This window comes from Styela clava, chromosome 4, assembly GCF_964204865.1.
Source record: "Styela clava chromosome 4, kaStyClav1.hap1.2, whole genome shotgun sequence".
Taxonomy (NCBI): Eukaryota; Metazoa; Chordata; class Ascidiacea; order Stolidobranchia; family Styelidae; genus Styela; species Styela clava.
In genome coordinates, this window is record NC_135253.1 from 7,695,225 (window position 1) to 7,947,582 (window position 252,358).

The 252,358-nt window shown below is 34.0% G+C and overlaps 10 protein-coding genes and 5 long non-coding RNA genes across 21 annotated transcripts; 7 read left to right on the plus strand and 8 right to left on the minus strand.

Annotated features, from left to right (window-relative positions):
* Positions 1-5,294: 5,294 nt before the first annotated feature.
* LOC120325869 (dynein axonemal heavy chain 6-like) lies at positions 5,295-80,482 on the minus strand. The gene is made up of 93 exons (XM_078111765.1): positions 80,231-80,482; positions 79,392-79,493; positions 78,996-79,100; positions 78,625-78,794; positions 78,268-78,356; positions 77,636-77,788; positions 77,436-77,569; positions 77,100-77,273; positions 76,247-76,428; positions 75,472-75,621; positions 74,907-75,024; positions 74,464-74,554; positions 73,276-73,504; positions 72,107-72,299; positions 71,457-71,549; positions 71,073-71,161; positions 68,075-68,269; positions 67,307-67,430; positions 66,477-66,715; positions 65,602-65,809; positions 64,768-64,970; positions 63,690-63,897; positions 62,590-62,762; positions 62,039-62,186; positions 61,346-61,458; positions 60,391-60,553; positions 59,682-59,794; positions 58,767-58,899; positions 58,536-58,691; positions 57,649-57,786; positions 56,859-57,106; positions 55,923-56,091; positions 55,307-55,418; positions 54,596-54,737; positions 53,967-54,198; positions 53,059-53,112; positions 52,672-52,817; positions 51,774-52,029; positions 50,748-50,876; positions 49,773-49,958; positions 49,063-49,275; positions 48,192-48,328; positions 47,981-48,056; positions 47,173-47,249; positions 46,038-46,236; positions 45,469-45,586; positions 45,054-45,247; positions 44,681-44,880; positions 43,859-44,042; positions 43,256-43,420; positions 42,748-42,843; positions 42,290-42,479; positions 41,264-41,349; positions 41,032-41,174; positions 40,746-40,938; positions 40,237-40,425; positions 39,636-39,785; positions 38,550-38,701; positions 37,866-38,045; positions 37,211-37,374; positions 36,285-36,516; positions 35,514-35,646; positions 34,478-34,648; positions 33,655-33,867; positions 32,963-33,076; positions 32,306-32,581; positions 31,721-31,870; positions 31,461-31,616; positions 30,829-31,044; positions 29,952-30,062; positions 28,969-29,150; positions 27,267-27,426; positions 26,823-26,957; positions 26,060-26,318; positions 25,184-25,383; positions 24,322-24,507; positions 23,570-23,746; positions 22,984-23,213; positions 22,277-22,378; positions 20,643-20,809; positions 19,204-19,400; positions 18,625-18,741; positions 17,658-17,936; positions 17,002-17,077; positions 16,526-16,686; positions 15,621-15,778; positions 14,889-15,100; positions 10,807-10,994; positions 9,991-10,122; positions 9,284-9,446; positions 8,613-8,743; positions 7,509-7,682; positions 5,295-6,683 (listed from the first exon to the last, which is right to left on the minus strand). Exons 1-93 carry the CDS (start codon positions 80,339-80,341, stop codon positions 6,399-6,401), a joined length of 15,120 nt encoding a protein of 5,039 aa, XP_077967891.1. The 5' UTR covers positions 80,342-80,482; the 3' UTR covers positions 5,295-6,398.
* Positions 80,483-87,536: 7,054 nt separating this feature from the next.
* Positions 87,537-96,588, plus strand: LOC120326785 (dihydrolipoyllysine-residue succinyltransferase component of 2-oxoglutarate dehydrogenase complex, mitochondrial-like). 2 transcript variants are annotated; one of them, XM_039393131.2, is made up of 12 exons: positions 87,537-87,725; positions 87,895-87,947; positions 88,272-88,348; positions 88,460-88,531; positions 91,801-91,856; positions 92,170-92,275; positions 92,877-93,121; positions 93,657-93,754; positions 94,087-94,217; positions 94,623-94,780; positions 95,617-95,784; positions 96,139-96,588. In XM_039393131.2, the coding sequence occupies exons 1-12, from the start codon at positions 87,621-87,623 to the stop codon at positions 96,271-96,273; spliced, it is 1,404 nt and encodes a 467-aa protein (XP_039249065.2). In that variant the 5' UTR covers positions 87,537-87,620; the 3' UTR covers positions 96,274-96,588. The 2 variants fall into 2 exon arrangements, with proteins under 2 accessions (XP_039249065.2, XP_039249066.2); XM_039393132.2 differs by having other exon boundaries at positions 87,537-87,713.
* Positions 96,589-105,608: 9,020 nt separating this feature from the next.
* LOC120326780 (ezrin-like) lies at positions 105,609-110,167 on the plus strand. Its single transcript, XM_039393127.2, has one exon. It carries the CDS (start codon positions 105,688-105,690, stop codon positions 107,401-107,403), a length of 1,716 nt encoding a protein of 571 aa, XP_039249061.1. The 5' UTR covers positions 105,609-105,687; the 3' UTR covers positions 107,404-110,167.
* Positions 110,168-138,760: 28,593 nt separating this feature from the next.
* Positions 138,761-143,815, plus strand: LOC120326811 (uncharacterized). The gene is made up of 3 exons (XR_005567462.2): positions 138,761-139,461; positions 139,955-140,214; positions 142,486-143,815. It is a non-coding gene; the product is annotated as an uncharacterized LOC120326811 (long non-coding RNA).
* A 515-nt stretch (positions 143,816-144,330) lies between these two features.
* LOC144422265 (uncharacterized) lies at positions 144,331-145,248 on the plus strand. The gene is made up of 2 exons (XM_078112266.1): positions 144,331-144,579; positions 144,926-145,248. The coding sequence occupies exons 1-2, from the start codon at positions 144,383-144,385 to the stop codon at positions 145,062-145,064; spliced, it is 336 nt and encodes a 111-aa protein (XP_077968392.1). The 5' UTR covers positions 144,331-144,382; the 3' UTR covers positions 145,065-145,248.
* Positions 145,249-145,264: 16 nt separating this feature from the next.
* Positions 145,265-151,760, minus strand: LOC120326805 (TLC domain-containing protein 4-A-like). Its single transcript, XM_039393158.2, has 7 exons — positions 150,650-151,760; positions 148,160-148,246; positions 147,384-147,442; positions 146,920-147,017; positions 146,758-146,831; positions 146,326-146,478; positions 145,265-145,894 (listed from the first exon to the last, which is right to left on the minus strand). Exons 1-7 carry the CDS (start codon positions 150,799-150,801, stop codon positions 145,705-145,707), a joined length of 813 nt encoding a protein of 270 aa, XP_039249092.2. The 5' UTR covers positions 150,802-151,760; the 3' UTR covers positions 145,265-145,704.
* Positions 151,761-155,253: 3,493 nt separating this feature from the next.
* Positions 155,254-156,015, minus strand: LOC120326812 (uncharacterized). The gene is made up of 2 exons (XR_005567463.2): positions 155,676-156,015; positions 155,254-155,425 (listed from the first exon to the last, which is right to left on the minus strand). It is a non-coding gene; the product is annotated as an uncharacterized LOC120326812 (long non-coding RNA).
* A 1,100-nt stretch (positions 156,016-157,115) lies between these two features.
* LOC120326808 (uncharacterized) lies at positions 157,116-158,680 on the minus strand. Of its 2 annotated transcripts, XR_005567458.2 has the most exons (3): positions 158,316-158,629; positions 157,850-157,998; positions 157,116-157,594 (listed from the first exon to the last, which is right to left on the minus strand). It is a non-coding gene; the product is annotated as an uncharacterized LOC120326808 (long non-coding RNA). The 2 variants fall into 2 exon arrangements; XR_005567457.2 differs by having other exon boundaries at positions 157,850-158,680.
* Positions 158,681-165,439: 6,759 nt separating this feature from the next.
* LOC120326791 (TLC domain-containing protein 4-B-like) lies at positions 165,440-169,085 on the plus strand. 4 transcript variants are annotated; one of them, XM_039393141.2, is made up of 7 exons: positions 165,440-165,667; positions 165,781-165,867; positions 167,293-167,351; positions 167,449-167,546; positions 167,824-167,897; positions 168,175-168,327; positions 168,571-169,085. In XM_039393141.2, the coding sequence occupies exons 1-7, from the start codon at positions 165,489-165,491 to the stop codon at positions 168,701-168,703; spliced, it is 783 nt and encodes a 260-aa protein (XP_039249075.2). In that variant the 5' UTR covers positions 165,440-165,488; the 3' UTR covers positions 168,704-169,085. The 4 variants fall into 4 exon arrangements, with proteins under 4 accessions (XP_039249075.2, XP_039249076.2, XP_077968275.1 ...); XM_039393142.2 differs by having other exon boundaries at positions 168,175-168,213; XM_078112149.1 differs by having other exon boundaries at positions 165,440-165,655; positions 168,571-169,081.
* A 16,482-nt stretch (positions 169,086-185,567) lies between these two features.
* On the plus strand, positions 185,568-190,618 carry LOC120326777 (sodium-coupled monocarboxylate transporter 2-like). The gene is made up of 13 exons (XM_039393123.2): positions 185,568-185,665; positions 186,023-186,126; positions 186,274-186,462; positions 186,626-186,691; positions 186,951-187,070; positions 187,286-187,440; positions 187,659-187,799; positions 188,083-188,301; positions 188,669-188,781; positions 188,859-189,013; positions 189,112-189,332; positions 189,769-189,872; positions 190,286-190,618. Exons 1-13 carry the CDS (start codon positions 185,614-185,616, stop codon positions 190,501-190,503), a joined length of 1,857 nt encoding a protein of 618 aa, XP_039249057.2. The 5' UTR covers positions 185,568-185,613; the 3' UTR covers positions 190,504-190,618.
* Positions 190,619-208,403: 17,785 nt separating this feature from the next.
* Positions 208,404-209,247, minus strand: LOC120326813 (uncharacterized). Its single transcript, XR_005567464.2, has 3 exons — positions 209,122-209,247; positions 208,702-208,734; positions 208,404-208,540 (listed from the first exon to the last, which is right to left on the minus strand). It is a non-coding gene; the product is annotated as an uncharacterized LOC120326813 (long non-coding RNA).
* Positions 209,248-218,923: 9,676 nt separating this feature from the next.
* Positions 218,924-224,666, minus strand: LOC120326795 (TLC domain-containing protein 4-A-like). 2 transcript variants are annotated; one of them, XM_039393147.2, is made up of 7 exons: positions 224,411-224,666; positions 224,191-224,277; positions 223,710-223,768; positions 223,523-223,620; positions 222,847-222,920; positions 220,136-220,288; positions 218,924-219,932 (listed from the first exon to the last, which is right to left on the minus strand). In XM_039393147.2, exons 1-7 carry the CDS (start codon positions 224,572-224,574, stop codon positions 219,794-219,796), a joined length of 774 nt encoding a protein of 257 aa, XP_039249081.2. In that variant the 5' UTR covers positions 224,575-224,666; the 3' UTR covers positions 218,924-219,793. The 2 variants fall into 2 exon arrangements, with proteins under 2 accessions (XP_039249081.2, XP_039249082.2); XM_039393148.2 differs by lacking the exon at positions 220,136-220,288.
* A 2,538-nt stretch (positions 224,667-227,204) lies between these two features.
* Positions 227,205-237,642, minus strand: LOC120326771 (BLOC-3 complex member HPS1-like). Its single transcript, XM_039393114.2, has 15 exons — positions 237,082-237,642; positions 236,442-236,607; positions 236,124-236,256; positions 235,574-235,804; positions 234,910-235,006; positions 233,694-234,062; positions 233,187-233,288; positions 232,606-232,719; positions 231,100-231,284; positions 230,483-230,587; positions 230,197-230,339; positions 229,690-229,820; positions 229,462-229,575; positions 228,965-229,185; positions 227,205-228,058 (listed from the first exon to the last, which is right to left on the minus strand). The coding sequence occupies exons 1-15, from the start codon at positions 237,199-237,201 to the stop codon at positions 227,926-227,928; spliced, it is 2,364 nt and encodes a 787-aa protein (XP_039249048.2). The 5' UTR covers positions 237,202-237,642; the 3' UTR covers positions 227,205-227,925.
* A 415-nt stretch (positions 237,643-238,057) lies between these two features.
* On the minus strand, positions 238,058-242,966 carry LOC120326796 (protein boule-like). The gene is made up of 8 exons (XM_039393150.2): positions 242,814-242,966; positions 242,572-242,722; positions 241,392-241,474; positions 241,019-241,085; positions 240,393-240,501; positions 239,950-240,044; positions 239,497-239,650; positions 238,058-238,977 (listed from the first exon to the last, which is right to left on the minus strand). Exons 1-8 carry the CDS (start codon positions 242,876-242,878, stop codon positions 238,949-238,951), a joined length of 753 nt encoding a protein of 250 aa, XP_039249084.2. The 5' UTR covers positions 242,879-242,966; the 3' UTR covers positions 238,058-238,948.
* Positions 242,967-247,537: 4,571 nt separating this feature from the next.
* Positions 247,538-249,129, plus strand: LOC120326801 (uncharacterized). The gene is made up of 2 exons (XR_013475160.1): positions 247,538-248,539; positions 248,931-249,129. It is a non-coding gene; the product is annotated as an uncharacterized LOC120326801 (long non-coding RNA).
* The last annotated feature ends 3,229 nt before the right edge of the window (positions 249,130-252,358 follow it).

Below are 252,358 nucleotides of genomic sequence, written 5' to 3' on the forward strand. Positions count from 1 at the left end.
CAAATGATTCAGAGCATTTTTAAACCCTGAAATGCATCCCACTCAAAATATGGCTCTGTATTCTAATGATAATGACAAGCAAGAGAAACCAGAATCATGATTCACAACGTTATTGGGTTCTATATCAAAATTTGTAGTCAGAAATTGATTCGGTTCATCATTGGGAAAGGTGATTTTTCTTTTCATATTTGGACGGAGTTAACATAATAAAAAGATGCAACTTATACTGCGATGACGCCTTTGTCATTTGGGTAACTCGGATGCCCCGACACATGCAGCGCATGCACTGAATCTCTTTGTCATATGAAAATTAAAGCTTTCCTCTCGATGAGTGTTGCAGACTTATCGACTGTTCTGTTCCCTGAAAAACTCCCTGTTTTTACACGTCTTTTTTTTGTAACATTCACATGGTATATAGAACTTCTGGTATGAATGATAAATCTTTTTAGTGTACGTTGAGTATAACTTCATCACATTTACATAGTCCAAGTCCAAAACAACTTTATCATCTTGGGTACCAGAACAACGTGTTTTTAAAAAATATTTCGTACGATTATCTTGTCACTACAAGGTCAAGTTTTCGTGCCAGGCCAATTTATTCAACTGCTATGTCTGCTACAATAGAAAATACGTTTCTCCACTAAAATCTGTTACATTCAGGAGCAAAGCATTATCCCTAAATGAATGGATGCTCAACGGTATATCTACATAGCTATAGGTGACAAAAACGACATCACAAGGGCTATTTATCCGATAATAATATCCATAGTGATCAGGAGCTACCTCCTAAAGATATATATCATATGAGTAGTCAGGTGGGTTGATAAACGAATTAACAGAACAAATATTGAACCAAATAATAGCTAATTATTTCCTATATATTATAACGTAACCATCGACAACTAGTGGATACGCATATGTTTCATTGTAATTTGTATTCCTGATCGTATTTGTATCGCATTAGGTCTACTTTTCCTACCCTTTCGATAAACACATTGTGTCAGTTCCCCTGACACAACCGTACTCTTAATTAAACTAACGGGAAGCTTATTTCTCATCTTAGTATCTTCGAGCGAAGATGTTGGTAGATGCAATGGTATTCCCGTAGTGTGTGTACCAGGTTAGAATTAGGCCATAATTTTATTCCGATTCTCCGTATTTTAGTTCTATTACGAATTTAGGGACTGTCTGTGTTAGCCAATTGAATATTGGTTTCAGTCCCCATACACAACTTGATATTTAATTTTTTATTCAAATTTCATATCCGAATTTTTTGGTAAGTTAATCCTAATAATGTGTAAATATGAATAAAAAACACTCAAAGAGACCTTATCAAATCGCTTCATAACAATTTTCATATAGATATAGAAAACAGTTGTGCAAGCACCTCATACATTTTGTATTTTTCAAGTATTTTGGCTTTGCACAGCATGTCCTAAATCTAACATATACCGTGATCGCCAAACTTTCTTTTTTTTTAGACGTAATCAGATTTTTTTTTGGTTTTCATTGTAAATTTGACGGTGATTTATCTAGTTTTTAGCTTTTATTTTTTTAGGAATTTTATGAGAAAGTGAGACTTTCAATAGCAGATTCTCGGCACCGTCGAGGACAAAAGGGGATTAGTGCTGAGAACCATCGAAATCTGTATTTCGTTTGGGAAAAACGTATCTTTGATAATGTGTTTTACTCGTACCAATAGTGTGTCATTTAGGACTGTAATCCTTTCTGATGAAAACGACTTTTATGCATTCGTCTTCTCAAACGTTTGATATTGCGGCAGGAATCTCGTGAGGATGATATAACCAAATCAATTACTCAAATGAAGAAAAACATTGAATACATTAAATTTTGTTTTCGAAATACCTAAAAATGGTTTTTATGGCGAAGATATACTGTTACATGAAATAAAATTTCGAATAATAATTGTCCGTATAATTATGAAGATTTTCTATATATAATTACAGAGCAAAAAACAAACGCTAGATTAAAAAAGGCATCACGGGTGTGGAATCTAACGAAAAGTCGGCATTAAGTATGAATATTTATGAGAATCAATCGAACGGAACTAATATAAATACCTCTTGATTGTTTAACAGTTTGATATATTCTTAGGTAAAATATACATGACTATACAATAGAAACCTTGGAAAATATAAACCGTACGCAAAAAAATGGAACTATCAAATGAAGTACCTTCAAAGTAGATAAAGACTATACGTTATTCAGATAAAGCATGTGTTTTGACAAAATTATGCTCCTGTGTTACGCTAAATTCCTGGCTCAATAATAATATATTCAAATTAGCGTTTCACGTAATTTACTTTTTACAAGTAAATGGATATCGGTTTTCATATTTTGTATATTTAAAAACCTTATATATATCACTTTGTAATTTTGTTTTTGATAAATGAAAATATAAGACATCCGCAGAAAATAAGCCCTAGTGTTATTTTTTGGAAGAAAATTGACATAAGACCAAGTCTTGTTTTTGGGGAAACATGGTATACCGGTATATAGACGGTTTCAAATATAATTTTGTTTTACATTCGCCGTGGAAGTCGTTCAAAAATAGCATTATATAAATACATGTGAGTTTACAGGACATTTAGGCATATTCAGGGAGTTACAGGGTTAGGGTTATACCGGAGCCGCGGGTTACCGATGGTGGATAAAAATATCAGTAATTAAATCGGTAAATATTCGTATATTATTATTTTTAATCAACTTTAAGAAAGATTGAAAGTGAAGGTCACACCTCAAACCGTCATATGTCACGTAGTGATCAGAAAAGTGCGAGGGGCGAAACTTCTGTAAACCGTTGTAAACTCGGCCAATGGCCCCAGGGGTTCAATCAAGTCAGGAGATACACTGAGATATCTATTCTGATGCCTGATATAAATGACGACGAGATGAAAACTCGATATGGAATATTATTAACTGTCTTGACTCCTTTTTACCTCCATTAAAATTAAATATGCATTCTGACAAAAAATAATCACCAAATTGTAAAACTATTTTATTTTCAAAAACAATTTCATTCCATCTTAGGTAATGGTTATTAATTGGCACAGCAAACACATTCTCAAACAAGTAATCAATCAAAATAAAGTTTAATGTATACTGTTTATTCACAATGGTTTTCATAAAAGAGCCAAATGAATTACGCGAATACAGAAAACATTTTTTACAGTGAACTTCGTTTTTTACCCTGAAGATATACTGTTACATGGAATAAAATTTTGAATAATAATTGTCCGTATAATTATGAAGGATTCTTATATATAACTATAGACCATAAGGCAAAAGATAAATTTCAGGAAAAAGGGCATCACAGGTATATAATCTAACATACAGTTTGCATTAAATATGAATATTTATGAGAATCAATCGAACAGAACTAAAATAAATACATATTGGTTGTATAAGAGTTAATTGAATTCTTAGGCCTGTAGGTAAAATTTTCATGACTATACAGAATAGCCCTTTGGTAAACATGAACAATACCGGAAAAAATGAAAATATCAAATGAAGTGCCTTCAAAGTAGGTAAATGCACTACGCTAGTCAAATAAAACATGTGCTTGGACAAAATTATGCTTCTGTGTTGCTATAAATTCAATAATATATTCAAATTAGGCTTGCACATAATTTACTTACTGATTTACGGAATTTATTTTCAGTTACGTCGTCAAATTTTAAATTATGAAACCGTAATTATGGACCAAACAAACGTTCACTCCCGCCAATTCTGCGCTGCGCAAGTATTCCCTTCGCCTCATGAACAAACGTGAAAGACGAAAAACGATGATGGAATCATATTCCTTCGGTCAAAATCGTGTGATTTTATGCCTCGGTCAAATGTTCTAACAATTTTGAACTCGTTTCTACGAGTATTAAAGAAATATGTGACCCTGCTTGCTATTTTATATTTGCAAAATTTACCCAGCTGCTGATTGGGTATAAACCAGTGGCGCAGCGAAGGGAAAAAAGTCGCTCGCTAACAAACGAATGCAGTTTTCACAGTGCTAATATTGTTAAATTTGCCGATTGTTTCGTCAATGTAGCGTGGTTATTCGCGCCGTGAACATCGGTATTATGTCGGTAAAGTATATTTCCGCAAATTCTCCCTATTTTGCACATGTACGACTTGTGCCACAATGACGTCAATAATTTTTTTTTTACCCGGAACTGTGCGTCCAGGGTGAAAAACTGGTTATTATGCGATCATGCTGGCGAGATTCTAAAGATAATTGAAGAAGTGAATCCGCAACTCGAATTTCCGAATGAAAATAAGGAAGTGAATACTAAGACTGAAAAACGGCGATATAAAGTAATGAAAGCACCTTGAATTTCGCTTTAGAAGCCCCGAGTCGGAGAAAAACGCTATTTGGTTACTGCAAATCGCCAAAATCACAATGTGCTGAGTTGAAAACTGAAGAAACTATACCGTAGTCGCTGAAGTTAAAACTTCCTTATTGATTCATAAATTAATGTCAGGCCGCGCTCGACAACTTTCTTCCCGGGTTATTATGATATGTAAGCTAATTAATGTAAAGTATGTTTGAACAATTTTTTATTGTAAAAAAAGGAACTGTACTCTCAGCGACTTTATCACAGATCTTGGGATGATAAGGATGGTAAGAAAACGAATCAAAACTAAATATAATTAGGCAGATACAACGGATTTTCATGTCCGCGAATTGTCGTGGTATTTTAGAGTAGCAAGCAATGCTTCTATTTTGTCGTAATTCGATGCAAATGCGAGTTATGTTGCACACTATTGAATTAATACAGCGAATATGGATTGGATATTTTGCGCAAGAGAAAAATCATTATCTGATAAAAAAAAAGTTAGCTCTTATAACGAGTTGCGTAATCACCGATACTGTTTTAAAAGCCTTTGCATGAAATTTCAGATTCTGAATTTGAACGACCGTATTTTGAAAATCTTGGCAACGCCCTGGTTCAAAACAGTGCCTCGAAGTAATTACTTGTCAAACGCCGGTTATTACATGCTAAACATTGTTCGTTCTAATGTTACGCTGTTAATAAGTTAGGCCGTTTGCCCGCTTCGTTGCCGAGTTTTTGGCGAATCGTTTGTTTCATTTTGTTCGCTCAGTATATATGCTCATCCGGCCATATTTTAAATCTGCCGCGATGATTGCAACACGCTTGGTCTGTTCTTATGTTTTACGGCGGAGAAATCGTTGTGATGTATGTAAAACTATCGCGATTGCGGGTCATTGCGAAAGCTAGCTTGCCGTAATTACGAAATTGGTTTTAGTCGATTACATGCAAGCCAAATTCATTATTAAATGCTCTCATGTAAAAGAGTCCCTAATTGTGTAATAAAATGTTCCACTCAATTTTTCTATCTTATGAAGTTAATATGCTAAGTTATTAGCTCTTTTTCATCAACCTTTGACCTACCAACGATATCTCAATACTTTCCTATTGAGATCCCTGGCTAATCTATGATAAATTAATCCATTTACTACCAATTAGTGTAAAAATCTGGATAAATGGCCTTGATTTATGAATTGTTCTATTTCTATGTACAAACACTAATATTTGATGTTTATTTTTAAAGTGTTCTGAATCATTTCACATAGTGTTATGATATATTGAATCTTATTTATTCCTACATTAAGTCAACTGTTTTGTTTTTGCATTAACTTTCTTGATATTTTAATATCGATTGTTTGTTTATACAAAGTTTACAATGTATTGCATTTTTAAAATGCATTTTTTTGTTGTTTAAACCAAATTCTAATTTGTTTTGATGACTCAACCCATGCATCTGATTACATTGCACTAGTGTGTGTAGAATAGAACTCTACCCATATTCGCTTGTTCAAAATCCCACTTGTTATGTTTAACTTAAATTCATTCAATAAAACAAGTTACCCAAATAAGGGGTAGCTTGTCTGACCTGCTTTCCCACTTTTTTTCGTTTTGATCATTTTATATTTTGCAATATAATTTCAATTTGTGCAAAATCCTATTATTTAAAAGAATGCTTCCATAATTAAGAATAGTAAATTCATGTAAATATTGTACATAGTATAAATCGTGAGAGACATTGAAATATTGACACGAACCTGTTATTTTTATGCTTATTTAATATAATTGGGTGGCAACTGACTCTGATGACCCCCAAAGGTCGTATCGTTGCCCCCCAGTCATATACCGAAAACTATTTTTTTGATATTTGTTTATGTGTGCATAAATTGTTTTCTTGGTTTGACAAAATGAAATAAACTCTCTCTCTCTCTCATATTTATAACAAAAGCGAAATCCAATATATGCTGTGGAGAGTAAACTGCTGCACGAAACAATGAAGAAAAAAACGAAGAATATATACAACACAAAAACCGTGAACAACAAACGAAGTTACTATTCGTCGAGTTGACAAAGCAATGCTGCTCCTCTAAGAATCCAGTGATCTGGTTCCAAATGAGATGGCAGCGAAACAGCACTGACAAAGTTGGTTGAATGACCGGTTGATGACAGAGTACCAGCACGAGTAGATGTTCGATACAAAGGACATTCATACATATGGCCAAAAGATTGGTCCAACAAGTCTTCTTTTTTCTCTGATGTTGAACTCTTGCTTCCACCGGTTGTTGGTCTGTCCTCATGAGATGTTGGTTTCCCAGATACTTCGTCATTTTGAACAGACTGCAAATACATATGATAGTTGATTATAGTTGATTATTAAATACATGTATGCGGTCACATATGTTTGCAAGGAAGACATCCAGTTTAGTGTTCCAATTAAATTATGCCACATCAAAAGGTAACAAATTATGATTCCGGACTTATTTATATGGTGGATAGCAGCCTCCTGCGCTCACGAAGGGTAATAGGTCATGCATTGGGAGGTGTGTTTCCAATACTTGGAAATTGGAATGGCAGATGCTTTAAAGTGATTTCGAACTCAATGGTTGCTTTTTCAAAGCCTTGCTAAGAGCAATAAGGTAAATGTAAGCATAGTTAGTAGGTAAATTATAAACCAAAATTGGTTGTGATTCTGAGCAGACACACAGCTACATTCCAATTAAAGTAAAATGAAACCCAACTCTATCTGAGAGAGTGTACCAGAGAGTGTACCACAGGGTTGCTCATTCATTTCTAGTTTGATTATTCTTTACAATCCTTCCAAAATAATCCTTCCAATATTCTAAAATGTCTGACAATAAGGATATTGGTCCTAATCACCATAGAAACAGTGGATTTGAATAATAGAGTCAAACAATGATATATGTTGACTTTAACTACATAATATTCGATGTAAAGTAATATTTTAATGTGAAGTATTACTGATTTGTAAATTTGTCCGAATGCTACTCAATCTTTATCTTGGTTTCAACAAGTTTTTAGTGTACGCAAAAGATGATTGATGACAAACACATATTTTAAAATCCTTAGTAAAAGAAAATAAATAAATATGAGGTTTTATATGATGTAATATAGGATATATATACGTAATAAAGTTATTCTCACTGGTACAGGAAGAAAATGTATTTCTGGCATCCTGAAGTGGCGAATTCCAGGTAGGGAATCGACAAGTAATTTAATCTCAGGATCCCATCTTGCACCATCCAAATATAAACCAAAAACTTTCACACCATCTTCAACTGCGTTTGTTTGACTGATACCAAAAGCAAGATCTAAAACCTTCAAATTAATTAATAATAATATGGTCACCAAATATATTATGATCTAGGTGGGAGAGTCACTACTCGTCATGATAAAGGCAGAGCATGTGGCCTACTGACTTGTAAGAAACCATTGTTGTTGAGATGTACCATAATTTTTGGGTTTGATGTAGCCTACTCACTCTATTTTACCCCGAGTGAACTTGTTGGCATGGTATTGACTCAGTAACCTTTATTGGAACAAAGTTATTCATTTTAGGCTGAATAATTCATTTGATTCTGAGTGGGTTAGGTTAGTTTATCAAGATGCTAACAGTTGGCATAATTTTCCTAATAAAAAAAACATAATAATGTAACAATTTATTTACATGCCCACAATGTATGAGAATACCTATCACAAGAAACTATTGCAAATAGTCAACATGGAAAATTAGAACACAGATTTATGATCAATAGAAGTCAAAGGGTTCAGCCAAAACTCATTGAAGAGATTGAACACCAGAGTTCCCCATCCAATAAAAGATTACCATACATTGAAGACACTGACTCGAATTCTTTACTTGTCCAAATGTCATGATGAATAATTGGTACTCCCAAAGTATGTGAACCAAGATGGCTGCATCGGAACGTAGTATATGCACCAGGTTAGGGTTAGGCCATAATTTTATTCCAATTTTTCTTATTTTAGTTCTATTACAAGTCCGGGGACTAGCCAAGTGACTCCCGTAGTATTTGTACCTGAAATTATGACCTAACCCTAACCTGGTATACATACTACGTTCAGGTGTCCATCATCTTGGTTCACATACTTCAGGAGTACCGAATAATTAGGTGTTCACATATCTGGAACCATTTTTTCTTTTGGTCATTCTGAACTAGTGAATCTGGGCAGGATAAATATAAGTCAGTATACCTTATTCAATTATTTGAATTATTTAAACTAATTTACTTGTAGCTTTTTCTTTGCATCAATTATGTCATCATCTTGTCCAACATCAAACACACGAAATTGAAATGCCAAAGAATCAACTGATATTAGATACTTTCTTGCATAATTTTGCAGAACTCCAGTCAGAAAACCTGGTTAAAATAAAAATAATTGACATTCAATTTGTTCATTAAAGGTTTTCACACAATGGATATCTCACTCTTTCAATTCAAAGTGTAACAAGTAAGGGAGATGGCAAGTTCAAGTAGACAGTCTTTTTAAGTCGTCGTAAGTTAGTCACTGACGAGTAAAACTTTTGATCTGTACCAGCCTCGTCTATGGAATGATAATAATATATGTGGATATCAAATAGGATTTTTTGTTTATATCTGAATTCAAAGATAACATCAGCTTCAAAGAGAAATTGCTTAAAATTATTTAGAGGATTGTAGTGAAAGATAGATCTGCGAGTTCAAAAAACAGATGCATTGACATCTTAGATTTAAAAAAGCGGTTATGGGTAACCTTGTAAAGATAAAAATATAGTTATACTTTGCTTAAGACTATCAAAAAAAGTAAGATAAAGTATATTTTGATTCAATTGCTGACATACAGACAACTTAAGAAGTGTCTTAATGTCTTTTTGTCTGGGTTATGACTCTTTTATATGGCAATCTGCTATAACAAGTTACCTTGCGGGAAAAAGAAAGCAGATAACCAGAAACTCTTTGGTTGATACAGAATTTCATCTTCCGTAGATGAGTTAGAAATGGATGGTCGATGTTCAGCAGGAGTTTGTGATTTTGATCGCTGAGATGAAGGAGTCGGACCTCCACTTGCCAATGCAATTCCAACCTAATGAATTAGTCAATAATATTTTGTCTTTACTTAGGTTCTGTTATCAGTGAAGATTACTGCATTACACCTGTATTATGTAAATTCAGTTCAATCTATAGGATGCTAATAAAGCCTGGTCAAAGAGAGTGCTTAACTTCAACCTATGCTTTGGTAAAAACAAGAGAGCAATGCTCAAATATCTGGACAAAAATGTCAAAGGTCATATAAAAGTGTTACCATCTGTTAAAAAGAAAATATAAGGAATTTTGAGAGAACATGAAACAACAGAATTTTGATAAAAACAAAAGTAACAGCCTTTTAGCGGCTTCAGTCATGTTTGAGAAACTAAAAGTTTGAAATTGATTAGTCCATTAGTTGCAGATGATAACAATTTTTCACAACAAGTCCCCATCAAAAATAACAATTCAGCAAAATGATCAAATAAAGAGTAAAGTTAAAGTAGGAAAAAAATCATGGTAAAACTTTAATTTGAAAACACGCTCTACCTTGACTACGTCAAAAAAGTATCGTTATTTTTTGAAGAGTAAATGAAACTAGATACCTTGGTCTCTATTGCATGTATAACAAGTTCTGACCATGTTGCAAAAAAATCGATTCGATGTGTTAAATCAGCAACCCATGATCCCAACATTTTACAAGATTCATAGGCAGCTTCTTGCCATTGAGCTGGAACCTGCAAACAATGATTGAACTGTAATCTGTGATATCATATGTATATATATATTTAATGCCATGCTATAAAATTCAAAATAGGAAAATGAAGTTTTAAATTTTGAATAATTCAAGCCTTTTCATTGTCCAATGAAATTGGACATGTCAAATTTTCTTTTAATAAACTTGTCATAACTAAGAAAACTATCATATTTGCTGAGATAATTTTAAAACAAGCAATACAGTATGTATATCCAATTAAGTTATGCTAAGAAATAACATATGTAAATATCAGGCAGTTGAAATTCAAAACACAACTTAATAGGGTTTGTGTCATTTGAGAAAGCAATTTGAGCATATCCAATTAAATTTTATCAAGAACACAATTCCAAATTATATGCTTATATAATATATAATAACCATTTTTTTGAGTTCCATACCTATGGTGATCCAGAACAAATTTGATAAATGAATCTCATTTACAGATAGACACCAAATTTCAAGTCAGTGATGAAAGGTGCACAAGCTTTTCTTGCAAAGATGGGCCACACAAGGCCATGTTTTTAAGGTTTGATCAGACTAGGATTAGTGGTTCATATTTTACAATGAGTTGTCAGTTTTAACCAAAAAATTATTCATTTTTTTGAATACATATTTTTGTGCTTCGATTGTGATACACTTTCATTTTATTATGGTCGAAACATACCTTGTGCATCAATAAAGAAGCATGAGTTTTCTCTAATGCTTCTGACATTACAATTTCTCCTTTTATTGCTCTCATCAATGATCGTATATTGAAATGAATAACTCTCAATAAACGATCAAATCTATCAATTTCTTGGCGAAGAACAGTCAATAATGCAGAATGAACAAGAGGATGATAGGATTCTCCGTCTGTATACATAAAAAAAATGAAGATACAAAGAAGAAAGAATGTAGAAATTTCAGTACAAATTAGGTATTGGAGCAATGTCGCAAAATGCTTTTGATTATGAATTAAAGCAATGTTGACATTCCCGGGTATTTGTATATGATAAATACGTGTAAACAAATGGTCAAGTATATTGGAATTCTGATGTGTATCATCTGACGAATGAATACAGAAATCATATTTGTGTTAGTGTGCAGCAGCCAACAAGACCATAATTGATCAGCGGTTACATGAACCACCCTACTACGGTGGTGGGGGCCCACAATCCTTCCACAAATAACTATCCGCAACAAAATTCGAACCTGCAAACCCACACAGGGTAGAGGTGTGATGGCAAAATTATTCCCAATGCTTAGCAGTAGGGCTGGGCATTTTTGAAACACTGGTGTTTTGAAATCGAAACGAAATTTTGCCTTCGAAACGAAACACACGTTTGTCACAAACGATAAAACCATTATTACCCATCGAATTTAATGTATAATTGCACATATTTTCAAGAATTAAAACCACAAAAACGAAGCACTGGAGGCTAATTCGAGAGCATAAAACGATAATGATAATTCAATGAAGGTTTCTGCTAATGACAAAGCAGTGACCAAATGGCATCAGAATAATCATTACAAATTACGTCATTGTTAGAGATAGGGCTCACAAGCAGCATAGATAGCATGGGGCCTCTCAGCGTATCAATGCAACCCTGCCCTCATCTTATGTAATAATTGGGATCATTTTCTATATTATCCGATGTCACAGAGCCTTATGATCCAGTGGGGTAATAATACTAAGGAGAGCCACAACCGAATACTTGACTAATACATTCTAAAAATATCTTTGAATCTGAGTTCCAAATACATTCTTAACTCCATGAACACAGGTAATGGGCTTTCATGATATTATCGTTGATTGAAATTAGCTACAACTAGACGCCCAGAGAAATGTTTTAAATTATACAGTAAAATTAACATAATTCCGGATTTTTGTCGCGGCTAACTTTTGTTGTGACTGTTTATCGTCAGCGTGACATCGACATCGTTAAGATAAATTCCGCCACAATTATCCCTCCCCCCACAAATTTTGACTGTTTATTTTGCTTATGACGCGATTATCGTCGTAATCAAATGAGTCGACCCAATTCACAAATTTCCATCCGCCAATGACGGAGAGTTAAGACTGAAAATCGTGTTTTATTTTTCTTCAAGTCAGTTCTGATTTGAATATTTCACGTCGACTGTTATGATTTTATTTAGAGCTCGACCGATATATCGGCCAACCGATATATCGGGCCGATATTGCGTGTTTGCCGATATATCTGGCCGATATATATCAACGTTAGTCGCTTTTCCACGTTCTAAAAAATGAGTGTTTTTCCCCGGGAAATATCTGCGGCCGAGCGCTTCCTTCTTTTCGCTTCTCTCATTTTTCCTTTTAATAAACAGAGAGTTCTCTTCTTATTTCTCTCTCTCTCCTATCTCTTCGTGCGGCGCAAAATCCTCGTCTTCGAATATCTTGCTGCCCCACTAGGCTTGCTCGTAATCGACAAAAATCAATTCCGTAATTACGGCAAAATTGATTACGTAATGACCCCGTAATTGCGATATTTTTTCACACATTTAAACCTATCATAAAAACCATTTGAATCCACTTCTTTTCCGAATGGGACATCGAAGTTTGGTTTTCATATTACCGACAGTACTATACCCCGGCGACAGATGTTAAAGACAAATACCAAGGAGTGAATTCAAATTAAATTTATTCTGATTTTTATCTTTTGTGTTGGCTTTGATTGTCCTTTATCACCTTCGCGAATTACCGGCCCAATTTTATCATTACCGACACTGGTATACGGATATTTATGAAACGATAGTTGCCTTTTTTAAAATCGACTTTCGTATTGAATGAAAATTTCGGGATTCTAAGTTATTAATCAACGACAAGCGTATTCTCTCGTTTGATTACACCTGCGCTTGCCACGCGACGAAGACTTGTTATTGCTCCGTTTTTACATTATCCGACTTTGCTACCTAGTTAGCATTTTATAATAATATTGATGCTGAATTATTGACGATATTCCGATTATCAAGCTTCATTTTACATCAAATCATTTCGCGGCCTAAATGTTATAACATTATTTGCGATAAATTTATATCAAATATTAATTATTTAGCCGGCGGTAAATGCTTACCCGTAACTCGTTGTAAATTAATGCTAATAAATTCTATTTTGTTTTTTAATGCGCTATCGGGAAAAGAAAGTAGCCTTCTCTCCTTTTGAGCGTCCATAGCGGCGGTAAAATTCGTTTCATGTCTGTTTCACCGAGAGAAAGAAAAACACGCCTTCCGGAATTACAATCAACTATCACGCATTCTTATTTGTCATGATCAGCGCCGGATAAAAAAGATACCGGATCGTGCAGACAAAAAAGTCTGTCGGTGTTAATTGCGTAACGGTGATAACGCTCATAATAATATCGTTTTGACCGTGAAACCAAACGCTCAAACGGGGTGGCAACGCGTCATACCTTCCCCACCTGCGTAACAAGAGAGAGAAAAACGGCTGCAAATACCGGAACTAACTTCTTCTACTTGTTAAACTTTCATTTTTTACAATCGACGGAATTGACTGCTTTGAAGGAGCACGTTTCAAACGTGAAAGTGCTCGACCAATAATTACGACTTTACGTAATTTATAACTTCCCTTCCGTAACTCGAAATAATTCCGTAAATTAAGTGCAAGCCTACTCCCACCTACTACTGTATGGATAAAAATGGACTTCTATAAGCTTTTTACTGAATGCCTTTTTTCTTTTGTGCTGGGATTTTTCAAACATTGCCTTCTGTTTTGTGCATTGATGTGTGTTCTTATTATTTGCTGTGAAACTTTTATCAATGAAGCGAGCACTGTGTAGGACTGCTTTATTTTTCAACATAAACTTTTGATTGACTGAAACTGAATTTTTCTTTCTATTTGTATTTACTGCGAGTTCAGGTTGTAGATATCGGTATGTCGATATCGGTTATCGGTCACTAGTTGGCCGATATATCGTTATCGGTATCGGTGCCAAAAAGTGATATCGGTCGAGCTCTAATTTTATTATTGCTGATAAATTAATACCGCAAGATTGCACTGAACTATATTATTATTAACGACGCCAGTCTAACAATTAAATCTGCGATGGATACTAAATGTTATTTAAGAGCTAGTTCATACGGGGCAAATGCAGGAAATGCTCGGTCACTATAGAAACTAAGGGTGAAAAAGATTATTTACGACAAAATTTGATTTTAGATTTATTGCCGCAGTAACCCAGACTATGTTGAAATATATGATAATAATTGTAAAATATTTTCATTCAAAAACTTCCTCGACATGTTATAACTACTGTATGTCGGTGCTGACTTAAATCCTTTCATGTAGGCAGTAATTCATTGTGGGTCGCAAAAAGTGTCTTGGATTACAATAAAACATAAAATGAAATAATTGTAAAATGAACGTGGACGATGGCGCCAGGACGTGTGCGCGATATTCAATATACTTATAAACACTAAAAACGATATTTGAGAGTCGCAATATTCGAATAAATTCGGATATTAAATTCGACTTGGACATCGCTGAATGATATTTTGACTGATTTCAGATTGCATTTGCTATGACGTCATAATGTCCGTTTCGGGAGTCGAAAGAGCGCTGTTTCGACATATCAGTGTTTTGAAACGTATCGAAACAGTGTTTCGAAACGCCCAGCCCTACTTAGCAGGATAAACAATTATTTTTTCGATATAAGAAAGAGTTCGCCAATTAAAATTCCTCGGCATACTTGCCAATTATAATTTGTGTTGTTGGTAATCGATCCAGCCTACCTTTCATTTCTTGGTTTGTTTTTGTAATCAAAGATTTCCATATATGTCCGCTCATAATTTTTTCCAATGTCATTTTCATTTCGTCATCTTGTTTTCCTCCTAAAATATCTAAATCATCCAAAACTGCATCGTCGATCTCAACCGTAATCGGTAGCTGTTTTTGAATGTCATTTGCTAAATCCATGACTATTTCATCATTTGTACGACCAGATCTTTAAAATCGAAAATGGTAAGAATATAATGTTAGTGAAATAAAATAAAGTATTAATGTAGTATTTGATACTATAAGATACTATACAAGGTGACAAAAAAGAGAATCCAGGTCATTTGGAACACATGTGACAGAAAACATATCTTCCATGCAAGGATTACTGAAACTTTTGGGTACAATCATACGCAAATAGGAGTGCTAAATGAATTTACTTCATTTTCTTAGAAGTAATCAAGAAGTTTATGTGTTCTGTTTTTTCTGGACACACTAACATTGGATCCCATAAAAAATTTTGAAGATAATATGTTCTTTACTAAATCGTGAAAAAATAGGTAAAAACATTAGGCAGGAGGGAGAAATATTTATCAAGGTCAGTTACATAATATTGAAATACTACCGGTATGTCACATCATTACTTAGTTTCAAAAATTTATTGACATTGCATATCAACAGAATGCTCGCATAATATATCCGGCATTTCAAAGAGAACTGAATTAGAAAAAAAAAATCATAATATTTACCCAATTAACTTTGCAGTTGCAAGTCTAGGTTGAACATCTATGATAACTTCAATAATTCTTTTAGCTTCAGATTCAAGATGGGCACGTTCAGCATTATCATGCATACCAAATACATCTGGTGAGTCTACTAATGGTAGTTGTTCTAAATACTCTTGAACCTGAATAAAAATAGAAATTATTTATTTTATAATAAGAATTTGCTAGTTCGGCAACATATTTTACACATTAGAGAGTCGTATTGACATTGTGAAATAGTAACATACAGAAAGAAAAAGTTAATTCTCTGAAGTGAATTATTATTATTGGGACTTTGGTATTGATGTATTAAATGTATGGAACATAAAAATACATTATAAAGCTAAAATTCAAAATCATGATTGGAGTGAGGTGAAGTGAAGCTTGAGCACAGCAATGTACAATGAAATGGAGCTCTACCACCATGTTGAAATGTGTGAAACATCTCATGAGAATTTATTAATAGGATGAGAGTGCAATCATGTTGCATTCAAAAACTTTTTGTTATCATTGTGATTTATATATTCTAGTTCTAGCTGTTGCCATTGCATAAGGCATCGCACCATATCAACAAGCCCTGTAATAATGAAATTCCATGGACTTTTTAAACCTGTGAGACTACAATCCTTCCTATTCCTATAGTCTCATACATGTATGTTACTGCTTGTTTAGAGTGAATATATAAGAAGCTGGATGGGGAAACAATAACTACTGACTCATCATCCAGTCACACAAGTAACAAAGATTTACAAAATTTGTGAAACGAGAATCAATGAAAGATATGCCCTGGCAGAAAGAAATCATACAGCTTTATATATGAAGCAAATAAGCTAAATTGTATGTATATGAGTCTTGAATTACAACGAGAACAAATTTTGTATGACTAATACCTCAGCAAAAGTGATGTCACCATCAACAGGTTTATAAACACCATCTTCTGAATATGTATAATCACTGTCTTTCAAATTTTCACAATAAAATTTTCTTAAAGTTGAATCAAGACATCTTCTGTCCCAATGATCAGTAACTCGTCCACCATAAACAACTTCACCTGGAAATTGAAATAGATGGATGGTACCTATTCATTTTTGCTAGCATTTTCATATCCCCATGCATGTTTTGAAAACGTTGAAAAAATCTCGTAATAGGAATACATGAAATAGTATGAAAATATAATAAATATATCAGTCAGTAAATAAAAATGAGTACATTGAAGAAATCGAGTCATAAAGGGTGTGGGCAGGGCTGAAGTGGAAATATTCCTGTTTTTCCATAATAACGTAGCTCCTTACAGATTAGTAACTTCTTGTGCAAAGCCTAGTTCAAAGCAACGGGAAAATAAATATATCATATAAAAAATACATACCCGTTAAATATCTCAGCGCAGGCCATGGTATGTCATCAGAGTCAATCATCAGTTGTTGAAGCATTAATAAAGATACCTAAGTAGAATGAATTAATCTAAGTTAAATCTACCAGTATAATTAAGCAAGGATTGTTCAAATATATTAGTAGTGAAACTGAAATGTGAAATTTCTATGAACGAATTTACCATACAAAGATACTGGTAATTAATTCATTGGTAAAGTATAATTTGCTCAAAACAATGAAAAACCTACATGCCCCTAAATGTTTAAAACCATGATAAATGTGTTTCCCAGAGGAAAAGGGTGCAAAAATACTTGATCGTTTTGAAAAATATATTTTAAGAATTTCGATATGTAAAGACAACATGATCAATTGATTTTGAACATTTATTCACAGCACAAATATATAGAAATACAAATGTTCTACACTTAGTTAAAAGAGCGGTACTTTTCTATATTCCGATATACTTCTGTATCCTGTTATGTACCACTTTTTAGTAAAAATCAAATGTACACTGAATTTACTCACAATTCCTTTTATTCATAAAATTTTAATATCAGTATAATCTCAACCATAACTATTCAGAACATGATGTAAATTTCCAAATTTTCATCTTATATATACCTACATTTTCTAATGCCTCATATTTCATACCTCTAAGTCCGAAGATGTGAATTCATAGGGAAGATTGAATCCCAGTGCATCATATTTTTTTCTCTCATGAGCGACAGCATTAAAGAAACAAAGAGCAAAAACGAGTTTTTTCCATGACCTATTTTTCCACTCAAGTTTCTCTTCAGTAACACTGACGCCAGGCCGAACAAGACGTGTACCACCAGTATCAAAAAGATCTTTAGTGACTTCCCCAGTACCTGCCGCACTAAACGACGCCATTAAATTAGCTCTCAAGCCTTGAGGTGGTTCAACAGTAATCTAAAATAAGAAAAAAATGTGCATTTTAGGAGTAAATGTTAGTCAGTGGTACTGGTAGTAGACTGGATGAAAAGAGAATTTGCTGTTCTCAACAATCTCAACAAAAATCTAACCATGATAGTCCCAAAATTATAGATTTAGATCATTAGTTCTCAAACGGCGGGTGCACTCTACAAGAGGGTGTAAACAATTTTTGAGGGGGTGCATGGAGCAAATTAAAAATCAAAATATTTGTTAATTTGATCTTGCCCGCCTTTTTTTTGTATATTTACATTTCCTTATTTAGGATATTTACGTTCCATTCACTTATTTTCAACATTGTTTTTGAATAAAACATACTTTATTTGTAGCTTATTGTTAGCTAGTTACTTTTGAGGTGGGGCGCGAGGCTTGACAAAGTCTAAAAAGGGGGCACGGCTTAAAAAGTTTGAGAACCCCTAATCTAGATAGATGTAGAAAAAAAACTTAGCATCAACACTAATCTTTAGGATGTTCATAAAATTTAAACTGCAGATGATCAGTAAGCAAGAATCTTTTTTAAGCACATAAAAAAGTCTAGAAAGCCAATAAAACTGAATAAAACTACTAAAACCGACTGAAAATTGACTTCTCTTGGGTACAATGTGAAATTGAATGATGTGCTATACAAATAAGAAATATAAGAATAAATTAACAAACTTTATATTACCTTCAATCCTTTCTGCAATATAGGTACAGGAAATGAAGCGTCAGGTTTTGAACTCAGCCATAAACGAAATTGCGAATCCACTTCTGAATTAGGTCGACTTAAATCATCAACAATCGCCTAAAATGAGAGAAAGTAAATATTACACACCAAGTACCAACAATTTGGTAACAAATATGCCAAAATAGAGCAAGAGCAGGAAAAACATATGCAAGATCTTTTCATCGAAGGGCCAGCTGTACATAGGTATAGCCATACAGTACATACAGCCATAGGTAGCCAAAGGCTTACCATAACCATACCACTTGGATGTTGCATATGCGGTTTCCATAATTTTATGATAAGATGCAAATAAAAAATGCACAAAATGTCTATTATCTTAGAGTGTGCTTGCATGTCTCATCAATAGATAGGCTTCTTGTTCCATCAAAGGGAAACATTTGTGCCTCATTTTTTGTGCCTAACAATAACATCTAAACTTTTCTAGTCCACTCTGGTAAGATAATCGTAATTTGTCTGATACACTACAACAAATAAGTACCTGTTGTTAGTACCTGTTGTTAAATGAATACTATATTATACCTGTAAACGAGGCATGAAAGAAGCAGCCAAATGACAATTTTGTAGGAACACCCATCTTCCCTTCAATATCTGAGCTTTATGGATTAATTCCTCTGCTTTAGGGCCTTGTCCTCGGCCTAATGAAACCATATCAACATGAAGAGTTGATCCTCGCATTTCCTTAGCAAATCGTAACAATTGACCAGATGGATCAGTTCCTGTTACAAAAAGTTAAAAATGGATTTTGATTGTGAATAAAAATCAATCTATATTATTTATATGTTGATGACTGCTTGGATAAAGCCTTGGTTAGAGTGAGGATGTGAAAACAGCGATTTCGCATACAGAAGAGTAATATATACAACATGAACATAAGATTGCTAATTGCGCCGAATTTGAAGATTGGTTCATACAGGAACATTTGAGATAGTATAGTTGATCACCCTGCAGAGTATGCAGGTGCAGGATGATATTGCGCAAGATGGTAGCTAGACTGTAATCACAGTTGGATGACTTCATCCGCCAACCGATGTCATGCGAAGGTAAACAATTAACCAGTTTTAAACCATATCTGATAATAAGAAGAGTATATATTGCAATATGAGTATGACTTTTTGACTAAATAAATATGGATAATATATCCAATCCTAATTTTAACAATATGACAAGCTTTAGCATACCTCACTTCATATACAAGGATTACTTCGATAAATGCAGATTTTTTTTGAGAAAAAAAATACCACAGGTTTTTTCCCTGATACCAGTTCAGATAGAGTAGGGAAAAAATAACCAGTTGATTGATCCAGATACATAAACTTGGATTGTGAAGGAAGTTGTAACTTACTTGACTGGCCTAGCACAATTCACATGTATACAACCTGTATGATGTTGTGTCACATTCAATAACACTATTCACCTGAGACCCTGTCTTTTGCAAACATTCATACAAGAACAGTCTAAGGCCGTTACAATAATTGAAATTATGAAAAATACGTCACCAAGTCCAACACTATACCATAAGTTGAACTTTAAAGATATGATTCTTTCAACTCGGCTTTGACCGCTGTGGCGCGTCGTGCTAAGTGTAAGAAATACGCTCGCCACCGCACCTCTTATTACCCTGAGTGGGTTCGCAAGTTCGAATCCCATGCGAGATGGTTATGTGCGAGAGAATTGCTGGACTCCTCGCTGTTGCAGGGAGGTTCATGTAACCGCTGGTTTGTTACAGCTTTCTCCACCATCAAGTCCATGCTTCCAAAAACAAATAATTGGCTATTTAATTCCTTACCCGACACCAACTGGTAACTGGATGAGAGGCCGTGGTTCGCAATATAATTAGGCCGTCTTATCGGCTTTCTTCTTCCCCCGGGATAAATATGTAAATCCTATCCAACAGCTTTGTGTGAGCCTTTTTGTCATCAAAAATACACTCAAATGAAAAAATACTATATTGTAATTACCGGGAGAAAGTATGAAAATAATTGGAGATCTTGAATTGGTTTCTTTATATATTTCAGATAGATCAATCTTTCCTCCCATCACAAATTTACTACCGACACTCTCAATGACAAATTGTCTCATACTGGACATCAACATATCTGGTCGCAAGACTTTTACAAGCATCAATCTATAATAAGAAGTTGTTAGGTATTCGCCGACAATCAAATAGCAAATTATATATATATTGATTTGGCAAGTACAATAGTAAAATAAATTTTTATTTATTCCATTGCATTTGGTTGACAACAAAGATTAGGTACAACATGTTGGAATACAGCTTTTGTTTTAAATCAAGGTGTATTAGATTGAATAGGCAAATAGGCCATGGCAAACCAGGAATATTATGGTATATCCTATATCCTCATGACAGACTTTTAAAAAAGAAATTTAAAGCAGCAAATTTTTATCCTCAATTTGTATATGTCACTTTATCGAGTGCTTTCTCTGTTTCTATTTCCTTCCAACAAATTTTCCTAACATACTTGGCTTAAATTGTTTCCAGTTTATTGTAATTACTACCTACTGGTGCGATTCAGAGATTTTCGTTTTTTTTTCAATGTCGATCCCGGGGTTATTTCGAATATAAATATCAGGATTAAATATGTGACGTATTGTTATTCTAAAACGATTTTACTGTGCATTTCTTAAATTGTGTCGTCAAAAAATTGCTGACTTAGCGATAAAAATCCTTCAAAGATTTTTCTGTACTGAAGAATCTGATCAAGACACCATTGATAAAGCTGAATGATTGATCAAAAAAGATAGCAGTTACAACAAAGACACTTACCGTATATGCTCGCGAATAGGCCAAGTTTAAAACTCAAAAAAAAAGTTGCCAAACTAAGGGACCGTCTTATTGGCGCATAACTCAGATTGCACCAAAAAATCGGCTCATTCGCGCATCAGAATTTGATCACGCAACGAGATGATATTATGCTGACTTGACGGTAATTCCAATAATTCCGGTAATTCCGGCGTGCGACTTTTAATCACCTTTACGATATGTTATCTGTTAAGGGGCGGTGATAAGGACTCTTATCGAAATTAACCGCGTTGTGGACGATCAAAGGAAATTGTTTTATGCTGACTCAGGGACTCTCTTAAACTCCCGACAACAATCCCTTCCATTAATACAAATCACGACGCATGAAAAGCAATATAGACTTTATCAACATGAATTTACAAGTAAGAGTTACGAGTAAGAATCTACGGCTGTCGCTAACAAACAGAAATGATAAACGTGAGAAATGTTTGCGTTACAGTAATTTTGTTCTCTTTCTACGTTTTTCTTGAGGCGTCAGGCGTGTAACGATTCGTAGAACCGGCTTATGTGCGATTTTTTATAAAATCACCGTTTTAAGGCCGTTTTTAGGGAGTCGGCCTATTCGCGAGATAGGCGTAATTTCAAGAAAATACGGTAAGTGATGTTGGCGCAGTTTCATGCTTCCGTTGCACCTGATGAAAACAAAAAGTAACAAAGATGTGCTTATGTAACTGTTCTAACAACGCTATTTCTACTTTTAGTTAAAGGCTTAGGACCATGCTTTAAAACATATATACCGGAATTCATATATAAAATAGAAATGTACGCCACCTTTGAAATGTCGTAATTCTCTCCCATGGAAAAATGTATTGTTCAATTTTTGCAGATTGTGGTCGAGATGTTGAAGTTGAACCAGAGACTGATGATCTTCCACTAAATAAAAATATGTAAAATATTAAACAGAAGTTATGAAGAATCAGATATAGTTTCTTAGATCCAACATCATTCCAGGCCATCTAATCCAAGGGTGAGTAGGTTGGCCACTCATGATATAATACATTTGCATTAACTTCATCCAATTTATATGAATGTACTGCTTATCCTTGCATATAGCCGAGTTTGAAGCTCAAAAAACAAAGTTGGCAAACTAAGGGGTCGTCTTATATGCGAGGTTATACGGAATGAATGCATAAAAACGACAATGTTTGTAATTATATTCTGATTTTGTAAGACAACAATGTGTTCCGCAAATCTTCTAAATGATAAATTGTAGAACAAAATTATCACACACAACAGACATCCATAACCAATTGTACTACACAGTTTTTCATATTTTACTATCTGAATAAGTACTACGTAAATAAGTAAATAATTGGATTTAAATTCATCTTGCCCGCTAGATAACTCTGCATTTTATAGCTTGTTTTTATTTTTATTTTCAAATATGCCAGACGGGCAAAAAAATAGTTGATTACTTCTGCTTGAGAATTTGAAATGGTCAGAGATTTTGAAGACTAAATCCAGAAAAATCGAAATACCTTGCAGCAGGAACAAATGGAACTGACATTAGAATTAGAACATCAGAAGATTTCTGGAAAGCATTCCATTGATCAGGACGGTTTACTACACTAAGACATAAGGTTTGAAATTCTTCAATTTTCCAAGCAAGATATTTGCATTGTTGCCAGATTGCAGATGATATCCAATCAACAGGAGGAACGCCACGAGCGACATTTGTTAGAGCTGCTTTCAACATGTTTGCATGTTCCTGTGGTAGAATTACAATTTGTCAGCATGAAGATAATTTACTTTTATCTAGTCCTATGATGTTCAATTAAACTTATCTAATCTCCAAATCCATAATAATATTCACATCAATTTATATTACCTTAATCAAATTTATACACAAAATCGTTTTTACATTATATTCGACCAGATGTATAATGGGAATTTTCCAGTATCACAAAAATGCAAAGAGAACAATCAATAAATACTAAACTATATTTATTGTGATAATTAATAGACTTTAAATTAATTGCTTACACTCAACACCCAATCTTATTTCAGTTAATACAATTAAGAATGAAGAATGACAATACAAATGCAAATTTTTTAAAAATTTACCTCTTCCTCCTGGTTTGCTTCATCATCAACAACATCTTGATTGACAGCTTCATCTTTACTTGATCTTCTACTTCCGGAATGATTGGATAAAGGTGGATGACTTGTAGCAACAGAAGGAGACGATATACCTGCCTTCATCTCAAGTCTTTGCATCGAAGTCAAGCCATCATATTTTTCCTAAGAAAAGGGAATATAGTGTATTTCAGTGGTTTTCAACATTTTCAATGGCAATTGCCCTTATGATTGACCTGAAGGTTGTGAGATAGTGCAAAGCATATGGATCCCCGGTTAGAAAACACAGGTATATAAATTGTAGTATAATACTAAAATAAGATATGTGTCTAACATATTTTGCATATACAACAACATCTTGGAATGAATTCGGAATAGATATATTTCATATGATATTTTCTATTTATAACTTTTTTGTTATGATCAAAAATTTGAAACAAGTAGGGTTGTTGTTGAGTATCATGTAATTTAGTCTCGCATTTGCAAATAAATTACAAGATTTTTACTTGAAAATTTTAATTACAAGCAGTTATAATCTGTCCAAGAATAACCTTTATCTGTTGAAAACAGGAAAAAAAAAAATGTACTTTAAAGGTTCTGCTATAACAACCCAAACCAATTTGATAATAAGTTAAATGCCAGGCCAATCAGATTATATCATAACATCACTGTTTTACAGTAAACATTGATTGATATCTGATAGATAACGAGAAGATACAACAAAACATTAAGGTACAAACCATCACATCATCGCTGATCATACTGGCAAGTGTGGGAGTATGGAGAAAAGCTTGCCATGTTACATCATCTAGTTGTCCTAAGTTTCTCCAAACATCTTTATGTATCGCATTATTCCTCATGATGGCAGCACATATGAGGAAGGAAAATGATAATTGATGAATGTTGAATAAACTGTATGATACCACCTGAAATAAATTAATAAGTTCAGGAAAACATATTTACATTTCATGACAATACTGTGCATTATGTATGGTTGTTACAAAAGTGATATTTTTTAATGTATAGAAGAAAAATTTGTATGACATACTTTGTCATATAAGAATAACATAAACACTTCCTATGAAATGGCAAGTATATTTGTAAACTTTCGTTTATCAGTCCAAATCTGGGGTGGGCAACATACGGCCCATGGGCCGGGTCAGGCCCGCGTCGAGATTTTGACCGGCCCACTGACTGTACCCAACCACACTCTGTAATGCCGACACCCGTCGACTAGAGAAGTTGGCCACCTCTGGTCTAAATTTAATTCTTCAGACAAACGGTATATAACTTTACAAAACAAAAAAATACATTTATACATTACTTTTTCTCAAGTGAATTATACATAAAACTTGTTTTTTGTTTTATTTATATGACGCTTATTCGCTCCTGTCACTCTGAACACAACCCTGTATAAGAAGCCATTGATATCTATCAATATGTAGGAAGCTACTGATTTTGGAAGGTTTGGAATCTTTCCGGTTCGACATTGCCCAACCCCTTTAGGTTTGAACCCGGGACGTGTGACAAGCAATGCCAACACAGTTGGGTCTAGCGATTTAAGTCAGAAAATATGGCGGCCTTTTTCTTAACAACACTTACCCTGTAGACACCTTCAGTGAGAATATCAATCATCACTTGTAAGGTTTCTGGTAATTGATCATCATTCTCTTCAACAATGTTTTGATTCTTCAGTAAATCAGGACTATCTCGTACTTGTTGAGGTCTCAATGTTCCACTCAAAGGTCTGGAACTTCGACGAGACGAAGGTTGAGATGAAGTAGTCGTGTCATGAGCATGAGCTAAAAGTAAGAGAGTTTGAATGTGAATTGCACAGATTTTAACCAGAAAGAAATCAGATACACTATCATGTCCTCACACAGTAACAATCAGAAGGCAGATTAACAAGTCATAACATACATCAATTCATTCAATTTTCAGCAATATAAATTCATTCTTTAGAGTTAAGTGAACAACCCTTGTCTTTCTTGTAAGAAAAAGCATGAGATTTTTTTCATGAAAAGAATAATTCATTTTTACTTTTCATGTTTTTCTCTTTTTTCACAGCAGAATAGTGGGAAAGAAGAGTCAAGTAAACAACCCTTGTCTTTCTTGTAAGAAAAAGCATGAGATTTTTTCATGAAATAAATATTTCATTCTGATTCAGCAGAGTCTAATAGGGTAGAAAGTTAATTGTTCTTTTCGGATATGACTAAACTGTATATAATATTAGAGTTGCAAGATTCACGAAGCAAAGTCTTGTCTGACAAAAGTTCTTTATGAAAAACCTTGTGTATCAATTTTACCAATGAATTCATTCATTTTAGGATTTTTATATTTATTTCGGAGAGAAGAAAGACAGACCTTATCAGGGCTTGAAAATAAAAGGCCAACATTTTCAGGCCAACGTGCTAATCATAAATAGCAAACAATCGGAACAAAATTTTCCAGGAAATATTTCATCTCATATTTACTTACCAATGCATTGTTCAAACATCTTAATAAACCAACTGAGAGAGAATTGATACATTGGATTTAAAATTTCTAGATCAGCCAATACAAATTGGAGCACAGCACCACGGGTAGCAACAGGAAGATAACGACTTCTTGCATGACTTATTCTTCGTTCATTTTCTTCAGCTTGTTTGAGACGTTGAGAAACTTCTCCAGATGTTATTTTACTTTGTTTCAGTGTTGACATCAAGTCTTCATCATCCAGAATGTGACCTTGTTGTTTCTAAATTCGAAATCAATTTAATTTAATATTTTCTCGAAGAAATTCTAATAAACAGATTATATATATTTTGAAATTGTGAAAATTAAAATTGTAGATCTTTGCTTGTATGATGCAATCAATTCTCTATGCATCAGGAACAATGCAGACTACCCAGTTAGAGAGAGTGTCAAGTATACAAGAATACAAGTTCAAAAAAGATATTTGTATACAAGAAGATTGCTCACCATGCCAGGGTAGAATAATGTAAAAAACATGAAAGCTTCCATCATCCAGGCATCGATAAAAAATGTATTCTACAATCTAACTATTCCACAAATTCTAAACTAGTAACCAGTCGAGTTGCAACGATATGCCATATTATGTAGTCGTATTATCAACTTTTCTCCACCCAGAAATAAATATGAAATCTTATATATATTAACTGCTAGTCAATTATCGAGATGATCCTCAAATGCTTTAATTATTCAACACACAGCTGGTAAATTTTTTTTACAAAAGTTCTACCTGCAACAGGTTCAAAGCTTTGTCTTCAAGTTCTCTCAACATCCCAAGATCTTTTGCAATACTTTCTAATAAATTATCTCTCAGTGTTTCAAGATGAGGACGTTCTTGCATAACTACACTTGATAAAAGTTGATCCTGTATAAATTCAAAAGCAAGTTCATAAGCTAGTAAGTTTTGTGATACAAGTTAATCTTCCATAAAAAATTCGAGAATAAAAATCTTGGGAGATCCTGATAGATTTTGAAAATTATCAACTTCAATGAAGAAACAAAAAAAAGTATTACTAAAAGACAGGCGCACTGAAAGAGGAAAATAGTCCAAATCGTTGGGGATAAGAAAAATTGTTTGAACGCATTTCCCTTTCCAGAAAGTCATACATTAGACAAAAAGAGAGCACAAATCACAAAAATAAACTGGAAAAATAGCAAAAAACTCCTATCTCACCTGCAATCCTTCAAATGTAACAGTGAAATTGATTATTGTGACCATGATACAAACAGCAGGTAGGAAATGTGGGTTTGGTTTTCCTGTTGTCATGTATAATCGAAAGTTATGGTTGTAACTAATTTCTGAATCACCAAGCATGATGTAATCTTGTCCAGCTCTAAAATAAAGAGACAGTCAAAATTTATCTAATATGTCTATAATTAAATTAACAAAACAATCATAAGCATTAGGCATGAAATTGATTTCAAATGAAGTATTAAAAAGGAAGATAGGGTTTGTTTTCACTTCGGAGCATTATATTCATGAATACTTACGGTAGCTTTGTTATTATCCATTTTTCAATATTTTACAGAGTAAACAGATGCAGAATTTGGAATTCACTAACACAGATATTTTAATTACCGCATTTACTCGAAATTACTCCTATATCGCGAATAGGCCGACTCCCTAAAAACGGCCTTAAAACGGCGCACATAAGCCGGTCCTACGAATCGTGACACGCCTGGCGCCTCAAGAAAAACGTAGAAAGAGAACAAAATTACTGTAACGCAAACATTTCTCACGTTTATCGTTTCTGCATGTTAGCGAGGGCAGTAGGTGGATTATTACCCGTAACTCTTACTTGTAAATTCATGTTAATAAAGTCCATATTGCTTTTCATGCGTCATGATTTGTATTAATGGAAGAGATTGTTGTCGGGAGTTTAAGAGAGTCCCTGAGTCAGCATAAAACAATTTCCTTCGATCGTCCACAACGCGGTTAATTTCGATAAGAGTCCTTATCATCGCCCCTTAACGGATAACATATCGTAAAGGTCGTAACGTTTCCACCACGAAACAACTGGCCGTAAATTGACACTGTTGCACAATCGAGCGAAATCAAACCAATCACTGACTGTACAAGCGTCACGTGTTAAACAACCAATCACAGACTGTACAAGCCATCAGCTGTATGATAAGACAATCCACCTTCACAAGCGATTGTGTGTGTGCGTGCACGCTTTTTATCGGGAGAACTTGGTATGGTTTGAAGCTTTTGGAATTACCGGCAAGTCAGCATAACATCATCTCGTTGCGTGATGAAATTCTGATGCGCGGATGAGCCGATTTATTCGGTGCAATCTGAGTTATGCGCGAATAAGACGGTCCCTTAGTTTGGCAACTTTTTTTTGAGTTTCAAACTTGACCTATTCGCGAGCGCATACGGTAGCACATTATTTTTTGACAAATTTTGATTTAAAAAACTCAAATAATTGTTAAAGTATTTTCATATTTGTATTTTTTTACATTCCAAATAGTTTTATCAATCTGTCTATTCGCAATTCAGTTTTTAAATTAAAGAAAGAAGAGTTTCGGAAGAATAATATAAATTCTAAAATTGTAAGTAAACTACAACAAAGATGACTGAGTTCGGAATACAATGGAATAATACATAATTTTGAACACACAGGATGGCCCATAAAAACCTAACCCACGTTGATTGGAACATATTTTGGAGACAACTTAACTTTTGCACAAAGCATCTGGATTAATGAAATTTTCGGGTACAATCATGCACAAACTAAAATTCAAACGTTGAACATATTTTCTCCATTTTCGTAGAAGCAATTGAGAAATTATAAGTTCTGTTTTTGGGTCAAACTGTACCATACATACAACTTTAGGAAAACATATTCAGTAAGCTTCTGTCCACAACAAACCTATGAATAAGTTCACATTGCAGTACTGGTTTTAAACCGGGATCAATATTTTCATCAACATCATGCAGTAGTACTGGTTCTCCAACTCGAATCGCATTTTCAATTATCTTTGTGTAATTAGTATCACCAGCATATACGACACGTAATCTTTCCCCTTCCATTTTCTTGATCCATTGTATTGCCTGAAAATAAGTGCATTATAACAAAATTTTAACATGCATGAAATTTTTCTACAAGTTAAAGCAGACTAAAAATAGTAAATTATATGAATAAATTCAAATGACAATCGCCTCTCAATAAAACAATTTTGGCTTGGTGGTTAGCACATCATGCTAAGTGTTAGTAATATGTTTGTAATCCCATCCCTGATTACACCATGTGGGTTTGCGGCTTTGAATCGCATAGGGAATAATTATGTGTGAAAGCATTGTTGAACTCCTCGCTATTGTAGGGTGAATAACATAACTGCTCGTCAATTATGGCTTCCTGCACCATAAATTGTATGCATTTAAAATAAAAATATAGCAATTCCCATACCTGACATGGACTTGTAACAGGACCCACCCATATGATTGGGCTGCCTTTTGGAATAAATATAAAAATCTTATCCTATAAGTAAGCAACATGTTTTTCTGTTCAGATATTAGAACCTTTGTTGTCGCTGCTCGATAACCAGTTTGGTTCCCCATGACTTCCCTTCCCTTATATTTTCGTCGTAATTTATGATTGTGATATTTTTTACTGGTTAGAAAAAATAAACTTGATTTGACTGACTTTTGTGATAGCGTTAATTAGAATTTCGAAGATTTTCTGTGTTGTATTCAATCTGAAGTAAGGCAAAAGCAGATTATACATAAGAATAGCTCTCTTTCCAAGTCTGCTTTAAAGCACTTGTTGTTATTAGAATCTGTTATCCTACCTATAAAAATGTGAATTTTATAAAATGTTCTAGATCGTTATATTACAGCAAAGTCATATATTACCTGTCCTTGTGGATCAATTATCAATGGCCAACGATGTGCTTTCTTTATAATAATAGCATTTTCAATCGAATGAAAATCTCTTGGAAGACCTTCACTATGCCATTGACGTATCTATAAAACAGGTAGTTCATATTAATTAATGAGAAAACAAATTTTCACTCATTGCACAACTAGCTCAATAGAAAGAGTACTTCAAAATATGAAATAAAACATATGATATCACACCTATCCTTAGTATTAAACTCGCCAAAGTTTCACATTGATCATCACCAATTCTACATTGATTTCTAACCAGATCGACTATTCTGAGTTTCTGTTAACATAGCACTGCCTGAGGTATGTTGCCAAATACTGATAATTTTCATTTAACTTCAGTGATTTTGTATTCGCTTACTTAGGTTAATAGCAGCATGGTGGCAAGTTATACTCTAATTGGTTTAATCATGTGTATTATGTGTATTCAAGTATAAAGTCAAACTTTACAATTTCAATCTAACAATTGAAAAAATGATTTCTCATAGATCCTTATCTTAGCATATTATCATGACTCCAGTCTGATGTTTTCATCGTCAACACTGGCTAGTTCACAGTTTTCTGTTGTCATGGACATTGAAAATGTTTCCTGTCGGCAATTTGTTGAAACCAGAATCAGAAACTCGAGTTGCTAAGTGCGTGAGATAGCATAGTGGTAAAAACCTTTACTATGCATCACACATCAAAAATCTAGGGTTTAAATTTTTTTTTAATTTTCTACCCATTACAGATGCTTGTACAGAGCCTTGTTCAGAGTGAAAGGAAAAAATTAAAAAATGTTAAAATCTCTGTAAATACAAATGTAATGTAGTAATCCTATAGAATCGTCCCTTTCTTAGTTTACCTTGTTCTTATGTGCCATGGCATCTATGAGATTAAAATCTTTAGAAATAACGATTTTTGATTTGGTGCAAGCATCAAGCCATTTTGATATAAGATGTCGTCTGTACGATGATGTGAAGGCACCAAGATATCCAATAGCTGCAGCAGAAACTATGGTATCACCAACCAATCCTTTCAATCTCTCTTCTAGGTCTTCAACAGAATTATGCCAACGAACCTGAATCCATAACAAAATAAATTAAAATAGCTGTTTTACAAAATTGACTCATATGTTATGACTCTGTTTAAAATAATAAACTGTTTATTATGGGCAAAACGAACTTGCAGTGAACTGATGAAAGTAAGTAGGAATAGTTATATGGTTCTAATTACCATTTTAATGGACTCGTCCATGCACTGTGAATCAAATGCGGTGAGTTATGTAAAAACTTTATTTTTTTCAAGGTTATTCGAATACAAATGGTGCCAAAACCTTCGCACATCAAAATAGAGATAGAAAAATGGGAATTCATGAACTTTTATATATTTCTTTCATTCAGCCTTAAAATTGATATGGTTTATAGTTCATAACTCATATCTGAACTTTTATTAATATTTGATAGAGAAATATAACACAAAAACGAACAAATGTACCTCCTCATCAGCAAGCGCGTTGATTAAAACAGAAGCTCGTCTCAATCTTTGTGCAGTAACAATTTTACGCTCTTTCAATCTTTCCTGTTCTTGTACATTTTCTTCAAAACGTTTTCTCAGTTTATCAAGATGAGATTTGATTTTTGTCAAACTAGCCTGAAGAAAGCAAATGCAAACATTAGATAACATGAAAACCTCAAATTTCTACCTATACTGTTGAGACAACAAAATTATTGTTCATAATAACAGTTCATCATCACCTGCTTATCCTTTAAATTTGCTTCAGCAATTTGCAAAGCTTCTCTTGCCTCTTTTACTCTACGTTGTTTGGGTTCGACCATTCTTTGTACATCGTTATAATGTTGTAATGCCATAACCCAAGTACATATTGACATGCAGGCTGATGAAACCTGACAAGCAATGAAAGGATAGATTCATTGGAAGCACAAGGCCCAAAAGAGTGTATATTCAAGGGCATAGTGGTTACCGGTATGTTTGTCTGGTGAAAACATAAGTTTTGATACAACATGAATCTGAGTGACAAAATTTTCACGACTCAATAGGGCAAGATAGTAATTCAGAAATGAAGAAAACAATCAATTGTTGCGTGTCCTCTGTTGCATAATGACTAAAATTGTGCTATAACTACCACGAGACTATGTGCTTGTTGGTTAATAAAAATTATCAACATTGAGTTCCTATCAGATTTCTTTCTTACTAAGCCCATTTTATAATTTAGATCAATATAGGTACTAAAAAAAATAAACGAAACGAAATTGTAACATCATACGCCAGCTTTGATACAATATATGACATGTTGATGTGAAAACAAAGCAATATTTTACCATTCCAACTTTTTCAGGAGTAAAATCCGGATTCTTTGTCACTTTTCTAAGCCTTGCAAATGTACGATCAGGCAAACCATCTCTGTCCAGCATAATTAATCGACGTAAAAATCCTTGATCAGCCAGTAGTTTTTTTGCTGTTTGCCAATCTGGTTTTTCTTGCAACAGTATACAGACAGCATTCATTACAGTGGCAACAAGTTCAGGTGGTTTTTGATAAACTCGGATTTCAGCAATGTCCGATTTATCAAGTGCATCCAGAGCAGTAACTGCTTCCTGCGCATCAAAATTGTAGGATAATTATAGATAAATATCAATATAAGCTTGTGATGACCATGTTGGAATAAAGCATCTTGAGTTCAGACCCTGCTAAAGACAAGGCCCACATACTCCACTTGATTCAGAGTGCAATGAGTTCATATGTCTGATTGATTGCTCATAGTGTAAAAAATTTGTGAAGAGGAAAGATACAAAGTGACTGAGGGGTTTGAAAACAATGTAGGATTCAAGATTTTCATAGAGTGTATATGCCAATATATGCCAACAAGGCCCAACACTAGAATTTCATGCTCATGAAATGTTTTGAGCTCATAATATATTAGTTGTAACTAATATTTTAATAGCACTGACAAAAAGAAGAAGAATATAAACACATACCTGAAGAGCAGGCAAAACAGACTGAAGATCTCTAGTGGCTTGTTCTGCATACTCTTGAACAATTTGAGTTTCTCGAGCCATAATTTGTTCTTCATTTTTGACAATTTCTCGAACCTGAATCGATATGATGTTATTAAAAGAACAAGTAAATCATGAGGAAGTGAACGGTGGTCGGAGGGGGTGGGAGGAGACGGCAAACGGTTGACAGTTGAGAGAGAACATATTGTACGAAAATGGACACACACCCTAAATTCAAAACACATATCCACACAACGCCCAGCAGTGTTTTTTTCAAATTTTCGGTTTTCGGCCTTTCGTATTTAGAAGCATCTTTCGTATTTGAAGCAATAGACTTCGTTTCATAACTTGGAAATTTCGTATTCGGGGCCTTTCATTAGTGGAGGTTCTACTGAATTTAATTGAAAAGACAAGAATCTTTCCGGTTCGAGATCGGAGTCACTTAAATCTAAGATGTGTAATCTGCAATATCAACACAGCTAAGTCTAATGCTTTAATCACTAGGCCATCGCACCATTCAAAATATGTACTATGTAACATTGAATTTGAGATATTAGTCACAAAACAGTTCTTATGTGAAATAAGGTACTTAGTATATGATGTTTACTGAATAAATTTTCCTGCTTAGATTTAAGGTATGTAAAAGTTACAGAATTCATTTAAAATACATTTACCTGATTTACAGCTTCTGTATCCTTTTTGAGTTGGGCCATTAGTTTTTCAGTATCCATTGCTTTTTGTTCAATTTTTGGACCAAGTTCCACAAGTTCTTGTTGCATACTTCCAACCATTGATTTTGCTTCTGATAATCTTGTTAAACCGACATTGAGTCGATGCAAACTGTTGTCAAATTCCTTTCTGTTTTCCGAAAGCATTTTGGTGAAAACCTGTCAAATGAATCAAATCAACAAAATAAATATTTAATAATAGAAAATATACTAAAGAAATTGAAGCAACTCAGTGGTTGGCTTAACAGTTCCATTTTGAGCAAGTATCCTGGGTGACTAAATTTTGAGCTAATAACTTTTTTCTCAAGTTTACATCATGTCACAAATACAATGACAATATGCCACAATGAGATTTCATGACTTCCCTATTGAAGAGGTATTAGAAAGGTGGTTGAACCATATGGAAAAATACATCCTTGTTCATTAGGATTACGAATAAAATTGGGAAATAGGAATAAGTTGAAGATTTTATTACTCTGGATTGTATGTAATCCATATGTAGTCAAGCAAGTTCTAAAAAGTAATCCAACCATTGGGGTAAAAATTTCATATTTATTAATAGCAGATGAGACAGCTTGATTATATGTCCAATCATGACTTATTGTACAATTACCGGTGTAGAACAGCTATGGATATAGTTCATTGTTCCATATGCAAGAATTTTGGCATTCACACTGACCAGTGGTACGTGGACGCCCTGTGATAGCGAAAAGAAAACAATTTTCTTGCACACGTTCAAACACAGTTTTATTTCATAGAAAAAAGTCACCTGTATGAACTCCAGGTAGCTGCTAGGAGTAGTGTAATAATATCTTCTCATTTCATCCCAAAATCTTTTGCCAGCTTTTGTAGCACTTGCATGTACTTTCACACATACTGATGCAATTCTATCTAGTAATGTTGGAGTCAAAACTGCTGCGGATGACACTCTCGATGATGACTGAAGAAAATGATAACTTTTTATATAGTGTCACACGACCTTGATCTGAGTATGACTATGCAGCATATAAAGTTAGGAAGAAGTTCAAGTGGAAAAGAATATTCATTCAATCATACGAACAATGGAAATTTAATTAATATTCCTTATAATCCCACTATCTTACACTGATTAAATATATAAATGATATCCCAACGTTCATACAACAGAGCAGGTAAACAGCAGGATAGAGAAAAATGGTTCGACTAGTGGTAATGCCCTTCTGAGAATTAACAGTTAGGCAATGAGTGCACCAGATGTTGCTCCAATGATAGATATGTGAATCAAGAAAAAGACATCTGGGTGCAATTGCCTAAGCCCTTACAAGTTCCAAACTGGTGGAAAGCAAATATACTGTATAATACGAATCACAGTGGGCTTATATATGGTGCTATAATATTGTGTATTTAATTGTAAGTCAAGTTTTTTCCCCTTGTTTTCCTTTTACTTTAGCACCATATGAAGCAGTTACAACAAGGATGCTTGAACGACATATATATCACAGATAGACATTAGTAATAGCTATCCCATGAAAAGATTATGATATTTTTGTTTAACACTAAATAAGCTTGATTTTCTGCGATGTTTATATCAGTTACAATGGCTTATTTTCCTATCAAAGACAGAAACTGTATTTTTATTTTTTTGTAGTTACTATAAGTTCAGTGACCCCTGTAACTTTTATTATCATTTCTTCATTTAAAGTGAGTAATAATGTGAACCTATTTTAAGTAAATTATCACTCTGGTTTAAATTTCATATTGTACAATTCCAATAACTAAATGTTAAATCAATATAACAAAGTATCAGTGCTAAGTTTTTATCTTACTTTTGATATTTTCTGTTCAATTGGAGAATCATGATCAGGTGTTTCAGATTCCCATCTTTCCAATTCCATACTTTCGCGAGTAAAATAAGCTTGAGCAACACTTATCAATGCTTCACTTGGCCATCTATCAAACCTAAATGCAAGTTTTCACAATCCAGTCATCAATGAACTTCAATAAAATGTTTGGGATTGTATATTAAAAAAAAAAATTCGACTGAAAATGTCCTTCCGTCACTAAATGATAAAAACAAGTTGGAAGTTTATTAGGATATTTTTATGCTAAGAATAAAAAATTCTTATATAGATCATGTAAAGAAATTATATTTCCGATTTAATATCAGGAACTATGTTTTGTGTAGTCATATTTGAAAGTGAAAACAACAAAGGGAATATCACAAAAGGTAGGAATTGCCATACAGTCTTTCAATTATCAATTAAATCAAACATCACAGAGAATTAAATAGATACAAATTACATGTTACACATTATTAACGCCGTCTAATGTGTAACTAATGATGTAGATAGTAGATGACAAGCCCATGAGATATATGGATTGATAAAGCTTTTTTTATTTACTCTCGGAGTTATGCATGATCGATGCTTTTGCGGCAGTTTTGCAGGCAAATAAGGCCTGAACTTGTTAATTACCAACCTTGTATGCTTACATTGCGCCACCCAACCGTAAAATACTCGTAGGATAATTGCAATCAACCATCCCAGTAACTATTTATCAAACTCAAGTTATATTTTGTAATATTATCTCATTCTCACCAGTCGATTGTGCAACAATTTACGAGAGCAGGATGAGTACGACATCTTTGTCTGAAAGAAGATCCGACAGGACTCAAAGTTAACGCAACATGTAGATTGTTACGAACTCTATCAAGAAAGAATCTATAGACAGCAGTTTGTGTATCTGGTATATCAGCTTCAACTGCTGCCTGTTTTATATCCATTAATATTGTATCTAGTTCTTCGCCGTCAAAAAGATCTGGATCTTCTCCTGTATAGAATAAGGAAACATGGCGTAACAAGTCTAATTTTAATTAAAATGATATATAGTTGAGTAGACTAGGTAAAGAAGATTGAATAAATACTGTTCGGCAATATTTTGAATATGCGATGCAAATATATATGTATATATAAGGTAAGTGATTAATTTCTGAAAAGTGATACATGCAATAAAATGAAAATTGCCAAATGTTTTCTTATATATATTTTTCATACTTCTTTCACTCTGAATAAGGATACCTAAAGCAGCCACTGCTTGGTGAGGAGCTGCTATAGTTTAGAAGAACTGGTATATTTCTGGTGCAGTATTGCCTACCCAATTTATTACTTACCGGTATAACCCGAGAACGTGGCGGGCATGAATTTTGAACATGATAAATATTATATTGATTGAAGGTAACAATAACTCGATTTTCGGAATAAAAAAAAAAACAGATATGTAAAAGTGTTGAAGAAGAGATAGATGTATGAATGAGAAATATCCGCATAAAAACAACAAAAATAAAACCAAGTGCTATCGGCTGGGTTTCTGTGTGACTAACTACCCGTACTTACTATTCTTCTATGCTTTTGCGCCGTCCGTATGCATATAATGCAACGATGCTGTAGCAAGAGTGATATAAATATTCTAAGTGATGCAAGAGTCTTGAATCACATTGAATAAAACCAAGTGTTCAAAAACTGACCTGTATTCAGGATACAATTAATGTCTTCCAATATAGTTTCGTTGACAATGTCTGAGTCAGTTAATAAAAATACAGTAGGACTATTATGAACACCAGTCATTCTGAAAACTTTCTTTAATTCTTCACGGAAGTCATTATATGAATATCCTCGAACAACTGATAATCTATAAAAAGCATGAAATTATTTTGAAGTAGTTTTAGACCAGCATATAGACAAACATTATATATGTTCTCCATTAGGTTTGATACAAAAATATTTCAAGCAGTGCGAATATAAGGAAACCATTCGAATTTTTAAATCCTTTCTTGTATGCCTAAATAATGTATAAACATAGAAAGGAAAAGCAGTATGTCTGTTATTACATCTAAACTAAAATTCCAAACTAATTTATTTTTTTTAAAGTTAAGTTTTTATAAGTTTCACAATCCTAAAAAAAACTATGAATTTTTATTATTTTGGTCCGTTAAAATTTAAATATATTTCATATGAAAGTTTTACCAATGCTTTGAGAATTAGTGCTCTTCTTAATCAATGTTTGATTGATAACTTCCTCTTAATCAAAGCATATGAATTATTTCCACCTGGTCTCTAAGTTGACTGTTTTCCTACATTGTAAATACAAATAAATTCTTTCTAAAATACATAGAAACATACCTGTACAGCTCACATCCGGCAATTTGACTTGATAATTTACAAGTTGTAACTTTACCAGTACCATCAATACCAACCAACAATGCATGACCACCAGGCTGTCGGAAAATTCTAGAAGCTCTGATAATATGACCAACTGCTTCATTGAAAAATACTAATGGTGCGGCTTTTATGTTCCCAGCACTGTCAAAAAATATGGATGAAGTTGAAAAACAAACTTGTAAATATATTTCGGTCCAACTACAAGCTTTTTCGAGTAAGGGAAATATATGTATGATTATACATCGAAAAGAAATACTCTACTTCTACATACAAATACATTAATACGTGCAAATTTTAAATATGAATGATTTTTTGTTTATAATTGTGTATTATTGAACAGACTTGGTGATGGAGAAAAACGTAAGAGACCAGCGGTTACGTAAACCACTCTACGACAGCAAGGAGTCCAGCAATCATCTTGCACATACTTGGCCTCCATGAGATTCGAACCTGCGAACCTACCAGGGTAACTAAAGATGTGATGGCAAAATACTCCAAACACAATGCGGCAACAGCCAACTGATATTTGATCGTTCTTTATGCAGAATATAATCTATCTATAGTCAAATAATTTAAAAAAAAGGTATGAATTTTATATTACAAAACCTTTTTCTACTTTGACATTGTCATAAATATGCGACTTACCTGATTCTCATATAATATTCCATTAGTAATGTATTTAACATTCTACGATCTGGCAGATGTCGATATATACGAGATGCAACAGGTACATTCATATCAAGAAAATCACCAAATATCAATGGTTCTGACTCTAATTTCTCAGCAGTTATTGTTATCTAAAACAAAAAATTAGGAATATAAAAACTCTGCATTACAATTAAAGCAGTGGTTCTCAAACTTTCTAAGCTAACAATAACTAGGTAACAATAAGATACAAATAACAGATAGTAACGCGAAAGTATGTTTCATCAAAAACTACACTGAAATACGTGGATAGAATGTAAATATCCAAAATAAAAAAATTTGAATATTCAAAATAAGGCAGGCAAGATCGAATTTACCAAATATTTGTATTTTTAATTAGCTTCACACACCGTTGAAAAATTGTCTATGCCTCTCTCATGGACCACGCCCACCGTTTGAGAAACGCTGAATTAAAGGTTTGCACAAAATAAATTAACAAAGAGAGTTAGCTAAATGATTCCAATATTGAAAAATCCAAGTGAGAGTACAGAATTTTCATACAGAATTTTTTTTATTCATGCTTTTCATTCTGAACAAGTCCCTACGCAAGCATCTACGGATATCTGACAATATCTAAAGAATATTTCTTGAAGACCAAAATCTTTACATTTCAGCATTACCTACCTAATTTATTACACCCTGGGTGAGGTGGTGGACATGAGTTTTCAACCCTTGATGGGTTATTTGTGATGCCAACATAGTTGAGAATATATTTAATATTATTATTCTAATATCTTTGCATTACTACGAACCACTATTTTGATAGTTTTAGTAATAAAATGCCTGTCCACATGAAAATTTTAAAACTATTCAATTATGGATAAATTTCTTCCACATCTGGCGCGAAAAATACATTTACCAGTAATACAATTCTGAGTGGAAAATGGAAATATTTCGGCCTTAGTTGAAAAGTACACATAACATAAAACTATAATACTCATTTTAAGAGAATTCATCTAATATCAATAACATTGATTACATCTAAAAGAATACCTCTTTATGAAAGTCACTCTAGACTCTATATACCTTGAAATAGTTGTGTAAGTCATCAGATAAGAAATTGAAAAATGTTTTTCTATCCTGTTGATCAATCAATCTATCATGAAACACCCGAGTTGCTTCGTGAGCAAATAAATGAGCAATTGTTTCTCGTGATACAATCACAGTTTCATTAGCCTGAAATAAGAAAAAAAATTATTCAAGTTTATTCAGTTTATCAAGTTAAGCTGGGTAACTTATCATGTATGCAACTGATAATTGAGTCGTTTGCAACTTTATTCACCCATCTTATTAACTATTCTCTCTCCAATAGAAAATTGAAATTCTGCACTAAAATGTACTGATAAGGCCAGGCAATAGTTCTAATAATACAGCAGTGATTTTAATTATCAATTAGTATCCTCCATATTTGAAAATTTAAAACTAAAAATTTATGATAATCAAATATCTATGTTACAGGCAAATCCAAATTGTTATCTAAAGTATTCAGATGGAATTTTGTACTTGAAGGTTATGCAAAAATGCCTTAGGAGTATATGAATTAAAACGAAATAACAAAATTTAAGTAATATAAATCGCTGCACAAATGTAACATTAAACTAAATATGGATTTTTAAAATTAAACTACCTGCAAAACTCCTTTTATAATTGCTGAGAGATCTCTCAGATTAAATGTATAATGCGATTTATCAGGTGTCGGCAACATTCCATTACACATTTTATAATAAACAGCAATTGCAGCACTGACTAGTTGTGATCTGCATTCTTTTACTTCTGGCATGAAATCACGACTTTCCATGAAACGTCCTAGTTGTACCTGAAATAGATGATTTGTATTGGATTTTCCTATTTATCCAGGGGAAGAAAGTCGATATGATGGGTCAATCATATGGTGAAGCATGACCTCTCGCCTTGTCACCATTCCATGTTGTGTGGGACTAGTTACAAATTGTCAAGTCTGTATTTCATCAATGTTAAAGATTCTCCAAGCCTGAAGCTAATTTTGGAATAATCATATTAATAACCCTGTTTCAAATTTAGAGTCCTCATTTTAACGAACTAGTACACACTAATATAACGAAACATAGCACAACACCCAATCAGGGAAAATGACAAACAACCTATAACATTACATACTTGATATATATGCTGCATTGATCTAGTAGAAGGTTGAGGAATTGCAAGTACTGTGAAATGTTTCAATAATCGAGCACTGATGACATTTCTTCCTCCACCAGGTGGTGCTGCAGATGCAGCAATTGTAACATCAATCACATTTTTCCAGGACAAACGTTTCAGATCATAAAATCCACCAAGCTCCAAAAATTGTCTAAAAATGAAAAAAGAGTAGGGAGAATGTCAGATTATACTGTTGCAAAGATAAATGATCAGATTACAGTATTTTATACAGGATATAAATTACCTTAGTAATTCAAGAGGAGGTTGAGCTCCATATTTTTCAGGTGTCGGCATATTCAAATCATTGATAAATGCAATCGCTCGCTTTCCTCGAGGTGGACCAACTGTTTCTCGACCTCTTTTCACCAGTTTGTGCAGGATTTGAGCCTAAAAACAGAATATTGAAGAATTACCGTAATCAAAACAAGTAACAGCCACACAATTTCGATTCAATAAATTTTAATTTATTTATCTACCTGAGGTCTTGAAGGAACAGTCTGAGCACTAAATTGTATTGTGCTCACAACCAAGTTGCCAGATTTTGCTTTAGATTGCTGTGAACCTGAAAAGGGTATGGTTAAATGTATAATTTGTGCATTCAATGCATTAACTTTAATTTTTATCCTTTGAAAAGGTCTTAATTAAACACAAGAAATCTAATGGAATGAGTAGTAGCGTCACATGGGAGAATCTAAATAACTCAACTTTTTCAAATTTTTTATCTGTTAAGATATGTTTTTTGCTTGTATAAAATATGAAAAAGATGTGAGAGTGAAGGAAATATGCAAAATTGGTTGGTACACAAGAGAGTTGAAACAAAGTGGATAAAAAGTAGTGAAAATTAGCAAACCAATCAAATCAGTGCCTATCTTAACATTCCTTCATTTCCAAATTTGAAACCATTAAATATATAGGCTATAGACTTTTATGTGTTTTTTATCAAACATGACCCAATTTATAATATATTTTATATTCAAAAATATTATTCTAGAATTTATTCGGAATGGTAGATTATTTGTTTTTTGCCAACCCTGCTTATAATACTAAAATTTTTCTTCAAACTCCGTCATCAGTTTTACAATGGATTGCATCAAATATGATATAACTGAGTATGCAGAGAGTAAATTAACATTTACTTTATTTGACGGATAAAAGGCTTCATAGAAGTGGTTTCATATTTGAAAAAGTCTAGCAAAAGCAAGTTTATTTTTTAAAGCGGGTAAAATCAGTTGTTCATAAATTATGAAAGCAAAACGTAGGCACATAGTTCAACTGGGGAATGGAAACCAAAGGGAACCCAATCTGGGTATGGAGCAGCGACACCCAAGGTTCTGATATCTAATTGAAAGTTCAGAATAAAATTTCCGCTTTTGGTCAAAATTCAATCTATGATGTGACATTCAACAAATAGAACTTTTCAATATGGGAAAAGAGAGCTAATGTTTCAAAATTGTAACAAAACAAATTCTTTGTACATTGCTAAATTAAAAAACACAAATTACCAGTAAGACCAGGAATCTCTAGTTGAGCATCACTACCAGATGACACAGATGGTTTCACTTCTATTAATCCAAGATTTGCAATATTTTGTAAAATAGTTGATGCTTTATCTGCATTGTGGAATATTTCACCAAGAACAGTTCCAGGCTGAGTACCCATTCCATTTGGTTTGTTCAATCTATTCAACAGATTCTATGAATAAAGAAATGGAAAATCAATTTTAATGTCGAAATCATCTTGTATGTACCGGTATTACTTCTAATTATAGTATAAAATATTTCACATCTTCTTCCAAATCATTATAATATATGTATATGTATCATCATAACAGATGTGAATTTGGATTGATTTTATTAGTATAATGGATTCTATAGCATTAGGAGGAAACTTAATGCATAATTCAGTTTATAAATAGGCTTTTGGTTACAGATAATAAAGTTTTAAACCTAATATATAATACCTGTAGAAGAGCAGTTTTTCCAACTCCACTATCACCAGTCAGCAACACAGGTTGTTTGTTTAAAAGCAAAAGAGCCGACAAGAATGAATATCGAATCTAGAAAATAAAGAAAATTCATATTTTCATATGGTTTCACTTTGAAAGCACGGTAGGTAAATTGTTCTATCATTAATCTGAATATATTACGTAAAACATTTTAATCTCCCAAAGTATAGGCTGTAAATATATTTTGACAGTCCAGCATTATTGCTTCTTGTAAGCCTGTTTCATCAGTGAAAACCTCCCTATCAACCTTTAATTTGATATCAGAACCCTGGGTGTCGCTGCTTGATAACCAGCTTTGGTTTCCTGCGGCTTCCCTTCCCCAGTCAAGTATTCAAGTGTGTCAGTCAAGTGTGTTCAATTTATTTTTAAATTGAGCTGTTTGAGCATGCTACTTTTTTACAGGATGGAAAATATTTGACTATGACTTTACAGGGTTCAGGATACTGAAACAAAGATAACTTACTGTATCAGTAGTGGGAACAAGAGTAGACAATGTATCAGTAGCCGGTGATTTCTTATGATCAGAATATAAACCCATCGTTTCATTAACCATTGAATATGTCAATCCTCTTGCAATCAAGGATTTAGTCTCGGGAACAAGATCTTCCCAAGGAGTGAAATGTCCAGTCTAGAAAAATTAAAATGATATATTGAAGACAACTCAATTTCAATAACATTTCTTTAGAAAAAATGAGATATAATGATGAGATTCATGAATGTAATATAGAGGGTGACCAAAAAAAAACAGGTCATTTAGAACATAATCTAGAGACAACATACCTTTTGTGTAAAGTATCCTAGATTATTGAAACTTTTGGGTACAATCATACACAAATAGAAGTTAAAATGTTCAAGTGTAAAATGACTTTTCCTCATTTTCATAAAAGCAATTAAGAAGTTTCTGAGTTCTGTGTTATTAGGATGACCCATCTTCAATTGATGGGAAATGTAACACTTATTAGCAAAGCAGGCTTCTGGTACTGAAGCACGATACAATAATCAAACTGATAATCCAAAGCTAACTATCCAGCCTTCGTCAATCACTTTTGCCTTCAATGAATCCTACCTGCATGTCTACAAAGTATGAGAAAATGGAACGACTTCCAGATGGAAAGTTTACACCAAGTGGAGGTTCCCCTTCGAAAGTTTCATGAACAAAATGATCAAAATCATAACTCATATTAATCAACATTTCATCTCGACCAATCACAGTACTGCTTATCAAAGTGTCATCTTCTTGATCATCTTCCCTGGGATGAGAAAATGTCAGTTTATTCTTGACAATACATTTTTATTTTAGAGAATTTTGGTGTTGTAACATTCATTCATATATCTTATCAAACAATGAGATATTAATAACCAATCATTTTCTAAATGTGTATGGTCCGTTCTCAAATTATAGCTTGGTAGCAAAAATATTATAATTAGATAGAGAGAAGGAAATTTCTCCTGTATCAACGACAAATTAATTTTCAAAATTTCGCTGATCATCTTACAGGAAAATAACTAATAAATGTGCTGCAATGTAGTGTAATAAATTTCATATCAGCCTGTCAAATTGTTGCATTAGATTTTATTATTGTACTGGAACTAAATGTAAACTAATTGCTGACAAGATAAATCCAATAATTAAATGACAAAAAAGAGCAGAACCTCTTTTCAAAATAGAAGTAAAAACAAATTGATTTTCTCATTTGTGGCAATAAACAGAATAAATACCTTCAAACAAAGTACAGAAACAGGACTAGCAAAAAATTCAAGTATCAATTTCACATAAAATGCATTCAATTACAAATTTGGTGAAATATAGAAAAAGATGTGAAGTTATGAATAATCTGAAAGTAAAATACATACATGATCAAATTTGTTAATTTATTACTGTTTCTACCTGTTAAGAGTTCCCCCAATACTCCATGTAAATGCAAATACATAAAGTTTTCCAATCAGAACATTCAATTTATCAGGATGTTTTTCCATAAACCATTTATCACCCTTCTTCTTTTCAATAATGTCTTGAGAAATTTTGACTTTATGAATATTTTTTGATGATGAACGTGATCTTGAAACATTGGCAGAATCATCGTCTTTCTGTGAACAAAATGAAAAATTATGTTGAACACAAGTTAAGAACAGTTCAAGTGTTCAATAAATTTTCCTCATTTTCATTAACAAATGCATAGGTGCTGTATTTTTTGGTTCAACAAGTCAAGGCTATATAGAAAAAATTTACATAAGTTTGTTAATATGCAAAAAAACGCAACCTGTTCCTCCTCATCAGGTTCACCAAATCCCCCATTAGTTTCCATGAAAAAAATAAAATCCTGAAGTAATTTGCATAAACTAGATATCAAGCTTGTGCTAGGAACAGGTAGATGTTGAAGTTTTCGTCGTCTTTTGACAAGCTGAAGTCCAGCATCAACACTCAATTCAAACATAGACAACAAGTGCTTTTTGCCTGAATTATAAAATATTTTGTTAGTGTAGCAGAATTTCTATATTCATTACAGGGGGTCAATCACATAGTGATCATGAAGAACTCTGCGGACTATGGCAGATTTGAAGTAAATTACAATTCTTTTGAACTACGTCTTTGATGTTTAAAAGCACGAAATGGGCCATCAGTCAAGCACAAAACAAGAAGTTTGAGTTAATCGATTGCAAATACTAACAACTTACCATACTGTGGAAATCCTTTTGGTAAGTGTGAAAGCCAAGATGTAACGTATGGACGCCATCCCAAATCAACTGGATCAAGATAAACCATGGCACATCTGCTAATGGTTGCTGGACTTGCCTGATAAATATTTCAGAAGTTAGACAAACAAAGACATGAACAAACTCAACTAGGTACTAAAATTTCATGCAACTACCTCTGAATTGCTAAACAACAGTTTGAATATGGAATTCCAGTTAAGGTTAAGATACATTTCAATGCAAAAAGATTATTAACACAAGGATTTGGAATACAAACAATTTTATATAATCCAACATAAAAATTAAAGTATGTTGTGACAGATAGTAAAAGCAAACAGTTGTTGATGTACCAGAATTTTATATATATTCAAGGAGTGTCTCCATATCTCAATACTTTGAGATTGAATTGTCAAATATATTTTCAATCAGAGATCTTTTTCACAATTAAAAGCTAATAAAACAAGTCTCACAAGATTGAAACAAAAAATACGGTAATAGTCAAGTACCACTATTAAAAATTGAAATATCAAGTTGCTAGTGACTAAATATACCTGGGATAGGTCATCAACTTCAAACAAAAGACGAATTCCGTCAGACATAGGAATTCGTTCTCCATTTGCCAGACATAAGGTCTTTGTGTCATCTAACACTGTGTTGAGATTTTCTACCCACATTGTATCAACAGGACCATCCAATATAATCCATCTCCATTCTGGATATTGAGTTGGATCATTGAGATCTTCTAAACGGCTGAAGTGAAGTGTTTTCTTGATTATTATATTGCATTTGTAAAACATGCGGCGGCCTAGTGGTTGTAGCGTTGGGCTTGACTGCGTTGACATCGCAGGTTAAAAATAGTGGGTTAAAATGACATGCCATGCCCCTCACCAGAGAAAAGAAAAAATTATGTAGGCAATGCTGAACCGGGAAGGTCATACATTTCTTCCCAACAGTAGTAGCTCCCTGCTCACAGGGACTGCTTATACGAAGCCTTGTTCAGAATGAAAGCATAAGCAGTGAACCCATTTAGACCAACATACAATTTCACTTGGTGGGCATCATAGGATCACCACACATATACTTATATATACTTTCTTGAATTTTGAAAGTAGGACCAATATGAATAGATGTAGGTATTTACAATTGAGTTTCAAAAGCTATCATTTTGATATACCACATTCAAAAAATGTTTTGAAACTTTTACAATTCCATGGTACTCACACACTGGATAACAAAGGTAAAGTTCTGTGAAGTTTATTGTACATGAAAGATTCATGCTAAGAATGAAATACATCTCTGATTCCCCATTAGTATTTCAAAAAGTAAGAATTCAACAGTACATGCATTGAATGTGAACTGGTATTATTTTAACTGGTAACTATATTTATAACCATTTATTAAAACACAATATCAAGACTATACTTTGCGTCACATATCAGTGACATAAGGTTCTGGCTATAACTTGTCAAAGCTAAGATCTTTTTGACAAACAGGTATCTTTGCTTATTCGTCTCATACTTGTTGAGAGCAGATGTATAAAACTTTTAAAAGAGAAAAAATGTTATAAAAAAGTTATAAAAAACTAAAAATTATTGAATAAACATAACTTTAGCATATTTTGATATTTCAAAAATTGATGTTTACATGCAAAGTGAGGCTTTCCAGGTTTATATAAAGTTTTCTAACCTTGGTGGTTTTGGTGGTTCAGTTATAACAGAACTGTGAGTAGCAGAACTTGCACGACTTGCATCACTTGGACTTGCCTATAACGATGAAAATGAAGAAACATGCAAATACATCATGCAAGTGATAGATACTCATGCAAAGAAAATTAGGGCTTGAATGTGTGTAGTACAGCCCCCCCAAATAAAAAATAGGATAGGAGAGAATTTTTATTTTGATCTCAGCGAGAAGGAAAACAGACGACAAAATCATATGTCTCAAAATAAACTAAAATATTTTTTTCATATTTGTGAATTTAAGAGTAAAAAATGCTCTCATTTCAAAAGTACAGTGTTTTACGGACCATAAGGCGCACTGAGTTAAAAACGCATCGTCAATAAATTGCTTAGATTGGGTTTTTATTCGGACATAAGGCGCACCGGACCATAAGATGCAACCAGTACTGGTTTCAACTGCAGACAATAAAGCCTAAAGCACTACCTGATCCATACCTTAGGCGCGTCGACTTACAAAGCGCGTTATCGATTTTTGAGAATAAAAAGTATTTAAAGCGCGCCCAATGGTCTGTAATATACGATAATAAGAATTACTCAATGCTTAAGTGAAGTCTCCTGGATAAAAAGAAGCTCGCTGAAGTGACATGTGGCAAAATGTGTATTTAAGAAACATATGAAGAATTTCGAGCTACGCTTTGGAGTGATATGTGTATCTACAAAAGTGATGTTATATCAATAAACCAGAGTCACAAGAAATTGAAGAAAACAGTGTGAAATGTAATCCACTTTGTGAAATTTTATCTGAGTTAACTCACTGCATGTTCGTGGAATGATACAGATGTTGGAGGTCTTTCTTCTGATTCCTTATTTCCTGACATTTCCTTAGCAATCCTGCATAAGCAATAATGCAAAAAATCATAATAATATGCATAAATTTGTTGTGTATTATGAATAATCTATATTTCTATTTTCTTCTAAACAAGATCATCCAAAGAGAATTTCAATTTGTGAATTTTTCAAACTCACTTTCTGACAAAATGTGCAAGAAGTCCATCTGACCATTCCAATGTATTAGGATCAGTTTGTCCATATAATTCTCCTAGTTGCATGCATTTTGGATTGAGACAATAACTTTCAATGTTGCGTTTTCGTCGAGTGTTTTTCTAAAGTTAAAAAAGTGTAACTTGAAAAAATAAGAGGAAACAACACTTTCCAAAACACTTCAATTGGAAGTAATTAACAAGTAAAACTAAAACTAATATCACTATGCATTGTCTCTGAATTTTCAAGAAAAGATCATGAATATAGTACATGGAAGATTTGAGTAACACTACAAGCAAATTGCCCTAAACTAAACTTTTTTCCAAGCTTTAATCGACCATAATGTCAATGACATGAATAGTGAGGTACTCAATTGTCCAAGTATATAATCGCACTTTACAAATCCATGACTGCTTGCTTTAATGCTTCCTTTGAAGCGAAGATGTGTACAACTACAAACCATAAAAATATATAGAATATCACTACAGTTTTACAGCGAAACAAATCCCTAATATGGGATAGACTAATCGCAAAATATTAATATTAAATTGACCATAAAGGTAGGGCAGTTAAATCATTAAAATAAACTATGATGATGTTGTAGCTCAAAATGTCGAGTTAACCACCCATTTTTAGAACCGTACCCAGAGTGTATAAAATTCAATAGGCAATATCAAACTGGATTAGCTCCTAACCTAGCCAGTGGATCCTGGTGCAGTGCATATAAATACGTTGTATAAAAAATGTAGCAGTGGTAATCATCAATACTTACTTAATGAATAATTTGGAATACTCAAGTTTTTAGAAGCATAATCAACATTTGAATATGAATGAAAACCAAAAACATAAAACCCACCTCATCACTGACATGGTATCCTGGAGCTAGTGTCGGTAATATACCCAGAGCTTTTTGTAATATATTTCGAACTGTAGTTTTTCCACCTCCTGACGGTCCAACAAGCATCACACCATGTCGAACAAGTAATTGACTATGCAATTGTATAACTTTCTGGATTTGATTTGGCCATTTCTCGGTTCCTAATTCACCGACCACATTGTCAATAGCTTGCTACAATATGATAAATGAATAATTGTAATAATACAAAAGCAAATTTTGAATTGACACATTTTGTAGCATAAAACAATTGAACAATTTTTTTGCTATTTACATGAACATGTATCATCAGTATAAAATAATAGTAAATCTGCATATAAAATAATATAGCTTTTACATGTAATGGTCATGTTACAAACAATATGTTACCAAAAAATTGCAGGGTATACATACCGATAGGCCATTTTACGGTAGTAATACGGTAAAATATTGAAAACAAATATTAAAATATCAAAACAAAAAATGTAACTACATATATGGTCAATCTTCTGATTTAGTAGTAATTTCGAATAAGCTTAAAAAAGAATGTTTTAAACTACTTAAATTTTGAGATACATATAATATTATTTTGTATTAATATTACAATAGGCACCATATCCAATTATGATAATTAAGAGAAAGTAGGAATAGAAATGCACATTCATATTTTACATCTTAATTAGGAAGAATACCTCCAGCAGTTTATTATCCATGCTTGGAGGTTCCACACCTGGGAATAAATCGAACATAATGCTTTCAAATAACGGAACGTCTTCTGCTAAAAACTTAGGTAGATTTGCATCACGTAAAGCATGAATCAATATATAGGATTCCTGCTCCGATATTTTCTTTTTTCTTGCTTCCTCTTCATCAGCTCTCTGTATGAACATAAATAGGAATGAAGATGGATATATATGGTTACCACAAATGCCATTTTAATGGCTTCCCGAGTAGGGGACTGGCTATTGGGCTACCATACAGATATCAGATTTAATTTGTAGGGTAACTGCACAAGGTGTATACTGCCAATCAGCAAGCATAGCCTACTCTACTATCTACTAACATATATAAATATAGTTCGGGGTGCATCAGTGTTGCATTCAACTCCTCTATTAGTACTCTTTCCATTTTTATTTGGGGCTGAAGACCCTGTTTTAATCAAATTACTAAAAAAAAGAAAAATTCCTGGGAATACAGGTAAGACAAATCTTGGTTTAAACAAGACTTGAAGGTTAAGTTATTTTAAAATAGATTATTTTGAAAAAATCATGTTGTCAACTTTTGCAGAGAATTCGGGTATGTTTGCATTAAAATTTTGATTTATGACAAATTACATTCTGCTACATTGCAGAGAACTGATTAATTTACATCGTATGATTATAGAATTGGCCTTCATTTAATTATAATTCAGAATTCTTAAATATGAAGATAATGGCATGTTAGATACTAATTGAAGTTCGTTAAATACAACTCAATAGTGCAACCTATGAACAGGCATAGATGGTGATGCAAATGTTGTTACAAATTATGCTTTTTAACAGGTAATAAGGTAAAAACAGTATAAACAGTACTGTTTAAAATCCAATATTCAAATGATAGTCATAAACGAAAAGAATTATTAAATGAAAAAACATCTAAAACATAAGTCTTATTTATCTCAAACTTACAATTTCAGACGATATACTTTCATCATCTTCTATTCTGCTTAAATTTCTGTTGAAAGCTACAATTCTTTTCTTCTGTCCAGCCATGATCAACACTGATTTTATTGCTCTCATACCAAAGTCATAATGATCCTGTAGAGATTAGAAGGGTAGCAAACATGAAAAAACAGTAATATGTTGCGCAGGCATTCGAGGAACTGCCTATCCTTCGTTCCATGTTTCTTGTTTTGCAGGATCTATTTATGATCTGTCTCATAACAATGCTTGAATCAGTTGAAGTCAAGAGTTCATAGCAATAAAAAAGCAAAATCTTATTCTGGGCAACAGAAGTTTTACCAAGATATCAGTTGGTAATAGTCTAGTTTCATCAGGTATATATATATATTATGCTTTAACGAAAACCTGATAGAACTTTTGCTCTTTTGTAGTTGCAATGATGATTAGTTGCAAATGTTTTGTTTTTAGAGATTCCTTATGTTAAAACCCTAATGCATTGATTAATTCATCTCCTATTTTGTTTGGAAAACTAAATTGCTTATGTTAGACTAGAACAAAATATGATTGTTCCAATTCATTTGTAAGCAGCGGAATTCAATCAACTTGGTTCAATATAATCCAGTAAGCTGTATATGGAATACACGCAAGGACGCAACAACACTTTATTACATTGCCTAGAATATTATCCAATGTAAGTTAATTATTGATGTTTGACATGCAAAGTTGAGAAAATTATTATATTCATCTAATGGATGACAATTTCTTGTAGTCTGTTGAAGAAATAGCAATTTACTAAAAGATTGATATCTATTTTAAGAATGATTTTTCAAAGCAACTGAAAAGAACTTCAAAACAATATTAGCTCACCAAATATCACCAGATTGACAGCCATAACTATTAAACATTGACTGATGATTTTTTAAAAGTTTTAATTCATACAAAGAGCTCAAAAGCAAAGAAATTTATCAATGTTGGATATAGATAAATCATTCACTTATGTTATTATTTTAAAGAGACATTCGTACCACCTACCTGTTGAGATAATTGCTTGCTTGCCAGATGATACAGGTTAACAATTTTACGTGACAATACTTTGGCTTCATGAAATCCTTCAGAATAAAGAATAATTTCTGCAATCAAAGCATAATCTGGCACCATCATAGCTACTGGTCTGAAGAGTGATTTCAAGTTGTCAGGTAATTCAACTCTTCCTCTATAACCAGGATTCATAGTGATGAAGAATCCACAGGAGTGATTAAGTCGTATTTCACGACCTTCAAACATGAATCTGTAAAATAAACAACTTTTAAATTTAATTATGTTCATAAGATCGCTTTCTTTGTTTTGTTTTTGTAACAAAATTAGTCGATAAAACTCTCAAGCATGTGCTAAATGAATCATCAATAATCCCAAACCCGGTTGGACTTATAGTTGTAGGAAATCTTGAGAAAGATTGGGCCTTGATGCACACAAATAGCAAATATACCTTGTCTGCCGAAGGTGGGGTGAACTGAGCTTGAAGAGCAGCCAAGATTTGTTATATATATTGATGAACATTTCAAATAGTTTATCATGATCTAATTGTAAAATTTTGTAATAAAATTTCCTAGAACTTTTGAAAAATCCAAATTGTTTTCTTCGTAATATCCAGATGCATATAATAAATTTGGGTTAAATCATGATTCAATACAATGGATGGATAAACTTTACAGAAAAAAAATGTAATTTCGATTATACTAGTTCTCAAAATAGATATTTTTACTGGATGTTATCAACTATCAAGTTCTATATATATTCTCAATTATATATTTGAATGATGAGATTTTCATTACATTACAACTCTTTTTAAGGGTAAAACAGTTTACTGTTATCTCTCCCTGCCCTATTCCTGCTAATAAAGGAGTAACTATTACATGGATTCTTTACAAACCTCAGTGCTTCGGCATCCTTTGCAGATTTTATAGTGTGAACTTGTGAAGCAATAACACTCAACACTTCAACATCGATTCTGTTGAATTCATCAAAGCAACACCATGAACCAGATTGTGCCAAACCACTGAAAAACTGTCCCATCATCTGAAAATTGTTTCATGGTTAAATGAGAATAATGTCTAAATTTTTATTTGTTATGTCAACGTACAAATCAATGTGACAATATCATGAAAAATAACAGTTTTTAAAAACAGTAAAGTTCATAACAATGTTAAATATTGAAAAATGATGTGAGACTTTTAACAGTATTTCAATAACTCAAAATATACAACAACTTCAATACTTCTTGTTTAATATTGAATATTTAATTATTAAAGTATCGAACCTTGTAATCCAATCCTTCTGAACAATTGAAGACAACACATTGTTTACCCAGCACCTGTAAATAAATGTAATATCTATTTGAAAACAGGACTAAATTAAAAAATTACAGTCAGTGCTTCCTGACCACAATCTTTCCAAGCAATCTTGAATCAGCAAACTTTAAATTACAAATGGTGTATAGCACAGCTCTGGGAAGTTGTAGTGCAATAAATTGAAAATAATAGAAAAAGTAATTGCAGTATTCGCTTTACAACCAGAGGGAAAGTTGAATAAAACAACGAGCAGTTGCATCGCTGGATATGATTATGTTGGCATCAGAGGTTAAATATCTCAAGTTCAAACGCATGCCCACCTTTTAACCAGGGTTGAGCATAGGGTAAGCGATTAAGTAAATAATGCTAAAGAGAGAAGTAAAATGTCAGTGGAGTTTGTACACAGACTTGTAACATAACGTGATTGTAAAATAACGTGTATGGACAAATGGTGTTATTAAGGTTCATTTCATATAAACTATTGTAATATTGGAGTTGTCAACAAATGATCTTCTGAACTGATTAGCAAAACTGAAAAATTTGAAATATACTGTGAAATTTTGAAATTCATTGTGCAGTAATAACACAGAGTTATATTACTTTTTTGTTTTATAAAACTGTAACTATGACTGATAATGGCTAATCGATTTTTAGATAATTAATGAATACTAAAAATTCAACAGCATTTCGGAAACGGCTATTGAATGGTATTAAACAAGTGTGCATTTGGGCTGTAGAAATATACCCATCGATATTTTAGAAAAAAGGCTGTCCTGTGTTTTCAATCTCAGAGCATACCTGAAATCTCCTTCTCTGATACTAACAAAAATTTATCCAATTATCTTGATTATCAACAAACAGTATAAAACAAAATTACCTTTGCGAGGTCTTTTACTGATTCTGATTTTCCAGTTCCTGCTGGGCCAGCGGGTGATCCCCCAAGATGGAGACTGAGGGCCCCAGTCAATGTTAGAAAACATCGATCAGTTAAAGGCGTAATAACAAGTCTTGGTGCACAACCAAGATATTCATAACCATAATGAAATTTTGCATCTGCTTGTAATAAATGGCATGAACTTGTAGCTTCTTGCCATTCATAACGAAGTTGTCTGAAATTTGAAACAAATAGACTTTTAAGCATTTTGTTGGAACAAAAGAACAATATATTTTTCTTGAAATAAAAAATATTTTATGAGGGTTTGTTTACCTTTGCCCCCAATAAAGCAGTATAATCAGTTATCCTGATTGCATTAACGCCCACAATTATCAGTGATGCAGTAGATTGAAAATCATTTTTGCATAGGAAAACAAATAATATACTAAAATAAATATTACAATCTAATAAATAAACTACCGGTTATCAAGGGTAAATACGAGGTAAAGGTTATATTGGCAATCTGATTGGAACTCTTAATGAATGAAATATGCAAAAAAAGGATTTAAATAATTATCGTTTGTTATCGCAAAAAGTAAAAGTTGAGCAAAATTTCCATATTATACTTTTACCTTTTCCATTCAAAATCATCAACTCTAGAAACTTCATCATGAATCATTTGTTTGATGATATCACGAGAATGAACATAAATAATGATGAGTGCCTCCATCATCTGATACTGATGTGGAGGAATCTGTTGCTCAGAGACTAATCCTAAAGAAAGAAGATAATACATAATAAAAGAGCTATTAAAAAATAAGTGAAATTACATAGATTTGATAGTATTATAGATGCTCATATTCAAATCATGAATCTGTTTTACAATTCATTATGACCTTTGATTTTCTAATAATGAGATCAATTGACCTGGTCATGATATAGGAAATTTTTAACTCGGTAACTTGACAAGTTCAGGTTAAAATAATGAATTTCACAAAGAATAGAATTTTTATTAGTCAAACTCTTGGTAAACATCTTTTCTTATAGCAGCAATTTGCAATTCTGTTGGATCTATGAGTCATTAAATAGTTTGTATCACATGCTAGAACTATTTAATGCAATTACAACTAGAGAATTCCCAATAAACAGCATGTGAATTTTTACAAATTAATCTTTTTTTAAATTCATTTTCATTTTCAATTTAAAATTGAACAATAAAAATTTAAAATATTCAAAATTGTGATCTTGATATTATACAGTGTGATTGAAAAATATGATATGATTTGATTGAATACTGTGTTGATATCTCATTGCCTATTGTAGGCAAAATCAAATAATGATACCTGATAAAACTTCCAAAGAATCAAGGAATCCATAGTAAATATCAGTCATATTCTTCTGACAATCATCTGAGTTTAAAGCAGATACAACACTCTTGTTGAACATTATTTGAGCCTGTTAGAAAACATTGATTGATAAAATTAGAATTCAATTCGTAAGAATTGCAGTCCAGTACATACCTAATCAGTTGTTGTAAATTTGAAGTGCGAGAAAATAGAAACGCTACTCGTTAAACATCTGGTAAGGTGTTGGACATTGATTGCTCAACAGGATAAGCATAAATTATTCAATAATCAATAATAGTGAAGGCATGTTCATATGAGAGCACATTTAAAAGCGAATATGTTAGAAATTCATGTAGCCAAAAGTAAGATAATTTTTTATATCGAAAACACTTGATAAGACATTCAATATGTGTAATAAACTGTCAGATCAAGTAACTCCTTAAAAAATGGCAACCCGATTTATTCCTATTGCTATAAGCTATTTTTCACATTGCACTAAAACATGCGTCAAGATATGCTTGTTCCAAAACGTGGATTTCAACTACCGTATGTGAACTCAAATTATGGACAATTGACAAAATCATTTCTATTTTTTATGTGCGATTGATCTTACCACAGTCAATACAACTTGTCCAGGATGCTGAAGAACCCATTCATTGAGAGCAGATAACTCAGCAGACCAAGTTAATAAGCCACTTTTTAAATGTTTTTTCACAGTATCATACATTGCCGTCTCAACATTTTGAAGCCATTGCTCAACTGGACCTCTTGCACGTACATTCCTGTAATTGAAGGAGTAAACTTCTAGTGACTTTAGCCTTAACAATTCTTATGATTTCAATGAAAATCTGGTAAGAGATAGAATTTTCTGAAATTTCGAAACAACAAATTTCTCACATGACTAAATTTGCATTCAACTACATTATCTTCATCAGCTCATGAGATAAGACCCAGACATACTCATATTATCAGGTTATTAATGGTTCAAGCTAATAAAATAGTGCGTTATATAGTGTTCCAGGTACTATGGCCATGTAGATGTCATAACAACTGCGTAAAATAGCATACGATTACGAAAACAAGAAACAGAAAATGTTTCACATAAGATTTTCTCCGTCAGTCTCAGTATATTCAACGAAGCAGTCTGGCTTCTAACTTTACTTACACTTCCAAGTAAAATTTAATGAATATAAAATGTCATTTCTATAATCTAAATCACTTTTTAGACCACACAGTACATAGAATAGAAGCTACTCATCATTTCTTTTTTTTTAAAACGAGGCATTTTCCACTTTGCTACAAATAAAGCTCTATGTATACTATAATCCACAAAACTTGAAACTGGGATTTCTGACCCAATATTGCTTTCTTACACACAAACCATTAGGCCATCATTTTTTCAAAAGAATCTGCTCGAATTCAAGTTTTGCGCACTTACTTAGATGAAAAGGTGTCTAATATCTTATCAAATCCAAAAGTGACCACTGAAATACCAAGAGCTGCTGAATTATATATTCAGATAAACTAATACAATTCAATAAACACTCACTTCGGCATTGGCATAACTTCTCCTTCTGCAGAAATCATTGAACGAACAACAGGAGGTTGTTGTTGTAACAGACCTTCACCAGATTTTGCACTTTGTCGAATATCAAGTCTTCTTATGTTGGCAAAACATTTTCCGAGATGAGGTTGAATGGCTGATGGAGTTCGACCTTGCGCAAGAACATCAAGAAGTTCATCGTTACTGAGAAAGTAGAAACGAGGAAAGGAAAGACGCTTCATTTCCAAGTAATCCTGTAACAAGAACAAAAAAATTAAACTTACAAGATTATAATCAAAATGTTGTATTCACATTTAACATGAAATAGGGAGCAATTAAATACCCCAAGTACCCCAAATAGCATTGAAAGGGTTAAATTGATATCCAAAAATATATTTATTGGACAAAAATAGAAATATAACATAATTATAGATTAGATAAAACTAGGATCAACATTTGATGTAATAAATGAAAACACAATCCAGTTTCAAAACCTTAGCGGCAAACAATAGAGGAAAAATTGAATATTTCAATACGATATTCTCTGAAAATATTTTTATGATTTTTAAATACTGTATATAATGTTATAATTCGGACTACATTTAGAAGGTTGATTAATATAAATTTAACAGAGTTAATTTAAAAAAAATAGAGTTCATTTCCTGACATAACTTTATTTACATCAGCTACATTAACATTGAATTCAGCATAATCGAATAAAATCTCATAAAAATTAAATTTATTCCATTGAAGTTTTACAACTACATAAAGTTTTAACTCAATAGCTTCTCTTCACCTCAAGACTTTTATGTATTTTTTCCAAATGTGAGTTGCTAGATTGCAATGTTTCAAAAACACCAGGAGCAGTTGCAGCCCGTAATGCATTAGGATGATCTTCAACTCTTCGCATCAATTCCTTCCACGAACGATCAACCTAATATCAGAAATAAAGAAAATTAAAATGAAATATTGAATAAAAACTTACATTCGTTTTTTTTGCAGACCATGATACACTTCCAAGATTAATTTTTTGTTCAATCGATAATGATGATTGTCCTAAAAATTAAATGTCCTTAAAACACCCAGCTGTAACTTTCATTATTTCCTAGTAAATTTACTGGTAGAATGCTTAGGAAAATAGAGAATGTGATAAGTATTTGCATCAACTGAGGAAACGTCATGATTAATTTTCTTCCTCCAATCTCTACTGGTAGAGAATGTTAGAGAACATTGGCTACTACTACCATGCTTATTATTACATAGTATAAGACGGGATTTTCTATTACATTAGAAAGCTGTTAAAATGGGACTAGTCCAAGTTAGTTATATGTTCAGGAATGGTTAGATAAGAGACCAATTTCTAACTGTGGCATCAACATTGTGATGATGAAGAGAAGCCTTCTACAATTTCTGGTACATGACAACGCCCAACAGGAGTTGAATATGAATACTTACATAATGTAATCAGCAGTTTAGTGAAAAAGAGTCTTTCTGAAAGGTTTTTAAGAAGATTTGCTCAAAGCAAGGTCATGTGCACTCACTTTGAAATTAAGGAGACTCATTTTTGGGAAAATTTGGGCAACCTCATTATTGCAAAAAACTTTAAACAGCAGCTGAAGAGAGATTCAAAGTTAATATCTAACTAAATTGTAAAACGAATTGGAATGTTTAGAAATCACTCACCTGATTAAATAGTTGAGATTCACTTTGTAATTGTCTTTGAATATCAGCAGTTGTAAAGATTGCTTCAAGATACAACCAATTACGTTGACATTGCATCCATTCATCAAGAGTATGGGAAAACAATCCAAGACGTCTGTCCCAATCTTCAACTTGAGTCTAAAACCAACCAAGAAAATAAGAAAACAGGCACCACCATAGTCAATGATGATCAAGTTATTTCCATGAGTTTACCTTTATAGGAGTGACATATCTTGAACCTTTAATTGTGCTTATGGTAACTTGACTTTCCTCAAGTAATGTTATGACATCATCAGCAGCAGTTATTATCATGACGGTGTGTGCGCCAGATTGATGTGAGACAAGCCTGAAGAGTAATGATATTTATAACTGAGTAATAGTTGTGAAACTGAAATTTCTCAAAAAAAGTTTAAAGTGTACCAAGTTAAAATTTAAGTGAGCAAAATTTTACAGTTTACTGCTTCTAGTTGGATTCATATGTGGCAGCTATACTATATTTACATATTTCAATTAGCTACTGTGTTTCCTAGAAAATAAGACCTAGCTTGAATTTCAAAATGATTTCAATACATGCCCTCCCTTTAAAATAAGATATAGTCGATAGTGCCAATTTTTTTTTTCTGTTACACGATTTAAATGATTAATATCTATGTTTAGCAGTTAATTTAAATAAAAACGTGTAATTTATGAGTAAATGGATATCGGTTGTCATATTTTGTATATTTGAAAATCCAATAATTTTCTACTTTGTAATTTTGTTTTTTTATAAATGAAAATAAAAGACATCCACCAAAAATAAGCCCTAGTGGTATTTTTTGAAAGAAAATTGAAATTAGACACAGTCTTATTTTCGGGGAAACAAGGTATACTAAAAAGTAGTTGTGATTACTCAATAGTTGTCGTATAGTATGAATTATTAGAAAAACACTTTTCATCAGATATTATTAGATTTTATGCCAACCCTGAACTGGAAGCTGTATGGCATAATTATGAGTACATCAGATGACAAGCTCTTCAAGAATAAAAATGAGAAATCGATACAAAGAAAATATCACATAGATTATAGTTATCTAATTAGTTGTTAGTAGGAAAGATTATCATTAAACTAAAATAAAACTCAAATCTCACTTGAAATCAGTGTGATGCCATAAGTCAATCAATTTTGAAAGCATATTTTCTAATGTTGATTCATTAGATGCTTGGGTTGAGATTTCAGAAATTAAATCACGATGTTGGAAAATCTGGAAGAAGAATGGAATGCAATGTGTCAATCTAAAATGGTAAGTTCAACAAAAACAAAATAAAACCACCACAGACATAGTTACTTTTCTCATAGTTTAGTTTGTTTACTCTATTTTTGGATACGAATCCCTATAAAAACACCAAAAGCACAATAGAAAACTTTTAATCTAAAGCAGTGAATCTCTAACTTTCTGAGCCACACCCTTTTATAGAATTTGTCAAAGTCTTGTGCTCCAGCTCAAAAATAACTACTGGTAGTTAACAATAAGTTACAAATAACAGATAGTAAGACGAAAGTATGTTTTATTCAGAAAACATGTTGAAAATACGTGGATGGAACATAAATAATGAAATAAATGATAAGTTTCAAAAACAACCAATGTTTGTTGTTATTTTTACTAGTTCAGTTTTTTTAACTGACAAGATGCCTAATTCAAGGTTTCGTTTGCACATGCAAAAAAAATTCACATGGTATATTAGCAATACATTTTGTATCATAGACACTACAAAATCAAATTTTCAAAGAATTTGGTTGGAAGTTACAGAATTGATCTCTAAGCACTATGGACCTTTTTAGAAATAAAATATTACTTACTCTGAGTTCCAAGAAGTTTCCCAGAGTAAAATCTGCATTTCTGATAATGGATCTTCCAACTGCATATTGAATCTGATCCCAATGTCTTTGTTTGAGACAAGGATTATGTAATGCAGTGATCACAGGAACACCAAGTTTGAAGTCTAATACAGATTGTTTGACTCTGAATTATAGTAGAATAGATATTTAGTTGAAGATGCAGAAAGAATTCAGGTGTATGCTATCAGAAATTGAATTCAGTAATGCTCTTTCAAATTAAATGTGTTTTACTGAAAATACAATATTGGGAGTTGCTTTTTAAAAGAATGTTGTCCTTTTTAGAACACTTGACCCACTTATTCAACTGTTCCAAATTTGAGTAGGATATATAAATAATATGGACAAATGGTTAATGTAATCACAACAAGGAAGGAATTCATGCTATGTTCTGGGTTAAGAAAGATATAATTCTTTGACTAATGCTAGAATATTCATATGAAGTGAGACTCATACAATTGGGAAAAGTATGGGACAGAGGGACAAAAGTAGGACATGACATTTTTAAGACACCCCATATTTGTATTAAAATCCTGATATGCTCCATATTATTTGGCACATTGATGATTTTGATACAAAAGAAGAATCGTTTTAGAATATTCTAAATCAATAAAAATCGCAATACAAAATTACATAATAAATGGAGGAAATTTATGTTCTGTTTTCGTATTGATATTGAAACATAAAAAAATGGTTCCTCTTTTATGCAAGCTTAACTTTAAGATGAACAAAATTTAACATTTAAAGGATCTTGATATTTTTATCAACATGCTCTTAATAATTTTGAACATAGATTTAGAAATATTGTGTCAATTGAAAAATAAGACGATAAGAAAGAGAAGACGATAAAACTGATCACAAATATAAAATCATAAGCCATTCCGATAATAAATGCAAGTGCAAATATAGAATGATTTACTTGGGAAGTATCTCATTATGTGGAAGACCTTTTTCCAACATGAATACACTTTGAGTGAAACGATTCACATTCTTCTGCAAGGAATCCACATTCAACTTGCGAAATGGTGTCGACTGAAAAACAAAAAAACAAATTATCCAGGCGTAGGCTATTAACTATGAATAAAGTCTGCTAGACATTTAGAAAAATTGATAGGCTCATTGTAAATTTAACTGTCAATTAAAAACCTATAACTGAAAGCAGAAAACGCATGATAGTAGTTGGTTCACAACGGGTAGGTTGGAATTACAAATATTGCATAAAGCTAAAAGTGATGCAGACTAATTGAAGTTAGAGTTTAATAGTGCTCCTATATTTTAAACCAAATACAGTGAAGGACCAGTTAGTTCAACCATGAGCAAATGAGCAAAACAAAGTAGCAAGTAAAAAAACTTATTTCCTCCAAGTTGCAATTTCATAATTTCGATAAATGTAGGGCTACTTTTCTTATTGGATTTAGTTGATGTAATATTTTCAATGCTAATATATCACATCTTCATGGTGTTGAGGCATGATTTTTAGGACCATAGGCTAATCGCAAAATATTTATCCTATACCCCTCTTAACCAGCTTATCTCTCCCTCCTGACCATTAGGTAATCCCATGTGAAACATTGCGCCAAACACAATTCCATGCCTAAAAAATCAAACATACTTTCCACTCATCTAGAAGTCTAGCCCACTCATCTTGAGATTCCCAGAGTAATTTTCTCAGAGTTAAATCTCTTTCAACTTCAGATAATTCAGCTTGTACTTGCTGAGCACTCACACTACTCATTGATGTATCAGCCAATAATGCTTCGCTAAAGCAGAAAAATAAATGGTTAAAAAAGATGGACATTTATTTAAGGAAAATGACAAAATAATAATTAAAGTGGGAAAATGTTTAATCTGCATACATTTTATGCAGGTATTTTATTTACTGGTATGTATTCTTTGAGATGCATTCTCAGCTTCATTCAAAACAAGCATTGGTATAAATTGTGGGAAACTCAAAGATTTAAAATAGCTGAAATTTTTCCAGTTGGGCATAGGATACCCAATTGGCTTTAATGTAGCATAGAATGTTAGATACCGACAGCAAGTCTACTTGAGATCCAATCATCGCTAGCACATGCTGCAGATTTGTGACACAATATATTCCTTACGGTAATTTCCATTCATGGCATGACCACTCCAAAATATCAATACTAAAAGTATACATACACAGAGTACATATTTTTTCCTTTATGCGAATATGATGAACCAAATCTATCCTGATAATTTGCATAACTCTTTGCTTTCAAAGTCAAATTTGCAACTTCTTCCATCAATAATTTTAAAGTTTCCAAGGCAACAACAGACAGAAGGTCAGCATTCAGAAGCTGTGGTGAAGCAACCTGAAATAGTAATCTCATTGTAAGCATATTGATCTAACAGTCCAAGGTGTAGGCTCCCCATGGTGTACCAAACCACAGAATTATTGATGAACACAAAAGTAGTTCTGTGTGAGGCAAATGTGTTAGTTAGTCTGCAAAAGAAAATAGGATAGGATTTACATATTTATCCCGAGAGAGAGAAAAGTCGATAAGACGGCTTAATCATACGGCGAACCACAGTCTCTCGTCCGGTTACCAGTCCAGGTCGGGTATGGGATTAGTTAGCCAGTTATTTGTTTTCGAAAGCATAGACTTGATGGTGGAGGAAGCTGTAACCGACCAGCTGTTACGTGAACCACCCTACAGCGGCAAGGTGTCCAGTAATCCTCTCGCACATGATCATCCCCGCATGGGATTCGAACCTGTGATCCCACGAAGGGTAATCAGGCAATGGCGTTGAACATGAACAGGTTTTTGACAAGTTTTTAAAATCGACTGACAGGATCAACATAAAGTCCATGCATCTGAAACAAATAACTTGCCAAGCATTCTCATACCTGACATGAACCGGGAACCAGAGGAATTGCCATGGTATGCCATATTTTATTTGAGATGTTTCATTGGTTTTCTTCTCACCCAGGATATATATGAAAAATCCTTCCTACATTAGCGCTGTTTTGTTTATTGGCCTATGCTGTTGTTGAAGATTGGACACCTCAGCTTCAAAATCCATGCACACCACCCCCACGGTGCAACCAAATAGGATATGCCTTGCAGAACATACAAGATACTAATCTGTGTATTATTGATTACTTATGGGGAGGAAGCCTTGTATAAATCACGAGTGTTAAAACACTATAAAGATCATGCTTTCTGTTGAAATTGACACATTGGTTCCTATTCAATTTTCATGCAATGTTATCTTTATGCAATAAAGAATTTGATTACCTTATTCTTAATTTCAAACAACTGATATCTGAGATCATGTATGTGCTGATCAAGATCAGTACTGAATCTCAGAATATTTTCATCTTTTCTTGCTTGACAGAACAAAACAGTAGACTTAAGATGTTGAAAAGTTGGTACCAATGTTTGATAAAGTGCTGTGTCTTCAGGATCAAGTTCTACAGAATATTGTCGCATGATAGCAAACAATCTAAATGAAGAAGAGTAATAAAATATTGTAAATTTATATGAATTTATCTGGAAAAGACAGAGTTATGTCCGATATTGTGTGAAACTAAATTTCTATTCTCTATTTTTTGGACACAAAATGGACCAGTGAATCATATTTCAAAAATGTCAGCTAGTTGTTCTGGTAAGGGCGATAATTATGGTGAAAAATTACTTTTCTCCAAACTAATGAATCAATCAATTTTGTCAATCAGATTTACGTTACTTAATGACGGAAAACATTGTTAGCGAGCTATAGCTTTTAATTTTCTCAACTTTTCTGTGACTTGACTCTGGGATTTTACCCCAAATTTGACTTTTTAAATTTATATGCCATTGGGTGCAATTTTAAACATTTGGTTAAATCAAAAAAAAAATTAATCGAAACTAATCTTTCACAATAATGCTCTATGATGGTCACTTTTAGTCACTCGTAATGAGTAAAATATTTGTATAGTGTAATAAATAGGATTGATACATTATTTCCGAATCCCAAACTTCAATCCAGTACATGGTTTTGGTTTTGTGGAAGAAAACTTTCGGGGATTCATAAACTTTGCATATACAGAATTAAACCAAAGAACTCTGCTAGTTTATAGTTATACTAAACAATTGGTACTCATCAAGTATGTGAACCAAGATGGCGGAAACCAGAACGTAGTATGTGTATCAGGTTAGGGTTAGGCCATAATTTTCTTTATTTCAGTTCTATTATGAGTTCGGGGACTAGCCGAATGACTCCCATAGTATTTGCACCTGAAATTATGGCCTAACCCTAACCTGGTACACATGCTACATTATGGTGTCCGCCATCTTGGTGCACATATTACAAGAGTACCAAAAAAATTACTACCGATTAACAACAGCAAACTCTTTTTCCAGAGTAGTCATTTCAGTTTCAAGACGAGCGAGAAACGTCAGGTGTTCAACAAATTGTTCAACAGATGCAGGTTCAGAATCTAACTTCCGACATGCAGCTCTGATGACTCGAAGCAATTCTTCATTTCTATGAACCGCAATACCAGGAAGGCGTTCATGTACGGTGTCAACAACACCCTGTTAAATTAACACGAAGAAAGATGTAATTCAATTCAGCGATGAATACGTGAAGTCAATAATATTTTTATGGAGAAAATTGTGTGAAAGAAGAAAAAATATATAGAGTATTCAAGTAAAACTGAAATAGCTAGCAATCAGTCAATTGGAAGAAAATAAATCATATTCGAGATTTTAAGTTTTGAACTATGGTTTAGCATGGTTTTATGGAATAGGTATTTATAAAACATTTGAGAATCATAATCTCGAATAATGAACAAATAATTTACTTTCTTGAAATGCCTATGAACTTCAGTGCAATACCAAACCTAACCATACCAAAGTTATTTTTCTGAAAAAAATTTTTGTATGCAAAGCAATCAATAACAATAGCAAGCAAGCAATATGGTCGTTACAACTTTCAACAACAACTGTTTTCAGTGGGAAAATATTTGTCATTCAATTCATGAAAACAAACTGATTAACTTTGCGCTTGTCTTGTTATAGAAGAAGTTCATTTATAATTTTGAACATTTCATAATTCATAGTTAGCAAAAATGAACTGATGAAGGACTTTAGGCAGTTAAACACACTAGAGAAAATATTCAAGCGCTAGCCATATGTAAAAGAATACTGAGAAATCAAACCATACCTGTGGAAATGGCAAACATGCATGAAAAAATGGTTTAATATCGACATGCAACATTCCAATACGCCTTCGTGGTTCCATCAATTTCATATCATAAAGCATATCAGTATGACGAGATAGAATCGCAGAGAACTCATCTGGACCCCATTCATATTCTTCTAATGATGCATTAACATCTACAGCACGAGAATGTTCAACCATTTCACAATACCTTTGACAATTAAATTGTGAGCGATTATTAATAAATTTCTACATTGGTAAAATATTATAAATGTGGAATCTGTTTTTCATGGGGCAAAACTAATTAAGCCTTCCCAATTTTATCACCTAATGAGGAAATTAGAAAATGAAAAATGGGGGCCCGTAAAGAAAAGAAACAGCCATAATCCCATTTTCAATAAAGGATAATAGAACAAAAATGAATAAAATCAGTCTATAGAGTTCTCCAGTCTTAGTGGTATTCAGAAACCAAGTGGTTACTTTCTGAATAGAACAAGATAAAAAGAGATAACCACAGTTGCTTATCCGGTCATTGGCTCAAATCAGATATAAGAATACCTAATTAGTTTAGTATTGCAGATTTGGATTTAGTTGAAAAAATTTTAAAAACAGTTTGAACACAATAGCAAATAACGTTGCCAAAGATTTGAGCCTCACACATAAACTTGGCTCACATAATCATGGAGTATTCAAACCAGTGAAAGCTATACACAATAATCAGTGCAAGATGTACCTGAAGCATAGTACAATTAGCAAGCCATAAAACTTGGAATTCAAAATTTCAAAATTAATAAAGTACGGTAGGTTATAGCCCATTGAACATTAAAACTAAAAAAAAAAAAGATTCAAGATCAAAATTTTAAATGTAAAAAACTTACTTTCCATATTTTTTTGAATATTCATCAACTAAATCCACAGTGTTGTCAAGGTGGTTCATCATAATTTCAACATTGTTGACATATTCTTCATCTCCACCAAGTAATAAATCAAGATCGGGCCATGGTCGCCTAGTTTCTTCTTCCATCGCATCCTCTTCATCGTCAATATTAAGTCGAAGATCAAAAGCAGGTGCTCTTGTGAATTCATATAACGATGGTTCACGAGACATTGCTTGAAACTAAAAAGGAAAATTAGATTTACTCATAAAACTTCCATATAAAGGTTAGTTCAGATGATGGGTTACAAATAGCATACCCGATTCAAAGTCCACTAACATAGCATAAACTGGCAAAAGCCTTCAGCAGTACCAGTATTTTGATTGTACAGGTACAAATTGGGATTGAAAATGCTTCTATATGCTTCATGGTTATGGTCATAGCAATGGATCGAACTATATTAGCAATACAGGTTAAAGATCGATGATTCAAAACCCAAGTCTCACCATCACCTCACCCAGGGTGGAATAGAAAGATTGCAATACGTACAAAAATAGTAGTTTATTGCATAGCAGTAGCTACTTATACAGTGCCTTGTTCGAAGAGAAACTTAAACTCCTTATAAAATGTGTTACTGTGATTGGAGAATGAAATCTAATAGATATTTAGCCATTCCGCAGCAATGATCTGCACAACAAATATTTAGGAAAAAATCACACACAATTCTTTAATCAATCTTATCTTATTGCTAACATCAATCACTGCAATAAAAATAATATTATCAAAAATTGAAACAAATAAGAACAAAAATGTTTATGATAATGATATCTCACCCCTGCTACTACGCTTTCAAAAGTATCGAGTAAATCTTGAATTGATCTTTCGAATTCATCTTTTGTCGGTGACAAAACAACACGAGGTTTCCCATCAAGTTGTTTCGACATTCTACGAGATGAACTGTTTTAAAAAAAAATGGAACATTAAAATAAATATACTGAAATTAGTTACTGTTTTTATCAATGCTTAAATGAAATATTACCAGATAAAGAATTGATTGCTTGACCACTTGCTATTGGAAAATTATTCATTTAAATTCCCATGTCCAAGATCGATAGAATTAGACAAGGGTCTGTAGTTTTCCATTCTATTAAGGCATCTTATAAGCTTTCTTCTCCCCATAGATTTCCAAACCATCCTATCTTTTGTTTTCTTGTTTTTGAAGTCAGACACAACTTGACAATTTTACAAGTTGTGTTTCAGATGGCTATATCTCAGACCTAAGAGAAACGGGCCCTCACAAAACACAATAGCTCACTAAATATCATTGAATTCTTGTTTGTAGTCTTGTATGAGACACCTCACAAAAATTATAATGACATGAATAAGCAAAGATCTTCATAGTGTTTTGAGGGAATGAAAGTATTATCCAATAATAATCATAGCTATTCAAATCAATTCAACAAAATAATTCATAGTGGCAAATGGCAATGTAAAAATGTATTAGTAGGGTCTAAGGTGGAAGACAAATATAATTCACACCTTGCCAATTAGAGTATTTTTGAAATAAATAGCACTCATTTCTCAATTTCCAGCAAATCTACCTGCTTGCTTGACTCTGTGAGTCATATTCAGAAACATCATCTCTTGTACCAGATCTTACATCAGCATCATCAAAATCATCATCTGAGTTAGCTTCAAGGTTTGGAAAAGAAACTCTTTTACCACGTCGATCACGGATTGCTTCAGCTTCATCTTTCTTAGCCAACTCCTGATTGGCAATAAATGATGCTCGTCTCCTGATAAATAAATAAATATGAGATGTAAAAACCAATGACAGAGAAATATGCTATGAGTAGCTTGCATGACTCTTCATATTGGTATGTTTGTATAAATCAGTGATTCTCAAACTAGGGTTTGAGAGCTGCATAGCCGCAAAATTTTTCATCGAAAACTAATCATTAACTCGAAATTAAAATGCTGAAGTCTATTAATTAGTCGAATGGATTCCCCCGTGTTTATTTGCGTAGCGTTGACTAACCTATAAGATGCAATAGTAACGCAACAGTGAGCGTTTTCGCGGCCAATCGGACACTTTTCACTTGGAAAGATTTCAGACATGGCTGTAATTATTGGCTTGCTTTCGTGGATTTTCAGTTTTTGTCGTATTTCCAGATCTTATGTATAAATCAAATAACTCGATGATTAATATAATTTCTATAGCATTTTAATTTTGTTCCAGTAATCGAAAATAGTTCCGAAAAATCTGGCGATCATCTCAAGCAGCTACTGCACCTTGCATCTTCAACGATTACGACCCGCTTTGACAAACTTATTAGAAATCAAAGCCGAATTAAATGGCTGTTAGTCTAGGGTGGGCAAAATTGAATCTTTTTTCGAATCGAATAATTTGAATATTTTTTTATACATAACAGGGATCCAGATCGTCGGAGGTCGCTACTCCATTTGGAAATTAATAGAAACATTAAAAAGTCGGCAATAAAGCGTTTTTAATGGTTAATTTTATCATAATTGCTGATTGTCTTTGTCGATATCCTAAAGTTGGTATTCTATATTTCCGCCCTTTCTCGTTTTTGCAAGAATAAGCGGTCGCCGAATATCGAAATTTCATATTTCTAGTATACCCTTGCGTTCAAATCAGCGACAGCTGTTGAATACATTTAAGGACTGATTTCAAAACCAAATTTATTCTATGCTGAGTTTTATCCTCTGCCTTGGATTCGATCTTCCTTATCACCGCTTGTAAATTAACCGTGCATGTTTAAAGTGAACGGTAACCGAGATGCAGATATTTATTATAATGATATTTGAGTTTCTCATGCTTTTCTATGGTGTCCGTGTTATTTTAGTATTAGATAGATAAACCTAGCAAATTTATGATTGCGTGAGTCCTGAATGTTGATATAAAATAGCGATTAAATAAATTGACAATAAAGGCATTTCTAGGCCTTTGTGCCTAATAGAGGGTCAGACGCTAATTATACCTAATTCCCTCAAGTTTCAACATTTTTTTTTCAACAAAACAACACCCCGATGGTTATTATAGCTAAAATACGTACTGAGTAATGCTCAATTTTCCTTACGGAATTTGCAAATTCAGCACTTCACTTAATGATTTTGATTATGTCATGCCCTGAGGCTTAATTATTACTGCCCAAATGCTTCAAAATTTAACAATTGTAATCATTTTCGATGATAATAGACTCAACAAGTCAGTGTGCATTGTTACAACGAAATTCACGATTGATTTTGCGTTCTACTCTTGGCTCAACGGCCATGCAGGGTCGAGTACAATGTTACATATTCGAAACATTACTTGGCCAAGGATGGAAGGGATCACTAAAGAGCTAATACAAAGTGCTTTAAAGGGAGTAGGACATGACATTTCTTATCTGGTTACAACTTAATGAGTGTTTTCCATACAAGTAACTCATACCAGCTTTTGGAAAAACTTTTGGCCATTTTGAAATCCATGCTATTTACATAACTAGAGTGTTTTAACGACCTAAAATCGCCTTTTTCACAATGAAACGCCAAAAAGTCATTTTAACATTTAATTTTAATCAACTTTATGTTCGGTAATGCAAGAAATGGCTAATGACATGTCACCAAGCTTGCCGAGTTTAAATCTGGGAAATTTATTTTAAATACCTGATCTGGTTTGACGTTTCTAAATTTACGGAACGGTCGGTACTTTTTTTTTTTGCAAAATGATGAATTGATACGTCAAGTGCAAAAATAAGCATATAACACCATAACGCAAAGACGAATTTTCAAAATTTTTCTTTTTTTTCTGATAGCGAGCGCCGTTGGGAAATCTCGCACAATTGTACGATTGAGTTGGAGACGCTCGAGTTCGGTGTCCAAGCAGAGCGGCGCAGGTCACGTGGTACCGGATCTTCGAATCGTAAAATGCCATTCGAATATTTTATTATTCGAAAATTTTGCCCAGCCCTAGTTGTTACGTGTGTTGTAGTTACGATGGCTTGGTATTTTAAATACGCGCTTAAGGTTTGTTGCTATTTTACCTTGCGTTGTTTGTGTGTGGCTCTTCATAACTTTGAGGTTTGAAATGTGGCTCTGGGACTAAGAAAGTTTGAGAACCACTGGTATAAATTATAATTTGCGCATTGTGCTCAACGAAATCAAGGATCATACTTGCTTGCCATCACACCTCTAACTATCCTGCACGGTCATGATACAATTATGTGAAAAAAGATTGCTTGACTCCTCGCCCTCACAGGACAGTCCTGTGCTGGACAGTGCTGATTACAGTTCCAATGCTCAACATGGATTAGTAACAGGACAAGACGCCACGGCTTACTGCGTTATTCAGCCAAATCATTAAGCATGTGGGATAAATATGAAAATGTTATCCTATTCTGTGTGTTTATCAATGATAGGCTGAACGTGGATCATGCCTGACGATTTGTTCCATTAGCAATCCATAAACTGTGGAAACTGAAATAAGAGTTTTTAGGTAATGCGATAACACATTTGCAATACAAACTAATTTGCTCATTTTAAGTATAATGTTAGGAATTTCAAACAGATAAAAATACACTAGAAATGAAATCTTACGTAATGGCCCTTCTTTTGCTAGATCTCGAACTTGCACTACTAGGTCGGCTAAATGATGTTGAACCGCCAATACTTAATTCCAGTTTAATCTGAATGCAAAATTCTCATTTGAAAAACAAGAAAATCCAGGGTATTTAGGGTACAAGATGGTGGACATCATTCTCATGATGAAAATTTTGTATTTAAAAATACATATGAAATAGAAAAACTATGGAAACTTTTGAATAACAACACACAAAATGTGGATAAGTAAATGAAAAATATAAGATGAAACCATTCGACACACAAAATTTTCAAATAATATTATAACTTGATCATTGTATACCTCATTGTTAATTTACACAACGAAAAACTGAGAATATAATGAAAACGAAATATACTTACCAAAAACACTGAATGCGGTAAAGTATCAAGTTCTTTTTCTCTTTCTATCTGCTCTATTGTTTTTGTATCTGTTTCCTCAGATTCCGATGTCACCTGAAATTCAAAATTGTCACGATTGGAATCATCCTAAAAATATTTGGTTACAATAAGAAATTGTTGTAAATAATCATCCAAGTGTAGATTTGAGTTTGCTTCAGAATGACTTTTGAGTTGTGGCCCCAACGAAAGACAGACAATATAAAATATGTATGCATATGCAACATACTGCTTGTTAGAGATAATTTGGAAGATAGCAGCAATGATATCTAAAATTGTGCTTAGAAATAAAACCCCAAAATTAATTTGATTTTATCAAATCAATGCGTGTAATTAATCTTTATCCGCGTCATATGTCCTCTGTGAAACAAAAATTATGCTCTGCAGAAGCACCCACTGATATGCTGATATGTAAAAAACTACTTTATTTTTAAAGGACCATAATTTTTCCAATTCAGCATTACCTACCAAAATTATTACACCCAGGGTGAGGTGGTGGGAATGGGATTTCAACCATAGAATTTACCCTACGATGTCGTCACAGTTACAGTTAAGCTTGATCTTTTCAATTATGTAGCCGGCTGGCCACAGTTGAGTATCAAATTTTTACTTACGATACTTTCAGTTTGTCGAGGACTATATTTATTCATTGATGAATCTTCACTCTGCTCTTCATCATGTGTTTCATGAACTATTTTAGCTGTCGGTTCCTCAACTTTACGAGCTTCAACTCCAGTGACAATCCGACGCAAGTGAAGCATTGATTGATGACCTTTTATTTGACCATAGTTTGTTACTTTACTATATCTGAGAAAAATGATAAATTATATTTTTAGCATTTCATTAAAATGATATTTATCCAAAGATAATTACAATTCCATGAGTTAATTACCATTTTGAAAAATATTAGATTAAAAACCGTTAATAATTCTAAAAGAAAGGCTTCAAAAAGATTGGATGAAAAGGAACAGGAATGGTATCCTATAGGTTCCAGTTTTATTACCAAAAATAAAATATATTTTTCAGTCATTCAATACAAGTACCGTAATATTAATGTATTTAAAAACCAATTTCATCTAGCCAACACCTTGGTGAGAATGTTACCCTGAGGAAGTTATTCTATGAATCACAGTGGATTTTGTTGAAAATTTCACAGAGCCTCCCCAAAATAATAAATTCTGATTATGTTACTAATAAATATAACAGAAAATAACACTGTGCAGTGTTTCCCAAGCTTTGAAGTGGCCTTCTATAAACCATCATACTCTTCTCGTAATGCAAAAATAATCCTCTTACAATGAACAAAACATGGGTGCATCCTACTTATAACGTCAGATCTGAATATGTTGATGTCACAGATTAAAGATTTAAAGTTCAAAACCCAATCTCTTCAACCCCCCCCCCCCCCAAGGTGTTTTTAGATTGGGCAAAATCGAAATGGAAAGTTGCTGGAAATGCCCAAAATGGTATTTTCCCACACATATAAGTAAAAGGCTTCATAAAAACAAAACATGACGGTGTTTCATATCATGCTCAAAAACTAATATAAGATAGTTCCCTCAGTAGAAAATATTCAAGAAAATGATTTATAAAAATTCCTATTTCATTGTTTCATATTTTACTTGTTGGGAGATTTAATGAGATCAAGTAAGATGGGAAATATTTCCATAGAGTTCGATAGAGCATTTAATGGTTAACAATGCCATACTTAATGGAGACTTTTCACTTCAGAGGTCGCATTGTTTGAATTCAGCAATAGACAAAATCAAACTAATTTACTTACAGTGCTGCGACTTCTTGCAGCATATTTATATCAGAAGAAATATCTTCTTTCCCATCATCTTGTTTGTAGTTGACCGATGAAGAAACGAAAGCAAGAAAACTCCTCACAGCTGTTTGTATAAGTCGATGTAATGTTTCCAACAAAATATTATCAACATGACGAATAAATTGCTTTAAACGAGATAGAATTTGCCTCCAGGATGCAAGTTGTGCGAATGTTGGTCCAGTATCTGAATACCAAACATATTTTTAATACAAAAGAAATTCAATTTATCAAATAAATAATGAAAACACATAACAAAAATATTATAGACATAGTATATGGTTTAAAATATTCATATAGTTGAAAAAAGAAAAAGAAATCACCTTTTAATGAGGAATGAAAATAGTAAATGAATCAATTCAATAATTCCCTTAAGGGGCGTTTACACTGGATGCGACTCGGGCATGCGCCCGAGATCGCTTCCCATTGTTTCAAATGATGCCGTTTACACTGAAAAAGTCTAGCTTGACGGCGGCGAGCGATTTTCGACGCACGTCGCTTTTGGTCGAGCAACACATTATTTCACATTCATTTACTATTTTTGTAAACTATGGCTGACAAAGTTTTAGTATCATTGATTAAATTCCACGCCCGAGGATATTATTTATTTTTAATGCATATTTAAACTTAAAGTTTCCAGTTTTGCTTTCCTGTGGCGGTTGAATCTAGAGTGGATTTTGTCATGTTGAACAAAATTGCAATAGTCAGTCAGCAATATACACCACATTGAATGGAATTTCTATTTGGCATACCCAGGGTGATGAATTGTAATGAATTATCCACAATTTTCAAAAATGAACAGCTGCTTATGTCCAAGTACAAATGTATTGAATAATAAACTATAGTTGAAGATAGTTCAGTGCGATGTAGTGAATACTTTAATTTTCTTTAATAATCAGAATATGGCAATAGGCAACCTTTATGCAGCTAAATCATATTTATTTCAAAGCTTACTTTGCACATCTCAATAAAAATGAATATAAAATATTCAAAATATAAAAAGATATTGAAAAGCCACTTGTATAAAAGACCAGTGGTCCTCAACCGCCGGTCTGCGTCAATCTTCGTGCCAAATATATTCCGAAATTATATCTTTAAGTATCCAAAATAATACACACTGCGGCTAATTTCAAATTTTCATCCTACCTTCTTCCACTGTAAGTCTAGTTGTGTATTTTCTTCTTTCAACTTTTCCTAGTCTTACATCCTTTGTAATGCCGTCTCTTTCAGCAACAATCTAAACAGAAGAAAATATGAAGAAACAGATTCTGTCAATTTAGATTCTAAGGTATAATATGAAGTATCATTTTATTCAAAGAATTCTTTAAACTTGAATTTGCACTGCCATGTTCGAAGTGTATATAAGAGTCGTTTGAACATTGGTGGGTCAGAAAAATATAACCTCATGACTCCTCAAAAGACAATACCAAATCTATCAATTCCCCAAAAAATTATCATTTAAAAGTATGAAAAGCAACAAATGTCTTGGATAAAAATATGCAAATGAAAAAAGTAAGCTAGAATGAATTAAAGATTGTCACATCTCCACAATTTCAAAACTATTTTATCATGTGATTGAAAGTACTCACAGAACAAGCACGGTAACACATGTCGGCAATCGATTTTCTCAATTCTTCCAATTGAGTTGATGCTTCTGAACATTTTTCATTTTGTAAATCGCAAAACTCATCCAGTGAATATGTGTGTCTGAAGTTTTACAGAAATGATATTGAATTTTCTTATACATATTGAATTTTCATGTACAAAATAGAGCAACTTTAAACTTTTTTCACAGCCAAATGTTCTAATCTTTTGTGATAATTTATTTGTTTCACAATGATTCTTAATTTTGCCAAATTTGCAATTTGCGCAAAAGTTTTTATATAAGATTGATGAAAACTGAATTTTCAATAAAAAAGCTCAAATAATTTTATACAATTTTCTCTGAAATTTTGTTTTTGAAGCAATTTGTATAAATATAATTGTAGACAAGGTATTTGCGTACATTGACATTGTTTCATAAAAAAACTTTTCTGGTTCACTAAAGGTTACACAGATTTTAAGTGGTTGACATGAGATATAAACTGAGGCTCTTTAGCCTTGGACAAAACCATAGCAAAGTATAATGCACTGACTACTGTCACCCATCAGTACCTGTTATTATATTGAATAAGGAGAATCGCATTCTCTCCAATACCAAAACCATCTCTGCTACCACAAGCATCTTCACATATACTTCTAACAGAGACCAAACATTTTTGTAATGTTTCTTCAGCAAGAAATAGTTGACACTGTAGCATAGATCTGTAAAAAGAATATTAATAATGTATATAAAATATAAAAAACTTATACTTGTACTTTTAACTAAAAATCTGATGAGTGAAACATGAAATGCGAGGAGCTTACAGTAAATGGTATTTCGTACAATTATTTTTTGTTAAAAATGTAGATGGGAGAGCTTCAATATCCAATTCTAATATCATCTGGACTGTTATCCCCATAATGCAAATATAATGTAATAAATGTTGGAAATGTTTTAAAAACTACTGTAACCAGTTGGTACTAAGCTACAGAAAATGTAAGAGAAGCATGGAATTTTTTGTTTTTATGATATTTCCAAAGTTTTACTCAAAACAAGGCCTTGTACATGCAGTCACTGAAACATAGAGTGTTACTGTTATGAATTGGAAGAACAAGAATCAAGTTTCCTGTTTGGCATATGGACCATTTACCCTGGATTTGAATATGAGCTTGGTATCTGAACTCAAGATCTTTAGCAAGCAGAGTCAACAAAACTAGATTTAGCATTCTAATCATATTAACACAACAAGATGGCAAGCATGCTAATAATTTTTAGTCATGAAACGAGGCTGTGAACAGCCCTTACACAAAAACAAGATTCAAATATAAATTTGCAGAATATTATTACCCTGAACCAGATGTTTTCTGATTTCTGATGATATTTCTCCATAGAACAAATTGTTTCCACAAACGAAACTTCACAAAAACGGGCAGATCACAAATCATGTTAAATAGACGTTGCTCATAAATCCACCAGATTACAGGAGTAATCTCTGTTTCCAAAACACCTTCAACTGAACTTTTTTTGTTCTGAAAAAGATGAATACTGATAAGTGATGGGAATTCCTTATCTTGGATTAGAATTATATATTACTGTTATGAAAAGTTTGGAAGAAGGATGAAACCTCCTATAGTGTATTATAGCCTGTTAAACAGTAATGTTAATTTTAAGTAGAGAAGAATCAGCGTGGATGGCTTGGTGGTTGTAATATGAATATGTTATCCATCGAACATCTACCCTGCATGGGTTCGCAGTTTTGAACCTAGTGGGGGATTGTTCTGCACAAAAGCACTCTCTGACTAGTGACTGGATGATGGTGGCCAAATGTCATTCTATATGATCAAGACTTTTCATCGACTTCCCTCTCCTCTAGAATGAATATGAAAACTTCATCATTCGCCATGAATCAAGATAATCATAAATTATTCTCATACTAAAATGGACAATTTCATGAATTTTTAACTACTATTAGACAAAAAGGTGAAAGAATTGAAAATTTCCACTGTATTTTTTGATAATCAGTTCTACTATAGGTATAAAATTGTTTTCAGAATCATATAATATCCAAGCCATTCAACTTTTGAGAAGTACTTAATGCCAACTGCGTGACACATAATCTTTAATACTATTGCTGATAGAATGCTCTTTTTGATAATTCAATTTGTATACAATAATACAATACAGAGTACAAAATGCAAACCTTCGTAACAGAAGTAGCCGTTATCAAATAATAGCAATCCCGTTTTCGCGCAGTTTCTGCAGAAACAACTTGTAAATCGAATGGATTGGTTCTTCTTCCTGCACCAGCAAGAAATTTTGATCTTTCTATTGCATAAACATATTCACCGGCATCTTGTAGAAGAAATAGTGGTTCCTGAAAATTAAGGAAATTAGAAGAGTAAAGTATCAGGAATCGTCAAAAATATGAAAAAAGTTATTCCACTGTGGCAACCATCAAACAAAAATAAAATGGACAAAAATAGATCCAAATCAAGATTGGAGAAAATCATGCTCAATTAGATAGAGCTCATCAAACCTTCAATGGATTTTTGTGATTTGTCAACTTCATTGCTCTCCTAACACCTGGTCCATGTCTAGGAAGCATTGTCTTCCAATTAAGGGCTGATCGTAGTCGGATTATATGATTTATGACATCATCGTCTGCTGGTTCTGTATCAAAAGAATGGTAATTAATGCAATGATGGATTTACCGAAATGAAATAAATGATTTCTTACCGATATTGTCATACATGTTGTCTCGTAATTTTGATAAAATATGACTAAGATCATGAGGTCCTTTATGAGTGTTTTGTCCATCCAATGTACCAGATTTGCGACCCATTTGTGATGCTGTGGTAACTGGTTCCCAGACAACATCAATTTCCGATCCTAATTATAAATGAACATTAGGATCATTTTGTGAAGTGTAGGTAGTTTATATAAAAAGGTTGGTGCTCCCGAAGTATGCGAACCAAGATGGCGGACATCGGAACGTAACATGGGTAACTGGTTAGGGTTAGGCGATAATTTTTTTCCAATTTTCCTTATTTTAGTCCTATTATCAGTTCGAAGACTATCCAAGAGCCTCCCGTAGTATTTATACCTAAAATTATGGCCTAACCCTAACCTAGTACACATATTACATTCCGATGTCCGCCATCTTTGTTCGCATACTTCGGGAGCCCCAAAAGGTTTTTTCAACATTGATAACATTTGAAAATATTTCATTTTCAGAAGATAACTGCTTACCCATTGAGTGATGGGAAAATATTAAAAAAAAATTAATATATCTAGAAAGATTTTTTGAAGTTCAAGTCAAATAACTGGCATTTATTATACAGCAGCTGTGAAAATATAGATTGTCTTACCTTCAGATTGTGACTTGGTATCACCATCATTATCAATCGATAAGGATATCACATCACTTTCAGCTTTTCCTGATTCAGAAAGGCTGTGTCTAATCATAAAATAAATAAGTTGAGTTTATGTATTTTTGCGCCTTTTTGTCTGATATAATGTATAAGCATATTCATTCACATTGAATGCTATTGCTTCTTTGTGGAAAGAATCCTTGGAAACTTGATACCAAAAAATTCACACAAATTTGCAACAATTTTTTTGGGCATCTGGAAGACTTTCAATTCCTAATATTTTGAGGCTGCGTGAAGCAAATGCAAATTTACCACTTATTGCAAATTAATTTCCAGACCATTTTTCATACATACTTTCCATGATCATCTCCAGCACCGATGTCTACAACATTCTGCTTCTCAAAATACTTATGTATCGACTTATTTTTATTTCTCAGAATTTTTCTTTCATGGTCTTTTTTGAAGAATGTGGTTCTGAACGTTGTTCGTTGTCTGGGAACACCCTTTTCAGGAGGCTTCGGTTTCTGTAAGAAGAACAGATGTTTATGATAATCATAGTAGTTATATACTAATAACTTATAGTTTGAAAGATTCAAAAATGACACAGAGTTGGTTATTTACAATTATTCAATTCAAGTTCTTAATAATTGAATATTGTACTAATCAATACCAATTGATTAACTTATTCAGCCCATCCATAAACATTAACTTGTAAAATCTCTTACAATAGTAAGTTCATTTGATGCGTCATCCATTGTAATTTTGCTTTTGCTGACAGATTTAATCACCAGTGAATCTTCTGCTCTATCATAAAGGCGAGACATCATATCCTAAATCAAGAAAAAAGATATCAGGCTTATTATTTTTGCCAGCGAAAATATTACAGCAGTTTCGCTTGCAATTAATTTATATTACAAAGCATTTAATAACCAAACTTCAATAGTGCTTTTTAAAAACTGAAAAACATATTCTATTACATAGCTCAGTTTGTATTGGTAAAATGCGAAATAAACCCACTTCCTTTTCTTACACAACTTCTGCCCAGTAATCTAGTACATGCATGCAACATTATATATTACTCATTCATTTATTGAAGGCAAAAAAAATAACAATATACTGACAGTTCCCTTCTTTTTTCCTTCTGCATCAGGTGCCAAAAATGATCCTTGTTTATTTCTTCTAGAAGCAAGTTGGGATATTGATCCTGTTTCTACGCTTTTCATCTGAAAAGAAATAACTAGTTAATATAGTAATATTGAACCATTTAAAATGTTTTTGAAACAAACCAATGATATCAAAATAAAAATTTGAATATACTTTTGTTTTGAGAATTACTAACATGATAAAATTAGTTCAAACCTGTTAAGAAATGTTAACATTACTTTTATTGGGATACCTGTCAGTATTGGATAAAAGTCCCTGAACGGTGAACCCAAATCAAAAGTATAGTTTTGGGTTATCTAAGATTTGAGTCAATGATGGGTCGGAGCAATTCTATCAAGATAACTCGAGTCACTTTGAGTCTTCGATGAATGGTAAATTCATTCCAATTCAAGTTGAGTAAATGACTTGAACCTTCTCGGCACTGAAACCTGTACCTGATTACATACACCTAACCTAATTGATTTTTTTCAAAGACGTTTTACATCTTTGTTCCAGACAAGGCTCTAAACAAGCAGCTCCTGATACATACAGTAAGTATATACTATTTAGAAAGCGTTGAAACTATTTCAGTTCAGCATTACCTGCCTAATCTATTATGTTCTGAGCAAGACATGGGGTTTGAACCCAAAATCTTTAAGTTTCAACTGATTGACCTACCATTGTTGCTCTGCCTGTCTGCTGTTATTATTAATTTATGTTTTTTGTATATTTCCAATAATAACAGAAATAAAGATGCGATATACCCTATACCGGTAATAGTCAAAATGAAACAATATAATTATAATTAATTCCAAACCTGTGTTTGTGATGCCCTACTGATTGCGGCATTTGTAGCTGTAGCTGGTGTTGGTAGAGTCCCAGTTGGCTCTGATTCACCGCTTTCCGCAATGAATTCCCTACTTGACATTTTTTTTATTCTTAGGAAGGTCTCATACTTGAATTAATATTTTCATTCATATAAAGGCACCTGAGATATTCAAACATAAATACTGCATTGGCTACTGCTTCATTGCAAAGACTTGGAATCCAACAGAAATTGCTAACCGTCTCCCCGCGACGGTAGACGCTTTCATTACAACGACTTCGTCATGCTTCAATTTCGAGCTAAGAAAAGACATCATCAGTGTGGTCGGTCTGTTTCAACCATTGAGGTGTGGTTTCAACGACTAACATACCCGGTCTGGTTCAATAACAAACTTGAAAAAAGTTAGAAAATTAAATTTCACTATATTAATTCATATACCATTGGATCTTTTAATCAATGGTTCACGGTTGGAATCTTCTCAGAACTTCAGTGATCGCAAATCTGTGTTCGTCTTGTAACGTGTAATTGATTTTTATTATATATTGTGTCGTATTCTGCGTTGGAACGTAATAGTATATATTTACGGTTGGATTCATATCAGCAGGCAGTCATTCAAAGCAGGCTATTTAGCCTACTCTCGTCGCCATCACCCACTCTTAAAAATCCATCTGCTACCTGCTCATATGACTCCAATTCTTCTTGTTCAATAATATATATATTCTGTACTCAACCGCAAAAGATAAAACCTAGCTTGATATGCACCTTTCTTTTTTATTAGCAGCTATAATGTATTTTTTTTAATATTTATCAAGTATGTCATGTTATGAACTGGATATGTCTCTGGCATTAGCATTAAAAAACAAGTTTTTTACGGACAAAGCCGAAGAGTATCTGGCTGAGAAATTTTTGGAAAATTTCTTTAACCTAGCTAGAGTAAAGCATTCCTTCCAACCATTATTCGAGTTAAACTTAGAGAACGTAGTGTAACTCGGGCCATATTTAGACGGTGCCAGGCCACCGGTGCCTAGGCCAAATTTGCATCACAAGTATGCAGGCTACTGTAATGATAATAAAGTTGCACTTGTAGATAGGAGGATTAATTTACAAAAGGTAAAAACGATGATTAGGGCCAATACTAAAGATAGGAATTCGGATATTCAATTGGGATTGCAAATTTTCCCCTTTAATAACTTTTAACGTCTGTCGTCAATGATCACTTATAAACTTTCACGTTTATCTTACTGAACGTACGGTTTCGCAAGAAAATAGATAGTTTATCGATGTTTTGCCAATATGACGCTGACAGAAATACTCAGCGTTCATAAGAAAATCATCTGACTTTTGCGGTCTTCGGATATTCAATTGGGATTGCAAATTTTCCCCTTTAATAACTTTTAACGTCTGTCGTCAATGATCACTTATAAACTTTCACGTTTATCTTACTGAACGTACGGTTTCGCAAGAAAATAGATAGTTTATCGAGGTTTTGCCAATATGACGCTGACAGAAATACTCAGCGTTCATAAGAAAATCATCCGACTTTTGCGGTCTTCTGGTGATTCCCGATTGGAGAATCGACCCCAGGCGTCTTGGCCCGATCATGCAAGTATTATTCGGTATAAATATTCGAATTTTTCGATAAAAATATTCGATTTTGCCCAAATCCTAATTATTTGGTTTGTATGGTGATGTATAATTACCATTCACATCCTCGTCCTATCAGAGCGGTTCTTGAAACCGCGAATTGGTTGCAGATTCATCCACAATCAAAGTCTATGTTTAGATCCATAAGGTACAATAAAAGGGTTAACCATATCCAACCTGGACTTACAACCGTACTGACGGCCGAGACTGGTTTTTATGGTAATGTATAATTACCATTCACATCCTCGTCCTATCAAGGCGATTCTTGAAACCGCGAATTGGTTGCAGATTCATCTACAATCGAAGTCCATGTTTAGATCTATAAGGTACAATAAAAGGGTTAACCATATCTAAGCTGAACTTACAACTGTACTGCCGGCCGAGACTGGTTTATATGATAATGTATAATTACCATTCACATCCTCGTCCTATCAAGGCGATTCTTGGAACCGCGAATTGGTTGCAGATTCATCCACAATCAAAGTCTATGTTTAGATCTATAAGATACAATAAAAGGGTTAACCATATCCAACATGGACTTACAACCGTACTGCCGGCCGAGACTGCCATATAATCTATACTACAGGCTTGGGTTTCCTCTCTTTCGGGGTGAAATAAAAAGTCTCGATGTTTTACAGCAACCATTAGGCTATGCATCTGAAAAAAAATAATTGGCTAACTCAGGGGTCGGCAACCTACGGCCCTGCTGCTTAAAATATAACTTCTGATCTGTGCGAAAAAGTGTGATTCATCGGTCTTTAACTTCCTAAAAAACATGTGCGGCCGCCAATGACTTGCAACCTTTAATTTTGGCCCGCGAGCGACAAAAGGTTGCCGACCCCCGGGCCGCTAACTGATCCCACACCCAACATGGACTGGCAACCCATATGATTGAGCCGTCTTATAGGATTTGCTTTCCCCGGGAAAAATATGTAAATCCTATCCTATTACTTCCGCTATGGCACGAACATCCAATGGCTGGCTGACCTTGAACTCCCGGTAGAGCGTGATCGTCGTCGTATATATACCTCGTCATAGTTTTACCGCAACGAAGCGACAGCTCGGTCTGTCGGTATTTTCCAAGTGAATCTACGGGATAATTCCGGGAATTTTGCATGTATATTGCCAGCAACACTTATACATATACACTCATACTTATACTTTTCTTATACTTATAAAAACATGTGCGGCCGCCAATGACTTGCAACCTTTAATTTTGGCCCGCGAGCGACAAAAGGTTGCCGACCCCTGGGCCGCTAACTGATCCCACACCCAACATGAACTGGCAACCCATATGATTGAGCCGTATTATAGGATTTGCTTTCGCCGGGAAAAATATGTAAATCCTATCCTATTACTTCCGCTATGGCACGAACATCCAATGGCTGGCTGACGCGGAACTCCCGGTAGAGCGTGATCGTCATCGTATATATAACTCGTCATAGTTTTACCGCAACGAAAGGACAGCTCGGTCTGTCGGTATTTTCCAAGTGAATCTACGGGATAATTCCGGGAATTTTGCACTGCACAAAAGTAACACACACGACTTACTTAGTGGTTACAAAATATAGCGTAACACTACGGGACAGCAAGTATATCATGCATTTATTTTTAGTGTGTTGTGAGTTGTCGCGATGGTACAGCAGGAGCCCATATTATTTTCTGGTGCAGTAACTGATGGGACGCTCTATGTGCCACTAAAGTTACTCAATGCAATACTGTAGATCAGGGGTCGGCAACCTAATAGGCCGCGAGCCGAGGCCCTGAAAAACGCCTAGAAAGTGAGTTTCGTAGCGCACATCAGGTAACTACCTGAAAATGATTTTAAAATGTTCCTAAAAAATTTAGTAACAAATATTGCCTTGTTCCCACTTCCAAAAGTTGCACGTTTTACGGAAAAGACGCTTTTACTACAAGAAATATGTGCTACGATCTGTCCTATATTCTCTACATTTTCGGCAAGGAACAATGACTTCAGCATGACGTAACAATTGAATTAAACCAGCTGTTAGCGAGCGGATGAATATTAGTTATTACTGCTTGACCTTGCGCTGAGTCGGGCAGGCTTTCCATAGCCCTGTTTAGTTATTATTAGTTAAGTTATGCTAAGACGTTGTTGAAAAATGTATAAGTAAGTTATTAAACACTTGTAGATCCTTACCACGGATATGGGCCGTGAGACGAAGCCATGAAAACGCCCAGAAAATGAGTTTCGTAGCGCACATCTGGTAACTAAATAAATTCTTCAGTTTTGTGTGAAAACGAACATAATGAACGCATTACAGCTTGTTCCACAATCCTAGTGCTGAATATAAGAGGTTCCCGGAAATTCAATAACCATAAGTTTACAACACATACATGAGAACTATGCAATTCGAGAGCCCTACAGCACACTAACACAAATGTATTCCTGTGATGTTTTGCCTGACCAAAATCGGACTTCCTCGGTCAATCATAATTTATTACGTAGATTACGAAAAATATGGCATACATGTAACCAACAACAAAAAATACTTTAATTGTGTGACAGGAATCGGGAGTGACCTCGAAAGCAGCGACACCAACAACGCTGATTCACATAAATAAATTTTATGTAATAACCACAAGCAGTCTACAACATGAACAGCATAAAAAGCTACATCCATTTTATAGAAGCTATCAAACGTATTTATTTTTAAGCAATGAAGTCACAAATTAACATCGTGAGCACGAAAACACAAATAAATCAGGTATTTCTCACTTAGAAATTTACCGCAAAAGTCAAGAAAATTAACATAGTGAACAGAAATATTACAATTTACAATTAATCTTTTTTTAGTTTATGTGGTTATGTATTTGAACAAAGGCAATAATACTTCTAGAAACAGGACTACGACACTAACAAATGTCCGAAAAACAAAACAAATAAATGATACATATTAAATCAACAGTAATATCTAATTCACTTTCTTCTGAATTGTTTTCGAAATCCACTATCTCAAAAATCGACTTTTCCTCTAAAGTGTACTGTGATTTTTGCAGTCAATACAAAAACAAAAATCTGTGCAATTTAAGATGATTTTGGCACACTTTCATAAATTATTTTGACTATTTTTCTTACACTTGCAGTTTGCCAACTCAAGAACTGATTTGAGGGCCACATGCTTCTTCAGTGAATCATTGTTGGGTGGAGAGTATAATCCTTATGTTTGACAGTGTTAAATAGACGTGCCCTGGTATCATTTACATTCTTCATATCCTCTTTAAATTCCTCAGCTTTATTTATTAATGCCTCGTTAACTTCAAAAGATCTTCATAGTCGAGGGAAAAAAATGAATTGAAAATCTCAATGAAGTCTCCAACATGAATTTGATGGGCAGTTCCAATTGCAGAAAAGTGCTAAAGTATTTCAATATGAATAGCCCATCTAAGCTGTTTGCAACTATTATGATTCCCATATACCTTTAAGCTTCAAGACTTCTTGTTTAATCCATTTTATAGCACTGATAGCAGCAGGGATCAGAGCCTGCGTTAGGTCGGATTGGTGGAACATTGCCGTTTTCTTTTGTAGTACAGTATCTAAAATGAGGAAGAAAATAATATTTGGAGCAGCATGAGTTTAAAAATACCCCTAAATACTAACTAATACCTTGAATACATAATCATAATGCATTTTATCTGATGTACTAAATGAGCGTATATATGCTCATTGCATGTACTACAGTCCAGCAGTGTTTGCATACCATTACCGGTACCGTACTACACTATATCTACACTAAATTTTGATATATCACAGTCTGAAATGTCCTATGACAGTATGAGTATGAACTATAGACTATATTTTAAAACATCAACTGTTTGTCTACAACTTGATTTCTCACCTCTCAATCGTTTCCAATGCTACCTTTCTTTCCACTCCGGCATAACTTATCATTGCTTCCCAGGTTCTTGTCGACTCTATGAATTTAGATTTAGACCAACCGACATTAGTAAAATTGATTTTCTTCTTTTTCACACAACCGTGCATTACAGAAATAGATAGCCATTCATTTCTATTTCCAAATATGCTGTGGCCTGTATATAGTAGTATAAGTCTGCTGAATAGTCAAGAAGAGTCATTAAATTAATCATAAACATTTCATGCAAGCCAGAAAATATCGTTGTTTGAGACATATTATTCTAGGTCTAGCCTTCCTTGGAGTTACCGCACCGCACCTATTTAACAACGTCTTATGAGCTAGTGCTCAACTAAAATTGCTATTTATGGTAAGGATATGCAAGTGTTTGATATCTTACCTATACTTTTCAACACCTCCTTAGAATAACTGAACTAATATTACCGGTGACTGAAAAAAACTATGGAAAGGCTACTCAACGTAAAAGCGAGCAGTTGTAGTACATCTGATATTCATCCGACCACTGGGGATCCACCTACAGCTGACTAACTTGACTGTTACGTCTTGCAGAAGTCTGCGTTCATTGGCCCATGATACCGGAAAAGCAGGGAAAATAGGACAGATGGTAACACATATTTATTGTAGTAAAAGCGTCTTTTCTGTAAAACGTGCAACTTTTGGAAGTGGGAACAAGGCAATATTTGTTACTAAATTTCTAAAGAACATTTTAAAATCATTTTCAGGTAGTTACCTGATGTGCGCTACGAAACTGAAAGATAAATGGCCTCGGCTCGCGGCCTATAAGGCCCGCGGCCAGATCTTCTTGAAGGAAAACTCTATCCTAATTCGACAAACCATGCGAATAAATTCCCATCGATGTTTGGAAATACATGTTCATGCGAACAATTATTGGACACGTCAGTGGACATAACGATCGTTTTGTGTTGTTGTTGTTGTTCTTCATCATGTCATTCTTCTTCCTATCGATATTGAAAACCCGTTTTTATCTTTGATTACACGACCAATTTCTTCGAAATTTCCAGTGCTTAAAGAATAAATGGTTCAGTTTGAGGCAGCTAAAAAGTCAGTCGCCATGAGTTTGGCCATAGCGGCCATGGTTTGGAAATACCTCCATGGTTTTGCGGCAGCTTCAGGCGCCACGAAATACTTAACTGTCCTTGGGATCTTGGGTTCTTTACCTGACTGTGTCGACTGTTTGAGAAATTCTGTAGACTAGGATGAGTTATGGTTGGGGTCTTGCAATACCACCTGGATGCAGATGGCCTCGATTTCCAGATTGTCACGACAGAGTGTGAGATTTGTCTGTTTCAAGAGTTGTTAAATTGTGTTGAGTTCCCGAGTTTAGATAGGATAGGATTTACATATTTACCCCGGGGGAGAGGAAAGCCGATAAGACGGCTTATCCATATGGCGAACCACGGCCTCTCGTCCGGTTATCATTCCAAGTCGGGTATGGGATTAGTTTTACTGTATTATTTGTTTTCTGAAGCATGGACTTGGTGGTGGAGGAAGCCGTAACCGACCAGCGGTTACGTGAACCACCCAAGGACGGCGAGGAGTCCAGCAATCCTCTCGCACATAACCATCCATGCATGGGATTCGAACCTGCGAACCCACGCAGAGTAATTAGAGGTGCGGTGGCGAGCGTATTCCAAACGCTTAGCCCGTTGAGCCACACCGCCGCGCATTTGACAGTTTCAAAAAACGTTGCCTTTTGTCACCGTACCTCAGTTGTTCTCATTTTAAATCTGTATTTCAGGATTCTTGGCCATATGCTAGTCTAATAACTAACCTTAGATTTTGTGTTTAATGAGTTGTAGAAAACTTATTCTTTTGTTGTGATGGCGGCGAATTTAGTGCGATTGTCAAGATGTTCCAATCACTTAAAGTGTGTCGGAAGTGGTCGACTTCTGAGGATTGAAGGTGCCTCAAGAGTGAGTACTGAAGTATGAAATATGTTTTCTATACTTTTGTATACCTTCAGACCTTGTTATTTAACCTTGTTTTTTATGCTATATGTCTGTATGTGCTATTCACAGGCTCTGAGACTGCTGGACTGACAAATCTATCACCACTGCACCACTATTATATGAATTTATTTATTGATTTTTACAGACAACAAATCTTCACATGTCAACGAAGCATTTGGCAAGAGACAATCAACAACAGTCAGTATTTACTATAATTCATAATTATTGTGTGTTTATGATTTATCTTGCCTCATTTATTGTGCTACCTGAAATATGTCTTGGACATTGTACCTGATTTTATTTTCAATAGTCCATAATCAGGAATATAAAATGTATTCCTTTAAAAAAATTCTACCTAACATACGAAAAAAGAAAAATTATTTCTAGGTTCCTAATGCCAAGTAATTTGTACTGACAAAAACTAGTTTTTTTTGTGAAGTTTCGTATTGCTCTTGTAACTATCAAAACTAGGAAATTGATTTTCTATTGAAAATTTTACCTACTTTTAAATTTTGATTTCAGATCACAATTGTTGCAAAAATGGAGTAGGACTGATAAAACATATTTCTGGAGATTCATACAAACAAGTTCAACTTCATGTATGTTCACTTACAAAGTTGTCAATCATTACTTTGTTAAATGTCACTACTAATATATAATATGTACTTTTATAACTTTCAGTAGAAGGCTTAAAAATTTATATTTTTCAGTGGAAGCTGTCACAGTAAACTGTCCTGCATTTGCTGAATCTATTTCAGAAGGTGACATTCGTTGGGAAAAAGGTATATTTTCTACATTTCTATAGAGTATTATTTAGGGCATAGGTTCTCAAAGTGCTCCGTACGGAGCCCCAGGGCTCCGCGAGCGAAACCCAGGGGCTCCGCGAGCTATTCGATTACTTTTCAAAATAATGACTAGTTTTGTAACTGTTCAAAGAAGCAATAACAGCTTTGATAAAATTTGACAACAATATAGCCTCGAAATATGGAAAAGAGGCGGAATTAAAAAATAACATTATTTAAAAGCTGGAACGCAGCCAGGATTCTCAAGCGGTGGGGATTTGAATCGGAAATTTCCGCGCAACATTCTTAGCGATTATAAAAAAACGGATAACGAGATTTCTTTTGCGTAAAATATTCAATGTATGGCCGATGCGAGCATTTAAAGTGTCTTGTCGTAATAATTCAATTGTACTCATAGTTACTCAAGTTTCATTCGAGATTACTATTAGGATTACTAAAATGAAAGAATACTATTCTAAAATCCATAAAATACGTGATAAACTGCCAAGTATAAATAAATTAAGGGAACTTGGATATTGTGTATTGAACTGCAGGTCCTTTCTCCTTGTTTACTTTCTACTTCGGATCCGTATGTGGTACTCACCACAAAGATGCTTGAACGAGATAGTATTAAAGTGATAAGTAAAAATAACATGATCTATTTCAACGAAATAGTAAGTATATTTGTGAGCTTTCGTTAGATCATGGTCTAACTTCTTCAAACAATACAAGATATAACTGTAAATATAAAGATCACATGAATTTAATTTATTTTAAAATTAAGTTTTCTATAACTGATTTAGATGCTATGGTAATTTAATAATAAGGATATGGATTAAATTACCATAGCATCTAAATCAGTTATAGAAAACTTAATTTCAAAATAAATTGAATTCTTGTGATCTTTATATTTACAGTTATATCTTGTATTGTTTGAAGAAGTTAGACCATAATCTAACGAAAGCTCACAAATATACTTACTATTTCGTTGAAAGAGATCATGTTATTTTTACTTATAAATAAATTGGAGTCGTATTTTTGCGATCTTGGAATTTGTCAAACTTGATTTGTTCTGCTGCACTCGAGATTATTATTAAGCAAGATATCGCCGTTTGAAAAATCACAAGATCTGAGCAAAATACGATTGAAATTTATTTTAATGCATGCGGCTCCGTCGGTGGGTTCAGAATAAAAAAAAAGTTAAGTCGCGCACACAATTGACTGACTGTGTTTCGATTTCGCAGTTACTATACAATGAATAACCAAAGAAAACCTAACATTACACCAAATTTTGAGATTTACAATGCCTATAAAAGCGTTTTTAATCTGACGTGAGTCTGCTAAAACCAAACTTATAGCGTGATCTTTTATTTTAAGTTTTAATATTTTAGAATGCCGTTTTTCAATCACGAAATTTGAGTTGCGATTTACCCCTTATTATTAATTATTATTTTTAGCATTTCGTCCCCGATGACTATATGGTAACATGTTTTTCACATTGAACTCATAATTCCCCACGAGAACAAAAAAGCAATTATCGTCGTCATTGTGAAACAATACATGTATATGCCGAAGAAAATTTTTGATTTAGGGAGAATGAACACTGGCGTAAAGATGTTTAAAAACATGCCATGCTGACGAAAACTATCAGTGATTGTAACAAAATGCAATCGCACACGTTATTAGCGGCCTTTTAAGTCTTCCGAAAATGTCAAAAGGGAAAGGATTCGACCCCTAGTTTATTAATATGTTTGTCAAGTGTCAAATTTACAGCTTTTGTAAGAGTATATATAATTTATCTTTGAAATTTTGATTTATTTATGACTTGCATTAACCCCATTAAAAAAAGGTTTAGCATTTAAATTAAGTTAAGTACTTTTAACTTATTCAGGTATATTTATCGGAAAGCTACAATTTTAACATTTCTTTTGGGGCTCCGAGAATAATAGTCAATCTTTTCAGGGGCTCCGCAACACCAAAAGTTTGAGAACCCCTGATTTAGGGGATGTTAGACCATTTAAATTATAAATTTTATGTATTTGTGTGTGTGTGTAATCATGCATAGTAGCATTCATGCAAATATTTAAGACAATAAGCATTTTAAATTGTTATTGAATCTACAAGGTAGTGTATATATTTTAATTACAATCGAATTTTGTGCAGTTTTGACTCTTGGGAACTTGCATTCTTCTTACTTTAGCCGCGAGTCACTTTTGGCTTTTTATGTCATTATAGGATTTTATTGTCTTCTTACTTCTGTCGTCCTAAAATAACAAATATGGATTTATTAGTATATTCTTCTCCACCACTCCAACATGCGTTCGTACTTTTGTAACATAATGATAGTAGTACAGGGGTGGCCAACCCAAGGCTCGCGGGCCACATGTGGCTCTTGCTCTGGTTTCATGCAGCTCTTTTCGCCTTGGTTATTTAAAGAAAAATATAACTTGCAAACTACGATTCATCATGTTTCAATTAAACATATTAGGATTCATAGTGCATTCTTCTTTTACGTCGAAGATACGTGAACGCGTTCATTCACTTCACATCGTATCCAAAATGGATTTTGGCGGCAAACACGCATTTGAATGAAGTTATTGAAGTGCAGATAAAACATTACAGACTACAGCGTCAATGACTCATTTAATTGGATTGTTTGAAATTTCCTCTAGTAAATTGAGTTGAAGATGATCTATCTTTATGAGGAAGACCAACTGAAATGCGCTTTAATTAAGGGATGTGACCATTCAGTTATGGAAAAGCATGCCAATGGAAAAATACCCCACGCTGATAATGTGGCTCTTCGCTGTTATAAAGTACGAAATGCGGCTCTTGGTCTCTGACTGGTTGGCCACCCCTGGTCTAGTATGTTGAAATTATCACTTTGATTCAAATTGCTCAAATCTGCAAACATTGAAAAGCATGGTATTTTTTTGTATCCTTTTAGGATGGGCTGTGAACATTTGATCGTTCTGGGGCGTGGACAATAGTATAATAATGAAAACAAATATCGTGTTTTTTTGTAAAATAAATTACAGTATACCCGCCCTATACTTACTAAATTTTCACTGATTGCCACAAAATTTGATATCACATGAAATTGCTCTGTTCATTATCTATTTATTAAAATATATTTCCTCTTTGGAATTGGTAAAACTTTGCAAACACATTGCCTCAGGTATAAAACATTTTGTGCAAGTAACACCTCTTCCTCCAGTTAAAATTTAGGTATTTTCATTGTATTCTAACTTCTTCTCATATGTTTAAAGCTGAGGGTGAAGCAGTTGAAGAAGATGAAACTGTGGCTGAAATAGAAACTGATAAGGTATGTCATTTCTGTTTAGTTTGACCAGATTACTGCATCAAAGTGAAAAAGTAACCAAAATATAATTTCAATGTCAATTGGAAATGTTGATCAAATAAAAAACAAACTACCAGAATCTTCATGGTAATTATATCTTCAAATGTCTTGGTTTACTCTTAATAATAAATTTGTTAAGATATAAAAATTAATTGTTTGGATGAATTTTACAGGCGCTTATTGCACTTCTCAACTTGAATATGGGTACTTGTATCCAATATTGTAAATTGATCAGGTGATTCACAGTTTAAAAAATGTTTTTTTTTAATAAATACAGACTTCAATTCCAATAGCCGCACCATCAAAAGGTGTTGTTGAAAAACTGCTTGTTGAAGATGGTTCAACTGTTACCCCAGGAACACCTCTGTTTACAATAAACTCGGGTATATATATGCAATCGTATTCCTGATATGTAGCATTCTTCATTTGTTGAGTTTTGTTATACTCCTTTTAGTAATTTCTTCATACTTTATTAATTTGGAAAAAATGATTTTATTTTTTTCTACCCAGTAAAGTTTTTCGAAAAAGCAGTGAGTCAATATTGTATTGAACCATCTGAAATGGCTCAGGAATTTTGAATCTATTGAAATTGACTTGTTCATGTTTCCCAGAAATACTTAATAGGCTGTATCAATTAAATCAGGGGTGTGCAAACTGCGGCCTAGCAAGCTAGCAAAATCTGTGGCAAAATACACGATTTATATTACAAAAACGTGTTTCTCACTGCATTCGTTTGAAGTCGGCGTGACAAAAGATTGAAATAGCAGATTCTACAGAAGTTTATATGCGTTTTAAATCCACTATTTCTGCAAGAACCCCTAATAATGCCGTAAGATCAATAGCAAATATAGGCAATTTTTGTGCCTAAATTAAATAAAGGTGCGGCCCGCGGCATCACCCAGTTACTTGTATTTGGCCCTCCAATAAAAAAGGTTGCACACCCCTGACTTAAATTAAATCGAACTGTAACATTCTATATTGTAGACGGTGCGGCAGCAGCAACTCCCAAATCTGAGCCAGCGGATGTTCCTGCTCCTCCAACACCCACCCCTGATACTCCCGCTTCATCTCCCCCTAAAGAGATTCCTTCAACTTTACCTCCTGCTCCTCCTGTACCTACCCAACCATTGTCAACCATTCCTGTTGCTAGTGTTCCAGTCACACCTGTCAAAACTTCAACGCCATCTGTTTCAACAGAGCAAGTTACTGGAGCTAGAACAGAAAATAGGGTTTGTTGAGAAATCTTTCTAAATTACTTTAACTGATTTAATAATGTTTGCTGACCAGTGAAGTAAAATAAAACGGGTCATTTCAATACTGAATACTGATTGTTCCTCCAGGCCAGTAGTTTTCAACCGGGGTTCTGCGAATACCATCCAGGGGTTCTGCAACTTCCCAATTAAATCCAGAGTCCAATAATTATGTGTCCATATTAATAGGTTTGCCACTGTTATTGAATTTGCGATACTTGACAGCATTAGGTTTGCTTTTATATATATTTATAGTTGAAAAGACAATTTCAGACAATAGAAGACATTTAAACTATTGCACAAGGGTTTCTCGAACCTCTGGAATGTTTCATTGGGGTTTCCGCTCTGCCAAAAAGTTTGAAAACAACTCTTTCAGACTTAATCAACAAAAGAATCTTAGCAGCTTAGTGTTATGCTATTTCGCTAGATCTTGTAATTTGTATTTATATGGTTAAAATAAATGTTAGTGGTCTTCGTAAAATTCTGTAATACATCTGTTGCTGTACTATTTTAGGTTAAAATGAACCGAATGCGGCAGAGGATTGCTCAACGACTGAAGGATTCGCAAAATACTGCTGCAATGTTAACCACATTCAATGAAATTGATATGACGTAAGGTCTTTTTTTTGTAGTTGCATAGTAAAAAATTTAGACTATAGAGTTATAAAGTTCAAATATTCAAATACCATACTGATAGTGCATTCATCTGATACGGAGAACGTGGAGTCAAAACACATGTATTTGAAACAATATTGAAAACAAGGCTTGAATACTTCAATCTGTATATGCAGTATGTGAAATACCACCCTGCTAACCTATGGTAACACAGACCATTAGCCATAATTTGCTTTACCCATGTATGACATATTTGTTACACTCAGGTCAATCAAGTATTCTTCTATTGTAACATCCTCTTGATCTTGATGTCCTTTTTCACTCTACAGAAATATTAAAGCATTGCGCAATAAGTATAAAGATGATTTTTTGAAGAAACATGGAATAAAATTGAGTTTCATGTCAGCATTCATTAAAGCATCTGCCTATGCTTTACAAGACCAACCTGTTGTCAATGCAGGTAATTTTACAATTTTTCATTTAATTCTGTAAATATCCACAGTGAGTTTTGAGCTTTCAATATTATATTACGCCAAGTCAATGTCTCACAGTGTTTTGTAATTGATGCTGTTTTCTCAATAAATTTCGATTTTTAGAATAAGAAGGATTGACCTTGACTTTGGTCAGTTGCTGTAAACAATATTCTGAAGGAATCTTATGATTTTGCATACTGAAAAATTTAGACTTCAGTTATGAAGATTAAATTATCAAGATACCAATAGTACATGCTCGTGTCACAAATAATGTGGAGACAAAACTATTACATTAATAACTATTACTATCTATTACATTATTTTTGTTCACTTTTTACACCAGTGTTGTTAGTGGATATTTAATGTAATGTAATTACCAATTTTTTCTACAGTGATTGATGATGCTACCCAAGAAATGATATATAGAGACTATGTTGACATCAGTATCGCCGTAGCAACACCCAGAGGCCTGGTTGTTCCTGTATTAAGGAACTGTGAAGCCATGAACTATAAACAAATTGAAAAAGAAATGAACGAACTTGCAGCTAAGGTTTGATTCAAACCATGATTGTCTGAAGATTGGTACCTGTTATGTAATTGGTGGTGCATGGTTAATAACGTTAGCTCCTTAAGTAGAAGCTTGACTATGTGTTTGTTCAATGGTCAACTCCTGTCTGTTACCAGGTATATTAAATTGGGTAATGCAATAGGGGAATTGGGAAGGTGAGTTTTTTTAAACTCATACTTTAATTCCGTCATCTGTACAAGTAGATACTTGCCAAAACATGAGCAGTATTTTGAGTTTATGCTACAGTTCTGGAAATTAGACACTGAAAAAAGGCCAAGCCCTTATCAGTATCATGCAGTGTTATGGAGCACACTATCGTGATGGAATGTGCCTTATTACTATTTTGTATATATAGTTAGGCTAAAAGACATTCAGGTAACATGTTTGTATCCTTCATTTTAATTTTACTACTTTTGGTTCTGCTATACAAGTAGTACTGTTTAAACAGATTTCAATATTATTAGTGATATGATTTGCCTAGTCGTTACCTGTATACCAACTCTTTTATAGAAATTTACTTATTATGTTATAAATTCGGTATCTCTTATGTGTTGCAAATTTTCATCAGTACTATAAATTAGAATGCACGTAAATACAATTTATGACAATTTATAAACTGGTAAATTTGGTTTGAAAAATGAAAAAGTTTTGGTTTTTAACTAACTTATAAAATATCCTAAATCAAGGTCATATTCAACATTAAATTTAATTTTGTTGTCCAGTAGGCAATGACTACCAAAGTATAAACTCTTCTTGAAACTGTTATTCAACTTACAGCAACTGATTTTCTCAGCGTTTACTTTTTGCTGGTTTTTCAGGCAAGAAATAATGAACTTGCAGTTGAAGACATGGATGGGGGAACTTTCACAATTAGCAATGGTGGTGTTTTTGGATCAATGTTTGGTACACCTATTATTAATCCACCTCAATCTGCAATTTTGGGAATGCATGCTATTTTTGATAGGCCAGTTGCAATTGATGGAAAAGTAAGAATCTGATAATTTATATGTTGTTTTGAAATGGCTGTTGCATAGCTAAACATAAAATAGGATTGGTAGACTTGGATGTGTGAATTTGAGAAAAGTTTTACTAAATATTTTGACTATTTAGAGTAGGTATTATTTGATGAATAATTTTATAGCAAGTGTATGGTATGGAAGGTATTTATTTGTCTAAGTTATGGTATAATAAACACTTCATAAGTATATTTTTAACATATTTATTTTTTTCATATATATATATTTTAGAGTTATTTTGCTCTATTCTACTAGAGTCATTCTACTGATTGTAATTTTCCACCGTGCCAACTGTTTTATTAAACCTATTTTAAATAATTTCAGGTTGAGATACGTCCCATGATGTATGTTGCTTTAACGTATGATCACAGGCTGGTGGATGGCAGGGAAGCTGTCACGTTTCTACGCAAAATCAAGCAAGCCGTGGAAGATCCACAGATTTTACTTTTAGATTTATGATCGCACATATAGTAGACAAGAAGATTCATTATTATATTGTAATCTATTTTGGCCTCCGTGGCCTGTTTTGTTCGACTTCAAATATGCGCTTCAATATTTTCGTTGGGATGCCGCCTTCTTGAATGCCTGTTTGAAACTATACTAGTTCAGCCTTCTTGAATGCCTGTTTGAAACTATACTAGTTCAATTTTGATTTTTTTCAAGCAATATCTCATTGTGCGAAAGTTAAGTTCAAAAATCTTGAGTCTGGTGTGCCCTTGTAAAATTTATTGGTCTGTGTAATAACTGAAGAAAATACACTCATGGCATTCAGAATTCGTTCTCAAATCTCTGAACGGCTGTGCACTTTTTCTGTTTGCTCATTATTCTCTTTAGAGTAGACCAACAATGTGGTGCTGTATATTGAAATTTGCAAAGATCAAAACTTAGCAATAGGATTAAGCAGACAGGGTTGGTAAAAGCTGGCTGACCGGTTGATGTCGCAGAACAAATGGGACAGATTGGGCTCTAGTTCTTGTATTCAACGGGTTGGGGCCGGCGTGTCTTGAAATTGCTAGGTCTTGAATAAGAATAGTTAACCGGATGCCCTTAATTGTTCCTAAAACTGTGGGAATGTGTAAAGCTGAGAACATCTTGCCATGGCGAGGGGCAGGATTATGTTTCAAACTTTAATCCAGGTGAGGCGATGCTATTTTGATATTAAATTGCGTGAGGATTGCCAAAGGAAGCTGGTTTTATATTAGTTTAATCTGCGTCCCCTAAAAGAGAGCCACGCCAAAATTTCGTATTTACACAACCTTGTTACAGGAAGAACCAAACAGCCTCAAAAAATCCACGTTCATAATCTTCAATTCACCTCCAGGTATGATATTTCTGATTTGCGGCAAGAGCTTATTTTTAAATATCCATTAAGCTTTGCACGCAATCATTTCACGTACACTTAACTTAGACAAAAATAAACGGGACAGAATTTTAAGATTCTTTAAAAAAAAAAATTTTCCCGAGGATTGACATAAACTGCCGAGTTCAGGTATTATATCACAAGATTGGAAAGGTGAAATATACGGTGCCATCAAATTTATGACTCCCCACCGTATTTATTTATCCCTTATCATATCTATACTGCTTTCGGATATTATTTACATATTCATCCCACGTCTTAATTAAGAATAGGATGTACATAGTTATCCTGATTGTTATATGCGAAAAATGAACAATAAAATTTGTAGTTTGTAAAAACACTTCATAGGGCTTTAGTTTAATATTTACGGTTTAACCAGAAGTTTCCATTCAACGTTTTTAGTTCTGTAGTTTATTTTTACTCATTCACCCCCCTCTTTCGCATTGGAAACTGCACTAAATCGCGGAAATGTATGTGCAGTTAGCTTCGCGATTATATCAATGAATAATCATAAATGGGTGATGACACAAAGATGTTTTAAAAGTTTAATTTTTTACAAGCTGATAATAAAACGAAATGGCCCGAAGGAGATACTTTATTATAACATTTTTTTAAAAACGGGCGCAGCCGATATTAAAGTGCGTCTCGATTAACGGCCGGGAGGATTTTTGGTATTTCTATTTTATCTGCTGGGCGTTGTCGAGCGTGAAGTGGAGGTGAGCGTTTTGTCTTGTCCTGCTGCTTTCGCGGTCCGTACGTTTTGCTTTGATTAGTGCATGGGCCTGCGCTTCAATGAGTGTCACCATGTGTTGGCTATATATTTAGATAGATGAATAGTTAGTGTATTAGATAGCGTTGTAAGTTATATATTTGTTATAAGGAATAATTTTTGGCTGCAGAGGTTTCACAGTATCATCATTCAAGTCGGTTTTAAAGTAACATTTTCAATCCCATATTTTATATATTTTCGAAAAGTTGGGAAGCTTGCGATCGGACAAGATTTTTTTTCTAATTTTCCATATTTAATTAAATAGACTACTTATGATGTTAAATACATTTAAACCAGAAAACACAATTTGAGCTAGGGCAGTAGGGTGGCTTAGCTACTTTGAGGCCACAACCTATTTGCAGCCCTCAACTTAATAGTCTTAATTAATGTCGAAAAATTTAACGAACCGCGACGATATTTATCTCAAGTTATCGTCCACTTATCCCTCGTAGCTCCAGAGCTCTGCGAAATTACACTAAAATGTGATCACAAACAACGAAGTTACGACCGAAGCAAAAAAGCGGACCATTTTTCCATTTCGCCAACTACCCATTGTCCTCGTAGGAAAGCTTGAAAATTCATAGAAACACAAGAAATAAAAAGATGAAACGTGTCAGGTGTGTAGAGTTGTGTTTCTTTCAACCATCTTCAAAGTTTCGCGTTTCCACATTTAAAGTGGGGGGGGGGGGTGGCATTTCCAATAGGTCGATAATATCTTTGTCGACCAATTTGTTTTTGTGTATTTGATTGCTGCGATGCGGTGCTTTGTTTGTAATTTGACGAGTTGTTTGAAAAAAACGTGTTCTTAAAATCTAAGCGGTCAGAAAGGCAATTAAAAGCCTGTTCTTTTCAGGCATGGCTGCGTATGTTGTAGTATGAAGCAGAAATGATGTTCAAGGCTCGAAATCCGTGGTCGCACACTGGTTGTTCGGTCGCAAATATGTCTTACTTTGGTGGATTGTATAGCTTTAACCCTAGTCGTAGAAAGTTAATTTGAGTTGTTGCGTGTGGAATAAATGCCAATGCACCTACAGTGAAAAAATTAACTGATTAGAAATATTGGTTTTTATTTTATATCGGTTCGGATGAAATTGTCCACAGACTGGCTGTACCACCCTAGTTATGTTCTGCCTGTCGGTGTGGCTCATCATGCTGAGCGTTTTGAATACCCTTGCCACCACACCTATGAGAGGGGTGTTTTGCCATATGACTAAGCTGTCTTATCACCTTTCCTTTCCTCCGGAAGAAATATGTAAATCCTAGCCAGTGTGCAGCATTTTCAAGTGCACCAATCTTAAATTTTTGGTGTACTTTTTTCGTTCTTAAGCAAATAAAAATTACAGAATTGCATTACAGAGTCTGAACTTGCAATGTTGACCCTACAATTTTTCATGCTATGGTCTGAAATCTTCCCTACATCTGTACACCATGCACTTTAGAATAAATTTGTTACTTCCGAAGGTTAACTTTATAACTTAAAGTCCACCCCTGAAACAACATATTTTTGTAATTTTATAAGGTTTTTTGACAACTATACTATAAGAAAAGTCATGATGTTGGCAATTTGCAATTTCAATCATTTAGTGATGACATGCTTTTTTTCTGCTGAATAACTACAATAATATTTGTGCCCAAACTAAAACTATCCTTTCATGTCATCAGATAAGATCTTTCTAGTTTATTTATGCATGAAAATTGTATAATTTTTAGAATTGTGTATTGACTTGATGTGAAAATTGCAGTAGCTATTGCTACTGGTCTGAGGATATATACCATGTTTATTCATGATTTTCTCGTTAGGAATATCAAATTCATTTGTATCTGCAAGTGATATTAGTAAAATCTGAATCCTCAAACTTCAACATCTCGGATTCAACATTTCAATTGAAATTAAGTATTCATGCCTTTATGAGTAAGCCATCTTTGCCAACAGCAGTATTGAACTTGATAAGACACCAAATATTATGGTCATGTTACCACAAGTTAAGTGTTCAATCAGGATTTGAATAGCTGAATGCATGCTTAGATTAATCAGTTCCAAAGCGTTTCCAATGAAAATATTACTGGAGGTGCCAGTGATATAACATGCGAAATATTTCACAAACTTAAATAACGAAGTTGATTAACAGCATGATAAATGCTGTTATGGTTATTTTTTATTGTGTCAATTTTAAAATTAAAATTATTTAATAAAACTATATTCAGATGATTAAAATTTGTTTTATCCTTGTAAAATCTGACACACATTTTTAGTGCAGTTTCAATATATGCCAGATTTTACATATTAGCACATTACCATGACTTTATTGTTAAATAGTTGCATTAGAATATTTGAAATTAAGCCTAATAATTTCAGAACACAGCTCTAGATGATATATCAATAGGTTCCATTACATTTGAACCCACGTACATTTGAACCCATGGCAATTGCACCTGTATGCTATTGCACCTATGAAAATTTTTTTGTTTTTCGGATAGTTGAACCCACACTAACCCTAACCCATGGGTTTTAGCACCCGCATATAGATTGAACCCGTGGATATACACATGGGTTGAAATGTACGTGGGTTCAAAGGTACGGTCACCATATCAATATATTCATATATATATACATATATATATATATATAATCACTTCTAGTTAAAACCCTCCTTAAATATTACATGTAACTTAGGGAGTTACTGTGAATGAAATCTCCATAACTCTTGACCCAATTCTGTAAAACATCATATGCTGCGAGGTGTCATGTTGCAATATTTATCAAAGATCATGACATTGCTGAAATTGTTATGGAGAAGGATTCAGTAGTTCCGTAATACCTTGAGTGCTTCCAAGAGATGTTAAAAGACTTTCATTTGATTTATTGAAGTATATTTGGAATCTTCGTGAATTATTAAAAATAAGATAAATGACTTATACTCATATTATCACAAGAATCATCAGTAATTATCTCTTTGTTTTGGGTTTGAAGTGCGAGTATGCTAATTCCTGTTTTAGATGACTATTTGAACACTGGAGTAGATTGGACCCCTCTAATAATTGAAGTTAATTTGTGGCTCTGACTACAAACAATTAAATAGGCCCATTCAAATTTTATTGTCTCTCGTTTTGCCTTCAATATCTGAAGTAAATGTGCCTGATTATAAACAATTAAATCATTTTATTCAGTGTTATTACATTACCGGTTACAATTTTTATGCAGGTTGACTGGGTTCAATTTTTCGTTTTTACCAATGTGAAAATTTGGTTTAGAACTATAATAACAACAAGGTTAAGGTGGTGATAGTTTGGATTTGACTTCACGAAGCTTTGATGGTTACATTGATACAAAGCACCCACTGCTCAATTGTAAGGTACCTTGTTTTCTTTGGTGTTTGAGTGCCAATGAAAACAAAGTATATCACAGTTGCGAATTGTTAATATGTATTCTCGTTGGACTTTATCCGTTACCATGTTATATAATTTTGTGGCTTATTTTGAAATGTTGGCAATTAATTTACTTGGTCTAATTGAGTGATAATCAAGTGCCTGGTTTTTGTTTCATAAAAACGAAAGCATATAGCTTGAAGGCTTTGGTTTCATAGTTGGAAATTTATAATAACTAAGCAGACAATGAACCAGACACATTTACAGTTTCATTCATATTGATTAGTGATTAATGTAATATTTTGACTGTTGAAAATGAAGGAATATAAGGTATCGGTACACTAGATAATCTCCATAGTATGTATGCTCATTAGCCTCATTTTTTTTTAAATGACTATTGACATTTATATGTAATTAAAGAGGTATATGCTTGTGTAAATTGCTTCATTAATGTTTAACTTGTGTTTTAGGCTAGAATTTTTTTTACAAGTATGACTGTAATTTGTCTAACCATGGTATCAGTGTAATCACTTCAGGGAAATTTGCCATTGTATTGATTTTTGAGTTATTGTGAACTGGAAACTGATGTTACAACAACGAACAATTATAATTCATTAAAATATTAATATTGACAAGTAACAAAAGAGACTGTCGCTAAACTCCATTTTAGCCAGACATACGGTAACTTAATTATTGGCCCTAGTTACTTATGTGAAGGTTTTAAGAGAAGAGTTGCAGTCACTCATTGTTAGTTGACTATTCAATGTATTTATACTTGTTGTTTTTGCAATATTTCATTCTGAATAGAAGCCTGAAACAGCTGTAGGATTGATTACTGTTATTGGAAACAACGTTTTTTTATTTTTTTCAATTTACTAAATTTCATGTAAAAGGGATTACATAAGATAAAGTTGGCATGCGAAATGTCAAATATAAGACAGACTAAAACAAGTTTCATTTTCTTCAGCATCAACATCACCCTAAGTACGGTAAATTTTCATGAAACTAACTTGCGAACTCTCATAACAGCTTTGAAAAAGTGTTTGCAACATAGTTCTCTCATAACAAACAACTCTTCGAGATGGAAAAAAAAAATTAAATATAATGGATTTTGATCCACCGTAGTTATTTCTTTTTACTATATTGGCAAAGTTCTATACAATCAGATATCCTGGCTGGTATCATGGTTATAATAGAGTATCATTGTGAATCACATTAACTATGGGCCACAGTCTTTATGCTGTGCGAGGAAGAAAAAAAAAGTTGCTATTATAATCATGATTGTGTAGTTAGTCACATCAATGAATTCAAAATCTTGAGTTTTTGTTCTCATAAGTATATTTCTACCCAGACTTGGCCCGACTCAATATGTGTGTTAGTGTGTAATGCCCTGTAATAGTTGGGTCGGACTGTCTTAACCAAATGCAGAAACTTTTTTTGATTTATCGTCAACTAAAAAAACACAGAGACTCGACCAAACTTGTGTCGATCTTGAACGATAAGACGACTTGGATTCCAGAAATATGTAAGATTTTGGGAGTGCAAAATAAATGTGACAAAGTACTTTGTTTTGCGATATAACTTTTTATTTTCGGTAAAGGCGCGGTTTAAAGGTATTCAGAATATGCGCAAATAATATTTTATCGAAATTCATCCCACTTAATGGTATAACATTTAATGCCTGGTATGTGGTTTACATCATTTATTTCGGCAGAAATCGCTTTAATGTAAAATGAAGCATGATAATCGGAATATCGCCAGTAAGTCGGCACCAATAATTATTATATGTCAACAAGAGAGTAAAGATGGAAGTGTAAAAATTGCGCAATAACGAGTCTTCGCTGTAAGGTGTTCATCGTCGTCTTCTCATTCTAAATATGTCGGATGAGATTATCATGTTCGATGTCGGTTGTTTTCAAGGGTTCTTTGTATAATCAACTAGAGAAAACACACGTTGTTGATTAATAAATTAGAAACGATATACAAAAATGATCACTTGCCAACAAACAAGGAGAAACCAAATCCTGTTATCGGATCCTTTTGGATTCGAATACTTTGATTCGAATCCTCCGGATTTGGTAATTGCCCATCCCTAGGTTGTGATGATTATCAAGCAATTCACATGGCATTGCTCAAGATGTGATACACGAAAGTGTACTATTCAGCTAATAATTCTGAAACCAATTTGAATAGTTTTTTATACATAAGAGGTTGATTACATTTGAAAATATTTCATATTGTTGAATTATTGTGGTATAATAACATCTCATCATAAAAATTTCACATCATGTTTCTTAAATCATCTCTCTTCATTGTAGATTCAAAATACAGGAAGTTGTGTCACTATACCTATGTTTCTGTATAAGTATAATATACAGTATTATGTAGGAGGATTGAGTTGCGTCACAAAGCTGATATTTTTTCTTTAATAGCTCAAGGAAGTGTATCTTCCTACTTGTCATACACCACGCCTCTCAATCAGTCTTTGTTCAATACAGGCCCTGTTTACTGAGCAATTATTCTATCATTTCTCTTAAGCAGAGTTAAATACCGAACAGTTTGATTACCAATTACAATGGGAAAAATTACATTACCATTACATTTAATTGAACCGCAACTTTATCACTATTCAGACCTGACTGTCCGAATGACAATGGTCACAATATCATTCGAAAAATTAAATTTGAAAATTACTTGTATTTGAACGATCAACCTTTAATATTTTGAGGCATTGTTAGCAACTAGATCGGCCAAAAATTGATTTCTTTGACGTCTGATAAATGTTTAGTCAAGTAAAGTTGTTTTTACAATTATACAATCATTAAATATACCTAATCACAAAACTAATTGTAAAAAGATTTATATTTGTGTGAAAAGAACAGTAGTGGAGAATGAAGCATATTTCTGGTAAGGTAATGATAACAATTTTCACATTTCAATATTTTCTTATTACAGTGAATTTAACTCGATCTTATAATACTTAATTTTTTAACAGTCCTCTCTTTATTATTTTAAACTGAGTTATGTTTGAACAAAAAGACTCTTTTTGTTAGTTGTTACACCTTTTTGGTTTAGGTTTGATTAATGACGTTTGGCAAACATAGAGTGATTCATAGCTTGAAGTTCACACCCCTTGATGTTTCAAAACTACTTATATAGCCTGGTTCACAGTTCTCCTAATTCATTTCTCACTGTACCTTTAGGTTTTAGTATCCCAGAAACATACATATGTATCTGAATCTAATTGATCTTAGGAATATATTTGGAAAAAACTTTCTTAAAAGTAGGTCTGTGCAAAATTTTGTTGGTTCGATGACTTAATAAAGCTTAGAGTAAGATACGTTGAATTATGTTGGGATCGAAGGTGAAACATCTTTGGTTCAGATCCTATACCCATCGTATCACCCAGAGTGTAATAAATTAGGTACGGTAGGCAATGCCAAACTGTCAAACACTTTTGCCCTATCGAAGAAGTGGCCGATAGACTACTCAAGATGGTAGTATATAAATTGGTAAGTAAACAATGCCTACAAAATACAGGTATTGTTCATTTTTGGGCTACTCTGGAAAAATTTATGTCCATCATGATCTATAATTTTAAAATATTCTATTCTAAAATGTTCTATTCAGACTCTGGTAATTAGTTGAATAATATTCAATAATTTTTTCAAGAGGCTGTGTACTTTTGTGTTCAAGTTTAGGCCAATATTAATATTTCTTTTTGTGAGGATAATGTGTGTATTGAATTCTATGTCAAGAGCCATTGAACACTCTTGTATTCCCAATGAACTTATCCAGTTAGCATACAAGATAGGAATGATTAATTTATGGTTTGATTTTGAAAATGAACAAGTAGCGTAGAATTACTGATTTTGTAATTGAACGGCCTTCTAGTTATGTCATTGAACTTTTTTATTCGGAGTTTATTTATAATATTTTTGGCATTAATTGTGCATGCTGTTATTCAAGTAAAGTATGAATTTTGAGTTATAGGCAGGGATTACCAAAATGAATTGAATATTCAAATAATATCAAAATTCATACATACCGGTATGTTGGATTTAAGATATTGATATAAGATAGGCAGGTTAAAGTCAGGCTTAGGTAATTACTAATAATTGTAGGAAAAAGAAAAACTTACTAATCTTTCTACATAATAAAATGGGTAATCTGTACATATTCACTGCTGAACATGAATCCCATTTTAAAAAAGGGCCGATATATCATATTGAAAATAGATTTTAGAATGTAGATTTTCCGTTTTGGCTAGTTTATATATAATATTAATATACGTGTGACACTTTTCAATTCTCAGATTGTCTATTTACAAGTCTCAATAATTATTTATCTTGAAAAGTGATCTCCATTAACGAGCATCATGCCAAAGACTATCAATGTCCGGGTTACTACGATGGATGCCGAGCTGGAGTTTGCCATCCAGCAAAGCACAACTGGCAAACAGCTTTTCGATCAGGTTGTCAAAACCATTGGCCTCAGAGAGATCTGGTTTTTTGGCTTGCAGTATGTTGATTCTAAGGGTTATACTACATGGCTGAAATTGAATAAAAAAGTTACAGCCCAAGATGTTCGCAAGGAAAATCCACTGCAGTTTAAATTCAGGTGCAAGTTTTTCCCTGAAGATGTTGCTGATGAGCTTATCCAAGAAATTACTCAAAAGCTGTTTTTCTTGCAAGTGAAGGAAAGCATTTTGAATGATGAATATTACTGTCCTCCCGAGACATCAGTACTGTTAGCTTCTTTTGCAGTTCTTGCAAAATATGGTCCATATATGAAGGATAGACATGGACCAAAATATTTGTCTAAAGATCGACTTTTGCCGCAGAGAGTATATGAACAGCATAAACTTACCAAGGATGAATGGGAAGAACGTATTCAAACCTGGCATGCGGAACATCGGGACATGGCTCGAGATGACGCTATGATTGAGTATCTGAAGATTGCTCAGGATTTGGAAATGTATGGAGTAAATTATTTTGAAATTCAGAACAAAAAGAAAACCCATTTATTTCTGGGGGTAGATGCTCTTGGCCTGAATATATATGAGAAGCATGACAAACTCACTCCCAAAATTGGATTCCCCTGGAGTGAAATTAGAAACATATCATTCAATGACAAAAAGTTCGTCATTAAGCCAATCGATAAAAAAGCCCCGGATTTTGTGTTTTATGTTGAACGTTTACGCATCAACAAACGTATCCTTGCCCTCTGCATGGGAAATCATGAGTTGTACATGAGACGCAGAAAACCAGACTCAATCGAAGTGCAGCAGATGAGAGCACAAGCTCGTGAAGCAAAACATCAAAAGAAACAGGAGAGAGAGCGCATGGAACGAGAACACGCTAATTACATGGCAGCTCTTCAAGCACAGCAGGAAGCGCTTAATGAAACCGAAAGAATAAAAATGTTGCTGGAAAAAGAGAAGCTCAACAATAGAGAGTTACTGGAACGTCAGGAAAAGCAAATGGATGAACTGAATGCTGTGAGAAGGGGAATAGAACAGGCAGAAAGAGAAAGAAAGGAGACTGAACTTGAACGTCAAAGGGTGATGGAAGAGTATGAGCGAGCTAAACAACGCAATGCTGAGGAAAGCACTCGCAATATTGAAATGGAGGCAGATATTCAGAAATACCTTTCTGATTTGGAAGCTCTGAAACAAAAGGAGTTAGAAAAAGAGCAGGATGCTGAGAAATGGAGAAGAGAGGCTGAATTAATGCAGGAGCAAGTTGAAAAAACCAAAGAGGAACTTGACAGAGCAAAAGAAGAAGCTCAAAAACAGATGTTACCTCCACCACCTGTGGAAATAGAAGTGGAGTCAATGGAGCTGGGTGGTCCCGGCGAAAATGACCGGAGTGAAGAGGATAGATTGACTGCTCAAAGTAAGGATAAGGCTCTTCAAGAACAGCTGCTAGCTCTGAAATCTGAATTGGCAAATCTTAAAGACCAGAATAAAAACACAGACATGGATATCCTCCATCAAGAAAATGTTAAAGCTGGACGAGATAAATACAAAACCCTCAAGCAGATCAGATGCGGAAATACAAAGCAAAGAATTGACGAATTTGAGGCGCTATGAGAAGAGATTCATGATGTAATGCGACATCCATGTCACAAATTTATTAAAAAGATTTCTCAATTTGTATATTATTGCCTAATCGAGTATGGCAGTATCACATCGTGTTATGTCTCTGCCTACTATTATCGATTTTGAACTTGATTTTTAGTTTGATGACTGCACGCCTGCAGCACTTTGCAAACAACTGAGCATTTGTATCATAATATTAGGGAATTGTCCATTAATTTTAGGGTCAAACAGATTTTAGACAATCTTGTCACAGTAATTTGAGATGATTCATGAATATTTTTTTTTACATGGTCTGCTGATGGTGTAGCTTATGAACGCACTATCATATGCAGTCCATATTCTCTAGGGAAAGCAGCTAAATTTTAAGATATCAACTATCAGACTGATGCACTCCTTATTCATCCATCTTTTGTTCCATGATTTTGTCAAGCGTTTTTTCTTAAATTGTCCCAATCACATTTTGGCTATATCTTGGTTATATCGTCTATGTTATTACAAATATTAGCTTGGCAGGGCACCTGGCATAGTTTTTTTTTTTTTTTGTTATTTCAATAAGTCTGTTTATGTGATTGTAGCAGATGATTAAACATTTTGTTTAATTGAGTTAGATTCCCTGATTTTTCATCATACCAGCCTCAGATACTTTTTAGTTTGATCCAGTCTGTTGAATTTGATATCCTAGCAAACCTCCTATTTGTCTAAAAAATAAAAGATTTCACACAAAAAAACTGTTAGTAGCAGATTTGTCTGCTGGTGCATATATATTATCATACCTTTATGTAATATGTTTTTTTTTTAGTTTCATTTTCTAATTAATGTTCTTTACCAAATTGATTTTGCTGGTGAATGCTTGATAATGTAAATGATTTCTACTTTAGGCAGATCAAATGTATTATTGTATTTTATTTTTATTTTGTTAGTTCATACCTATCATTCAACAACACTACTTGAAACATTAGAATATATGATTTGAACGGTACTTGTCAAAAAATATACCTTGAAATATATGTAACAAGGGTGAGCAAAACTATTTCTGACTGAATAATTCAGGATCTTGTCTACCAAAACCATTTCACTCCAGCCTTGAAATAAATGTTCATTTTTGTCCACCCAAGCATGCATGGGCCATTGATGAATAAACGACCATAACAGTCATGAGCCTAAACTTCGTCTGGTATCTGTTTTAGGTATGAAGTCTGAAGACATGATCGCATATTATATTTGATCCACGAAACACAAAATATTAATTAATCATATTTAGCCAGAACTGGAATTTAACGATCACATTGGTGCCAAATTTGCTGTTGTTTCACTCATAGGAATAGAAGCTTAAAATTTTTGTGGCATTTTGTTTACGGCCTTCTGTATTAATATATGGTGAATTCAATTTAATTTTACCTTATAATCATGTAAAAGTAGTTTTATGTAATATATACTTTTCGTTTTTTTCTCCATTTTTTGTTAAATTTCCACCACTAGAATCTGATGGCCACAGCATTTCTCAATTGTTCCTTATGATATTAATTGTTAAGATTTTCAATGACCGAAATGAGTTATCAAATGAAATAGCTGCTGATAATTTCTTTATTCTTTCATACAATTTTTGTAGGCTTGTTATTTTCATATTCTGTCATTCAATCTATTAATTTTAATGCTCACAGTTTATCTGATCTTGGAACTAATTTCAAGATACTATTTCAAAAAATATTTGTTACATATGACTACATGTTATCTAAATTTTTCGTTCCTAAAAATATTGTCTAAACTTTCAGGCAAAAGAGGTTGTGCCATTCAAATGTTAAATATTCAAGTGTTTGAGAACTCTTTCATATCATAGATTGTACATCTCATATATGTGATGAAATGATTAAAACCAACCAAGATGCTTTTTCTGAAAAATTTATTTCGAGTCAACAATTTTAATTTAGACAAGTGTAAATTAGCTATACTGAATTCTTGAAGGTAAAATGAATCCAATGTTCATATGGAGAATTTGTTTTGTGAACTCACTCTTAAAGTACTGTGGTCGCATCAGCAACCTTTCAGAATCAGCATCTCACTGGTTGATTGTTTCCCAGTATTATTATGGTCACACTAGGTATTTTCCCGACATTATTGTGTCATATTTTAGCCAAACAGGTCTATTTAATTACAGCATACATATATTCGAGAATTGAGATTGCAATTGCATATTTTTTTTTATATATCAAGACCCTATTACATATATATATATTTAAGCTCTGCCTGAAACTTTTTTAGGACTAATAATGACTATGATGGTAGGATAAAGATTTGTTTGTGTCCACTTTCATTTTTTTTTTCTAATTAATATGTGTAGCAATTACGGTGATGCCCAAGCTAGAACACTTAAACATTTCAGAGGGTTGGTGACCAAAAAAATTGATATTTTGCATAAATATGTGGCTATTTCATGATGTGTGCTCATATAACAAGGGAAGAAGTAATTCAAAATTTTGCAATCCTATTTTGGGCATCACTTAGGCAAGAATCTATCACAGCCGATTTTTCATTGTAGAATTACATTAGATGCCGGTACAAGGTAGTATAGTAGTGAAGTAATATCATTTTTTGTAGCTTATATACCAGTCATGCAACGTCACTCATTTTTCTCAGCCGTTTTCATTCATGGCCAAACACTGTTTGTTTTTCTGTCCCATGGATAAAGTACACATTACCATACAAAGGTCTCATTTAAGGAATGTTTGTTTACCCACTTACGGTATCCCCTAGTGGGATTTTGTCTCGTGATGGGCACTATACAGTTTTCTTCTTCTGATATGGTTCCATCTGTCCTTGAGGTGAACAAATAAGTTTATAACGGTACAAAAGTGAAGCATTATGTTTTGGTAATTGGATCACAGCCCCCCCCCCCCCCTCCATGATAAATACTAGGGATGGGCCGGGATTCGGATCCGGACTCGGATTCGAGTCGAATCCACGCATTTTTTGGACTCGAATTCGATTCCGAGTCCACGTCATTTTTACCGAGTCTATAATCAATTCTGTTTTTACCAATTTACGCCTATATTTGTACTTTTGCCTCTATAAATCTAACTACATACCTTAACGAGTTAAAATTCAAGGGTAAATCTGTAACAATATCCCTCGTGTGTACTATTAACACTCCTAATAAAAGCGACAACAGATATCCAGATAAGATAACGCATGTTAAAAACTATTAATCGCTTATAACAATGATGTTGCGCCAGTCGCCTTCAAACTATCTATCCTTTTTGGTACACAATAAAATATGCGTTAGCGCAATATACCTCTTTTAAATCGAGTTTATTACGTGCAATCTTTTCTCTGAAAAGGGAGCAATGAAAAGCACGGAGAGTTTTTGAACGTTTACATGAACTACTAAATTGCAAGCAGATGTAGGCTACTACATTGTATTCACGACGAGTGGCATTTCTTTACCATTTGCGCACGTGACATAGTAAATTTAGGGCTAGAAATATCTGGAATTATGGGAAAGCATTGCAGTCAAAAGCTTTATATTTTCCATATTGACATGTATAAATTTCTGGATAGCTGCCCAGAATTGACGCAAGGTGATGGGCTGGAAATCCAGTTCACAGCCAAGGCGCACATCCACGTTTGTATTATGGCCGCCAAAGAAGGGGGAAAATATATTTTTAAGATGATTCAACAGCCATCTTCAGAACCATTAGGCAAAAATATGACCTACGACGTATGTGTGTATTGTGAGCGCACGATGTTGTAGCGTCGCCAAAAACGTGTTTTTCTGTTTTTACATTGTGACGTCACGGACTCGGTGGATTCGATTCGAGTCCTTGACCTATTACTCGGATTCGTCGAATCTCTGTAATGCCGGACTCGTCCCATCCCTAATAAATACTATTCTCCTGCTATTTATAAAACATACTAGTCACACGTTTTTTTTTTCTAAGTTTAGCCGCATTCCATGTCGTTTGGTGTGAATCGGTATATATTTCATCTGTAGAACTCAATCAAACAATGATAATGCCTACTCTCCACAAATAATGAATAAAATTTGATGAACAACGATGAAAATTATATGTTTCTCTTATTGTCTTGACGTCAACGTGTGATGGTGGTAATTATTGGGCGTAAGCGACATGACGTTGCGTAGAGTTCACGCCAAGACGTGCGTAAGGCAAAAGATTCCATCAGGGTTAACAACGGAGTGGTTCATAGATTTTTTTGAAACCGACCCAATTCAATACCCTTGTCGTGGTGAAACTTCAGTTGTATATTTATTTTATTTCGCTTCGTTCAAAGGCCTCTTAGATGAACCAATGCTCTTGAGTCATAGGACGGGGTTTTTACTCAGTCCCCATTTGGTGACTATTAAAAAAATGTGCCTGATATTTGGGAATTTTCAAAAATGCAACCAGTTGCAAAGGATCTTTTGTAATGTGAGATTTGAGAAAAACACCCCCGCCCGTTTTAAAATACCAAATTAGTAAATATCCAGTTCGGGTTAGGAATGATATGCATTCCTAGCCGTAATAATAACTGGATAATTACTAATGTTTTTTCTTTCATATTTTGATCGGTGGCGGGGGTGTCTTTGGCGCGGGCTTTTTACAAAAAATCCAAATAAGGCCATCTCGTTCAGACAATAGCTGGGGAATTTTGACCAATGTTCAAATCCAGGGTTGACGTTTACCAACTGAGAGTTTGTTCTATTCTCGAGTAAAACCAGGCTTATTCGACATCGGTATGCCTTGCCCAACCAAGGTCGAATATGGCCTCGTGAGATACGTACTTCTTATCCCCCGTCCGATCTTTAGGTCTGTTCCTTGTAGTCATCTAAGTAAGATCGAGTCTGGCCCGGTGAGACACGCATGTCACAATGCAGAAACATTCGCGGCGAATCAAGCTTGAATCTCCCGAAAGCAAAAACGTTGAGTAAAAAATTTTTCATGGCATGTTGGAGCGTTTTTCTACCATAGGATCAACAAAACAATTTATTTGTGTGTTCACAACTAACCTATCTTTGCCGTGAGATTTTTAAAGCAGCACTGCCTTCTCGTTATGTTAAACTGTGGATGAGGTTTTGATTTGACAACCCTGGCCTCTGTAACAAGGTTGTTGCAATACCGGGTCTATGTTCTGCTTTAGATCTAAGCGGACAATACTAGCACCGAACATGATATTTTTCCATCCAATTCGGTTTTCGACTTACGAGAGATTCTGTTCTTAGCAAAGGAGGCCAAATGGAACCGATATGCACTTTGCGGTTGTTTGCTTAGTGGTAACGCGAAGGTAAATTCAGCTGCATACCGTTGCAATATGCAGACATAGTGAGGAGCTGCAACTAAGCAACAAAATAATTGTCACTGCGATCTGGCGGTATTTTTCAATATAGCGACCAACGAATAACAATAGGATTGTGTTTAGATATTTTGCTTCCCCGTATTGGTATACACTCCAATACGATAGCTCCATAAAAGAGGTTCAGATTGAATATAATCAAGTATCTGTATTATTCAAAGGCTGCCCTGAAACGAAGTACCCAACAAATGTAGGTTTCGAATTCAGAGATAATTAGATATCCTGATTGAAAATGTATTGTGCAGTTGTAGCAGAGGTCTTTCAGTTGAAAAGTCTTCGTTCCGCGAACAAAAGACATATTTGAGTTGAGTAGTATGCGGGACATCAATAGCAGTGACCTGTCTGGTGAAATTGCTCTTAGTGATACTTTCTCCAAATAACGGTTAAAAAGAATTTGTACTTTCGTATTCGTATCGAATTTAATGAACTTTTTAAAACAATGTTATCAATAAAAAAGGCCCGCGTTTTGATATATATGTCAAAGAGTGTTTGCAGTAATTTTATAGCAATGAAAAACAACGCTGCCGGCATTTTGTGCGCAGAAACAACCGGACTTTATAAGTACCACGCAATCACTTAAAAACCAATTTTATGACCTGTTCAAGGTACCGGTACGGTCAACATTGAATAGGCCTCGACGTAGTAAATACCTTCGGGACAAGATCAGGCGAAATCCGCCGCTTTTATCAGCAACACGTCTGTGACGGTATACTAACGGCATGAGACACATACGGGTATTTATATGTTCCAGAATATAGCTCAGCTCGTCATCACCAGTTGCCAAGGGTGCGGTCGACTGTGACCTATCTCTGCGTTGGGAGAAACTGTTACCTCGGTTATCTCACGTCGCAATTGAAATTCGTCATCTGGCGAGGTCAGCGGGTGATTGTGTGAAGAACTCAAAAGCTTGATAACCCATTCTGCGGCAAACCTCAGGGCTAAAATTTATATATTAATATATTCTATATTATCGTTGGTTCGCCACGCAACAATGCGGCGCTGCTATGCAAACAGTGCCCGAAGGTAAATTGAATTAGACATATTTTTTATGGAATATAAACTTGGCAAATTTTTTAAACGTGAATCGACGAGCGAACATATACAACAATGGTATCTATGGGCAGATCGTGTACATACGTATGCCAAGGCCATCGGAATAGCACGTGGGAAGAGGCGCCCAGCAACGTTTAATTGCGTAAATTTCCACTAAACTCTCATAGTCCCAAAATCTGAATAAATTTATGCTATTAACTTTCAAATTTATGAGATATATGTGCGTTAACCCTAGGATAAAAATAATGCTCTGAGAATCAAACAGATAAGGATTCAATCCCTAACGATCTAATTGTTCCATGTGAAATAGTGGTAGAACTAGCGTTTGTGTGAATCATCCTACCATATATGAAAATGAGTACAGAAATTCTGCATCCATTATCAACTCGCACTGAAGTCTGACCATAATAAGTACACGCCCAAAGACAAAATGGGGGCTTTTAGACATTTTCTTTCAACTGTTGTATCAGAGTTATTCATAGTTTGCTTTTAAAGCAGGTAAGCAGAAGATATATTATTTTAATTAACCCTCATATGCGGTGATAAAAGTTAAACGCAGAGCATACAAGGTTGAATTTTTCTGGCGACAGGGTTTTCAAAAAGTCTGAGTTTTTTTCATTCAACTTATTAAATGTATGTCGTCAATGTAACAAATATTTGCAAAAGCAAATACATTTCCGCTTACCACACCCATACACATAGTAGTATACCTTTACAAATTTCAAACGACGATCGTAAAATTCTACTATTTTAATGCGTTCCGTATTTGGTTATAGAATAGCGTAATGGGTCACTAACGACGATACAGTGCGTTTACAATAGCGAAAAAACAAAACCAAAACTCAAAAATTCAGATACATATGTTTTAAATCCGCTAACATTAGAATAAATTAGCTTGAATAATGATTTTATGATTCTTGGCTAATAATAGGACTGAAATTGTTACGAAATGACATATAATATATATATATATATATGAAATTCAATGCACTAAAATTTAATATTGAAGTTACTATGTCACTTTCAATGCTTTTCTCGAGCTAGAAAGGAAATCTTTGTGAATTGTTTCCCATGGTAATCGATAAGAGAATCACTGTTATCGAGTAAGGTATTTGCACATACTTAGTCATCCCTTGTCTTTCGTAGATTAAACTGCCCGAAGGAAAAATGCACATCGAACTTTGTAGATTAAAAATCGACTTCCGAATCAAACGAAGTATGTCGTGATTTAGTCCAATTTTCTGTGGCCCGAAGATGACTGTTACTGGATTCTCACGTATAGGTCTGCTTTCATAATAATCTGTAATCTCGCATACCGATAGACCTTACCACACCGACAGAGTAAACATGAAACGCAGCTTGCAAATATTTGCGTTTTGACATGTTTCCGATGAGATTGCTCAACATATTATATCACGAAAATACGTAATGAAGAGTAAAATGAGAACAGCTTATAATTATTTATTCACACAATCAATCACTTGCATTCACAGTGGCACCGCGGCAAAGACGGCCACACACAAATTCTTTTGTCACTAAATTATCACATTGATGGGCGCACCAGAAGTGTGTGTACCAATATGGAGGGAATTAATTTTCTTTGCCTATTTTACATCAAGTTGTGTAAACTCGTAATCAAACAATATTAAGGAAAATTGGAATAAAATTGTGGCCTAACCCTAACCTGGTACGTCGGGAGTACCCATTGGTATGTAGGCCTACTGTATTTGGTTTTCATTAGAAAAAGCTATTTAAACCAGTTATATTGTTCAATAATATCTATCCTGAACGTTTTTTTGTTTTGATTAAGCTTGAATGGATGCTTGACTTTTCTAAAAGTACAGTGAGACATTTGCAGACCTTTTTCCATTTGATAGAATCATTTTCCGACTCTATATCACCATATAGCGGATCTATTCAAACTGCTGAACCAGAAACGTTAGAGTATTTCCATATTGTGATTTGGTTGTGTTTGCTATATATCATTTCAACATTAGGATTTTCTCGACTTTAAAAACACTATGTGGCAAGTTTCTGGCTAAATTTCTACAAATAAATAACATTTTATGTTTATTGGTTGCTAGCAATTTATTGACATTTACACTATATATACCAGTACTATGTAAAAAATGAAGACATGTCAGGGTGCACATGAAAACATGCTATTGTATATTGTCATCAATACACATGCAAACTTTTTGATTTATATTTGAAATTCTGTTTGTCCGCTCTGTTACACACCTAGTGTTTAGTTGTTTAGCCAAGCCTCACCACGATACCCAATTCCATCTTCTATGAATTGCTTGTCCTAATTGATGATCCGTTGAGACAAGTTAATCACTATATATATCTAATTAATTAACAACATAATGATTTTGTACAAGACTTTTGCCAAGAAATTTTAATGTGTTTTTATTAAACAAATTGTCTACCATTTTCACTCAAATATTCTTAAAATATATAATTGGCATCATCGACAGTATTTTGAATGTCTAAACGTGTGGAAGAACTGTTTTATTTTTATGTAACTCAACTAGTCATACAGCGCACCACAACTATGAACAACAAACGCAGTGATATTTTGGAAATGTAGGTTTTGTCATTGGACATGAACGTATATATATACATAACTGTAGCGCCAGTAGAGTGATGTTGTTTTCAAAATCGGAACTACCATGTTCAATTGTAATCTAAATTTTGTTATAGATCGGCTGCACAATTTCTGCAGAAAATTACAAATTAAATATGGCTTGATTTTCTAACTTACTCAAAAATTATTCATTGAAAAATGCTACATTCATTTTGTAGTATGATTCCGTTGTTAACGAACGTTTACGCCGTTCAAGTATAGTCGAATACCTATTAGCTCTGCCACCATGAGTAAACTTGCTACGTTGAAGACCATTCTGTTTTTCCCGTGTTCGGTTTTCTTTGTGCAACAGTTTCCAGATTGTGCAACACGCAAATGAAATCATATTATAAAGGGTTATTCCAAAATCTTGAAAGTAATTAAACGTCGTCGTCGCGGGCGTATGAATATTTTCAAATTTTATACAGATATTCCCCGTACTCACATGGAAGGGTGTATCCAAATGTGCGAGTCTCATTGACTGCATTTATTATTTTTTGGCGTTTCGCTTTTTTGTTATGAATGCGTAGTCATAAACATTTCAAAAAGTTACGCAAATACAGGCATCATTTTGTTTCATTCTTTTCAATATTTTGTTGCTGATCCGTGAGCACATTTTATCTTATATTACCGCTGCGCCGATGTAGAAAGCTGTAGGCAACCTGCTGATACGCGAGAAGTTATAACGTTAAATGGAAGGTAAGTTATAGCTTTGAAGTGCGCATATCCTCACTCACGCCTATGAAAATCATTTTCTGCATTCTCCTCGCATTAAATTGAAAGTAACGATTATGTAATAAAATAGTTCAACATTGTACGTCAATTTTGGTTTGCATTGTTTTTGTGTTACACAAACGATTACACGCGAATTGCTTTACTCAAATTTCTTGCAGGACTTAATACGACTAAATTCGAGCTGCATAAATTAACTTGATTCAACAAACATTAGTTATCACAAAATGTTTTCAAATTTTCAGTGTGCAAACAAGTTTACTTATTTTGTGATGAACTTTCTCCAGAACTGGGAGCATCCTCGTCACGGAATATTTTTGTAATTTAAAACAGTCCAATATTTTAAATTGGATCCTCATAAATGCCAATACCAAACGGTTCTTATTAAAAACGAAAATGGCGCCTTATTCCTAATCCAGTTGCCCACGATTATTATAGTTATTAGTTCGGCAGATAAGGGGCCTTTTTGGGCCCAGCCTTGTTTTCAGACATAAAGTTCTTTTTTAATCGTGAATATTCATCTTAGGGTCATTGCCCATCATTTCTACATGGGTGTGGAGTTTGCAGCCTTGAGCAATTTTTCTACGGCTTGATATTTGTATTAGTGTTTTTTGTCAAATCTGTGCACCATATTGGCGCACAACCTCAATCTAACTTGTTACAATACTATGTTCAGATTGTGCGCCATCTTGTTGCACAAACTACGGAAGCACCAAATTTACTAGGAAGTAAAATCAATAACTTTTAGGTATTTGTTGAACCCACCTTTGGGTCGCGACCCATATTTATGGAAATACTGTTGAAAAATACGCGTAAAATAAAGAGTACTATTTCAAAATACCCGCTTTTGTTGCAATTAACAATACAAGCCTGGTAATGCAGTCGGCAGAGGTTCAAGTGGATATACACCCGGTTGAGAACAGTCAATTATTTGTTAGCAAGGATTATGCAGCGGGATGATCACAACGATGCAGTGAAAGATAATGCTATCACGAGAACAAGAATGAGAAAATTGCTACATTTTATAGTATATCCCTGGGAAAGAATGTAGTTCATTCTCATGTTCTATGTCAATGCTTTTCAAACTACCAAAGACTTAACACTTTTGCTTCTTCTCTTCTATAAAAATACATTGTTATTATATATTCGCATTTCCATCTGTTTGTTTGTGCTCCCAGATAACCGATCAGTGGCCTTCAAAGAGGCCGGGGTTCCCTTTTATGAAACCCTATCTCAAACTAAAAGAGGCGACCGTGCTTCTTTTGCCTGTTGTCATGCTGTCCCTCGAATTCAGCTACAAAAAAAATTCACGAAAACGGGTTTTAGATTTTATGATTTCCTTAATATTCTCGACAATGAATGATATACGGGTGGTAAAATGTCAAGGTATTCCAACAACATGATCATGTTTTGCAACTTACAACCAATATTTAGTATGTAACTTTGTTTGACAAAGCCCCAAGAGATCTAACTACAAATATCAAGAATGTGAGGCCAAAAAGTTACACTACAACATCGTCAAATGTGATAGATAACAAGTTTACCAAAATGCATTAGATGAAAAATGGTAAAACTGAAGATCAATTTAGCAATATCTACTTAGGACTTGGTGATATGCATCTGTTGATGATTTTATGTGTTTGTTTCGGAAGTTTAATGACAGAATTAATTGTGGTTGTTGGGGATGTTTCAAAAAAAGGTTGGAAGGAAAAAAGTTTTCACAAAATGTCAAGGTTTGAGAGTAGTAGAGAAGTAGAAATATACTCCCACGTTATCTTCATTTGATAGCCACGCCATAGAACTTCTCCGATAAATATACGCAGCAATTGCGAGAGGCAGAAATGCCAAGATGGGATTTTATTGCATTGCAAACCAATATTAGCGATTCTTAGATATAGTTGCGCATGAACAGCGTGGAAAAGATTATACCTATCTACACACTTGAAAAACTATGTTAGATGAGCGTCATATTATCGAATATCAGTAAAGGAATAGTGTAATGGGAAAAGACATATAAGGCGTAACTTACAGTAATATGCATCCAAATAATCCTATTGTAGCATATATATATTTGAAAACATTTCCTCGCGCCAACCGCAGTCCGAAACTTTTTGTCTCTGACTGAGCTTGGATACCAATTGGCACTCATGTAAACTGGTAAGAGGAATTTAATACATGTGCGCAAAAATGTGCCCGTTACTACGTACAACCGAAGCACGCAGGAAAATGTGTGGGATGTACTAGCGATCAAAATGTTTGACTCAACTATGTTGGCATAACAGGTGCGCATGTCGGTTTCGCATACGCATACCTTCTATCTCCACGAGGATATATTAATTTGGGTGCTCCCGAAGTATGTGAACCAAGATGGCGGACATCGGAACGTAACATGGGTAACAGGTTAGGGTTAGGCGATAATTTTTTTCCAATTTTCCTTGTTTTAGCCTTATTATCAGTTCGAAGACTAGCCAAGAGCCTCCCGTAGTATTTATTCCTTAAATTTACAAGAACGTTACAAGAACGAACTATTGAAGCCTGGGATTGGAAGTGCTAATGGGAGTAAACTCAATATTCGCGAGTGTAAATTTTGTGGTAGAAAGCACATTTATGTTAGAAATTATTGCCCAGCGTTATAGGACATATATAAGTTTAAGCCATTTAATATAGATTTTCCACGTTATCGGTCAGAGCGTGATACCGATGACTGATGATAGTCAAATGTAATCGGTATTTATTTAATTGTAACAAAACACAACCGGAGGGATTTCAGTAAATATTCATTCGCTGCAATAATTGTTTTGTTTACTGAACCATTCATTAGTCGAATTCATAGGCTAAAATATAGAAAATGATAATATTATATCTAAATTTATATTTTTAGCATTTCTTATAAAATACCGCAAATTATATAATATATTTCTTGCGGGCATCTTTAGTCTTGAGAAAATGAATGTTCAAGATTACCTTGTAGTATTTATCATATTGGCGCTTACACAACGAAGTTTGTGTTCTCTCTTTCGTAAACGGGATTGAAAAGATGACAATGGAGTTGAACATCCGAATGGAGAAATATTTTTTTATCAAAGCCCCAAGTGTTATTGCTCCGAAATATTGTCACGCTCACGCGGGCATTTGGCAGACTGCCATACGTAAGTATGAATAATTTTCTATCACCGAATGTGAATACCAAGAGAGTAAAAATCAATAGCTTAAGAGTTATTCTAACGTTTGACACCCACATGTTCGAGATGGTATTGAAAACTTAATTGATGAATTGTTTCCTTTGCAAATAACACTCCTAAGAAACGGGGCATTGATAGAATTGCCTATAATTAATAAAATTTAAAACTGTAAAAATGGGATTTTATTGTATGTATATTTTACATACTACATCTGTTGTATTTTAGTGCGTCATATCCAACTGATTACCACAAGGATTGTAGACGCGTATGGAATTCTTTTCTCTGTGAATATCAGCTTCTATTGATTGAAGACGATAATCAGCCTTGTCCATATCCCGCTTACGGCAAAGTTGGAAAATAAAGTTAAAATGAATCGGTGTAATTTCTTCGACTATACAAAGATTAAGTATTGTTGAAAGTGGTAGTGGTTTGCATTGAACTGGCAAATCGAAATCACCTGATTATTTTACAGATTTATGATTTACTTGTTGGAGTTGGAACATTTTCCGTTTTGTTGTAACGATCATATATTTGATAATATTACTTTGGTAAAGATTGTGAATCAAATATAACTCAGTATAGAAAAATTGAGATATATAACTATAACTGTTTATAAATGATACTGATTTTTTCGAATATTTACATTATTCTTTATTTCAAAAAGTATCGTGTAACCTACCGCTTTATATGGCGAACCCAACATTGAATTTTTTTATCGTGATTTTGAGCTTTAGTGTGCTGATATCGATATGTTTTAACTGATTCAGACTCGTTTTCCACTCTTCGTTAACATATTACAGTATATCACGAAAATACGTAATGAAGAGGAAAACGAGAACAGATTATAATAATGATTATTTATTCGAACAATCAATCACCTGTATTCACAGTGGCCACATTAAATGTTTCTGTCACTAAGTTATCACATTGGTATGTACTTTGTTTGGTTTTCATTTGACAATGCTATTTAAGATTGATTAATTGAGATTGTTTAATAATATCTTTCCTGAAAACTTTTGTGTTTTGATTAAGTTTGAATCGGCGTTTGACTTTTCTAAAAGTGCAGTGTGAGCCCTTTGCAATCATGTTTTCTTGATTTGTGACGGAAATAGCCTGGTATGCGTTCTATTCAACTAGGAAATAGTAGTACGGTACGTAGCCTCGTTTTGAAGTGCGGCCTACCCAAATTATTTTATGGCTAGACAAGGTAGAAATTATAACCGCTATTTTACGGGAGCAATACTCGCTCACCTTTCATTAAATTGAAAGTAATGATGATGTAATAAATTCAAGTAATATTATATAAAATATAATTTGATAATATTTAATAATTTAGTGATGTTTATAATATAATAAACGTGTGGAAGATATATTTGTCGCTCTCGGCCAGCTCATAAAAAATATTGCGCTATCGACTAGGACTTGTTTTATCTCATCGGCTGAGTGCTGTCTGCACGAAACAATTTATTCCCCTGGTACCGATCACAGGACCTCGTTCCCAAATCGGCATCGTGGTTTGGTATATGTCAAAAGTAAAACAGTTCTGCGGATCGCACGAAATATGTCCGCGGGCGCATGCGGCCCGTGTGCGAGTGTTTGGACCACCCTGCCATATGACATGGGAGAAATTTGAATAATAACAAAAGGTATACCAATATTAGCAGTCTGGCAACCGACCATTTCCATCTATAAGTAAATACAGAAAATAAAAATCCAAATTGGCCCATCAAATATGCCTTATAAGTAACATACCACATAACAAAGACGATTTAGCAAAACGATCTATATATATATATACTAAAAGTAAATAGTACCAAGGTAAATCGATTCAAGTTCAAACAGAGAATAAATTCCTGAAATATATCCTAGTTACTTATAGTGAAGATAAACACTTCACTTATAACGTTTAAGGTTGGGGGGTCGCAACCTGAAACTCGACTATTAAAAAGATCTATAGGTCACGTCGTGTTCAATTAGGATCCACACGTCAAGGGTCGTGGCAGAAATTGTCAGTTGCAGTTACAGAGATCTAGATCAATATAGAATAAACAAAATACTTTAAATGTCATGAAACATTTACATCCACTCATTCGCTTTGCTACGTTTTTCTCATTCGCATTCATTGGGTGACTTGATTTTTGAACAAAGAGGAAAGCAATGTTTGACTCGAAATATGTATTCGCCTTTGTGTTATTCTTCCCAGCGAGCATGAATTCTGCCCCAACGAGTCACTGCGATTGTAACCTGGTAAAATCTGACGATGAGATAGACTGGAATCGCTTGAATGGTCGTTGGTTTGAAACAGTTAAATCCGTAAGCATCATTCTTCCTGGATGTTATGGAATCAGTGAATTAAGATCAACGAAAGACGGGGGTATCATGTTGGACATTGATTATCATTTAGAAAATAAAACGTATGGAGTTATACCAACCTACTTGCAGAGGAATAGTGAAGGTTATTATCGAGTTTTCAATAACTGGGATTCCGAATTGGCAAAGGACGTGAAAGATTCCACAACGAATGCTGAAAATATGCCCAAATATTACAGTAAAATGGCAACCCACGAAGATCATGCTGTCTTCACCGACTACGAAAATTATCTCATTTTTTTAAGATGTGGAGAACACAACGAGAAAGCCGTCTGGATATCAACTCCTGATCAACACCCAAATGTAGAAAGCATAGTGCTTGCTACAAACAGATTGGCATCGATGGGAAACGGATGGAACTCGGTACCTCTTGTTCTCTCCGAATGTAGAGATGCCGGCGACCTCAACAAATTTGTAAAGGAATGATTTGTGCATAAATCATAAAACATTACCTTAGTATTGATAAATTACTAAAAAATGTACAAGTGTAAGTAAGTTTTAACAGTTAAAAACATAAAATTTAGATGAAATCTTAATGCCCCTAGTACTCAGTATTTCCGAAATATTTTGATTCCCATACTGTAAGTCCATAAATACTTAATTATTTTTTTTATAAATTCTGCATACACGAAATAAATTTTATACCTATTTATGCATATTTTCTCAACTGTTAACACTAGCAAGTTACGATGTACAATTTTGGTATGGCAACTGGCAACAGAATGTAGTTCTTTTAAAACCTACGAGCAGTTGACATTTTTATTTTAACAAGATATAGAACGTATTTTTCTTTTTTGAAAACCTACGGGCTTTTATCTATATCTCGATGTTGATGAATAAAATAAAACATCTGTTCTTTGTAAATTTACATGCGGCAGTGAAGTTAGCTCATATTCTTGTTAATTTCCTTTGCGGTTATCTCGTGTTATTTTGATAACTGTCATCGTATGTATTATGTGTGACATGATGTACCGTATTAATTTATAAGAAACGGCGTTTAGTGGTAAAGCGCTGAATTGTTAATCTGCGGACTTCGGAACGAAATCAGTTCGGTTAAAAAGGAAATTTATCTCAAAATTGAAAGATACTAGTTATTAGTTATTTTGCGGTTTTGTATAGGCTTCAGGCTTTTCAAATACCTTCTCCAACTTTATATTATAACCCTCCTCTGACCAAACAGATGTTTTGTAAATTTCAAAACTTTTGTTATGATTAAGAGTAATAACATTCTCACCTTGTAGGCTTCAGGTTTCTCAACAAGTTACCCGTTGAAGATGAGTTCGCACTTTTGTCTGAATAACTCAAACATATAAACATATCACATGCACTCGTCCAGTGTTTTAAATTCATCTGCCGTCCGCAAGCATCATTTTTCCTGGATGTTATGGAATAAATGAGGTAACATCAACAAAATACTGGGGTATCGCGGTTGGCCAACGATTATCATTTAAAAAATAAACCGTATGAAGTGATACCAAATTACTTTTTATGGAATAGGGAAGGTCATTATTAAATTTTCTGTAACTGGGTTTCCGAATTGAGCAAAGACGTGAAAGATTCCACAACGAATGCTGATATTGAATATGTCTAAATATTGAAGTAAAATGGCAACGTATAAAGTACTGTCTTCACCGACAACGAAAATTGCATTCCTAGGGTGTGGGCCACATAACTAAAAAGCTGTAGGCTATGGTTATCAGCCACTGTTCTAAATCTATTAATGCTTACTACGAAAATATCGACGAAATTTAGGTGAAACTCGGTTCCCTTCGTACTGTCAGAATGTAAAGATGCAAGTAAATGGTAATAGGATACTTGGATATATGAGCTGATTGCTGGGGTGGATGTTTGACATATTAACATTTACTTGCATCTACACATTCTGACTGAACAAGGGGTCCCGAGTTCCACCCAAATTTCATCGATGCGAATCTTTTTTGTAGTAAGCAGTATGCTTGCTACACTTAGATTTTGACCAGGAGCTGATAACCAGACAGATTTCCCGTTGTGTGCACTATGGCCCACTTCTTAAAAAGGAAGTAATTTTCGCAATCGGTGATCTTCATAGGTTCCAATTTTACTGATAAAAATATAATGTTCAGACATATTTTCAGCATTCGTGTTGGAATCTTTCATGTTCTTTCTCAATTCGGAATCCCAGTTATTAAAAATATAAATTTTTAATATGACACGTTGACAAATTTTGCAACCAAAACACTTATAATATGGTATAAATTCTGCCGCTGCCGTCACTTTCTCGTTAGAATAGAATAAATACAGAACAAGACGAAAGGAGCAAAATTGTTGCGTTTTGCTAAATCAAATGCACGTTGTTTCTGTGAGATATACAAGTTACGAAAATAGCACAGAGTATCGTTGATACAACCAAAATACCGATTACAAAATGCTGACAATTCAGATTATATGTGACATCACGATTATCTGAATGCGACGCAATCTGTGCTGCACAACAATGACTTCATACAATGACATTAAACATGTCAATGCTTCATGTGACACATCTCTGAAAAAATCAATTTTGTTGATGCGTAATATCTGAAAACTCTAGGATTTGTAGCGAGGATACACAGTATTCAAAAATGCCTGACATTTAAGCAGTTTTTAACATTCCTCACTGACGCAAATCTGACCACTAAAATCATGTTCGGGAAAAACCTGGCGTATGGCAACCCTAATCCAAGAAAAATGATGCTTGGCGAATAACATTAGGGCGGATACTTATTTCGTGTCAAACATTGCTTTCTTCTTTGTTCAAAAATTAAGTTACCTATTGAGTACTGATGAGAATAACACGAAGCATATGAGGGATAGAAATGCTACACGATATTTAACGTTGTTTTTTAAATCTATCGATCTGGAGCTAACTTGCGCCTTTTATGTTGTTGTGTTATGTTTTACAGTTGGCAGTTTCTACCTCAGCGCTTGATTACTGGTGGTGATTGAACATATAATTTGTTTTGATCATATAGGCCTACGCCCAATAGATGAATGAATATTTCTATTGCCTTTGTGTAATAGTGTGCCTTTCTTGAAAAGAAGTTTCTTTTTTAATTTCTCATTTTATCTCGGTAACATAGGGTCTGTTATTCCCTTTCACTTCATCACAACTTGAAAGGTTTACGCCGCTATCAAGATGGCCATAATTTCAGGTACAAATACTACGGGAGTCACTTGGCTAGTCCCCGAACTTGCAATAGAACTGAAACAGGAAAAATTATGCCCTAACCGTAACCGGGTACACATACTACGTTCCGGTGTCCGCCATCTTGATGCACATAGTACGGGCCCAAAATCCAATTATGAACGGGGATGCGATTGCAACCATTTGAGGTAAAAAAAGGTATGTGGCGGTATTCAAATAATATTGATTAAAAATCCAGAGGAAAATTTATTGCTTCTAGTACTCAGAATTTCCGAAATACTTTGATACTCATACTGTAAGTCCATATATTCTTGAATTTTTGAATTTTTTTTTTATAAATTCTGCATACAATGAATAAATTTTATGAGTATTTATGCAAATTTTCTCAACTGTTAACACTTGCAAGTGAAACGTCTTGTGTTCTAACTACTAATAAAACTAGTTAGATATGAATCTGACTCCAAATAGAATAGATAATGGGTTACGTGTTCGGCAGAGATGTCTGTTAATTTGATATAACAGCAAAAGGATCCAAAGAGTTGCTTGTAAAGATTTTATTTCCGTGATAATATATTACAATAACTTAAATCAAATAAACCAACTCACTAGTAGAGATTATCCGAATAATTGTACTTAACGAATGATCTCTTTGTTTGTTGAGATCGCATTTTAAAGTATATCACAACTCATTTTTTTCTCGATGATTCTTGAAAAATCACTGTAAAACAGGGATGATTCGTCATATCATTTAAAAATTATTCAATTTTGCATACGACTATGTGTGGAAATATTATGTTAGAATGTTCTAGAATAATTTCCAATATTTCATGGCGTTGAAACTATTTTTAGATTTGATGTCATTCTTTCCAAAATTATTGGTTAATTTGTTACACATTCCGGAGACCATATGCATACTAAATTAACCAATAATTGTATAAGTCCTAAAATCCATTGCAATATAGTGATGAAATTGAAATTAATAACTCAATAATGCACAATAATTCAAATTTAAAATTTTGAAAGCTTGATAACGATAAAATTGAAATGTAAATATAAGTTGTTTAAAACTATCTGATGTAAAATAATCAATGATATGAGTCTCAAATCATAAAATAACGGCACAAATTCTATAATTTATGTCATTTAAACAGAAATTGATAGGTTTATATACAAGAAAATAAAACAATAAAACGTTACTTGCGCACTATTTGTAATAAATTGAATACAAAATCAAGCTTGGGATTGAAAATTGATAAAATCACGACAAGAGGTTGCAATTTAGCTACACATAATTTTGTTTATATAATTTACTTCAAGTAATTTATTTCTGGGATGTAAAAATGTGTTGAACAGTAAGAGTAATGTATTTCTTCCTCTCACTCACACAACTGCAAATTTGCCTGTGAGTTGTACGATTATATCAATTTAGGCATTACTGAAATTAATAAAAAATGATAAAATTACTTCTGAACGAATTTTTCAATATATTTATATGACAACTGTTTATAGCTCTTTGCGTTATCATTGATAATGCCTGGTAAAACCTCGGGTTTTTATATTTTAGTGATTGTAATAAGGAGGATTGTGAGAAAAATTTGTTCATAACAACCGGACTGTATTTTAAAAAACAAATAGGATGGACAATAAGATGTTGGGGAATGGGCACTACAATAAAATTGGCAAGAAATAAGACACTATAAATTGGGCGAAAGAGAGGCGAGAATATATAAGACACTGAAAATTGTGCGAACAAAAAAAAAGGCGAGAAAAAGGCGAGAATGAGACAATAAAATGATGGGAAATCGATACTGCAATATTTTCTTGATTACGTATGACACAATGAACCGACGAGAAAATAAATCGATACACTGGCGAAAAATAGACGGTTAATTGACGAAAAATTGACACTACATTTGGCGGAAATTGGACACTTCAATATTTTATGACGTTGAAAGTATTTTCAGATTTGATGTCATTATTTCCAAAATTATTGGTTAATTTGTTACACAAGTTACAATGCACATTTTTTGATAATTTAACAAACAATACTAAAGTAATGTTTTGTGATTTACGCACAAATTATTCCATTACAAATTTGGTGAGGTCGCCGGCATCTTTACATTCAGAGAGAACAAGGGGAACCGAGTTCCATCCATACTCCATCGATGCCATTCTGTTTCTAGCAAGCAATATGCTTTCTACGCTTGGGTGTTGACCAGGAGTTGATAACCAGACGGCTTTCTCGTTGTGTTCCCCACATTTTAAAAAAATGAGATAATTTTCATAGTCGGTGAAGACAGCATGATCTTCATGGGTTGCCATTTTACTGTAATATTTGGACATATTTTCAGCATTCGTTGTGAAATCTTGCACGTCCTTTGCCAATTCGGAATCCCAGTTATTGAAAACTCGATAATGACCTTCACTGTTCCATTGTAAGTAGGTTGGTATTATTTCGTACGTTTTATATTATAAATGATAATCAATGGCCAACATGATACCCCCCTCTTTCATTGATCTTAACTCATTGATTCCATAACATCCAGGAAGAATGTTATTTGCTGATTTAACTGTTCCAAACCAACGACTATTTAAGCGATTCCAGTCTATCTCGTGCTCAGATTTTACCAGGTTACAATCGCTCTGACCCACTGGCACAGAATTTATGCTCTCTGCGACGAATACTACAAAGGCGAATACAAATTTCGAGTCAAGCATTGCTTTCTTCTTTGTTCAAAAATCAAGTTACCTAGTGAATGCGAGTGAGAAGAACGCCGCGAAGCAAATGAGGGATCGGGAATGTTTCACGACATTTGAAGTTATTTGTTTATTCTATATTGATCTGGAGCTCTGTAACTGCAGTTGACAATTTCTGCCGCAAACGTTGCTGTTTGGAGGATTGCAATTATATTTCGTTTCGATGGTATACACCTAACAGGCGAAAGCATAGATTTATGGCTTATAACAATAAAAACTTTTGGAAATATAAGTATGTCATCTAGCTGACGTGTAGATCGTAATTAGGCACGAAATGGGCCTATAGATCGTTTTAATATTAGATTGCTTGTTGTAACAGTTTATTTATTATAATCAAAATTATGGCTTCAGAAACTTGAAACGCATCTTAACCTAAACATAATAACATGCAACATAATTACATTGAGACACTAAGTATAGCCTAACTTTATCGGACTCCGTCTAATACTTGTAACAGCTCGTAACTAATGCAGTAAGGCGGATACAGTCCGTTATCGCTTGACAGGACAGTAAAGATTCCACAACGGACGCTGAGAATATGTCCAAATATTACAGTAAAATGGCAACCTATGAAGATCATGCCCTCCTCACCGACTACGAAAATTATCTTCCTTTTTTAATATGTGAGGAGCGCAACGAGAAAGCCGTCTGGTTATCAACACCCTAATGTAGAAAACACCGTGCTTGCTAGAAACAGATTGGCATCGATGGAATGTGGATGAAACTCCGTACCTCTGCGTCACTGATCCACAGCGACTCTAACCCAGTAAAATCTGACGATGAGATGGTCTGGAATCGCTTGAATGGTCGTTGGTTTGAAACAGTTAAATCCGTAAGCATCATTCCTCCTGGATGTTATGGAATCAGTGAATTAAGATCAATGAAAGACGGGGGTATCATGTTGGACATCGATTATCATCTAGAAAATAAAACTTATGGAGTTGAACCAACCTACTTGCAAAGGAATAGTGGAGGTCATTGACAAGTTTTCAATAACTAGGATTCCGAATTGGCAAAGGACGTGAAAGATTCCACAACGAATGCTGAAAATATGCCCAAATATTACAGTAAAATGGCAACCCACGAAGATCATGCTGACTGCGAAAATTATCTCATTTTTTTAAGATGTGAATAACACAACGAGAAAGCCTTCTGGTTATCAATTCCTGATCAACACCCAAATGTAGAAAGCATAAGGCTTGCTTCAAACAGATTGTCATCGATGGGAAACGGATGGAACTGGGTACCTCTTGTTCTCTCCGAATGCAAAGATGCCGGCGACCTCAACAAATTTGTAAAGGATTGATTTGTGCATAAATCATAAAACAATACCTTAGTATTGTTAAATTACTAAAAAATGTACAAGTGTAAGTAAGTTTTAACAGTTAAGAACATAAAATTTAGATGAAAATTTAATGTCCCTAGTACTCAGTATTCCCGAAATATTTTGATTCCCGTACTGTAAGTCCATACATACTTTATTCTTTTTTTTATAAATTCTGCATACAAGAAATAAATTTTATACCTATTTATGCATATTTTCTGAACTGTAAACACTAGCAAGTTACAATGTATATTTTTGGTATGGCAACTGGCAACAGGACATTACTCTGAATCAACGATAAAGGTCTTGAAGTTTACAATAGCCTACATGCTACATCTGGATGGTCAGAGGAGTGTGTTGGTTTGAATTGCTGCTCATTAAATACAGATATGAACACCGACTAAAGTTCGTAACAGTAGATCACAACAAGGTGCAATCAATGTAATAAATAAATTATAGCGATATTTGTACTATCTATAAATAGGTATATATATATATATATGTAACTCTATTACGGTAGTTAAACGGACCTGCCATGATTGCAGTACTTAAGCGGACGTCGTTCCTGTGTCCGTATCATTGTTTTTAAATACGTACTTGAAGAGCGCGAGAGCCGTTGACAACTACGGAGAAAAAGAGTCAACACGTCTATGATTAAATTAAATATAGAAGTGCTAATATTATTGAGAAACAATGAAAGAAAATTATATATACGCAGAAGGAAACCGCAGAATGAAATTCGGAAATGCCAATAATATTGAAAAAATATCACAAACTTTATCTCAAATGTCCACCTATCCGGCCTTTTAAGTTATACAAATAATTGTAAATGGGAATTCTGGTATGTCATTTATGAAGACAAAAATCACACAAATTCGATTTCAAATGTTCATCTATTCGGTCACTCAAATGTGGCACGTAATTGAAAAATGAACACCAGCCCTATTGAGAAACATTACACAAAATATATCTCAAATGTCCACTTATCCGGCATTTAAGTGTGGCATATAACAATTAAAATAAAAATTCTGAAATCATATTGAGAAATATTACACAAAGTATATCTCCAATGTCCACCTATCCGGCCACCTAAGTGTGGCATAAAGCATTAAAATGAAAATTCTGAAATCATATTGAGAAATATTACACAAAATATATTTCAAATGTCCACCTATCCGGCCACCTAAGTGTGGCATACAAGAATTAAAATGAAAATTCTGAAATCATATTGAAAAATATCACACAAAGTATATCTCAAATGTCCACCTATCCGGCCACCTAAGTGTGGCATAAAGCATTAAAATGAAAACTCTGAAATCATATTAAGAAATATTACACAAAGTATATCTTAAATGTCCACCTATCCGGCCACCTAAGTGTGGAATAAAGCAATAAAATGAAAATTCTGAAATCATATTGAGAAATATTACACAAAATATATTTTGAATGTCCACCTATCCGGCCACCTAAGTGTGGCATACAAGAATTGAAATGAAAATTCTGAAGTCATATTGAGAAACATTACACGAAGTATATCTTAAATGTCCATCTATCCGGCCACCTAAGTGTGGCATAAAACAATAAAATGAAAATTCTGGAATCATATTGAGAAACATTACACAAAGTATATCTCAAATGTCCAGCTATCCGGCCACCTAAGTGTGGCATACAAGAATTGAAATGAAAATTCTTAAATCATATTGAGAAACATTACACAAAGTATATCTCAAATGTCCACCTATCCGGCCACCTAAGTGTGGCATACAAGAATTGAAATGAAAATTCTGAAATTATATTGAGAAACATTACACAAAGTATATCTCAAATGTCCACCTATCCGGCCACCTAAGTGTGGCATACAAGAATTGAAATGAAAATTCTGAAATCATATTGAGAAACATTACACAAAGTATATCTCAAATGTCCACCTATCCGGCCACCTAAGTGTGACATACAAGAATTGAAATAAAAATCTGAAATCATATTGAGAAACATTACACAAAGTATATCTCAAATGTCCACCTATCCGGCCACCTAAGTGTGGCATAAAACAATCACAATGAAAATTCTGAAATCATATTGAGAAACATTACACAAAGTATATCTCAAATGTCCACATATCCGGCCACCTAAGTGTGGCATAAAACGATCACAATGAAAATTCTGAAATGATATTGAGGAACATTACACAAAATATATATCTCAAATGTCCGAATACCCGACTACCTAAGTGTGGCATACAACTATTGAAACCAATTCCTGAAATCATATTGAGAAATCTTACACAAAATATATCTCAAATGTCAACCTTTTCGACCGCTTTAGTGTGTGAAATATAACTAAAATACGAAATTTCGAATACTAATCATATTTTAATGTTGTGGAAAATTGTGGAAATTTATCTCAAATGTTCATCTATCCGATGACTTGAGAGTGACAAATATTATAAAACAAAATTTTGAAACCATATTGAGGAACAATACAGAAAATATATCGCAAATCGTCATCTACTCAGCTACGTAAGTGTGTCATGTAAATGCAAAATGATATTTTGGAATGACAATAATATTAGGAAGCATTCAAAAAAAATTTCAACCATCCGAACATTTCAGAAGGTATGTAATTAAAACACGAAATTCTCTAAAAAAATATCGAGAACCATTACACACAACATATCTCAAATGCTCAATTAAGTGGCGTTTTCAGTGGGGCCTATAAATGCGAAATGAAATTTTGCCATGTCAACTAAAATGAGAAACATTACACCAATTATGACTCAAATGTCTACCTGTCAAGGCGCGCCTAAGTCTAGCAGTGATTATACAGTCAACTATATAAGCGATCAACATGAAATTATTCAACCCCGATATCAATTTAGAATCTTTGCACAATTTATTCAAAATTTTTGCACCAACTCGGAGTACAAAAACATGACTGTTATTTTGAATTTATAATTAAATAGTAAAAATGTATGCCAAGTATGTATACGAATGTGGATATGCCCACTAGATTGAGTTTTTGAGGAGATACAAAATTATGTGCTCACTGCCGGTTCATCTTTATGAATTATACAGAGATGTCTTAAAGCTTTACAATAAACTTCTCGCAAGATATACAAAGCCGTGCAATTATTTTTCTTTTCGTCGTTTCTTTTCTGGTTCACGTTTATTTAGAAGCTTATTTTGGAATTGATTTACAGCCCTTTTCCTTTCCGTATATATGATTTTCTTTTAAGTCACTTACATTGCTTATTGAAAGTGATTCTGAAGATGGTGCGGTATTCTGTTGACCAATCTGAAACTTTGGTCAAAAATACATGCATAAGCCACAAAACATCATCACAGTGTTCTAGTCCAATTCAGAATTACGGTACTCTTGATTGAACGAACAAACGAAGTGTTTGAAATGGGGAATTGCATTATTACTCAAATAAAACAGTGGGGCTCCCGAAGTATGCGAACCAAGATGGCGGACATCGGAATGTAATATGTGTACTAGGTTAGGGTTAGGCCATAATTTTAGGTCTAAATACTACGGGAGGCTCTTGGCTAGTCTTCGAACTGATAATAGGACTAAAATAAGGAAAACTGGAAAAAAATTATCGCCTAACCCTAACCTGTTACCCATGTTACGTTCCGATGTCCGCCATCTTGGTTCGAATACTTCGGGAGCACCAAACAGTGTTTTTAAACGGTGCACTACAAGTATTCGTAGATAGCTGTGCTATTTGTGATGGGCTACAATTGATATTATGATTTGGTTTATTACCATTCATTGGTATCAATTTGAGATACCGTATTTAATTGAAAACAAGCATAGCAAACTAATTTAATCACCTCCTGGCACAGCGTTCTCCGAATCACTACCCGCATTTCCGTCTGCCAAGTTCTGAAACGTAGGCCATCTCGTTGGAGAATCACTTACATGTGAACAAAAAATACAGCCCAGTAAATAACTAGATGAGGATGGTAAAATAACACAGGGATATGTGCCAAATCACAAAACAAAATTGCTAGCAATGCAATTCTTTAAAACTGTTTTCCGAAGATAATATATTCTAATCTAATATGAAGCAGTGTATTAGATATTTTTATTTATACAAAGCTATACAAACCTATATAAAGTGGCGTCAACCACTCGCTTCTCGTATCTCCTTCTGTTTCGAGAAAAATTTGAATTCATTGAATTTTCACAATCTTCGTTTGTATTGACATCTGGATTTAGAAATCCTTCTGAATCACACACTCTTACAAACGCAAACCCAGTCGTAGCAATATTTTGATGGTCAGATCAGAACTATGACCAGTAAAAGCGTAACAGTATCAGTAGTCTATATTTTGATAATCAGGAATAAGTGAAAAATCTCAACAACAAAAATATATGCTAATGATTTGGTTTCTGCAAGACTAACTACTTATCCTTCTTCTATGCTTTTGTGTCGGCGGATCCGTATGCATATAGTGCAAGGATGCTGTAGCAAGAGTAAAGATAACTATCCTAAGTGATTCAAGAGTCTTGCTGCAATTATATTTCTGTAACGTTTCGTCTGACCAAGGTCAGACTTCTTCAGACATACATAGTAAATATAATTGTGTTAGTGTGCAGCAAGACTCTTGAATCACTTAGAACAAAAATATAGTAGCCCTAATATTAAAAATCGTTATGACTAATCACCTTATCCGATGAGTGATGATTTCCAGCAGCATTCCTCGGTGACGTTGAAAACCTTGTTTCAAGTTATTATGACTCGACTTCAACTCACTGGGTAATTGATAACACTTGACACAAAAGACTTGGATCGCTTCTCCAAACACAACTGTTCTATTTTATCTAAATTTCTGCAATCACGCACTCATGAAGATCCCGATCCCCTCACGGCGTCCAGGTTACTTGCGAACAAAACGGCAAACGAGGTAGGTAAAGTTCTCGGCAAACCCGACAGTTTTACTATTGCGACACAAAACCTCTTCAGTACGGAGTTGTGAATTGAGGTCCTTTTCAGTTTATTGAGCTTATATTGCAAGAAAACGGAACGAACGATCTTCATGTTCTGCCTAGTTATTGTATCAAAATTATCAATCCTACTCTCCAAAAATCGTAAAGACATATACCGAAAAATTAAAAGATTTTCGCATAAACAAAATGTCCGCTTAGTGTACGAAAATTATACCCGTTGATTATAAACCAGCAGAACTACTGTCCCCTTAAAGTTGGCGAAAATATGCAGATATTTTAAAAATATTGAAAGAACATATTATTTTTGATACTGTTTTATCAGAGAAAAAGAGATTTCAGCAAAAAATCGCAAAACGTTTTAATTATGGAACGTGGAATAATTAAGCGGACAGGAAAATGTCTACCCAATTTTTCCGTCTACATAACTGTCGCTTTTTTAGCACGGTATGTCTACTTAACTACCGTATTAGATATATATATATATATATATATACATATACTAAAAGTAAATAGTACCAAGGTAGATCGATTCAAGTTCAAACAGAGAATAAAGTTCTGAAATAGATCCCAGTTACTTATAGTAAAGAGGATCGACGTCGAAACATTTTTCTTCCATTTCGAATAATATTATTAGCGGTAAGGCAATGTTTTAAATACTAGTGCGATTTGAAGAATATTCTGTATTCAAAATCAAATGTTCGATAGTATAAATAACTATACAAGGACTTCGTTATCGACGATATTAGATCAAAAAGTATTAATTAAAAGGCAGTCGCAGTATGTTGGTTTTTATATTTATTCTATGGCTAAGTTCCTAACCCAACAATATTCTAACATGCTGGCCATTTGCTTGGATTAAATCAAACATACTTTTCGGCAGCAAAAGTGTAATTTTATATCTGCCACTAGAGGGCGAGATCGGAAAATGTAAATTCCCGGGCGTGCTACGGGAGAGTCGGAAGTTTTTCAAAACCGGTGACGTACTGTAGACTGGGTACGGTAAGTTACTGTCGAAGGGAAATTTCTGTAAATGATTCGATAATACAAATTTGTGAGTCGAATCATTTAGCATTTTAACTCACGTTGGCACAAGACGCATAAATCATCATTGTCACAGGACCTGATAAAGCTACGGCAGTCCGGGTACCGATACCAGTAAGTTACGATAATCTAAAGGTTTAGCGTCGTCGGGCCTTTGTACAAAGTATATATAAAATCAATTTTGAAACCCCAGAGAAGTAGATACGGTGCTACCAGTAAATCTCATTCTTCTGAAGACTAGATGGAGAAATTCTTTCAAGGTTCACGTTTTAAAATGAATTTGACGCGGTATAGCCAAATTGAAGGAGCTCATGGTATAGATAAACACTTTACTTATAACGTTTAAAGTTGGGGGGTCGCAAACGGAAAACTTGACTATCAAAAAGATCTATAGGTCACTTCCAGAAGCTTTTATTGTTGTAGGCTATGTAAATGAACATCCGCATGTTAGGTTTATACCATCGAAACGGAATATCATTGCAAGCCTCCAGCTATCAAGGGTCGTGGCAGAAACTGTCAGTTGCAGAGCTCTAGATCAATAAAGGATAAACAAAGAACTTTAAATGTCATGAAACATTCCCAATCCCTCATTTGCTTCGTGGCGTTCTTCTCATTTGCATTCATCGGGTAACTTGATTTTTGAACAAAGAAGAAAGCAATGTTTGACTCGAAATATGTATTCGCCCTTCTGTTATTCTTTCCAGGGAGCATAAATTCTGCCCCAGCGAGTCACAGCGATTGTAACCTGGTAAAATCTGACCATGAGATAGACTGGAATCGCTTGAATGGTCGTTGGTTTGAAACAGTCAAATCCACAAGCATCATTCTTCCTGGATGTTATGGAATTAACGGATTAAGATCAATAAAAGACGGGGGTATCATGTTGCTCATCGATTATCATCTAAAAAATAAAACTTATGGAGTTATACCAGCCTACTTGCAAAGAAATAGTGAAGGTCAATATCGAGTTTTTGATAACTGGGATTCCGAATTAGCAAAGGACGTGAAAGATACCACAACGGACGCTGAAAATATGTCCAAATATTACAGTAAAATGACAACCTATGAACATCATGCTGTCTTCACCGACTACGAAAATTATCTCCTTCTTTTAAGATGTGGAGAACACAACGAGAAAGCCGTCTGGTTATCAACTCCTGATCAACACCCAAGCGTAGAAAGCATATTGCTTGCTAGAAACAGATTGGCATCGATGGAATATGGATGGAACTCGGTACCTCTTGTTCTCTCCGAATGTAAAGATGCCGGCGACCTCACCAAATTTGTAATGGAATGATTTGTGCATAAATCAAGAAATATAACTTTGGTATTGTTAAATTACCAAAGAATATACATTGTAACTTGCAAGTGTTACCAGTTTGAAAAATAGGCATATATATTTATCAAACTTATTTATTGCATGCAGAATTTATAGAAATATAATCGAGAATATATGCACTTACAGTATGAGCATCAAAATATTACGAAAATACTGCGTACTAGGGACATTACATTTTTCGTACTCCTGAAGTATGCGCACCGAGATGTCGAACAACCTGAACCCTAACCTGGTACACAACCTGAGTTCAGGTTGTGCGCCATCTTGGTGCGCATACTTCAGGAGGTCCAAATTTTCATCTGGATTTTGAATCTAGATTATTTAAATACTGCTACATACCTTTTTACCTCAGATGCTTACAGCGTTCTCCATTGCATTTCTTCCAGAATTGGATCATGTAGTATCAAGGCATAGTCGTAGGTATGAATACAAGCGTTTTAAGGTCGGTAGGGGTTAGCGAATTTAACGCAGAATAATAATTATTTTTGTCTCAATATCTTCCGTTAGGTTTCTGCAAAACAATACGTACTTCACATTCCTCTGCAAATTGTTTTGTCATATCCGCAACGTGTTTCAAAGCATAGCAACCTATTGATTTAATTACACACATTGGCATGATGGCCATGTGTGTGCTTCCGAATGTTTTTCTGTTATGAGAGCGTCTCGCACAGAAATCGGAAAATAGAAAAAGCGGCGTAAACTTTTCCAGTTGCGATGAAGTGGAGAAAATATACTCATATATAAATATAGGAATAACAGAACCCACGTTTCCAGAATGAAATAAGAAATTCAAATTACGTACACAAAGGCAATCAAAAATATTCATCCACATATTAGGTGTATACCATCAAAACAAAATATATATCTGTTTAATCGTCACTAGCAATCAAGCGTCGAGGCAGAAACTGCCAACTGCATTGACACTTGACAGCGCGATAAAAATGGGTAATGTAGCTCTAGTAGATCAGACATGGGAAAAGTACGGCCCGCCAGGTAATTCAATCTGACCCACCTGATGATGCCACGACCAAACTGAAACCAAATTTTGAAGTTTTAGTTAAAAATAACTCAAGGAATTTGTTGGGATTGCGGGTAAATTCCGTTTTGTAACATTGTTCAAAAAATGTAACTCTTTACGACATACTTACATGACCAGCCAGTTTAGGTGGGCAAAATTTTCGGCCCCTGATCCAAAAACCATGCCCACCCCTGATCTATTTCAATATAGAATAGACAAACAACTTTGAATATCGTAAATAATAAAAATAATAAACTAATGATAGCGATATTAGTGTACTATCTATGAATAGGCATATATATATATATATATATATATATATGGCTATTTGGCAGCATATTTTTATGCAGTTGGAAGTTACCTTCAAATATCGCGGTGAAAGATTGCCATTCGCGACAAATAAAAAAAATTGAAGTTGGAGGCTTGAAATTTGATTTGCATTCACAGTTATAAACAGGAATAACACTATTCGCTTATGACTATTTTTACAGGTGGGGCCATTGGCGATGACTTAGAAATAAACATATTTCAACAGCAAATCACGACCACGTCATCATTTCGTGTTGTTTGTACCAAGGGAAGGCGTACTCTACTTGTGTACGATAATTTTGTTTCGGGACGTTTCACGTAGGAAACAATAAGGCTTTGATTTTCCACATTATTAGTAATAATTTATTGCATCGGACCTTGTGATTTATTGCTGGTTTCCAAATTGCGGAGTCGTGAATTTGCTGCGCCTTTCCGGTCAAATAAAATGTTTCATGCAATACTTCGTTGTTAATAGAATTCATGATGCTAATGAACAACTAACTGTACTTTTGTTTGGAATGAATCTCAATAGTGTCGTGCTACAAAAGCTGGACGCCGTACTTCGCTGTCTCAACTTAATTGGAGTTACGAGTCAGTACTGACGTACCTGAAGCTTCAAGGATTTATCTTGGCTGAGATCAGGCATCAGATAAAAAAAAATCGTGGTCTTTTTGATTATTTAATGCTTATTTCTAATCTACAGGGCGCTATTCAGACTAACTAACTGTCCCGTTGAGTTAGAGCTTAACAATTCTTGCTGATATTGGAGTTAATATTGACTTTCAGCCTTTCATAATCCGGAGCAAATATTTTTTATTTGAAAAAGACCGGTGAGTGCCAATGTTTCCAGAGTTAGAAATTTTTTTGCCTGAATATTTACCTGGCTCATAAGGTGGGGTCAGAGTTGATTTGTTAAATATATCGGTTTCCACATCAATTTTCTTGCGGCTCTCCAACCCGATGAAATAAGAAAGAATAAAAGACATAAATATATATATTTCATGTTTAAGCTATTAAATACAGACCATTCACGTCATCGGTCAGGGCGTGATACGGATGACTGATGATAGCCAATTGATATCGGTATCTATTAGTGGAACAAACCACAACAGTAGAGACTTTAGCATATAAATATCCATTCCGACCTACTAGATAACTAGAACGATGATTTTTGTTCCCAGTGTAGTAAGCTCATACGTAACCAGAAACAATATTTTTCACCGATGGCTGCAATAATTAATTGTTTTGTTTGATAAATCTAAGTCCAATTAGCAGCCTCAAAAATAGAAAAAAGTAACATCATATCAAAACTTATATTTTCAGCATTCATCTCAAATAACCGCAAGGTATTAAATATATTTCTTGCTGACATTTTCGTCTAAGAAAATGAATATTCAATATTACGTTGTAGTATTCTTTGTATTGGCGCTTACGCAACGAAGTATGTGTGCTGTCTCCGTTAAACCGGATTGCAAAGACGACTATGGGGTTGAACATCCGAGTGGAGAAATGTTTTTTTATAATTGTCACAAGTGTTATTGCTCCGAAATATACGAAGACATGCATTTCGCGGAGTGCAGATCGTAAGTATGCTTCATTTTGTTATTGCACCGAATGTGCACAAAGATGGTAGAAAGAAACAAATATTTTTAGCACCCTTATCATCACCTATGATTGTGTTTCATTTTTTAACCCTTCATTGGGCGGAACATGAAGGACTGAACGTGCAAAATGGTTATTAGCTATTCTGTAATGGGCCTCGTGAAAACTAGTACAACAATTTTTTTTTTAATATAATGATTTCGGATGTAAATTGGGTGGAATTACATTTCCCTCTAAAACGAAAATATTCTTACCACGGCCCGGCTGGAAAAATTGCAAAACACGGATAAGTGGAGTTTAGCGCGAATTTTTTCTTAAAACAACTGTTAAAATTGTATTCGTTAACGTCAACAATAATAGATGAGCGATATAGAGCATACAGAGATATAATCGATTATAGAGCAACAATTGATAGATTTAGATAAAAAAATTTTATCGGTAATTGAAGTACAAACACAACCTGCATTCTCTATGCTGTTTGGCAACCATGCCAACATTTTCTACTATACGTTACCTTTGATGAAACTTGGCGAACACTAGATTGCCTAGAACACGGTGGGATTTAGGAAGCGCTTAATCGCATCTCTGGCAAAACTCTCATAGGCGGCCTGTCGCTGCAGATGTACCTTTTATTCATAATAACATGTTAATGAGCTCGTATGGGGTGGAAAAGTTGTCAAATACAACAAAAAGTGGTTCAAATTCATCTACTTTGATGCCTACGCAGAGCGGTATTACAACTCTTGTTCCCAAAGGATCATTTAAAGTTATACCGAAGGTCACGGCTTTGCCAGTATAAATTTCAAATTGCGACATATAACCGGTAACTGGATCAGCTCCAACCCACACTTTGTTTCCTCTTTTGATAGTTTTTTTTCTTTCAGCATAATTGTATTGATTCATGAAAGATCTCGCTCTATACGATATCATCTACTAATCAACAGACTGACATTCGGAGTGTTTATATTCTTTTCGAAATTGGCTATTGGGAAAATCTACTAACGGCCTAACTTTGTGTAATTTGTCGTGCCAATGCTCCCCGTGACGTATAGCCAAGACCGTATCATACCTTTCAGGGGCCATGATAATGCACTTTGATGCCCTATATGAAAATAGCAATAATAATGTAACTAGTGTTTCATGTTATCTGAAATTTGATGAGAAAGTTTCAGTATGGATGTTTTCACGAAATTCGATTTCTTTGCTTATTTCAATAACAATGACCAAATCAGCAATTGTAGTTTGTGCAACCCATCAGACATATATCCAAGCATCGTAAACATTGCCTTTGTTGTTTTGCTTGTAATTGTCAGTTTTCAATTGTGTTTTCAAAGACTAGTTGTAAATCAAATAACTCAGATGTCATTATGTCTTCCGAGTAGCTTTAGTTTAGTTGCGATATTCAAAGATGCATCCCGCAAACTCCGCGACAGCCCAATCTGTAATCAGCACGTGGTCAAATAGTTTTAATGAAAATGATGATTTTGAATATGTAAACCAGATTGTAAGTGCCAACTCTCAAAAACACCCTCTAAATAACATGAAAATATTTGCAAGAGGGACAATGTTAGTACAGAGATAATGTTTCTATCGTCAAGGGTCGATTTTTAGATAGGGTTTTGAGTGATACTTCTGAACAAAAGATAAGCACAAATTTATTTCAACTGAGGCACCATTCAAGATTTGTCTATAGAAACTTTTGTGATGCCCTCTTTTCATTAGTGGTTATATTGCTTGATGATTAATCCAGCTCTGTCGATAGTCCATCCATTATCGTTGCAGTACAGTGCTTCCAAAATCTTCTTGAACTTTTTGCACGTCATAACATTTCCAACAATGCTTGTTTGAACGTAAAATGGGTCTGTAGACCAATAAAGTAGCATTTTATGAAAGCTCTTATTTCCATATTTGAAATAGGTGAAGATGGCAGAATACAACAAATATTTTTAGCACGCTTACCATCACCTATAATTATGTTTTATTTTTTTCAGTTCTATTGACGTTTTCCATAAAAAAGCATATATATCGACTTACCTGTACACAGGTGCCGATTATGCCCCCTAAAAATGATTTATAGAAATTTTTGTTGGAAATGGTATCAAAACTTTATCGATAAACCCATTTTTTCAAATAACACTCTTAGGAGAGAAGCCATTCGATAGATTAACGTTTTATTAATACATTTTTAAAACTGTAGAAGTTGAATACGTATCAATTTATTTATTGTACATGATACATCTGTTGTATTTTAGTGCGACACGTCCAACTGTTTACCACAAGGATTGTAGACGCGTATGGGATCCTGTTCTCTGTGAATATCAGCTTCTATTGATTGAGGACGATAATCAGCCTTGTCCATATCCAGCTTACGGCGCAGTTGGAAAATAAAGTGGAAATGAATCGATATAGTTTCATTGACTATACAAAGATGTAGGAAGTGGTTTGAATTAAACTGGCAAATCAAAATCATCTGATTATTTTACAGATTTATGATTTACTTGTTGGAGTTAGAAGATTTTCCGTTTTGTTATAACAATCATATATTCGATATTACTTTGTTAAGGATTCTGAATGAAATATAATCAAGTGAAAAAAAATTGAGATAGCTACCTGTAACTGTTTATGGATGATATATACTGTTAGCATAGTATATGTAAGGATATTTTTGAATATATATATACACATTTTTCTGTTTTCAATGGGTATCTTGTATTTTATCGCTTTATATGGTGAACCCATTATAGGAAATTTTCTTAATCGTAATTTTGAACTTGAGTGTCCTGCTATATTTTAATTGATTTTGACTCGAATTTCACTCCTCGTTATAAGTTTTTATATTTAAAATTCACTAAGTTCGTGATTTTATACCTAGTATTAATTCATAGTTACCCTCCCGTTATATTTAAGAAGAACACCTAGAAACGATTCAACGACGTGATAGCAACACCCCAACATGTAGGTAGAGCATCACGTTCATGGTGTAAGCTCACATCCACGTTGACAAATGTTTGATTTGTTTTGTGTATTCGCCTATTATAATAGTGCTTCAAAAAGCCAATAAACGACACAACTTCAAATATACGAATACTGTATAATCAGATCGGCATTATTAGCGCCTTTTATCTGAATAAAAACTTTAGACTTAATATTAGCAAGCAGAAAGCATTTACAACAATGAAAATTTAACACGTCGCATCATGAACTTTTAATCAAATATGGTAGTTAATGTAGGAGCTCAATCACAGAACTTCACGACGCCTACTTGGTAAATACTCGAGAATTCCATTAACGCCTTCCATTGTGATTTTTATCAAGGTAGACGCGGATATGGTTAATGCAAGCCAAACCGGTAGACGCCGTCATTAATTTTGCGTAGAAATATAAACATAGAAATAGAAGCGTAGAAGAAATATAATTAGTGAGTTCATATAAATCTGTCGGCAAAGCAAAATATCTTTCACATAAACCGACGTTCCTCGACTCGTGAAAAATTGCGAAAGAATGAAACTCACGAAGCTTTGTTCGCTTCACGATGAAAGTTAAGGAAATCAGTAATAGCAAACACAATTAATATCGTGAATTTGCAGTAAAAAATGTAGCGATAGTGGTTACTTTTTTGAGAATGAGTACCAAGTTCATCTTATAATCATCGATTTCCCGCCTGCTTATCAAAGTGGTCAAATATGTGAAAGTGTGCAATGATAGTCAACGTGGTGAAAAGTTGAAGAATGTTTCCGCCAATATTAAACAGCTGATTGGATTATTTGTTAAGCAATTCGTCTATAATCATGAAACGGAAATATATTATCTTATTTAAAAATTATTCGTGGTTGTAAATGGTAGAAACAATGCCATCCACAGGAGATAATCTGACGCGAATTAAACATAATCTCACGCCAGTTTTTACACTTAGTTTTGCACATTCGATTTATACCGGGCCGCTAAATATAGTAACCAAAACATGATTCGATTAAAATATTTCTTACTTCAAGTTAAGTAGGTATTGAAGATGGGAAAGTTTTTCACAATTTCCCCGTAAGTTACTTGAGGCGTATAAAAATACCAAATTAGCAGAAAACTTGACGTGGGTATTCTCCTCTTTTTCTCTCTCTTCTCAGAATTTATTTACTGCTATATACCGGTGACAAAATGTTCAAGGCAGCGGCATTGATTTTGCTTGGCTTGTTTATGATTTGCCACGAAACTCAATCTTCCTTATACATTAAACCTGGTTGCGAAGACAGTCTCGGAAAGACTCATGATGTAGATGAAAAATATGAAGATGGAGATTGTAAAACGTGCACATGCTCCCAAATTGACGGTGAGCTTTGGTCAACGTGCACTCAGTGAGTATTGCCTTTATGATGCAGAAATGATCGAAATAGTAATTTTAATTTTTACCACCCAATTTTAATTCCATTTTTTAAGAAGGAAAATTTGAAATTCTATGACATTGATATACGGTTATAATTTTATCAAGATATTTTCGAACTCACCTTTACAATATTTTGTTTCCGAGGAAATGAAATTTACTAATAGAAATGCGATTCCAGCCACCTGAAACCCGAAAGCACATCTTTTCAAACTAAATTTTTTCCACTTACATACAATAGGCTTTAATAAACTATTATTTAACCAATACATTTTGAATAAATTTTCTTGTAGCATGTACCTATATATTTTTATTTTCAGTTCGTTAACTCGCGTAACAACCAAAGACCCAAATTGTGTTGTTATAACTGATGAACAAGATAAGTGCACACAAAAAGCTGTTCTGAAATCAGATCCTTCTCAACCATGTCCGTTCTTTAGCATGGTCGGGAGAAAATGAGTTGAGACAATGGCAAGAAGATGAGAAATGATATATTGTAATTTTTTATTATCGTAATTTTCACAATTTCCTATATAAGTAAGACATGAAAGATATATACTACTGATTTTTCAATGTCCGTTTTTGAAACAAATTTTTGAAATGTCTGATGAAATTAAAATACAAATTAAATAAAAAAGAACAAGCTGTTCTAGAGTTGAGAGATCAGTTACGAACTACCGAAGTTAGTAATTTACGTTGCCGGATTTATTTTATTAAACAGTCGTCTTTTTCAAGAAAATTCAAAAATATTCCATAAAATTAAGTCTACATTGTATACCTTAGTCATAGTTAGTGAAACAAATATAAACTGCCATTCTTGAGAGAGGCCTTAAAAGTTTAAAACTAAAATGGAACAATGAAAATTCTGATGTTGAATACATTTGACACCTAACTAATTAAAATTTTGACCAAAAAACTGATACGATACAATAATAACAAACAAAGGGTAGAAACATGAAAAAACAGACGCATATTTTCAACAGTCACTCACATAGCGACTATTAATATTTTCTTCTAAAAAAACGGTAAATACATCGTCCACGATAAAAAAGAGTAAAAGATGATTGGATATGTTGTACGAGTAAAACAGTATAAATCATTAAATTTTGTTCAGTTTTTTGTCTTTCGTAAGAATGATTTTATCATTTTTTTTATGAATTGTTCCGTTTTGCAACATTTTTCTTGCAATTGAAAAGAAACCTCGCATAACTAAGGTGAACCAGTACAAATTGACAATGTCCAAAAATGCACCAACAGACAGCCAAATTACATGAGTGAGTGTCGAAATTCTGAAAAAGTACATGTTTAGTTACAGTGATTTTTCATGATAAATACTAGTGGTATATGAGATGTGAACTCAATCTCAATATGTCAGAAATTGTCCAGTTAAGTATGAAAATGGATGGAGTATAGTGCAAAGCCCCACCTATTGTTCGTATAAACCAAAAGCTCATTATTTGTACACATTGATGTAACATATTTGGCAAGTATAGATATGTCCAACAGTAATATTTGAAAATAAGTCCAAATATGCGATTGATTTGTTACTTGGAATGAGTGAATAATATTTTTTGAGCTATATTTTCTTACTTCATAAATTTAAAGAATGTTTTATTGTTTTATATCACTTGGTTTATCAAATACTGCATCTGGTTACAAGTATTAAATAAATTTAAATAAAATGAAAACGTTTATGATAAATTTAAAGTATATTCGTCACCTTTTCCATTCCTCAGTTCCAAAAATTTTCCAAACTTCCAAATAAAACACGGGTTGAACTAAAACGCGCGATAAGAAAAAACTAAGAGTGAAGGTGATTGTATTCAATATGTAAGTTTTGTTGATTTTTTCACAGCTTTCCTTGTATAACGACCTGATAAACAAAAGTTTATTTTGCTGGAATTTAGAAAGTGAAACATAAATTATAAATATTGCAATGACAAACTTATATATATATATATAAGGCCTCATTTCTATACCTATTCTATAGCCCCACTTTTAGTTGAGGGCTTTTAAACTTTGAGCGAACATGTATGAAAAAATCTTGAAAGACATAACAATAAATAAAACATGAGATGGACATAGAGGTAGAAACCACTACATTTGCATAATATGAAACGACAAAAAAAATTTTCATAGCACAAATGCTTACCCCGTATGTTTGAAAATTTGTGACAATTCCGATGTCAGTCGAATTGTAACAAATAGACCCAAAATCTCGTAATTCTGTAATTATAACACCATTTCAAGCAAAATTAGGTAAAATAATATATAGATAACATTCAAAATGAAATATTATTACCAAACTACATACCAAAACAATGCTGAATCCTATCAGAGAAAGACAGTGATGCAGTTTAAAGACGATTGAAGCTTCCGATTCTACTGGATAGTAGAACATCCACCACAAATCTTAATGAAAAATTATTCCGTAGCGATTATTCCTTCGAATGTAGAAGTATCAACACTTTTTTTCAGTGTACCAAATAATAGTTAATAAAATAGCTTGAACGATTTTTAGCGTGTTAAAATTTACATTGCTAAACCGATTAGGTAAATCCTATATTTTAAATTGATAAATTCGGCCAATACTGTGACAAGTTAACTGTTTCTATGCCGAAGTAAATATCGCACTCTTTTTTTAAAATTTTGCCTAAGAGTCATTGAAGTCAGAACTTTAGATTTATCCAAATTTTGAAATCTGTTCTTGTTATTGGCATTTTGAAGCATTTGAATTTTGTAATACTCAACTAAACACATACAAGCAATTTACAATACCAGCAACTAAATATCCAGCGATAACATATAAGTTCGTCTTCACTGATGAGTCGCAAAATCTAAAACGAAATGAAAATATCTAGTATTATCAGCCCGATATTGGCAATTGGATTATAGACTGTCATCGACAAAATGTGACGTCAACCTGTTTATTCTCCGGAAATTGTTTTTATATGGAAATTCTTTTATACATAAAAGTTTTCAGCCATGATATTCAATTATAAACGATCTATCATGTATTAAAGGTCAGCTTGCTATACAGAAATTCATAATGCATTTGGGCAGAGTGCTTCCGTGATAGTGTTGATTTAAAATTTTCAAATTCCCTTACTACTAGATATTTATCTAATAGTGGTGGAATAATTATTTTTAGTTTTTAGCATTTGAATGTATAACATTAAGTGGAATCGTGTTCTTGAAATTGCTTGAAACAAATTTCCCTGGTAGAAGATATTAATAATATATATTCAACTAAACATGAACATGAAGTAATAACGAACACACAATCATTAATTGAGGATTCCATTAAAGGAGTCCTCTTGCATAGAGAAGGTTATAGTGTTAGAAATGTTAGTTTTGAACATATAATTTTGAGAGTTTTCTATTTTCCCCAATTTCTGTCTATAACCGAAAGATCCCGCGGTTTTTGGATAGGCGTGCAATAGAATTTCTTTGGCAAAGATTTTGCATTTTGAATATATTCTATGTATTTGTACGATTCAAAATACAAAAACACTACACATGCGTTTGTTAAATAAATAAATAGTAGTACTCACTGAATCGGCTCGGCCCATGCCTCTGGCTGGTTGAGTGTATAAACACTGAGACATACAACAATGATACCGTTTGCTATACTTGCAAAACTGTAAAAGTGAAGTTATTGAATATTAGCGTTGGTATATTAATTAAGTAGAGGGCTAACCATTTTACTATCTTTTAGTATGCCAAAAATTAGTTGAATATGGCTTAGTATTAGGCTTGCACGTAATTGACAAAAATCAATTCCGTAATTACGGCCAAATCGATTACGTAATGACCCCGTAATTGCGATATTTTTTCACACATTTAAACCTATCATAACAACCAATTGAATCCACTTCATTTTCGATTTGGACATCGAGTTAGGGTTTTCATATTCCTGGCAGTACTACACGCCGGTGACAGATGTTAAGACAAGAGTGAATTCAAATTAATTTTATTCTGATTGTTATCTTTTGTGCTAGCTTTGATTTCCTTTATCACCTTCGCAAATTAACCGTCCCAATTTTATGCGATCAATTTTATCATTACCGACACTGGTATACGGATATTTATGAAACGATAGTTGACTTTTTTAAAATCGTATTCAAAAAAATGTCGGGTTTCCAATTTATCAATGCCATGACGAGCGTATTCTCTCGTTTGATTATACTTGCTCTTGCCTCGCGACGAAGACTTGTTATTGCACCGTTTTTAACATTATTCGACTTTACTACCTAGTCAGCATTTTATAATAATTATTGATGCCGACTTATTGACGTTATTCCGATTACCATACTTCATTTTAGATTAAATCCTGTCGCGGCCTAAATGTTGTAACATTATTTGCAACAAATTTAGATCAAATATTAATTATTTGCGCATAATTTAAATACCGTACTTATATGATATAGCTTTTCCGAAAATACAAATTTCTATCGCAAAAAAATGCATATTGTGACATTTATTTTGCACGCACGAAAAAATTAACTTATTTTTCTAACTCAAGTCGACGATCCTATCGGCCAAGATTGACACAAATTTGGTCGAGTGTCGGTGGTTTTCAAGAATCAAAATAAGTTGCCGCATTTGGTAAAGACAGTTGATCATATTTGGCCGAAATATTGCGAGGCATTGTGGAAAAATATATTGAGCAAGGACAAGTCCGGACTGATATAAAACGATAAAACCGGTAACAGAACATCAAGGTTTTGTAATTGAAAATGGTTCTCGCACAGAATAAACACACTGGCTCATACTTGATATTTGATAGTAGTTAAATTGAGAATATTGAACTGTTAAAAACAAAACAAAAAAACGATCGTCGAAATTCTTAAATCCCGTTGCCTTGGTTAAATATAATCCAATGATCAGGACATTTTCAATTAAATACTGCATAAAGATAGTTATACATTAAACATTTAGGCTACAATTTAGCTTTTTTTTTAATTTCAATCATTGTGGTGGAGAAATCCCACTATTTAAATACGGTAACTATAAAAATAGAATAGGATTCTGGATTCGATTTAAGTATTCTAAAACAGTGCTTCCCAACCGCCGGTCCGCGGACCGTCAACGGTCCGCAAAGGATTTTTACCGGATCGCGGAAAATCCCGTCATATTGTTGTTTCTCTGCCGTCTCAATCGCTTTACCGATGCCGAAGAGACGAAGTTGCGTTGGTTCATTACGCAATTTCTCTTCCGTCGTCATATTGCTGTTTGATAAGCGCGACATTAATTATCACGGTGACGTATTGGCAAGAGAGAGAAAAGTGAGAAAAACGACTGCAAATACCGAAGCTTTAACTTCTTTTTGGACTTTCACTTTTTACAATCGACGGAATTGACTGCTTCGAAGAGAGCTCGTTTCAATCGCGAAAGCGCTCGACCAATAATTACGACTTTACGTAATTCGTAACTTCCCTTCCGTAACTCGAAATAATTCCGTAATTCCGTAAATCTGTAAATTACGTGCAAGCCTACTTAGTATTTGTGGGATTTGAATAATATTGAAACGCCAGAAACGGTAGTTTTCCTAAGTGATTTTTCAAGCCATGCGACCAATTCATCTAGTAATAGTTTGTGGAGTACTGATGAAACTGCCACCTTAGCAAAGTTATTGTCAGTATTAATTGATAACTTAATTTCTATTTGAATCGCCACTTTCTGTTCGAATGAGCGTCGGTGTTGAGGTTATTCACGAAAAAATGATTCAGTTGGGCATACTCGGGAGTCTTCTGGTTCGTGATTTATACACACTAGATATCATTGATTTGACATCCCCCCGTCGTCTATTTTTTGTTTGTTATATTGGAATCCCAGACATTACAAATGGCGAAAACCGCTTGCGTGCTCCTAACGTGTCACGTTCCAAGGTATATTTTTAATACAGCACCATAGTTTAAGTATATAAGTGATTTATAGGCGAAATATAATGAGTAGAGCTAAGCTTGGCGGGAACGAAGCCAGATGGAAAAATAGCCTGGTCGGAGTGGTTGTGACATCATAAAGGAGAAAGATTACCTTACCTTATTCCCCATGTTATCTTTTTCCCACGACCAAGTTTGTTATACGTTAATGAAACACGAGAGAAAAACAACGGAGAGATGAAATTTCGTAGAATTTCGAAAAATATTGCAGATAATATAATCCAGGCTATGTAGTAATCCATGACCGCCATTTAACTTAATATTAGTGAATATTTTTCGAAAAAATAAAATCGTTAAATGATGAATTTGTTGAACATATACCTCTTATTAATATCAGTCAAATTATCAACAACAGTTATTCCTTAAAATGATTTGCGACCTACCTCATGAGTTCAGTGTCATAATTTTTATTTGATTATTACGTGAATTTAACATTAGCTGTACCTTTATTAAGTGACCGGTATTTGAAATTCTAAAAGAAAATTGCAAATTTTCCAACGATTTGAATATTACCAATATACATATAAACCTCGGAAAGGTTTGTCCAATCAGCACTGTCTCGGTTTTTTTATATATAAGGTAAGTCTACCTATAACACTACAGACATGTAATCAATCACAAGTTTGCAAAGAAACAGAAAATGTACAGTATTTTACAACAACAAAAATACCTGATTATACTTTGAGTTATGCAATCGAAACATACTGCTTGAGACTACTCGTTTTATCAAATATTAGAAGAACGTAAAACTATCCTATGCCGCAAGAAAATGATAACGACCATTTACCTAGATAAAATCTATGAAGACCAATTTTATCATTTTCAAAATGTTGGTATTTTTTACTTTAATCGGTATTAGGAGTAGAACGATACTGAAGCTGTCAGTTATTTAGTGACGACCACTGATCAACTAGGCAACTGAACTAATATTAAAACCGGATAAAGTAGTTCATACAGAATTCAATACCATAAAAAAGAAGAAAGAAATGCTCAAATATATGAACACAAACGTGAAATAACTACGCCAAAGATCCTAACCTGAAATTACCTTAATTTCAAAACTAAGTCGACCATTTATTGTCCATGCAATACCATATTTATTTACTCCTTGAGGCATTTCTAAAGTCTACGCCAAATTTACTTGGTGAGAAATTTTCATTTCGCTCAACATTTCATGCTTGCTGTAGGGTAGAATTTGATACGCCGAATTTTAGTCGAGAAAAGAGTGAAATGGCTATGACGTTACGGGGCTTAACTTCGGTGAAATTACCCTATATTTTCAACAAAAACTTGGTCAAGGTGTTATTATAACGCCCAATTTACTCATTGAGTCATTAATGTGGTACTTGCCATTCTTTGCTTCCTATAGAAACTGAAATAAGTGAAATGTATATGCCGCATTTTAGTCAAGATATAACGGCTTGAAATTTTTATGCGAAGAACAGGAGGGATTATTATGTAAGTATTTTCGAAAGATTTTGTATGCACCTCTACGACAAAATTTCATTTAAACTGCCTTTCGTTGTCCCTCAATACCGCAGTCTGCTAATACATTCCGCCATTAATTCCCTTTTTCTTAATTGGATATATACCCGATGGTTTGTTTTTTTTATTTCGCAATAATTGTGAAAAATTTTCATCAAATTTATTATGGACTTGCGCTTGTGTTATGAAAGTTTTATTTTGCAGTATCTGTTTTTAATAGTTTTGCTAATTCGGCGATTCACCCTAGTTATTACACCCGCTCACCTATTACATAATAAGCCTACTGGATTACATCAGGCGAGGTGCAGTCGTGGGGTTCAGGGAGTTCGCACGGGTTCCCGGAATCCGTTCTTGGAATGTCGTATTAATCAGCGAACCCGTTCTTGCTTTTTTAGTTTAATTCCACATGGTTTTCTGTAATGAGGGAACCTGTTGTTAGTGATTTCGGTAAAAAATAACACTCGTTCCTAAAATTTTGAATCTCATCACTATACTTAGGTGGACTGATTAGCGGATCAATTATTCATGCTTGTGGTGATGTGTATGTATAATTTTTATTTTTTTATTATGTACATTCGTTCCAAACATTTACTCCCACATTTTGCTAATATCATGTAAGGCGATAGGTAGTCAACTAACAGTTATTAGCTAGAAAATTTGAGGGAAGGGTAAATATTGGTACATGATCTTTGTCGCGTATAATAGGTATGTGAAATTATAGCACAACAATACCAGAGCATGCGTCCTTCGATGCTAGCAGTAATCTACTGTTTTCCAAACTTTTTTTTAGCCGAGCTCACTTAGACAACTTAGTAACTACCCCCAAACACACACATATATATGCCAAAAATCCAACACCTTGTTATAATTCAGCGTCGTCTCTGTCAGAAAAATTCACGAATCTCTTTGTCTGGCCATGTTCATGCTTTTTTTTTTGCAGGCATGGTGCAGGCACGGCATTTTCGCACTTTATCGGGGTCTTGTAACTTTTTTTTTAGGCCGACAGAAAATTGTTTTTTCATAATGGGATATTAATTAATGAATTGCTCTACCAATCAGAAGCTAAGAAATGTTATGAAATTTTTTAATCCGACCCCACGCATAATAATAATCCCGTCCGATTTCATTGTATATATATCAAAAACGTTATACAATATCGCTTTGTAATGCGAATCAAAGTTCCTCTTCAAGCATATCAAAATATTAGGAAATATTATCCATTATCCATATGCGCTCAAATGCTTTATGCATCTCATTTTGCAATTGTTTATAAGCTTATAGCGCATGGACTTTTGTACTATTCAATGCCTTGATGACTATAATCAAGGATAATCTAAAAGGACAGATTATATATCTAGCCACCAGATGGTGCCGATGAATCGACCGCATATTTAAGTTTGCTACTTTCAGTGTTGCAATGAAGCCATGAAAACGACCAATCGTAGCAGTGATAGCGCCAGCAATGGCGCGCTACAACAATTGTCAGTGGAATTTCGTTATTTTTTTATCAAAATACATTTTCACCTACTTAAATATTTTTTGCCCGACTCACTGTGCGTTGATAGCGATGGATCCATTGTCATATAACTTTAATTCAAAATAATAGCGACTTTTCATGCAGAGCGGCGTAGAAGGGCTTCGATGAATGAAGCGTCAATAAAGTAAAACATGCGCTATACTAAGCTCATTATGTAAAATTACACTATAGCTAACAAAGTCAAAATATATCACGCTAAATAGTAAATTCCTCACACCAAAAGCACAGAAAAATTAGGTTAAATTTAAATACACAACTAGAGTAAATTGACATCGCAAATGAAATTACATTTCTTGTGACTGCCCGATTTGTTTTCAGCGACCGACTTGACATCCAGCGCCCCTATAGTTTACGTAAATCTCCAACAGCAGCCTTTTTTGATACCCCCCTCCCCACCCCCCAATTACGTTTTAAACATCTTTCGACCATCTGACCGAATTTCCCATTACATAAAAATGATAAACATCTTCTTACATTATTTCTATTTCTTAAACTGCTATTTCTTTAGGAGCTGGCTTAGATAGATGAATTGTATCATTTTTTTCCATATTGACGTGTAACTCCTTATTCAAGGTAATTTTCATTTGTTTTTATTTTTGATAAATACTGTTTTGCCCTCTCGCGCGAAGTTACCTTTAAAATAAAAGTACTTAATTTAGGGCGTGTTGATCTGCCCGGAGGTTATTAAAAACAAGTTTCAGTGGTTTAATTTTTGAAAAAGCCTCAATGAATTCGTTTGAATTTGTTCTATATGATTCTTCTGAGAAAATTTATCATTGTGCGAAATTTCAGTAAAAGTATTTACATTTAAACCGCTTAATTTCTCTGCACAACTCTAATATTACTTCACAAGTAATTGGAATACTCTCTTGCAAGTTTCTGTCACACCTTTCTAATTTTGGTGAAGAATGTCGACTGTTGCACCTCCAGCGGCTTGTAGAAATATAATCATCTTAACGGCAACTTACAATACTGTGTTAATACACAAAATATATATGTGTTTTTGACAGCTTAAAACCATACTTTCGCGACATTCTGTGAATGCCCCGCGATCTTCTTTTGAGTCCCGTAAGCCAGGTTGGGAACCACTGTTCATACCAATACACTGCAACCTTTTATAATATTATCCATACTTCCAATGCGTCTAAAGCATTTTTGTGAATGGTCGAAAACAACTGCAAATCATGGCGATGGAAGTAGTTTAATGCAGCTGTGTGCAGAAAAGTACTTGAATAATATAAAAATGTTCGTCAAATTTTTTTGGAATGCTCGTTTAATAGCGGTTGACATATGGTCATGAATTTGATCAATTGACTCGAGATAAATTTTCTACTATCTATTTTGGGGCTTCTAATCTCTCATCATTGATGTAAATAAAGCGAAAGACCAGGAACAAGTCAGCAACAGTATTTTATTAGGCAAAATCATCTTATATTGTCACGTTAGCTCAGGTTTAATATTAAAATGTTACAAAAGTTTATTCTACCTGTTATCTTTGAAGCATGTGGGCATGTTAAAGTTTAATGTCAAGTTGATCAAGATAATATTAAATGTTGTTTTGAAGCCCGCAGTGTGTAATAAATGTGTTTGTATTATCTACAAATACATCTAAGCATAGATATTTAACCTATTAGACATTGTTATTCCTGTTTAATTCTCAAATGATTATTATTAACCATGGTCTGGGAGCGAAGAAGGTGTTTATTTTGCAAATAAATTTTCTGTTTGTTTACACGGAATGACATGTTAAAGAATGTTTTTAATATTAATTAGTTAATAGTCGGACATTGCCTCGGGTGAAGAACAAAATATTTTCGAATTCGACATCTTCAATTTTGTTTTCTAATGCAGATCTGAAAAAAGAAGACAGAATTTCTTTACAAATGTTAACAAATAAAGTGGAAATTATATTTTGCAATATAATATTTCCATTAATTATCAATGTCTGAAAATGTCTTGTTTTGTGTCATAAATTAAAATTGTAGCATGTGAAACTTTGAATTCCGTAATAATTTTATTTAAGCTAAAATATAAGTAAAACCTATCTTTCTTTTATTTATGAAGCAGGGATAGTACCGCCCAAAACATATATTATTTTCGTACCTTCCCGAAATCGTTTGCCTGTTCTTCTATCATTCGGATTTTTAATCCTTTCGTCTGCTGCAGAAAAAGACGCTGTCATCAGCCAAAGCAGTAGAAAGACTTTGAGTAATCTTGTGAATAGCATGTTCGAAAAAACTAATTGTAGAACAAAATATATATTTGTAATGTAGATACAAAACGCAGGTAAAATGCTTTAGCACCAGCTAATTTTATCTGCTTTATTATCACTTGCTAAGCATTGTAATTGCGTGATTGAATATGTGCGAGTAGACTTTATATTATGGTATGCTTCATTAGTTTATTTCATTAATATACCTACAACTGATTGAAATTGATAATTGTGGTGCGACCCTACGATTCATTATCTCCCACTGCATTTTCACAAAAACAATACACACATTCACTGCCATCGCGAAAGAATTATAAACTTAAAATTCAGTGACAAAGTAAAGTAATTGCGGCACTGTAGCATGCAAAACAAAGAATGCTATGCATCGCGTCGAAGCAAGCATTGTCGAAAGACGTATGCCGCTGGCTGGATCTATTTTTTCTTCGACGTTCTCATTCTCTTTTCAACTCAATATCCTTATGAAAAAGTCTAACTAAGCTTCACATTTTCGGCCATTAACCTCATCATTTTTTATTCTTTTTCACGAAGCCTCTCTATCAATTACGATGGCACATACTGTGGTAATTGGGTTCAACACTTCAACTTGAATGTTTCCATCCAGCACTACTTTGGTAAAACTCGGCATTGATCTCGTTTGAATTTGTTTATATCATTATTTTGAAAAAATTCATCATTGTGCGAAGTTTTAGTAAAAGTATTTACTTTTAAACCGCTCAATTTCTCTGCACAACTCTAATATATATTACTTCACAAATAATGAGAATACTCTCTGTTTATGTTACACTTTCCTAATGTTGGTGAAAAACGTCGACATGTCCAGCGGCTTGTAGAAATATAATCACTTTAAAGGCAATTTACTATACTGTCTTGATACAAAACGGGGACAAACTATATGTTTTTACCAGCTTAAAACAATACTTTCGCTACCCTCTGAGAATGCCTGCGATCCCTTTTTGGGTCCCGTAAACCATGTTCGAAACGACTGTTTTTACCAATTTGCCGAAACTTTATATAATATTAACTATACTTCCGATGAGTTTGAAGTAGAGACCATTTTTGTCCAAGGTCGATTGAAACTATGAATTATGGTAATTCGACTTAGAAGTAATTTAATGCAACTTTCTTTACTATGTGGGGAAAAGAACTTGAACTATATAAAAAGGATCGTCAAACATTTTTGAATTCTCGTTCTATAGCTGTTGACATGAACATAATTTGCTGAATTGACTTCTATTTAATTTTCTACTATCTATTTTGGGGCTTCAAATCTCTCCTCATTGATGTAAATAAAGTGAAAGACCAAAAACAAGTCAGCAACAGTATTTTATTAGGCAAAATCCACTTACATTGACACGATAGTTCAGGTTTAATATGAACATGTTATAAAAGTTCATTCAGCCTATTATCTTAAAAGCATGTCGGCATATTAAAGTTTAATGTCAAGTTGATCAAGATAATATGAAATACTGTTTTGAAGCCCGCAGTGTGTAATAAATGTGTTTGTATTATCTACAAATATATCTAAGCATAGATATTTAACCTATTAGGCATTGTTATTTCTGCTTACTTCTCAAATGATAATCAGCAAGCATGGTCTGGTAGCGAAGAAGGTGTTTATTTTGCAAATAAATTTTCTGTTTGATTACACGCAATGGCATGTGAAAGAATGCTTTCAATAATAAATATTTATTAGTTGTCCATTGCCTTGGGTGAAGTCTGGTCGAGGCGAATAGCAAAAAACAAAAAAAAATCGAATGTGACATCTTCAATTTTGTTTTCTAATGCAAATCTGAAAAAAAGACAGAATTTCATTACAAATGTTAACAAATAAGGTTGAAATTATATTTTGCAATTTTTTAGTATTTTCATCAACTATCGATGACTGAAAATGTCTCAGTTTTGTTTTATAAATTAAAATTTTAGCATGTGAAATTTTGAATTCCGTAATAATTTTATTTAAACTAAAGCTATAAGTAAAAACTATCTTTTTATTTTATTTATGAAGCTGGAATAGTACCGCCCAAAACATATATTATTCCAATACCTTCTCGAAATCGTTTGCCTCTTCTGTCAGTTTTCTTAATCCTTTCGTCTGCTGCGGAAAAAGACGCTGTCATCAGCCAAAGCAGTAGAAAGACTTTGAGTATTCTCGTGAACAGCATGTTCGAAAGAAGTAATTATTGAACAAAATATCTGTAATGTATATACAAAATGCAGGCAAAATGCTTCGGCATCAGCTGACATTATCTACTTATTATTAAGAATTTTCTTATTATAATTTCGTGATTGAATATGTGCGAGTCAGGCTCTACACCCGACGCTTCATTTATTTAATTCAATATTATACGGTATACCTATAAGTAACTGATTAAAATTGATGATTGTGGTGCGACCCTATGATTCATTATACCCCACTACATTTACATCGAATAATACACGCATTTACTGCAATTTCAACTATCTTGTAAAATTAAACTTTAGTGACACTTTAAGTAAAACAACAGACTCACTGTAGCACGCAAAACAAATAATGCAATGCATCGCATCGAAGCATTGTCGAACGACGTATGCGGCTGGTCTCATATATTTTTTCTTCTACGTTCTTATTCTTTTTTTCAACTCAATATTCTCATGAAAAATCCTAACTGGGCATCAGCTGTTACGCCACCAAAACCAGCTCTATCCTGGATGTTGATATTTCGCTTATTTACATATGGTTCCAATTTGAATGGTTAATAAGAACTAATATCTTATACATATATGTCTTATCGGGAACTTCTGTAGTAAACACAACCAATAAAACGCTTTTGTGTCGTCGGAAATTGTCTGAGTTATAAATAGCATCGATTTGAAAATAAATGTCGAGTCAGAGGTCTGAAAAGCTGGTAAGAATCACTTATATAACCCAGCTAAGAATGACAGAAAGAAGCTCCTCTTGTAATGACTTTGTACTGGGTTAGCATGCAGTTTTAGTGATCCATTTCATCCTTGGCACCGTGATGTTTTCAAACATGTGAAATTTTCCTCTACCTTCCTTCATTGTCAATGTCGCTATAACGGCACACATTGCGTTGTTTACGACTTGCTGCGCCAATTACGGTCAACAATTATTACACTTGCTGTTTTTCAAATCTTTTATGCAGTGATAATTAGGGTGTGACGTCATCAAATCATCAAGTGAGTTGTTGAATTCGCACATTTCGTAAATACAATTGTGAATTTATCGGTAACTATTTTAGCTATGATAATGGTTTTGCTATTGTTTTGATGGAAAATAATACAAGAAAACGATCAAATTAAAATTAAGTACCTATAGTTAGTGATTAATCTTCTACCAGATGCAATAAGAATCGAGTTCTAGGTTGTTGTTTTTTACAAATTTCTGGACATGGGGTCGCATATGTAGTATTATATTGGATACTCGCACATGCGCGTCATCTCGCGGAAGAGCACTCTAGCATACGCTTTTAGGAAGCCATGGCGTTTTAGGGCTTAATAAGTGAATAGTTTAATTGCTTGGTCAATTATAAAATGAAACAGTTTGAACAGAACTTTTGTTTACTCTATAATACTCACAACAATAAATTTACAATAAAGAACCAAATAATTATTTGGTAAAAGCTGTTTTTGTGAATTTTATGGAGGTCCATATGGTACTCTTTTTTTTTATTTGTGTATTGAAAACACGCACGTACATAGCGTGTGTTTGACTATTAGGTACCAGATTGAGAAAGTTGACAAATAGTCCGAAATACCAAATCATGTTTTGTATTATTTATTATGAATGTCTCAAACAAAGTCGTTCCTTCATTTCATGCACAAAAAATATTAATATTCCATTTTGTAAAAAAGGTATTTATCTCTGTAATTGCTACCGATACTTTAAAATTGTTGGTGTCCTGTTTAGTTTCAAAACGATAAAATTTTGGAAATTTCATGATAATAGAGAAGTATTCAATCGTTTGATATTCATAAAATTGGATACTCTGCCTTTAAAATTTATGTATGTAAATAAAAAACATTGTAGCTGACGCAGATTTCTAGTTGAGATACGATACTTCAAATCTATCCCGAAAGAGGGGGTAGGGCAATAAGACGATTTTGGTTGCGACCCACGGCCTCTCGGACATGGAAATAGTGAAGAAGCCAATCAATCCAATGGATCTAGTTGATAAACAGAAATTCCTTTGTTCCCCTACCCTTTATGCTGCTATAATTAGGTTTCAGAGATTCAGAAGATTAGAGCAAAGTTATGTTATCGATCTAACTTTAAATCAATAACACTGGTAAACAGAAATAAAACTTATTTCATGCGGTATCAAAACTTCTCGTTACTTATGTACTTATTATCGTGTTATATGCAACTGACCAAAATTTGTTTGATTGTATATCATTATTACATTATCAAAATAGTAATGAAAAAATGATAGAGAACTAAATAGTTTTGCCGCTATTATACATTTATGTGAATGAAGAAATATCCAACTGAGAAAACGGGATAAACATTTAAAATAAAACAATGATATTTAAGCATTTGTGAAAATGTCGTAAACAGCAGAAATTATCAAGTGCCGATTAGAAAAGACTTCACAGAATTTTGTTGTTACCCCGGGTAAAGCCTACAAATCGTTCAGTGTCTCAAAAATATCATTTTTTTACTTGTCTCATGTGTCTCACACATGCCTTTTACTTGTCCAACACTTGTGCCAATTTTCCTACACTTGTACTGCTTGTTTTACTTGTTCGATATGTTCCACAAACAACCAACTGAATTATTTTGAATTATCCCTAAACAAGATCGACAAAATGATTAGAAAAACAATAAAACCACACTAATTGATTGTAAATTTCTCCCCATAACTTTATTAATGTTGCTTCACTGTTTCATCTGGAGAAATTGAAAAATGTAGAAGTTTTTCTCCTTGACATTTTCTCCTGAGGGCAATTTCAAATTCCCATTACAATGTACTTGCAAAAGGGACATTTAACTCTACAAATGCAGGCTTTTTAAAATTACGCTGAGCATCATTCACATTAGAATAAGAATTGGATGATACATGTCATGGAGTAAATAAATATATCGACCATGTCCATCAATGAAATGCATTGTAATGTAAATAAATTAATATTTTGAAATTTGTTGCGTCAAGTTATCGATAAACATGCATTAAACAAGTAATTTGATTTTTTTGAGAAAAATAACTTGATAAAACAACTTGGCCAAATAAGAAAAGCCATGGCAATTCTTGTAAACACACAGTATAATCAGACATCTTCAACTCTCAAACAATCATTATTCAAGGCTCATGGGCATACATGGGGGTGGAAATAGATCAATATCAAAAAGTGGCTTCAATGTAAATAAACTAACAAGGAGAAGAATCCCCAAGGGTGTTACAAGAGACCATCTCCCAGATTTCAAAATTTTCTTTTACAAAGTCATTTATACCATCCATAATGCACATTTATTATTATTTGAAACCGGAGAGGTCATACGGATCGTTTGCTAATTTGTTGATGTTGTTTTGGGGGCAAATTTTTGGTGCTGAAAAAGTAGCATCTTCTCTCTAACCAATAGCCCAATCTGTCACAAGTGGTACATAGGTAATACCAAGACTATTTTTTCAAATTTACATTGATCTATGAAAGAGACCGTTTCTATTCCGGCAAGAATGACCGTCACAACCATCCACGTTTTGATTTTGCGAACTCGGTGCCAAGACACAGTTTTGTGTGTGTCGCGCGTGAGATACCGATACAGCGGCGCCTTTGTTTCCATATATTTAAGCATTGTTTTCTTGTTGGACACGTCAGTGGACATAACGATCGTTTCAATATTATGTTGTTGTTCTTGTTTTTCTCCTCCTTCGTCATGATAAAATCGCTTTTCTCTTTGAATACTGGTCCAATTGCTTTGAAATTTTCTGTGGGTAAAAATTGATTTTTTCGCCAGAAGGCTATTACTTTTACTTATTTCAAAAATTTCTGTGTACCTCAAGAGATTCCTTTTTTATGTGTCAGAATAAAAAATAGCAACACCTTGTGATGTGTCCATATATTTGAGCATAGCGCTCTTGTTTTTATATCATGTTGGTATGATTAACGTAATCAGAAGTAGAAGTAGCTTCGAGCTCTCGGCCACAGTACTAAATTCAGTGAACACTTACGTCTATGTTAGTCGTAAGAATGCCAGATCAGTACCGGAATGTGTGAGTAACAAAACTGATTCTGCTTAACTTCTGAACGATTATTCTGCTGTTGTTAATCATGTTGTAAGGCAACTAAGTCAGGAGTTAGGAAAGATAAATATATATATATATGTATAAGCAAAAAATATGGATCCTTTCAAATGTTCAATACGACTGATTTGGCTCCCTCGTCTAATCAGAGGGAAATTTTGATTAAAAACAAGGAGCCGATTTTTAAGCTAATAAATTTCAGATAGATTTTTGATAGATTCTCTTCAGCACTCTGCGTATAATACCGCGAGTTCAGTGCACGGAATTATTCACAATCATACGAGGCTCAGCTTCATGAATTCTCCTGGATTAAGCAGAGTGAGATTTTAATAGCTGAGACTGAATTGCGAGATAAGAGAAACGATAATGCCGTAGTGCAGGGTGAAGAGCATGGCCAGTATCAGGTTATCAGGGTTTCGATGTTCCAAAGAGAGAGTTTGAAGAGAAAATGTTTGAATATTGATGCCTAGCAAAAACACGAAATGCTTCGAGTAGTAGTCATTTTTCATCGAGTTGCAACGCGATCAATTTCACATCAAAGTTGTAAATTGCAATGAAATAGACACGCCTCTATGTGTGGCCTATTGGGTAGATAACATTTTTGGACCTCCTGAAGTATGCGCACCAAGATGGTGCACAACCTGAACTCAGGTTGTGTACCAGGCTGAGGTTCAGGTTGTGCGACATCTCGATGCGCATACTTCAGGAGTACCACATTTTCAGTCTAAAATAGTAGGCAGAATAATACCAAGAAATGAGTATTCTTGAAATACTGTGCTGAGATTAAAATATATTTGTATAAAAATATAATATAAAAATATAAAATATATGTATATTTTGTTTCATGCTAGGAATCTATCAATGCCGAGTATTACCGAATCAGGGCTGGATGGAAACTTCAATATGAAAAAGGCGAGTGTTAAATTTTTTTTATTTCCATCAACCATTAACAACCTTTATTAATGCGCTGTATCGTACAAAAATTAATGAGTTTTAGTTGTTTTTGCAATTACCGCATTTTCCAGCTCCAGTCATAATCATAGAAATTAAGCCACACGATACTAAAGGAAGGTGTATTTTTCTTAGATAGGGCTCTATACGTGAAAAATTCGATTTGCATTTTGTCGATGACCAAGCATGGAAGGACAAAAATTGTCATGTTTTCCCTTTGCACGTTTGCAATGCCAAAAGATGTAACAAAACATGGCAATAAGATCTTTAATGAACAGAGTTAAGACGAACATACTTTTCAATACCGATGACAACGACAAAAATGAATGCGACTCGACGACCATTGCACTTTAAATACTTTGGACATAAAACTCGTTTCGAAGTCGAACTTCGACGTTTCTAAATGTCTAAAGCGGCAAAGCCCATCACTACTTTCAGACAGCAATAAAATATTCTAACTCGACACTTGTAAAAGATATATTTTTTCAGAGCAATAATATTTATTTTCGACTAACATTACTCAGTAACGTATTGGTATAGTTTTCCTCCACCGCCAGTCTTCATTTGGGGCAGATGAAACTCGTTGCATAGTGACCTCGACACGGTTACAGACATCCGACCACAGAGCGTTAGCCTCCGGTTATAAATAAATTATTCTGTTTTTGCAACAACAAAACCCGTATTATTCGGACAAATGTACATTTTAAGACGACCATCTAATTACTATTGGTTACGTTTTGTTCAGTCTTGTCGATATGAAAACGACGTTTGAATAGCGTTTTAGTAAGACTCGCAGACGTTGGACTCGAGAAACATGTAATTATAAGGAGACAAAGTTATAGAAATAGCAATTCAATTTAGCAAGGATTATGTTGCCTTTCCTCGTAAGCCACCAGGTTTACCAAGAACAGTGTGGGATGGGATATCCTATACATCCCAAGGGAGAGAAACGCATAGTTGCATCTTATGGTGAAATGAGAAAAATACAATTAAAGTTGGGAATAAAAATAAATTGCTTTATCCCCTCTTGTTCAATGAAGGATCGTAATATATGATATGAACTTAAAGAACCTTCGGGAGAAATACCCGTTGTTGCGTTTTATGCACCGACGTACTAATCCATCTATAAATTACTATAAAATACCCGCATATCGTGCCCGCACATACTATTTGAGTTTACCTACAGCTCTAATAATGAAATGTTATCGTAATATGATTACTTGATTCTACCCCACGACCCCAAAGAGGCAACATGAGTATGAAAACTGAGGGAAATTTTTGTTGTCTAACTTTGATTGCAACCTTGGGGGTCTTTGAACTCCCGACTGAGAACCAACTATCCGCATAAAGCAGTTGACTACACGTAATAAAAAGCTGGGAGATCCAAGGAGTAACAAAACCGTTCACTCGGATGTCACGAAAGACACGAATGCGTTTGTTTCAAATTTCAAGTTTAGTAACGAGTAAGTTAAAGAGAATGTCTTCAGTCATCTTGTAGGATGACTTTGAGCAATACTTTCCCAGTATAAACACTAGTAGCGTTTAATGAAAGTAGTAGGAGATTCTTCTTTATGTAAAGTATAGTATGTTTCTGATGCGATTAACTAAAATTTATAGAAATAAAAACGGGGTAATTGAAGGAATTATCTTTTGTAAAAGATTTCAAAATAACGGGATTCTTTGATTATGATCATAATGTTACAGCAAGTTTACTAAGCTTCCTTAAAAGTCTATTTAAGAAGGCTTGCTTCCAAGTCTTTGTTGTTAAATTTTTTTATCGGAGTCCATTTGACGGCTAAAACACGTGTCCGTGTTTATTGAATATAACTTCTATCGATCAACCAGCCAGCTCGAAACTAAAAAATCATAAAAATTTATGGAAAACATCGCGACGGCTTATATATCTTCTATTCCCCTTCAAATGATATACAAAATCGCATACGTGACATAAATTGAATGATTGATCCATCCGCGAAGATCTATTTGTCCGACTTTTTATCAGAAACTGAAACGAAATTCTCAGACGCCGAAGCATACGCTAGGTAGGAGCTGTTGATTACAAAAGATGATTGGTACAATTTTATGCACGACACGGCAATCGATAATTTGAATACGTTGAACTATAAAATGGAAACGCGGTGAAATGGTACATATACGTACTTTGATACATATTGAAAGCCATAGCGATGAAAGCCTGGTAAAGCATCGGCCTATTAAATTCGTAAAACTGCCAACGCCGAGAAACAAGCAGATCGACGCTCAAGACACTCAGTGATGTGAAATTTTTCAAATGAATGATACTCGATCTAATTTCAGAAAATATTTAAATTTTTTAGGGTTGCTATACATACTAGCTTGTGCTCTGTATTACAGATATTTTTTATTCTTCCTTTGTTAAGATACTGAATTATATCAATTTTTTTTTATAATATATTGTAGATAGCTATGAGCTATATAAAATCTTAATTTGGCGTCTGGTATGGGTATATCGAGATGAATTCTACATCAACAGGCACAGTACTGTACGTCACATCAATAATTTGCGTATCGTTATTCTACGAAATTCTACGAATTAAAGTAGCACCGGCATTGTTTAATTCGTATACAAGAATTTATTATGAACGTTTATCATCCGCGAAGAAACTGACCTGGGGAATGAGGTGCATTTCAAAGTATTTATTTGTTTGTGTTAATTATCATAGTTGAGGGTAGTCCAGTAATTGAGGGTAGTCCAGTAATTACATGGATTGGTACATGGCTATAATGGCATTATACTTTTATTTAGATTTGCTTCGATATCTAACAGTATCATTGTCGTTTCACTGACCGTGATTTCACTGAATAATCCTGGAGTTTGGGGCAACCCCTTTCAGTGAGTACGTTACTTCATTTATTGAGAGGATTGACCATTATTTGTTGTGCACGGTATTCGCTGATGCATGGGCAATAAAATAATATATCAACGTACGCAACCGTAACAAACTTACAAACTCAAATTGAACCTCTAATTCTAAGTTACTTTTTTTCAGAATTGGGTGGGCTCATGGATCAATAGCTAATAACGGTGCCTTTGTGTGCGTATATGATTAAGAAATCCATTGTTTGTCACGTTTCTAATTTATGTTTTATTTAAATTGTTCATTGTTGATCATTTAATTCGGATTATTCAAAATAACCAATTGTCTAGCGTTTTTTCAACTTTATTTGCTGCTGAATCGGTGATTTGCCAGATATAAGAGTGGGGTTGGTAACGTTATATATGTATGGCACGTTACCAGGCCTATCGAGATATAATGCCTCATCACATTTCCACGATAATTCATCGACATTTTAATATTTTTTAGCAACGTATTTTGTTTTTTCGTTGTAATAATAATATTAATATCTGTTGAATACATAATATGTTACTTGAATAGCATCGTCGATCGCCAACATTGGGCTACATTTATCTGGAATATTTATACTTTGTAAAATATCCTATCTTTAAATAGTTTTCTTTATAAATTCATAGATCTTGTTTGTCTAAATTCTAAAAACTTGATACTATGCATTCTGCTAATATTTACAATTTAGTTGGGCTCTGTTTTCAGTAGCTTTAAAAACAAATTTGCTCGAAACAAGGGTATTCGTACTCACTCAAAAGCAAAGACGGTGATTTCTTGAGCAAAGTTTAAACCACAGAAATGTCAAGGGATATGTACTTCATATTTAGACAGCGATGACTTGAACTGTTACATATCTAGCTTAACGTCTACCACTGACGTATTCGTCTGTGTATTGCTTCTAGAACGTCAGGGGTCATGTTCCACTGGTTCGTTTTTAACAATTTGCATCGCAACTTGATTCAAGCAAACTTGTACATATTTTGAAACAATTTTCGCACATTCAAAATATAAAACTTTTGTTGGGGCTCCCGAAGTATGCGAACCAAGATGGCGGACATCGGAATGTAATATGTGTACTAGGTTAGGGTTAGGCCATAATTTTAGGTATAAATACTACGGGAGGCTCTTGGCTAGTCTTCGAACTGATAATAGGACTAAAATAAGGAAAACTGGAAAAAAATTATCGCCTAACCCTAACCTGTTACCCATGTTACGTTCCGATGTCCGCCATCTTGGTTCGCATACTTCGGGAGCACCCTTTTGTGCATACTAAATCGCCATTTTCTACAAGAAAAATGAACATTTTAATATTAAGATTCCTTTGTCCCTAAAACAAGATCGCCACAGGCGCTATAATACTATTCAACGTCTGTTACGAATGAATTCTAAATAAGAACTATTCGTTTCCACAGAGCTCATCCATGGTCAGTTCAAGCGAGTGTTTCCATCACAGCCGGATACTTTGTTGCAGGTGTACTTATATTTCTTTTGACTTGTTTCAATTTTCTCAGTTATCCTATGAACTAAATACCATAAGCATGTTTATTTACTTCTAAATTATTGTTTAGATATGGCATGGATGTTGCGGTATCCCGTGGAAGCAGGAGCACATTACTCGTATAAGTTTCATCACTTGTTTTCTTTACTCGGATTTTACACTGTTCTGGTAACATGCAAGCTATCATGATGATGTAGGACTGTAGGTAGAAAATCTAGTCAAAGTGTTTACGCAATATGTCAGTGTATAATGTTTCGGAATTGATTGAATGTATTAGCTTATTTATGAGAAGCGAATTTAAATGAAAAATCGTCAACTTATCGAGTAATTCTAATGTGTTTATAAAATATTGGAGAAATATGATCGGATCGCCTTTTGTGATATATGCGCATACATTATTTTGATGTGTCACTGTTCCGCTGTCTTAGCAGTGTTTTATTTTTAGAGCTATCCTATGTTGGGTCACCTGGTGTCGATTCGTTTGATGTCTGAGTTATCTCAACCATACGCTCACTTCAGGTAGGTTGTCAAATTTATTTTATACTGAAGTTTATTCGCACTTATAACACAAATCAATGCATAAAATTGCATCTTCACCTGACAATTTAATAATTTCGACATCTGCATTATATATATATACTACTTGGAAATGGTAATTACTAAGCCAATTCCCTACGGCCTAAGCGTTTGAAGATCCATGAACTATCTATACGTAAAATACACATAAACACTTTGCTACCTCATTTATAAATTTATATATACTTACATTTACACTGGTTATCCGATACTTTTGCAGGGATTTTTACAAGGAAATCAACATCAAGCTACCTCCTTTGTATGTTTTGAACTCAATTTGCTTCACGATGACTTTTACTTTTACTCGAATATTTTCTCAATTACTATTCTATACAAAGCTGTGGGAAGTATTTGGTGATAACGAGTTTTACAGGTCGGTTTGTGTCCAAATGTCCAATTACAACAACTGTTGGCATGCGTCACTACAAATATGTTTAATTAACTTATACTGATTGTAGTTTGGCACACTGATTACCTGGTGTGACTTTAAAAGAACAAATTCCCATCCTTACTTATTTTTGTTCACACAACAGAATGAAGATGTTATTTATTAAATGCTTCTACTATTCATCTTATCATTTACTGCGCACTGATATATATTTGTTAAAAATTTCAGAGTTCCAATGCATATTCACGTAATGTGGCTTTCTGCAGGTGCATTTCTTGACATTCTCAATATGTACTGGTATACATTAGTAGTACGTGGAATGTGGAAAATTCTGATGGAATATCACAACAAAACAAGCTGAACTAAAACATTAACAAAAATGATGATTCACATTAGTGTTGTGGAATATCCTTGAATAAAATTGATTGAAAGTTTCATCATGCACTGGCCTAATGTTTCTTTGTTAGTAGGTTAACTGTTACAATGTCACATTGCTTTAGGACTTAATAACAAAATTATAAACTTCGCAGTATAGTCAATAGCAAATATATTAATTACAACCTATAGGCGTCTAGCAATCTTTTGCATATAACGGCATCTCCAGCTTCACCATCAAAATTTATCTCGTTGCCAAGAGACATTTTTCCAGAATTAAAGTTTGGCAGCATTGTGTGAAAAGAATTGCTTTTAAAATGCTTTATTAGGATAATTAGAGTTTCACATTTGATGCATTTTTTTCGTCTAGCAATGTTTGTTATACTCAAAAACTAATGAGATCGAAACAAATCGATCAATATATATTTTAAAATCTATCGCAAATTCGAGCAGCCCTATTCAACATAGGTTTCGTTTGGCACGAAATGCAAAGCTTCCGCAAATGTAAAGTACGATTACTTTGGTCCTACAAAATGTTATCAATAATGTGCTCTTATATTAACTTCCAGAAACTGACACCTTGACACCTACGCCGATTTTCAAACTAATATCTTTCTTCTTAGTATCGGCAAACTCAATAATACCAAAAAGTCCAAAACTTAATTTCCGCTAAGGCGCGCTAATGTGCTTCTTTCATCGAATGTAGGCTAATCATTGTTTGCGCCGCTGTCTCATTTTTGAATTTATTTGTGCTTCTATCGCAATATAACTTTAACACAATTTTTATATCAAATCATCAAAAACGTTGAAGTTCAAATTGATTTTAAATGAAAACGAATATTATAATTTGGTCTTTATCTGTAGAACTCAAGTCACAATATAATTCTTGTTAGATTTGAATCACATCATTTAAAAATAGTTGACTAACCAAAAATGGATGAAACCCATGTTGCAGAACACAATGTCAAGCGCAGTTGTGCAGGTTCAATTGCCCCCAGCATGGCTATAACAGAGCTTTTCTTAGCGGAGAGGCGAGAGAAACGGACGTATGAAGATATCAAGTATGTGCTCATAGCCCAATTTTATAATTGTATCAACAAAATTTAATACTTCAATTTTAATGAAAAAAAATCAGAAAAAAATGCTTAATTTATTCTTATTTATTAATCATTAATGTTCAATTTATCAGTAATAAGCGATGCCCACCCATCTCTCGCGACTAAAAACGGGTATTATGACTTCGGTTCCCATTACAGCCTTGAGTATTTTTGAGTTTTTCAAATTAAACTAACTATCTAATATACATAAGTGGTTAACGTATTTATCTCGCATGTAGCTAAAATTTCGTACTCCATGAAATGCAAAAATGAAATCTTCGAACACATTACACACTCGGGGCATCTAAACAAGGAGATGGACTAATACCTTGATTAACTGGGATATCAGTAAACTGAAATAACAACTGTAGCCTATATGCCACACACAAATGAATAAGAGATTCTGTTAAATGATTATATTTTATAGTTATGTTTGGTCAAACCTCCAAACGAAATATACCTAAGGATCGAAAACATATGTTGGTGTATGAATGTTTTGATACTCGAGAGATCGCCCTTCCCATGTTCAATATGGTTGAAGGTGCAGCAATCTTATTGTTTTTCTCTCGGCTACTAATTTTTCGCACATTTGACAAAAAAACGAGAGAAATTTAAAATAGTCGTCTTCACATAACTTGAAACCGCAGAAACATCATGATATTTTAAACAATGTTTAGCCAATTAAAAACATGTAGCATATAGGAACATGTTGTTGAACGCTGTTGATGTAGTTTAATATTGTAGATATACACGGAGCACAAACGATGAAGACATGACGACACGACACCGATCCAGACGACTTGACTCCTAATACAAGACCTTTTCAATACCACCCCCAAATATCCAATTGAAACCTTATATACGTATGCGCGTATGGTGATATCGATTCCATTAGGGTTATCGATTCGGGTTGGAATACTAATTAGCATCTGGTGTAATCGATCCAATTATATTTTTGGTTGGCATCTGTTGTATAATTACAACGGGCCCTTTATCGATCTAATTTATGAATTTGGAGAATTTCGAAATAAGCAATTTTCAGTCTTTTTATAAATTTTACTTGAAATAACGAATTTATCCCTAAAAATGAACTTCACGACGAGATTCTTCAGACCCAAAAATATTTAATAAATACACGCTAGAATTTTGATGCTTCAATTAAAAAAGGTTTGAAATATAATAAATTGAATATTTGTGACCGGAAAAGTATTAGGTTCTGAGAAGCAAACCAAATGATAAACGTTTTATACATCTACGTATAACAAGATTAAATATATATTGCGATATATTCAGTCATATTGATTGAGAAAATTTAAAATACTGAAGAGTAAAAATAAAACACACCCCACTCATATCAATCAATTTTAATTTGAAAACTGAAACCAAGTTTAAACATTACCTCCAATTTTATAATCATGGATAGAAAACCCAACTTTTAATATACATTCATCCAGCGGTTGACAAACTTTTTAATCGTGAGGCGGCAAGTTATCAGGAAAAAAACTGAAAGGCTTACATAAAAAAATTGCTGCCTTTGAATAAAACTAAATTTTGATACAAGGAAACGGAATTATAATTTGGTCTTAATTTGAACTAAAATCGCAATATAACTCTTATCAGATTTCAATCACGTTATTTAAAAATAGTTGACTAACCAAAGAATGGATAAAACCCATGCTGCAGAACAAAAAAACGCATCAGCTTGTCGAGCGAAGTTGCGCAGGTTCAATTCCCCTCCCCCCAGTCCACTAGAGTTTTTCTAAACGGAGAGGCGAGAGAAACGAACGTATGAAAATAACCAATAAGTGTCCATAGCCTAATTTTATTATTGTATTCACAAAATTCAACACCCCAATTCTAATAAAGATGAATCACGAAAAATGCGTAATTTATCATTGATAATCATTAATGTTTAATTTATCAGTAAATGGGCGGTGCCCATCCATCTATCGCGACTAGAAACGACTTTGGTTTTCATTGAAGTTCTGATTTTATTGATTGTTTTTAAATTAAACCGACTGTCTAATCGACTTTGGTGGTTAGCATACTTGTCTCGCCTCATAATTATGTTTGCTCAAACTTAACGAATATCATAAATACAACTGAGGATCGTAAACATATGTTGATGTATGAATACTTTGATACAGTATGTTCCCCAGCTTTTTACTTTAGGGGGGGTGTTTCGAAATTTAGGGGGGTGGTAAATAATTTGCTATTAGCGATGAAACTATTTGTATTATTAAAAAATTTGTATGTATTTAATAAACGATGTACATGAGGGGTCCCCCAAGTTGATTGACGGCGAGCCAAAGTACACAGCAGAATAAAATTGTAGGGCCAGAAAAAGAGAGCGACGACACGGCTGGGGTTCAGGGCGCGCTCAAGCGCCCTGAGAAAATTTTGAGAAATAGACACCAAAATAGGCTCTAAGCTAGACATAGCATCGCAGTTTATTATGTAACGAAATTAATAATTATAATATTTGGCAGATAGAATTCCCGAGAAATAAATAACAAGCACGGCTTTCAAGCAAGTAATTTACAACTGATAATGATTAATGAAGTTACTTGTTCATCTAGCACATGGCATCGTATGAATGGCTACTTATGGCTTGTTTTGTTACACATTTACCATTATTTTGGACATGTTTGTTTGACTTTTGTATGAATTAGGCAATGAATTAAATTTTGAAATACGCGCGTCAACTGATCACAATGGCGCATAATGTTGTATTCCTTCAGAACTGAAATATTTTGTTGGCAAGAAAGACAAATCGCTGAAGTTTGGTTCTTTTCAATAAAGAAATAAAAACGCTGCCATTCATTTGAAAATGTCTGTTTCCAGTGACTAGTTTTCGTTTTGTGACATCTTTAAGTTTTCTTAATATACGGCTGATATCTAAAATACTGCGATGTGTAATCCTAATACCCAAGATATACCGGTATAATTCAATTGTTACGAACTAAACGTGCTTAAACTGTGATAATGATGTTAGGATAGACGGTATCTAAAACTCAAAAAGTACCACATGAAGTGTTAAACCAATAGTATATATTTACGGTTAAACGGTTCAACTATTTCACTCAAGTTTGGCGGGCCATTTTAAATCGTTACGCGGGCCGTAATTGGCCCCCCTCATCTACACTGATAAATATGCCATAGTCGTTATATTTGAATACAATTATAATTGAGTTAAGAATTACGGATTAACAGCGTGGAATCGCACCTCAAAATTAGGGGGGGTGTTTGAAATTTTAGGGGGGGGGGGGGTGTTCACCCCCTATAGGGGGGGTGTAGGGAAATCACTGCTTTGATATTCGAGAGAAAGCCATCTCCACGTGATGTTTAATATGGTTGAAGGCACAGCAATCTTATTGTTTTTCTGTCGGCTGCTAATTGTTCGCTAAAAAATGGAACAGATTTAAAATAATCGCTTTTACATAACCTAAAACCGCAGAAACATCATGATATTTTTAACAATGAATTTCAGCGACAAGATTCCTCCGACCGAAAATATTTAATATATTATATACATGATAGAATTTTGATGCTTCAATTGAAAAAAGTTTCAAATAATCACAGTCATATATATTCAATACTTGGTGAAATATTTTAGTCTGTTAACCTTTTTTGCAGATGCTCTGAATTGTCAGTGACTTAGTTTGTTGAACAAAATATATTCTGCATTTGATTGATTTCTTCGGGGAAAGATAGGACACGATTGCCGAGTGGCAATTGACGTGTTTTTTGAAAGAGGATGCTCTAAAAAGGATATTAGTTCTTATTCTCAAAATGATCGTTTATCTGCATCATAGTGACCGATTCTGTGTAAAGCAGTGGGTACTCCAGAAGTATGTGAATCAAGCTGGCGGAATCCGGAACGTATAGTATGTGTACCAGGTTAGGGTTAGGCCATAACTTTATTTCAATATTCCCTTTTTTAGTTCTATTACACGCCCAGGGACAAGACAGTGAATCCCGTAGTATTTGTAACTGAAATTATGGCCTAACCCTAACCTGGTACACATACTACGTTCCGGTGTCCGCTATTTTGGTTCACATACTTCGGCAGTACCAGGCAGTGTGGGGTAAAGACGTGGACGGCTTCATAGAATAACGACAAAGTTTAATTAAACATAAAATACAATTAGTAACACAAACGCTGTTTCTTATTATTGTTGTCTTTTTAGCGTATATTTGATAACAATTGAAGGAAAATGTTGTTCACGAAGTTGCTCAAAGTTTGTTTTGTAATTTGGCTGTTGATGGTGTCTGCTTCAGCTTACAAGAAGAAGAATAAAAAATATCATCAAAAGAGATATGGCATCCGAGAAAATGAAAGTATGAAGTAGTTGTGTACATACCAATAAAATATACATATATATACAGGGTGGCTCAAAAGTAGGTATACAGTTACTTAAATTATTATACAGTAAAATAGTTTAATAACTGTATACCTACTTTTGGGTCACCCATATGCTATGAGCCCTCATTTGTTTGTTCTAACATCATTCAGTTTTGAATCAAATCCTCTGATTATCGATCTATCGTCCAATAGCAAAACACCGTAAATAAAGAAAGCAATTACTTTCGAATTCTTAGTAGTGTACATTCCTAACTTCGTGTACTCTAAATTGTTTGATCATTAAAAAAAATATACAATCAGACGTATGTATACCTGTGTTGAATTTTTTTTTTCAGTATTTTAGTAGTGCCCATAGTGAAATGACATCATCAACAGCAACTCGAAATTTACCTAAATTTAAATCATATTTGTTACAAACCATAATTTTTCTCAGATTACTATCTATTATTTTGTGACCCCTAAGTAGCTTAAACGAGAATTAAAATGAAGAGAAGCATATAAATAGTTGATAATATTGATGAATGAAAAAGTAGGCCTATTAACAAATGTGTTTTGGACTTCATGTGAGATTGCACTAGCAGCGGTTCCTAATTTCTGTTCAACTTGTTGTCAAATTGGAATTTCTTTCTCATATTATTACCTACTATTTGATCATATTTTTAGAAATTTGATTTGTAAAATTGAATTCTGATTGGTAATTTTGTGATTGGTAATTTCGAAAGAATTATTTAGCTTTTTACTATATTTATTTGAATAGGGGTAAATTTTGTGATTCTGATGAAGATGTCACTATAACGGTACAAGCATGCTTGCATTGAGAGTATTTCAAGCATTCGCGTAAGTACTTTGCATATTAACAATATTTTCCTTTTCAGATATTTCGTAAAGAACACTACTGAAGATCGTTGTTTCCAAAGCTGGATTTATTCAGTTAAATCTTGTTATATGTGTGGTAAATACACTATACACAATATACGGTGTTTTGAATTGTATTGACTGGGAAAGAATTCTGAGATGCTAACCATATATAATAATATTAAAGTCAATCATCGAAAATTTCTACAGATTGACTTATACGGATAGTAGATAGTATCATGGGTCCAGTATTATATCCCTCTGTACTTTACCCTCCCATACTATACGATATTGAATATGGTCAATGATTTTAAAATTACAATTTGTTCAAATAATTTTTGGGCATATTACACGAGAAACAACTAGAAAAAGGCAAATTCACCTGGAATTTGATTCACACAAACAACTACAGGCCTCAATACTTATTCCCGTACTATCGGAAACCAAATTGCAACAAGTAAGAGTAGATAAATAACAATTTGTTCACATGACAAAACGTTTAATACATCCATCAATTTTATTTAAATATTCATCTGATTTTACTGAAAGCAAGCTCATACCTCGCAACCAGTTTCATTAGCATAAAAAGGAAACCCCACATTCTGAAAATCATAAAAATTATAATTGTAAATATTGTTAAATATTTTTCCTGCCTGTGGTGAAGATTTTAGTTCGTATATCTGTCAGTGATATCAAAAGAATTCAGAAAGATCATCACAAATCGAATTAAAACTGCAGTTACTGTAGAACAGTGGTTTTCAAACAGGGTCCCGCGGAACCATAGGGTTCAGCGAATACAGTCCAAGTCCAGGGGTTCGGCAAGTATACATTCTATACGAGAATGTGTATTATCATATGTATATTGTTTAAATATACTCAAATACACTAGTATAATATAATACGTATGTTTCACTCGTGAAAGACCTTCAGGTGTTCCGCGTCAAATTTCTGTTCACATTTTTAATTGTCATATTTATGATAATAAATATAATCCAATATACATTAATCCAGCGGTTCCCAAACAATTTCTTCGTAAGGCGCCAAGTTAAAAATAAATGGACGGTGCCCTTGAACAAAAAAAAATAATGTAGAATAACTATAAAATATTCAGGACTACATTTTGCTGTCAACACATAAAGTTGTTGTAGAACTGTGAAATCGAATTTAACTGGGACAGTTTACTGCATATCTGGCCTGGGTATGTGTCATATGAAATTAATGGCAACTAATTGCTATAGAATAGACAGAGGAGAATGTTGTCGAAACATAGATCTCCTTACTTTTTTAAACAGGTGTCATATACGTCATAAAAAGTCCATAAACTGAAAATCTATACTATGAGTTTTTAACTAATGGGTATTTATTCCGCAAATTCTCATCGGACGAACCTTGTGAACTAGTAATTCAAAAGTTTACATTTTGCTGAATTCATAAATTGTGTTGGGAAGAAAACCGCGTAACACTTAATGCGTTGGTGTATATAAATACTTAGGTGATTATACACACTCGGGGCGGTTGAAGAGGACCAGAAGTTTATGAATTATATATTCGAGATAATCAAATTTCGCTTATAAACGAGACACAAGAAAGACATCATGTATGATATATATATAAATATATACATATGCAAAGATATACATGTAAAAATGGACTGTAAAACCTATCCCGATATAACATTACTTTCGGCAAATCTGACTTAACGCTTATGGAATTCGATGTAGCATGAAGCAGCTAATTTTCAAATAGGAGAAATTTACCGAAAAAAAAACCTGTTTTTAAACAAAGAAAACGTTGCCTCAAGATAACATCAACAGAATATTTGTTAAACTTCAGGTGAACTGTTGAAACTTATGGATCAGGCATTACCAACGCTACCAATAACATTCTTAGAGTATATTTCATATCTGAGCCGTACGATCTGTTTTGTTCTAATGATATGAATTACTACTAACTTCAGTTTTGAAACAGTTGATTCTAGAGCTGACATGGGAAAATTACGACACGCGGGCCAAATCCTGCCAGTTGTGTAGTTTAATCTCTTCCGCCTGATGCTGCCATAGCCCAACTCAAACCGAATTTGATGTTTTAGCCGAAATTTTGCTCAGGGAATTTGTTGAGATTGAGATTAAATCTAGTTTTGGCAGGAGGCTTATTGTTTTCCGCATTTTTGTAACACTGTAAATATTACGATCAGTAGAGGTTGCGCGAGACTAACTCCCAATCCTTTCTCTATGCCTTTGCGCTAGTGGATCCGTATGCATGTAATGCAAGGATGCTGTAGCAGGAATAAAATACCATAATATGCAATTCAAGAGTCCTGCTGCACATTAACACAAATATATTTCTGTAACGTTTCGTCTGACCAAAATCAGACTTCCTCAGACAAGCAGTTTACAACAATCATTGTAATTGTTGTAAACTGCTTGTCTGAGGAAGTCTGATTTTGGTCAGACGAAACGTTACAGAAATATATTTGTGTTAGTGTGCAGCAGGACTGTAAATATTGTTCATAAAATGTAACTTTTTACGTCACACTTAGATGGCCGCCTTAGATGGCAAAATTTTTGGCCCCTGGTTCAAAAACCTTGTCCACCCATATAAGGTCGTTGTAATTATGCTAAAGAAAGATGGTTATTCGTATTATTCCAATTTATGTTTTACCCAAATAAGACTCGGTCATATGGGCCCTGTAATGTCAAGATTTAACAGATAAAAAGAACTTTTGGCATAAAAATGATGTTTAAATGAAATTTTCATTTTTGGTACTGGAATTATAGATATTGTAGGAAAACACAGAACTTGTAGAAATTATGAGTTGAAGTCCCGATCCAGACATTATCGAAAATCATTTAAATTAGACCGTATGAAGTTTTTATTAGGTCCCACTTTAATGATATCCCGAGCGGAGTTAATAATCGACTTTGTAGACGTGCTAATATCATTACAACTTATATTTTGTTTATGTAAATGCAGTAAGTTATTCCTCGGGCTGATCCTTTCTAATTTCGGAGGACGACTCGAGTATTTGCGGAAACTACTCTCGACTTCAAAAAAGCTCAGAGACAAACAACCCTCTTTGAAAATTATAACTTTGATCTTTGACTAAAGTTTGGGGCGGAATCCAATACCAACAAAAGCGCCAGACTCTGAGTCTCGATATTCTAACTGTTTGTCATGACTTATCGCATATATGTGTGCTGCCGAAATAGTGTATTCCAAATTTGCTTTCGACCATCGGGCGTGTCAAATTCGGATGAGATGTTTGTGCAATACGATCTTGTTCTTGTCAGAGCAAAATGAAACAGATTAATAATGCAGGTGGAGAAATTGCCAATCCTTCCATTCGATATTAAAGCATCAATGTATCGCCTCATATCAGTGGTTCTCAAACGATGGGGCACAAGAGGGCGTAGATAATTTTTTGAAGTGGCGTGACGCTATCTAAAAATAAAAATATTTGTTAGATTAGATCTTTCCCGTCTTTTTTGTTTCATTATTTACGTTTCATCCACGTATTTTTTGAATGAAACATACCTTCGCCTCACTATTTGTTATTTGTATCTTATTGTTATCTATTTATTTTTGTGGTCCGGCGCGAGACTTGACAAATTTCAAAAAGGTGGCGCGGCCTAAAAATTTTGAGAACCACTGGTCTTATTTATTGTACCCTCCATGTTTTTTTGATGTGTTTCTTTGAATCATCTCACCCACTTCTCAAGTATTACGTTTTATCGTTTGATGTTATTTCTAAATGCAATACTCAGCTAGTAATATGGAGAAATGGAGCAATTTTTACAACGCATTTTACAGCATCTAAATACGTAAGGAATGTGCAGCATTCGCGCAGAGTCAGTTCTGATACTTTCACATTCCGACGCAAATCTGCCTTTACTTCTTTCGCTTTTTCTTGCAAACTCTTTGTTGCCGCCACGCGGCCGTGTTTTGAAACTTGAAATTTATGACCTCGACCAGCGTTTCCCAAACTTTTTTGGTCACGGAACACTTACACTTTTTATCTCAACTTGCGGAACACCAAAAAATGAAAGGGTAAAAATGATAAAGTAAACTAGTGTGATGTAAACTGGTTCTCAATGGGTTCTCGCGGCGAGTTGCTGAATGCACCGCAAAAACTAACAGAATTGTGTTAAACATACCTAAAATATGATTAAACATTTTACATAATGCATTTATTATAAATGTTTTTTTTTAATTTTTTTTATTTAAATGCTGTGTGTAAGAATCAATGCATTTAGTTTACCATTCCATGTCGTTTATTTCCAATACGTAGTGTTATAGCAACCAACCCCCAAATGTACCCCATTTCATGTTGAAATCATCATGACAAAGTTAATTTTTCCCAAAATTCGAACAAAGACTTTCGTAGGAATCAAATTACACCAGGTTTAAGAACATAACATGTTCCATCCAGGAATTATCAAATTAAAATTTATATTCTCAAGACCTTTGGCACTGATTGAAATAATTATATCTAAGTTCCCATCCGTACGATGTACCTAATTACCCTTGTTGAGATAATAGGAATTTCTGTTTATAACGTGAATCACGAGCTCACGTTTACAGCATTTAATTGGATTTATGATCAACGTATAAATACGACTCCGATATCTTTCGATAGGGAGAGAGAAGACGATGTAAATTGTAAACCATTCAAAGCTAGTGTGGATAAATGTTTTAAGATTAGTATTCTGTGTGTTGTGGAAATTTACGAATAAAAACATATAGAGATTTTTAACGCATCTTCATTCACGTGGGCGCTGAAGCTGAAGGGTGAACGAGTGACTTACAAGTCAGAGACAATCTACAAATTAGCAATATATGGTAACATCACATTCATCTAACAATCATATATGCTATAGTGTTTGCCTCTAAAGTTACGTCTAATGGAGTCAGAAGTACCCGCCGCAATTTCGCTAGCTGCAGACCTGCCGTTTATTTATCTGCTAAATAGAGTTTAGCAAAAATGAGTAATTTTTCAGCATTTTAATGTAAAACCATCAGGCAGAGATGGAGAAGAGTTGATCTTTTGCCTTCATTCTTTAGAGTTTAGACCTACTTGTTTGCCTATAGCAAAATCAATAGCATTGCAGTAAACTTGATAATGAACCTAACAGTCAACAAGCTAGGCCGAAGCTTTACGAAAATACCACTACCCCACCATATAGTTAGTCCACTTTAGGCCGAATGTGACGCGATATCGAACGGTTAATTGGGCGACAACTTCACGTTCCATAGGTCACCATGGCGATCATTTTAGACGTATTTTTGATTCATTTTCCACGAAACACTTCGAAGATGCTCGCGGAACACTAGTGTTTCGCGGAACACAGTTTTGGAAACGCTGACCTAGACTTTTCATCCCAGACGAGCCATCCTAATTTCGTCTGGCTGCTTTCACTAAATCGGTCATAACTCAAAACGCGTCCATAAAAGTTGAATCTCTTTAAAGTGATAGCCGATATTTGTCGCGTGTGTGCATACATACTTCATTTATACAAATCAATGATACGTCCATAGTCCATACATCATAATATTTAGGATGGCTTCCAATTAGCGGCCGCAACTCTCTCCCATCGACAAAATGTTGTGTCGCCGTTCTTTTTTTAAAGATATGGACTAGGTTCTTCTGAACTTTCGAAACCCATTCCACTAAAAGACTTTTCAACCATCAAACTTATTTGAATGTAATAGTCCACTAGAATAAGTCCAAAAGAACGTAAACTTCATACAATGGGTTCTCAAAATCTTTCCTCTTTGATTGCTCATTCCTTTGATACCGACTGCTTAGGAATTCGGTTAGTCGACATCTGATAATTGTTATACTACCTATTTAGGCGCTTTCTAATACTCCTCGGTGTTGGGAATGAAGTTAAGGACTCAAAACAAGTTAGCAGCAGTATGTTATTAGGCAACATCCAATTACATTGATTGACGTTAGTTTAGGTCTAATACAAAAATGTTGTCAAAGTTTATTCTCTCAATTATCTTAAAAGCATGTCTGCGTGGTGAAGTTCAATGTCCAGTTGATCAAGATAATATTAAATGCTGTTTTGAAGCCCGCAGTGTGAAATGAATGTGTTTGTATTATCTACAAATACATCTGAGCACATATTTACTTTATTAGACATTGCTCACCCTGTTTATTTTTCAAATGATAATCAGTAACCATGGTCTGGGAATGAAGAAGATTTTGTTTTGCAAATAAATTTTATTTTTCATTACACGGAATTGTGGAACAATGATGTTAATAGTTATTCTTCATAAGTAAAAATAAAAACAGGAAAATTTAATTTCAGTGACATCTTACCTTCATTTTGTCTTCTAATGCAGATCTGAAAAAGACATTTTTGGCATAGGGGAAATATTTTTACAAACGTTTAGAAATCTTTTTGAGATATCAATTTAACACTATTTTTGTCATTTACCAAAGACGGAAAAAGTGCGTTTTCTTTGATTTTGCAAAACGCTAAATTTAGTATTAACGTTTGCTTAAACTCACTATATTTCTTTATTTAAAAAACTAGAACAATTACTGACGCACAAAAATTACATTATTATTTTGAAGCGTATGGAATATATATTATTTCTATACATACCTTCCCGATATTTTTTGCCTTTTTTGTCATCCTTTGGATTCCTAATTATTTTGTCTTTTGCAGGAAGAGATGCTGTCATCAACCAAAGCAGTAGAAAGACTTTGAGTTTTTTCGTGAATAGCATCGGTGAAAAAAGTGATTATTAAACAAAATATCTGTAACCTAGAAAAAATTGGTTAACCTCTCCAGTAGCTCCCTAACTGCTTTTCTATCACTTGTTTGATATAGTAATTGGTGTGATTGAACATGGATGGGCGAGTCGTGTACACACATTATTAATTCACCAAGCCGACTAAAATGATTGAACTCGATGTTTGAGATGCTATCCTATGATTAAAGCCCTTCCACTGTCTTTTACCTAAACACTACAAATATTCACGCCAATCGCGACCATATTGTAATGTTGCAATCTACTGATACTTGGAGTTACTTATAGCGCCCCACAACGAAGTCTAAATTGCATCGCGGTGATGCACTCGAACGTAGTTCGTTGATGGTATACGTACGTACTATCTTCTATTTTTTTACATTCGATGTTCTCTCTTTTACCACTCAATCAGTATAAATGATTCTAACTGTAGGCATCAGTTGTTTTCTCACTATTGTATAGTTTGATTAAAAGAAATTACTGTTTTTCGTTTCAACTCGAAAGTCTATTTTATTTCTATCTTCGTCTACCTCTAAACATTTTCATATTTGATTGCTTGCATCTGAGGTCATTTACCCTGAAAAAGGCAAAGTTTTGTGGGTCGACTTTACTACCCGGTGACCGGTTTTTAACGGAAACGCAATAGATGAATATAGAATTTACTTTTGTCCAGAGTCGTTAAGACGTATAAAGAGGACATAAAAGAGGCATGTGGTATCTGAAACAAATTCTTTGTACAGATTGTTCAAATTGTTGAAATATGCGATAGCAGTTGTGCTTTCAAAAGTTACCTCGTTCTAAATGAAGAAATTTGATTGTCATTATGACTACTGATGGGCTTTAGTTTAGTTGTAATAAACATATACTAGTCCCGGAAAAGCTGCGATAGACTAGGCTAAAATTAGATATCAGTATCTGTGAACGATATGGGGTTATATACTTTAATGAAAATAATGGCTTTGGGCATGTGGATCAGTTTGTGAGTGCCAACTCTTCGAAACACGAGAAAACTAAACCTCCAAAATTTTACAATAGTGAAGTATAGGGGAAATCGGGGAAACATCCATTAGCATAGCCTAGGCTAGGGTGTCTCATCGTCTAAATTCGTAGGTTGCCGCCGATCTAAGTATATTCTTCATTATCGTAATGCACTCCTGATGAAATCTCATGACTTTGGTGTAGGTATTTACTTGGCATTAAAGGTTCGCAATAAAAGTGAAAGTCAAAGCGAGAATTTTTACTTATATTTTTGAAATTATTCTTCCGTACAGCTGCCAAAACGCAACATTTTGGCGTAGTTTCACGGCGTTTCAATTCAAGTGGTATTTCAATGAAAAATGCAGAAAAAACAAGCTCTTTTAAAACAGGATGTATTATTTAGAATTGATAAAAAAACAAAACCCTTTTTATATATATATAGTCGACTGAATAATATATTTAAACTAATGAATTGTTCTAGTTTTAAAAGTCTTTTTAAAAGTATCACAACAAAATGGAGTCTGCGAATGGATACTTTCGAGTCGCCGATTTCGTTATATTTGGAGGTAAATTCCGAATGTTTTTGCTAACCATATAATAACAGTGGAAACATTTTTAATTTTGCAGTGGTAACAACAATTCCGTTGCTCATGTAATAGGTATATACTTTTTCTAATTAACAAATTGGTATAGACCAGGGGTGGCCAACACGTCGATCGCCACGTCTCGAGTAGTCGATCGCGTCTGATGTTGAGTGAGTTTAAAAACATACCCCCCAAAAATGTTGCCTTGGACCAGTTTCATGCAGCGCCTGTTGTGTTTTAAAAAAGATGAATGCAGTACTATACATGCGCAAAATATGACATACACATACAGTATTTAACTCTGCACAAGCCCAATAGAGCATATCAGTACACAACAAATGCAAGTTTCGCATATGTTAAGGTTTACAAATGAAGGTGCCGAATATCATGTGTCTTGACTGGGAAACGATCCTACAATAACCTATTCAGTATACGAATGTTGTCTCTCTCCAAGATTAGTGTGATACGTTATATATCAGAATGCCCAATTTTTTCTAATTCCAAGCGATCGAACTTGGAGGAAATTGTAAATTAGATACTGAAGTTCGAGCAGTCATGTAACATTTACGGTTTGAGAATAGCTATTTTTCAACACTTTTGACTAAAAATTAGGCAGGATGTAGATCTGAGTTGTATGTTTCGAATAAATCTCAAATAAATGATGAAAATTTATTCCGGGTATAATTACATAATTAAATTAACAAATTAAATGAAAAAAAAAAATAGCGCCCACATAGCCGAGCTTATTGGTAACGGTGAAATTTTTTGTATGCGTTTGTGCAGTTATCTGCATATACAGTACTCCTTCGTTTTTGCGTATGGCCTTATTACCAATCAGTCGATCGCGAAGTATTTTAACAGATTTATGTCGATCGCGTCCGAGAGCAAGTTGGCCACCCCTGATATAGACCATTGGGTGTGTTAAATATGCGCACATAGTTAGTTTTCTAAAACAAAAAGTTTTGTCCCAACTGGCCATCACTAGACTAGTAGAAAGTAAACTAGTTGAGACGGAGAAACATGGAAGAACAGAAGGCAGTACGATATACCAATGCGCTCTAGGACAACGATGGAATAGACCGCGAAACCTCGAACTCTAACATGGCAAAATGCGAAGAAATTATTGTATAACCAAGCAAATGAACTAGAACTAGAATCATTTTGATTAAAATGTTGGGTTCCAACGGCAATAAAGAAAATTACTTTGGTACTTGATCTAGTAGTTGAGAACAAAAGATTACAAAATGATATGATGAACAACTTGGGGCCCAACAGAAAATAAATGTGAACAACTGAAGAAAATCACAAGCACGATAAAGAGAATGGGGTCATATCTTAACGAATTCGCTATAATATGTATTATAACTGTTGATCATGGCTCATTAAAAAAAACGTTACTAGGTGCCAAATTGTCGAAAGCAACTCCTCACCACAAGTGGAACAAAATAATTTTGTATTTTGCTCGTTGCTGCTCGTTTACAACATAAGGAAGTGCTATGTGCTTGTAACAACAACTACCTTAAAATTAATTCCCTCTTCAATGAACAATTGTTTAGACATTGGCAGTAACTAAAACTAAACCAAAACCAAAAACTAATCAAATTCAAATTCTTGGCACCGACCAATTCAAGTAACTCGTGTTAGAAGTCATTTCTAATGTTTCAATCAATATTCGTTTTGTAGTTTAGAACCATATATACATGTATACATTTTTTTCATTCAGATGAACCATTGTTATTCAGATCATGACAGATAATTTACCCCGGGAAGGATGAAGAACAAGCGTTTGGACACATATGTTCTGACTGATAATATGTCAGTTCACCTCGAAAAGATATGTGCATGTGATATAAGAAGAGAATGAATGATTAGAAAAACGCCGCATTGGGGTATTTACTTAGTCGCGGCGGCTTCTATATATTAGAACTAATGGCGTCAGAGTTATGAAATTAAAAATGCTTTTACAAACGAATTCAACAGTGTTTATACACTTCATTATTCTAATCGCTTTGTTTGCGCTTATAGAAAGGTACACACTGGCTTTCATAAAGGTTGGATGAAGACAATCACAGTTCACTAGAGCACAAACTCTGTTCTAGCAAGAAGTGGTTCATATTCTTAAGTAAACCCTACCTACATTAGGAATATTCACAGTAGTCATATTTACAATAATTGCTTATATAATAGTCTATTAAATAATTCAAACTGATAAATTGTTTTAGTTTCAAAATCTTTTTAAAAGTATCACAACAAAATGGAGTCAGAGAATGGATACTTTCAAGTTGCCGATTTCGTTATATTTGGAGGTAAGTTTCGGATGTTTTTTCTCGCCATAATAACAGTGGAAAAATTTTAAAATTGTCGTGGTATCAACAATTTCGTTGATCATGTAATATGTACAAACTGGTACATTAGTAAAAATATTTACAAATTGATATAGACCATTAGGGTGTTAATATAATATGCGCACAAAGTTAGTTGTCGTTAAAAAATAAATGTTTTTTTATCCAAACCAGCATATCACTGGATATCACAATTCACAATCTCACTCCTGGAATAATGTCGCTGAATTTCCACATTCAAAACGTCTCATTTTGAAATCTATTTGGCGGTCTGAGACTTATCATTATTTGCTTATTCAATAATGTTAAAATCCTATTTAGGAATATTATTTTCTTCTGCTCTGATTGGGATCTATTTTGCATACAAAGACAGAAGAGATGAAACGACTGAAAATTATTATTTTGGCGGAAGAACTGTGTCCCCGGTAGGTGCAACAATTTTCTGTTAACTCATTACATAATTTACGATTTAATTTAACTTGGGATTTGAAATTGCATTACGAATTTAAACTGTACAATGTACATTGTCTCATTTGTGGACTATTTTTTAATTGCCTAAACTTTCATTTCAGATTCTCGTCGCAATATCTTTATCCGTGTCCTTCATATCAGCAATTGCTGTCATTTCCATTCCAGTTGAAATATACCTTTTTGGTGTGGTTTGGACTTGGTCGATATTTGCAGAACCCATAAATTTCTTCGTCGCTTCAAAATATTACATCCCTTTGTATCGTCGACTACGATTGAAGACCGTGTTCGAGGTATGGGTATCGTGTGGAAACGTTTTTGTGATTGGAGTATTGAGTTCATTGAATCTGACATGTACAGGATATCCCTACCATGACAGCATATAACATAGTTTTTCGTGAAATTAAAATTTTGGCCCAAATGCTTGCAATCCACATGTTGATTTTTTTCTTTCAGTATTTGGATCTACGGTTTCATCCAGGAATTCGGTATTTTTCCTCGGCGATTTCAATGGTGGCTTTGGTAAGCTATGCAATTAACTTACTAAATAAATTATTGAAACCTTACTGGAATATTAATAAACGGTGGGAATCTTAAACCAGTGCTCACGTACGAATACTCAGAAGAACTTTACAATTGTATAAACCTCATTTATACGACATTGTATGAAGACGCGTTTCAAAGCCAATTTGTGGTTCAATGTTGAAATTTATACGTTATATCGACGATATATAGGAAATATTGTCATGCTTTTTTTTGTTCAAATTTTTGAATTTTTCAGATATTCTACTTGGGTATAACCGTCTATCTTCCATCTCTTGCATTGAGCGCCGTAACTCTTCTTGAATTAAGATGGACGATTGCAATTACTAGCATAGTGTGTACGTTCTATACCACCATCGTACGTATATGTTGCATTCACTTAAATTCTATTATATGCTTCAATCAGTAAATATATATATATTCTGTTGTACTTTGAAACTGGAAATTTGAATTATTGTGAAATGAAGATAATTAGATGTGCACAACTTCGTTGAAATAGTGGAAAAATCAATATGAGTTAGAAAGTAGTTTTTCAGTATATATATAAAATACAGTATTCAAATGTATATTCAGGGTGGATTAAAAGCAGTGATGTGGACGGATGTCTTGCAGGCCCTTATCATGCTAGGAGGCATACTTTCTGTTTTTATTTACACAACACTGCTGTATGGCGGTTTTGGACTTATATGGAAGGCCGCAGAACGCGGAGGTCGACTTAATTTCTTCAAGTAAGTGGGAACCTCGTTGATTGTGGCCAATAAACATTGGGCTTTGCCTAAATAATAATTTACATGTAGCACATTACACATTAGCGATCATATATATTATGTCGATATCCGATGTTTTAAGTCAGATATAGCCCACTTTTGAAACAACCATATTTATAAATCTAAAAGATTCTGGATCTTGATTTTCACAACGCTAACAATATCATTTTTATTTTCAGGTTCGACATTGATCCCAGGATCCGAAGTACAGCATGGTCACGATTTATTGGTACAGCAGTTGGGGGCTGTTATCTTGCGTGTTGCAATCAAGTTACGGTTCAAAGATATTTGTCTTGTGATTCGGTCCGATCGTCTAGGGCGTAAGTTTATATGTATATTGTACCGTACAATAGAATTGAATTTATCATGTGCATTTTGGGATTTTAAATTATCTCACACACTGCTATCAAAACATTCTCAGAAAATTATTTCAGATAAAGTGCATGGGTTCATGAAGAGGCTTAGCTAACGTTTTGGTTTAGTCAAAAGTAGAAAACCGGCGATTCTCTCAAATTTTTGTATAATGTACTCATTGAGAATTTTTCGTTTGTGAAAAGAATTTGATATGTTTAGATTTGTTCCTTTTTTATTGCATTTTTACAGAGCTGTTTGGTTACAATGGATACCTACTACTATCCTGATGATACTATGTGTAGGGAATGGATTAGTTCTGTATGCTTATTATGAAGGTTGCGATCCGGTTCTATCGGGTTTGGTTGAAAAAAGTGACCAGGCAATACCCCGATTAGCCTTGGAAGTATTTCAAGATATGCCTGGAATGACAGGGATGTTTGTGGCTGCTACATTCAGTGGGACTCTGAGGTGAGTAACTGAGTCAATGATTCAATTTAAAAAATCATGGTTTTCTGATGTGGGACATCAGGAAATACAAAAGAATAAGATGAACCAATAGTTATATATGGCTTTCACAGAAAACAGGGATATTCATCCTAATTCATTCAAATATGAGCTCAATAATATACATCAGGTAGATAATATAATTTGACTACAAAGAGGGTAATACAAACTTCTCCGACACGTACTGGCATGGTAGTACTTGCACTGCGTTATGTGTGTCAACCTTAACGATTCTAATTAATGTTTCTTCAACATGATATTTAAAGTTTTTTTTCATTATTTAATGCTTTCACAATACATTTTACTATTAAATCTAATATGTATACAACAGCACAGTATCATCTGGAGTCAACTCTTTGTCAGCATTAGCTCTAGAAGATTTCGTTTTGCGATTTTTTCCAGCAATATCCAAGAGGAAGAAAATACTTTGCAGCAAATTTTTGAGTATGTTTCATTTACCATTTTAGTCAAATAGTACCGCAAATACGCTGAACGTGAAAAATTTCGTATATATAATGCAGGTCTTCTGTTTGGCGCAGTCATTATGGGAATTGCTTATCTTGTGTCCACTGCATCTAGTAATATATTACAAGTCAACGTTGCTGTAGCGTCTATATCAACACCTATTCTCGGCGTTTTTACGATGGGCTTGTTCATGCCATGGATAAACAGTTGGGTATGAATGAATTATTGTGCAAATTATATCTCTCCGAATTATTAAAATTGTAAACTTCAATACAACTTATTTTCCTTGAAATAATTTTCATTTTGCAGGGAGCCCTGGCCGGAGTCGTAAGTGGTACGGCATTTAATAGCTGGATTGCTATCTCTGCATCTTCTCAAGCAACATTTTCTGCGGCAAGTGAGACTTTACCCATATCTACGGACAACTGCACTGCAAACTCTGCTTATGATGTCACAACCATGTCTTCAACTGGACGCTCCACAGATTTGACTAACTTCTCCGAGATGTCCACGATTTCTGAAGAAGAAGGGTACTGTTTCGAATTTTTTACAAATTTTATGTTTTTGGCCGTTGGCCGCCGCAGCTAAATAGACTAAACCAATAGTAGTTTCAATAATAATACCATCGCCAAATTTTGTCAAAATATTTAGAATTCAATATAGTATATAGAATTACCATTTTCTGTCCAAAATTACACATTTTATGAACAATACGAAAATCAAATGTTTTTATGAGATACTGACGTAACGGTAGGAAGTCTGCCGCGCTGTGCCAGACAATATGCCATTAATTGAGGAAATTCATTTCAACTCGAATAATGCTGGGTCGATTGAAGTCTAGGCCAATTGAGACTCGCTTATCTCTGATTTTACCGTTCGCCAGGACAACGAGTTGATTTCGGAGTGAAAATGAGGAATTGTGTGACTAAATTGACAATAATTATTTATCCATTTGTTTTATTTTAGATCTGTTCTAGGTTACACCTTGTACTCTTTGTCTCCATATTTGTATGGAACGTGTGGATTCCTAGTTTCAATATTTTTTGGACATGTTGCATCTTTTTTAACAGGTCTGTAAATGCTTTTAATATAAATATTATATGATGATCGTTAATTTTGCTTAAGTTTTTTTTTATAAAAAAAATCCTTTTCGGCGAAAAGGAGGCAATATCTATAATGTTTAATCTCGGAATATATTTACGATTTCATGAAGAATCAGCTTTTGACTAGATTTCATCTATAACGTAAAAAAGTTTTATTTAGGATTTCTTTCTTTTTCTGCAAGAAAGACACTAGCACAAGATGAAAAATAAATACTCAGTCACACAATGATTTCTAAACATGTAATTAATTGGTTGATATCATTGCGTGCGGTAAACGATTCCTGTGCTGGTCAAGTTCCCCCTTGTGTTTCTGAATGTATGTTTTATTTTAATTCAACTTTGTGATTCTTTTATTGATATCATTTTCATTTGTTGAACAGGATTCAACAAAATTTCAGAGGCTAATCCAGACTTATTCGTCCCATTCATTAACTCCAAACTGTTTCGTTTCGGCATTCCTGAAAGTACTTTAGTAGACGGAGAAAATATGGAACAACAGAAGACTGTGCGGTATATCAATGCGGGCTATGACAACGATGAAAATAACCGCGAAACCTCGAACTCTAACATGGCAAAATGCGAAGAAACAATTTTTTGACCAAGCAAATATTTGGTGATTTTATGCAAAACATATATATACTATTATTTCATTTCGCCATATTAAATGACGCTTTTAGCAATGAGAAATAAATAGCCAGCTCGTTATTGAGTTATATATATTTAAACATATCTCATATATATATATATTCATATCTTTGAATAACTAAATAACCGCTGCATTGGATTCATTGTTTTATTTAAAAATTGCAAGTTAGTTTAATTTGTACACAGAGCTTAAACTAAATTTTGTAAAATATATTTTATCAAAAAAATAGATATACTCGTATATATATGCTCATTTGAATGCTAATGAAAGTTAGATACATAGGATTGGGATGAAAACAAACACAAGGATTCGTGAACTAACACCAAGACTCAAAACAGAAGATTGTTTTTTTTTTAAATTGTCACAGTAGACCAAGAGAAAAGTGAAACTATATTAATGTACTGTTTTGAGGGTAAACTAGAAACATTTTGATTAAAATGTTGGGATCCAAGGTCATTAAAGAAAATGCCTTTGACAATTGACCTAGTAGTTGAAAACAAAAGATAACAGATGATCTGATGAACAACATGTTGCCAAATAAAAAAAATGTGAACAACTGGAGAAAACGAGAATATCAGTCAGAGACCGAAGACTTATCGATCGAAAGTTAGGGGATCCCCAAAACAGCGCTCTTACTCTATAGTGACACGTTGTGTCCCATCACTAATCAATTAATAACTCGCTAATTATATGACATAATTTATCCAAAATCAATAGGCTTCTGGCACGACATATGATAAATACACTTGCAAAATGCAGAGCAGATTCAATCTCGCTTTCGTGAGATATCGCGTGCATCTAACAGACAAACAAACAGACAGACAGACAGACAAATACCTATCAACATACTTACAGATTAAAATCGATAAGTAACGATTTAAATCGATAAGTAATAAAATCGATAAGTAATAACACGCACGATAAAGAGAATGGGGTCATACCTTACCGAATCCGTTCTACTATGTATTATGTAACTGTTGATCATGGCATGAATATGCCCATTCAAAAAAACGTTACTAGGTGCCAGATTGTCAAAAGCAACTCCTCCCCACAAGTGAAACAAAATAACTTTGTATTTTAGTAAATATTTAAAAGGTATCCTCCCAACAGCTGCTCGTTCATAACATGAAGAATGTAATATGTGCTGGTGACAACAACTACATAGAAATTTTCTCTTCAATTAACAATTGTTTGGACATTGGCAGTAAACTGTCATAAAACTAATCGAATTAAAATTCTTGACGCTGACCAATCAAAGTAACTTGCTTCAGAAGTCACATGTTTCAATCATGATCGTTTTGGTGTTTAGAGCTGTTTTGTAAGGTAAGCTACTACCACACGAGCATAGCCTCAACTTACAAAAATAATTTGGCATATGCATATACCCCACAGTGGATGTCATTCGTACACAGCCAAATCATACACACGCAGAGGCAATCAAATGCGCATATATAGCAAATACAGCCAAAAATGTTTATACCTCGTACAGCCAAAGTAATATGTCCATACAGCCAATGTCATATGCGGAGATGTCCCACTGATATGCATATAAAGCCAATGCAATATACACATACGACCAATGTCATATGCATATACAACCAATGCAATATCACCAACAACTTTATCATGACATTATTCATGACTTAATTAAGCATTAAGTTTATATATATATATATTTACATAAAAATGACTAGGTGGCTTAATCAGCGGAGAGTGTGCGCTCGCTTGAAGTAGTGTTTACATCACTTGCGACAATGAGGGATCATGGGAATGGTTAAACGTAATGAGCACAATTATCAAATTAATGCGGATGAGCGAGAGGAATCAATGTTTCAACCAGTGCTATTCAACCGGGTGCACTGATTCATAAACATTTTTATGAATTTTAACCATTATGATGTTAAATGTGCACATCAGTTTGACGAAATCAGAGACAATTATTTGTCTGGAGAAGTCATGACTGTAATATTTTCCCGGTGACGAAATATTATGCATGCAGAAGTAAAATAATGTGAAACTTGATCTCCAATTGATAACCAGATTGCTCCGCATTGTTTCAAAGAATTTGAACCGCATGTGGCGTTCGCCTCATTCAAGAATAAATGTCATGCAGCAAGCACTCTTTGTTTGATCTCTGGTGGGCGATAGACCACATTCATCAAAACGTTGAAATATGAGCAATTGGTAAAAACTATTTGATTATTCTACTTTCAACTTTCCCGCGAATAATGGGTTTAGAAATTAGATCAAAGTCGTCTATCAAAGTCGTTTCACTCCCATATATATATACTTCATTTTTAGACATCTGCGGTCGTAGGCAAAGTTCAAACATGCCTAATTTTAGTTACGTTCAAACTCACATAGACGTTTGTTCACTGGCAATTGTAACTTTGAGCATTTATCATATGGAATTTGCTCACGACTGATTGTTAGTGCAAGTACCCCTTGTTTGATCTCTGGTGGCCAATATAGACAACATTCATCATAACGTTCAGCAATTGTTGAGAATTATTTGCTCATTCTACTTTCAACTTACCCGTGAAAGATGGTTTTAGAAATTAGATTAATGTCTATATTCTTACTTGCCCATAGACTTCATTAGTCAACATTTACGGTGGTGAACAAGTGCAAACATGCCGATTTTTATAAACTCAAATGGAGGTCTGTTTACTGATATTCGCGAAATTGTGCATTTATCATATGAAGTTTGCCCACAATTGATTGTTAATGCTTGCTTATTTGTGTAATTAAAAAAATTCATATGTTTTACGTTTGATCAATACGCTACATGAATTAAGTTATGATTTTTCTTTTCACAAAATTCCTACATATAACAAGGTTTTACGTCATGTATTTTTATGATTAAACAACTTGATAAAATTAATATAAATTTGCGACTCTGCAATTAATCTTTCATACATGGTGTATGATGCAGATTCCAAACGCTGAATACTAAATTATTGTATCAGAATATGAGATGAGAAATTGTATAGTAAAGAGTTAGAAACGCGAGGTAGACAGAATCGTCTCGTTGAAGAAGTTTTTGCTAGCAGTGTGTCCGTTCACATATAGCCACATCAAACAAGTCTCTATAGTCCAAGACACCCGCAAAGTTATTGAAATCAAAATGTTACTTTATCTTTGACGTGGCCACACTAAGGATAAATCAGGATTGAAGAAGGTCGCCTAAATACATGAGTCTAATTTATAAATTCGATTTGATCCCGAATGTGATTACACACCTGCACTGACGATCCTATGCTTGGATACAGTTTAATTGTATGATATGCATGGCCGCGTTAAAAAAGTAATAATTTGGGATGCTTTCTCGAGTAGAATTGGCGTTTCCTGGTTACAGATCGATTTCGCTATTCGGTGGAGTAGAAGTAGTATAAATATATATATACAGTTTGGCCCAAAAGTAGGTATACAGTTATTTTATTTATTTTTATTACCTTTCAAGCAGCTAGAAATCTAATGTAAAATTCACCCACCTACTTTTGGGCCACCCTGTATATATATATACATATATGTTTCTGGGATAGAATACAATCAGATCTTGATGCAGTAACGTTTTAGTGACCTGAAACTTGTTTAGGCTAAAATGCTCTAATTATGCTAGCATTGTTACGTTTGATTCCTGTCCACGAAGGGAAATATTAAATCATAGCTCATTTTTCAAATATATCACATTAATCAATGGTTTTACTTGTATCATGTTGAACCTAATGTGGCGTTCGACTTCAAAAAAAATGTCACGCAGCAAGCAATCTTTGTTTGAATTATGGGGGGCAATAGAACACATTCATCAAAACGTTAGAATATGAGCAATTGTTAAAAACTATTTGATTATGCTCCTTTCAACTTTACCGCGAATCATGGGTTTAGAAATTAGATCAAAGTCTATATAGTTACTCTCCCATATATATACTTCATTTTTCAACATCTACGGTCGTAGACAAAGTGCAAACATGCCGATTTTTTTATCGTATTGAATTTGCTCACGACTGATTGTTAATGCAAGTACCCTTTGTTTGATCTCCGGTGGCCAATATAGACCACATTCATCATAACGTTCAAACATCAGCAGTTGTTGAGAAATATTTGATTATTCTACTTTCAACTTACCCGTGAAAGATGGTTTTAGAAATTAGATTAAGATCTATATTCTTACTTGCCCATATACTTCATTAGTCAACATTTACGTTGGTGGACAAGTGCAAACATGCCGAATTTTATTCACATTTACATAAACGTGTTTAAAGTATTTTACAACATCGATAAACATACTATTCTTTTTTATTACAAACGTGTTAATATTATAATTTGATGTACAAGGAGGGCCCTACATATGGTTTTGTTTTTTTATTATTAATTCTAATAAAAACATTGTGTTTTAAAACAAGGGCTTTTTTAAATCAATTTTTTCCTGTATTTTTTGCCCCTTACATCGCCGCGAACTAAAACGCCAAAACGTTGCATTCTGGCAGCTGCACACGCAGCCGGAATTATATTTTCAAAAATGTAAGTAAAAATTTTTATTCTGACTTTTACTTCTATTTCGTACATTTATCGCCACGTTCGTATCTCCACCAAAGTCATAAGAGTTTAACCGGAATATTTATCCGATATATCAGAGAGACGTTTTGAGTAAGAAAAATCATGAAACTTAGCTCACGAGCCTACTGCAAAAGCAATTAGATCAAGGGCAGCCTTCGGCAAAACGAGTAGGTTGCGATAATGAAGAAGTACCCCAGCCCTACATATCAGTGTTTTGACATTTTTAATATTTTACACCAGTGTTTCCATGCACTTAGATGCGATGGCCTTTTTTCACTTTAAAATATATTTACCGGCAATCGCCTGCCATTACATATTACTTGAATGTAGTTGTGAATTTTTTAAGGCGATTTTAGGGTGAATATTACAGGAATTTACGATAAAATCGCTATTGATCACCTGTGAATTGAAGGATATCACTAGTAATCTTTACACGTGTTTTCCGGTCATTACACCGGCAATGCGTAGTGATATTTATCGACGCTAGCCTGTGAATTTACATTACAAATTCGGTGAATTTACATTCAGAACCCGGTAAAAATTATCGTAAATATCCCGGCATCACATTTTACAGGACAACTTCAGTAAAAATCACAGACTATTCTATGTAACAAGGTTTATTTATAAAATAAATGTGAACGTGAAATAAATGATAAAACTTGAAAAAATGAGATGAGGAATTGTATTGTGAAAAGTTAGAAACGCGAGGTAGACAGAATCTTCTCGTTGAAGAACTTTTTGCTAGCAGTGTGTCCGTTCACATAGCCACATCAAACAACTCTCTATAGTCCGAGACATCCGCAAAGTTAATGAAATCAAAATGTTACTGTATCTTTGATATAGCCACAGTAAGCAAAACTCAGGATACTTTATTGTTGGCTTGAAACAGATAAATCAGGATAGAAGAAGGTCGCCTGAATACATCTCTTCTATTTTATTGGACACGTTTAGTGGCCATAACGATCGTTTCAAAATTTTGTTGTTGTTATTGTTGTTATTTGTCTCCGTCTCCATTTTTAAAAAATCGCTTTTCTCTTCGAATACTGGACCAATTGCTTTGATATTTTCAGTGGTTAAAGATAAAATTTTTCTCCAGAAGGCTATTACTTTTTTTTCTCGCTATGACGTCATCAAAATTATTGCCACTGGGTGGCGCTACGCGTACATATATTTGAGCATAGCTCTCTTGTAAATTATATTTAACCCCGAATGTGATTACGCACCTGTACTGACAATCTTATGCGTGGATACTGTTTACTTGTATGATATGCATGACTGCGTAAAAAAAGTAATAATTTGGGATGCTTTCTCGAGTTGAATTGGCGTTTCCTGGTTACAGATCGATTTCGTTATCCAGTGAAGTAGAAGGAGTATATATATAACTCTATCACGGTAGTTAAACGGACCTGCCATAATTGCAGTACTTAAGCGGACTTCGTTCCTGTGTCCGTATCATTATACGTGCTTGGAGAGCGCGAGAGCCGTTGACAACTACGGAGAAAAAGAGTCAACACAATCCTCTCGATAACAGATATAAAATTTTTGTCCGCTCAATTCATCCACTTAATTCAGACCACCAAATGTTTTAGCCTATTTCGGCACTAATCCGGACTCCTCTTATATGTCGTCCAGGATGTCTACATAAATGATGTTGCTTTTATTTTAATATGCATTTTAAAGCGTATGACGTCGCTTTAATTACCGATGGATTCGAACCATTTAGCAATATTTATCACAAAAAATAGCATTTCTTTTTTCAATGTTCAGTCTTTCGTGCAAGGGATGCACTGTGTTTGGTGTTGGAAATAATCTTCCATGTCAAAAAATACTCAAAATGCAACGTGAAGTTAGACAAATCGATCCGAACGTGTTATATATTCGAAACTGAGAAATACACAGAGCATATCACAAATGTTCGCCTATTTCAACCCTATGGTGCAACATATGGATTAAACAGATGCTATGTTGTGAGTGTCAAGATATCAATACTAAGTCAAAATTATGGCATTCCAATAATATTGATGAACACTGCGCAAAATATATCTCAGAAAACCCGCATATCTATATGGCTAGTTAAGCGTGACATAGAATTGAAAAACAAAATTTTGAAATGCCATACATATTGAGAAACAATACACAAAATATATTTCAAACATATCACCAATCTGATTGCTAAAGTGTGAAATATTATTTTGAAAAGGAAGTGTGGTATATAATAGTAAAATAAAATATGAAAGTGCTAATAATATTGAGAAACAATAAAAGAAAATTATATATACGCAGAAGGTAACCGCAGAATGAAAGTCGGAAATGCCAATAATATTAAAAAAATATCACACAAACTTTATCTCAAATGTCCACCTATTCGGCCTTTTAAGTTATACAAATAATTGTAAATGGGAATTCTGGTCAAATCACACAAATTGGATTTCAAATGTTCATCTGTCCGGTCACTCAAATGTGTCACGTAATTGAAAAATGAACACTAGCCCTATTGAGAAACATTACATAAAATATATTTCAAATGTTCACTTATCCGACCACCTAAAGGTGGCATACAACAATTGAAAGTAAATTCTTAAATCTTATTGAGAAACATTACACAAAATATATCTCAAATGTCCACTTATCCGACCACCTAAGTGTGGCATACAACAATAAAAAGAAAATTCTTAAATCATATTGAGAAACATTACACGAAATATAACTCAAATGTCCACCTATCCGGCCATTTAAGTGTGGCATACAACAATAAAAATAAAAACTCTGAAATCATATCGAGATACATTACACAAAGTATATTTCAAATGTCCACCTATCTGGCCACCTATGTGTTTCATACAAGAATTGAAATGAAATTTCTGAAATCATATTGAGAAATATTACACAAAGTATATTTCAAATTTCCACCTATCCGGCCACCTAAGTGTGGCATACAAGAATTGAAATGAAAATTCTGAAATCATATTGAGAAACATTACACAAAGTATATCTCAAATGTTCACCTATCCGGCCACCTAAGTGTGGCATACAAGAATTGAAATGAAATTTCTGAAATCATATTGAAAAATATTACACAACGTATATTTCAAATGTCCACCTATCCGGCCACCTAAGTGTGGCATGCAAGAATTGAAATGAAAATTCTGAAATCATATTGAGAAACATTACACAAAGTATATCTCAAATGTCCACCTATCCGACCACCTAAGTGTGGCATAAAACAATCAAAATGAAAACTCTGAAATTATATTGAGAAACATTACACAAAGTATATTTCAAATGTCCACCTATCCGGCCACCTAAGTGTGGCATACAAGAATTGAAATAAAAATTCTGAAATCATATTGAGAAACATTACACAAAGTATATCTCAAATGTCCACCTATCCGACCACCTAAGTGTGGCATAAAACAATCAAAATGAAAACTCTGAAATTATATTGAGAAACATCACACAAAGTATATTTCAAATGTCCACCTATCCGGCCACCTAAGTGTAGCATACAAGAATTGAAATGAAAATTCTGAAATCATATTGAGGAACATTACACAAAGTATATCTCAAATGTCCACCTATCCGACCACCTAAGTGTGGCATAAAACAATCAAAATGAAAACTCTGAAATTATATTGAGAAACATTACACAAAGTATATTTCAAATGTCCACCTATCCGGCCACCTAAGTGTGGCATACAAGAATTGAAATAAAAATTCTGAAATCATATTGAGAAACATTACACAAAGTATATCTCAAATGTCCACCTATCCGACCACCTAAGTGTGGCATAAAACAATCAAAATGAAAACTCTGAAATTATATTGAGAAACATTACACAAAGTATATTTCAAATGTCCACCTATCCGGCCACCTAAGTGTAGCATACAAGAATTGAAATGAAAATTCTGAAATCATATTGAGGAACATTACACAAAGTATATCTCAAATGTCCACCTATCCGGCCACCTAAATGTGGCATACAAGAATTGAAATGAAATTTCTGAAATCATATTGAAAAATATTACACAAAGTATATTTCAAATGTCCACCTATCCGGCCACACAAGTGTGGCATACAAGAATTGAAATGAAAATTCTGAAATCATATTGAGAAACATTACACAAAGTATAACTCAAATGTCCACCTATCCGACCACCTAAGTGTGGCATAAAACAATCAAAATGAAAACTCTGAAATTATATTGAGAAACATTACACAAAGTATATCTCAAATGTCCACCTATCCGACCACCTAAGTGTGGCATAAAACAATCAAAATGAAAACTCTGAAATTATATTGAGAAACATTACACAAAGTATATTTCAAATGTCCACCTATCCGGCCACCTAAGTGTGGCATACAAGAATTGAAATGAAATTTCTGAAATCATATTGAAAAATATTACACAAAGTATATTTCAAATGTCCACCTATCCGGCCACCTAAGTGTGGCATACAAGAATTGAAATGAAAATTCTGAAATCATATTGAGAAATCTTACACAAAATATATCTCAAATGTCAACTTATTCGATCACTTAAGTGTGTGAAATATAACTAAAATACGAAATCTCGAATACTAATTATATTTTGATGTTGTGGAAAATTGCTCAAAATTTATCTTAAAATGTTCACCCATCCGATGACTTGAGAGTGACAAATATTATAAAACAAAATTTTGGAACCCTACTGAGAAACAATACAGATAATATATCGCAAATCGTCATCTTCTCAGCTACGTAAGTGTCTCATGTAAATGCAAAAGGATATTTTGGAATGCCAATAATATTGAAAACATTCAAAAAAAAAAATTTCAACCATACGACCATTTCAGAAGGTATGTAATTAAAACACGAAATTCTGGAAAAATATCGATGAAATTATTGAACCCCAATATCAATTTAGAATCTTTGCACAATTTATTTAAAATTTTTGCACCAACTCGGAATACAAAAACATGATTGTTATTTTGAATTTGTTTGATTAAATAGTAAAAATGTATGCCAAGTATGTATACAAATGTGGATATGCCCACTAGATTAAGTTGTTGAGGAAAGACAAAATTATGCTCACTGCCGGTTCATCTTTATGAATTATACATGGATGTATTAAAGCTTTACAATAAACTTCTCGCAAGATATACAAAACCGTGCAATTATTTTTCTTCTCGTCGTTTCTTTTCTGGTTCGCGTTTATTTAGAAGCTTTTTTGGCAATGATTTACAGCCTTTTTCTTTTCCATATATATATTGTTTTCGTTGAAATCACTTACATTGCTTATTGAAAGTGATTCTGAAGATGGTGCGGTATAGTCTGTTGACTAATCTGAAACTTTGGTCAAAAATACATGCATAAGTCACAAAACATCATCACAGTGTTTTGGTCCAATTCAGAATTACGGTAATCTTGTTTGATCGAACAAACGAAATGTTTGAAACTGGGAATTGCATTATTACTCAAATAAACCAGTGTTTCTAAACGGTGCACTACAATTATTCGTAGATAGCTGCACTATTTGTGATGGGCTACAAGTGATATTATGATTTGGTTTATTACCATTCATTGATATCACTTTGAGATACCGTATTTAATATAAAACAAGCATAGCAAACTCATTTAGTCAACTCCTGGCACAGCTTTATCCAAATCACTACACGCATTTTCGTCTGCCAAGTTCTTAAACGTAGGCCATCTCGTTGGAGAGTCACCTACATGTGAACAAAAATACAGCCCAGTAAAAAATTAGATGAGGATGTAAAATAACACAGAGATATGTGCCAAATCACAAAACAAAATTGCTAGCAATGCAATTCTTCAAAACTGTTTTCCGAAGATAAAATATTCTAATCTAATATGAAGCGGTGTATTAGATATTTTTATTTATACCAATCTATACAAATATATACTGAGTGGCGTCAACCACTTGCTTCTCGTATCTCCTTCTGTTTCGAGATAAAATTGAATTCATTGAATTTTCACAATCTTCGTTTGTATTGTCATCTGGATTTAGAAATCCTTCTGAATTAAACACTCTTACAAACGCAAACCAAGTCGTAGCATTATTTTGATGGTCAGATCAGAACTACGACCAGTGAAAGCATAACGTTATCAGTAGTCTATATTTTGATAATCTGGATTACGTGAAAAATATGAAAATCGTTATGACCAGTCACCTTATCCGATGAGTTATGATTTCCAGCAGCATTCCTCGGTGACGTTAAAAACCTTGTTTCAAGTTATTATGACTCGACTTTAACTCACTGGGTGATTGATAACACCTGACACAAAAGACTTGGATCGCTTCTCCAAACACAACTGTTCTATTTTATCTAAATTTGTGCAATCACGCACTCATGAAGATCCCAATACCTTCACGGCGTCCAGGTTACTTGCGAACAAAACGGCAAACGTGGTAAAGTTCTCGGCGAACCCGACAGTTTTACTATTGCGCCAAAAGCCTCTGTAGTACGGAGTTGTGAATTGATGTCCTTTTCAGTTTATTGAGCTTATATTGCAAAAAACAGAACGAACGATCTTCATGTTCTGCCTGGTTATTGTATCAAAATTATCAAACCTACTCTCCAAAAATCGTAAAGACATATACCGAAAAATTAAAAGATTTTTGCATAAACAAAATGTCCACTTAATGTAAGAAAATTAAACCCGTTGATTTTAAACCAGCAGAACTACTGTTCCCTTGAAGTTTGCGAAAATATGCAGATATTTAAAAAACATTGAAAGAACATATTATGTTTCATACTGTTTTATCAGAGAAAAATAGATTTCAGCAAAAAATCGCAAAACGTTTTAATTATGGAACGTGGAATATTTGAGCGGACAGGAAAATGTCTACCAAATTTTTCCGTCTACATAACTGTCGCCTTTTTAGCATGGTATGTCTACATATATACATACATACATGTTTCTGGGATAGAATGTAATCAGATTTTGATGCAGTAACGTTTTAGTGACTTGAAACTCGTTTAGGCTAAAATGCTCAGTTTATAGTAGCATTGTTAAATTTGATTTCTGTCCACGAAGGGTTATATTTAATCATAGATAATTCTTTGAATATATATATCAGATCAATCGATGGTTTTACTTCTATCATGTTGCATTTTCGCCAAAGCAATAACGAGTTAGGATACATCTGCATCTTTGATTGGTAGTTCGCTGTTTGTTGTTTAAACCTACGCTAAAACTAAAGTAGGCTGTCTATTCGGAAGTCAAGTAGTCTTCCAATGGGGAATCTAGTTGAGTATTGATTGATGACGTCATATTTATTATCTTAACTTATTCTGCCTAATTACGTTGAGTGTGTAAATGGTGTGGTTGTATCAAAATAGAGTCAAGGAATTCTGGGATATTCATATCTGCATCAATCCAATTATTGCTAATCAAAATTACCAATATTATTGTATTGAACCACAAGCTATATATGCGTCTAGTGAATAAAGTATTCATAATAGTTGCCGACTTTGTTATATTTGGGGGTAAGTTTTTAAAATATTTTTGTTCACTATAATAGGTTTTTGATCTTTAATAGTAACAACAGCCCCATTGTATATATAAAAAAGATGGATAATTTGATTATTGGCAAATTTGTATGAAAAAGTGGGTTTTAAGTTGTGTATGTATTTTTCAGGACACAGTTTTTTTTTGAAAGAAAATTGTTCAAAGCAGTTTATTAGTTGGTAACCTAATGGCACTGAATTTTCTATTTTAATAGCGACGAAATAGTTATGCCAAGTATTATTATTTGCCTTTTTATAATAAAATGTTTTTCAGGAATCTTGGCTCAGCTGTGATCGTAATCTATTTTGCATACGAAGACAACGAGATGGAATGACCGAAATTATTATTTTGGAAGGAGAAATGTATTACGGTGAATACAATATTTCATGTTAATTTTTCTCAAAATTTACTACCGGTATTGGATGGAAATTTGTATTTCTATTTTCAAGAATTCAAACTGTACACTGACTTATTATTATCTGTCATTGATGCCCAACATTGCATTTCAGGTTCTCGTCTCAGTATCTTTCTCATCAGCCATTTATGTAATATCTCTTCCAGTCGAAGTTTATTTTTTTGGTGTGTTGTGGGCTTGGTCTATATTTGCAGAACCCATAACTTACTTCTTCGCTTCAATATATTACATCCCCTTGTATCGCAGGCTACGATTAAAGACCGTGTACGAGGTATAGATATTTAGCAAATACATTTTTATGATTGGAGATGAAGTATTGAGTTCATTGAATTTTACATTTACAGGATAGTACAATCAAAATAGCATTTAAAATAATTGTTTGTGAAATTTAAACTCTGTCAGAAATGCCTGAAATCCATATTTTGATTCTTGTTCATATTATTTGGACCTCCGCTTTAATTCAATAATTCGCTTCTTTGCCTCGGCGATGACAACGGGGGCTTTGGCAGGTTCTAAACATATGTCCATATCGGAATACCCGACCTTATAAAAAAACATTAGCCATGCATTTTTATTGAAATATATGAATTTTTCAGATATTCTACTTGGGTATAACCGTCTATCTTCCATCTCTTGCATTGTTGAGTCTCGAATTGAAGTGGGTTATTACGATCACTAGTATAGTGTGTACGTTCTATATTACCATCGTACGTATATTTTGTACTCACTTATTGGACACGTAGTGGACATAGTGACCATTTTGTTGTTATGTTGTTCTTGCTGGACACGTAGTGGACATAACGATCGTTTCAATATTATGTTGTTATTGTTATTTTTCTCCGTCATTATCATTAAAAAATCGCTTTTTTCTTCGAATACTGGACCAATTGCTTTGAAATTTTCAGTGGCTAAAGTTTTATTTCTTTTCCAGAAGGCTATAACTTTTATTTTTTCGTAAATGTTCTATGAATTCTATGAGATCTGATATTTCATTCAAAATTTCGCTGTATAACTTTTTAATTATATAGAATATACCATTGCCACGGGACATGTGAAATGGGAGGCAGACAACTCGACTACAGATAGGTCTGGTGAGTTGTCCGTGTAGTCGAGTTGTCCATCAGCCCGAAACGGCTATGACAGTCACTGTACCGTAATTTGTACCCCGATTTAGGTGTTGTTAAGTTGACGCATGTTATTTAGTAACGTTTTTCTGTAAAATTTTTTGACTGTGGTTCATTACCTAATCTGGTAATACGGTACATAATTGACTCATATCACGAGATATTTCAATTTATGTTTCAATATAATCAAGAAGAATGAATCATTGTCACAGGACCTAAAATATCAACGACAGTCCCTGTATCGTCACGATACAGGTACTGGGATGTCACCGCATATGATTTTTTGGGAATTGGTCTGCGTGTCCATATATTTGAGCATTGCTGGTATTGGTGCTGGCTTGCATTCTTGGTATTTGCCACGTTTTAAAAAAAATGCTTTTCTCTTCGAATACTGGACCAATGAACCTTTCCCCGACTTTTGACCCCCGAACAATTTCTCCTATACTATACCATTGAAATTTTCGGAGCTATTTTAGGAGTGCTTTTGCGAGTTTGCGCCTGTAAAATGGGGTATGTTTGCAAACCCTCATTATGATTCATCGCATACAACAATCTGTTTTTTAAAAGTACCGGTAAAGAATTTTAGCCTAGTCTATCACAGCTATTTCTACACTAATTTTTTAATACTGCAATTAAATTAAAACTTCTAAGAAGACAAAGTGATCATTGAATTATCTGATTTATATTTGAGTTTACGAAACCAAACTGAAAACTAACGAATAGAGTTCTAAAACACAAAAACGAGGTAATGTTCACAACCACGCTTGAAAATCTGTCTGAGCGGATGCGGAAATGGAGCATTGTTAAGTCACTTTTTGCATCTTGCTGATTGGCCAATGTCACGAAGTAAACAAGGATGTCGATGATCGGGGAAAGGTCCATTAGTTTCATTCACTTCAAACGTGTCCATATATTTGAGCATAGCTCTCTTGTTTCACTATATATTTGAAATGGTATAAATAGGGTATTCCTAAAGTCTTAAAATATTTTTAAAGTTGCAAAAAAAATTTATCGATACCGTATATTGTTTTGGCCATCACAGACGTATTGAATGAAGTAAAAATACCTAAAGCAATTACTGATTAAAAAACAACAAAACTGGTTAAGGTATATTGAGAGCTGACTTCATAACAAAATTGAAATTGTAAAGCGACTTTATGGACACCATGTATGCCAAAATTTAGTGCAAGCATAATATATACGTAAAATTGGATAGAAAATTAATTCGATGTATAGTAAAAACTTTTCAACTAAGTAAAAGGTTCCTGAAATATCTATCAAACAATGAGTGAAAGGCGAATTGAAAAATGAGGTCAACGAAAATGTTTATGTTATTAAAGTTCTTTGGATACCATATAAGTATTAATATATATAGAAAAAAATAACCATTTTCTACAAGTTCTCTTCAAGTTTTTCTAACCGCTTATCAGATTTCAGTCTAAAAGTATTTTTAAATGGTAAACTTCAGCTTATTTCTGAATATTGATTTGATAAAGGACTAAATTTTGATTTGGCTTTTTTAATTTTTCTATAATGTAATCGATGTACAATCTTCAAACATGTATTTAGGGAGGATTGTAAGCAACGATGTGGACGGATGTCTTGCAAGTACTTATCATGCTCGGAGGCATGCTTTCTACTGCACTACTGTTTGGCGATATCAGACATATATAGGATGCCGCAGCCGCATTGATTATGGCCCATATGCATTGCGCTTGTCCACAAAGGCACAGATACCACAGAAAACAAATCCTTGAATTTATGTATAATTGATGTAACACATGAATGGTATGGTATTATGTCCATAGCCCAATTTGGATTCAATAATAATATGCTATAATTTTCTTGCATTAGTGCGTACATGTACATAGCTACCGTATATTAGAATTAATTTCAACATGACTAATTGCAGATTTTGAATTATCCCAGGCATTGTCATTTTGAATATTATGGGAAAGTTATTTTCAAATAGAGTGTATTTAAGAAGAGACTTTCCTAGCCCTTTGGTTTTCTAAATTTCTACTTTCGTTCAAAAAATAGAGCATTTTAAAAACTCTGATACCCTCAGATTTTTGGACCCCCGTTCTAGGAGACCCTTATTCCGAGTGGTTCCTTTTGCCTGTCTGTCTGAAAATGTTACCAGCTGTAGCGTCAAATCGCCTGGACAGATCTGGAGTTTCCACGTGATTCACCCTGTCACCCTAGTAATATATGCGATTCACTCCAAATCCCGATTGTTGTTTGGTTTCCATGGCAACAGAGAAAAGCGGGTCGAAATCAGTCACGGGTTGATCAGTCGAAATTTTCCATTTTAATTATTTTCTTGTCAACATAGCCGAAAACGCTAACCTCCGCGGAATACAAGCGATGTCTCATTCCGATGACCCATAAACTGGAGAGGAATTAAAAGACGGGTTTATGACTTGGTTCCGAAAATACATATTTAATCATTTGCTTTGTTTTAGATCTGTCCTGGGTTAAACCTTATATTCTCTGTCGCCGTTTTTATATGGAACATGTGGATTTCTAGTATCAGTAACCTTCGGGCATGTTGAGCCGTTTTTAACTGGTCAGTGAATGTTTTGCTATAGCTATTTTATTACGATCGTGAGTTTTGTTTGAGTTTTTTATAAAAGTTATCTTTTGGGTACACGAATAATCTTAAGATATTCACTGTTTTTTTAGTTATGCTCATATATGATCAATATATTAACGGGCTTATTGAAGTAACGTGTAATTAACGAAACTACAAACTATATATTAAATGTCATCGCTGCGTTGAATTCCTACTCAAGACCTTGATCTCTATCCTTACAGAATAAAAACATACTCACAAAACGTGTTGAGATGTGCCACTGGTTTCAAAACACAATTGAAGATGACGCGGATTTCCTCAGTCGTGTATATTTATTATCTCGGTACGTAAACAGCAAAGATAATGTGTTCTAGGCCACACAAGCACCAGAAGAGGTCCCCCAGAGACCACTATACTCTCTCGGAACTTGAAACACAGCAGGAAATAAATCATGAGAAGTGGTTCCAACAAGATTGAGCTATTCCACATACAGCCAATATCACATTAGAGTGGCTTCACCAGCAACAAATCTCCGTTCGTTTGATTAGCAGGAGGCGAATGGTCGCCACATTCACCTGACTTGAGTCCTTCAGATTTCTACCCATGGGGCTTGTTAAAAGAGTTTATCAGAATAATCATAAAACTACTGATGAATTGAAATCAGCCATTACGCAGAACATTAGTGCAAGGAAAAGAGAAGAATGTGCCAAAGTGATTGATAACTCTGTCCGACAGCTTTAAAAATGTCTGAGACGGAATGGTGGTTATTTTGAGGATGAATTATGTCAAACGAGCTACGCTTAGTATATTGCCAATGTTTTGGTCAACATATGTCTGCGAATCTGTGTTTTCATCTGGGAATATTATAAATTAGGAGATGCTACAACAGCCACTTCCGCTTCTTCTACCTTAACACTGTATAGAGTATTGCGCGGATCCCACTTGCTTATTAATTAAATCGATTTTTACTTTTACTAATTTTTCCTATGATGTGATTTTTTTTTATGTTGGTATCGATGATATATGAGTAAAATGACGCCACATTTTAATAATCTATCATGATTTACGTTTTAACCTTAACATTTCCCTTTTTATATAACGCCGATGGTCACCCTCTCGCCGAGATTTCAAGTTCCCGCATCCCTCGCAGAAAGTACCGCTTTCCATTCAACAAAATACGAGAAATTACTTTTAGTATTTATTGCACCCGACGCCTTCATTCATCATCAAGTACATGCATTTAAAACAAACTCGCTGAATAATTCTGTATCCAACGTGAACTAGTCACCGGAAGGGAGGCCGTGGTACGTCGTATGATTGGGCCGTCTCATTGACTTTCCCCTTCCCGGGATAAATATGAAAATTCAAACCAATGCCCGATCATATCAAATGGATAATGAAAGTAATTTTTGTGTGAACTTACTTATTGAGTGTCTGCGTCAGATTTTTTTACAAGAAGAAAAAAAAAATCGTCAGCCTCACCATCAATTGAGTGTACATCAGCCCTAATTCTATGATTAATAATAAATTCTATATACGATACCCGTACTTTCTGCTATGTGAGATTATCTACCTATATATCTGTACATAAACATTTTACCTATTATCATCATATTTATTTTTTGAATAATAATTATCAACCACAAATGTTTATTTTACAAATAGATTTTTGTCTCGATATTACAGGTAATATATGCGGAAAATGGTTTGTTGGCTTTTTTGTTTTTGTCGCCAAAGAAAAAAAAAACACATTGAAATTTTGTCTTTCTTTTTGAATCTTCAATTTCATTTTTCCTGCTGATCTGAAAAGACATAGATTTATATTTTGATTTAAAATTATTTTTGATTCCACGACTTAGGAAATATATATATCAAAGATTTTCAAATTATCTGCATAACCATAAGTTTTTTACCTGAGTTTGTAGTGAATTTATTCGACGCGTAGGAATGCATTAATACTTACCAAAATTTTCCTCAGTGATAGAATCCAAAATGTCTGGTAAAAATAAAGAACCCCTTTTATTAAAGTTATGATGGAACATTACTTGTATTGTAAGTCAAGTATTTGTCTAGTGCTTGATTTTTGATATTTTAAGAGGTTACAAATAAGTTAAAATCGCAATGCCCATTTTTCGTATTATTCTTTGAATAATTTATTCTTCAAAATTTCATCTCCCCAATAGGGTAACATTGGCACGCGTGTACTTTACTTGATATGATTTTACTTAAAAGTAATTGATAAAACCTTGAGTTAAAAGTTGGGCGTGATTTTATAAATGCAAAAAATGAAGCATAATCTTATATATTATTTAAGCTAAGAGGTCAGGCCAGACGTCGCATACAACATCTGCGTTATTTTATACTATATAAAACATTTTCCTACCTTCCCGATATCGTTTTCCGCTATTCCTAGTTCTCTGCCTTCTTCTTTTGTCTGTCGCCGAAACAAAAGATGTCAAAAGCCAAAGCAATAAAACGAGTTTGAATAATCTTCTGAACAACATTGTTGAATACAATTTTATAAACTGAAAACTATGCAAAAAATATGTCAGGTAAATCGCTCCAATAGTTGAGATTATGCTAGTTTCTATGAATTGCCAAACTTAGTTATGTGTCGCAGACCTATCCGTGTCTCTACCGCACGCTTTACTCGTTGTTATTTACAACTACACCCTGGAAATGAGCCGCATTTACATTTCCTGAAAAGTTATATTTGAAGCATGCACTGTCAAATAAGATACCTAACAAATTTTTTGTTTGTGGTATATATCTTCAAACATCCATTTTTTCTTCAAGTTCTCTCCTTTTGACACGGACAACATAAAAACTGATCACGGTCAACCGTCTTTCTGATTCGCTGCAGAGTAGATGATTTTAAAAGCTCAATATAATTAATCTGAGGGACCCCATAAATTAGAATCTCGTATGCTTAAGAGAAGTGTTCTTTTGAAACTTTTCGTATATTCATATCTGCAGAGCATAGAGCGATTTTGTTTTTTTTCCAAAAATACCTGCAAGATTGAGCTCATGTCTGTAGACCAGGGCTGCTCAACTATTTTTACCAAAGATCCGCATAAAAAACTTCAAAAATATTTGGGTCCGGGCTTGCCAGAAATTATATTTCGGCATCCTTAAACGTGCACTTCCTCGGCAGGCTAATGATTATTAGAAAATAAAGATTGTTTATTATAGTGGTATAGTTCTTTCATATATATTCAAAGCTATGAAAGTCATTTTCTAAAAGAAAACTTTAAAAGTGGGGCTAATGATTCAAAATAAAGAATTAGGTGCGGTCCGAATCAAATACTGGAAAGGGTCGAATTCGGACCGCGGTCCGCCAGTTGAGTAGCCCTGCTGTAGACTGTATTCTGTATATGTTATAGCCACACTTTTCTTCATGGTATTATCAAGTGGGGTTGGTAAAGTGATATACAAATAAAAGCCAAATATATGTATATACAGCCAAGTCAAATATATACATGTAAATCCAACCAAATTTTAACAAGAGAGCTATGCTCAAATATATGGACACGTAGCGCCACCCAGTGACAATAATTTTGATGACGTCATAGCGAGAGAGAAAAAGTAATAGCCTTCTGGAAAAAAATTTTATCTTTAACCACTGAAAATATCAAAGCAATTGGTCCAGTATTCGAAGAGAAAAGCGATTTTTTAAAAATGGAGACGGAGACAAATAACAATAACAACAAGAGAGCTACGCACAAATATATGGACACGTTAGACCAGAGCGAATCAGTCCTTACCGGTACCTTTGACGCTACCGGTACCCTCAAAAAAGTTCTGAATTTCCAGTAGCAAGAATTTTGCAGAATCAAAACGTACAGCCAGTCATGACACTGACTAAAATCCGTGTTCCCATGGATGAAAAATAATACAGCAAAATTTTAGACGAAATATCAAATTTCATAGAATTCACGCAAAATTTTGAAATAAATAAAGGTAATAGCCTTCTAGCGAAAAAATTAATCTTTAACCACTGAAAATTTCAAAGCAATTGGTCCAGTATTCGAAGAGAAAAGCGACTTTTTAAAAACGTGTCAAAGAACAAGAACAACAACATAATATTGAAACGATCGTTATGGCCACTAAACGTGTCCAATAACAACAAAATTTTGAAACGATCATTATGGCCACTAAACATGTCCAATAAGCAACCAAGGCCATATGTATATGCACCCAGCCACCCAATGTATACAGACAACTGGATATTTATATATATCCAACCATTTAGGACAGGTGAGGCACATATACAGCCAATGGTATATAGTATGAATACAGCCATATGCATATACGGCCAGTGTCATATGCATATACAGCCAGTATCATAAGCGTATACAGCCAACTAATGTCATTATCATGTATGAACATACCTGTATGAACATTGCCTGTATGCAGGCATTATCTGTAAAGTGCTGTGGAAAGTATCAAAATTCACCAGAAAAGTATCAGTGTAAAATATACAAACTCCGGGTTTCAATAAAATGTTTAGAGGGGAAAGTCAAATCAATCCTTTCAACATTACAAATGATTTTAATAGACTTGACGATTTGAACTGATTTTTATATATTTTGCTTGTATATAAGCATTTCCCTTATAATCATTCAATCAAAGTCGTTCTTGTTCACCTGTTCTCCCAAACTATTCCGATTAAAGAGCAATTTAAAACGCTGGAAAAATATTTTATATTTATTTCAACTATTGTCTTGAGTATTTGCAAAAAATACTTTCGACTCTCTGTTCAGAGACTGCTTACTCCGGAAAATATGACTTCGGCCGCTGAGTAGAGTTTGGTTCGTACCACAATACAAGCAAACTGTGTCAACTCGTAATTAAAATGTTCTGCCTGCTTGTCACGCACCTATCTGGAACACAGAGATAATCCAGATCAATCTAGTGCGTAATATTATCAATCAAAGCTTAAACCCTTTTACCGTATGGCGTTTAAGATTCTGACGGAAATTTCGTTTGTTTAATTAATTATCGCCCTAAAGTTGGATGATCTAGTCCTATGCCCCCCAACACTGTGGGTCGTGAACATACAGTTTTCGATTAGGTCGGGAAATTGTGGCATTATCATTACGTAACAATTATGAAACAATGTAACAATTAGAATTATGCATTGTGCCTCGTTCATAATTTCAGTACGCACCTAACATGTTGGAAACAACTAGGTATATTAGTAATTTGTTGAATGCTTGTAGACAGTAGCAAAGACGACGGTGTATGTAATCGACAATCCTATGTCCAATGAGTTGCATTTCAAATACTGGCTAAACAGGTTTAATATACTTTATTTTAACATCCTAACTTTGTTTGATTTTTGTAAGCCACAATGGATAATTAAAAAAAAAGGTAAGCAGTAAAAGAAGAAAAGAAAGCTTGAAAAGTTGAAGTGAGAAAATATAACACTGATTGCATCAAATGTACTTTCATCAAGGCAGGAAATGACTTCGAGACAAAAGCACAATGTTCTGAGTGTTAATGCTCCGTTACATGTGCGCTTGTCTCCTATCAATGTTCGACTTGATCTGATAATATGCAAGCTCAAGTTTAGCATTAGTAGTAAATTTCATGGGTATACATTGTTTCTTTTCTCATATATATCTTCTAAACATCTTACTGTGGGTCGCACAGAAAAATTCAATAAGTGGGCCTCGAAATGAAAAAGGTTGAGAAGCACCGATCTAGGCTACGTTTTTGATGTTTTTTTTTTTAATTATCTGACCCACTTTACAACTGTCACATTTCCCATTGTTTTTCTCTTGAACTTATTTATAATGTAATACCAAGTCTTTCATATATATATATATACTTTTTTGCTATTGACTTTTTAAAGAAACTAGCCTATTTTTTACAATATGACAGCAGTAACTGAATACGCAATATTTTTGAAAAATTTTAGAATCAGTCTCGGTACTGACACCTTCCAGTGTTCCAGTGTTATTTCGTCACCCTTCCTCCCTTTGTTGTCATGTCGTGGTCGATATTGATTCTATATTTATTGCGGCGCCGAAAAGTCAGAAAATGCGTAACTTAACTTTGAATATATCCTGTCCATTGCTTGATATGTTTGTATAATTCATGTTGTTAGGAAAATGAAAAACATTATTAATTATTATGTTTGGAAAATTAATCTAATCATTTAACGAGAAGTTGTTTGATTTTACTTCTCTTTCATGTTTCATCCATTCTAGCCCAAAAGTATAACGTTGACATGCAGTTGAATTATTCAGCGTAGTATCTACTTGCCTTGGGGAAGGATTTTTTTTTAGGCAGGCGATAATTAAAGTTGGTTCCCAAATCAGTGGAATACTGTATACCTAAAATGGCAAAACTTGGAAAAAAAAATAACATTCCGTTTTATTGACTGTAACGATATCGCAGCAATGTGTGAGTTTGTCGATATAGCTGTTATCCAATTCTTCGTCGAATTTTTTGATAACGTGGTTCAGCATAATCAACCAGATATCACTTTTCAGATCTGACTCGAAAACACCGTTATTGACTAATGATAACAAGTTAAATTAACAATTTTAATAATACAATTATTAAATGCAACATTATAGACACATATTAAACGACGCATTTGATTTTTTATTTGTCATCAAGCATACGGTATTATCACCAAATAGGTCCATGATTTGAAAATACTTTGCTGGGATTTTCTTTCTATTTGCGAAAAGCTTCGTCTACGCCAATCACTTTTTCCCACATTGCTAAGTTGGGCCAATCAGAAAACCTCCCATACTCCCGTCAAGTGGCCCGATAGTTTACTGTGCATTTTTAGTACCTAAATATTTATATGCACCAACACGCGCGTCGATTAAGCGTTATGGGGTTACATCCTCTGCACTGACTCGGCACAATCATTTCCAAAATCTATATTTTTTCACATCTCAGATTAATAACATTAAAATGTAGTTGATCAATAATTTTTCAAAACCATCTACAGTTTTATTTGAATTTGTTATATATATGATCTACGTGGATTCTCTCAGTACACCAACATATATATATGTATACTAAATATTCGCATCAGGCTGGGATGTTTGCTAGGAAACAACTTTCACACTTGAAATTTTGATGTTTCTCAGTAATCGATTTGTCTATCTCCGCATATGAAGTTGAGATATAAGCTTGAGCTTAAGCGAAATTACTTAGTATTCATAGTAAAAAATGTTGCCGGACTAAGAGTTAAGTATTGAACATTTATAAAAGTGTGAATTTTTTGAAACTTTTAAAATTAAAACCTCAAAATCTAAGCATGAATATATATATTACTTATTTTTTGGTTTGGAGAATCCGCTTATTTAATTTTATTTCTGCTACTTTTGGAACATCACGGTGTGTCAGGTTAGGAAACGCGATTGCTTTAAATTTGTCTCACTTTATACGTAAAAAACACAAACAATTGGCAGTCATCAGAAAACCAATAATCTTGCTATAAATGCAATGATATTATATATAATATACCATGGGGGAAAGTTTAATAATAAATGTTCTTCATATATCACCAGAAGTGAAATATGTATATTGCACTATATGTTTTGGATATTTAGCGGTGTTTAAATGTTTGGGAAACCGGAATGTTGCCTTTATCAGAATAACTGATGAATTTAAATTTCAACGTCATCCTCATTTTTTCATGATTTGCATCAATAGTTGTTATTACACAAAATATTAATGTAGTTTATCAAGATATTAGTCATCTCTTTGTTTAAATGTCAAATGTGTATTGTGGTTTTTTAAGATTTTATCCTAAGCAGAGCTGAGATGTAATTAAATATTTTTACCCGGATTATACTCAAATTAATTTATAAATTCCCACTGCGCATCACCTGGTTACAATGAAGTGCGCTTGAGGTTTTCACATCAATTTGACGACATTCCAAGAAACACAAATCAAAGACTTGTTTCATTTTTTTCCCTCAGTTCAACCTTTATCATGACAGTACTGGTATTTTGCAATGTAAACTATAAATAATCACACAAATTTTAAATGCATCTAATTTACACGTTCTCACGCACTGAGGCAAAAGTTTGTATATAAGAAAAAAATATTTGATTTTTATCTGTAGTTCAACTTGATATTTGCGGTTCATAAGGAACATATTTATATTCCCGTCATAAGTACCATGGTCGACTGTGTTGTAAAGTTCATTACTTATAGATATTATCGCAATAAACAGCATTTGTTTTGCCGCGGTCCGAACATTAAATAACATGTCCCACACCATGAATTACAGTTTTATTTGTGAAACATAACGAACGTGAACAATGAATACCGCTTTCAGGCAATAATAAGTTATAGAAAGCATAGAACTTTATTTCTCGGAGAATATCATTTCCAGACATTAAAATGCAGTTGATCAGTAAGTTGATCTAAGCCAGTGGTTCCCAAATATTTTTTTCGCGACCCCAATTTTCATAAAATCAAAACCTACAGAAACTCGCGACCGCACAACTAGAAACTTTCAGCAACTTCGAAAATCAGTATATCAGTTTAATTATCTTCATCATATCGACTGCAAGTGGACGTTGACGGTGACGGTGAATATTGGCCCCAAAAAATATACGAACAAGTCCGACAATGCGCCGGAAAAACCTGAGAAGATTTGAAGACACACGGCATCGTATGTAAACCATGGTGTAAAAATCTCTTAGACCAGAATTATAAAGAATCTTTGGCCAAACCTGGACGGACTTGATAAAATGTGGTAGATTGTAAGGAAGCGTACGATACTTCGAACATAGCAAGATCGCTTCTAAATATGCATGAATTTAAAGTCCTATTTAGTATTCAGGGATAAATTCGTTATTCCAGGTAAAATTCATCAAAAAGACTGGAAATTGCTAATTTCGAATATCTCCGAATTCATGAATTGGATTGATATAGGGCCCGTTGTAATTAGACAAACAGATGACAACCAAAAATATAATTGGATCGATGACATATGGTAAGTAGAATTCCAAACCCGAATCGATAACCCTAATAGAATCGATATCACCATACGCACATACGTATAAATAAGGTTTCAATTGGATATTTGGAAGGGGAGTGGTATTAAGAGGTCTTGTATTAGGAGTCAAGTCGTATCAGTGTCGTTTCGTCATGTCTTCATCATTTGTTCTTCTTGTATATTTACAACATGAAACTACATCAACAACGTTCAACAACATGTTCTTATATGCTACATGTTCTTTATTGGCTAAAAGTATATTCCAACAGTGTCTTTATTATTTTTAGTTCGATGTTAACATATTACAGATTGCTCCATTATTAATTCGAAAGTAAAACAGAGCATGAAAGTAAAATAGGAAAAATCGTGTACGGAATCACATCTTTTAAAATGTGCCTTGTATTATGCCTGAACTTGTTGTGGTTTTGTGTTCGAAATGCTCCGAAATTACGTCTAACTACGTAATATTGCAATATGAAAATGTTCACTTTTATGTGGAGACCATGTGGACAAAACACGTAGACTACTCGTAGAATTTAGACACGTGCGCGAATTAAAACCTGATCGAAACCTAAAGTGTAATTACTCGGCCAAGACACCGCCTGGCAAACAATATACCATACTTGTCAATAAAAGAGCGTAGCCAGGGGGGTGGTTTTGGTGGTCGGGAATTAACAAACCAACATAATTTATAGCAGCCTGGCAAAATCCGATTTGTGTACCAGCGGGTCAGCTACTCATTTGGATGTAACATGATCAAAAAACTATTGGAAGGAAAATATTATTGGCGCGCGTAACACTGTCACTCAATTACATTTACTAATACCGGTACCTGTCGAGCAGCTGGAAAGGTTAAGTACCACATGGAAGTTTTACCGATTAATTATGGCGTATTTTGGATAATAAATGATCGAGTTATTGCTGAAAAATCCGAAGTTATCACTTTTACGGAACCCGCCGATCAAAACAAATTTCACTTTCAAATCCTGGTAACTTGTGTGTGCATTTTTGACAGAAATTAGGCGACCCCGGAAAATCTTCACGCGACCCCATCCGGGGTTGCGACCCACAGTTTGGGAACCATTGATCTAAGCCATCTGTAGTTTTATTTCAATTTGTGATGATCTACGTTAACTCCCTTAGTGTACCAAAAGATATGTATATAAAATATTCGCAACAGGCTGGAATGGCAAAATCCCAAAATAGAAAACAATTTTCCCAAATAAAATGTTCAAGTTTTTCAATAATCGAATTGTCTATCTTTGCATATTAACTTGGAAATAAGATCTTTAACTCAGTAACGACACCACCAAAAGGCTATTTTGAATGAATTATGTCGTATAATTAGCGAGTTATTAATTAATTAGTGATGGGACACAGGTGTCACTATGGAGTAAGAGCGCTGATTTGGGGATCCCCTAACTTTCGATCGATAAGTCTTCGGTCTCTGACCGATATTCTCGTTTATTTTATTGGACACGAAATGTGTCATGCATTCATCATATGTCGGACCAGAAGCCTATTGATTTTGGATGAATTATGTCGTATAATTAGCGAGTTATTAATTAATTAGTGATGGGACACAGGTGTCACTGTGGAGTAAGAGCGCTGTTTTGGGGATCCCCTAACTTTCGATCGATAAGTCTTCGGTCTCTGACCAATATTCTCGTTTATTTTATTGGACACGAAATGTGCATGTGGATCGTTTTGTTATAATGTTGTTTTTAGAATTCACTTCCTCATTCTTAACGTATGGAAAAATCACTTTTCTCATTAAAAACTGGACCTCTTGCTTCAAAATTCTCAGTGGTTCGGGATTGTATTTTTCGCTAGAAAGCTATTACTTTCATTTTTTATCAAAAAATTTTGTGCGCTATATGGGATTCGTTATTCGTATGCGATGACTTCATCAAAATTAAAAATTGTGCACTTTGTGGCAGTTTTGCGTTTGCGTTAGTGAGATAGTACAACACTTGCTTTTTGGATATGACGTCACGTACTATTGCACGTTTTCACCCACGTTCATTTTGACTAGGAATCATATATATAAGCCTACCTTTTTTGGACAAAATTAAATGCAACTGAAAATACTCTCTCTTTCATACAGCAAGCGAAATTACTGAATATTCGCAAAAAATGTTGCCAAAATAAGTATTGAATATTTATATAAGTGTGATTTTTCGAATTTTTCAAAATTAAAGTCTCTAAATGTTAGCATGAATTTATTACTTATTTTTTGGGTTGTAAAATCCAATTATTTGATTTAATTTCTGCTACGTTTCGAACATCCCAGCGTTTCAGGTTACGTAAAAGCAATTACTTTAAAATTTGTACTCTTGCTATAAATTCAACGATATTACACATAATATACCATGGGGGAAAGTATTTCTTGTGAGTTCCTATAACATCTTGAATATAACCTTGGGCGATATTATTTAATTGTCGGGAACTTGATCTTGTAAATACGGATACATTTAAAAAAATCATTTTTGTTAACAATTTGCGACTTAATGTTCTTCATATATACCCAAATTATAAAGAAGTAAATTATTCATATTTCACTATATGTTTTGGACTTTTAGTTGTGTTTGAACGTTTGGAAAAACCGAACATGCAATGTTGCCTTTCATCAGAATAACTAATGACTTTAAATTTCAACTTGATACACGTTTATTCTTGATTTGCAGCAGTAGTTGTTATCTCAGAAAATATTATTCTAGTTTATCAGGATATTAGTCATCTCTTTGTTTAGATGTCGAGTGTGTATTGTTTTTTTTTAAGATTTAATCTCGAGCAGAGCTAAGATGTTAATGAACATTTTTATCCGAATTATAATTAAATTAATTTATAAATTTCCACTGTGCATCACCTGGTTGTAATTAAATGCGTATTGGCTTAAAGTTTTCATGACCATTTGACGACATTCCAAGAGACACAAATCAAAGACTTTTCCAGTTTTTTTGCTTAGTTTAACCTTCCGTCATGACCTCACTGGTATTTGCAATGTAAACCATAAATAATCACACATGGATTCGTCTAACTTTACACGTTCTCACGCACTGAGGCAAAAGTTTGTATATAAGAATACCATAGAGTATAAGATTTTTCTATCTGTAATTAAACTTGATATTTGAGTTTATCAGAAACGTATTTTATATCTATCCCTGTTGGAAGTAGGCCTGCCAGGGTTGGCTGTATTGTAAAGTTTATTACTTGCAGATATTATCGTAATAAACAGCATTTGGTTTGCAATAAATATCATGTCCCACATCATGAATTAAAGATTTTGTGAAATATAACGTATGTGAACAATGAATAACGCTTTCGGGCAATAATAGGTTATATAGAAAGTATAAAACTTTATATCTCCGAGTCTTATTTTCGTTCCTAAACCAGCTCCTATAAACAATATTCACTTTTGAGAAGAATAATTCACACAAAATGTGCTGGGCCTATTGCCACCGTAACATACATGCCAGTCGTAAAAAATCCGCTATTATGAGAAGTAAGATCTAAGTTTTGATACCAATGTAAGTGCCAACATTTTAAGATTAATACAAAAACACTTCATATACCAAAATACTTTATTCGAAAACTTCATTTATTTAGACCGAAGTATTAGTATTTTTCACGAGTGCACTTCGAATATGGCGAATATGAGCGTTTTGTTTACATTCGTAAACAAAATTGCAAACAAAAAAAGTGAATATGAAATACCCATATGTCCTAATAAAGCATTTCTGAGTGAAGCATTTTCACGCAACCTGTCAAACATAGTTTGCCTTTCCTGTTATGCACACAAGATGTCGCTACACCACGAGACAACATTTGATGATTGACAAAGTTTCAGATTGCTGGACTCCTATATTGTACCAAACAGATTTCTGTTGAATATGCTGCAAAGATTATTATTTTGCTTATTATGGTGCTGTGGCAATTTCACATTGCAGCAGCTACGAACTAAAACTAGTTCTAAAGAAACACTAGGTTAGTGCAGGAATCGCCAGAGTTTTTAACCGGTTTTCTTCAAGGCTATTCGCCCAACACCAGAGTGAAACATCACTTGTATCAATGCTATAGTTCAGTTTGTTTTGTGCAATATTCCATCAAAATTTTCCTCATTCCACGTACTAGTAATGTAAACCAGTAAATATTGAGAATGTCAAGAAACGCACCGGCAGAAAACCACATCATGTGGATATACATCGGAACTCTGAAAATCATGACATAGTATTCAAAATATCAGTAGCCTACTTAATGAATGATGTGATGAATAGAAAAGGCATTTAATAGACAACGTCTTTATTCCATTATGCAAATACATAGGCAAGGATACGATTATATATTTTTCATTTCATTTTATACCCAATAATTGTTGTTAGTTGAAACATTTATTTACAAAACCTAGTAACCTACCTGTCAAACCGGTCATCACCCAAAATTTCCCAAAGCTTTGTATAGAATAGTAATTGAGAAAAAATTCGAGTTAAAGTAAAAGTCATCGTGAAGCAAAGTGCGTTCAAAACATAAAAAATAGGTAGCTTGATGTTGGCGTCTTTCAAAAATTCCCTAGAAAAGTTTCATATAACGAAAAGTGTAAGCATAAATTCATAGATAAAATTAACAAAGCACTTTGGTGTATTTTGTGTGAGTAGCTATCTCATGGACCTCAAAATGTTTAGGAAACCTGTTGACGATTAGCAACAAAATGAATCTTACGGTAACGGAACATTTGATTGTCGAGACAAATTTCATGAATGGGCCCGGTGCTGGCTTTTACATATACGTAATAAAATATAATATTTTATTATATAGTTCAGGGGTGGCCAACACGTCGATCGCCACGTCTCGAGCAGTCGATCGCGTCTGATGTTGAGTGAATTTTATTGAAATACCCCCGAAAATTGCCTCGAACCAGTTGTGTGTTTTACAACAGGATGAATACAGTACTGTACATGCGCAGAATACAATATACACATACAATAATTGAGTCTGGGCAAGCCCGATGAAGCATATCATTACGTGACAAATGCAAGTTTTTCCGCTGCCAAGGTTTAAAAATGAAGTGTCGAATATCGCATGTCTAGACTGACAAACGATCCTACAAGTATGCGGAAATTATTGTCTAACTCAGCGTTTCCCAACCTTTTTTGGTCGCGGACTATTTTCTCACCGGCGAAAACCTTTGCGGACTCAAGGTGCGTTTATTGCAACCGTACTCTGTGTAAAGAAGCAATAAAACCAATCACAACAAAATTTAAACGGATCTCAAAATCGGAAATTCGCTGCATTACGTGTTCGTTAAAAGAGCCGACTTTTTTGGTGTATAATGGACTATTCTGTCGCACAGTATTCAATCCATGACAACGACGAGAATTTAAAATGTCTTTCTATTTTAACTTAGTTGTGTTCATCATGGTAACTCGCGGTTGCGTCGACTTACGACAAGATGAAAGCATTCCTTTTTTTTTAAATTCCACTGCCATCTGCGAACATTATTAAGAGATTATTTCAGCTTTGATGCATATTTTTTTGCGATCTTGTGAATTTGTTATCGCTGTTAGAAAAAATCATACTATCTGCTATAAATTTCCAGAATGTACAACTTAATTTAGTATTTATTAAAAATATATTTAAAGTATATATATATATATTAGTAAATCGAAAATACATATTCATCGCATTGAAATTCTCGCGAACAACTTCTGAAGTAATCGTCGCGTATACGTCACCCGTTAAAAGAGCCGACTTTTCATTGATTTTTCTTGTTGCATAAAATATTCAATCCATCCACATGTGTGATTCTTTAATCTGCGGTTGTGTTGACGAAATAAGAGCAATATTACTCAGAAAATACTATGACAATCCGTGGGCACAAAATTGCGTTGTAAAGTGCTCGATTATATCTTGTTTTGATTCATATTTTTGTGAATTCGACAAATCTGTGTGAATTCGACATTACTACTGTGCGTACTTACTGGGCGACATGACTAATGTGGAGGCAGTAAAGAAGAGAATCCTAAAGGAAAATGCCCTGGTACGTACACTACGGTAGCACCCGAAATTTTGCGATTTGCAATGTCTAAAAAAGCGTTTTTAATCGGTCGCGGACCGCTTTTCATTTTAGAAAATTTGGGTTGCCACCATTTACACCTACCAGAAAAATAATTTATTCCTCGTTGGTCGAACTAGCGAGAAACACCTATTACGAATCTATCGAAGCGTGTACAGACTCTTGTTTTCGTCGGAAATCCACAAGTGAGTTGTGAAATCCAATCGTTTGATTAAGCGACTCGCAAGTGACCTGTTGCGTCACGTGTTACCAAATTTTCGATTAGTAAATGTTCTATTCTAATAGTTGAATATTCGAATATAAGTCAGCCCTACTCAGTAACCAGTAATTATTGACGCGATTAATGTCATGTGAACTGACTTTTTATGTTTTTTTTTGTAAATTCTAACGCAAATCTTAACTTGGCTAATAGTTAATTAAGTTTCGCAAAAACGTTTGCGGCCCGCAGTGATTTTCTGACGCTCTGCGGACTCATTTGAGACCGCGGACTCGGGTTGGGAAACACTGGTCTAACTCCAAGAGTAGTGTGATAATTTTTATTCGCAATGGTAGAAGTGCTATCAAAATGCCCAATTTGTTTTAAGTCCAAGCAAGCGAAGAATCGCGTTTGAAGGAAATTGTAAATTAGATATATACTGAAGTTTGAGAAGTTATGACATTCATGGTTTGAGAATATTTATTTTTCGCTGTTTGAATAATACTTGGCAAGGTTTCCTGAAGAATTTCAACACTTACGACTAAAAATTAGGCACGTCCTTCATCTGGATTGCATTATTTAAATAAATCTTCACATTTATGAAACATTTACCTCGGGTACAATTAAATAATCAAATCAACAACTTAAATGAAACATAAAAAATACAAATTTTGTTTCGGTTTTAATAATAATGTGCCCACAAAGACTTCTGATGGGCAGCGGTGTAATTTTTTGTATGTGTGTGTGCAGTTACCTGCACCTTCAGTGCCCATTCGTTTTTGTGTAGGACCTTATTACCGATCAGTCGAGCGCGGTCGAAAGCAGGTTGGCCACCCCTGATTATAGTTAATAACCTACCTGAAATGTAAGAATGGTTGGGATAACTCAGACAACAAACGAATCGACAACAAGTGTCCCAACATAGGATAGCTCTAAAAATTAAAGATATTTCAAAAGATAGTATAGGACAGTAAAGTATGCGCATATATTACTAAATAAGATGGGATTATATTTCTGAATTAATTAATCAATTTATGGATCAACTGAAGAATCTCCCCTCAAGGATACCCAACTGAAGAATCTCCACCCCAACTAAGACCAACTGTCGAATCTCCACCCAAACTAAGACCATCTAACCCTACCAAATAATTAGTTCAGGTCAAATAAAGGATCAACTGGTATTATCGGCTTAGGTGGGTGGGGAGAGGGGAAAATGTTTTAGTTGGGAAATGGGATCAACTGAAGAATCTCCACCCCAACTAAGATCAACTGAAGAATCATACCCCCCTCTCCAGGTGATTCCAACTGAAAAATTTCCTCTCCGGTCGGGTCCGGGGAAAAGACTCCTCAGTTGATCCCAATTTATATCTGTATTATCGGTGAGGCCAACTACAAATTTAAGTTGCGGATTATCAATAACCTAACTGATTCAGACAATTTTGGAAAATTCCAATTAATGTTGTCGAGTCTTACCTACCTACACCTTGACTAGATACTCTACTGTACTTATCATAATAGCTTAGTTGCGTTTTACCAGAATACTGTAAAATCCGAACAGAGAAAACACGTGATGAAATTTATAGGCGTAATGAGCTCCTGATTCCACGGGATACCGTAACATCCAATACATATCTATATAAGTAATAATAAACCTGTTTATATAATTTAGTTTATAGGATAATTGTAAAAAAATAAAAATAAATCCAACAACATTAGCAAACCTGCAACAAAGTAACCGGCTGTGATGGAGATACTCGCTTGGACCGACCAAGGATGAGCTCTGTGGAAAATAATATTTCATATATATTATACGTAAAATAGTATTAAGGTGTTGATATTATTTCAATGACATCAGAATCCTTGTTTTTGAATATTTTTTGTTAGTGGGATATGTAGATTTGGCATACACAGAAGATATATATATATTAAAATGCGCTGGAATTGTTTTTGATATACATGTTAGCTTGGATCAAGTTCCGGGGCCACATTTATATATATATACTGCATACATATATATATATTATTTTTTCATATCTTGTTACAATATTTTTTGAAAAAAAAAAGATCATTGATGCAGCATCCAGCAACAAATAGAGTCAAACAAACACCTCGGAGAGGGGTTATCTCAAACAAAAGTTACACAACAAACGTTAATCAATTCGCCCAATCAATCATCGTTTGTCCAATAAACGATTTACTCACTGAAAAGGATTGGTCCAAACTCCCGGTTTGGATAATGAAACCACAGCCAGTGTAACGACAATGATACTGTTGGATATCGAAGAAAATCTGAATAAAAGTTGTTTATTTACTGTTATAGCCATACGACACATCAATTATGTAATATAAGCCCTAATCATCCAACTTTCCCCATCTGCTAGCATATTGGTAAACACAAACGAGTAAATACTTAAAAATGCACCTTATTCCCCAGGCCCGCTTCTTTCCCGTCGATAGCCGTCCATAATCTTTTGTGTAACAATGAAACAGTGCCGGTGCTACTATGATTCGTAGAATTTCGTAGAGTAATGCTGAAGAAATTATCCATGCAAGATGCAGTATCGCGGGTGTTGATGTCGGACTCATTTTGGTATAGGCAAAGTTGATGCCGAATGAAGATTGTATTGCCTATATCTATCTACAATATATTATATAAAATCAAATTGATATAATTCAATACCTTAGGAAAGAAACGACAAAATATATATTAGAGCGCAAGATAGTATATATGGATAGTAATTTTAAAACAATCTGAAATCGAATCGAGTATCACTCGCTCTAAAAATATTACGGAACTGCCTGTCTTAAGTGTCGTTTTGCTTATTTTCTGGCAACTCTCAAGTTTTATGAAGCTTATAGATCGATCCTCCACTAACATACTCATCGACTAGTTTTGCCCTTACCGCCACCCGAAACAATTATTGAGGATCATTTATAAACAGAACGAATATAGCAAATGACTCTACATATATTTGATGCTACGGTTGCCCGTTGTTGCAGTGTCGTTTGTGATCAATACAACCCCGTGTAACTCCGGAAATTTCTCCTGATGTTGAATTCCCGACACGCCTGACTTGGTTCAATTTATTTCAGCATCAACTGCAACTTCATGTCTCTCTTATTCGGGATGAATAGGCAATCACATCCCATACTTGTTCTTGACACTCATGGTGACTAAGACTAATTATTACAAATATTAGAATTACATATTTATTGAGTTGCACCTCTGGAAGCCTTTCCAAAATAATATTAAAACGCTTGAGGCTGAAAATAGAAATCATCAATTTCATAACCAATTAGATATCGGAAATCGGTCGTCCCAAGATGACCATCTTTGGCGAGTTCACATATATCTGTTGTTTAAAGCAGAATAATTTATTTTGTAACCGGAGGCAACATTTCGCAAACGCACTGCGGTCATTTCCCTGTAACCGTTTCGATGTGGCCACGAGTTTCGTCCGTCCCAACTGAAGACGGGCAGTGGAAGAAATCCACAAGAAGTCGTTTCTGAGTAGGCTACAGTAATGTTAATTAGAAAGTAGGCCTAGAGACCTCACAAATTTCGAGTTTGAAATATTTCGTAGTTGTATAGCCCTGCGGTATAGCCAATATATAAAGTGGCGCAGTCAGGGGGGGGGGGGGGGGTCGCCCCCTTTGAATTTTCTGAAAATTGAAAAAGTTGCCGATAACACGTGCAATTGCCCTCTGCTGAAATCGCCGTTCGTTTTCATCAACGCGGCGTTTTATTTATGCCGTGAACGCCCTTCACATTGGTGTTTATTCTCTTTAAATCACAAATTTGTGCCGCGGGAACAATGATAATTATTTTATTTTTGTACTCGCACGGAAATGTGGAAACTGAAAAAGCGTGCAATTGCCTTCTGCTAAAATCGCCCATGTTTTCATCAGCGTGTTATTTAGGCCGTAAACGCCCTTACGTCGGTTTTTATTCTTTCTAAATCATAAATTTGTGCCACGATAAACATGATAATTATTTTATTTTTGTACTTTGCACGGAATTGTGAATTCGTGAGTTATTAATTTTTATTATACGTTCATCGGTGGCGAGGTTCTAAAGACAAAAGAAGGAGTAAAACCGCGATCTAAATTTGATTGAAAAGCGGCATTATAAAATACTGAAAATAAAACCGTAAACAATATAAGTTTTGTTGAGTCCCGCATTCGACGAACAAGAAGAAATACACCAATACATGGCAAATTTTACGACATATTATTCAATCAGAAATCGTTATTAGCTAGTCTTACAAAATTTAAAAATTAGCAAACTAATTTTTTTTCATTGTCGGGGGGAATTGTGTAGCAAGTACATAAGGATAGTTACTGTGTATTTTAATATTTTCACCACTTATTGTTAGGAGTGCATGTTATTTGCCTGAAACAAGGTCGTTGTCCCAATTCATTTCCTTTATGATGTATTTCTCTCACTCAGTGTAGCTTGTCTTTGCCGTTCTTTGTTAGTTAGAAATTTGGTTTCATCACATATACTTGCTTTAAGGTTTAAAGTGTAATTCGTTTTTGGATCAATTCGATTGTGCAACTTTACAATATAACAATTGGCATTCAATACATTGTGTGCTTTTTGACCTCTGAAGGAGTCAAGATCGGAGTTACACTCTGTTAACGTGTGTTCAATAACACGGGAGTGTGGACACGCAGATAGGGTCGAATCTTTGTTGCCCTATATTTTGATTGTTAGTAGTGCATGTTATTTGCCTGAAACAAGGTCGTTGTCCCAATTCATTTCCTTTATGATATATTTCTCTCACTCAGTGTAGCTTGTCTTTGCCGTTCTTTGTTAGTTAGAAATTTGGTTTCATCACATTTACTTGCTTTAAGGTTTCAAGTGTAATTCGTTATTTGGATCAATTCGATTGTGCAACTTTACAATATAACAATTGGCATTCAATACATTGTGTGCTTTTTGACCTCTAAAGGAGTCAAGATCGGAGTTACACTCTGTTAACGTGTGTTCAATAACACGGGAGTGTGGACACGCAGATAGGGTCGAATCTTTGTTGCCCTATACCGTCACTAAAATCGAAACACGGTTAATTGTGGGTGGGATTTGCCTTTTATCCATTACTTTAAAATTGTCGTAGAAAATTTTCATGTTATCTTTAAACAGAGTTTAAGCAGAGTTTTTATAGCCATGCTATGGTTTCCGAGAGTTACAGGATAAAACGGAGACAAAACAATGGAAATGCCGTCAGAATTTAATTCAGTAACACTGGTAAACATAAATGAAGCTCGATGCATAAGATATCAAAATTTCCATTACACACGCTCTTATCTGGTTATATACATCTGATCGAAAGTCCTTTGATTGCATATCATCAATACATTATCAAACTTGTAATGCATAGTTAATATAAACCTGCATAGTTTTTATCGATATTTTACATTTAAATAAATGAAGAAATATAGAAATGGAACAGAATTTGAAAAATGGAACAACGATATATAAATATTAGAAATGATCACCGGCACACCGATTTATCCAGTGTGAAGCCTTCAAAATGATCAATCATATTCAGATCCAAGACTTTTCACCCAAATGACAGGCATTGCATTAGTTAGATATGATACTAATTTATTGCACTGTACTGCACTGATTTGAGAAAAATAATCTAGAAAAACTTACCATAGAAACATCAAACAGTTAAGATTATTTTGTTCAAGTATAGATATCTATCTACCCGAATAAAGATAACCGACATGAATACATGTTTGTTAAAATTAAGTGTTTTAACAACTACAAATGTCCTAGATTTGGTTTATGAGACACATTTTGAGTCTTTAGAATAGTCTAGCTTTAAGTACCAAATGAACAAAATAATCGGATGTCAAAATATATAGCTTAAAATACTTTAAATTACTGAAACAAAATTGACAACCTGTTTTGTAAAGCAAATAAATTCACACTAATTGTTTACGAATTTCTTTCCATAACTTCACTTTATGTTCCTTCACAGTTTCTTCTGGAACAGTTGAAAAATGTACAAGATGAAATTCATAAAATATTGATGGACCAGCAGTATTGGGACGAATTCTGAAAAATGGAAAGAAGGGCGACTTAATTATTGTTTGTCACTCACTTTGTAATACTGAAGGATAGTGATAAGGATAATAAGTTGGGAGCATAATTCAAAATGCGGACATTAATTGCTAGGATCCCTGCAATGTCCCCAGGTTATTTCTTGTAAACTTCAGAGAATGACTTAATTTAAAATTTGACATAAAAAAGTTCACTCTTATAGGTCAGAATAACCTGATACGCCAGATAGATGTACATCCACTTTTAGATCATCTGATGGACCACAATATGAATAGGAAAGGAGTTGTTGTGTCAGGACTTGGAAATCTCTTTTTATTATCATGGTCAGGTATCAACCCCATAGATGGAGTTGAATAAAAGTTGAAATTTTCATACAAAATAGAATAAAAACTGCTTATGACCAAAGTGAAGTGTTCAAAATCTTTGGCAGTGTGGCACATCATGATAAGCGCTAGAAATACGTTTGCCACCACACCTCTGATTACCCTGAATGGGTTCAAAGGTTGAAATCCCATATGGAATACTTATGTGTGAGAGGATTGCCGGACTCCTCGCCACCATAGGGTGGTTCACGTAACCATTCGTCAGCTGCGGCTTCCTCCATCATCAAGTACATGCATCTAAAACGAGGGGCCGGGATTCGCCATATGATTAAGCCATCTTATCGGCTCACCTTTCCGCTGTCATTAATAAGTAAAATCTGATCCTGACCTTTATTATTATTATATTTGAAATGTCAGATTTGCGTCAGAATTTTGAATGGCTTCGATGATACCTCCTGATAATAGTACTGAAAATACCACCAAGCATACCCTGTTGCTCTGAAGCACATGGTAAAGGCAGCAGTATATAGTCAGTATTGCACTAGAGTAGCAAAGGTGATTTTCTATATTCTAATACCTGCGAAAAGGACTTTCAACCCCACTAATGAAGGCTTTTCCAACCCAAGTCGCTTTAACATTTGCTAGTGTATTTGAAACAGTTTGGCTTGAGGTTTGATTTTCCATCAATCTCACCCAAAAATATGATGAGAAAAAAAAATCCCCAACAACAGCTGTATATTCTTTCACTCCATCTTTACCATTTACCATAGAATAGGCAAGCAACACGCCTTTCCAAATCTAAAAAACATGCAAACATGCAAAAGCATGTATCAAATCTGGTACTGATAGTCTACTGTAGGGTGGCCCAAACCCAGGCCACGACTAGAAAATACAGAAATAAATGGATAAAATTGAAAACCAAATCCAAGAGCATAGCCTAAACTAAGCATGTTATTACACAAAAATCATGCAAGGTGCATAATGCTCAAATGCATTTATAATCAACTATTCAACATATTCATGGATAACGAAACTTTCCACACATCCATTTAAAACATAGGTTGTATATCATACCTGTCTTTGCAGCAATGTGACTACATCCATATTAATATCTTCCGGAACATCATCCACGTTAGAATTTGAATTGAGTGATATATGTGATGAAGTAAATACTTCATTCATATCCATCTACGAAATACATACATTTGTCAGAAAGCTATTCATATATTTAACTCCTGATATGACAAATCGTAATTAATGTAATTCTAAAAAAATAAACTGTGATGTAATAACTTGACTCACCATTCCATTGGCGTCAGATTTGGTTATAGATCTTTTAATGACAATGAAGTGAAGTAATCCAGGATAATTATCAGCAACCCAACTTATTCCTACATTTTTACTTGATTTCACAATAAGGAAATCATAGTAATCTGAATGGAAGTATTTTTGAATTTTGTGGCACCATAAGTGATAATTTATAAGCATGAATTCAACAAATAATAAATTATTGTGAGAATAGGAACTTTGATAATTGATGAAACAGCTCAATAATATAGGAAACCAAAACAATACTTGTAAGCACCCATCATAATACATGTTTACTCCAAACAATCAACATTCATGGTGCTGGTGAGTCTTCAACGAGCATAATGTAGCCTTAATGGTAAATAAACCAGCAAGAGAAACGAGCTTCGAGGGTGTCACTCAACCCACCCCTCAAATTCCAAAATTTACCATATTTAAATTTTCTAATACTATTCCATATCTTTTATGTATTATTATGTAATCAGTCATTTGACATATTACCTTTGAGATTTTCTTGCATTTTAATCTTCAATGTAGCAAGTTCTTCTCTCCAACCTCTTTTTGATTTATTTGGTTTCAACAAGAACAGACGATAAAATAATCGTCTCAAATTCGAAGTCAGACCATCAACATCTTGTTCTAATCTGGGAGAAAAAAATATTTCAAAAAAAATTTGACATGAATCAGGATAGGAGTTTATAGTTACTACAAGAGAGAAGAAATTAAATTAGATGAATAGACAAAACAGTGCTATATGCTAATACCCAAGATAAGTTTTAGCAAATACCTTGCAACATCATCAGAACTGAGTTGTTTCAACTCAAATAATTGCTTCAAAACCGCTTCCCAAAATTTAAATATTTTGTTTACATGTTGATCTGAGTGCTTAGGCCTGCAAAAGACACATATGTACATTAGTATGAATAAATACATTTAATGCATTCAAAATGTAATTCACATTATCTTACTTCCAATAAAATATTGATAAAATATCATTGGTGGTAACTTTGATGATCTTAACGAATGGTATTGTTAACAGAGAGAGGAAAGGGGCACCCTATGGCGGCGAAGAGTCCAGCAATCCTCTTGCACACAATTTCTCCCACAAAATTCGGACCTGCGAACCCACGCGGGATTATTAGAGGTGTGGTGGTGAGTGTAATCCTAATGCTTAGCATGATGTGTCACACCGCCAAGCATAGGCTATACTAGTTATTTTGTATTCTGGTTGGACAAAAGCAATAAATTCTCTCTCTCTCTCACCATAATCAACATTTTTCATGAAGTCTGCTCAAAGCTATTTATTGAGACCACAACTTAAAGTGGAATTGAGGTCCAGCAATAACTAAAAACAAGTTTGATCGGTCTAATTTTAATGTAATTCAAACAATGAATCAAACAAACCTGAGTTTCATTTTTAAATCTTTATTAAATTTCAGGAGTTCATCCAAAACTTTTTGATCCCCATTAACGTTTACTGTTGCTTTTTGAATTTGTCCAGCAGTGGCAGCAGAGTCATAATTAAATTTAATTTTTCTCAGAAAATTAAGTGATTTACATATAATGCTCGCAATATCACCACCTTTCATCTGTCAATTACAAATAGGAACCAATGTTAGTAATGTGTAAATCTTGATATCTATCATCTAATGGAGTATAAAAATAATCTGAAAAATTATTAAACAATTGAAAGAAATGAGATTATCAACTTCAATCTGGTAAAATAGCAAGGCTTCAAACTGGCTACTAAAAGCAAGGAAAGCCACCCATAAAAGCACCTTCACCACAAACTTAAATTAATTTGTCATGTTTGAATGTTTGACACTCATGGCAGTAAAACAATTCTATCTTATATACTATGTGAAATACTCTACATGATGCACATTGCAATGGAGCAATTCGAAATATTTTTAAATCATACCCACACATAATAACTCTGTAATCATATTTATAACATAAAATGAAAAATGAAGGTTTCAATAAAACATATTTTGGAATTTGGGACGAGTTTATTCAGGGAACGGCAAACTTTTGTCGCTCGAGGCCCAAAATTAAGGGTTGCAAGCCATTGCCGGACATATTTTTAGAAAGTTGAAAACCGAACGGATGATACTTTTTATAATAGAAATCAAGCAGTGATACATCTCTCGGATAGAATATAGATTTATTTCCTCAATAAATCTCAAAAAATTCCATTTGAATATTTTCGGCGACATTGAACCCTTTGCACTTAAACATCAACTTTTCTGCGTTTTTTTGTCATTTGTCTAATTATAATTAAATTATAGGCTCATGAAACGAGTACTTGTGCAATATATACTTGTTAGGTTATAATATAATTTAGTATACACATGTCTCACAATAAATTCTTTTACGTAAAGAATATAATCGTCAAAACAGCTGTTTTGTTACTGTAATTCAGTGAAGTTTCGCGGACCGGATTATAATACTCCACGGGCCGGATCCAGCCTGCGGGCCGTAGTTTGCCGACCCCTGGTTTAGGTATATGACAGCTGTCAGAAAATTTATAATTTTAGTAATCTGACAGACAAAAAAGCATTATTTATTTCGAGTGAATTGCAATTTATCCCAATGGAGAAGGAAGCTGATAAGATGGCTTATTCATAAGGTGAACAGAAAGTCTGTTCATGTAGCGCATGAGAATAGCTAGCTAGCTACTATTCTAGATACATGAACTTCATGATGGAGGTAGCCACACCTGGCCAGCAGTTACATGAATTCCCTGAGACAGTACCGTAACTAGTTCAGCAATCCCCATGCACATAATTATTACCCACAGCATGATAAGACTGTTTAAATACCAAATCATTGATTATAACATGACATTTTAAAATAAGGAAATGGAATTTTTGAATTTACCTTTTGCCCAAATCAAAATCGCTACTTTACCTCTGAAAGCACTATAAATGTAACTTGATCAGCAATCTTCACATTATGCATCAGGAAGGGTGTGAGACGACAAGATGCTGTATGTAGAAAAACTGGATATGTTTGAATGTCTCTCTGAATAGAAAAAATGTTACAAATTTTTACAGATGCATATGAAAGGTATGAAATGATATCAGGCCTGTTTCAAATTATTCTACCACAAATTCAAACAAATTTAGTAAACATGGCAACAGAAAAATATACCGGTATTTGTATTTGTAGTGTAATCAAAATATCTTTTATAGAAATTCTCTATTCATTGAAATTACACATATTGAATCAACAATTTCAGAATCATTTCATAATTTTTGGAATATTCATACTTTTTTATAAAATTTTGCAATTCCAAATTTTCCATTCAAAAGACATTTAATTGATGATATGATATAGTTACAAGATCGTTGAGATCGTTTTACAACCAACCCTGTTCTCAAATTTAATATAATACAATAACTTTTGAATAATTATGAAATTTCTCAGAATAATTGTATCTTTTGAAAAAGCTTGTGAGATCTTAATAAAAATAGACAAAATCGACATACAGGATCAACTTTATCAAGAATATCTCTTCCAGCAACTATTGGAATTGAATCAGGAAAACTTTTTGATCCAGTTGAATGCAGAGTTCTACGATGTGAAGAAGTCTGAATAGTATAGGAATATAAGATAGACAGAGTTATTGTTTTAACAGACAAAAAGAGTCATCACCAGAACAAAAAAATACCATAACCAACACATCATGGTTTTTTGGTATAAACTAGATGTAGTGAATTGAACACTGTCATGAAAGTCAATTCCTTCCATATTGACAGTTCTGTATGGGATTTATGGAAGGAAGAATTTAGAGAAAGATATAGCTTAAAATAGACAGAATTGAACCATGAAAGAACAAACCATGAAAGAACATACCACAGTAAGATAGATTATCAAATTTGTGAATGTAATAACAAAAATTTGAATGTAGATTGCCTGTAGATAAGATTGCCGAATGTAGATAATATTTAGGATTATACTGATTAAAGGTGAGTAGATTTTAACTGATTAAATACCTCAGCAGAATCCTCACTTCCATCTGCTACATTTTTCAAAATCGGAATGAAATTTTCATATGCGGTATTTGAACGAGATCTCAATACTGAGTCTGACTGAGAATGCTTCAATTTTGTTTCATTTTGGTGCAATTGATCAATAGTATCACTCTCATCATTCGGCTCTTGGAAAACTTCGTCAGTTGAAGTAATTTCAATAGTTGGTATTGGGACATCAAGGCTTGAACTTGATATAGAAGGAGATTTTTCTATAGCAGTTAATGTTCCACAATCAGTTTTTTCACCATCATCTCCGGATGGATCATCAGGCTCTAGTGTAGCGTCAGAATAAGGGAGATCAAAAGCGTCATTGGCAGATGAAGCTTCATACTGAACAATATGATTGAACAGAAGATAATAAAATATACTTTTAATTCAGTGGTGAGAAATGTTTTTCAAATGCTGCTTTCAGAAAACCTTGCAAAAGGGCATATTGAGAAAAGTACCTGATTTTTACAAAGTATCATAATATCATAATAATTACTATTATGAAAGTGTCAAATTTAAAGGTGGCTGACATTGTTGAACAGGAGAAGAATAAAAAAGGGATTTTGAATGAGGTTCAAAAATAAATCTAAATGTTGTATCAAATTCTCACAACTTGCCTCTGTAGCAGAGGGGCACAAAAAATTCTCTGGCGGGCCGTAGTTAGCCCATTCCCAATCTGACCAAAGTTTAGAGAACTCGAGTAACGACTCCACTTGAGTCACATTTGTTCTAAAGCAATCAGATTAATAACTAATACTAAAATAACTAAAGTATTAATCTTACATGGAACAAACGGGAATCTGAACAATGCCAGACATTTTAAATTATATATCTTAATCGTGATGTGCAACAATAATTACTATATGTATCAAAAAGTACTTCAAATGTTCTGCATTCAATACCGATTTGGTAAAATGAATCACTTGAAACTTTCATTTTAAGCTACAGCATTCTCAGACAGTCCGACTACACAAATGCACATTTGAAATAAATATCCTAAAAACAATTGAATACGCTATTTTAAAAAAACAAGTATACACTATACATTATGAATATATACCAAAATTGCTTCTCTAAATTAGATTTAGAAGACTGCATAGTTCAATTTGAGATCATTAAACATACAATGGAGAATGAAGTTTATATCATGGTAATTGACTCAATTTCATTTCTGATGACTACTACTTACTGCAGATGCAAGTTCTTCAATTTCTCTATAATTTGAATTGATAACAATGAGTATTCTCAACAAATCCCCAGTGGATAGTTTATGTTTATATTTTGTACTGAAGAAAAATATATTAAATCATTTGTTAAAATATAATCAGTAGTATAATTTATATACCAAATTGAGTGAAAAAAAGAGCAATCTTTTGACTGATTCAAATTAATTAAGAAATTAATTGACTGCAAAATTGCTTTATTATTTATAGGAACAACATTATTTACTCATACAAAAAAGGTTGTTAGCGCCATATAACAAATTATGTTCTTTTGCATAGTAATTCAAAAAAACAAAGACAAATAGAGAAATAAATAAAATTCTTCCTTAATTATTATAATAAAATGGGTACTTTGATTCAAATATTTAAAATAGGCCTACTTGAAAGATTTAAATCATTTTTTAGTTATGACAAAAAACGGCCTGGGTTTGCAGGTCCTGTCCTGTGAGGAATGACCCACTCTAAAATGGTCTCCAGGCCATCACAAGGTGGGTCATAAAACCAATGGCAGATTACAGATTTCTCCAACAACTACCAGTAGGTCTGTGCAACTTTTACCATTACTAATCATACTTATAAACGAATGCAAATTTTTCGTTCTGAATATACTTGGCTGTTGGATGTCCTTACCTTGGGTGATATGTAAGAAGTTTGTTGCCAACAAACAAAACACCAAATGTAACTCTCTCATTCTTAAGATTTTGTTCAAGTATTCCTAAACGTTTATCCACAATGTTTAAACATTCAGATTTGACATCTTCATTAACATGTAGAGTATCTATACAACCAACTAAAAAACTTGGTTCGCTTTGATGCAATCGACAAAATGAATGCAAAGCTTCCGTCAGTTTGGCCCAAGTTCTATAGAAAAAAAAAAAATTTAAAAATATTTGGCAACATACAATTCTAAAATCTCAACTTAGATATAAAGGCAAGCCTATTGAATACAATCTTGATGAAGTGTCATGCCGCATACTCATCAACACTGATATGAGAAATATAATATATTCAGGGCCCTCATTGTCAATTTTACTAACAATTTTACCAAGCATATTACAAAAAGCGTGAGATTCCCATTTTAAATACAATTCCAATTACTGATTCAAAACATCAAATCAATCACATCAAAAATTACCATAGACAAAAGTGGTATGCAGAAGATATGCAAAGAAAAAACAACCTGCTTCTGTCAATTGGATTTTCAGGATTGATATATTGTCTACAAGGTCCAAATAAAAATTTTGTCATTTCATGTAATACACTAAGTTCTTTCTTCATTTTATATTGACCAACTTCACACATTTTATAAAAACCTAAAAATTTGAAAATATTATATTATATATGAATAATTATGTTAGTGAAAATTTGTAGCCATTGGTACATGATTTTAAGTGAATAATGTGAATTTTAGTGATTGCACATAAATAAAATGCTATGAAATAAATAAATACAAAAATTGTTTATTTTTCGCATAAAATTGAAATAAAATTTGACTCACCCAAATACAGAAGATCACCACGCTGCTGAAATAGTATCTCACAACCGACCTTTTTGCATGATATTACTGAACATGTATCATTAAATTTTGTTTGGAGCAAAAAATAAGCGAGAAAAATTGGATTCAGTAACTGCTTAATGCAATGCAGATTTTCATTGGGAGCCTTCTGAAAATAAAACACAATTTTTGTAAAAGTTCATGCAAATTAAACATTGACATGGTAATTACAATGTGTTGGGATTTACATATTTATCCTAGGGGAGAGGAAAACCGATAAGGTGTTTTAATGATATGATCGAACCATGCCCTTTCATCCGGTTACAAGTCTATGTCGATATGGGATTAGTTAGCCAGTTATTTGTTTTCCGAAAGCAAGGATTTGATGGTGAAGGAATCCGTAACAGACCAGCTTACGGTGACGAGGAGTCGAGCAATCCTCTCGCACATAACTATCCCCACATGGGAATCAAACCTGCAAACCCACGAAGGGTAATCCAGCAATCAGAGGTGCGGTGGCAAGCATATTGTTAACGCTTAGCACCATCAGACCATGCGCCACTCTTGAAACCATAAAGTATTATACTGTCCCTTGAATAATATTTATGTTGAACACTTATGAAAAAACTCATAAAATACTTACTGACAGCTGAGCCACGTCCTCTTGATTCTGACATAAATACTTCAACCTGTTCAGAAATTCATCGTCATGCCATACAAATTGAACTTCAGTGTCATCTCTCACGATCACGTAAGCTTTCATGGCGCACCTCCGTCGACTATCACTTATCCGAGACAAATAACTCCACCACTAAGTTTAAACAAAAATGCTGCAAATGAATATTTTCGTTGTAATCATTTTGAAATATCCAGCGAATGTAGGAAGGGCGAAGATACAAATCACAGCAGTGATGCATTTGCAAACATTTGTCACGTGAGTAAACAAAGGGTTCGTGCCTCCAACACACCCATGTTTATGCAGCAGGGTCGAACACTTCTGCATTTTGTACACCAAGTGGCGGTGTTGTCACCACTGTTGCTGTTATTGTTAAAACAAGAAATTTGTCTAAGAAATCGTTCTGCTTCAAATTATTCGACCGATTTCTATCAGATTTTCTGCAGTTATAGTTGAAAGTTTTATCTTTGAATGCTTTACTTTTTATTTTGCGCATTCCTGGGAACAGATGAAATCATGAGAAAAAACATCACAAATAACAAAAGGAACCTAACTTAAATTGTGTAATAGGAGTCGCCAGAAACCGCGAGGTTTTTATTTAGCAGCGTCACATACTTTGTATTAAATTAAAAGGTATTCTCAACAATTTGGGTATATTCTAGCCTACCGAAACCTAATGCAATGATGTTTATGTTTAGCCGTTTATCATGTCATTTTGGCATATTTAACCGTAAATATATACTAACAAATTCTGCTGTGTTTTATATGTGGTATGGGCAATGTTGCTAGATGACGCAAACAACATATTTCAATCTTCGTAAACTGTAAACTGGAGTTCATTGAAACCCGAACACTTCATACTCAAGAAAACATAAAATAGTATAATGTAGAAACATGTATCACCATTTTCGAACACGTTAATAGAAGAACGTCTTTACACGAACATTGCACTAAATAGACAGTGCGCAACGGGTGTGGCAGCCATAAAAATCGATATGACCTTTACGGAGGAAGCCATTCAAAGAGCGAATAGGATCAACTAGCTATCTCTACACCCAACCGCTACAAATTGAGTGATTGTGGAATGTTTGTGGCTGTTTAAAGTCGATTTAACAAAGTTTAAAAGTGATTTTAGGCAAAATTTTAGGATTATTGTAAATCAATCGAAATTTCAACTGGAATACAAAAAGTACATCTACGAAGAAGTCGAGAAAGGCGCTTGTATAGGCTACAAATCCATTTTTTTCTGATTCATCAAACTTGTCATGACAAATATGTATCTAAGTTATTTGCTCATGCAAGCTATGCGTATTTTTCATGTTAATGTAATATATATCATCAATACGTCTTGCGACACTTATGTAAATTTGAAAACATACTAATGATTATTCAAAGTTATTTTCGACAGTATACTAACCGAACCACGTCTTGTTACTTGAATCTCATGGAAGAATATGATGGTGTCGTGATTATAAACAAAATCCCCAGGGCATTGAGATTTTTTATTTTTAAATTATGAATATTTTATTTCCAAACAAATAAAACAGGAACTCAATGAAAGAAATTCAGTCAAAAAGTAAAATGTGAGACACAAATAGTATATATATGAAGTTTCGTCAACGACGCCTACGAACGTTGCCACATAAATATTAAAACAATTGACGGGAAACAACATGTCGAGACAGTTAGGAACAAGCTTACTAGTAGTGCGTCCACATCCACAAGTTCATATAAAAAAAAAATCAGCAAAGGACATGATTTGATTGGTTGACATGATCCAAAAAAAGTAATGCAAACGTATAATAATCGAGTAACACGATCTCCCGTGTGTGCACTATTCATGCCACCAATAGTATGGTTCGTCTGAAATGAAAATGGAAGAAGTCATACTGTCTGTCAGTCGAGTTATGTACAGGTTTTAATATGTTACATACAGAACTTGTCATGTGAGTTCAAGGTCACAGTACGTTATTAGGTTTATATTATTTAACATGTCATCCCAATTTTAGATTTCCATAGTGCTGTAGAATATTATTGTATTTTTTGCAACTGTGAGATGGTCTTATCGGTTCCATTACATTTGAACCCACGTACATTTAAACCAATGACAATTGCACCTGTATGCTATTGAACCTATGGATTTTTTTTGTTTCACGGATAGTTAAACCCATTCTAACCCTAACCCATGGGTTTTAGCACCCGCATATAGATTGAACATGTGGATATACGCATGGGTTCAAATGTACGTGGTTTCAAATGTACGGTCACCGGTCTTATCTATTATTGGGGATATTTTCAAAAAAAGTCAAAATACTGCTGACTGCACTGACTGAAATGCAATTTCGGTAAATCTCAATTGCTTGACTTATCATTTCAACATACCGTTAGGACAGTAATTGCATTGCTGCCAAGGCACTTGTTGCGGATGTTGAAACATGCCGGATGTTGTCATTGGGTCATGAAAATATACTGTTCCATTATGCATCACTGCTGGTGGGGCAATATATTGTATTTTGCTGATATCGAAAGGGTGTGGCTGAAATTGCAAAGCCACAGAGTACAATTATATATCAGTATTTATATATGTATATCAAGTCGAAACATTCAACTTTTTAGAATGAGACAACGGAGGAATAAAGCTATTCACCCAATTTAAGAAAGAACAATTTTTGCCCATTTTTGGTTTAAAGAACATGCTTTATACTATTTTCTGTACTTTATTTGCCCAACGGAAGACAAGAACAATCAATGGTTTCCAGGATATCGAGATAGTAATATTACCATTAAACTAATATATTATTTTAGTTCTAATAGGTAAAAAAAATGTTTACATACAAGATAATGGTTCATGTAAGAATCGTAAGGTGGTAAGGTCGGAGGTGTCGGTGGAACGAAGAAATCACCGCCGTAGTAAACTTGCGGATTCGCACCTGAAATAGAGTTGATTTAAATTTCTGTGCAATTTTTAATTCACACGTTGTTTTTATTTTCGTGTCAACTCCAGATAAAGTTGATGAATCGCCTAATTTTTATTTTGTTCAATCATTGTATATTAGATATTACCCAGGAATCATTCTACACAACAATCAGTTATGCGGAACCATCTTCAAACAAAATTGAGATAGTATTCCTTTCCCAACTATTACGCAAATTTGAAGATCAGAAACGGGTCCTTTTCTGTTTGAGGAAATTTAATTGTGTGTGTGCCCCAATCAAGAGAAAAACTAACTAATTATATTGCATTCTAAGTATTACGAAAATACAAACAAAGAACGCACTTTTGTTAAATTTGCTGTGACTTTGCCGTCCTTTGCTTCCATGTTTTGGGCCATACCAGGCAATGTGCACTTTGAGTTCATCATCATTTATATATATCTTGAGACCTCCCTATTGGAAAAAAAATATGAAGTTCAATTCGAGATATTTTTACTAGACCGAAGATATAGTGATGGTGATGTAAATTCAAATGAATAGTAAAGAAGGGGTATATTCAATAGCTGGCGACATCTGAAACTATGGCACTTATTGAGTAGAACATTGCAATACAGGATCGAATTTTATAAATTAAAACTGATGCGTTTATTAAATGTGTTTGCGTCGCATGGTTATACAAGTGTATAATTATATCACTGCATGTGAAATTCCATATATAAAAATAGTATCAGCAGTTGTTTGAGAATAACCATCATAAATACTGTGCATTGAAGTGTAGTTTTGAATCCAAAAAGTTATTTATCTGAGATAATAGGCTTGGACAATAAATATTTTTGTGCAATAGAATAATGGTGCGTTTGAAAAGAAATCCAAAACTCCGGTCGAAATTTCTGGCTCCACCATTTACATCAAGTTGCGATAAAAATCTAGTCAAATTATTCTGAGAAAACGATAAATTACTCAAATTCACCCATTGTACTTGTTGCAACAAACGTGTGACGTCCCTTTCTTGATCAAATGTTACGAATCCGTATCGTCTGAAGAAACAATAAATTATGGATCAAACATAAAAAATATAAACGACAAATTTATCTAAGAGCCAGTTTCGTTTTAAAATTATCTCGAAACCTTCAACAAATCGCAAATATTGTATTCATTTCCCGGGTTGGAAATTCCATTAGAATTCATACAAGGAGTCATAAGATTAAAAGATAAAAAATCTAGTTTTATCTATATCATGATGAATCACTAGAATCAAGTTTTGGGTTTCCATGGAAAGCATTGTTGAAGAATTATTCATTCAATTACCACGGTACGCAATAAATTCATAAAACATGTCTTACTTTGGCGCTGATCCACCAACTATATTTGCATATAAAACTCTTCCGTGGGCTTTGAAGGTTCTGATCAGTTCCTCTTCTTTTACCTGAAAAAACTCAATTGTAACTTATAAATATGCACCGCAAATGGCTGATACGTCGGACAACGTCAACTACATCAGCTAGTGTCAGTCATGCACACCAACCGTAAAAATATTTTTGCGATGATTTCACACAACGGCACAATCCCCCGAATGTTAAACTTTTTCCGTTGTTGGACAAGTGGTTAAATTGAACCTCGTGCATAATCAAGTCTCAAATGACGTTTTTATCTGCTCACATGATAAAATAACATCTGGCACTGAATAATCTCTGCATATTGTTAGAAAGTTTTGTGGTTGCCATATTTACGTAGCAATTATCGTTTCAATATATACAAAGAAATAGATTTGTCCACATAGGTTAGATCCTAAACCGAATTCGACTAAAAGTTGCAAACTTTTATACGTGTACGAATAATAAATTTAGGCAAAATTATTTTGAATTCGCCCAGCTTATCGTACAGTTCGCGAGGCCGGAACAACCAAAAATAGGGAGTATCATTTGAAGTGTAACTGACGATTTGTCTGATTTTTGTTGAGCTTTTTTGCGTCAAAATTGTGCCGTACAATGACAGGCACTCCCGTATTTCTCGTGGCAAGATGACCAGTTGCGTACTCACTTTTAACGGTCACTTCAAAGCAATAAACCAAATCCTCTACGATTTATCAATAAGATTACGCATGGACCGAAAATAAATCAAGCTTATTTTAAGTCACAAATAACATTATCAACATTGCTAAAAGAAGGCTTATAGTTCCGCTGCTCTCAGTTTCCAAAGATATTATTACATCATTTATTAGAATTATACACAATTTAAGATTTAGGAATTCGCATGATTGATGCGCTAAATTGCGTTTAGTGGTCTTCAGAATCGCAAAGCATATAAAACTCGCGAAATAAATATTACCTTTGTTCCATGATAAATACAACGTATTGATTTGTACAAAATTCGATGCAATTATTGAAAGTAAAGACTATGGCAATTTTGATCTAGTTTGAAATAGTAAACAGACGACAACGGAATTACGTTCCGATGTCAAAAAACGCAATATATGTTTAAAAAATCGAAAGCAATGATTGATAAAAATATTAGTAATCTTACCGCACCACCAAATCCTGTTACATAAATACGATTCAAAACGACTGACTTTATTCCTTTTCTTGGCTCCGCACGAAGTTGTAAATTGTCTCTTAAAAACACAACACCCTGATCAAGGATGTGTTTCCCCGACATTATCATACCTAATTTAAATCTGAATTATTATAACAAAATATCAATTATAATTGAGTACAAACTAGAGGTTATGGGCGTTAATCACAATATCTTGATTTTTTAAAATTTACCGCAGCTCAATTTTGTAGGCATCACTCATTCTCCAACATTCGCAACAAATCCGAATCACCAACATTTCACAATGGAGGATAGAGAATATCTTGAGGTCTTGGTGATGGTATCCCACAGAGATATTTTCAGTTCAGCGTGGTATCCATATCCAAACCCAGATCAGTCTATCGCTCAATCTGAGTCCACAACTTGTACTAACTAGCTCATTCGTGATCTAATTTAATATATTGCACGACGAAAAGATTTCGGTCATGTTATAAGCAGAATCCCGACTATCGTCAGCCAACCTACCACTTTTCAAAATTATGTCTTTTGTTAATTTGTCACCAGCCTGTTCACTTTGTCGCGTATTATTACGACTTAATCTGTGCTAAAACAAAAATCTAATTTCCATCCCACTCCAATCTACCGAAACGAGACAAGAAAACTACTGGCAGTATGTCACCTGATTGAGTAATATTTTATAGACGTAATCACTGCCTCGGTATTTCGGATGGCGTCAGCACAAATTACAAACAGTATAGTAGGTGCAATAAAATATCGTTTGTGCACATGCTTGTAGCACGCATACACGTGTTAATTTCTTCCATGAGTAACAATTGCAACTTGCCTGCGCGTAGCCATAAATGTGAGTGGCGATCCAATAGTTGCCCACTTCCGTTTTGTCTTATTTATAGAAAACGTTTTGCAACGTTTCTTATCGCCCCGCTCGCGGCATGTTATGCTCCGTAACTATTCTACTATTCAGATCATTTATAGTTGCGTCTTCTCTAATCTAGCCTGCCACCAACATTTGAACTCCTCCTGCCGTACATCGCAACTTGATAGCTTGAGAGGCGAGCCAACGAATTCATTAAAATTGGAGATCACTGTACCGCTATTCATGATTTCATAATTGCAGCGACTGAGAAGCAACTGGTAGCTGGTGGGGAGATCAGATCAACTAATTTTTTTTTGAACTTATTGTGAGATTGCGAATATGGGAAGAAATACCGGCCCGATATTGGGAAAATTGAACGACGCTTTTATTAATTTGTCACTTTTCGATCTTGATCGGTAAGTATGTTGATAGGTGTTTGTCTGTCTGTCGTTTAGACACTTTCGTATGTTACGAAATATCTCACCAAAGCGAGGTTGAATCTGCTCTTTTGCATGTGCATTAATCATATCTCGGACCAGAAGCCTATTGAATTTGGATGAATTGTCGTATCATTAGCGAGTTATTAATTAATTAATAATGGGACACGCGGTGTCGCTATTGAGTCCGAGCGAGGGATACACGCCGCTAGATCGATAAGTCGGCGGCCTCTGATCGCTATCTCGTTTATACGTCAATTCGTACGATAGTTTGATTGTAAAATACATGAAAAAAGTTTTACGCATCAAACTGGGTATATAATTTACTCTTTTTTATTTTTTTATATGTTACCAATTTAAAGTTATCACATATGAGAGAGTTGGGGCTTCGGATTCCACTTGTAGAATAAAGACAGTAAGACTGCAAATTTGTATTTGTTTTTAACGTGTAGCGAAAAAGTTGTGTAATAAAATGTTTTATACATTCCGCGAGTCCAACAATAGTTATGATTCCTTAGATTTCAAACTGCCATAATCTTTATTTGCAAGTTTGTCGCTTTTTCGAACTAAGATATAAAACGAACCTCACCACGTTATAATCGGGTGTGGGCGCGGAGACTTTATTTTTGTACCTGTTTCACTTTGGCCTGTTGAATGACTGACTTCTTGTAACAAAATTTTCTATGTTCGCAAAACGAGCAAAACAACATTCAAAGTTTGGATTGTTTAAAGAGAATCTTGAGCGCTTATATAGACATGTATACCGATTATTCATTTAAATTTTAAGTGATGTTTTGCCTTAGGCGCCTACCATAATTTGCAAATACAGATCCGACCCCGATCAACAATTTGGAAACTAACTGATTTGAAACTAACGCCAGTCATTGCATTTTGGCAATAGTAATGTAACTTTACAGAATTGCAGTGACAGCCGTCATTAATTTTAAGTATTTATTTGAGGCTTCCCTCAACTATGATTGTTATTATTGTTTTGTGGTAAATTTAAAAATACGCGTAATTAGTGAATTGGTAAAATTTATCAACTTCAGCGCAGACTCATCTCGAGCACGACCAAAATACAAGTCGCAAAATGCGAGTGAGGCTGTGATATACATATACAGCCAACACATGTACAGGGTGATAAAAAAAAACAGAACCCATAAATTTGTTATTTACATCTACAGGAATGAAGAAAATTCAATATATTTTCAATGCTCAATGCTTGAACATCTGTTTTTGTATGATTATACTCGAATAGAGTTCAGTAATTTTGGACGTTTTGCACAAAAGTCATGTTCCCTTTAGAATATGTCCAAATAACCTCCTCGGCGTTGGAGACAGACGTGTATCCGCTGCGCATAATGGTCAATCACCCACTCAGTTTCCTGCTGAAGCGAACTTTCTGCTGCCTGAGCGTGCCAATAGCAAAAATATTGATTACCTGGGCACAACATCACCGAAGAAAGTCGCGCAGAGAACGTTAACCTCCGTAAAGAGCGCGGCATTAGTAGCCATTTTCAAACATTGCATACCCGGTCAATATTGACTCGAAGACGAAAATCAGGCCGTGAATAGGTTACAATATATGGCGAGATATTGATTGAGATGATTAGTGGTTCCAGCAAGATGGAGCGACTCCCTGCCCATATTAAATCACACATCACGCCATTGATTGACTGCAAAAGTGATTTTAATAAAGGCTGATTAGTAGGAAAGTGTGTCATCGAGTGGGGGCCTCATTTATTAGATTGAACCTTTCACATTTTTATCTGTGTATTCGAGGGACAATGTGTATCAGAACATCGTCCAAACAATTAGTGAACTCAAAACTGAAATTGCAGCAAGAATCCTCATAGCTCGCTGGCAAGTATTGGTCGCATTCGTTCACCTACAGTGCATTTTCAGAAACGGGTTTGTTTATAATTTGACAAGTGAAAATCCAACCAATTGTAATAAATTGATAGCTTCCACGCATCAGTCTGTGGTGGCCTCCATATGTCATCGGCCCGTAACCACACATAGAGTTTCTTTTGTTCGTGTTCCATAAATAGGTGCAGCAGAGGCAATTTGTGTTTCGTCAGACACGGATAAAGTACAAGCGAATGACATTGTGGAAAAAGATATCTATATCTCACGATTTACGACATTCTTGTATATTAGTTTTGCAATACGAGTTGAAAAAAAAGTATTAGATAAAACATAACATGATTCATTTTTGTAAGCAACTGACTATATATTTAGTACGCCACGACTTTTGAGATGTGACTTCAGATAAAATCTGTTTTGAATATTTTAATATTGAATGAGCCATCTTCAAAATTTCTGTCTTCCAATATTATACTATTATGACGTTTAGCAGTGCCACCATATTCTTCAGGTTGCAAAGCGAATCCAGGAGATCCACAGCAATAAAAATTTCAGCTTGACAACTTTTCTGTTTCTCAGCACCTCACAAAGTGGGTATAAAAGATGGGTAAAAGCAATTCCAAATCGGAAGGATTATGTGTCTACCAAAAATAGTAACTTCCGCCGTGTTAATGGATGGTTGTACAGAACCTTGTTCGGAGTGAAACATCGTGAAAAAATGTATACTGTTTTGTTCCTGGAAATTGCTGGATACACAAACTAAAAGCGCGCTGCTGTCTACAAGGGGTCGAGTCTCAGGTTCATCCAACGATTAGGAAAAATATACGAAAAACTAGTGAACCGAATAATTTGAACAATCTGGAGAAGCCATCAGTCACGTACACGTGACAGGGATCTTAACACTTTTAATCGCAGATCTGCGAGAATGTCTGAGAATCCATTTTTTTTCATCTGTACTGTATTACTCAAAACCTGTAACAGATTATATAGTTAATAGTAAAATACAGTCTTCATACACAAGAGAGCAATGATTAAATATACGGACACATAAATAGTTTGTTGACTGGTCTGGTTTGCGGATCATCAAATAATTTTGTTTTGGGTTCGTTAACTCGAACTGTCTATCTGTCGATAGCCTTCGGTGTAGTAAATAGACGTTTAAAACACCTTATCTTTCATTGCAATTCTGACAATATACACAGAATACAATGCACACACAATTAGATAAAATCTAGTGCGACTCCAATTATGAGATTTGAAACGTTTTTTATAAGTGAATAATTAGTCTATATCAGGATGTTTCAAATTTACGTTACTGGAATATTACTGAAAATGACATTTATATTTACATGGGATTGCACCGAATAGCTATTAAAATATGAAATTGGATTTCGAGAAATTTTTAATTGCTATTGCGGGAATAACTAATTTAGTTTTTTTTTTTATATATTTGAACTGAAATTGGGGTAAACAGGGTTGTTTATGCTATAGTGTAACATTTGATTGGTGGTATGCGCGTGTGTGCTATAAATTTGCTCGGTATTATAATGTTTCGGAAGTTTATATTTTTGTAAAAAAAAAAAATTGGTAATTAAAGTTCTAAGAAATTGAACACCATTACTGCATGTCAACAACTTAACGATATTTGCTCATAAGAGTACATGTTGATGTAAAGTCGTTACGTTCAGAGAAACGCTACGCGTGTCTATATTTAGTATTCCAATGAAAGCTATAAATTGTTTTGCTAACGCGATAGCTGGAGGAATCCTCGACAGAACACTAGAGTTAAGAATGTGAAAATAATTTGCGACCTCAATGTCAAGTTATTTATGAAAAGTATTGCGCTGATATTTTGTATGTAGGATGAGCACCAAAGCTTGTCATGATCTGGAACAAAACGCGTTTGGGTGTAACAGTCACTGATTTATTAAATTTATGGTATAATGAATGTTGGGGGGTACCACAGAAATAACTTCATATTCATCATATATTTGCTATTGAATAAGATGTTATCGAAGAAAATCTTAGAACATCAACCCGACAGATGAGTTCGACACAAAGCGACAGAACTATGGTGACTGTACTCGGCAATTTATAACTAATTTGTAATCAAGCTGAAGTTACTGTATTTCATCGTCTAAAACAGCCATAACCTCTATGTATGAGTGAATGGAGGTGTCATAGTATGTTCGGCAATACCCGCTTAAATAGGGTCGATTTTGTTCCAAATCCAATAATAATATTAAAATGGAATTTCAATATAAATAAATATATTTATTATGTGCTGATATTAGAAATTCCGATCTCAGAGTATAAACTGTCTCGCGGTGTCAGCGGTTGCTTTGAACTGTAAAAATTGTTAATTTATTGCAGATGACTCGCAAATAAACGAGAAATTGAAGTGCTCAGAGGTGAATTTTCAGCAGAAACGATGGATGTGATTTCCAATAATTTGTCTAAATTCTAACAAACCTTTAAAATTAATTACATGGTGAAATTGAAAAACAACCATAAACAAGTTTTTCATATTTGTTGTTGTTGATGTACGCAGGTCGCAAACATCTATATAAATACTCATGAAGTTGACTGTTATCATTCCCTTTGCATTAGCATTGTTTTCCCTCTATCATGGTTGCGATGCAGCCACATACTTGATGAGTGGATGCCGAGGATATACTGGGATAGAATTACAACCTGGACAAAATTTCATGCTACAACATTGCAATAAATGCACGTGTTATGGAACAGGTGGACCGGGCGGAAAACAAGCTTATTGCACCACGTGAGTAGTTTCCTAAATACTGCTCGTGTATTCTTTGCACATGCGACCGCAATATTTCATCATCAACTTGTCTTCACTTGAAATATCCATTCCTTCTAATGAGCGATTTCCAATAATAAAATGCACCAAGGGGGAGTTTGGAATTGGCAACTACGTATGGAATTTAAAATTTCAAGAAGAAATAAGACGTTCTTTTTTGTATCAAACTCACTAACAACAGGTTCCCTCACTTCATGAAACTTGTAGCTTACCGACCTTATAGTTGCTTACTGGACCTATAGCTTTAAAATCAAGAGCGAGCGGGTTTTCACGGATCAATCACTGGTTTAATAATATTCAAAATTTTCGGCCAGTTGTCGAATTTCATTAAGACAATTATTAATATTTCAAGGATTCCTCGCCCGACTGGCCATAAGGATTGTAAAGCTGTGATGGATGAAAAAACATGCTCCTATCGTTGGGTAACCAAGAAGAATTTAATTGTCGCCTGCAAACATCCGATTATGGGCGTAATCGGTTAACATCCTACGCCAACCTTATTCATTTAATGTTTGTGGAGTCAAACAATAAAATGAAATATAATTTATAAAGCTGTATCACGGCAAGGGAGGCATGGGAACACACAGTACATCAAAACTTGTGCGATGATACATCACTTCATATATCTGAATATACAAATATATATGCTTGGCATACATAACATGGGATAGTCGTCCAATGGGATAGCCTACTTATTTAATAAAATCTGTTGGTGGTATTTCTGTTTCATTCACTATTTGTAGTCCGTGTCGAATGGATGGCTTCTACAACACCAATGGCCGACTGAATTCGACCATTGAAAAACATTCTTAATATGTAAATATCGGTCAAGAATTACATTTGAATCTCTGTTTTTCAGTCCCCACCACTAATGCAAAAATGTGAGAATTGGGAAGAACACCCTTATAAACATGGAGAATTAGTAATTATTCATTTAGAGTGAGAAATAATGTGAATTTCCAGCGCAATCTGCATTCCCAACGGATAACTACTAATATTCTTATTTTGGGCGTTGGCGGAGACCTAGTACAAAATATCCCTATATTCCAATTATATATAATAAAACAAGAGAGCTATGCTCAAATATATGGACACGTAGAGTCACATAATTTTGATGACGTCATAGCGAAAAAAAAAAGTAATAGCCTTCTGAAGAAAATTTTTATCTTTAACCAATAAAAATTTCAAAGCAATTGGTCCAGTATTCGAAGAGAAAAGCGACTTTTAAAAACGTGTCAAAGAACAACAAGAACAACAACAACATAATATTGAAACGATCGTTATGTCCACTACGTGTCCAATAATAATTAGATATTATCCCAGTTAAAATAAAATCTATGTTAGTGAATCATTGTTGGCATTATTCATAATACGATGTGTAATAAGCATTGTGTCGCTGCTATAAAAGAGCGTAGTGTATCGACACAATGGAAGTTATTACAAGGCGCTGTGATTACCCTACACCCCCATAACATCAAAGTATGACACCACACTTTAATTTCTAACTAAAGTGAGCTATAATTGTATTTGAATATATAGAATATGTCATATTTATTAGTGTAGAGCAGGGGTGGCGAACCACTGGCCCGCGGGTCTCAAAGTGACCCATCGCGTTTTATTCGTGACCCGTCCAGGCACAAATAAAATAAAAATGCTAACATATCAGTTAGTTGGGAAGTCATGGCTGCGAACGCTCATATTCAAATTTTTAATTTCTGGGTCGGTATTGTAATTTTCAAAACCCCTAATCTTGGATGCATGTCTGCATCGCTGTGTACCGTTATTTAGCTATTGGCTCTGACATCGTTTATGACATATCAATGCAATTGATCTGTTCATTTCTCGCAACATCTTGTCTCTTTCGGAAGTGCATCTGCAGACTGTTTTAGGCCTAGGGGTTATACAAGAACTAGATGCTGCTTTGCATTTTATTAGTTCCCGCCTACAATGCCGTTGGGAAAACAAAATCTCTTAGACTTAAAATAAAAACCTAGAAATAACAATGGGGCAGTGTAAAAGTGCCTTAACGTGGTTGAAAGCTGGTCAAAAAATATAACACTATCAGACTGGAATTCCCTCCAAACTGTTTGAAACCGTAAAATAATTTGCCGCATCATCCTAAACGTTTTTGGTAATTCATATGCGCGTTTTCGTACTCTAATTTCATAAAATCGAATGCCATTATAAGTCCCTGATAGAAGTGCAACATAAGTAAAGCCCAAATCTACACCAGCAGAAGCCTATAAGATTTGTTTCAGAAGTTTCTTATATATACAAACATTGATTAAATATCTGTGACCCACTCTCTGTTCCGCGAGTAAAATATAACCCATTTATTGAAAAAAGGTTCGCTATCTCTGGTGTAGAGGGTGTGTCAAATACATAACACATTTTGTGAGGAACAAATAGTTTTATCGCTAACAGCAAATTATATACCACCCCTGAATTCCGAAACCCAAAATGAAGTGCTGCGAGCTGAATATTTCTCAATCCGTCCTCTGGCCATTACGATTGCCACCGACTTGGAATGTACCAATTCACATAAATGCGCATGTTCAGTCTCTATTTTGATTTTCGCCACCATATTTTTTCATTTAATTAACCGTCGCCGTCATATCTCCAAACGAGATATAGGGTGTGCGCAACTGTCTTCATACCGGGTAAATGCCAATGCCACGTCAACTTATTGGTGGTTTGTCATCGTTTCAAAAGAAATTCGACTCCCGGGACCACAAGATAACGAACGTTAGACATCCCAGAACGCCACGCCCGACCAATATGACAGCAATGTCTTACGAGAACTGTAAAAAATATTATCTTCGCAAGAGTTCGAAATCTATGGTGGCCCATCGTTGTCACGTGTAAAATTTAAAAAAAAATGAAAAAATAAAATGAAAAAGCGAAAATAAAAAAAATAGTTGTGAAAAAACATAAAAATAATTGAAAAAAAGAAATAAAAAAAAAATTGAAATTAAAAAAAAAATTGAAAAATAAAACAAACAAAAAAAATTAAAAAAAAAATGAAAATTAAAATAAAAAATTGAAAAAAAAAAAAAAAAATTGAAAAAAAAAATTGGATAGAAAGAAAATAAAAAGGTTGACAACGATGGTCCGCCTCGTGGCCCATCGTTGTCACGCGTTTTTATTTTTGGAAAATTTGATGCTGCTTGGGACCAACGTTGTCAGGCTTAATCCTACACGCACAAATGTGTTTCCTGGGTTTCTAACTCACTACTGATTTTCATGAGCAATACCCAATAAATTCAACATGAAAATGTTCTATAAATTCTCCATGCTACAAGTTCAACCACAAGCAATATATTTATAATACGGATAAGAGAATATAGAATTGGATACGAAAATTTGTTTTTACGTGTAGAAGGTAATTTAATTGGAAAATGCTGCTTAACTGCTCAGACACTCGTGCGATGCCGGTACGGTATCGTCTGACCGTACCGGTACCCATGCAATCGCTCGTGAAAGAATGGGAGATGATGAGTGATTGTATGGCTACCGGTACGGTCAGACGCAAAGCGACTATAACCGACTACCGGTATTTGGTAAGACGGTACGGTACCGGCATCGCGAGTGTCCAGACAACTGAGTAGTTAAGCAGCATTCTCCAATTAAATTACCTTATACACGTAACAACAAATTTTCCGAATTTTCGTATTCAATTTTATATTCTCTTATCATTATTATAAATATATTACTTCTTGTTGAACTTGTAGCATGGAGAATTTATAGAACATTTTCATATTGAATATTGCTCAAGAAAAT

Coding starts and splice junctions, on each gene's coding strand:
- LOC120325869 (XM_078111765.1), bottom strand. CDS start 80,341: ATGTCAAGTAGGGAATTCATTGCGGAAAGCGGTGAATCAGAGCCAACT. Junction 52,030..52,671: donor AAGGATGCCGAAGCACTGAG/GTTTGTAAAGAA, acceptor TTTATTTTACAG/ATTCATGTTTGAAGGTCGTG. Junction 31,617..31,720: donor CAAATTTAAAGGATAAGCAG/GTGATGATGAAC, acceptor TGCTTTCTTCAG/GCTAGTTTGACAAAAATCAA.
- LOC120326785 (XM_039393131.2), top strand. CDS start 87,621: ATGGCGGCGAATTTAGTGCGATTGTCAAGATGTTCCAATCACTTAAAG. Junction 91,857..92,169: donor CTGAAATAGAAACTGATAAG/GTATGTCATTTC, acceptor TAATAAATACAG/ACTTCAATTCCAATAGCCGC. Junction 92,276..92,876: donor TCTGTTTACAATAAACTCGG/GTATATATATGC, acceptor TCTATATTGTAG/ACGGTGCGGCAGCAGCAACT.
- LOC120326780 (XM_039393127.2), top strand. CDS start 105,688: ATGCCAAAGACTATCAATGTCCGGGTTACTACGATGGATGCCGAGCTG.
- LOC144422265 (XM_078112266.1), top strand. CDS start 144,383: ATGTTCAAGGCAGCGGCATTGATTTTGCTTGGCTTGTTTATGATTTGC. Junction 144,580..144,925: donor CTTTGGTCAACGTGCACTCA/GTGAGTATTGCC, acceptor TTTTATTTTCAG/TTCGTTAACTCGCGTAACAA.
- LOC120326805 (XM_039393158.2), bottom strand. CDS start 150,801: ATGGCGGTCATGGATTACTACATAGCCTGGATTATATTATCTGCAATA. Junction 148,247..150,649: donor AAGATAACATGGGGAATAAG/GTAAGGTAATCT, acceptor TCACTTTTACAG/TTTTGCAAGTATAGCAAACG. Junction 146,479..146,757: donor CAAATTTTCAAACATACGGG/GTAAGCATTTGT, acceptor TTTGTTTATCAG/GTCGTTATACAAGGAAAGCT.
- LOC120326791 (XM_039393141.2), top strand. CDS start 165,489: ATGAATTCTACATCAACAGGCACAGTACTGTACGTCACATCAATAATT. Junction 165,868..167,292: donor GTTTGGGGCAACCCCTTTCA/GTGAGTACGTTA, acceptor TCGTTTCCACAG/AGCTCATCCATGGTCAGTTC. Junction 167,547..167,823: donor TCGGATTTTACACTGTTCTG/GTAACATGCAAG, acceptor TTTTATTTTTAG/AGCTATCCTATGTTGGGTCA.
- LOC120326777 (XM_039393123.2), top strand. CDS start 185,614: ATGGAGTCAGAGAATGGATACTTTCAAGTTGCCGATTTCGTTATATTT. Junction 186,692..186,950: donor CGATTTCAATGGTGGCTTTG/GTAAGCTATGCA, acceptor TGAATTTTTCAG/ATATTCTACTTGGGTATAAC. Junction 187,800..188,082: donor TCGGTCCGATCGTCTAGGGC/GTAAGTTTATAT, acceptor GCATTTTTACAG/AGCTGTTTGGTTACAATGGA.
- LOC120326795 (XM_039393147.2), bottom strand. CDS start 224,574: ATGAGTCCGACATCAACACCCGCGATACTGCATCTTGCATGGATAATT. Junction 220,289..222,846: donor CAACCATTCTTACATTTCAG/GTAGGTTATTAA, acceptor AAACTTTTCTAG/GGAATTTTTGAAAGACGCCA. Junction 219,933..220,135: donor GGTGATGACCGGTTTGACAG/GTAGGTTACTAG, acceptor CATGATTTTCAG/AGTTCCGATGTATATCCACA.
- LOC120326771 (XM_039393114.2), bottom strand. CDS start 237,201: ATGAAAGCTTACGTGATCGTGAGAGATGACACTGAAGTTCAATTTGTA. Junction 236,608..237,081: donor AGGACGTGGCTCAGCTGTCA/GTAAGTATTTTA, acceptor TTTTATTTTCAG/AAGGCTCCCAATGAAAATCT. Junction 228,059..228,964: donor GTTGAAAGTCCTTTTCGCAG/GTATTAGAATAT, acceptor TCCATTTTTCAG/AATTCGTCCCAATACTGCTG.
- LOC120326796 (XM_039393150.2), bottom strand. CDS start 242,878: ATGTTGGTGATTCGGATTTGTTGCGAATGTTGGAGAATGAGTGATGCC. Junction 241,475..242,571: donor TAACAGGATTTGGTGGTGCG/GTAAGATTACTA, acceptor GAGTTTTTTCAG/GTAAAAGAAGAGGAACTGAT. Junction 241,086..241,391: donor GTTGGTGGATCAGCGCCAAA/GTAAGACATGTT, acceptor TTGTTTCTTCAG/ACGATACGGATTCGTAACAT.